General features: G+C 55.8%; 5 protein-coding genes and 1 long non-coding RNA gene across 9 annotated transcripts; 4 read left to right on the forward strand and 2 right to left on the reverse strand.

Annotated features, from left to right (window-relative positions):
* Positions 1-5,372: 5,372 nt before the first annotated feature.
* Positions 5,373-145,603, forward strand: SCUBE1 (signal peptide, CUB domain and EGF like domain containing 1). 4 transcript variants are annotated; one of them, XM_038550290.1, is made up of 23 exons: positions 5,373-5,470; positions 9,198-9,329; positions 27,088-27,216; positions 55,416-55,550; positions 81,611-81,736; positions 85,881-85,997; positions 88,498-88,587; positions 104,839-104,955; positions 111,110-111,232; positions 113,583-113,699; positions 115,254-115,376; positions 124,027-124,146; positions 124,461-124,565; positions 125,461-125,574; positions 126,389-126,526; positions 127,762-127,965; positions 131,149-131,310; positions 132,640-132,807; positions 134,291-134,452; positions 136,039-136,236; positions 137,259-137,411; positions 137,770-137,849; positions 139,934-145,603. In XM_038550290.1, exons 1-23 carry the CDS (start codon positions 5,383-5,385, stop codon positions 140,084-140,086), a joined length of 3,054 nt encoding a protein of 1,017 aa, XP_038406218.1. In that variant the 5' UTR covers positions 5,373-5,382; the 3' UTR covers positions 140,087-145,603. The 4 variants fall into 4 exon arrangements, with proteins under 4 accessions (XP_038406218.1, XP_038406219.1, XP_038406220.1 ...); XM_038550291.1 differs by lacking the exon at positions 88,498-88,587; XM_038550292.1 differs by lacking the exons at positions 5,373-5,470; positions 9,198-9,329 and adding an exon at positions 25,793-25,909.
* An 8,628-nt stretch (positions 145,604-154,231) lies between these two features.
* TTLL12 (tubulin tyrosine ligase like 12) lies at positions 154,232-171,794 on the forward strand. Its single transcript, XM_038550294.1, has 14 exons — positions 154,232-154,402; positions 157,614-157,798; positions 159,521-159,719; positions 160,511-160,670; positions 160,757-160,890; positions 163,405-163,481; positions 164,763-164,879; positions 164,957-165,151; positions 165,475-165,586; positions 167,334-167,485; positions 167,879-167,960; positions 169,675-169,743; positions 170,195-170,333; positions 170,782-171,794. The coding sequence occupies exons 1-14, from the start codon at positions 154,247-154,249 to the stop codon at positions 170,931-170,933; spliced, it is 1,929 nt and encodes a 642-aa protein (XP_038406222.1). The 5' UTR covers positions 154,232-154,246; the 3' UTR covers positions 170,934-171,794.
* Positions 171,795-175,110: 3,316 nt separating this feature from the next.
* On the reverse strand, positions 175,111-185,939 carry TSPO (translocator protein). Its single transcript, XM_038550296.1, has 4 exons — positions 185,865-185,939; positions 177,838-178,048; positions 176,053-176,191; positions 175,111-175,551 (listed from the first exon to the last, which is right to left on the reverse strand). The coding sequence occupies exons 2-4, from the start codon at positions 178,017-178,019 to the stop codon at positions 175,363-175,365; spliced, it is 510 nt and encodes a 169-aa protein (XP_038406224.1). The 5' UTR covers positions 178,020-178,048; positions 185,865-185,939; the 3' UTR covers positions 175,111-175,362.
* A 5,640-nt stretch (positions 185,940-191,579) lies between these two features.
* Positions 191,580-201,027, forward strand: MCAT (malonyl-CoA-acyl carrier protein transacylase). The gene is made up of 4 exons (XM_038551564.1): positions 191,580-192,008; positions 192,895-192,982; positions 196,325-196,542; positions 199,714-201,027. The coding sequence occupies exons 1-4, from the start codon at positions 191,580-191,582 to the stop codon at positions 200,131-200,133; spliced, it is 1,155 nt and encodes a 384-aa protein (XP_038407492.1). The 3' UTR covers positions 200,134-201,027.
* Positions 201,028-204,182: 3,155 nt separating this feature from the next.
* Positions 204,183-219,643, reverse strand: BIK (BCL2 interacting killer). The gene is made up of 5 exons (XM_038550297.1): positions 219,564-219,643; positions 207,804-207,944; positions 206,394-206,501; positions 205,622-205,739; positions 204,183-204,739 (listed from the first exon to the last, which is right to left on the reverse strand). The coding sequence occupies exons 2-5, from the start codon at positions 207,935-207,937 to the stop codon at positions 204,650-204,652; spliced, it is 450 nt and encodes a 149-aa protein (XP_038406225.1). The 5' UTR covers positions 207,938-207,944; positions 219,564-219,643; the 3' UTR covers positions 204,183-204,649.
* A 681-nt stretch (positions 219,644-220,324) lies between these two features.
* On the forward strand, positions 220,325-224,023 carry LOC111097632. Its single transcript, XR_005365528.1, has 3 exons — positions 220,325-220,719; positions 222,630-222,770; positions 223,298-224,023. It is a non-coding gene; the product is annotated as an uncharacterized LOC111097632 (long non-coding RNA).
* The last annotated feature ends 15,151 nt before the right edge of the window (positions 224,024-239,174 follow it).

Below are 239,174 nucleotides of genomic sequence, written 5' to 3' on the forward strand. Positions count from 1 at the left end.
GAGAGCTGGTGTTGTCTCCACAAAGCCAGTGGCTGAAGGGATGGTGAGGAGAGATCACGAATACAGAGCTGACAGGACTTGATGTGGGCAGTGAGGAGAGAAGACAGGTGCCACTCCAGGGGCAGGGAGTCCTGATGGGACATGACCTGGCCAGGGGGATTAGAGGGGCCTGAGGGAGGCAGCAGGTCTGTGAGGCTGGGCCTCAGTTTCTCTACCTGTAAAATGAGGAGTGTGGGCTGGGCTACCTCTGGGATTCATTTGCATGGGGTGTGTAGTGTGCAAGTGAGTCATACAACCCCTCGCTTTCCACTTCTACACAACCCCCTCCCAAAAGTGAGACACCAGGGCACCTGGGGGGCTCAGAGGTTGAGCATCTGCCTTCGACTCAGGTCATGAACCCAGGGTCCTGGAATCAAGTCCCACATTGAGATCCCTGCAGGGAGCCTGCTTCTCCCTCTCCCTGTGTCTCTGCCTCTCTCTGTGTGTCTCTCATGAATAAATAAAATCTTAATTTAAAAAAAGTGAGGTACTGCCATCCTACATGGGGATAAAATTTTTTTGCACCTGTTAGAAAGATGAGAGAACATAAAATTGGTTGGTACCTAAAATCAGTCCCACAAATTATAAACTGTTACAGTCTGGCCACTAAGCAAAATCCAGTTTTCTCAATATCAAAACTAAAAAAGTAAAACTTTGTGCCTTACAGAGAGGGGCACCCTAATGCCCTTCGAGCCTTTGAGAGGGTTTTACTAGCAGGTAATGGTTAAGAGCATGTCTTCGGGAGTCATGCAGACCTCAGTTCAGATCCTACCTCTGCCGTTTGCTAGCTCTGTGGTCTCAGACAAGTGGTCTGAGTCTCTGTTTTCTTAGGTGTAGGAGTGGGGGCGATGGCAGTGTTGGCCTCTCGGATGAAATGACACAAAGCACAGGACGTCTGAGCACAGTGCCAGGTACTCAGGGACTCTATATACATGGTAGCTATAGTAACATGTAAGAGAGGAGGCAGCAGGGAGGTCAGGATACGTACGCTGTGTGCCCAAGTTCAGATGGGTCATTTCAGAGGAGTCTCTGGACCTGGAACTGAGATGCCCAAGGTCCTGGGGGCTGAGACCCTCATTTAATAGCTGGGGGCTCGAACCAAAAAACCCAACTGTGGGGCCCAGGGTCATGGAGGGATTGCAAGAGAGATTCTCCTTGAAGGTCTAAAGAAGGGTGCAACACAAGGGCGCCTTAGTCAGAGTCAGACTCTTGATTCCAGCTCAGGTCATGATCTCAGGGTCGTGAGATTGAGCCCTGTATTGGGCTTTACTTTGGGCATGGAGCCTGCTTAAGAGTCTTTCTCTTCCTCTCCCTCTGCTCCTCCCTCTCTCTCTATTAAAAAAAAGTGTGCAACACGAACGGGGATTTTTATGAAACCCCATTTTTTAATAAGAAGGAAAACAAAGCCTCTAAAAGTTGTGGAATGACATTTTATGCTTGTAGAGGACTTTATTTTCTCAAACAGCTTTCACAACTGTGATTCATCGAGAGACTTCTTCTCGAGGAAATTTTCTTTTTAAAGGAAGGTATTCTTGGGGAGCCTGGGTGGCTCAGTCAGTGAAGTGTCTGCCTTCAGCTCACGTCATGATCCCGGGGTCCGGGGAGGGAGGCTCGCATCTGGCTCCTCCTGCACCAGCTTCTCCCTCTCCTTCAGGCCCTCTCCCCCTGCCGCCTCTCCCTTACTTGTGTTCTCACTTGCTCGGCTCTCTGTCAAATAAATAAATAAATAATCTTAAAAAATAATAATAAAGTAAGGTATTCTTTTGCTGAGGACTGGGGTCAGTAGGAACACCCAGGGCGTAGAGGCTGTGTGTGCTGAAAGGAAGGCTCCTCAGCCTCCTCTCTTCCTGGGACTTCTATGAGGCGTCACCAGGGGGAGCCAAAGGGCCCCAGAGGACGGCGGTCCTGCCAGCCTGCCCAGTGACCCCATAGGGCAGAGAGGATGGGGCCAGGAGGGTGTGGGCAGCTGGATTCACTCCCCGAAACCCCACCAGATAGCCAACGAATCTTGACCCACTCCCTGAAGTGGTGTGAATTCTTGGTTAAGTGATGTCTGTCTTCTTTCTATGTTTGTTCATTCAACAATCATTTTTTAGGCCCCAGCTGGGAGCTGTGGCCGTGGATGCAGATGGGGGGTGAGCCCCACCTTCAGGAACCCCCAGTTTGGGAAGAGGCAGACGGGAAGCCCAAGGTGAGCCAGACTCTGCTGGGGCAGCCCCCAGGTGTGGGGGCGCCCAGAGGAGGCCCTACGCCCGGCTACAGGACAGGAGTTGAGGGTGTAGGCAGAGGAGAAGGGGGGAGCTTTGTGAAGAAGGACATGAAGGGTGCTCCCGGCAAAGGGAGGCCAAGGGGTGTGGGAACAGGATGTCTCTGGGGCCCTGCTCCCCCGTGGTGACATGAGGCTGGCACTGCCGTGGGTGCCTTGTTAGCTACACAAAGTATTCCGGGCTTGCTTGGAAGGTGATGGGGAACCATGAAGTGTTCCATCCCAAAGTGACAGTGGGAGTCATCCCTGAGCCTCCAGTCTCCTGACTCAGTTTCCAGAAGTTCTGAGGTACCCCTTGCTGGAGTCCAGGCATACATGTTCTCACCCCACCAGGCAGGCCCACCTCACAGATGCCACCATCTCTGTGGGCAGTTTTCCACCATGTCACCATCCCACATGCCCAGTGCTTTACAGTTTTTAAGGTACTTCGAGAACACTGACCCCTTGATCCTCACCTTCTTCAGTGGACCTCAGCACATTCTCTTGAGCATCAGGAAAATCTCCTTCTTATACTTTGTGCCCAACTCTGGCATCTAGGATGCTTCCCTGACCACCCCAGGAGCAGAAGTAACCACCTGTTTCTCTGCCACCATCTTTCGTGCATTTGTGGGAACTTACAAGTGTGTCCTTTCTCCATCCATCCCCATCCCACCCTGTCTCCTGTTTCCTGGCTCCTCTGCACAGACCACGATGTCTTCCTGAAAGGAACAATGTTTTGTCCATCTGCACACCTTCCTGGGGGCAGGCTGGGGACAAGAACTTAGTATGAGTGAGAGCGGCCCCTGGATTGTGGGAACCACAGTCTGAGAAAAGCTATCACCCTGTGCCCATTCTCCCCTTGATCAAGAGGCACAGAGCCTGCTGCTATCAAGCTTGGGAGGCACCTGGCCAGGTGTGAGGTGCCCCCGATGCACAGGCACTTAAAAAAACATTGTTTCTAGTCAGGTGGAGCCCTCCAAAAGGATCTCACCCTCAAACTCACATTGCTTGCCCTTGCTACTGATGGGCAGGATAATGTGTGTTTCTAAATGAGATTTCTCCCCCCGAAACCCAAAACCACACAATTGGGAGGAGGACAAAATAAAGCCTTTAAGATAAGGGGGAGGGTGTCCCAAATTAAGCTACCAGCTAGAAGGAAATGTCTGGAGTGATGAGGCTAAGGCTTAGAGGAATCCGAGAGTAGTACCTCCTTTGCCTCTTCTACCTGGACAGCCATAGCTGGTACCCCACGTTGGGGACCCTCTGCCTCAGCCACCAGGCCAGTGCCACGAGTTACTTGTGATATGAAGTCAGATTGGGAGTATGGGTGGCTGGACACAGATTTAACTTTCCAGAACTGCAGTGATTATCTACAGAAGGCCATGTGAGTGTGTGTGCAGGAATGTGCATCTGTGAGGATGTGTATGACTGTGTGTGTGTATGTGTGAGCATGTGTCTGTATGCCTGAGGGTGTGTGTTGGGGGTGTGTGTGTGAGAGCATGTGTCTGTATGCCTGAGGGTGTGTTGGGGGGGGGTGAGAGCATGTGTCTGTGCCTGACGGGGTGTGTTGGGAGGGGAGTGTGTGTGTGTGTGTGTGTGTGTGTGTGTGTGTGTGTTGGGGGCAGGGAAGGGAGCTGGGGTGGAAAGGAAAGCTAGGCGCAGACCCAGGCGGGCAGAAGGGACAAAAAGAGGAAAGTCTTGTCTTTGAGTCGGGCCTGGAGAGCAGAAGAAAAAAGGAGCTCTTATTGGTGGTTGTCAAGGAGATGGGCCTTGGGGTTTGCTGAACTTTCTTCCCTTAAAGCGTCCTGCCTGGGGCTGAGAGGGGCCATTTATTTCCAGCTGTGCCTCCCGGGCAGGGGTCTGGGTCCAGGCCCAAAGGCCCACTGGTGTCAGGTGTAGATCCCAGGCCAGGCCAGAGCAGCGCTGGGGTGGAAGGACTGTGATGCTCCTCCAGCCCCCAGCCCATCACCTGCCTACCCGGCGCTGTCCTGCGGAGCCCCCGGCCCTGAATACTCAGGGCATCGAACTTGGCTGGCTAAGAGGTCAGCCGGCAGATGGGCTGCCCTGGCCAGGACTGACTGCGAAGTGGCATCGTCCCTCAGGGAGCTTTCCAGATAGATGCCGATCCTGGGGCTGTCCTCTGACATGCACACCATTGTCTTTTGGGGAGTGGTAAAAAAAAGTTCATTTGTTTTGAATTTCTGTTTTTTTTTAATTAAAGATTTTATTTATTTATTAATGAGAGACATACAGAGAGAGGCAGAGACATGGGCAGAGGGAGAAGCAGGCTCCATGCCGGGAGCCCGATGCGGGTCTCAATCCCGGGGGGTCTCAATCCCGGGACTCAGGGGTCACACCCTAAGCCAAAGGCAGGCGCTAAACCACTGAGCCACCCAGGGATCCCCTGAACTTCTGTTTTTAATCCATCCTCATGATCTCTTCTTTTCTGGTCCATCCACCGCTGCATCGCCCCGCTGGGCACACAGTAGGGCCTCAACAGGCATTTACCGGCTGCATGAGGGCACACTTCTGCTTTGAGCAGTTCCATTTCTTTGGCTCCAAGTGGATGTCTCCGGGCCTGTCTCGACCTCCGAGGGCGGGCGGGCGGGCAGGCCCCCTCCTCTCCCCGGAGCGTGCGAGCCGGGGCGGGGGCGGTGGGAGCGCTGCCCCCCCAGGGGCGGTCGCCCTCGACGACGGGGGCACAGGGGTGGGCGCGGGGGTCGAGGGAGGGAGCAGCCTCGGAGCGAGCCCCAGCCGAGCGGAGACCGTGCACCCCGCGGCCGCAGCAGGCGCCCCGGCCCCCACCCCGCAACCTGCCGCCCGCCCCGAGGGGAGGGGGCGCCCCCGACGCCCGCCCCGCCCCCCGCGGGGGGGGCCGGCGCCCATTGGCCGGCGGCGCGCGGAGCCCCGCCCCCGGCAGGCGCGGGCCAATGAGAGCGCGGCTGTCAGCTCGTCAGCCGCGCCGGCTCGGAGGCTGGGAGCCCGAGCGGTGGCCGAGGAGCCAGCAGCCAGGAGCGCTCGGCGAGCGGCGGGTCGGAGGGGTCCCCGCGCCCCGCACGCCCGCACGCCCGGCCGGCCCGGCGAGGCTCGCAGCGAGCATGGGCGCGGCGGCCGTGCGCTGGCACTTGTGCGTGCTGCTCGCCCTGGGCGCGCGCGGGCGGCTGGCGGGGGGCAGCGGGCTCCCAGGTAAGCCCGGGGGCGGCGGGCGGCGGGCGGCGGGCTCCGGGGTGGGGGGGCCCGGGGTGGGGGGGCCCGGCCCGCGCCGTCGAGGGGGCTGCAGCCCGCGCAGCCCCGCGCCCGCCCCGCCTCTTTGCAAAGTAACTTCTGCGGCCGCCGCCGGGCGCCCCCTCCCCGAAGCCTGGCGGCCGGGGGCTCCGGGCTCCCCGCGGGGCCGCCGCGGGGGCGGGACGGGCTGGGGCCCCGGGGGAGGGAGGGCGAGGCGGGAGGAGGAAAGAGAGCGCGACGGCCGGCGGAGGGGAGCCCCGGCGCTCGGACCGCGGGCGGGCGGGAGTGGGGACCCCGGAGCCCGACGGGCGCTCCCCCAGGCGAGAGGGGCGCGCGGGCCGAAGGAGGCCCGGAGGGGAGACGGGGGGGGGGGGGAGCGGGGGAGGGGGCGAAGGCCTGACCTAGAGGGAAAGGGGATGAAGGGGATGGTGGATGGAGGGACGGACGGACAGAAGGAGCACGGAGGGAACACACAAAAGGACACAGAAAGAATCCCAGAGAAAGACAGACGCGAGAGTAGGGAGGAGACCAGGAGACCGGAGGGAAGGAGGAACCCCAAGGGACAGAAGGAGGCAAATGGGCCGCTGGGAGGAAAAGAAGATAAAGGGAGATGTGACGGACGTGCTAAGGGATGGGAAGGAAGAGAGAGGAGAGATGGAGGCGAGGGACAGCAGAGAAAGAGACCAGAGGACTGGCGGGGGGGGGGGGGGGGGGGGAGGAAGCAAGACAGACAGAGGGGAAAGACAGAAGGGGGCATGGCTGGCAAGCGAAGAGCAGACACCAGACGCGTCAGACAGGAATTGAGGAAGGGGGACAGAAAGACTTGACACAGAGGGAAGGAGATGGTTGGGAACCAGAGTGAGGGGAGACCAGACTTGGGACACAGGGCGGGAGGCCCAGGAGAGGGGGGGCAGAAGGCACTGAAGGAGGATCAGGGATTTGGGATCCAGAGCATTCAGCCATGGGTTGGGGCAGGCAGCAGAGGCTAGCAGAGCAGCCAGGGGCCCCAGGATTTCACAGGGAGCTCCCCAGCACCTACTCCTTCCCCTCCCACTCTCTGGCTGTCTGAAAGGGGTGCTCTCACAAGGCTGAAAGCACAGTCCCACAGCTTTGAGGAGTTTCCTCCCTCTCTCCCCTAAGAGGGTATGTGTGTGTGTGGGGGGGTGACCTGCCTGCTTCTGCTCTGCTCTCCTTGGCTTTCTCTGGACACCCCCCCACCCCGCCCGCCCCAGCTTCCATGCTGGGCTCCCTGAAGTCTGTGTTTGGTGGCACAGGAATCTATTCCTGGGAGTCACACCCTGAATGAGAATGCCAGGCCATTTAAACTGTTCTTCGGCAGTTGGAGGCCGAGGAAGCTGGGTCCTGTAGCCCACAGCCCCCACCGCATCTGTAGGTGTTTCTCTTCGACCTTAGGATCCCTCACCCGTTTGGCTGTTTCTGTATGTGCCTCTCTCCACTTCTCTATCCCTCCTCTGTGTCGGTCTCTGTGTCCCACTCCCTGAAAGCCTTGTGCTGTGAAACAAACCAAAGTCAAAGCAAGCCCCAGGGACATGACTGGAGAGGGCTGGGCTGCCCTCTGTAGGGGGTCCCCAGCCCTGGGCAGAGAGCAAGGCCAGCCATGGGCACAAATGGCCTGTGGCTCCCCTCCCTCTCCCTAGCCCTCAAGTAAAGATGTAAAGACATGTTTAGAAGATGTGCTGGGAGGTGTCCCACACCCCCTCACACACCAGCCCCTTGGCTAACATTCATCCCTTTCCCTCCCCACGAGGATACCTGCCTAGGTCAGAGATTAGGGATATGGTGCAAAAGGGGCTCCAGGACCCCAGGCAGTATCCCTCCCCTCATTTCTGTGCACTGACCCTTGGGATATGCGTCCGTAGTGCATTCCCCCTGCTGGTCCTATCTCAGAAGTGGCCCCCGGGCCTCCCCACTGGAAGGATGCAGATTGGCCCTCCCTGGCCTCTAGCTTCCTGCCCTCAAGGCTTTGCTACCCCTGCGGGGGGGGGGGGGGGGAGATTCCAGTTGTTGTCAAGTCCGCAGAAGGGGATGTTCTGCTGGCCTGAGGTTCCTGCTGACCCCGGGCCATTTGAGGGCTGGCTCTGGCCCCCTTGCTCCTATTCCTTTGGGCAGCTGTAGAGGATGGGCTGCTGACCTGAGCAGATACAACCACCCTGAAGAGTGACACCACCTGCTGTGTGTGCATGTGTGTGCATGCGTGCATGTGTGGGGACGTGTTGCTGTTGTGCTTCCTGTTGATACCTCTCTTCCTTTGAGGGGCTGGAGTCTTAGGGACTTAGAGGGGAGCCTTGTTCCCTTAAAGAGGCCCTCACAGATTTAGAACCCCGGTGCCAGCCAGAGGAGTAATTCAGAACAGACAGTCTGGAGAACCAGATAGTCTAGCGTAAGGCTGGAGTCATGAAGAGAGAAGGTCACTCCTGGACTTCCCCAGGCCTGCCCCTGGGTTATTGCCCTTGGGGTGGCTGCTGAGGGTTCCTGGTGTGTGCTCGCTCCGGCAGCACATATACTTAAAAAAAAAAAAAAAATGGGTTCCTGGTGCTGCCTTGCTGGGTCCTTCTATCTGTCTGTCATCCATCTGGATCTTATTCATGGCCAACTGGAAGTAACATGGCACATAGAAAGCTCTGGATCTGAGCTCCAGTCTCTGCCCCTAATGAACTACTACTGATCTACAACAGACCTCTCTGGGCCTCAATTTTCTCATCTGTAACCCATATTATAACTAAGGTTCTGGCTGTGCTATCCTGTGTCCTGAGGGTCCTTTTTCCTGTTTGAGCTCTGTGCTATGTATGAGAGAAAGAGAGAGAGAGAGAATGAGATGGGTGTAGAGCCAGATACACAGAACCTATTGTGCATTACTTTGGCCAACAGCTATTCCAGCCCAAAGGTGTATATGTGTATGTTGGGGTGGGAGGTGGGGAGTGCCAGGAGCCTTCAAAACATAGACTGAACTTGAATTTGGAAGTTGGGATCTCAGAACCAGGTCCCAGTTTTCCGAGGTGGAGAGGAGAGAAGATGGGGAGGTCAGAACCATGGGTGAGCCAGGTCTGCCCCACTGAGGGTGTGGTTCCCCTGTTGGCCGATGCACTCTAGGGTGTGGAAGCTAGGTGAAGAATCCTCTATTTCCACAGCCTTGGGGCTGAGTGGGGTCAGATCACCCCTCCTCCCTGGGCCTCCTGGCTTGGCCTCTACTCACCGCTCCATTCTAGGCTTGGTTCCCTCCTCCCCCCACCCCAGCCCCATAACCTGAAGGGGATAGCTTTAAATTCCTCCAAAGCTCTTCTGGCTCTGAATTCTAGAATAAGGAGAGTGGAGGAAGGATGGAGTGGTGCTTGTGAGGAGAGCAAAACATACAGAGAGGCTTTCCTGGCAGTGCTCCTAAGCCTTGGTTTTGTCATCTTTCCAGCAGGAGTAATAGATTGACTTAATGGGACTGTCATGAAAATAAATGGGAGCCAGCATTTAGGTAGCATTGCATCTGGCACAGAGTAGCTGCCCCCCAAATGCTGCCAGTCACCACTCGTCATGCCAGATTGTTGTATGCTGGCTATTACTATTGATTACCCCAGCAATCAATGGAAGGTGGGGGGGCAGAAGGAACTCCCTGTACCCAGCCATCACTACCTGCCACCCAGGCCACACCTCACCAGTTGTTTCCCCCACTCCCCAGGGCCAGTCGACGTGGATGAGTGCTCGGAGGGCACAGATGACTGCCACATTGATGCCATCTGCCAGAACACACCCAAGTCCTACAAATGCCTCTGCAAGCCGGGCTATAAAGGGGAAGGCAGGCAGTGTGAAGGTAAGCCCAGCCCAACCCTCCTGGCCAGACCCTGTGGCTGCCACCGCCACCATGTGTGGCTGGTACCCGCCTGGTGGTGTGCCAGCAGGGGCTGAGTCTCCAGCACCCCCACCCCCCGGGTGCCAGCAGCACAGGCCTCACTTGGCCTTGGGAGGGAGGCCATAGGCTTCTTGGGAACTTGAGCTGCTTCCCTGGAGGGAGGAGTTTGGAGTCCTGGGGTACTTAACTCACTCTGGACTTGAAACTTCTGCTTTAAATAAGATGAGGTACTGAATGATATGTTCGTCCTTCTGTCCCTGACTGAGTATGTGTGGGGTAAAGGCCTGGGATAACCCCCCACCAGGTTCCTAACTTCATAACCAGCAAAACCACCCCATGTGGCCTGTAGCTTCCCCAAGGGACCTGCTTAGTAGCCAGCCATAGCATTTGTGGGCTGGCTCAGGTATGAGAGCTCGGGCAAAGACATAGATCTGTGCTGTGTCCATCTATCTGTCCAGCCTTTCTTTCCTGCACCTGGGGTATCAGTTTGATTGCCTGGCACTGGAAACTGCCTCCCGTGCATGCTGAATGTCAGAGACAGACAAGCAGCCTTGGCTGACTTTGGAGCCAGGACTCTCCAAACCGGTTGGATCTCATGGGAGCATCTGTCAGGGAGGGTCTGTGTAGCCATTCTGTGTGGTTCTGGGGAAGCCCATCGTTAGGGAACTGGGAACAGCTCTCTCCATGACCCACATGTACACCCAGATGAGAATCCTTGATCCAAATCTTCCCTGTCTGTCCCCACTTTACAGATGAGGAAAGCTGTGGCCCAGAGAGAAACAAGCCCCCAGGTCCCACAGAGCATGGCGAGTACTAAACCCCAGGTCTCTGGATTCCCACTCCATGGCTCCCTAGCATCTCATTTTCTTTTCCCCAAGCCCTGCCAGCTTATTTCTGCAAAGCATGACATTCGTAGTAGGAAAGTGACCCACGGGGCGCCTAGGTGGCTCAGTCTTTTGAGTGTCTGCCTTTGGCTCAGGTCAGGATCCCAGAGTCCTGTGATGGAGCCTCACACTGGGCTCCCTGCTCAGCGGGGAGTCTTCTACTTCTTCTCCCTATACCCCCACTCTTCTTGTGTTTTCTCTCTCTCTCTCAAATAAATAAATAAAATCTTAAAAAAAAAAAAAAGGCAACCCATGTGAGTAAGATGGGTGCCCGTCCCTTCTGTATAAGGCTTTGCAGGAGCTGGAGCTTTGTGGGAGATGCAGCCTTGCCTCCTTGGAATGCTGACATTATTCATCCGTCTCACTTGTTGGGTGTCTACTTAAGGCTGAGTGCCGGGCAAATGGCAATATTCCAGATCATGCCTGGTTTGGCCACATCTCTGGCCTTGCTTAGGGCCCCGAAGCCTGAGTGGGGAGCTGGTGCCTACCCACAGACCTCTGGAAGGAGGCCAGGCTGGAGACAGGCAGAGCAGGTCATGAGCAAGAAGCCTGGTGGCCCCGGGCTGGCTCCCCTGCTTGCAGGGCCTGGAGGTTCCAAGTGGCACATGTGAGGCTCTACGTGACCACTTTCTGACCCTCTGCTCCTGCTCCAGGCCCAGTGCTCAGGCAAGGGAGGGCCTAGGGCAACCCTTTTTCTCTGCTTGTTTAAACCACTGACCCAATCTGCTCCTCCTCTAGCCCAGCTCCTTAGCTTCCCCTCCTGCTGTCCCCAGACCTGGGGACTTTGTCTCCTGCCAGTTTCCCTGAAATCCTTCAGAGTTCAGCTTTAGCTCCCCACTCTGTTTGAGCCCAGTTGGGAGTCAGACTCACTGGCTCAGTTAAGGATGACAGAAGAGGAGGCTTGTAAATGTGCCTCTGGAACTGCCAGGGCCCTCCCTGTCTCTCTAGCCTGGCTCTTGCCTCTGTCTCTCACCTCCTAAAACCCTGGATCATGCTTGTGTCCCGGCCACACATCCACACACCAGGCTGTTCCATGTTTCTGAGCCCCAGCTCAGGTCTTCCGCTTACCAGGAGCTGCTTTTCCACCCTTTGTGTCCTGGCTAATTCCTAATAAGGCTTTAGATTTGCCTCCTCTGGGAAGCCTTCCTTGATACCTCCACTTCTACACAATTACACACACACACATATACACACATAGCCACATTAAGTATCTACTCTGATCTCAGAAGCTTCTGGATTTTTCTCCATCACAGGGCTTCTATTTTTTTAAAAGATTTATTTATTTATTGGGTGCGGCGGGAGCAGAGAGAGAGAGAATTTCAGGCAGACTATGCTGAGTGCAGAGCTCAATGGGGACCCTTAGAGATCAAGATCTGAGCTGAAACCAAGAGTCAGACACTTTTTTTTTTAAGATTTTACTTATCTACCTATGAGAGACACAGAGAGAGGGGCACAGACACAGGCAGAGGGAGAAGCAGGCTCCACGCAGGGAGCCCGATGTGGGACTCGATCCTATGTACCCAGGATCACACCCTGGGCCCATGACAGCACTAAACCACTGAGCCACCTGGGCTGCCCAAAAGTCAGACACTTAACCGACTGAGCCACCAAAGTGCCTGGGCACTTTTTTTTTTTTTTTTAAAGATTTATTTATTTATTTTAGAGGGAGAGCATAAGCGGGAGGGGCAGAGAGAGAAAAAGAATCTCAAGCAGACTTGTTGCTGAGCAGAGCCCAACGTGGGGCTTGATCTCATGACACCGAGATCACAACCTTAGCAGAAACCAGGAGTGAGACGTCTAACCAACCGTGCCCCCCAGGCGCCCTCTTCATAGCACTTCTGACTTTGGATGATAATTATGCATCTTGTTCTCCCGCTGACCCATGAGCTCATTTATTGAGAGTTGGCCATGGACTCAGCATGGGGGTCCACCACACTGAAACTATCAAACTCGAGGCCACTGGGAGCCCCTAGATTGCCTTTCAGGCTTGTCCCCATACGCCCGACTCCTGGGGCAGAGCCCAGCGTGAGTGTGGGTGTGCAGAAAATGTTTAGTCTGAATTGGCTCTCATTTGCCCAGACTGGAGTTCCCACGAGATGAGGAGCCCCAGAGATTGAAGCTACCCACAGGGGGGCTGCGCAAGCGGCAGGGAAGCATGGAGTGCTGGGTCCGGGTGAGGACTCGGTTCTTGTCGTGGCATCATTGCCACCCTGTCTCATGAGAGAGGAAAGCAAGAACGGACCTAGCCGCCACATGGGAGTCTGGGTTGCAGCCCACCTCTGATGTGAAAGTCTAGGTGCTCATTTGCCCCCCTGAGTCTCAGTTTCCCCTTTAGTTATATGGGCTGAAAATACCCGCCATCAGAAGCCATCCTGAAGACTGAAAGAAATGCAGTGTGGCGAGCCGCAGGCCTGCCAGTCACAGTGCCTGGCTCGCGATGGGCACCCAGTGTATAGGATGCGCTTAGGACACAGACGACAGTGCCATTACTGTCACTGTCACCATCTCCGTCATCTGGTCTCACCTCCTCTCACAGTGGCTGCAGATGGTGAGAGGCAGTGTGAACAGACTCACTTAATGACATCTTGAACCATGGTGAAGACCTTTGAAAATGGTTCAGTGCCGCCTGCCTCGGAGGTGATAAAGATGGTGCAACCTTGCCCTTCCCCTCATGGGTCTTTGGATCAGGGTTGGCCTGCATGAGCTGAAATGATATATCAGTAGAAATTTTTAATGAACAGGGTCCTATGGGTGGTAAGTCGGTCCCTATGGACTTGTCCTAGTAACAGTATGGAGACAAGTGGTCAAGAACTGAGACCATTTGGCCACTCACTCCCTAAACCCTTTGTGAGTGCCAGCAGGTTTTCTGGGGACCTGAGTGGACACTGTCCCACTTACCCTGAGGTTTTCTTACCCCTGAGAATAGTCATCAGTCAGAATTGGTGGAGCCAGCTGGAGTGTTCCCCATGAGCCATCAGACCCTCCACCAGCTTCCCCAGGAGGACCATGCAGAAATTTCTGGAGGCTTTGAAACCTGGAGGGGCTGGCAGGTCACATGCAGTGGTGGCCTGAGGGAGCTTGGAGATCATCCAGATGTTCATTCTCTTCCTTGGTTTTACAGATGGGAAAATGGAGGCCTGAGGAGGTGAGGGTCTTGCCTGAGTTGGGACCAGAGTCCAGGTTTGGTGGGCCTTGCTTCTCACACTGCATTCTGCAAGTGGCTATTGCTACCTGTGGTTCTCTGCTCTGAGAAGACGGATAGACAGTCAATATGCAGTTGTGCGCAGTGGTTAAAGCATGGACTTTGGAGTCAGGTGTCTTGGGTTTGAATCCTGCCTGTGTAGCCTGGCCAAGTGACTCGACTCCGTTTGTTTGTTTATATAGTAGAGGTAACAATAATGTCTACTTCACAGAGATGGTATGAGCACCAAATGAGGTAATGCGCATAAAGCATTTGAACGTAGCCCGGTATGTAGGACACACTGTGTGAGCTTTACCTGCTGTTCTTGTGATGATGGTGATGGTGGTGATATTGAGGATGAGGACAAGGATGTTGCTGTTGATGATGGTGATGTTGAGGATGAGGATGAGGATGCTAATGACCATATTGGTGATGACGATGGTAATAATGATGATGGTGGTGATGATTAATCATCATCATCATGGTGATGGTTTTGATGCTCATGATAATGTTAATGTTGATGATCATAATGCCGTTCAGTATATGAAAAAGGGTGAACCTTTGTCTTTTTCCAACAGTTGCCAGGATCTTAAGTGGCTGGGAAATGGGCTATTCTGGCTCACAGACTATTTAGATGAGCCATATGCATATGTCCATATCCCCATAGAGATGTACGGACATGTGTGCCATTCACAAATGACCATTTACCAAGATTGCGCAATAAAAATTACAAGTGACAGAAGGCTCTCCTTTGTTCCACTGAACCTACTGAAGGGCTGGCAAAGAGGCTGCCACATTTTGCCAGAGCAGACACCAGTAATTGATCACAGCCCCCTCCAGACAGCAAGCTCCACTTTAGATGAAACCTGTCTCCCTCCCTGGGGCCTTTCTTCACAGGTGCTGAGCTGGTATGGGGCTGTGCAAGGGCTGGGGTGGGAGTCTTGGGGAAATGAGCACCCTATCCTACAGACCTGATAGACTTGCTGTTTACTGTGATAAGCACAGAGGATGGATTCTCAGCAACACGTGCTCAGAGAACGTGGCTTCCACAATCTCACTAGTTCTTCACGGCCAATGGACCCAGGTTATGGGAAGCCCTGTGTAGGGCCGACTGAGGCTCTTAGACCCTTCACTGCTTCACCCTGAGGCTGCTGTTGGTCATGAAAACCCTTTAGCAAACCCAGCATCTTAGGCAGCCTGTCCCCCTCCCCTATTACAAGGACAGTTTCTTGCCAGCCTTCAGGGCCATCTTGCCATGTGGCCAGTGCATGTGTGACGATGACCAGGCTTCCACATGCTCAGCCACGTTGCAGCCATGTGGAGAGCAGCCCTGGAGCCCTGGCTGGTCTGCTGAACGCTGGCAGGGGGCTTGCTATAGCCAGGCTGAGGTGCCTCAGATGGTTCAGAAAGGCCCTGGGCAAGGCTGAGGATAAATCCGTGTTTTCTTGATGATTTGCATCTTGACAGAATCTGAAGAAACTCTAGGCACACTCCTGATGTGCACAGTTGGAAGGGACTTGAGGGGGCCTCCAGGGTAGCCTCCATGTTTTACAGATGACCAGTTCTCTCTGTTGCCCGCCCCCCCAGACCCATACACACCTCCCCTTTGGTCCATGTTACCCTGCATTGATGTTTCCCTGTGTCTCCTCCTGGAATGTGGGCCCTGCAAGGACAGCGTCTGTGACCTGTTCCGCTCTATTCCCTGGAAGCCAGTGCCAGGCTTGGCATGGAACTTGGAAGGCATCTGTTGAGTGAGAGGGTAGATGGATGAGTTCCAGCAGTCACCTCCTCCAGGAAGACTTCCCTGCTGCCCATGTCACCTGTGAGCATCCCTCCTTCAGAGCACCTATGACACTTGGTTGCAATGACCCATGTGACTTCATTTAGGGCTGGCTCCAGAGCTAGTGTTGGTGGACAGTGAGTGACCATTATAAATCCCAGGGATAGCAGGAAAGGCCTCCCAGAGCTTCTGAATTCTGGAGGTTTCACAGGTGAGGAAGCTGAGGCCTGACAAGGGAAGAGGCTAACCTGAGGACATCTGTTGTGGACCAGTGGCAGGATAAGGTTGGGGCAACTGGACCCAGGGAGGTCAGGCTAAGCCAGGTCACCCAGCTGAGAAGCAGCAGGGCCTGGATCCAACCTCAGGCAGCCATGGGGTCCCAACCATGGGCCAGACCCCCAGCAGCCTGTCTGAACAAAGTGAGAAGAGCTCCTTAGCTAGGAGTCATAGAGAAGGTTGCGGAGACCCTTCCCTTTATTCACATCCCCCCGTTGTCGCCACAAGCTCATCTGAGCCAGGCCCTGTGAATGTGAGGATCAAAGCACACCACCCACCTGTATAGCTGAGAAAGGACATCCCTTGGGCTGAGCCCAAGGCACTCAGCTAATCATATTGAACTGCTCATTCTCACTCAACCCTTCCCTCCCTGACCACACCATAGCATCACTCATTTTTGGGTTCCTCAAACTTGCCAGCTCTCTCCTACCCCAGGACCTTTGCGCATTCTGTTGCCCCTGCCTCTTTTCATTAGGCTAAGCCTATGCATCCCCCAGCTCACCAGACCCCTGTGCTGGCCTCCTGGTCTGAATTAGTTGGGCCTGTTTATGCTCCTTCTGCTAAGGGGGCAGGTCAAGGGCAAGGAGGGGGCATTTCATCCCTTTTAAATGCTTCAACTCATTTAACCTTAATTGCTTTGTTTTCATAGACATTTACTAAGGAAAAGGACCAAATTATAGCTTGAATTGGGTCTTACTAATCTTAATTAAAAGCTCTCGTTTATAATCAGGACCAGGCCCCAAACGAGGAGCAAACCGCCCTCAAATGGCTTGTTTAAATAACTAAGACCCTCTTGATAATCACTGTTTAGTCTGAACCAGCAGTGCACATCACCCCTTCTATGTGTACTTAATTTTTTAGACTATTTATTCAAGTCGTTTATTCCACTTGCAAGTTCCAACTCGGGCCTTTTCCAGAATGCTATAATTAAAACTCTTGGGGGAAATAACTTTTTTGTTTTGGCCACAGAATATCAAATACATTATTATTTTCCCCTTTTTTGTGTGAGAAGAGGAAAAAATGACAACCTATGGGCATCAGAGATCACAAAATTAGCATGTATGTGATGAATGTAAATAGCCACTTCCTGAATTTTATATCCCCAGCGTCTACTTGTCAGTCACTGAAGTCAGGTAGATTACAGGGCATGCGATTAGGCATTTTAACAAAACTCCTAATAACACACCCCGCAATCTGTTTAGTTTAACGTCAGAAGAAAAAATCTTAAAACCAATAGGCCTTCTTAGAGAATACTATCTATGACCTTATTAAATCATTTTCCTCATCATTATTGCACGGCTTATTGAAACTCCAGATAAAATTCTGCTTTTTGGGAGGCCAGGAAAGGCAGTAGGAGGTGGGCTGGGGGGGGGGACGGTGGAGGGAAATTCTTCTTCAAGTCTTAAAACGTGCAATTATGCATGCTAACGTGTGCCCCACTGAAGATGAAAGCGCTCTAGTCCAGCAGACCAGCAGGCAGGAAGAAGTCAGATGTGACTTAAAATTCCAAGTTGCTGTCAGCTAGCAATTAGATGGCATTGCTTGCAACTAGTCCCCGCTCTGCTGCAGAGTTTGGGCCTCTGCAGAGCCCATGTCCGTTTTTAGAAAGAAAAATGGAAATGTCATAATGCTGGCGTTTAAGCATTGGAGGCAAGGCCGCCTCCCTGAGCCTTAGTTTACCCATCTGTAAAATGCATCCGCTAGGCTAGATTCAGTTTGGTATTGAGAATGTTTGCTGAGCACCTACTCTGTGCCAGGCTTGGAGCTGAGGCAGAGACATGTTTTCCCAACCTCACTGGTCAGTGGGAGAGTCGGACCGAGAGAGATGTGAACATAACACAAGTGGGAAGGGCAATGATGGAAACCCAGAACCAGACTGAGGGTAAAGAAGAAAGAGTACGGCTCTCTGCCTTGGGAGGGAAGAAACCAGAGAGGCTCCCCAGAGAGGCGTTTTCCAGGCTAGGTTAGGGAGGCAGACCTTCCTTCCAGCTCTGATGGCCCATGAAGGCATCTGTAGTGTGAATGCTGAGGTCTTCTGGGGCCTCAGTTGACTCAGTGAGCCCAGTAAGTGACCTAACCTTCCAGAGGCCTGGTTCCTTATCCAGGCAGTCAGAGCAATGGCACCTGCTTGCCAACCACCAAGGAGGAAAGTGCGCTGAAGGTATTCCAGAGCCTGCATGTCATACTTTCTGTTTCCTCTAAACCCCATTTCTGGGATGCCTGGGTGGTTCAGTGGTTGAGCATCTGCTTTTGGTTCAGGGCATGATCCCAGGGTCCTGGGATCGAGTCCTGCATTGGGCTCCCCACAGGGAGCCTGCTTCTCCCTCTGCCTGTTTCTGTGTGTGTGTCTCATGAATAAATAAATAAAATCTTTAAATCCTCATTTCTCCTAGGGTTAGAGGGTCTCTCCCCTGCCCCCACTGCCCTCAGCCCCCTACCCCCTCCCCTGGGGCACAGGCCCCTCTCTGCCCCTTCCTCTGGGCTCTCTCTCCTCCTCTTGGCCGCTTCTTATTACAGTGGCTGTATTTGTTTTTCCATCTAAGGAATGCTAACCAGAAAAAACCATTATTTCTAAGAAAATAAACTGCGGGCCTGTTGGCCTTTGGATGCTACTGAAAGGGATGGCGGCCTTCCCCCAAGGCCTTGAGACAAAGAGGGCCAGAGGGCTTGTGTGTGCGGGCAAGGTCACGGGGCCTCGGCTCTAAGGAGGTCCTCCAGATGGGCCAGGGCTGCAGTCCTGGGAGGAGAGAGTTTTAAGACCCCAGGCGGCCAGCTTGGACTCTGGCCTGGTTAATAACAGCTCTGGGACTGATCACTCCCTCCTCCCTCTCAGAGCTCCAGGATGTACTCCTTGCTCTGGGAGCCACCTTCCTCCTGTCTGGGCCTCCTGCCCCTTGTGCCAGGGAGAGTAGAGCTAGGCATGGGTCCGAGGAGAACTAGGTGCCAGCCCCACGTGACCTGGAGCAGGTCCGAGAACCCATTGGGCCCTAGTGGATGATTGCAAAGTTGACGCCTAGAGCTAGGAGATCCCAGATCCCTTTGGCCCCTCGTGGTGGACAGCTTTTTTCATCATGCTCCTTGCCATGGTGGCGCCTAATGCTGGATTAGTCTCTGGGGGGTGGCAGATGGGTTCAGGTTGGACTGTTGGTCACCTGTCTCTTCCCACTGGCAGCTCCGTAGATGGGCCTGGGCCTGGCTGGTGTGTTGGCAGGGGAGGTGCTCCTATATGAGCTGAGTCGATCTGTGTCTGGGTCCTTGTTGTCCATCGGGCTGGTACTCCTTGTGGCTGGGGTCTGGGCTGAGGGTGAGGAGCCAGCCTGGGGAAAGCGTTGGTCTAGGAGCAAAGAGGGCAGGGGGGCAGCTTGATGCTCAGCATGGACTGTGGGCCTTGACTTCTTGGGTCACTGAGACTGGGAAATTCTCCAGAGGACTGTGTCAAGGTTGGGACTGTGTCAAGCTTAGGAGGGCAGAGCCTGGAACGAGCCTGCCTGCATTCCAATATTGGCTTTGCCACCTACTAGCTGTGGGAGCTCTGAGCTCTCTGAGCATTGGTTTCTTTTTCTGTGACAGGGGAAGTTGTTAAGCCTTCCTGCTTGGGCTTTGGTTAGGAGTAAGCCACTTGCAACTGAGATGGTGTCTGGGGGGAGTTGCCACGGCCGTTGCTGTTTATGTTGGACAGAAACTGCGCTGGGGGTTTGGGGAGAAAGAAGGAAGCTGACTGCATCCGGCCCGCTCAGGCCTGCCCACTGCCTGAGCCCACGGGGCCTCCCTGAGGTCTTGGGTTCAAGCTACTGTCAGCTCGAGACTTGCTGATAAGATTAGCACCTCAGTTCCCCTGTCTGGGCTTGGTTACCCCTTATAAAACCCAGTGGGAGCTTCAGAGGAGCTCTCGGGGTGCCAGCTTACCCATTCTGTGGGGCAGCTCAGGCTCTCTGGCAGCTGCATGCCTCTGATTGCCCTCCTGTTGAGTTCAGAGGTGGTTGGGCCTGGGCAGCAGCCCCCCAGAGCTTGCAGTTTGGTGGTTTGGGGGCTTCTCCGCTGCCTTTTGCTAAGAGGATAGAAGAATGAATGTGCCTGTAATTAATTGGCAGTGTGTGTGGGGGGGTGTCTCAACTCTGAGCTGGCAGCCTGGGGCACCTCCTCCCTTCCATCTAGAACATTCTCACAGATCAGCTTTCCCTTGACAAGGTTGCTTTGATGTCGTCAGGCTTGATGTCAGAGCTTGGGAAACAGCCTCCAGCAAAAAGGTTCCAGGTGTTTTTGAGGGAGAAAGGGAATAATCAACTGGTCTTTGTCCTTTGGTTTGGTAGGAAAGTTCCACCTGGATCTTGTGAGCCACACGCTCACTGTGAGCACACACTGGGCAGGTGGCATTTGAGGTCAATTCAGAATGAGCATCCTTGTGGTTTCCCTGTGTCCAGGCAGAGTCACAGTGACCCAGCCAGGGCAACAGATGAGAGCGGTGACAGCATTAACTTTTTAAAGATTGTAAACAACTAGGGCTCCTGGGTGGCTCAGTCGGCTAAGCATCCGACTCTTGGTTTCAGTTCAGGTCATGATCTCAGGATCGTGGGATCGAGCCCTGTGTTGGGCTCCGTGCTGAGCATGGACCCTGCTTAATATTCCCTCCCTCTCTCTCTCCCTCTTCCATGTCCTGCTTGCACATGCTCCCTCTCTCTCTCCCTAAAAAAGAGAAAAATATTGTACAACTTTATTGAGACACAATTCACATACCATGCAATTCATTCATCCAAAGTACCTTTCAGTGATTTTTAGTATATTTACAGAACTGAGTGCTCATCACCATAGTCAATTTTAGAACTTTTTTATTACCTCCCAAAAGAAATCTATACCCCTTAGCCGTCACTGCCCAGGCCTCTAGCCCCAGAAAGCCACTAATCTCTTTTTGTCTCAATAGATTTGGCTTTTCTAGAGACTTCGTACAAATGGAATCTTACAATATGTGGTCCTTTGTGACAAAGACAGCATTAACTTTGAAGCCAGGTGACCTGGCTCCCTTTCTGGTTCCACTTGTATTAGCTGTGTGATCTCGGGCAGGGGAGATAACTTCTCTGAGTCTTAGCTCCCCTGCCACAAAATAAAGATGTTGGTACGTACTTCACATATGTGAGGGGCCTGCATACCACCTACACGTTGTCGGGGGTCAGTCGATGGAGGCTGTGCCTATGATGATTATGCATCTGTTTGCTGTTTGTCACCGAGCTTTTGCGGAGCACAACTCTGCCACTTCCGAAGCTTACACTGAACAGAATGTAGCCCTTGTCCCATGGGACGCACAGCTCCAAAGGACAGACACATAGCAAACATGAGTGATGGTTGCTGTCCATTCCTGGGGCTCTGGGGTCCGCTGGAGGAGGAGGAGTCATGTCTGCCAGGGGATCAGCAGAGGTTTCAGGTGGGAGATGATGCTGGGGCTCAGCCTGCAGACATAGATAGGTGTCTGTAAAGATGAAGGAGCCCCAGGCTAGGGAACAGCATGAGCGAAAGTGTGGTGTCCTGACCCTGCGGCAGCTGCTGGGGGAGGTCAGCAAGCAGCTCGAACCCCATGGTCACTTTGGATCACGAGCTGGGCAGTGGGGAGGGCCTTCCCACCCTCTGGCTGAGCCACGGTCATTGTGTGCAGTTAGGAATGAAAAAGTATATAGATTTGTGTTGGTTTTGTGTGACCTTTGACCTTTCCCATAATTAACTGCTGGGCCTACTTCTAGCATTGTCTCCTCAGAAGGGAAACCTGATCAATGGATGCCAGGGGTCCACAGAGAGCCGGGTCTCATTACTCAATCATTACAAACCCGGAGCTTAACCCTGTGCCACCGGAGACAGGAGGCTTAATCCTTCCTGCTAGGCGGCCCTGCAAAACTACCTTCCCTCGAGCGTAATTAGCCAAGAAACCGGATTAAGATTTATTCACCAATAAGGACCCAACTTCCTAAGCCATACATCTCTCCCAGAATGGTTGCCTGATCTGAGGAGTGCACAGTTTTTCCTAAAGCCCCCAGACAAAGGAAAAGACGTGCTAGTGCCCAGCCAGGGGAGGGGTCTTTGTTAGAGCGTTTGGTCTCCACGGTCTGCAAGGAATGTCAAGAAAAATGCCAATTTCAAGGGGAAACAAGAAGGCGTTTTTCAGTAATGATCTCTGAAAGCGGAGCGGGGTGGGGGGGGGGACTTTAAAAACCCTCATTTTGAGAACCTTTCCAGTCCATTGTGATTTTCAGGAAAATGCCCTGAAAAAACATGAAAATAAAATGAGAAGGAGCCCCAACACATTGCAATGCAATCTTTTAGAACCTAAGCATTGCAGAATAAATATATATTTTATGGTGCAACGAGAATCAATTTTGAATTAATTGAAAAAAATAAAATAAAACTAAACTCATCCCATTCGAGTTCCAAACCACTCCTGTTGGCACAGAACCATAGCTGTGGGATCGCGTGTGCATGGCTGCCTTTAATATAGGAAAAATGAAACAGTGTGTGCTTTTTAAAATCCCATAATAAGCAGCTCCTGTGCTGCTTTGCTCTGTTCTGTGAGATGTTGGAAACTGTTTTCTGTTGAGAACTGAGTTTTCATAACCAAAAACTAAAAAAAAAAAAAAAAAATCCTAGCTGTAGAAGGAGCAGGAAGGACTAGGGTGAGCTATCGGACTTATCCCCAGCACTCCGATCAGGTCTTTTGTTCTCCCCATGGTTTCCCCTCCTACAAACCTTCCCTGTAACCATCCCTCAGCCTCTGGGGTAGGTATACACCTTAGAAATAAAAATGAGGCACGTGACATCTCCTTCCCACACTTCTCCTTAATAACTTTTTGGAACGTGAAGCATTTGTAACAAGTTGTTCATCTCATGCACCCAAAGGATATGGCTCCAACAAGATATGGAATCTGCCTTGGAACACAGGCACAGGCTAGGGGCTGGGAAACTGGGTGCTCAGCCACACTGTGCCTCAGTCTCCACATCAGTAAAATGGGGGTAGCACTACCCCCTGGCTCTTATGCAGCTCCCTTCCTCCAATCTTTGCATTGGTCATCACATGGCCATCTTCCTTCTGTGTCTCTGTGTGTTTCTCCACGGTGTTCTCCTCTCTGTCCTAATATCCTCTTTGTGTGTATCCAAATTTCCCTCTTCTTATATGGACACCAGCCGTTAGATTATGGCCCATCCTAATCCAGGATGACCTCATCTTAATTTGCTTACATCTGCAAAGATCCTATTTCCAAATCAGGTCACATTCACAGATACTGGGGGTCAGGGCACCAATACATCTTTGGGAATGACACAGTTCAACCCACAATAGTCCTTTAAGAATAAACATCCAGAGAGCTTGGCTCTGTCCCCCTCCATTCCATCACCACCCTCTCCCTACCCCATTCGCCTGCTCCTCATTCTCTCTCTAGCCTTAACAGTCCTTAAAAAGTGGCCCGAGCCTGCCAGACGTCTTGATGGCCTGTGGGGACTCCTCCAGGAGTGGCGGTTCATGGATTTTTTTTTTTTTCCAGAAACAAATCCACTTGCTTTGGCTGACATTTTTTTTTTAGTTGATTTGTTTGTGCATTTATTTCTCTTGTTATTAAAGCAGGAAGCTCACATGATTAAAAAACAACAACAAAAACTCAACACACACACAGAAATCAGGGGAGGGGGCTTAGCTGTGAACAGATGCTGCAGGCTGGCCTCAGGGAAGCATGTGATAGCACTTTGGGCCTGGGGATTGGAGGGGAAACTGATGGTTCTAAGAGATGCTTCGATTTGGGGGAATCCCTTGGAGATAAGTAAGGGAAGAGGTAGGAACAGTGAACATTCCTGCACGCTTCTGCCTTCTGGCATCTACTGTAGCCAACACTATAGGGTATCATGGGAAGGAAAAGGCTAGAGTTATTTTATTGGTTATTCAGCAATCTCTTTATAATGCCCTATGGGTATGGTGACCAAGTAGTTTATTATTTTGAGAGTGAAAAGTGTGTTGTCAATAATTACACCCAGACAACAGCATAAACTGGAACTATGTCAAGCAAATCGGGGCATGTGATTATCCTAACCAGGGAAGAGACATTTTTATTAGACCTTACCACCATTGAAAGAGCTGGTTTAATTGCATTTTATGGATGTGGTGACTCTGTGTTTCCTTCTTTGCTTTGGTTTCTGGAAATCTAGGAGCCATATTTGTGGCTGGCTTTTTTGAAATCGTACTGGAATTACCAAATTTATTTGTATACTTTCACCAGCTTTCTCTTATCCTTCAACCCTCATTTCTTTTTCTTCTTCCTAACATCTTTTTAAAAATCTTATTGTATGTATTTTATAAGCTGTTTAGAGGGATAATATTTGAAGAAGTTGATGGGTGGATGAATATATATATAAATGGATGGATGAGTGAATGGCTGGATAGATGGATGAGTGGGTACAGGTGTGTGGAGTGTGTGTGTGTATAGATGAGTGAGTGTATCAGTAGTGGGTAGACATGTGGATGGTGGATGAGTGAATGGATATAGGATGGATGGATGGATGTTTCAATGTTTAAATGAATAAAAGGACGGGGGCCTAGCTGAATATTTAGATGGATATATGCATATTTGGATACATGGGTAGATATTTGGCTGGATAAATGAAAGGGTGAATAATAGGTGATTGGATGACGAGAAGGATGATTAGCTGACTGGATATTTAGATGAATAGATTTTAGCATGAACAGACAAATGGAAGGATGAATGGATAAATGAGTGTTTGGATGATTAGATAATACTTTCTCAGCCACAGTGTAGACGTGCCAAGGGTGTAATAATGTGTATGGAGTAATTTGCCAATGCCTGGCATGTCATGGGCATTCTAACTTATTAGAAAGGACACAGGTTTTTCAGACTAAAAAACCTCTGTTCTGATCCTTGCCCTGCCGTTTACTATGTGACATTGAGCAATTACCTCTCCTCTCTGCACTTTAGTTTGCTCAACCATAAAATGAAGTTAAAATGCCCACTCCAGAGGGTTGCTGTGAAAATTAAATGAGCTGGTGTTCCTGTATTTGCATAATTCCTTCTAAGATACAAGTTGAGAGAGAGAGATAGAGAGAGAGAGAGAGAATTCTTTTACCCAAGCATGGAGTAAAAGTATGTCCCCTCAATCTCACTGATCCAGCCTAAGTTATATGCCGGCCCCAGAAACAAGAGCTGCTGCTACATATGCTGTTTGGGTTAGACTGACCAGGCTCCACCCCCAGTACTGGGGTCCAGGCCATCTTCTCCTGATCCACCTGTTCATACGAAGGAACGAAGGAATGGAGGAAGGGAACGGTCTGGGGGCTGCTGACTCAGATCAGATGAGAGATTAGGCCCACGCTGAGTAGCTGGTGGAACGGGGGACCAATGGGCAGGCTGTCACCGTGTTAAGCGCGTAGAAAAAACCATGCTTTGGTAGCGGATTCAATGTCTTTCGGGAGGGATCAGGATAACAATATTCACAGGGGCGAGGAACCCTAGGGAAGGGCAGGCTAACGGATGAAAGTAGGGCCATGTTGCCTCTGGAGTGTCTGGGAGATTCCGGGAGAAAGGTGGTCAGATTGAGTTCCCTGGGGCTTCCGCAAAAAGGTCAGGGCTGCAGAGAATGAGAAGTAATCAATATCCCAGTCTTTAGAAACCGCTGTGCCCCTCCAAACGTAAAATCGTATATCCTCCTTCAACGTCTAAGTGTATGAAGTATCATGATTAAAGACAATTGAAGTGACTCGGCGGGACCGAGCCGGCGTCCCGACTGAGGCTGGTGGCCACGGCAGGCAGGTTAGGTGGAAGCTTCTGTGTCTCGCACCTTTGGCGATTCGGGCCTCGGCTGGATGGGTGGGCACACGCAGTGGACGGCGCCGCCCGGGCTCTGTTTTCCGGCATCTCCGTGCTGCTATTTCCACCGCAGTTATCCCCTCTGCTGCTGCAAGTGTCCCTGGCGGGCAGATGTCCAGGCAGCGCTTGGTCACCTCCGGAGTTAGGGAGCTCACTACCTCCCGAGCGAGCGAGTCTTCCGATGGGCATGCCCACCTGCGAACTCTAACTGGCCCCGTGGCCTTCGTCCCCTGCGCACCAGCATGGAGAGTGCGCGGAGCTGGGTGTCGCTCTGTGGGCCAGCCCCTCGCGCCTGTCGGGGAGTCGCCAGGCTGGCCCTCAGTCCCCTCGCCTCGCCCGGCCCAGCCTTCTACACGCGGGAAGGGAGGGAGCCATTCATCCTGCGAGGCACTTCCGGTTGTGCTTAGCGCAGACACTTCCTGTTCCCCCTGAGTAGAGTACTTCCGGTTCCGCTGTGGAGCACTTCCGGTTGCTGCCCCTTCCCGCGTCCCTGGGTTGTCCGTGGAGGTTGGAGCCGGTGCGGATGGAGGGAGCAAGTGCGAGGAGGAGGTTACCGAACCCTCCAGGCGATGCTGGTGGGTCCCGCCGGGCCCTGGCGCCTGCTGCTCGCTGCTCCCGGACATGGCGGCGGCCCTGGAGCCCCCGGAGCCCCCAAGGCGGGCCGGCTGGTTCGAAGCCCGCTCGCTCCACGTCCGCCGTCCGCCGGTGCGGGACCGTGGGCTGGGGCCTGGCGCGCCCCCGGTTCCCCGCTTCCTTCGGCAGAAGGATGACGGTGCGCAGCTCCCGGAGTTCCCGTGGGGCGTGAAGAGGGAATGACGGACGGCGCGGCCCGTGGGACCTGCGTGGACAAGCTGCTCGCTGGGTGTTAACTAGGCGCCTTCCGGGGACGCTCCGAGGGCTCTCAAATCTCTCGGGCACTCCAGAACCCATAGCCCTCCGACCCCCGATGGGGAATGTTGGAAAAAAAAAAAAACTTAGAACAGCAGAAAGGGTGACCTTTACAAAGGCTGTTGGTCATTGTTTATGAGACAGAGGCCTTTGTTATAACGAGGAATCTGAAGCAGTAGAAATTCAGGCTTTGGGCGCTGCTGTGGAAGGAAACTGCGTGGAGTTTATGGACTTGGCACTCATTGCAGAGGTTACTTTTTTTTTTTGGGGTGGTGTGCAGAATTCACTTTATTATTTTTTTTAAGATTTAATTTATTTAATCATGAAAGACACAGAGAGAGAGATACAGGCAGAGGGAGAAGCAGGCTCCCTGCAGGGGGCCGGACGTGGGACTCCATCCCGGGTCTCCAGGATCAGGCCCTGGGCCAAAGGCAGCACTAAACCACTGAGCCACCGGGGCTGCCCCACAATTCATGTTATTCAGTACTCCCCACTTCACAAGCAATGAGCTCTCCATCTCTGGGAGGCTGAAGAGAGCCAGTGCAGGGCCGGGGGGGGGGGGGGGGGTCCCCGCGTGCTGCTATTGTCGAGAGGCTCTTGAAGGAGGGAGAGCTGGGTGTGAATTTTGCCTGCTTCACCGTGGGAATGCACCCTGCACTGCCCTGTAAGGAAGCGGCCGGTCTTTATTGCAGGGCCAGGATCTTCATCTCTGTGGTCTTTGGGTCCCCAGCCCCCAGCGAGGACTTTCGAGAATACCTATTGAGTCATCCCAGAACCAGTCATGCCCTGGTGGCTTCAGTGGGGTGGGGGTGGGGGGGACTCCGAGGCCCTTCCTCTGACCCCTCTCCTGGCCCTTGTTTTGCAGACATCGACGAATGTGAGAACGACTACTACAACGGGGGCTGTGTGCATGAGTGCATCAACATCCCAGGGAACTACCGGTGTACCTGTTTTGACGGCTTCATGTTGGCCCACGATGGACACAACTGCCTGGGTGAGTGACACGGCGGCGCCACACCCTGCCCACTAAGGCATGCCCTGCCTGTTCCTCAGCCCCAGCCTACAGTGCTGGGGGCTGGGGGCTGGGGGGAGGCTCGCCCTCCTCTGGTTCCTTGTATTCCTTTCCTGGGGCCGCCAGAACAAAATAGCACGGGTCTGGTCGGCTTAAACAACAGGAACTTCTTTTCTTCTGGTTCTGGGGGTTCTGGGGTCTAGAAGTAGAGGTCAGGATGTTGATAAATTTGTTTTTTTTTTGAGGCCTCTCTCCTTGGCTTGCAGATGGCCACCTTCTTGCTGTGTGTTCACGTGGTCCTCTCTCTCTGCGTACATGCAACTGGTTTCTTGCTCTTTCTCTCTGCCTCTGTATGCATCCTAATCTCTTCTTATAAGGACACCAGTCTTACTAGAGTGGGGCCCATCCTGACAACCTATTTGTAACCCAGTCACCACTTTAAAGACCCTATCCTGTCTCCAGATAATCACGTTCTGAGGTCCTAGGGGTTAGGGCTTCAACATACGGATCTGGGGAACACAGTGCAGCCCATCACAGGGATCCCTGCCCCCACCGTACCTCCAGATTCTCATGGTGCAAATACGTAGATTTAAGCCAGTTGGATGAAATTTAGAAGAGTAATGCAAGCTTGCTGGGTCAAATTGGGAAAATGCAGGAGAAGAGGGAGAGAAATTGGAAGGCAGCATTGTCATGCTGGTGTGTCTCCTCGAGGCAGCCCTCCCTGCAGCCCAGTGTCATTCCCTGTAATGGCAATCAGTGGTCCCTTTCCCATCACATGACCTCCAGTGACACCCCCCCATCCCCTGTTATCACCATTTTGCCAGCTGTCTCATAATGTGATAAGTAACTAATGAGCTGGAGCTGCTATAAAGATGTGACAAACTGAGTGGCCTAAACAACAGAAATTTGTTCTCTCACAGGCTGGAGGCCAGATGTCTGAAGTCAGGCTGTCAGCAGAGTTGGTTCCTTCGGAGGGCTTCCAGGGAGAATCTGCGCCAGGCCTCTTGCCTGGCTTCTGGTAGCTTCAGGCAGTCTATGCTTGTAGATCATGCTCTCCTTATGCTTTTGCATTGCCTTTGCTCTGTGCACATCTATCCCTATGTCCAAATCTCCCCCTTCTCTAAGGACATGGTCAGATTTTATCTGACCTCCTCTGCAAAGACCCCATCCCCAACAGAGGCTATTAAGTTCAGAGAGACTGATCTTTAGGACTTCAGCATCTTTGGAGGGTCATAATTCATAACAGAGCTGGTTTGCAGTCTGCAGCAGGAGGTCCGTCTCATGGCACAGAGCACAGAGTCTCAAAGCAGATGTGCCTGTCCCCTAGGCCCTCTGCGGCTGGCTGCTGAGTGACACAGGGCACAACAGCTAGAGCCAAGGAGATAAGACCACATACTCAACAGGAATGTGGCTGTGGATATGTTATTAATGTATCTGGGTCTCAGTCTCCCATTGGTAAAGGGGGGTTATGACGAGCAGCTTGGTCATGGCCTCTTGTGAGCAGTACTGAGTCAGTGTCCTGCTGCTGAGAGGGGTGCCTGGCACAGAGCTCCCCCTACTAGTGGCTGTCACTACTGTCAGCACCTCTGAGCCTGCTTCCTCACAGGGATAATTGTGCTGCCTACTTCCCCAGGTTGTGTGCGAGGACAAAATGACAGGGTGGAGCGAAGTGACTGGCATTTAGCAGGTGCAAATAATCAACAAACAAGCATTACTGTTACTCTGGGTCACTCAGCCTCCCTTTTGTGGCTGGTCATTTAGATTGTTTGCTTATTCTGTTTCTACTGTCAGAACCCAGAAGTGATTCTGGGCATAAGTGTATTTTTTCTTATTTTCCTAATTGTTTCCTGTAACAATTCTTCCCAGAAGTGGACCTACTGGGTCAGAGGGTCATCGGGTTGTTTGTATGGCTTTTGGTGCAGTACATCTACGAAAGAGCTTGGCAGACCTTCCCTTGTGCCAGCTGGCCTGTGGGTGCATGGCACGGGAAGTGCAGCGTCCCAGGCACCCTGGAACTTTTCCTCCCAGTGGCATATTAGCTTTAGGTTTCCCTGCCTGTTTTTGTTTAGTGCATGTTGGATCTCAGACAGGCTTGTTATGGGAAACAGACCTGTGAACATATAATTACACCCAAAATAAGTGCTGAAATGGAAGTCTGGGCAGCCGGCTGTGGGAGCCCCGAGGGGCCTGTGAAGAGCCACCCCTGCACCGGGTGAGGGCGGGGCTGAAAGTGGGGTGGCTCTTTGAGGGGCTTCAGAGAGGAGGTAGCACTGAGCAGGTTCTGCAGAGGTTGCAGAACCCCTGGCCGGGACAAGAGCACAGCCTGTGCACAGAGCTGCGGGGGGCTCCCAGGGCCTGGGCTCAGGACGGGTGGCAGGAGTAGCAGGAGGCTGCAGAGGTGGCCAGGGCATTTGATTAGGCTGTGCTGTAGGACAGTTATTGTGCCAGACACCAAGTGAAGTATCGTCCAAGCGTTATCTCCTTTAATCCCCCAGGGCATAAGCCTGGAGTTTTACCAGTTGTCACTTTTTCAGAAGACAGCAAGAGTTCACTTCAGTAACTGATTAGTTTGTGAAGGCAGAGCTGATATCCATCCCCATGAGACAACAGGCAGTAGTACCCAGGATCCCAGATGACAGGCCTCAGGAACTGCCAGTTCTGGGCTTAGGTCCTGGCCCTGCCAGTACCAGCTGTGTGCCCTTTGGTCAGTCACTTCACCTCTATGCCTGTTTTCTCACCTGTAAAATGGAATTCATAGTCCCTGTTTGTGAGGATTGAATGAGATCATGGCTGTTGAGCATCCAGCAGAGTACCTAGCACCGAGCACCCAAAATGTCATGAACATCCAATCCTGCTCACCAACTTTCAGAAAGAAATGCATTGGGGTGGGCCAGTGGAGGCCAGAGCCAGCCATCTTCACTCCCTGGATTGTGTCTGAGCTCCCCTTCTGGTCATAGCACTCTTACCTATGCAGAACTACCTGTTCATAATTACCCTTGTTCTAGACAATGGCAGGTACACCCAATGTCTCCCGACAAATGGCAGAGTCTGGGTGGGTTTATTGTTATTTTTACAACAGATTCTTTTGGCGCTGATTGATATAAAGAACTGGGTAGGACTATCCCCACCCCCACCTCCAAGCACAGATTGCAATTTCATACGGCTCTAACTCACACATATGGCAACCGAGAAAAGGCTTTCTCTGTTGCTCCTCTGCTTTTAGCTAAGGGCAGAACCTTCTCGACAGACTTGTTTTTGTTTGGGCTTTTTCCTTCTCAAGACAAAACTCTAGCTCTAAAGAAGTCAGACCTTGGTTCCAACCAGCTCTGTCCCACACTGACCACGTGACCTCCCAGAGCCTCACATCCTTCCTCCATAGCGTGCAGTGAGAGTTAAAGCGCCTGGTACAGCGTTGGGATAAATGTTGGCAAAAACACGGAAAACCAGAAGAGGAAGCTGGGCTTGGAGGTTGAAGATTTAGGCTCTAGTTCTGGCACCACCACTCATGAGTTGATGGTTTGGGACCAGTTCCTCAAACCCTCCAAGCCTCATTCCCCTAACTACAACATGGGTCAGTAATTCCTATCTTGAAGGGTCACTATGATGATTAAGTAACAAAGCAAGTACAGAAAGCTGCACGTCCAGATGTCACATTTTGTGCAGGTTCCAGATGGATACTGTCACCCTGTTGCGGAGATTTCAGGGAGGCAGCCTGCAGTCCTTATTCAGCCTGCAAACACGTTTGGTTTATCCTCCCAGTGTTTTTGTAATCATCACTATTATCCTCCTCCTCATGGATTGATTTATCAACATTTAAAAATCAAGGAGTAGCGCACCTGGATGGCTCAGTGATTGAACATCCACCTTTTTTTTTTTTTTTAAGATTTATCTATTTATTCATGAGAGAGAGAGGCAGAGACATAGGCAGAGGGAGAAGCAGGCTCCTTGCAGGGAGCCCGATGCGAGACTCCATCCCAGATCCTGGGATCACAACCTGAGCCGAAGGCAGGCGCCCAACTGCTGAGCCACTCAGGCGTCCTGAGCATCTACCTTTGGCTCAGGTTGTGATTCTGGGGTCCTGGGATCAAGTCCAACTTTGGGCTACCTGCAGGGAGCCTGCTTCTCTCTCTGCCTGTGTCTCTGCCTCACTCTCTCTCCCTGTCTCTCTCTTTGTGTTTCTCATGAATAAATAAATAAAATCTTCTTTAAAAATTCAAGAGATGTCACAGAATAGATCATATACTGGCTCACAGAACAAGCCTCAACAAATTCTTTTTTTTTTAATTTTTATTTATTTATGATAGTCACAGAGAGAGAGAGAGAGAGGCAGAGACATAGGCAGAGGGAGAAGCAGGCTCCATGCACCAGGAGCCCGACGTGGGATTCGATCCCGGGTCTCCAGGATTGCGCCGTGGGCCAAAGGCAGGTGCCAAACCACTGCGCCACCCAGGGATCCCAAGCCTCAACAAATTCTAAAAGATCAAAGTCATACCACGCACCTTTTCTGACCACAATACTATGAAACTAGAAATCAACCACAAGAAAAATATCTGAGGGGCAGCCCAGGTTGCTCAGTGGTCTAGCACCGCCTTCAGCCCAGGGCGTGATCCTGGAGACCTGGGATCGAGTCCCACATCGGGCTCCCTGTGTGGAGCCTGCTTCTCCCTCCGCCTGTGTCTCTGCCTCTTTCTCTGTGTGTGTGTGTGTTTCTCATGAATAAATAAATAAATGCCACTACACAATGAATGGGTCAACCAGAAAATAAAAGAAAAAATTAAAAAGTACCTGGAAACAAAATGAAAACACAATGGTTCAAAAACTCTGAGATACAGCCAAAGCAGTTCTAAGAGGGAGGTTTATAGCACTACACGCCTCCCTCAAGCAAGAAAAATCTCATATAAACAACCTAACTTTACATCTAAAGGAGCTAGAATAAGGACAACATACAAAACCCAAACCAGCAAAAGAAAGGGAATAATAAAGATTGGAGCAGAAATAAATGAAATAGAAACTAAAAAAACACAATAGAATAAGTCATTGAAGCCAGAAGCTGGTTCTTTGAAAAGATAATAAAATTGATAAACCTTTAGCCGGACTTACCAAGAAAAAAAGAGAAAGGATCCAAGTAATTGGAATCACAAATGAGAGAGGAGAAATAATAACACATGCCACAGAATACAAACAGTTATAAGAATATTATGAAAACTTATATGCGAACAAATTGGATAACTTGGAAGAAATGGATAAATTCCCAGAAACCTATAAATTACCAAAACTGAAGCAGGAAGAAATAGAAAATGTGAACAGACAGAAATAGAAAATGTGCCATTACCGGCAATGAAACTGAATCAGTAATCAAAAAACTGCCAACAAACAAAAGTCCAGAACCAGAGGGCTTCTCAGGCAAATTCTACCACACTTTTAAAGAACTGATGCCTGTTCTTCTCAAACTATTTCAAAAAAAAAAATAGAAGAGGAATAAAAACTTTAAAATTCATTCTATGAGACCAGTATTACACTAATACCAAAACCAGATTCAGACGCTACCAAAAAAGAGAACTACAGGCCAATATCTCTGATGAACGAAGATGCAAAAATCCTCATCAAAATACTAGCAAACCAAATCCAACAATACATTTTTAAAGATCATTCACCATGATCAAGTGGGATTTATTCCCAGGATACCAGAGTGATTCACTATTCACAAATCAATCAACATGATACATCAATAAGAGAGTATGAACCATATTCACTTCAGTAGACACAGAAAAAGCATTTGTTGAAGGACAACATCCATTCATGATAAAATCCCTCAACAAGGATTTAGAGGGGACATATTTCAACATAATAAAGGCCGTACATGAAAAACCCACAGCTAACATCATCCTCAGTGGGGAAACAGGAGAGAATATCCAATGGGTAAAAGACTGTGTCTTCCACAGATGGTGCTTGGAAAATTGGACAGCAGTGTGCAAAAAAAAAAAAAATGGAACTGGACCACTTTCTTACATTGTAGACAAAAGATAAATTCAAAGTGGTTTAAAGACCTAAATGTGAGACCTGAAATCATAAAAATTCTAGAAAAGAGGACAAGCAGTAGTGTCTCTGACATCAACCTTAGCAACTTTTTCTAGATAGGTCCCTGCAGGCAAGGAAACAAAAGCAAAAATAAACTGTTGGGACTACATCAAAATAAAAAGCTTCTGCACAATGAAGGAAACAAAACTAAAAGGCATCCTATGGAATGAGAGAAGATATTTGCAAATAACAGGTCTGATAAAGGGTTAGTATCCAAAATATATAAAGAACTGATATGGGACACCTGGGTGGCTCAGTGGTTAAGCATCTGCCTCCAGCTCAGGGCGTGGTCTTGGCATCCCGGGATTGAGTCCCACAATGGGCTCCCCTTGAGGAGGCTCCTTCTCCCTCTGCCTATGTCTCTGCCTCTCTCTCTGTCTCTCATGAATAAATAAAATCTTTAAAAAAACAACTGATACAACTCAACACCCAAACAACAAATAATCCAGTTTAAAAATGGGCAGAAGGCATGAATAGACATTTTTTCCAAAGAAGACATCCAGATGGCCAACAGACACATGAAGAGATGCTCAACATTACTCATCATCAGGAAAATGCAAATCAAAATCACAGTGAGATATCACCTCACACCTCTCAGAATAGCCAAAACCAGCAACACCAAGAAACAACAGGTATTGGCGAGGATTGGACAAAGAGGAACCTTCTTGCACTATCGGGAATGCAAACTGGTATAGCCACTCTGGAAAACAGTATGGAGGTTCCTCAAAACGTTAAAAATAGAACTACCCTACCATCCAACAATCATACTACTGGGTATTTACCCAAAGAATATGAAAACACTAATGTTTATGGTACCTCCATGTTTCTAGAAGCATTGTTTACAACAGCCAAGAGATGGAAGCAACCCAAGTGGCTATCAATTGATGAATGGATAAAGAAGATGTGGTATATCTATGCAACGGAATATTACTCTGTCATTAATAAGAATGGAGTCTTGCCATTTGCATGAATCAGATGGAGCTAGAGAGTATGATGCTACGTGAAATAAGCCAGTCAGAGAAAGACAAATGCCATATGATTTCACTCATACGTGAAGCTTAAGAAACAAAACAAACAAGCAAGGAAAAAAGAGACACAAATCAAGCAACAGACTTTTTAAAAAATATTTTATTTATTTATTCATTCATGAGAGACACACAGACAGAGGCAGAGACATAGGCAGAGGGAGAAGAAGGCTCCATGCAGGGAGCCCGACCTGGGACTCGATCCGAGGTCTCCAGGATTACACCCCGGGCCGAAGGTGGTGGTAAACTGCTGAGCCACCCGGGCTGCCCCAGACTCTTTTAACTATAGAAAACACACTGATGGTTACCAGAGGGCAGGTGGGTGGGGTGGTGGGAGAAGTAGATGACAGGGAATAAGGAGTACATTTGTTGTGATGAGTACCAGGTGATTAAAATAAAACCTAATAAATAAATACATAATTGATTGATTAATTGATTAAAAAATCAAGGGATGGCACATAAAAATCAGTATTTGCAGCATTGTTCTACCTGGTCCCTGATGTTGTGGGGCTTGGGCAGGAGTGCAGATGGAGGCCTGGATGCCACATGGCTAAATAGGTATAAAGCTTCAAAGCTAGAACATATTCAGTCCCTCCTGCCTCATCAAATACTCCTTCCTAATGACCTGGAAGGCGAGACTGGAATTTAGGATCTAGGATTCCTTGGAGTTTTGTGTCAGAAAGCACTAGTGTAGGCAGTGCCTGCTTCCACCCCTTCTCCTCATGGTTGACTTCAGCCTACACCAAAGGGAACCTGAAGACAGCCTAACTTGAATGTCCAGGCTCTGGCCATTTGCTCCCAAGCCACCTTTCCTTTCTCCACTGCTTGATTCTAAGTGTCCTCTGTCCCTCTGGGAACAGACTTGGGGCCATTTGGACAGGGAGTTTTAAGGGTCTTAAATGTCCAGCATGTGGTTTAGAAGGGCAGGTATGTGATCCACTATGGACTCCTTACTCCATGGGGAAGGCTACAGCCCCAGGGGTGGAGCAGGGACCCCCACACACACCCAACAAAGCATGTGGCCCCAGGGCAGGGGCATCTCTTGCCCACGTCTCAGTGTGGTACTAGGGCAACTGACAGGAGCTGTGCTGCAGCTGGCCTCTTCGGGATGTACTTCCTGTTTGCTGCAATCCTCACCACGCCCTATTGCTCACAATCAGCAACTTTGGGTATTTAATTACCTGCTTGATCTCAGTGGGAATTGTGTTCGTGCTTCCCAGTGAAGCTTCCAGCACAGAGCCTGCCCCCGGTGAGTGCTCAATGGCCATGGAGACTGACAGAGTTGTTGGAAGGTTCTCTGTTCTTGGCTGCTTTGCACAGTCTTGACCATTTCTGGTCTGTTATTGGGAGCCCCACTCACAGCCCATCACCCATCAGGGACAGTGAAGCCCATTTCCATCCCCTGTTTTTTGGTCTCCAGGAGTACCAGGTCAGGAGTACGGGTCAGGAGTCTTGTCTGGCTGTAACATTCCTCTCTCAGCCACTACTGAATTTGTCTGGGATGATGGCTGGCCTAAACCCTGATCAACAGAGTACAAAAAGCATTCTGAGTTAATTAGCAGAAATGAGGCTGACGGCTTCAGGGTTACTTTCTTGCCTGAGTTTTCACAGTTGAACCTTTTCTTTTGAGCAAACGTTATTTTCTTGTGGAGATGGCTTGCCTGGGAGGGTGGCCAAATCTGGCCTCTGGGGAGCAAAACCCTCTCTCTATTTGACATCTTTATTGAGGAATTTCTCAAATATAACAGAAAATGACACCAGAGGGAATTGAAACCATGATGCGATCCTTGCTCAACCCCAAATGACTGCTTTTAGCATTGTAATTACTTGAAATAGCAGTAGTTCTGTTTGAAAAATATTATTCCAAACTCCATGCAATTGGACATAAGAGCAATATTTAAGCTAATAGAATAAGATTTTTTTCATCTTAAATTAAAACCAGCAGTGGATAATTTTTTCCCGTCTCCACAAAGCAAGGGTCCTTTTCGCTAAAGCCATTAGTTCACTTAGCCAGATGTTTTCTTCGACCCCAATCTTTACCTTGACTTACTGCAAAATATGTTTCTCAAGTTGCTCACAGTTTGAATTTTGAACTAGCTTCTCAGCACTTTTCTTCCCTGATGAAGAGAAGTCGTCTGTAGCCAGGTCCCGCAAAAAAGTTATTTTATTAATCAGAGTACTTCCTTCCTGGCAGTGCTCATTGAGCACCTACTATGTGTGCCTGGCCTTGTGCTAGGCAGGCAGTTGTACTTGGGCAAGACCAGGGAACTGTGCTGGAGGCTCTGCCCCATGCCAGGAGTTGTCTAAGATGCTATGTTCACGTTCTCTTGGTCCTTGCAGCATCCAGCGGCAGAAGCCATTGGTGGCACCTTTTTATGAATGAGGAAACCAAGGCTCAGAGCACACCAGCAAGGCCACCCAGTAAGTGGCAGAGCTGGGACCATTTGCGAGCTCAAGCCTGTAAATCACTGATCCTCCCCTGCCACACGGTGCCTGGAATATCACCAGCTCCAGGAGGCTGGCCAGGTTCAGGGACGGGCTGGCTTCCTTCCCTGGGGTCTTAGGGATGCACCCCTGGTGAGTTGGGGGAGTCATGGAGGACATCCAGAAATCCTAGCATCTGCCAAGCCAGGCAGGTGGGTGACACGCCAGGGGGCAGGAGGGAGCCCCCGGCTCCAGAGAGTTCACCCCAAGGGCACCTCCACCCCAAAGCCTGTACTGCCTCCCCTTGCCAAGGCAGGAGCCTGCTGCCTGTGGATGAGCTTTGTGTCACCCTTGAATTTCTCTCTCAGAACATGGTCTTACTCCTGTTCTTTCAGAACTTTCTCTCGTGGCTCCCAGTGTGTCTGCTCACTGGCTCATGAGGCATCTCCGCAGGGCTCCGTCAGCCTTTCCCCCCTCGCCTCTCACCTGTGTCAACTCCTACCTTCTGGTCCAGCCTTCCTTAAACTCATGGAATCCTTCTGCACAACCTTGCTGTTCCCAGCTGTGCCCTTGTGACCCCTCCCCCAGTGAGGACCCAGTAGGGTCCTTCCTGTCACTCACCTGCCTTTGCCCTGAAGTCATCTGTGAGCAGGTCGTATGCACCACTCCTGTAGCTTTCTTCTTCCCCTGAAAGCAGAAGTTGTTTTCTTTATCCCGTCGTCTTCCTCCTCGGAGCCTGGTGCGATGTCTAGCATATCATAGGCATACGATACATTTTTGCAAAATGAAAAAATAAGCAAATCTGTAAAAGTGCCTCATCACCTGGGCCTTCGAACTGCCGTGTGGGCCTCCTGGCAAAGATCGAGGGGCATCTCTGCTAGGACTCCTAGGAACATAAGAAAGGCAGAAATATTCACCGCTATAAGGATAGGTCGAAGGCTGTGATAGCAGCAACACCAAAGCCTTCTGCCTTGTGGTTACCCATTTGTTTATTCCAAAAAATTGTGCAGAGCACCAGCCGTGTGCCAGATGTGGTTTCAAGTGCTGAAGAAACCCGGGAGTGGTGAGCAAAAGCCACAATGCACGCACACATGTGAACTTACGCAGACTGTAAACATGCCAACATGTAACTCAGGAAGGTAAGTTCAGCCAGGGCATCTCCAGTGAAAAAGAATATAACAACGTGATGGAAAATGATCATCCACCAGAAGGTTGGTGCACTGGATGGGATAGTGGTCTAGTTACTAGTGCTGCACAAATAACCATCCTGCACTCAGTGCACAAATGACTATTTTAGTCTGCTTTTGGCTTCTATGGGTCAGGAGTTCAGATGGGGCATGGCAGGGACGGCTCATCTCCACCTGCTCCATCATGTGGGGGGGCCTCAGTGGGAAGACGCAAAGGCTGTGGTGACTTGATGGCCAGGCTGGAATCACCTAGAGGCTTCTTTGCTGATGTCTGGTGGTTGATGTTGGCTGTTGGCCAGGACACTTGGGGTGGCCTCCACAAGTGGTCTTTCCGCACGGGTGGGTATGGGCTTCCTTGCGGCATGGTGGCTACATCCATGGAAGTTTTACTGTCTAACATCAAAATGGTTACAAAGGTTCACCCACATTCGAGCAGAGGGGGACACGGGGGCCAGGAAGCCGCCATTAGAAAATAATAGGAAGAATCTTCCCTCCAGGCAGAAGGGAGAGGACCAGCCAGGTGGGGACATGGTAGGTGAGTTTGGGAGCAGGTCAGTGTGCCTGAAGGCCCGGGTGTGAGGGAGGAGGACTGGAGATGAGGTCAGGAGGTACACAGGGCCTTACAGGTTCTACAAGGGACTTGGAAATGTATCTAAATTAGCTAGAGCCATGGGAAATTTTGAGTAGGAATTGATGTAATCTGATTGACATTTTAACTTAAAAGGATTTGCTTTCTGTCTGCTAAGTAGAGAATGTGGTAGAAAGAGGCAGAGACCACTGTGGTGGTCTGGGTCAGAGATGATGGTGGCTCTCAGTCCAGGGTGCCAGTGGCGGAGATGATGAGAAGTGGTTGAATTCAGAATATATTTTGAAAGCATAGTCCACCCAAATTGCTGATGGGTTCAATGAAAGAAGAGTTGTCAGGTCTGGGGGGTGAGGGGAGCATGAGAGTCTGGAACTTCTAGATGGCAATGAAGCTGGAGCTCTCGACATTCATTCATTTCATAAAGTTTTCACGAGCACCTGCCCTGAGCTCACAATTAGGACACAGTCCCAGCCCTGAAGGACAGGGAATCAGCCTGCCTAGCTGTGAATCCTGGGTCTGTCGCTTACTTACTTGTGTGTGACCTTGAGCAAGTACCTTCACTTCTCTGGGCCTCTGCATCCTCATCTGTAACATAGGGCTAATCACAGTGCTTATCTGACAGGGGCGTTGCAGACACGGAATGAGACGAGCTTTGTAAAGCACATACCAAGGGCTCAACAGATGTGACTTACCTAATTTTCACTCATTCCTAGTATGGAAAGTCAAAGTACATTGTAAAGACAATAGATGTACTTTCTGAGCTGGCAAAGATGCAGGAGTTGGGCCTGGGGCCTGGGCTGTGCGTGAATCCCCTTGGGGATGCCCCTCACATTCCACATGGTGCTCCTGCCAAATGAGCCACCACTTACCGCCCTCTTGGGGTCAGAAAGCTCTCCCCTTCTTGCACAGATTGTGGCGCTGGTGACACGGGGTCATGTGGCATGAGGGTTTCTAAGCCCAGCTCTGCCCCATGATCATTTTGTGACCTTGGATACATGTCGCCTCTTTTCCCTATCCATTGGGGTCAGATGAGTACATGGATGCACAGATGACACTGCAGGCTGCCAAGCAGAGGCTCAAGAGGAGAAGGAGAGGAGCTCAGGGGATTCTGAGGGGGCCGAGGGACCTAGCTGCACACATAGGGGAAGTCACCGCGGGTGCCAGTGGCTCGGGACAGTGGGCTGGGCTGTCCCTGGTAGGATGAAAGGGTCACACTGCCTGGGCCCTTTTGAAGGCACCCCCTCTCATCCTGGAAGACAGCTGGAGACAATGTGTTGCTCCCTCAAACCCCTAATGAAGGCTCTAGCTGCCTCTGTTTATTTGTCTTTATACTTCCAACAGCTCAGATGCGTTTCTTGCTGGGAAAAAAATGCCAACCATTTCACTGTAAGACTAAACCGCTTCGGACAGTCGTATACTCACTCCATAAACACAAGTGTTTTCTAAGGTAAACTCCAGAGGTTTTTTTCCTGCTCTCTTTACCTGAGCCCCGCCCCCCCCTCCCACCTCCAGGCATTGTGCACACAGCTGGGTGGAGGGATTGGCCCGCTTCTCCGTCCCATTATGCTTCTTACAACTGTGCATCTGGTTGGCCTGAGAAAAAGAAAATCACTAGATGCTTGTGCGTCTTTATGGGGGCTTCCTGCTTTCCCCAGATCACTGAGGGACCAGGGAGATCCTGGGGTGGGCGGTGGGAAGGGAGATTGATTGGGACCCAGTGGAGTTTTCAGGGTGGCCTCCCACAGGCAGCCAGCACAGGATAGGGACAGGGAGGGGTGTGGGACTGCAAAAGGTACCGGTGGTGCTGGGGTAGAGGAGCAGTGCACCAGGTCCTGCCCTTTGGACCATGCGCTTGTCTGGGGACCTTAGAAAACTCTCTGCCTCTCTGTGCCTCAGTTTCCTCATCATATGTGAGATGGGGGGATGGGATGCAACTATGGTTTTCAGATTACTAACAGCAGAACACTTAACTTCAAGCAGAACCCTGCAGTGGTTGTGCTGCTGTGGCTGAAATGGGAGGCAGGGCTGGCAGGAAATGAGAGTTTCTTCGGAGGAGCACCCTCCGCCCGCTGCTCCTGCCCACCGCATCCCTGCAGGGCCCTTGGGGTACAAGAGAGCTGTTGGGAACCCCAAGCCTGGTGGTTGTGCTGTCAGAGCCCTTCTTCCCTGAGTGTCTTGTGATTTGATGAGTCAGTGGCATGACGCAGGGCCGAGCCCTTTGCCGGGTCCTTGGAGTCTCTGCCAGACACAGAGAGCTAGATCTCCAGCAGGCCAAACAGCTTTCACTCGCCTAAACGTACCACCCTGTCCCACTCAGCAGCATCCTTACACCTGCTGTTCCTTCTGCCCAAACCACCCCTCCCCGTGCTCGTCACTGATGTGTGTTCAGCTGACTCCTCAGTGACCCTTGGGACTCGGCTCAGGCATCAGTCCCTTCAGAAGGCCTTCCTAGAGTTGCACACTCTTCCCCTGGGAGCCCGTAGCCCCCAGGCTTGTCACTAGACATCTGGGGTCTCCCTTATTGCCTCAGGAGCTCCTGGAGGGCCAGGGTCCAGCCTGACTTTGCTCTTTCCACAGGCCCAGCACAGGCTCGTCTGTGTGATGGAGGGATGGCAGGTGGCTGGAGGATGGGGCAGAGTGTTTGATTCTGACCATCCGGAGAAGCATGGTTTGGCAGTGGTAGGTGTGCAAGCCTGCCACGGGGGCCGAGCATCAGTCCTCAGAGATCTCCTGCGGAGGTGTCCTAAGCCTATGTGACTGCAGCGCCCCATGTCCCCAGCCCCCTGCTCGGCTCCCACTAGTCTCTCTTCCAGACCAGGGGAGATGGGGACTTGGAAATCAACACATGGAGCCTTGGCTCCTGCCTCCCTTCTTAGCATTTTGGGGCCAGCTGTCTGCTCTCACTCTAGGGAGAGGGCTACAGAAATACTGTGAGGTGGCCTTTGTGAGAGCACCGGGTGCCCGGTCGGCATCAGGAGCAGTGCAGCCTTCTACTTTCCTGAATTCCCTCTGGTTGGATGTTCAGGGCAGGGTCTGCATCACCGACAAGGCTGCCCTTCCCGTTGGTAGGGCTGGGCTGCATTTTCGCTCCCCCTGTGCCAGCCCCACTGTTGATTGTCTTGATTTGGTGGCTTGAAGAAGTCTTGCCCTGTCCCAGGGCAAAGCATGCCAAGTCCATAAACAGCAAAGAAAAACACCCTGCTGCAGAGGATGGGACAGGCAAGCAGACACTTCCCTTCATCTTATTTGCAGTCTCTGTGCCAGGAGCTCGGTCAGAACTCTGAGAAATAAATAAAAAGTAAGTGTCCTGTGAAGACTTTAAAAATACCCTACCACCAAAATATATATCCCAAACCAGAGATGAGCCATGTGCCTAAAAGGGGGCATTAATTAACAAATACGAGGGTCCCAGAATCTCTAGTCTCTAGTTCAGTGCTTCCTCTGCCAACTAGCTTACTTATTTTGGAGCAGCCCAGGCCATTGATGGTGTTCAGGGTCACCCCGGATGTTTGTTGGGCCTGGCTGCATCTGGACAGATGTTGCAGTGACCCAACTCCCCTAGCACCAACAGGCCTGGCCCTGGCTGTTTATAGTGGCCATCAGCCAGCCCCATGTAGCACCCGCTCCGCCACCCCTCCCTGTCACCCATCTCACCCCAACCGCATGCAGCTGGAAATAGACTGGCTGGCAGAGACGCCTTGTGCCCAGCTGGAACGCCTGTCTGTGGGAAGAGGGTAGCCTTGGCAGCCACCCAGCTGCTTGGTCTGGGGGCTTTAGTAACCTCACAGGCTGCCTTAAGGGGGGGGGGATGATCCCACAAGCTGACTTGCCCTCCCCCAGCTCACCCACTGGCCACCAAGGGGTCAGAAACCAGTGCAGTCATTTGGGACAAACTCTCATGGAGGTCCCCCTGAGTGGGATTTCCTGGGGCCTCTATTGCCATTGGCAAGTCGCCTTCTCAGCCTGGCAGCCAGCCCCTCACGATCTGGGCTCTCCCTGTCATGCCAGCCTGGCCTTTGCTCCACATGTATATTAAGCCTCTCTTGGGGCACCTCACGCCCCTGCTTTCCTCAGCTTGGAGGGCTGGCTATCTCTCTTGCCTGCCCTAAGCACCCCAGTTCGTCCTGCACATCTTCCCGGGCCCTTCCAGGGGACTTGGCTCCCACCCTGCATTTGGACCAACCAGAGTCCCAGTGCTCACTACGCAGAGTTAAAAGTCCTATTTCCATATCCAGCACAGCATGGGGGACGGGGGGCAGCTCATCCTGCCGGGGGTGGTGGCGTGGTCACCAGGTCGGGGTGGCAGTGGGGCGAGGGAAGGAGGGAGCAGCATGTGCAAAGCCTAAAGGTGGGAGAGTCTTGGCCAGGTAGCAGAGAAGCCGGGAACGTATAAACAGGTGGTGTCTGCTCAGTGCCCTTGAGGCCTGAGACTTGGAGCTTCATCGCTACAGAGGCAAGTGTGCAGGGTCACCGTTAGCTGCATGTTGGGCCAGCCTGGACTCCAGCCTGGCCCCCAGCCCCCCTTCCACAGCCACTGGGCACCCCCCAGCTGCTCCAGCCTCACTGCATGCATGCACACGTGCACACACACCTTTATCCCGCTACCAGACATGCCTTTCCCTGCATTGTCCTCACACGGCTGAGGGAGAGGCCTCTCGAGCCTTCTCACCCCTCACACTCTCTTCGTCCTACAGCCTTCCGACCCCAGTCAGTGGTCAGTCTGCAGAGATGTCTCCTCTCCTGTCCCCTGCTGGCCAGGCAGGTCCCTGAGGGCAACCTTGACCTCATGTCCGCTGTCCTGTGTGAGTGAGTAGACGGATGCATGTGGCTGAGCGCAGGCTCTGCTCTGGGGGAAGGCGTGGGCCAGAGGAAGGAGGCTTCAGGAGAGGCAGCAGCTGGTGCAGCCCCACTCCAGGCTGGCAGAACCAGCAGAGAGAGGGGATCTAGCAGGGGGAGTGGTGAGAGTGAAAAGCTGGGTCGTCCTTCCCGGAACCTACCTGAAGACCATAATCCCTACTGTGGGAAGGGCCTTGGTGCCCCATGTCCCTCAGGGGGACGTTTATTAGTGGGCAGAAGAGAGATGAGTGTGCCGAGGGTTGGGATGGGGGTACCCTGTCATCTGGACCAGAAGCAGGTGAGAAGCGCACCAGCACTGAGTCCTGGAAAACCCCTAACTCAGCTTTTGGCAAAGGGTGCAAAGGTCACCTGTGGAGTGACCCGTTTACACCAGGAGAAAATTGGCACGTGAAAAAAGAAAATAGATGCCTGTGATAGGTTCTTGAGGGGAGAGATCCCATAGAAAGGCAATGGCCATGAGTGGTGTGGAAAGCGTGGGGTTGGCCACAGGAAAGCTTCATGGCCTTCCCAGTACTTCAGCCACCCCCCGTGCCCTCTTTTCCTCAGAGCTCCCTGGTACCCACACTCACCCCTCCACGTCTGCCCTCTTACAGCCCCTCTGCCGCTTTCTGAAGTGCATCAACTCTGTTGGCACAAAACCACTTCTCATCCTATTGTGGTGCATGGCCCACCCAGGGGCCAGCTCTCATCAAACCCGGTTAAGGAGCCGGGGGAGGAGGCCAGGGGGCCTGGGCCCTGCTGGGGGCCCCACATGCACAGAGAACTCGGAGTGACGTTGACACACGTGGGGGCCACTGATGGCAAGGAGGAAGAGGCCTCGCTTTTATACTCAACAGTTTTGGAAGGTGGAAGAAAGTATAGAGTTTAATTGGGAAGAATCAGTCCAGAATTCCAGGCAGTGCTGAGACCGGGAAACGTATGCTGGGAGCCCATATGCTGGGAGTAAGCCATGTGACCTGGCCAGAGTCCAACAGGAAGGGCTGCATTGGCCAGGTGGCGTGTGGGGCTCCTAGGCCATGCTCGGTTTGGTGGCATGTCTCCCCTCTCATTCCACCCGCCCCACGCACAGACCCACGGAGGCAGCCACGTCCAGCGGGGCCTGTTTTATTTCTGAGGATGTTCATGAAGAATCCTGTCAGAGCATTCCTCCCTTTCTTTTCTCAGAGCTTCTCACTTTGGTTCCATGATTTGTTTGTTTGGTTTTCCTCCCCTTCCCTCTTCCCAGTCCTCTCTTCTTATCCCCAGCAAAAGAAATTTTTAAAAATTCCGGTGCCTCCCACAGATGTCCAACCAGGATCATGTTCCCAGCTGTGCTGTCAGAGGCCCGAGGGTGGAAGGATGAAATTTCCCAGTTCCCACCCTGGCTGTGTCACCAGTGTGTTGTGACATGGGCAGGCCGCTCACCCCTCAGAGCTCCACTTTGTAGCACCACTGCCTCGGGCTGCGGCTCAGTGAGATACTGGAATGAGCGTGCCTGGCACAGAGCAGGAGCCCGAGGAACGTGGCTCCTATTCATCTCCCTCAGCCTCTTCTCCTGACCATGCTTGAGATTAAAGGAAAAGCTGGTCTTGCCAGAAGTGACCTAGATGGAGGTCAATGAAGTATCACTCAGGGGGGCATCCCACTGCCTCCAAACCCCTCACTCCTACTGTCTCCACCCATTTCCTAAAGCACTGCTCACTCAGAGCAGCTTTTCTTTAGCTGAAGATGTTTGTCCTCATACCAGTGACAGCCTGACAAAGCAGGAGGACACTTCGGGCTGGGCTGACTTGCCAAGAGTCCTGCGTGGCTTCACACATTCATTGAGCACCAAAGCTCACAGGCTGCCAGTATTTGAGGAACATCCACTCCTCCTCCACGTTGATCTCACCCCTACGCTGGGGCTCACTCCCAGGCAGGGCTGAAGCAGGCGAATGAATGAACACAGCTCTTCTCTGACCAACCCTCATTCGCCCTCCTGACGGGCCCATGGCCTCTGCCCTCCCGGGCCCACAAGCCAGCACTCACTTTCCTCACTCACCCAGAGCTGCCTTCCTTGACTGGACCCTGGTGCTGGGCCTCACTGGCAGCCCCTTCAGGGCTACACAGGACATCTCTTGTGGGACAGGCCTAGAGCCAAGGCCTCCAGGCCAGAGCTGCCATCCCCAACCACATTTTGTAGTTGTCTATCAGTTACTCAGCCCACAAACATGGATTATGTGCCTCATGCACTATTTCAAACACTAAGATACACAGCAGCATTCAAGACAGCCGTGGTCCTCCTTCTCAAGGACTTTGGATTCTCTGGAGAGACAGAGAAACAAGCGGAGAAAACAGCAGGGAGATGGGGATGGAAGTGCTGGGTATGTGGCAGGGCAATGATAGAGCAACCTTGCTACTTCAGGTCACTGCTCAGGGAGGTGACATGAGCACTGAGATCTGAGTAAGGGAGGAACCAGCCAGGCCAAGATCAAGGAAGAACATTCTGGGCAGAGGAGCAGCAAGTGCAAAGGCCTCCCAACAGGAACAGGACAGCTGGGGTTAAGGGGCAGCAGGGACGCTGTACACTGCAGTTGGCTGAGCAGGGAGGAGGCTGGTGGGAGGTGTGGACAGAGCAGTTCCCTTGGGCCTCGTTGGCCAAGGAAGGCAGTTTGCGTTTTATCTGAAGCCAATGAGGAATCCTTTGGAGCCTTTTGGGCAGGGGAACAGCGCAGCTGGCTGTCTCAGAGGTGGTTGTGGGGGTGGCGGGAGCAGGGTGGAAGGAGGGAGGCCCATGGGGATGCCACCACAGCAATCCAGGCCAGGGAGGAGAGGAGTTGGACCCAGCCCCTGAGGGGTGGGGGCAAGGAGATGCATTTGCAGGCAGGGCTGACGGCGCTGCACCTGCTAAGGGATTCAATCTGGGGAGTGGGGAAGACAGGAACCCCAGCTGATACCAGCTATCACTGCTAAAGCTGCTGTGAACTGTGCTGCCACTGACCAAGAGAAGGCTGAGGGCGGGGCCAGGCTTTGCTTGGTTCTGTTCTCTTCTCAAGGGTGATTAGAATTAGGAGTTCAGCAAGGGCTGTGTTAGCTTTGTCATGCCTTTGGACATCTAAGTATAGGCTTGCGGTCAGCCACTGATGTCTGAGCCTGAGGGTGGTGGAGCAGGCAGGCCTACAAGTTTTGGCAGCGTTGGCAGGTGGGTGGCAGGTAAAGCCATGGGACATGGTGCCATCTCCCAGGAATAGAACCCGCAGGTACACAGCTATCAGGGCACAGTGCTTCCCGAGGCTGCTTTAAAGGAGGTAGGCTGCACAGAATACAAAAGTCTTTGCCAACCATGTATCTGGTGAAGGTCTTATATCTGGATGCATGAAGGACTCTCAGAACTCAACAGCAGAGAGACAGGTGGCCCAGTGTAAAAGGGGGCAAAGGATCTGAATAGACACTGCTCCAAAAAGGACGTACAATGGACAAAAAGCACATGGAAAGATGCTCAATGCCATTAGTCAGGGGAATGCGAACCAAAACCATCATGCAGTACCACCTCACACCCACAGGATGGCTATAATTTAAAAACTGGGAAACAGGGGATCCCTGGGTGGCGCAGCGGTTTGGCGCCTGCCTTTGGCCCAGGGCGCGATCCTGGAGACCCGGGATCGAATCCCACGTCGGGCTCCCGGTGCATGGAGCCTGCTTCTCCCTCTGCCTGTGTCTCTGCCTCTCTCTCTCTCTCTCTGTGACTGTCATAAATAAATAAAAATTGAAAAATAAATAAAAAAAATAAAAAATAAAAAAAATAAAAACTGGGAAACAAGAAGTGTTGGCAAGGGTGTGGAGACTCTGGAGCCCTCGTGTTTGTTCCCTGATGGGAACAGGAAATGATGCAGCCACTGTGGAAAACAGTTTGACAGCCCCTCCAAAAGTTAAACATGGAACTATCATGTGACCCAATGATGGTGCTCCTGGGTATGTGCCCAAGAGGATTTAAACCTGAACATGACATTCACAGCAGCATTTATCTCAGCAGCTAAAGAGTGGAAACCAGCCTCGTGCATGGGTAAACAAAATGCGGTCTCTCTATACAGGAGGATATTATTCAGGCATAAACATGGATGATAGGTGCTCCACCATGGATGAACCTTGAGGATGTCGTGGTATGTGAGAGAAACCAGATGCAGAGGACACATGCTGTATGGCTCCACTGATAGGAAATGTCCAGAACAGGCCCATCCATAGACACAGAAAGTAGATCAGTAGTTGCCAGAAGCGGGCAGAGGGGAGAATTAGGATTGACAGTTTATAGGCATGGGGTTTCTTTCTGGGGTGATGGAAATGTTCTGGAATTAGATCATGGTGATGTTCGTACCACTTTGTGAACATACTAGAAACCACACATGTACCCTGTAAGATGGTGAATTTTATGGGCTATGAGTCGTATCTCAGTAAGAATAAGTGGAGAGGCGCCTGGGTGGCTCAGCCGGTTACGCATCCGACTCTTGGTTTTGACTCGGGTCATGATCTCAGGGTCATGAGATTGAACCCCACATCGGGCTCCACACTCAACAAGGAGTCTGCTTGAGATTCTTTCTTTCCCTCCGCTCTTCTCTGTAAAATAAATAAAGAAATCTTTTTTAAAAAATCCTTTAAACCTAAGTGTAGAATAAAAGAGGTAGCATGTGCAGGGAGTGGGGCTGTCCCACACCCCCAGGAGGCCACACACACGGCTCTGTGTCCAGTTCTGGGCCCTCATGAAGTGCCCGATGGGCTGGGGTCCTCCAGAGAAGAGTCATAGGGTGGTGAGCTAGCCAGAACCTATGTCAGGAGCGAGCAGTTCCAGAAGCTGAAGCTGCTCTGCTTGGAGACTGGAAGGCTGAGGCCAAGCTGAGGGCTCCGTTAGGATGCAGCTTGTTGTCTCTTTTCCAATTTGGAAGAGACTTTACCATCCCTGGGGCAAGTTCACACCTGTGATTCTCTGAAACTCTTGGAGTGGCTTTGCTCAACGGTTGGTGACCTCTGTTGGTGGTCTGTGTGTGCCAGGCACTGTGCTGAGGGCTTTACTGCGTTATTTAATTCCCAAAACAACTTAAGGTACTTGTTATCCCTATTTTGTAAAGAAGGAGGCCAAGATCCAAAATGGTTAAGTGACCTGCCCAAGGTCACACAGCAAGTCATGCACGAATCTTGTACCCCAGCTGGTGTGACTTGGCAGGGCAAGGCCTGGAGGGGTAGCTGTCACCGGGAGACCTCATGGAAACTGTCGTCAGCAGGAGTGGCCAGCAGCAAGAGCCAAGCAGCAGTATCTCCAGGTCCTTAGACACGGTCGGTGCTGCTCCCCCAGCCGTGGAGGACCACGAGGCAGCAGCTGGGATTGAAGGTGGGGCCCAGGTGAGGGATGAGTTGAGCAGACCTTCAAGGCCAGCAGCGTCGGTGGAGCTGTCGTGGGCTGGCTCCTCCGGTCTGGGTGTGAGCAGTGGGCTTGAAGGTCTGGAAAGCCGAGCCCCCCACTCACATGCCTGATTTCCCAGTCCTAAGCTTGGACGCAGGCCCAGCCTGAGGGGCTCGGTGTCAGAGCAGGGCTGCATACAGCTGACCAGCTGGAGAGTCAGGCGCCCCAGAGAAGGCCCCAGCTGATGCCCAGACCAGGAAGCAGACAGGTCCCAGGAGACGTCCCCCAGCCTATGCCAGCACCTCTGATGGCTCAGGGAGTGTCCTGGGTCTGGAGGAACCCAGGCCCCAAAGCTCTAAGACCCATGTGTATTTTACCCGAAATCTAATCCATCTGGTTCTCATTTATTTACACTTAACTCATCAAATGCAATTTTGCAAGAGCCGCTCGATAGCCAAGAGGCTTTTCTGCCTAAGCCTCCCTTCTGAAAGGGGCCAGGGGAGGGCTGGGGCCTCAGCCCTCAGGGACCAGCAGGGAGCTGTCAGGGTCGGAGGTCAAGTTTGGTTTCTGAGATGGGCGGGGCCTCTGCCTCTGTTGTCGGGCCCTTAGCATGATCTGCGATGCCGATGCCAGGGTGGGCACAGGGTCTGACACATAGTAGGCTCTTGGCAGCCAGGAAAACCTGGGTGGGGCCCACAGGCAGAACACAGAGTCTCTGTTTCAAATCGTGAAATGTCCGTGGGAAACAAAGCAAGCAAAGCTGGATCCAGAAGTAATTTTTAGTTATTATAAATAACTGCAAACCTGGATTCTTGGTCCAAAGCAGGATAAACAGCCAGCTATTAATAAAAATAAACACTAGCACCTTGGGCCAAAAAGCAAACCCTGTGGGCAAACCACAGGCCTGCCTGCAGCAGCCTTCCGGGACCAAATCGACCTATGGCCCGTCGGTGTCAGCTCTGGAAACCTTGCTGGAAAACAACTGTGTCCATCACAGTGCATGGGCCCATCCCAGACAACGGTCTGGAGGGCTGGCAGGGAGGGTGGGGGTAGCCTGTGCCCGTGAGCGGTGGGCACGCTGAGCGGAGATGGGCGGGGGTCCCGGCGGATGGCCGTCCCCACCCCTCCAACCCCAGCATCCAGACCTCCTGTCAGGTGCTATAGTGTAAGGTGGGGGCACCTGACGCCAGAGATCCTGTTTAGAGCTGGTCTTTGGTGCCAGGGTGCCATTCCTCTTTCCACTGGAGTGGTCACCACGGCCGCTGGGATTGGGAGGGGTGGCTGGGGGCCCGGAGGTCAGGGAGGAGCATGTAGACTGTGCCTTCGGGCGGGAATTGAGACCAGGCCAAGGCTGTGCTGTGGTGGCGGAGGCAAACAAATGGGCAAGGTGGTAAGGAAGTCGAGAGCCTTGGTGACTGCGTGGGTGTGGGAGACAGGAGGGAGCTTCTCAGGCAGAGTGGCTGGCAGGTGGAGGAAGGGCAGGGCTGGAGTGAGGCCCCTCTGGCACCTTAGTCTCCCTCCAACCTTGTCCTCCCTGAGCTGTTGGCCTCAGGCTGGGGAGCAGCCTGTGCAGAGCAGGGGGCCACGTGGGTTTTATCCCCGACTGCACTCGGATGATTTGTTCCTGAGGGTGTCCCACAGCCCCACCAGCCAGCGGCCCCCTGAGGCCATGACCAGCTGCCATTCAGCCTCTGCTGCCCTCCCCACACCCTTGCCTGCTGCCCCCACTCCAGCCTAAAAGAGTTAGGGGCTCTCCTAGTCCTCATAGCACAAAGATGTGTTTGTGTGTTAAAGAGGGGAGCACCTTCTCTGGTGGGGGGGCGCCGCTGCAGGCTGGGGCCTTCCAGAGAATGACCTGGCTGAACCAGGGTGCCTTGATAGAGGGCCACACAGCTCCCTCACAGAGCTGGGACTGGGGGGCTGGCTGCCACGATACATGCATCAGTTCTTCTTTTGCCAGTTAAGAGGGTTTCCCACCTGAGCCTAGAGCCTGCCCTCACACCCACAGAAACTCCTGTCTGCTCTGTAGCTACGTTCCTGTGCCCAGGAGCTTCCGTGTCTTCTGGGAACTTTCAGCTATGACCAGAAAAGAAGATGAAGGACCATGAGCTGCCAGCAGGATTCAGAGACCCCCGTATCCTACCTCGAGCCCACTGAGGGATCATGAAGCACAATTGGAAACAGGCTTGCTCAGGGTCCTCCCTGCACATGGGCTCAGCCTTTGCCAGAGGCCGTGGTGGTTGATGATGCTGTGGCTTCTTCCCCAAGGACTGTCCCTTCTGCCTGCAGTGCTGATGGGAACGGGAGCCAAGGGGACCCAGACAGAGCCAGGGTTTGTGAGAGCCCTTGGGGTCTCCTCAGCAGGGCATGTGAAGGCCGCCAAGCTTCTGGAACTCCTCTTCCACCCAGGGGGTCACAGGCTATCCCTCATCTGTGCCCTGCCATGCCCCTTCCCCAAGACTTTGTCTCTACAACACCTCTTCCTCTTCCGCCTCACGTCACAAATCCCTCTGCCTTCCTCGGCCCAGCTCTCCAGTGTTCTCTGCACTCAGAGCAGGTACAGCAGTGGCTTAGTGAACAGGGACTTACCCAGAGGTGTTCACTTTGGTGCCCTCTGCAGCTCCTGGGAGGTGTGGCACATAGTAGGTGCTCAGTGCCTTTAGAGGGAATGAATGAACAAAAACATTTTGGGTGAATTTCAAAGGCAAGGACTTCTGTCTGGAGGGAGGGGGAGGTGCACGTGTGCATATGAAGGCAAGTGTGGATAAGAGGGTGTGTTCAGAGGACAGCAGAGGTAAATGCAGCTACTGGAGAGGTGGCAGGCTGTGGACTTGAATGTGCCCCTTCTGTGTGCCTGGAAGGAACCAGGACAGCTCTCTGCTCCAAGGGACTGGCATTGTAGGTAGTAAGCACCCCATCCCTAGCAGTTACAAGCACATATGTGCCATTCAGCTTATCCTGCCAACACTTGAGCACCTACCCAGTCTGCCCATCAGCTAGGTGCAGGCATATAAAGGATACTCTGCTCTCGCCTCAGCCCAGAGCAGACAGGATGATCAAGCCTGAGGTCCAGGGCAGAGCAAGCCTGGGCATAGAGGGTGAGCAAATTCCTCTGGGACCAGGAAGACTTCAGAGAGGGGGTGTTTTGGAGACACGAGCATGTAAGGTCAGGGGTGGTTTGTTAAGCAGAAATAGCCAGGGAACCTACTCTCATCACCATGACTGGGCTTGAAGCGTCTTTGTTGAGAGAAGCCAGATCACAGAAGAGCAGGAAAAAGCCTTTGGATCCAGACTCATCAGGCTTTGAATCACTCTTTTCCTGTTTTAAAGCATTAGGCATATCTCTTCCCCTCTCTGGGCCTCCGTTCTCTCATCTGAGAACCATGCCCTCAGTGTGGAGCTCTCGTGCAGATCTGTGAAGACAGACGCTGAGCACCTTGGCTGGCAGTGAGTAGTACTGTCATTTCTGTACAGGCTGCCACTTACGGAAGGCTGCTGGCCCTGCCTAGCCGACCCTGATGCCAATCTCTGGTGGGGGCGTGGGGAGACAGGACTCCCACACAGGGGCCTGTCAGTGTACAGAAGAGAAGGAAGAGGGCCGCGTGTGCCTCCAGCGCTCCAGGAGGGTTCCTGGAGGGCACAGTCTGCGGTTCCTCCTGCAGACACTGCCTGAGCGCCTGCCACAGGCCACAGGCCACAGCAGAGCCAGAAGTCAGGTTGCCTGACTCCCAGGTGTAGGCCCCCTCCTTGCCATGTGCTACCTCTCATAGCAGAGTCTTCTAAGTCCTGCGGGGGCCGAGGACCAATGTGTGCTGGGCTGCCCCCCTCAGGAGGGCTAGGGTGCTAAGTATTTCCCATAGTGCTGTGTCCAGGTGAACCCAGTCTGCCCTAGGCCAGTGGGTGGCCATCTCATGGACACAGCTCCTCCAGTGGGTCACTCTCCAGACTTCACCATGAGTGTCATTTGGAGGGCTGAGCCACAGGGTGGGGTGGGTACGAAGTGGGCCTCAGGCCCTTGATCTAGCCCCTAGAGAAGTTGCTAATGGCCACATGCTACCCAAAGAGCTTCTGAGACTGTGGTTTCCTGCCCAGCTTGAGGGAAGCCTGTGTTTGGACCGCAGTGGGAAAAGGGTGCAGAAGGGGCGGCCTCCTCTTCCCTCCTGCTTAATCTTGAGGCTTTGTCATTTGGGAGTGGGGAAAAGAAATGTTTACACGGCCTTGCATTTGTTTCAAATTATTCATCAGTGTTTGAGAGTCATTGTTCCCTGCTAGTGTAAACAGCGCTGTCCCAAGGCCCAGCCACTCTGCCAGCGCATTGAAGTTCTGTCGACGTGCAGCGTCAATGGCCCTCTGGTTCCTGGCTCTCAGTGGAGGGAGGAGATGGGCCAGGCCAGACGGGTGGCACCAGGGAGCTCATTCACGGTGGGGTGGAAGCAGAGTTTTCACCATGAATTCAGCATTCAAGGACCTCTATCTGCTTTGTTTTACCAACTGAACCTTTACTAGAGCTGGGGGGAAGCTGGGTCCAGAGCAAAGAATCTGAGAGCCATGGCAAGAACAGCAAAGACTGTGATTTGAGGGGGCCTGAACTGAGTCCCAGGAGGGGATCTCACTGTTACATGTGTGCCAGCACAAGTGCTTCTATGGGGTGTTACTGGGATAGAGATGGGACTGACCTCAGGTGTTCTGGGACATTCCCTGTGTTACCCATGGCAGCTTTTCTCTGACCTTGTGTTTGTTACATCTGGGGTTCACAGACACATTCCAGGTGACACCCAGCTCAAGCTCATGTTAAGAGGAGCTGGTTCTTCCTAGCATTAGTCTGAATGTGCTGGCTGGCTTGGCCAGCTTAGTGCTGGTGCAAAGGCATGTGCTCAGGAGGTGGACAGTAGGTTTAAGTCCTGCCTTTGCTCTGAGCAGCTATGTGACTCTGCTCAAGTTACTTTGGTTGTCTGTGTCTTGGTACCCTTGGTAAAATGAAGGCGTAACACAACCTGTCACTCAGGGTTGCTACAAGGATGGAGTGAGTTGGTATTTGTGCGCCCCATGCCTGACACATAATGAACACTCGAGGAATGTCAGCTTTGCGTTGTAATTGGTAGGGTGAGCAGGACTTGGTGCCTGGCTTAGAGCTGCTCATGGTCTAGTGCAGGCAGGGGACAGACCCCCAGATACCTACACTGCTGGGGTGGAGTGAAGGTGCCCCTGGCAAGGGTGACACTAGCACTGAGCCTTTAGGGAGCCATCACTAAGTAAGACTTTGTTGAGTGGAGAAAGGTTTTCGGAATAATCCCTCGCTGGCCTTCCCAGCTCCCCTGGGACCCCACTCTGTCTCTTCTCAGCAAGAGCCACCTTCCCCATTTTAGCTCTAACGGTTGGTGGCTATTAGAGTTCAGAGCTCTGCCTCCCTCCTGGCTGCCACACAGCTGACATTTGAGCTTGCTGGAGAATAATGGCCTGCCTCAGCATTGGCCTCAGAGGCAGTATGTGGTCTCTTGGGTGGTGAAGTGGCCTGTTGGCCCTAAGCCTCAGTGGGACCCGGGTGACACAGTTCCAGAGATGAGTCCTCTCCTGGTTCAGTGCAGGTCAGTCTGCCTGCTTCTTTACATTTTCACATCCTTTTGACTCTAGTAACTAAAAGATGGCTGTGTTGAAAAGAATGATATAAAAAGCTTATTGTCAAAGTGTGTGTATGTGTCTGTGTGTGTGTGTCTCTGTGTGTGTTGGAGGTCAGGGGATTGGCTGGAAGCAGCCAGTAGCTCACCTTGCCTTTGTGGTTTCATGTATTTGCCTATTAAAATGACAATACCGACAGGGCACATTAAGGTTTAAGAAGCCCTTCTTTAATTAAACAAACTGACAGCGTAGGGGGTTATGACTTTGGTAATTGAAACATGCTGTTCTGTTGAAGACCAGAACTCCATAAAGACTCTTTTCAACCCATAGCACCCTTTGTGCCAGCAGCCTCTGGTCAAAAATGAGTGTTGGCCCTGAGGTTGGTCTCTCCTAGAGAGTGGGAAAGACCACTTGGCGACTTTCTGCAGCTGTCTTGGCAGCCAGAGGTTAGGGCCTTTTAAAAACTTCCCCATTCTCTAGACTTTTGAAATCAATTTGCGAGGCAGAAGGCAGGCTGCCTTGTCCTCTAGCCTCTCCCTAGCCGCCAGGTCTTGTGTGACTGGTTATAAATCTGAGGTGTGATTGAAGAAAGAGAGGACATTAGAGTTTGGTTGGCGAGGTTCTGTGTGTTGGGGTTAGACAGTGCAGGTTGCACAATCTTCCTAGAGGGGAAGAGTCAAGCAGTAACAGTGAGATCACAGTTTAGGAGTCAGACCACCAGGTGGAACCTCAGACAGGTGACTTCACCCTTCTGGACCTCAGTTTCCTCATCTACAAAATGGGATAATGCCTGGATCTGATTCATAGGGTTCCTGTGAGGATTAAAGGAGTTAATACAGGTCAGGTACTTAGAGTAATGCGGGTCACACAGGGTATTAAGGGTCAGCTAACATTACACCCATCATAACTATCTACATGGAGTACTCCTGTAGTATGGCTCCATGCAGTGCCTTCTGTGCAGCCTGGGGAAGTTGAGCACATCCATGCCCTACCAGCTGATTGCACCCCACTTCTGGCACCAGGTGTGATTTCTCTCGTCCCCTTCTCTCCCCTTGCAGATGTGGACGAGTGTCAGGATAACAATGGTGGCTGCCAGCAGATCTGCGTCAATGCCATGGGCAGCTACGAGTGTCAGTGCCACAGTGGCTTTTTCCTCAGCGACAACCAGCATACCTGCATCCACCGCTCCAATGGTGAGTACTGCCTGCACTGATCGGGCACGCCCCACCCCAGAGACAGGCGGCCCCTGGAAACACCCTTCTCCACATCTGATTCCGGGGGCCTCGGGGTCCAGGCAGGGAATTTGGGTGGTGGCCTGAATGGTTGGTTTGTGCTCCTGGTGTTGGTTCTGCGTGGAATTCCTCACAGCTCCCGCCCACCACCCACTACACCGGGCCTGTCAGTGTTCCTGCTGTTTTTATGTGGGGGCAAGGTGGGGCCACAGATGGGTAGATGTGACCAGAGAAGCTGTTTTCCTTTCTGGGCTGAGGGCCGGCTGTGGCCAGGAAGAGTGGGGCCCCATCCTTCACAGGCCCATTCCCGAGGTGGACTGGAGGTCTGACCGGGCTGAGTGCCAAATTCTCAGTCTCTGCCTCTGCCCGGGGTATTCACTGGGTCACCGGATCACAGCCAGCAGAGGACCCTCGTGGTCAGGAGGCTGCTGGCCCTCTGGACGCTGGGTGGGACCACGGGCCAGCCTGGGGCGGCACAGAGGGAGGACTCCAGCCAGCTGGAGTGCTGGAGTAGCCTGGCGATAGCCCAGCAGGTGAAGGTCCCTGGCTTCAGAGGAGGGGTGGTCAGAGTTTGGGCCTAGGGCAGCAGGTCCCACATGCCAAGGAGAGAGGGGCTTCCAGGTAGAGGGAATGGCATTTGCAAAGACTTAAGAGGTATATCTTGCTTAAGATAATACAAGATCTGGAACCCCGAGGCAGGCTGTGTGCTACAGCAGAGTGAGCTAAAAGTGGAGAGTGGCGGTTTTAAGTTATTAGTTTTTTAAATCAATACTGTTTAATGGAAGCAACTCGGCCAGAAATCTGTCACAGTATTTTGAGACCTATTTAAGCGAAAGTTGAATGAGAAAAAGAGTAGATGGAGAAGGAGGCCAGGATAGCCACGTGGCCCCAGTCTGAGTGCCGCCCCATCCAGACCGCCCCCCACAAGGAGGAGGTGCAGAAGGGACCTAGAGGGGCCCCTGGAAGGGCCTGGCCTGTGGTCTGTGGCACCAGCAGGAGACCAGGGAGTGGCTCACACTGAAAGGTGGAGACAAACCCCTGGGCTCCAGGGCAGCCTGACGGGTGGGACTCCAGCTGTGATGCTCCCTGTGGGGAAGCCCTACTACTCTGAACCTCTCGAGGTGGAGATGGGGTGCTGACCCGGCAGGGTCTTTGGAGGATGGGACAAGACCCTGGTTTGAAGTGTCCTGTATGCATTGGAGCTACAGAGGCTGCGAGGCGAGGCTTGAGGGCACTGGGTATGCTTTTTATTGGAAAGCAATCCCTGAGAAAGAAAAGAGGAGAACATGTAAAAGTACCAAGGCCAAGGTAGAGGAGCAGAACTGCTTTATTGGACGCCTTTCAGTGCTTGGTGCTGGTGTAGGCAGTTTCCTCAGAGACAAGACAGGCCTGGTAGTCCCCACACTACTGTGTCCCCAGAAGGACGTGAAGGCCAAGCTCTGTGCTGCCTGGGCATCACCGCAGCTGCATTGTGCAGACCTCCCCAGCAGCCCGGGCCCATGAGGTCTTCCGGCTGTGCAGCCATGGGGCCGTGGGGTCAGGCTGCCCAAGTTGAGGACCCGGCGCCCAAGTCAAGTTTTATAAGAAGCAGATTTATGGGGAAGTGAGTGAGTGGTGGTGGTAAGACGGTAAGACGGGGGTCCTGCTTTCATCAAGGAGGGGGTTTTACAGGGTGACTGCTCTGAGCAAGCTATAAAGTTCCCAAGGCCAGGGTGGCCTAAGCCTCTTTTCCAGCCAGGTTGTACGTCCTCTGTTCCTTTGAAGAATAGCTTTCCCACAAGCAGGGCTCCAGGGAAAGTCGTGAGGCCCCTGGTTGATTCAGAAAGCAGAATCAGCATGATATAAGATGCAAGACCACAGCTGTGTCCTGTTTGTAACCGGGGCCTGGTTTGGCATGGAGGCATTCATTAGGCGAAGGATGTCATAGAACGAACCTCAGCACCAGCCAGAAGAGTAGGGTCGAGGGGACCTGGTAATGTGGGGGGCAGCACTGGCCGTGGTGGGGTCATGTGCTTACGCTGAGTCAGACCCTCGCAGCGACCTGGGGAGGCGGGGATATTATGACCCCATGACAGGTGAGAAAGCCAAAGCAGTCAAGTTAGGAGCCTTACCTGACATCACACCATGGGGAAGTGGCAGCGTCAGGACTCCAGCCCAGGTCTTCAGCTGTGATGTGATGAGGCAGGTAAGGAAAGAAGTGGAGGAATAGAAATAGGCACAAGCCACACGTGAGCTGAAACCAGATGGCCCACAAGACCAGCCATGGGAACAGGTGGGGGAGCATGCCAGGCAGTACGTGTGCAAAGGCCCTGAGGTAGGGGTGGACCAGGCTCTGGTGGAAAGCCGAATGAAGGGTGGGGCAGTGGAGCACTGTGAGCCAGGGGGAGAGGAGCTCAGATGCAGGGAATCTGGCAGGGCCCAGGGCCAGGAGGCTGGTAGAGCGTAGGCAGGAGTTTGGATTTCATGCGCAGCCCTGGGAAGTGTGCTGGAGGGGAGAGTGAAGGACTTTGGGGCATCTCAGATACTTCAGAGGCTGGACGTCAAATTTATTGTGTGGTGGAGCCCTAAGCCCACATGCCTCACCCTCCCAAAGGCCCTGGATAGCCAGATCCTGCAGCCAGGAATTGAGGTTTAGCTGGAACACAGACCGGGGTCTCAACCCCAGTCCTTGCTAGCCAGCACCAACCTGCACAGAGGTTAACAAAGTCCCTTCTCTTACTAGGATTTTGTGTGAATCTCCCAATTTTTAAATCTGGACAATGAGTCAGTCTAAAAAAGCAGCAGACAGCTCTTAGCTCTTCTCCTCAGGGACAAGTGGTACACTTCCAGGGTTCCCAAAGGCTGTGTGGAAGGTCTGAAGAGGTCAGGCCAAGTGCACAGTCCATCTGCTGACTGTTAACGCCCTTGGGTGGACGCAAGTTGCTTCCCTCCTGAGCCTCGATCAGTCGTGACAATTGTCCACCACAATTTTGTGTCAACTATCATAATGAACATTAGAGCTAAAAATCAGAGGGTGTCTGGGGTGCAGAGACCTGGCTTGTTTTGCACCTACATGTCCTCTGGTCCCTGTTGCTCCTGGGACCACCCATGAGTCCAGAGACATTTGGCATATGAGACTCCTTGTGTCACCCGACTCTTCCTAATACCTATTAGCTTCTCGGAGCCTCCCCTAAGCAGAGAGAAACGCATGAGGGCTGGTTCTTATTAGAGGGGCCTGGATGCAGGAGCAAGGTCAGCCAGGGTCAGCCTAGGCTCCTGGCCGAGAAGCCAGGCCATGGGACTCAGCCTGTCGGAGTGGCCCCCCTTCCCAGGGGCCAGTGCAAACCCTGGCCCAAGGCATGTGGATCTGGCCAGGCTGGGGTTGGGAGTCCATCTCCATCTCCACTGGCCACGTGGCCTCTGTGCAGCCACTCCTGCCTCTCTGAGACTCCTCTGTAAATTGGGAGCAGTGATCCCTCCCGTGCCAGTAAGGGATCCATTAGGGAAATGCTCTGAAGCAGTCAAGTGCAATGCCTGCCCTAGGGGTGGCCACTCACAGGCAGCTTCTTCGGTCTTTAGAACTCAGGCTTGGGATCCCTGGGTGGTGCAGCAGTTTAGCGCCTGCCTTTGGCCCAGGGCGCAATCCTGGAGACCTGGGATCGAATCCCACATCGGGCTCCCTGAATGGAGCCTGCTTCTCCCTCTGCCTATGTCTCTGCCTCTCTCTCTCTCTCTCTCTGTGTGACAATCATGAATAAATAAATAAAATCTTTAAAAAAATAAAAAATAATTTTAAAAAAGAACTCAGGCCTGATTTGGGGGATAGCAGTTCCTCTGTGCCAGCACTGGGCAGGAGGGGACACAGAGCTTTCGGAACCTGGGGCCCATCTCCTTCTCCTCGGCACTTCCAGGGGCTGGTTCTGGCACCATCACAGCTCACATTTGGGCCCCCTCAACCTCTGGCCCAGCAAGCGATAAAGGCCTGGGGACAACCAGCCAATCCAGGTGCCATGCCTGGGACCAACCAGACACCTGGCATGTGAACAAACGTGCCAGGTGTCCCCCTGGTCCCTAGAATCCCAGCGTAAGCAAAAGCAGGCATGATCCTCCATGAAGCTTTCACTCTAGAAAAAGGACTAAATGCTAGGTAAGGGCAGCCTGGATGGCTCAGTGGTTTAGCGCTGCCTTCGATCCCACCCTGGACTCATGGGATCGAGTCCCAAGTCAGGCTCCCTGCAGGGAGCCTGCTTCTCCCTCTGCCTGTGTCTCTGCCTCTCTCTCTGTCTCTCATGAATAAAAAAATTTTAAAAATCTTTTTAAAAAATGCTAGGCAAGGGTTGGAGTAGCTGTATAATAATGAGCTGAGAAAAAACACTCTGAACAGAAGGATCTGGAGTTCCAGGGGTCTAATGTTCTTGTCTGAACAGGGGAGGTGGTAATGAGAGTGGTTTTTCCATCAGCCTGGTGAAGGGTTGCCACCTTTGCCGGTGCCTGTCCTGTGCTGCCACAGTTGCTGATGGTGGTGGGTTCAAGATGTCTGTGCCCTTCTAAGCAGGATGCCGTCCTGCATGGCCGCACTCTGAAGCCTCACCAGACCTTCATGGTCTGACCCCTGGCAGTGGTGGTAGGCACCAAAGTGAAAAGAAATGTCACGTTATCCCCACAGTTGAAAGCAGCCACAGGCTTATGAAGGGACCTGAGGGGCCGCACATGTCAAGCCCACCCCAGAGGGCCCTTTGGCACCAAGGAGACATGTCATCTTAAGAGCACAGGTTCTGGGGCCCAGCTGCTTAGGCCAGAACCCCAGCTCCAACACTCATTATCCATGTGACCTTGAGCAAGTCACTTAATTCCTCTGGGCCTGCAGGGTCTATAAAATGGGGATAGTCAAGAGTACCTGCTCCCTAGAGTTGAAGAGATCTTGTAAAAATGATTCAGTACCCATGGGTTCTTATTATTTATGACAGATGAGGAAATAGGCCCAGAGAGGACAGGACCTTGCCCAGGGCCCCACAGTAAGCCAAAAGCAGACTCAGAACTGGGCAAGGCTCTGCTGGCATGTGCTGGGTACTGGCCGAGCTTCAGCTGAGGTGGGGGGGTGGGGAGACTGGGAGTCAATCCTCATCTTCAAGAAACTCCCCTCCCAGGGCTGAACAGCTGCACTTGGATTTATCCACGCTCAGCGTAGCACCTGTCAGTGCCTGGGGCCCATCAGGTTGACAGGCTTCACTTGTTCACCTAGCACCAGCTCACCAGCACCCACCACTTGGCCCACCAAGGGCCACAGGGATCAGACAAGCCCCCTGTCCTGCTGTAGAGCTTTGACAGTGTGCCACCCCCCTGCTGGGCCCAGGCAGTCGGGAACCAAGGCATGAAGAAAACCAGATGTCTGTCACTCACGGTGCTTCCCAGGCCTGGGGTGCCCCAACCCACTGTCAACTGACTGTCCTCAGCAGGAGCACCCATCTAACTGCACAGCCTGGCCTCGCTGACTGCAGGGAGAGCTGTCAGGCCCTGCCTCCTCTGTGCTCCGGTCACTGCCCATCTCCCACCCCGTCTTGCGGCTGGCTGCAGAAAGCAGTTTTCTCCCTGGTGCCTGTGTCCCTGTAGCTCAGGAGCTCCATGTGGGCGGGGACCATGTTCTCTCCATCCCTGGGTCCGGTGCCAACGTTGGGCCCTTAGGACAGGACAAGGGGAGAAAGGGGAAGGATGCTCAGCTCCCCGTGCTCCCTGGGCCCAGGCCCTCTTCATCCTCGGGCCAGTGAATGGTGTGGTCTGGGCAGGTAGCAGGTGACAGAAACCCAGCAGTAGGGACCCAGTGGCTCTGGAGGCCGCCTGCGAGAGACCGGGCTGCTGCAGGGCTGAGCACACCCCGAAGCCCTGCTGTGCTGCCCCCTTTCCTGTGCTTGATGCACTGCAGCAGGCCACAGGGCAGCTGAGCATCTGTGTCCCCGGGGGGCCAGGCCCATGCAGAGCAAACGCCAGGCTGGCACGCTCCCAGCAGGACTCCCAGGTTTACCCGAGTGTGCTTAGCATTCCAGTTAATGCCCTTCTGAGCCTGTTCCAGTGCCCCGCTGGGAAACCTCAGTGCCCTCCCACCCACCATTCCCTGTGGCACTTTCTCACAAAGCTCCAGACTTGGCATCAAGGGTAAACACTGGCTCCAGCACAAATCAGAGGTGGGACCCGGAACAGGAAAGCTTGGCTTCCTTTACATTAAAAATGACGATGATAGTGGGAGCTGCCTTTACTGTGTGCCTACTGCGTCCCAGACGTTGATACCGAGCATAAGCACATAGTGTCCCCATTTTCCAGATTAAGAAACTGAGGCACGGTGAGGTCAGGGAACTTGGCCAAGGTCGCCCAGCCATCACTCTGACGGTCTGGCCCCAAAGCCCAGGCAGACTACATGGAGGGTTCTGACAAGGCTTGGAGCCCTTAGCTGGCCCGGGTAGGGGGAGACCCAGGGGAGGCCCTGAGGGATGGCAGAGACACCTCCGCAAATGGTGCCACCTGCAGGTTCCCCAAACGTGAGCATGCCCTATGCCACGTGTGCCCTCATCGAGCGCCCAGAGCTTCCAAAACATTTTGTGGTGGAAATTTCCTGAAACGGCTCACCCACATCCGTCTTCTCTCCAGGGGAACAGCCTGAGTGGGCCTGGCCTCTCTTCTCTGCAGTTCCTGAGACCTTCATGAACCTGAGTTGCCAACACAGCTACTCCCCTCGGGCCCAGGGAGGATGCTTGTTAGCGCCTGTTAGTTACTCAGTGTCCCCAGACACCAGTCGCCTGGGCTGAAAATAGCTCTTCTCTCTTGTCCTGGCGGCTGCCAGCCATTCTGTATGTGGCCTCACGGCAGGCCTCACTGGGAGGACCGCAGCGGGGGTTCTACGCACACACACAGGCAGGAGACTTGGGGCTATGCTCCAGCTGTTTGCCTTAGGAGAACCTTCTCACTCATTTCAGAGTTTGCAGCGCTGCCCTGGATGATCGCGTTATGCAGAGACGGCCTCTATTAAGTTTAATTATTTTTGTTAGAATGCAACATGAAATACTATTAGAATCTCATTTTATCTGTGAATTTGTGAGGGTAAATACCTGAGTGTAACTGGAGGCAAAACAATAGGATTTGTTTTAGCTTTTTATTTTGAAATAATCATGGATTCAGACGAAAATGCAAAAATAGTAGAGAGGGGCCCCATAAACACTTCACCCAGTCTCCCTTCAACACCGTCTTACGTCACTAAAGAACAGTATCAACCCCGGGAAGTGGACACCCATACCGTGCATGCAAGTGCTTCTGTGCCTTTCTAGATGGGGGTCCATGTAACCGCCTCAGCAATCAGGAACTTGCGTTGTAGGGGTGCCTGCTGGCTCAGTCACATGTGAAGCATGTGCCTCTTGATTTCAGGGTCATGAGTTCGTGCCCCACACTGGGTATAGAGATTCGTTAAATAAACACATTAATCTTAAAAAAGAAAGAGAGAGAGAGAGAGAAAGAAAAGAAGGAAAGGAAAGGAAAAAGGGAAGGCAAGGGAAGGGAAAAGGGAGGGGAAGGGAAGGGAAGGTAAGAAGAATTCACATTGCCATAATAATCGGATAGCTGGGACAGCCCCAGTGGCTTAGCAGTTTAGCGCCGCCTTTGGCTCAGGGCATGATCCTGGAGATCCAGGATCAAGTCCCACGTCGGGCTTTTACTCCCTGCGTAGAGCCTGCTTCTCCCTCTGACTGCGTCTCTGCCTCTCTCTGTGTCTGTCATAAATTTAAAATTTTTTAAATAAAAAAAAAAAATTTTAAATAATCAGATAGCTGAACCCTCTGCCAGGCACATGGCAGGCACTCTGCCTCTTTGCTGAGGGGCTCTATGAGTCCACGTCTAACCCACGTACTTCGAGGGTGGAAGGAGGCACAGTTAATGGTGACAGGGCAGCAGGTATAAACTGGGGATGTCCTGGGCAAACCAAAGCATAAGATCGCCCTAGTATTAACCTCATTTAACCCCTCGAGCCTTTCAAGGAAGGTACCAGATGTACCCAGAGTCATGTGGCTCGGTGGTGAGCTGGCACCCAGGCTATGTGGCTTCAGATCCTGACCACCTCCTGTGGCTGCCTCCGGCTGTTTAAAGGAACCCCAATGATCACATGGTTCACCTCTTCTTTGGTTAAGCATGAAATTGGGATTCTAAAGAGAGGGATGTCCCTGCCTGCGGTGCTCACCAGCCGAAACTAGGGTTGTGATCCAGGCCTGCACCCTGGGTGCAGCACGGCATGCATGGTGGCCAGCGTAGGCCCTGAGCGGCAGCGCTCGGCCTGTGGCCTGTTCGGCTCCCGAGGGAACTTCGTTCTGGCTGGGGGCTGGGAGCCTGGGGGGTGGGGCGGGGGAGGAAGCCCCTGAGAGCAGGTGGCCCCTGACCAGCCACCAGTGGAGAGTGAGTGGGTAGGCAGCAGGCACAGGGGCTCGAGGGGGCGGCAGTGGGGGTCACGGAGGGAGGGAAGGGATGAGAGGCCGCTGGGACCGTCCAGGTCCAGGCCGGGGTTGAAAGTAATGGATCAGAAGCAGCCAACCTTGAAAAAACTCGAGGTGGGCCGTGGAGCCGGGCGGAAACCCGAGAGAGGTGCAGGACAGGAACGAGGGCCCGCCTTCCTGGGCCTGAGTTCTGGAATAGTCCGGAGGGGATAGGGCCCTCAAACACCACTGGCGCCATCCGACTGAGCCTGCAAGGGTGGGCTCCAGTGTCTGTGCTGGTGCCAGGTCATGTTTGTGCCATGCAGGGAAAGGGGCACCACCTGGGCCCCTCCCCATACCTGATGCGTCTCCTACGTGGTTGTCTTTTATTTTGTTTCCCACCTCGCCCAGACCCTGGGTCTCCAGCTGTGCCCCCCCATCCCTCTTCTCTCCCCCACGCGTCATCCAGCTGCCCTTGGCCACTGGCCCTCACGCAGGCTGGCCTGGCCTCCCCTCTGGCCAGGCGTCCTCTGATGTCGAAGATTTCAGCTCTGTCTGGGTGGTCAGGAGAGTCAGCCCCCAGCAGCCATTGTCGCCTGCTGGGGAGACTACATCCCGGACCCGGAAACCAGACCCGAAGTGGGCACAGGTGAGAGGGTCAAGACCCAGGGCACCCTATCAGTCCTGGGGGTCGGGGATGTCACTGAGTACCTAGGGGTGGACATGGAGAGAAAGCAATATTCTGGCAAGTGGCCCGGGCAGCCATCAGGATCTGGTACTTACACGAGGGCAGTGGGGTGGAGGAGGGTGGCTGAGGGGAAGGAGACAGAAGGGTAGCCCAGAGGAAGGAGACAGAGGGTGGCTGAGGGAAAGGTGACAGGAGGGTGGATGAGGGGAAGGTGACAGGAGGATGAGGGGAAGGGGCAGGAGGGTGGCTGAGGGGAAGGTGACAGGAGGATGAGGGGAAGGGGCAGGAGGGTGGCTGAGGGGAAGGTGACAGGAGGATGAGGGGAAGGGGCAGGAGGGTGGCTGAGGGGAAGGTGACAGGAGGATGAGGGGAAGGGGCAGGAGGGTGGCTGAGGGGAAGGTGACAGGAGAATGAAGGGAAGGGAAGGGCAGGAGGTTGAGGGGAAGGGGCAGAAGGATGAGGGGAGGATGACAGGAGGATGAGGGGAAGGGGCAGGAGGATGAGGGGAAGGGGCAGGAGGGTGGCCAAGGGAAGGTGAGAGGCAGGGCAGGCAGGACTTTGTGCAGAGCCCGCCTGCCCCCAGTTTGCCCTGCGGAGAGGCCTGTCGCCGCACCACTGGCTCCGGCAAGGTGGGGCCTCGTACTTCCTAACCTAAGGGGCCCTGGAGTGGAGCCTGGAGGCTGCAAGTGCAGGTCATGCTCAGCACTGTCACTCGGGCGCTGTTTCACAGGTGTGCAGGAAAGGCTTGTGCGAAGCGCAGGTGCTCCCCACCCAGCTCCCCATCACCTGGTCAACTGACGCAGGCCTGTCCATCCCTACCCCCGGGCAGGGGGACCTGAGTAAATCGCTGAGAGTTGACCCGGCGTGAGGAAAGCTCAGAAGTCTGGGGCTCTGTCAGGGTTTAGGGGCTTGGGATAGTTGGCTGGAGTGTGTGCTCCGTGGGCCATGCTCAGAAGCCCCACGTTTGAGCCAGGGGGCACGGACGTGAAGGCACACCCTGTGGGCAGGGGTGGCAGCGTGTGCAGGGCTGTGGCAGGGGCCCTGGGGCTGGAGACCGCACTCTGGGTCAGCAGAGAAGACTGCCTGCTTGCGGAGTGCTGCGCCTCAGCCCGGTCCCTCCAGCCAGCACGCAGACTCCTGGGAGGGCGGCGTGGTGCCCCGCAGGACCCACCTGTCCAGTCGCCACAGCAAGAAGCCTCCAAGGGGGCCAGGCACGCCTTGTGTCAGGCCCTGAGCCCACTGCTCAAGCCCGCACCACCTAGCAACTGACCGCGGAGCCCCTGGGAGGGCCGCCGGGCAATCTCGGGTTGGGCCAGAGCAGAGGGCCACCGGGACCCGGAGCAGCCTCCGAGGGCACCACCCTCTGGCTGTTCCAGTGCCCTTCGTTCTGGACCCTCCTTCAGTGCTCCTCAGGGCTGGTCCTTGACCCTCCTCTGGACCCCGTCTTCCACCCTGCCCCCCATCTCTCTTGCCTTGACCTTGGCCTTGGCCGGTGGGCAGATTACTCTCCACCCCGCTCCCAGCCAGCAGGTGCCCTTCCTTGCTGGGCTCATCCCCGGCCAGTGCTGCCCAGCTCACCCTCCCCGGCACTCTGATGCTGGCGACCACCCTGGGAGGTACTCTGCATGAGCACCGTCATCCCCACTGCTGGGGGAATACTGGGCCGCCCTGTAGGACAGGACTCAGGACAGGCGGGCCTAGGGGAGAGTTTCTAACGCTCCATTTCTCTTCTCCTGCTCCATCCGCCTCCGGATCCCAGTAAAGGAGCCTATGAACAGATGGAGGGTCCCTCACAAACGACCCCAGCTCAGCATCCTCTGAGCTCACTCCCAAGGTGTGATTCCCGCATCCGGGCATCCGGGCCAGGCCTTGACCCGAGGCTCCCACAGGGCTTTCCGACATCGGCTCTGGGGGCTGGGCCCTGTGTGTTGGGGGGGGCGGGGTTTGGGGGGCTGGGAACTTTTCCGTTTTAAAGGAGGGGAAATGGCATGGCCGCCCTGGAGACTCCCACCCCGGCCTCAGGGATACCCCTTTGGCTGTTCCTGGGGTGGACCTGCCAGGCTAGAGGCAGGGCGGGACAGGGCAGGGGGCTGGGGTGGTGCACAGGTTCTCCTCGGTCCCCGCCTGCTGCGGACCAGGTGGGCAGGAGAATAAACAGCTCTCGCATTTAGGGGGAAGATTTATGGCGCTGCTGGGGAAGGCCTGTCCCGGCCCCGTGCAGTCCGGAACGGCCCTTGAGGCGGGGACAATAAATCCAGCCCATTATTTTTTATGAGCCTCCCACCCCATAAACAACTCCTTTGGCTGGTGAGCCCAGCTTCACGCCCTCTCCTGGCCTGGCCTCCAGCCAGCCCCGGCCAGGCACCAGCACCCCAGCACTGACTGTGCAGCGGCAGGCTGCAGTCCCTGTTGGGCCGCGCGGAGGGGACAGTGCAGGGCACGCAGGGGACACCAGGCCGAGAGGTAGCTTGCCCTGACCCTGGCTCCCTTCTCAGCCAAAAATCCCGCAGCCTCAGTTTCTTGTCTGTAAAGTGGGGCAAACATGAGTATTCATAAAAGGATCGTTAATGAGGACTGCTGCAGACACCTAGTGTCCCCTGATGGAGTGTGCCGACCTGGGATCGGTAGCACCGTCAGCAGTCACCGGGCACTGTGCCCGTGCTCTGACAGGGGCAGTCAGACCCTGAGAACAACCTTGTGCTGTGCAGCTCTTACTGCCCTCACTTTGCAGTGAGAAAATGGGCACTGAGCAGCAAAGATTATTTGTCCATAGTAAGGGGCATAGTCAGGATTTGAACCCAAGTCTGACCGACTCCTAAGAGCAAAGATACTGCAAGAACAAGCAGGTGGAGGGTGGCACTGGGGGTTGCCCACAGCCCACAGCCCCTGATGGCACAGGTTCCCACCTCCCCAGTCTCCAGCCGGGGCCAGGCTTCACCCTGGTGCTGCGTCAGTGGAGCCGCTGACCCCCGAGTCTCCCTGCCCACTTGGCCTTCTGACAGCGGCTGGGGCCACGGTTCCATCTGATCCCCCAGCAGTGTCGTTCCCCACTCAGGACCTGCCCAAGGCTCCTCTGCTCACTGAATGCACCAGAACCTCTCCCCGCACTGCCTTCCAAACCCTCCACACCCTCCCCAGTACCACCCGGGAACTGGAACCAGGGAGTCCTGTTACGTGTGCCCTTTACCCATTACAGGGCTCAGACTGTGCTGTTTCTTCTGCCTCCAGTGCTACTCCCCAGCCCTGCACTTCCTCAAGAACTCATCATCCTTCAAAACCCAGCCCGCTTTCACCTCCTCCACGAGGCCATCTCTGACTCTTGGCAGCCTGTTGGTGTGTGCCACAAGGTTCCGAGCGGCTCAGCCCTCTCTCTCGGGCCACCAGTGTGCGGGCTCCTCAAAAGGACGCAAACGCATTTCTTACACGTAATACATGGCAGGAAGCAGAGGAGACATGGCCGAGGGGCAGTGAAACGGGATGGGAGTCATCTCATGGGGGAGACAGATGTCTGAATCGTGTGTGACGTCAGTGTCACAGAGCCCTTCTGGGTCCCTCCTGTGAGCAGCACCCACAGCACCCCGTGAGGACTTGCCCCAGGCGTGGGCCTCGGATGTGGTTTGGTGGACTCCTGGCCACGTTCAACTTGTAGTCCGCGGGGGCCTCTCAAGCAGGATAGGCCAAGTTTGCCCAAAGTTCAGAGACTCCCCTGTGCAGCCACTGCCCCCCTGCCTCTGCCTGAGCTGATTGCTCTTCAGGGCACCTCTCCTCCCTGCCGCCCCAACGCTGTCCTCCTGTTCCCAGGGCCCCATCACAGTGGCGGAGCCCGCGTGCACCCATGCGTTTGTTTACCCGGTGAAGCCACAGCTTGGCCGGCTGCTCCAGTTGGAATAAATAGTGAGAATGTACAGAAGTTCCCACAGGTTGTAGCTGCCCTTGCTACGAGCTCACGGGAAGGGGAGAAGTACTCAACATTTATTGAGTTCCTTCTACAGAGGAAGCCAAGCCCTTTATGCCCTTTGCTTTTCAGAGGACACTTGGCAGTAATAGCTGTCCCTGCGGGGCACAAAGGAGGGGACAGAGGTGCAGGGAGGGGCAGCAGCGCCCCTGGTTTGGGGTGGGAGTCAGACAGAGCCCCAGTGTCTACGGCTCTTGAGCCCCTGCTCTTCTCCACTGCACTGTGGTGGGCAATGGAGGGGAGGCACCAGCAGTGGTGCTAGGGAGCTGCGGTGTCCTTAGAGGATCTCCTGCTAGCTATCCCCGAGTTCTTCCTGGCTCCTCCTCCCAGGTGCTCGAGGGCTGCTATGGGAACACTCCTGCACCTATGTTCCCTCTAGTCACCTCTCAGGAGAGGGAAGTGATTGGTTCCCTGGCCACGGTCAGGCCATGGTCTAGGGCCTGCATGAGCGGACTGCTGCCCATGGCTTCCTTTAGGATCCCCGTGGAGGGAGGGTTGTGGATGCTGGATAGAGAACACCGTTTATATTTGGATTTCAGATAAACATGAATGCTTTTTTAGTGTAAGTATGCCCTATGCAATATTTGGGACTACTTACACTCGGAAGTATTTGTTACTTATCTAAAATCCAGATTTAACCAGGCATCTGATGTGTTTGTGGGGTACATGTGTAAACCTGGCAGCCCTGGGAGGGGAAGCAGCCTCCAGCCTCCCCAGCCTGAAAGGTCTGCAGGTCCCAGAGCGCTGGACCTCAGCGGGGCTTGGATGTGGTCATGGCGACGCCTAGTGGCCCACAGGGGAACTTCAGGGGGTTGAAAGGGGAGGGAGGGGTACCTGGGAGGTGACCCAGGGGCCAGGGTCAAGAGGGGATGGGAGCTGCCAAGTCAGCCTGTGAGCAGGGGAGGCCGGTAGCCTTCACTGAGCCCCTGAGTCCTGAGCACTTCACAGAGCAGGAAGCCAAGCAGGCTCCAGGGCCACACACCTGAGAATGGGCCAGAATGGGGAGGCATGAGGCAGAGCTGGGGATCTAGGCCCACCCCACCTTGGTGATGCCACCTTCCCGTGGTGCTCTGCAGCTCTGCACACGTTTGCCCACGCAGGTCTGCACAGACTGCCACGTGGTCCTCACAGCTGTTAGGCTGCCTCCCATTTCACAGATGCAGCTTTCCAGGTGGGGGTGAGGGGGAAGAAAAGCTGGTGTCATCTGGGATGCCAGGAGCCAGCCAGGGTCTCTAAAGGCAATTCTGCTATCTGTCCACATGTCCATGTACACAGTGCCTGCCACCCAGTGAGCAGCTGTGGCAGTGGACTTGGTGTCACCCTCACACAGGTGGCACTATGCAAAGGCTTACAGAATGTGTGAGTGCCTTAGAGGCTGGTTGATAGCCCCAAGCCTCGTGAGCAGCCTCCTGGTGTGGCAGGAAGAACGCTGCACTTGAGAGCTGGGGCGTCAGGAGCCTCAGGGGACTGAGAGTTGAAAGGTTCTGTGTGGATACCGCTGACTGCATGAGCCAGGGCTGGTCACCGTCCCATAGGCTTCAGCCTTCTCAACAGAAAAGGAGAGCCTTCGTCTAGATGGTCTCCAAGGTCTCTTCCAGTTCTAGCTTTCCAGGAACCCAGTGCATTCTGGCTGTTTGCTTGCATGTAATTCAAAGCAGGACAGCTTCATTTCATCACCGTGCCCCTTGTCTGTGAGCAACGTGCTTGGAACCCACCCCCCTGCAGGTGCAAGTTGGACACCTAGCAGGGACTGCATTGTGGTTGGCCCCTGGGAGCACAGAGGTGGTGCAAGGCTCAGACAAGAAGCAGACTGGTCCTGTAGGAAGGCCTGGTAGAAAGAAGACCCTACCTGAATATTTGTTATAGAGACAGCAAGAGGACAAGGACAAAATGAACGTGGACAGTGTTAGGAGTCAAATCACAGGAGGGTAGGACTTTCGAGGCTGGACCAGTTGGGTGGCAAGCACCAGAAGGGCCACTGGGCTTGAAGCAGGGTGGTGGTAGGAGGGCAGAAGGGTCGGGCCTGGGATGATGGGGGCAGGGGAGCAGTGGAGGAGGATCAAGCTGACAAGGGCAGTGAGACATGGGTAAGGAAGAAGAAGGGAGCAGAGTCCCCTGAGGGCCCCCAAGACAGCACAGGGAACCCCAGGGGCAGTCGGTAGACTGTGAGGTGAGCATTTGATCAAGGAGCTAGGACCCCTTCAGCCTGCTGGTGAGTTGCCAAAGGGAATCGGTCCCTGCTCCACCACGGGTTGGGAGATCTGTCTGTGAGCCTCAGCATCATCACCTGTCAGGTGGGCTCTTGGACTGTGGAAGATAGGCAGTTAGGGACATTTCCAAGGAGCCTGGCATAGGGCCCGGCCCCGAGGAGCTCTGTTAAACGGAAGCCCACAGTCTTTATTACTCCCACTCCCCTGGTGGGGCTGGCCCTAGGGATGCAGCCTGCAGAGGGCTGGATTCATGGTCTGCCAGGGATCTAGTCTGGGGCAGCCAGCTACTGGCGCCTCGGCCAGGCCTGGCATTGCCCAGGAGGATGTAATTTTGGGGTCAGAAGGTGGGAGGGAGAGCCCTGTGTCCTTGCTCAAGCCCGGACCTTGTAATGAGAGGCTCCTGGAGCACCATCCAGGCGCAGATATTGTTGGAGTGTAATTAGGGGATCAAGGCAGATCCAGGCAGGTGGGTTGTGCAGGATCAGAGCTGGCAGTGCAATTGCAGGCCACAGCCAGGTCTGGGCCTGCAGACAGATGCACTCTGTTGCCTGAGTGTTGGCCCCTGTTCCAGTACAGAATCAAAAGCCCAGAGTGGCCAAGCCCAGGCCCCTCACCAGCACAGAACATTTCTCAGGCCTTCACTCCAGGGTAGGCCCTGTACAGAGCACCAGGGTAAAGAGGTGACTTAGGCTCAGGCCCTGCCTCCTCAAAGAGCCCCTGGTCTGGTGGGGGAAGCCTAGCAGACCCAGCAGTTACAGTCAGTGTGGTGGGTGTTCTGAGAGAGGGTAGTGCAAGGGCTTTGGAGGCCCAGGCCTATCCCCTAATGCAACCTAGGGCCTGGGGAGGAGGATGGAAATAAGGAAGGCTTCCCAGAAGAGGTGGCACCCAAACACAGTCTTAAGTAACTAGTTGGAGGTGCCATTTAAAGGAAGAGGGAGTGTGTCCCAGGCAGAGGGAACCAAGGTGAAAAGGGAGGGCAGGATATGCAGGCTGACAGAGTGTCCCTGTGACCTCAGGCAGTGGCAGGCCATGCGAGGTCGGGAGGACTGTAAGCGCCATACTGAACTTTCAGCCTAATCCTTTGAACACTGGGTTTGGGGAAGGGGGGAGTCATTGATGAGTTTTTCAGCAGTGGGAAGATGCAATCAGATTTATGCTCTAGAAAGTTTCCTCTGCAGCTGACAAAGGGCAGGTCTAGAGTCAGATGGAACAGGTTCAAGGTTGGCCTCTCACATCTTACTGAAGTGACCGTGGGCAAATTGCTTATGCTCTCTGAACTTTAAATGAGGATAAAGCTACGTGCCTTGCCGACTGACATTATAAAGACCTGGAGTCTTGTCTCTGTCTCTGTGCCAGGCCTAGGGCCGGGCCCTGGGGAGTCGGGAATGAACAGGCTGTGCTCTGGCCCCCAGCGAGCTCAGGCAGGGGGTCTGAGGGGCACGGAGATTGGAGGGAGGGTCGGGGCGGGAAACAGCTTCCTGGAGCAGCTGGCATTCGAGATGACTTGGAGAGACAGGTCGTGGACATGTGGACGTAGGTAGGGGGACAGGAGCTGGGTCATTCCGGTGCCCCAGATCACCATGGGGGAAAGTTGAGGAACAGAAGGGGATGAGCCTGGGCTTCCCTGCCCTAGACACGGCTCTCCGTCGTCGCCTCCTGGAAGTCCCCTGGGAGCACAGGTTCACGGAACCCCAGGATTGCCCGTCCCGTCCCACATCCCTTGGGCAAGTCACCAAACCTTTTTCTTCACCCTGTGTTCTCCTCACTTGCAAAGTGCGGCTCACAGTGTCTGCTCTGCTTAGTGCCCGCGAGGCTTACAGGAGACTGTTCGCGTGAAGTGCGAAGGGACAGTAGCTGCGATTGACATGGGCCCGCAGCAAGTTTCTGCTGGGGGTGGGGGGGCCTAGATCCGGCCCTTCACCTGAGCTCACCTGAGCTGCAAGCTCTCGGTGTCTCTAGGAGTGGCAAGAACACCTCCGGGCATGAGACAGCTCAGCCCCTGGGCCTTGGCTGTCCTCGTAATCCCGCCGAGTGGGCCTGTCCCTGCCACTGCTCCCCGCCCCCCCGCCCGCAGGACCTTTCACCGTCCCCTCCATCCCCCCACGAAGCATGTGGGGGCCCGTGTTTGGTTTTGCCTGCCTCGCTTGGATGGCTTGCCAAGTCTGGGCTGAGGAAGGCAGCAGCCTCTTCCTGCCGCCCCTGAGGCTCCAGCCTCTTTCTGGGCTCCGTAATTTTCTATTGATGAGGTTGGGGGGGGGGGGATCCTTCCTGCTGAGGTGGGGGGAAGGGCGGAGCAGAGTAAGTGTTCTTTTCTCCCTGCTCTGTCAGTTCCCAGCTTGCCTTCCTTTCCCGTGTGTTTAAGAGACACGGATGCGGAAAATGATGTTATTGATGAAGTCGCCATAGCAACGACCCTTGGGAGGCACACATTCCAGCTTTGTTATCCTGGGCCGGGCTGAGGAGAAAGGGCCAGCTCCTAAGTACAAACAGATTGGGCCCACCTCCCCCTACCCTGCTTTAGATGCATCCGTGAACTTTGCTTTGCCAAAGATGCAAGGTGCACACTGCTTGGGGGCAGGCGCTCTCTCTCACGGAGTCTCCAGAAATGATAAAAAGCCTTTGGGAAAAGTAAGCCCTGCTGGGGCAGGGCTGCGGGGACCTGTGCGGGTGCCCAGAGTAGGCAAGAATCGAGGGAGGGACCCATCGCCAGGAAGCACTGGGCGTTCGAGAGCAGAAGGCAGGCGGGGACCCTAGCCCTGTTTCCCAGGTGTGGTGTGGCCCTGGCACATCTTTCCCCACCCGGGTCCAGCCTCCACTTGCTTGCCTGTTGAAATGGATACCCACTTTGCAGGCTTGTGATGAGGGTTAAGTTAGATGAAAGGGTTGTCAGAGCCCAAGTTCCTACACCACATGTTCTGGAAAACTCAGAAAGGGGCTCCTGATTGTGTCCCAAACCCAGCCCTCCTTCCTCGCAGCCTCTGCCCTCCTCCAGGCTCCTTTGTCCCTTTCAGGGTGACGGCAGCAGCCTCCCACGTGCTTCTGGCCTATAGCCTTGCTGCTGCAGCTTGCCTTGAGGGCAGCATCCAGAGATCTTTCTGTCACATAAGCGCACGGCCGCCCTATTTACAACCTTTCTGTGGCTGCCCTGGCCCGGGATGTAATCCCTTGAGCTCTTACCCGTACCCTTAGGCTCACTGGCCCAGAGAAGGGGAGGGCACACTGAGTGAGCCCCTGAGAGGCAGGACCCGTGACTCGCCACCTTAACACGGGTGGAGACTAAGGCTCAGAGGGAAGTGATGGCCCAAAGTCACATGGCAAGTGGCAGAGTCTGAAACTGGACCCAGTGACACGGCAGTGGAGCATCTGTCTCCTCATCGCTCCCTGCCCCATCCCGGGCACAAGGAGACACTCGGTCCGAGTTTGCAGAACATAATTGGATTTGGATGGGTTAGATCAAATTAGATTCGACCTGGCGAGCAGCCTGGCCTGATGCACCAGGCCTCTGAAGACCAGGATTTCTGGAAATGACTCTGAAATTCGATCCTATTTCCCTTCTAGGCAAGGAGGTACACAGGGCTGTCTATTGAACTTGGCGCTGCATGGTTAGTTACTCCCCGTATCAGGCTGGGAGCTCGGCCTTCTAGGGTGGAGCCCAGGGGCATTCCCCTGGAGCAGAAGTGCTTGGTACCCAGCACCTCACATGCCTCGGAGTTCACCTGTTCAAATTCACACACCCTCGGCAGTAGCTGTGCTGGTAACACTACCTGTTAGCTCAGGACGGCCCCCCCTGGGAGAGGACAGAGGAAGTGCCCTCCCCTCGGTCCCTGGGGCTGAGGCAGAGGAAGCCACACCTGACTCCAGCTAGTGGAGCTAGTTTCCTGCCCCTGCCCAGGCCCACACCGCCTCAGTCCCTGAGCTGCCACAGCAGCTGAGGTGAGGAGCTGATGTAGGTCATCCTCGGGTAGGGCTGTGTTAAGGCAGAGGAAGGAGGCTGTCTCACGAGTGACTGCAGGACTTCTCAGAGCCTTTAATGTGTGCTGTGGAGTTCCTGAGGGGCTGGTTCATAGAACACACCACTGCACGTGCCACACAGTGCTCTCCGGATCCTCTGTGAGGTGCTCTGAAATCCGACAGCCTTCGTCTCTCTCCTCTTCCTCCCTCTTTCTCTCCCTCTTTTGCTCTCCCTGTATTTCTTTCAGCCCCTGTGCTGGGCACTGAGGACACAAACAAGGATAAAGAAGTCCCTTTAAGGTCCCCACAGGGGCAGGAGAGGGTGACTTAGCAACGATGTACATGTAGCACAGGCAGAAGGAGGCAAGAACTCGGCCTGTGCCACACACATCACTTAATTCTCACATTTGAATTTCACGGCCACCCTTGAAGGTAAAGGTTATGACAACCCATTTCCCAGCTAAGAAAACAGAGACCTGGAGAAGAAGGTGTCCAACCAGAGGCCCAGGTACAATATATGTGGGTTCCAACCACAGCCCCTCTTGGGAGTGGCACACTCTTCCTTGGGGTGCCTTGATGGTGGTGAGCACTGGGGCAGGCCACCCTGTAGGCCTGGGAGCTAGCCTTCCCCTCTGGAGGCTCTGCATTCATGGCCCTGGTAAGATTGGCTGAGCGTCTGCTGTGTGCAGCCAGGGCCCTAGGCACCAGGGCATAGCAGCGAGTGAGACACCTTCCCTGCCTGTGAGAGCCCTGGCTAGTGGGAGAGGTACCCACAGTAGGCGTGTACAGGGGAACTACGGAGTGGCCCCTGCCTCCCACCCCACCTGCATTTTGCCAATGGAAGGAAGAGACAGAGAGCCAGGAGACCTGGTCTGCGGGGTCAGACCTGGAGCTGCCCTGGAAGAATAAAGGCATTAGGCAGCTGGCAAGGGCAGCCCAGAGGAAGCGTGTTGGTGGAGGAGGCTCTGCTCAGTACCGCCTGGGGAGGTTGGTCTCAGGCTGGCCCCTTGCTCAGCTGAGAGCCTGCGACCTTTCTGAGTTGTCGTGGTGGGTGTGAGCCAGGCCTCCAGAGGCCGCAGTGGTGCCTCCAGCCGGTGGGAAGGCCGGCAAGGCTGCTGGGGGGGGGACAGGATGCAGAGGACAAGCAGGTGCAGGGTGGGAGGGCCAGGCTGCTCGGGGGATCCTCGCACTGTTCCCAAAGGCTAAAGGGGTGACACAGGCAGAGTGGAGGCTTCGTGCGAGCCTGATGGCTCTGTAGGTGAGCTGAGGCTCCACCCGCGTGCTCAGTGGCAGCTGGTGCAGGGTCAGAGAAGCCAGGGGTTATGTGCTTTGTTCAGGGGCTGCCCACACAGCTTCGTGGGGGAGGAAGCATCTGAAGTGGCCTCGAATTTTAATAGGTTCTTAATTCTGAAGGTAATTACTAGTAACAGGTACCACTTAACTACCCTAACTCTGGGCCAGATTCCTAGTTCTCTTCACTCCAGGAGGTGCTTGCTGCCAGTCAGCCTTCGGGGCCCTGCAAATGTAGCACAGTGACCCCAAGGTGAGAGAGAGAGGCTGGGAGCCCAGCAGCCTGCGCTGTAGTCCTGCCATGTGATCTGAGATAGACACATCCCATCTTGGGGCCTCATTTTCCCCATCTGCAAGATAGATGGAAAGATGGACTGCAGGGACCGGTCCAGCCCTGACGATCTGTGGCTCTGCCAGCCAGAACACACATCTTCTCGTGGCCTGCAGCAGCCAGTGTGCCCTGGAGCGAAGGGGTAGGGAATGCAGCTACTGTCTCTGTAGCCGGTGAGGAGCTGAATTACAGGTGCAGAGCAAACTATGACTCTGCCCCCCACCCCCCCAGCTGGGTTAGATGGATTAGAACCATCTTCAGGATGGTTGCTAACATGATGGTGACGCCCTGATGGCCACCATCTCAGTGAGGAGGTGCCTCCAGAAGCCCTCAGGCTGAGAGAATTCCAGTCTCACATGCAGCTGGCTCTTGGTGGCTGCCCTCAGCTGCTTGCTCCATATCAGCCTGTTTCCCAGCGTGGTGGCTCCTTGGGTATCCCAGACCCTCACGGAGGAGGGCAAATTATTCTACTTCCCCTCCCTTCACTATGGGGACATGGAGGATCCCTTCCCAGGTGGAACCCATCTGGACAGGGAGATGACTGAGAGGCTCAGAGCTCAGTCTGCCCTCAGGGGCTGGGCAGAGAGTCATACAAAGACCAGAGAGGAGAAATGTGGCCACAGTATCAGTGCTGCGAGTGAGGGGAGCACAGGCATCCAGAAGGCCGTTGACTGGCCTAGGGGCCAAGGAAGGCTTCCTGGAGGAAGGACACAGGGGCATTCGGCCTTACAGAGCCAGTACCTTCTGGAGCACTGCTTTGGGCTGACTGCTTCCTGTAGCATCTAGTCTACAGCAGGCGCAGCCAACAGAGACATCCTCTTAACCCAGTAGAGACAAGTGACAACTGTCTGGAGAACAGGGAGGGCAGGAGAGGGGAACACGGGGCTTCAGGCCCAGCTACACCCCCCGAATTCAAACAGCAGGGTCAGCAATTAGCACCCACCCCCACTCCATTCTCCTCTGCAAGGACTCTTCTCAGCCGACTTTCCCCTTGTTTTGGAAAACATCGTTTTTTTGTTTGTTTGTTTTTAAATATTTTATTTATTCATGAGAGATACAGAGAGAGAAGCAAAGACATAGTCAGGGGAAGAAGCAGGGTCCCTGTGGGGAGCCTGATGCTGGACTCGATCCTAAGACCCTGGGATTACACCCTGAGCCAAAGGCAGACACTCAACCACTGAGCCATCCAGGCGTCCCAGAAAAATATAGTTTCTAACTTAAAAAATATTAATGTTAAGATGTAATACATTTTTAACTTCTATTGTTACAAATTATTAAATATAAACTTCCCCATTTAATTTCTAGTAAACGCTAATAGCTATAACATGTCAACACACATGCTATACTCTTCAGGCTCCTCTGTAATTGTCAGAAATGTAAGAAGGTCCCAAAACCCTCTTGCTGACAACCCTGCGCTGGCCGTGCCCTCGGCTGGAGAAAGAGGGCCCTGTGCTGGGGGGCGGGGGGGGGCTCAGTGAGTCATGTGACCTCGCTCAGGTCTTTAGGTGGAAGATGGGGAGCCTCTCCTGCCTCTCCCACAATTGTTGAGACCACTTCAGTAGACACACTGAGGCCAGCCCAGCACAGGTGGGGCCCAGGGCCCACACTCCCAGCTCCAAGTCTCCATCGCTTGCTTCCACATTGACTTGGACTGAACACTGGCTTATCCCCCTCCCCCAAATTATCCTTTGCCAGCAAAACAACATCATCTTGGCTCATTATTAAAGTCTAGGTTCTCAGAAAGATAGATTGCCTGATGGCAAGTCCATCGTGTGGGAGAAAGCTGAGTGACTTCTAAAGCCTTACACTCTGTTTAGCATCCAAAGTTCAGGGCCACATTGGCTCCCCAGTGACAAATTTATGGTTAGTGATGATTAGCAGGGCTTCTCGTAAGTTGTGTTTCCTTGGCTGGGAATGGAAATTCAATCTCCCTTTCTTCATCACATATCAGCCTGAGCTTAAACAGGGGCCCTTGGGTTCTTCCCAGCTTAGGAAGAAAGCACAGATCTGTTTGAGTGGCATCGATTGCTGGTGCCAGCCACAGGACCGCCCTGAGAGATTAACGTGGGGTGGTGACTTGGGGTAACATGGGCAGTAGTCAGGAAGCCCTGTGGAACCGGTAGAATTTGAGACAGGTCTAGGATTTTGTTTGTGGAAGACAGAAGAGGCAAGGGCGTGGGTGGGGCACTCCCAGAGGCTGGTCAGTAGGGATTGTAGGCCCATGGGATACGAGTAGTCAAGTCATGGCAGGAGACAACGCTGGGAAGAGGCTGGGAGGGCAACTCCTTGTATGTCTGTGGGCACCAGGGAGCCAGAAAAAACACACAAGGAGTGAAGGACGATGCTGGACTCAGCCTACCATTAACATAGCCCCTGATGATGGTCAGGAAGGCCGTTTGGTGGCCCCTACCCACTGGCCAACCCCTCTGGGCAGCGAGGCTCTCAGAAGACCTGATGAGAGGCTGCATATGTCTCAGTGGTCCAGGAGATCTTCTCAACCAACAGCCTCCTCTGAGGAGGGGCTGCCTAGCCTACCCCAGGTCCCCCCGAGGAGCTACACTTTCTCTAGATCTGCAGAAGGCACCGGGCTTCAGAACTCAGTGGCCCCCATAGAAAGATCTAGTGTGACAGCACCTACCCTGTCTTGTCTGTGAGGCAGAGCTTATCGCTCCCACTTCACAGAAGTGGTTTTCTCTGAGACACACAACTAGTGAGAAGCCAGACTCATACCCACAGCTGCCTGACTTTACAGTGATCTAAGAATAGCCATAGGTTCGCAAGGGCCAGTGCTAGTGCTGCACCTCTTCCCCACTGCCCCTTCAGGGACCTCTCCTGGTAGCTTGGGCATTCACACCGCAGAAATGGGCAGGTGAGGTGAATCAGCCCCCACCCCACCAGCTGTCCACACCTCCCTCCAACGCCGCTCTGCAAGGTGTGCGCATGTGCTGCCGTGGGATTCAGGGAGAGTGGGGCGTCCCTCCATATGCCCTGGAAGCTTCCTGTGAGGAGCCCTGGCACTGAAGTGCATCGTTTGGTCAGCTTTTGGGTAGTGGGTCAACCCGCATCAGTCTGGCAGCGTGGTCTGAGTGAGAAAATCCAGGAGAGGCCAGAGGTCAGCATGCTGAGCACAGCACAGGCTTCACTCGGTGCCATCTCACCATTTCATTGAAGTTTAGACTTTTTAAAAATCTTCGTCGTAGCTGCCGGGGTGTGTTTTGGGTATGTTAGATCTCAGTTGCCCCAGGCCCGTGCTTACAGCGGGCAGGGTCAAGCCTGAGCTGGTCCTGGCCCACCTGGGGAAGGGAGGCCGCCAGCGTGCCCCCGCTGCGGTTTCCTCCCCTCTCTCCAGGGCTGACTCCTCTTGTGTCGGACATGGAAGTAAGGTCTCAGGGCGCCGTGTGGGCGGACAACAGCCCTTCCTTTCATCTGCCTTTAGCTTCTTGATGGACTTGTGACCTACAACCTCTCACTTGACCCCTGATGACCTCATAAATTCTGGAAACTCCTCACAAATCACCATGAAGATAAACATTAACTGGGGTCATCTGAAGGGGGTCCAAGCCACTCCAAGCAGGCAGGGAGGGAAGATCAAGTCTCCCGAGGCTGGGGAGAAGGGGGGCGTCCCAGGAACCATGGGTGACTGAGGGAGAGGCAAATGGCCCACCCAGGGGACCCTCATTGTCCCTGTCATGCCAGAGCCCTCAGAGCACATTTCGGTGTAGTTCTCAGCATGCACGGACTGGAGGCCAGGCCCCTGGAGGCTTGAAGTGAATGGTCCACGGTCCCTGTCCTGGAGAGCCAGGGCAGCCCAGCTCTGCACTCCCACTCTCTTGGGGGCAGGAGTGGGACAGAGGTTTGCAGTCTGAGGCACTGGTCCCAGTCTTTGTGGTGCCTCTCAGTGCCCCGAGGGCTTTGGGGCAGGTGTCTTAACCCTGGTTTCCCCACCTCTGAAGGGGGCGCTTGCCCATATAGGGGCAAGGGGCCCCAGAATGCACCCAGAACATTGCTGCTGCCTAGGGGCTAGTGCTAGAGTAGAGTCTTAAAGCCTGGGAGAAGAGGAGCGGGGACCCCAGCCGGCCCGGAGGACAAGCAGGAAGGGCAGGATGGGCAGGGCTCCAGATAAAACAGCCCCCTGCAGCTAGAGGGTGGGCACACTAGCAGGGGGCGGCCCAGCCCTGGCACTCTGGGGCAGTCACCTCGTTCTGAGGAGGGCTGCTGCTGGCTGCCCTTGTAGGTGAGGCTTCCCAGAACAAGGTACCCCAGGTTTGCACACACTTTAAGAGGAAACCTGCCAAGCAGCGGGAATGTTGGGCAAAGATCTCGGAAATGGTGACACGTGTGTTCCTGGACTTGAAACATGCTCTGTGGGGTACAGGGGTGTGCAGGCCGAGCTGGAAGCCAACACCAGATCATGCAGGGCTCCACACTTGAGAGTGAGGGTTCCAGGTTCCCAGGAGCACTGCCATGACCAGGCATGGAAAGAGACCCCCTCTGGCAGCTGGTGGGGGGTGGTATGTAGTTCAGGGCACAGCTGTGGGGCTGCTGAGGACAAGCCTCTGCTGCCCTGAGGTCCAGCAGACCAGCGCGGCAGTCTCTGGCTAGTGCAGGCACGCGGTGAGGGGTGGCTGTGTGGGACAGTGCCCCCCCCGGGGGGGGCACAACTTGCAGGCCCGCCAGGGCACATCTACCTAGGGCCGCTGCCCGCCCACCCAGTCCCCTGACCCAGCAGCACTCCTCTCTGGGGCCAACCCACAACCAAATCTCCCACTGTCTCACAGGGGACACGCACCACCTCATGCAGACTGGACACTGCCACATGCCACCCCCACCTGCCTTAGGAAACTGTCCGAAGCCCTGCTTGTATGTGGTTCTGTGATCTGACCTAGGGCAGGGGCGCTGCTTCCATGGGTCCTCTGGAGTCATTCACAGTGCTGCTCTCAGAGGGAGGCCTAGGACCACTGTGACCTGGACACAGTGTCCTTGGTTCCTCCCCGAGTGTGCTCCACGAGGGTGGCTAGGTGTACACCCCTGCGTGTGTGGATGGTGTGCATGCTAACAGCAGCCCAATGGCACTGCATTTGACGGTGACATCATATGGGCCACCTCTCTTCAGCCTGAAATTTCTCTCTTCCCTCCCCCCGGTCTCCTATCCCTCTCGTCTGTCTCTTCCCAGAGGGTATGAACTGCATGAACAAAGACCACGGCTGTGCCCACATCTGCCGGGAGACGCCCAAAGGTGGGGTGGCCTGTGACTGCAGGCCCGGCTTTGACCTTGCCCAAAACCAGAAGGACTGCACACGTAGGTAGATGGAGGCAAATGGGTCAGACATCCCCACGCGTCTCCTGCCATTGCTTCATGGGGGGCGGGGTGGGTGTCTGTCTGTCCAGTCTACTGGACGTTGCCCAGGGAGGGCACTCAGCCCCTTGGGGTGGAGAGGACAAGGTCCTTGAAGCTGGGGAGGCATGAGGGACGGGGGTTGTGAACTCTGGACACAGCGTTTTCCCCACCTGGAGTAACACCACCGACAGCCCCAGAGTGGGACCCTGCTCAGTAGCCCTGCGGTGCCCACTGTAACCCCGACCCCAGAGACCCACAGGTCCCTGAGCCTGAGCTCTCGGGTGGGGATGGAAGGCCATGCTACAGAGGTCTCTGGCTTCTAGGTGGAGCAGGGCAGCCCTTGGTGAAACTGGGTGGTAGGAAGAGGGAAAGGAGCTGGGCGGGGATGGGCCGGGGGTGGGGGGGTTGGTGGTAGAGTCCAGCCCAGCCTGTGCTGACCTTATTTCCAGGATCACAGAGCAGAGCTTTGCCATCTGCCCATGCAGGGCCCACTGTAAATTGTGATGCCCTGTGAGATCTGCGGTGAATGAGGCCTCTGGCCCAAGGTGCCTCACCCTGGAGGGCAGCCGGCATGGGCTCTGACGTTATGCAGCCTCTCAATGTGGTCACCCTGCTCCGCAGGAGTGGGAGCCAGCAAACCAAGTAGGACCAGGGCTGAGCACACAAGTCCTCAAGAGCTTCTGACCCTGCTGCCAGCAGCTGCGGAGCAGGTGGGGGGGCCTCTGCTCACTGGGCATCTGCCATACCTGTACTGGTGCCAGGTTTGCTCTATGGGTACAGAGAGCTGAGGGAGACTGGTGTGAGCACTGCTCACATCTGGCCAGAGACAAATACTTCATTCCGGGCCCGCTTTCTGATGCAGAGAAATAGAGTGGAGGAGTCCGAATCCCACTCCCAGTAGGGAAAGCAGCCCCTACCTTGCCACCGGAATGGGAGCCTGAACTGACCAGCTCTCACCAAGAGAATGGCCTTCCTTTCCATCCTTTATTCTGTGGAGAAGAAACAGCTGGCCCTGGCTGGCTCACCAGCCCCAGTCTTTGTCCCAGTTGTCATCAGCTGCCTCTGGGTGCCTGCCACACCTGTCCTAACCCATGCTCTCCCCAGTCACCAGGATCTAGGGGACCCACATGCACTAGACACAGTGCCTGTCTCCACAGAGCTCATGCTCCAGCCCCCCCTTAGGATTTGTCCACTCCCCAAAGTGAAGATGCTTCCTTCTGGCCAGGTACATGCTGAGATGTGGCTAGCCTTCCTCTTTGTTCCTGGGCTTTCCTGAATGTGGTCACCGTGGGCAGGTGCCTGGCTCCAGCCCCAGGACTCCAGCCAGGCCTTCCTGTCTTCTACACAAGACAATTCCTTTAGCTACAGAGAAACTGCTGCCACCTGGCACCCTTCTAACAGAAAGTGAGGAACTCCAGCTCTCCCGGTCCTCCAGACGACGGCCAAGGACAAGCATGTGTGGAGTGGGCAGGCCTGTTGACAGGCTCAGCTGGAAGTAAAGAGTGTGCCTTTACTCAGCAAGACTGGCCAAGCCCTGAGCTGGGTGCTGGGGAAAGAGCCACCGGCCACAGGCAGTGGCTGGGACTGACTGACCCATCTGGGATGAGCACTGCAAGGGGACAGTTTGCTCAGAGGCCATCTCCTGAAGGGCCAGCCTGACGCGAGAAGTCAGGGACAAGTCAGGGCTCTCTGAGTAGCAAAGCTATCCCCACGCCCACCCCTACCCGAGAGGAGAAGAACTAAGCCCTTGCCCCCCAGTGTTTGCTGGTGGAAGAAGCAGCAGCCCCACCCCTCTACTCAGTGGCTAGGTATCTCCAAGCTGTATGGAGAATCTGATAGCAATCCTGGGGCCAAGGAGCACGTGAACACACTGCAGCCCTCCCATGAAGGGTCCGCGCAGACGGCCGTCACTCCAGTCAGCTTTGGTTCCTGCTGCCAGGTCAACATGCAGAGTTCATGCGACATTAGCACTGAGGCTCTCCCTCTAGCCCTCGAGGCCAGGTGAAATCTAGGAAATTCTAGATCTGGATTTGGGTTGAGGGCTGAGGCCTAGCCTAGCCAGCCTCTGCGGGCCAGCAGGACCACAAGGCCTCTGCACCAAACTCTCATCTCTCCAGAGTACAGGACCCACCCAGGACGAGAGGTTTTCTCCAACCCTTCTTGGTCGTCCCAGAGCTCAGGGCGCCAGTAGTACCTCCCAGTACAAGCTCCACGTAGGCTCTATAGGTACTCATGAGTTTGGCCCTTGAGGTCCATGAGATGCACAAACCCCTGTGTGAGAGGTGTGGGACCCTAAGCATGGTCCTCCCTCAAGTTGCCTGCATCCTCCTCAGAGTCACTTGTAGGGCACGGCCCATTTCTGGGAGCCCAGAGCTTGGAAAGAACCATCTACAGCATTCTCGCGGCCTCAACACCACTCCACCCTAGAAAGGCACGTGATGTTCAGGCCAAGGCAGGGCTGTGCCTGAGGCTCTGCCTTCACCTGAGATCTATACTACTCCATACTCTTGGCTTCCCTGGGGCTCTTCCTAGGCAGAGAGACGAGCTGTTTCAGAGATGAGAGAGTGTGGCGGCAGGCCACCGGGCTCCCCAGGAAAACCAAGGCAAGAGATGCTCCTCTGGAGAAAGGGCCAGAAGGCTTTGTGCTCCACGCCCCAGCTGTGCTTCCTGAAGCAGTTCGGCAGGGCCTTGAAAGGTCCCAGAAGTTGGGCCTGTTCTGAGAATGAGACATTAGCTCTCTGTGGATGAGGCAGCCCCAAGAGCCCCTCTCTGGTTGTGAGGACAGCGTCGGTTCACATCCTTCTCAGCTGCCAAGGAGAGGCATGTGCTGCAAGGGTCACCGCCATCCCTGGGGCAGATGCCCTGGGGGCCGTGTGCTGTGCCCCTGGTGAGCACGCTACCTGGGAGAGGCAGCTGCGGGACTCCGCTCTGGAATGCTTGGGCTCCATCTCCAGAAGCTGCCACCCCAGGGCTTCCCTCTGGCACCAGCCCTGCTCATGAGCCCACCTACCAGAACAGCATTAATCCCAGTTGCTGGTTCACAATTTTCAGCTTGATTGGTCTGAGATTAATTTTTGCATATTTGATCTTTAGGGTTTTGCCAAATAAATTAAGAGTGTAGGTGGAACTGTAGACAAGGTATTGGGGAAGACACCCTGTCCTTGAGGTCCTGGCATGCCATTTGCATACAGGTGATAGGCACCCTGTTGTCTTTCTAGCTGAGTAAAGCAGGGGCTGCAAGAGCCTCTCCCATTGAGATCTAGGATCTCCTCTCACCCTAAAATGTGGTAACAAGCGGTTTTCTTTTTAAATAAACTTGAATTTATCATTTTTCCTACTTCAGACTGGCTCCTTTTTGTTCAGCCCCTTTCAACCGACCCAGGTTGCTAATGCTGTGAAACAGTTTAGGATTCTGGGCTGAAGGCCGCCAGCTCCTCTAGGCCACGGACACTGCAAACTATGGAACATGTTAAATAAAAGGTCATTTTTTCCAAAGTGCACGAGAGGACATTAATTTGCCTATGTCCCGGCTGTCTGGAAATTGCCTTGGGAGGATCCGGGCTCTGAGGGGACAGAGGTTGAGACGGCTGCTGGGACTAGGACAGACTAGACTTCTGCAGGGACACCCCTCCACATGCCCAAGACCCAAGCAGAGAACAAGCTGTGCAAGAACTGAATGTCTCCATCAACACAGGCCCGCTGCTACCTTCTCCCACCTTGCAGAGGATTCCTGCCATTAACAGACATTTGTCCCATCAGGACAGGCAGTTTCTAAGTGTCTGTGGGACCTAGGATGTATAAAATTATCTATCCCATTCCTCTCTTCACCTGACACCCCGAGTCTGTCAGCTGGTGCCAGCTCTGTTTGAAGCCCACACGACCCAAGTCCATTCCCGACTCACCCCAGTTCACGTCTAGGGAACAAGCAGTTCCACCTGAGACCCTGGAGGGGCTGAGGTCCTGGGAAACGTGTGCCTGTTCACTAATTATCTTATACCATCACTTTGCTCCCCATCCCTTAAGAGAAACCACCAACACCAGTAAACTAATCGTCTTTGTTGTCATTCCTTTTATACACACGTATGTACACTTTGGGCCTAACTAGTAACCTGTAACTATGGAAACGGAGGCTGCCAGCACAGCTGTGAGGACACGGACACGGGCCCCATGTGTGGCTGCCACCAGAAGTATGCCCTCCACTCAGACGGTCGGACGTGCATCGGTAAGTACGCACCTTTGCCAGGTGCTGGCACCCTTGTGCCACCCTGTCCCCCCCCCATAGGGTGCGCTGTGTGGCCCTGAGGCTGGCCAGCACCCCACTGTGTCCCGGTTTCCAAGAAGGAAGCTTAAGGGAACAAGAAAAGGAGCACCCCCACGGTACTGATGGGCTGGGAAATGTCCCCAAGGGAAGCCTCCTGCAGAGACTTCTCCAGGGCCATCCAGCCACCCAGGACCAAGCACCTCTGCTTCGTGTCACTGTGGGTTTTCTGCGGGTCCTCTTCCTCAACATGGGGATGGTCTGTAGGGAGGAGGGTCGGGTGTGTGTGCCTGAGGAGGGCAGCTTGTTTTTAAAGCACAGGGGTTTCTTCCCCTGATGGGAGGACACACAGCATATCCATTTAACCTGCACATCGGGCAACATGAGCTGCCCGGCAGTCTGGAAAACCAAGAGGTTTTCTCAGAAAGCGGCTTTAAGTCTTCATTGCCTAGACCAGGGGAGACGGATGGGAGAATCCCGGGGGGCTCTGGGTGTTAACTGCTTTCCACTCCTGAGCTAACGGGGTTCTCGCCGGACTTCTTCTCCCAGCTGGATCCCTTCTTCTCAGCGATGCCCCTTCTGTCACCTTACCTGTCCCATGGAGTCTCAATTTGAGTTTTGGTCACCTCCTTCCTCCTGTTCCTTTATTTGCAAGAGGAAGGTAGAGTATTTGTGGTTACCTCATGCCATAATCAGTAGTAACTTCTCTCCCCACTCAAAAATAACAGCAAATCTCTCAACTGAGAAAAAGAAGAATTTCAAAGTTGGTACCCACCCAACTTTGTTCATCCTCTGCTTTCTTTCTCTTCGTTGTTGGCCAACTTCAGAAGCCCAGTCAGTTACCACATTCTTTTTTAACGGGGGGCCCCCATCTCTTATTACCAACTCTGAAGCTATTTCTGGAGGGACTTTCAAGTAACAAAACTGGGGTGGCAAGCAAGCTAAGCTGTGAAGCCAGAGTCCGCTGTCGCATCCTGTCCCTGTGACTGCTCCCCCGTACTCCGGGGAGCCCGGCGGTGGGGAAGGGGGTGCCAGGGCCGGGGCGGGCCACCAGCGTCTCACCCCAGTCCCGGCTGTCATCCTGGGAGCTGCTGCCCGCGTGGTTCTCCCCTTCCTCTGTGTGGTCTCCTCTCAGACGGCCGTTTTGGTTTCATTTTATCTCATTCCTCCCGCTTTTCTGGTGATGGTCCCTGATTGCCTGTCTTGTCTGATAACTGACGTTCATTAATTATTTTCAGAGCCAAAAGCCAAACCAAACCAAACAACAAAAAAAAAAAACAAAAAAAAAAAAACTTTTTTTTTTTTTTTCTCAAAGCAAAACCTGGTCTTAGACCAGTGTCTCTATTGCAGCCTGATCCCATCTAGAACCTCCTCTCCCGCCTCTCTCCCTGTCTCCACTGTCCTGCTGGGGAGCCTCCCGGCCCACCGGCCCCTTCTGTCTCGTCCGCTGGGTCTCCCCACTGTTTGTGTCTGCGGTGCAGCCGCCTCTGCTGGCCACAGGACCAGTGCACACAGCTGCCGGCCAGACACGCCCAGCCTCGTCTAACACATCTTGTCTTTGTCCACCTGACTCATCCTTTCTCATTTTTTTATCTTTTAGCGTCTGCTGCATGTGAAGGTCCCTGCTTGGATCTACTTTCTAACGTAACCTCCCTGAGCCCCTGCCCCCTTGCCTCCCCTTAGAGGCCGTCTGGACCCAGCTCCTGGGCCAGTGCTCCCTGCTGCCTCAGCTCACTGCCGCTCGGGTTCTCCCTCTCGGGAGCCAACGTGTCCACATGTCCCACTGAGCAGAGGACGGCCAAACAGCTAGCCTCACGCGCTCCTCCACGGGCAGCATCCTGGCGAAGCGCCTCGCCCAGCGGCCAGAATGCTCCCGGGCCACCGCCCGGCCCTCCGCACGCTCCTAAAACGACTGACCCACCTGTGCGGCCCCTCCTCAAGCCCTGAATGTCTCGCTCTAGTCCTCTATAGACAAGCAGGCAACCAGCGCTGCCCAAATCGAGCCCCCGTTTTTTTTCTGTCTGTTCGGTTGGATCCATTGTTGTGTGTGGTGTTTGTTCCTCTGTGCGTTTTGTTCTTAACTCTGCATGAGTGTCTGACACGCTTTTCCTGCCCTTGAGACGGGGCGCCTGCTGTGTAGGCACCGCCATCACCGGACCTCGCGGCCCTGTCCCTTTGTCCTGCGCCTCGTCCTGCCTGCCCGCCCTGCCTGCGCGCCCAGGCGCTGTGTCCGCTTCTGCGCCGCCCGCGCCGCGCCGGGCCTGTCCGCTGGGACCCTGGCCGCGTCCCTGTGTGGTCGTCCCCCGCTCTGCCCCCGCCCCGCTGCCCCCGCCCCCGCCCCCGAACCCGCCAGCTCCGAGGCTCCCGGGATTCGCGCCCCGCCGAGAGGCTGACTGTCGTGGGCCGCGGGAAGTGGGCTGGCATTAACCACCGGCTCCGTGTTTGTCCCTTACTTGTGTTTTAGAGAAGGATGAGGCTGCAATTGAGCGCTCTCAGTTCAATGCCACGTCAGTAGCTGATGTGGACAAGCGGGTGAAACGGCGGCTCCTCATGGGTAACACTTTTCTTCCACTTCCTTTGTTGTGCTCGCGCCTTTGTCCGCGTGTGTGCGCGTGCGCGTGCTGCTGTGTCGGTCTGTGCGTGCGTGCCGGCGCGGGGTGTGCGTGCGTGCGTGCGTGCGTGCGTGCGTGCGTGCCGGCGCGTGGGGTGTGCGTGCGTGCGTGCGTGCCGGCGCGCGGGGTGTGCGTGCGTGCGTGCGTGCGTGCGTGTCGGCGCGCGGGTGTGCGTGGGGAGCGGCTGCGTGTGCCGAGTGCCCAGGTGCGTGCGGTGGCGCGTGCCGCGTGAGTGGGGGCTGCTGCCCGTGACGCGTGTGCTCGTGTGTGTTTGTAGCGAAGGACCCAGAGCCAGTGTCTCGCGGCCTCCGCGGGGACGCGGGTGCTCCGAGCCCCTGTCCTGGCGGGTCGCCCCAGGTCACGCAGGCAGCGTCCGCCAGGCGGCCCCGAGGCTCAGAAGGAAGGGGGCTGAGCGCAGGGCCCTCCCGGTCCGAGGCTGGCTCTGGGGTTGGGAGACCTGCCACCCGGAGAGGGCGGGACGGCCAGGGCCCCGGGGGGAAAGCGGGGCTCCCGGGGCTCCCGCCTCCGTGACCGGCCCGGCCAGAGGCGGGCGGCAGTGGGCAGCCCTGGCCCACCTGTCCCTGGCCCCGCTCCCGGCACCTGCGTGCGTGGGACGGGGAGTCGGGGCGGGTGTGATGTGGGCTGGATCCAGATGCTGGGAGCTCGCCCAGAGCCCGCTGGTGCTGCTCGGGGTGGCTTGGGAGGCCTGCCAGCGGGGGGGGGGCGGGGGGGGGCGGGGGGAGGAGGCGGACGCGGCTGCTCTTCCGAGGAGCTCGGTCCGGAGAGCCGCAGAGCCAGTCTGCCCCTCGGTTCTGCGGTTCTGCGGCTCTGCGCTCGCCGGCCGGCCCCCGGGGTGACAGCTCCCCGGGCCTCTGAGCCCAGGAACCCTGGCGCTCCAGGGTGGCTTGGGATGGTCACAGGTGTCTGCGGGTTCTCTGATGGGTCAGGCCGTCCTTGGAGGCTATGGGGCCAGCTGGTGTATTTCCCACGTCCTGCAGGAGGAAGCAGGCTCATCGGGTGCCCTGGCTTGCCCAAAGCACGTCCCTGTACAGCTGCAGCTAGCCGGGAGCCCGTGCCTGTGTGGGCTGTCCCAAGGGGCAGCGTCCCAGGACTGTACAAGTTAGGGCCGCAGGCCCCTGGGGAGGTCCCCTACGTGCATGGTCCTCACATGGACCTCAGAAGAATCCAGGCACCTATGGAGAAGTGAGAGCCCTACATGGGGCCACGGGAGGGATGTGGCCTTCCATGTGGGGAGTCACCTTAAAGCACGTCCTCCCCAGTGAGGCAGTGAGAGCAAAGGTGACCTGGGCTGGCTGATGACGGTGCTCTGGGCAGCCCGAGGTCCTTGCTGGGCAGGACAGGCACAGCCCTGTTTGTCGAGTGAGACACTAAGGTCCAGAGAGTCTGGAAGATTCACCTCTGGTCACACAGGCAGAAGGGACAAGGTTTGTCTGGAAGCCCCTCTCCACAAGTTCTCTGGACAGGGCTGTTGTGTTGACTTGGGGCGTCTGGGTCGGCCTGGAAAGGGCTGGGAATGGCCGAGGGGTGGCCGTGGAGGCCCCAGCAAGCAGGTGTGCCCACTACCATCCAGGAGGGTGTGGCTGGAGGTGGGTGGTGGAAATCTAAGACTTGCTGGTGCTCTGAGGCCACACGGAGACCCCTCAGCCTCACTTACTGGGAGAGGTGGGCACGGCTGCCCAGGACCAGAGCTCCAGAGCAAGAGCAAGAACTGGGGCCCCAGATGCCCTGTACCCCTCCCCGAAGGAGGCTGATGGCAGAAGAGGGCTGAGCTGAACTGGCATCACGCAGGCAGGTGGCGAGACAGAGACAAGAGCCGTGGACTTGCTTTTTCTAATTAGAGTCCGTGGGGAAGAGCCTGGAGCAGAATCAGGGGAGGTGAAAAGGGACGAACTGAGAATACTAGTGCCCTCAGCCCGGGTCTGGGAGGCAGAGTTGGGGGAGCAGATTGGGGGCCTCCACACCAGGCGTTGGAAGGGACCAAGGAAAAGGATGATGGTTGCCCTGCCCTTAATTCCCATCTCTCTGACCATAGAAAGCCCCTCACACATCACTTTAGAGCTCATCCTGCCCCACAGGCAGAAAAGGCCTGTCTCTCCACAACACTTACAGCACAGGACGAGCCCCACACCCGAGCTAAGCAACCATCCTCAGAGGCTTCCATGAAAGACGCCATCCAGAGCACTGGTGAGCGTGAGCCCCTCCCGCAAGGGCTCATAACTCTTAGCACCTGTCTCCTCTGAGAGCAGCTGTGTGGCACAGACTTGGGATCCTTTCGGACTTCAGGCTGTAACTAGGAGCCCTCGGTGAGGATGGCTGCTCCCAAACTGTATTAGTAGAGGCAAGGTGTAAAGAGTAAGGGAGGTGACCATCCCTGTCGTGCCCTGTGCTGGTCAGAGCACACCTGGGGCATCGTGTTCGGGACCCAGCCTTGCACGGAGAGAGTAGCCTAGATGGTGAGGGGAACCAGAGTTGGGTCAGCATCGTTGGCCTGTGGGACAGGGCACAGGCAGTTTATCCCAGTGGATCCTGAGGCTGATGGGGGTAGGACCTCGTTCTGTGGCCCAGGAGCAGAGGAGGAAGGCAAGACCCTGAGGAAGGAGTTTGACGGCAAGGTCAGACCCAGGACTGCTCAGCATCTGTGCCCCCTGGATGGCTGCACTGGCCAGCTCTTCCTCAAAGAGCAGAGAAGTGACTAGCAAGGGAGGGTGGCGCTCGAATGCCCTGGAACGGTCTGCTATGAGCAGGGCCCATTGTAGTCCTGGTGCAGGGTTCCTCCAGAGCAGGGTATGTGTGCTGCAGCCATCTGGTGGCTGAGATCCACCCTGGCACCCCTGAGATGCCAGTTATCTCTTGTGCCAACAAGGCTCGTTTTCAGGGTGGATAGGATAAGACCGAGTCAGCGCGGGGTGGTGTTTGCCGGCTCCACAAGGCCCCGTGAGCACATGCCATCCTCACCACTCTCCATAGTGACCACATCCTGCAGGCCCAGGGTGACACCCCCTATTCCATGTCACAGAGAGGGTGGTGGTCTGTAGCAGAGCAGCTAAGTGACCCACCCTTGGGGTCTCAGCTGCACCCAGCAATTGCCATTTATAATTACCCCCAGTCTCAGCCCAGGCTAAGAAAAGGGGCAGTGATGTTTTCTTTCAAAAGGCTCAAAATATGTAACATTTTCGATTTACATCCAAAGCAGTTAAAATATTTGGACTTCAGGGTTGGCATGATGAATTTCAAATATCTGGCCGACTGCCTTGTGCAAAACACCTGAGTACCCAGCTAAGTTTACCACAGTCCCCCGGGACACTGGTCACAGCAAGACTGATGAGACATTGCAGGTTGTTCTTGTCAGCCCCAGTCCTCAGTCAGACCCTTTCCCACGGTGCGCGTGGAACGGATGCTGTGTTAGCTTCCTGTCGCTGCTGACGAGGTACTGCAATCTTAGTGCCTAGTAGCGCACAAGTGTGCTATCTTCCATAGGTCGGAAGTTGGACTTGGGACTCCCAGGGCTAGAATCAAGGTGTCAACAAGGGCTGCATTTTTTTCTGGAAGCTTCTAGAACCACCTGCATTCCTTGGTCTGGGGCCTCTTCCTCTGTCTTCAAAGCCGGCAGCAAGGCATCTCTCAACCCTGCTTCCATCAGGCTCTGTTTCTCTGACCTCCCTCCTCCACTTTTAAGGAACCTTGTGATGACATCAGGCCCACTCAGATGATCCAGGACAAGCCTCCATCTCAAGGGTCTCAATTTAATTACATCTCCAGAGTCCTTTTTGCCACGTAGGGTCATGGGGGACTGAGACAAGGACATTTTCAGGGGCTGTTACTCTCCTGACCACAGATGGTCCAGACTTGGTCTGGGAGGAACCCCCCAGGCTGGCTGCTTGTGCGCTCCAGAGGCAGAGCCCCCGTCCGCCCTCTGTACTGCCTTGTCCCGGGTCCACCAATCTGCAGCCACAGGCTGGGGGCTGGCAGCGTGGGATGTGCTGGTCCGAGCTGGGCGGCCTCTGCAGGGGGCCAGTGTGGGCGCCCACCGCTTCCTGGGGCAACCTCCGTGCACATCAGCCCGCTCGCTCTGGAGGCCTCTTCCTCCTCACAATGTAGTTACGCCGCTTGACGGTCCGAAGGGGCCTTCCAGTCAGCCCTCTCCTGTGAGCCTTTGGCAGCCCTGCAAGGCAGCTGTCCCCACTTTACAGAGGAGAGTGAGGCCCTGAGATGGGGACAGACACAGGTCAGTGAGCACTGGTCTGGGGCCTGAGATCTGTGGACTCCCACGCCCAGGGCCCTAAGTCAGGAGTCAAGCAGCCTGAAGCGCGGCGGCCCTCCCGAGTGGAATCTGCCCTCACAGTCTGCCCACTTGGGTCCCCCTGAGCCCAGGACAGCAAGGGGCTCCAGGTCCGGTGAGCACAGCAATAGTTAGCCCAGAATGCCACTTCTCTGGGCCGTGCTCTGTCCCAGCGTCCACTCCCCTCCCAGCCACCCTGAGGGTTGGTGCTAAAGCAATTCCCATTTTACAGATGAGGACACAGAGGCCCACAAAGGTACTAGGAGTCTCCCCCTCCTGCACTCCCACAGCCGGCACCTGCCCATCACGCTCCACCTCTCTGCCTGTGAGCCAGGGTCCCCTTCCCGAGTAGGCATGGTACCAGAACACTTTCACCTCACTGGGCTCCCGGGGCTGTGGAAGTGTGGAAGGGCCGTCACGCACATGCCTGGGGCCTGGTGCACGGGGGAGCCGCTGGGAGAGCTCCAGGAAGGGCCAAGGGGCTGGAGACCTGGAAGGCCGGGCAGGACCAGGGAAAGCGGGACTGACACTTAGGGAGTACAGGCTGAGCCCCGTGCTTTCTCCAGCCTCATTTAATCATACAACCACCCTGAGATGTCCGGCTGATGTCACTTTTCTCGATACGCAGTCCTCCCCCGCTCTCCACTCCTCTGCCCCCCTTGGGGGCTGCCCACGTGCCTCTTTTCTACACCCACCATCTCCAGGGTCCATGGGCCACTCTGATTTCCCCAGTCTCCCAGGCCACCGCTCCCTACTCCAGTTCCAGACCCACACGTCAGTCACCTTCTAGAAGCCACACACATGCAGCTTCCTGCCTTGGTGGGCCATGCCACCACCACCCTTTACCCAGGTGCCATCTTCCACAGTTCTACCTGGAAAAGGTTCATCCAGACCTAACTGGACTTTCCTTGCCATCCCTACCCTCACTTCTTGCCCCTCCTCCACCAGCACCTTATTTAGTCATGAGCCTGGGACTCCCCTACTTGGGGCCAAGGCCAAGTCTGTGCCAGCTCTGATGGCCTTGCCCAGAGCAGGGGCGCAGGAAGGGCTGGCTGGCTCAGAGCATGAGCAGAAGCTTCCTGGGGGATATGCCCCAGGTTGAGGGGGCCCTCGCTGCTGCTCGCTGTTCACACAGGCTGGCATCCAGCTGGGAGAGAAAGGGCAGACCCGGATCCTGAACCCCAGGCAAGCCTGGCAGTGGGAAGGGGCTCAGACAGACCTGAGGCAAGGGAGGTGATGACACAGGGTGGTTTCCCAGGCCAGGTACTCGGCAGGGAGAGGCTGGTCAGGCCTTGGGCCAAGCTCCAGGCACTGTGCTCTCACCCTGTCCGTGAACTGGTGCCAAGGGCAGCTGGTCTCTAGTCAGCTGGGGACCCCAGCTGTGGTCCTGAGCGCCTGGCCTCAGTTTAGCCACACGCATACATGCCCTAAGTGCTGGTGGAAGGAGGTGGGTCATGGTGACCTGGATGAGTAGTCAAGGGGGAGAGTGTAGGGTGGAGGCAGGGTGCTGGGCAGGGCACTGGCTGGCCCAGATGGGAGCTGTGGCTTAGAGGGGCATGACTCACCCCCAGCCTCCCAGTGAGTCTGAACAGATCCAGGGTTCCTGCTGCCTGGGCCCTGGCACTTTCAAGAACCAAGGCTGGCTGGATGGAGCAGCCCTACCTCTGCCCCTGCCCCAGAGAGTCCCGGAGGACTCACCCATAAGTCCTTTGGCTTCCTCTGGAGCCTGAGGCCTTACAGCCTTCCCTTCTCTCTGGGCCGTAGATGAAATTTGAGCCTGGTTCTAGCCAGTCTGTATGTCCATCTCATAAAGTATAAAAACCATGAGAGATGCTCCCTGCATGGACACAGCTAACACAAGGACCCCTGAATGTCACTTTCTAGCCCCCCAGAATGAGGGCAGGGGTGAGAGCAGGGTCCTGGAAGCTGGGGACATGCTCCCTCCCGACAACAGGTCCAGGTCATGTGTCCCCTGCCCCGCAGCAGGCAGGCAGGCTCTGGGGGCAGCTTCTGTGAGGGAAGACTGCAGGATGGGGGGGGGGGGGTCCCTGCCGCTGTTGAGTGGTGGGGTCGGGAAGAACCAGGCAGAAGCGTGGGCTAAGGCCCCACTGGGTTTCAGAACTTGCAGCAGGCAGGGGTTTTGGAGGCACAGCACCTGGTAGAGAATCCTCAGGCGTGAAGCCGGTGTGGATGTGGCGTGGGCTGGGGGTGCTCGTGCAGCTGGAGGTCAGAGGGCAGGGAGTGCAGAATGGCTTTAGAGGGAGACTGATGTGGTCAGACCGGCAGGTGAGGTGACCCCCTGAGGACTGAGGGAGGTAACGCCGTCCTCATCTGGCAGAGGTGACCCAGCCCAGGGAGGTGAGGGCTTAGCCGGTGTCCCATGGCTCTTCAGAGGCTGGTGTTTGTGGCTTCCCCGGGGGAATCCATGCTTGGACCAGTGAATTGGGCACTGGGGCACCTGGCCTGCCCCACTGCTCCCCTGGGTCGCCTTGGCCAGTCCCTTCCCCTGTCAAAACTTAAAGAAAAGCAGTGTTTGGATCTCTAGCCTCTGGGGCTGTGTTGAGGATCACCTGGGACAGTGGCACCTGGGCCAGTGCTTGCTCAATCACAGTGGAGGCATCAAGGGTGAGTCTCAGTCACTTACCAGCTCCCAGGCTTTGTGCAGAGTGCCTCCTGGTTGGTGGCAGGGCCCACAAGCCTCCCTGTGATCACATCCTGGAGCCTGCCCTCCCACACAGCCAGCCCCTGCCCTGCACCGCCACAGAAGGATCCCACCTACGTAGCTCCCCCACTCTGGGAGCTGCAGGTGGAGAGGAGCCCCCCCAAGTGGGGGTGGCTTGCCCCCACTGCTCCTCACACCACCCCTGGCAGCTGGGCACACTTGGCCCCCACATGCTCCTCCTGGGCCTCAACAACCCCTGTCCCGGCCCCTCCCTGTCCTGCCTTAACCCTGGCCTAGGTTTTTTGGCCCCGCGGGATTTGCTCCGGGTGGGTCCCAAAGCCCTTCATGATGTGACCCCAATGCCCCCTAAGGGCCCGCTTCCTGCTGTTTTTACTGGTTGACATGACTCCTTGGCCTGCCACATTCAGGAGGGCCCTGGAGCTTAAACTCCGCAGCACAGATGGAAGGCACCCCAAAGAGTCCAGGGCATCATCCTCTTACCAGTACAATCTTTTGTAGATCTGCCCTCTTTGGAGAAGCCCGGGTCCCCCACCCACTGCTGCCCCCGCCCCAGCCACCTGGGAAGGGATGGCCCACCCTATCTTGCTGCTTGCTCTGCAGGCCCTCCCTTGCCTCCCTCAGGGCTCCTCTGGCTGGCTCCAGCCAAGGGCAGGCCCAAGGTGGCTGCAGACCTGGTGCCCGCAGCTGCCTCTTGACCAAGAAGTAGCCAGAGCTCCGGTCTTCCCACAGAGAGATTTCCAGGTGTGTCCCAGGGAAGTTGCCAGGGTTTCAGGTTGCTCAGCCAGGCTGTACCTTTAAGAACTACTCATTGTCCTTAGAGGCCCCGGAGTGGAGTTTTGCTAACAGTGAGCCTTTCTGGTTTGTTGTGGTGGCTCAGGCTCTAGAGCAAGACCTGAGCTCTGCCCTCACTTCCCCAGGGACTAGCATCGTCTCCAGGGGCTGAGGTCTCCTCGTGTCTCTGAGCTGTGGTTTTCTCTTTTGCAAAAAATGAGTTGTTGTCTCCGAGGCAGCTTGGATGAGATGCTTGGTGTGGGGCACCTGGCCTGCCCACTCACCTCCATTCTTTCCTCCACCTTCTCTTGCCCAGGCCATTGGTGCTTTACTAGGGCCCTGGGAATACCAGGCCCAGGCCATGAGGAGAGAAGCCTGGGGCCTGCCTGACCTTCGTCAGGTCAGAGGTGGTGGTGCCATAAGAAAAGGGCCCTACAGAACCAGCAAGGGGAACAGGTGCCTTTCAGAGGCCAGCCAGGCACCTGCATTCTGGACCCTTCTGTGAGGTCTGCCCAGCTCACAGGCTGGAGCTCTGGGACGGAGGGTGGGCAGGCTCCACGTGCCAGCCTCACTGGCCCCAGGAAGTCACAGGGTAGGAGGGAGGCTAGGGGTGCACTTGTGCTAAAGGCCCCTCCGGGAAACACAGACATTGGTGTACGGGTGCTGGGCATCACGTCCCTTGGCCCTGGGCTGTGCTCTGACCTGTCTCACTGAATCCCCGCAGGTGTCAGGAATCTAAAATAAGGCTTCCCTCTGTTGAGCAGCCTCTGGGCTAAGTCTTTGAGTACCTAGACATGGAAACGTTCCCAGCAACTTGCAAGGGCGCCCTTCGTGTTACAGATGAGACTGAGGCTCAGGGAGGAGCAGCTGACTCAGTGTTACACAGGCCTGCTCTTCCCACGACACCACCCCACACTCCCTCCAGGGCAAGGTAGGCCAGTGACCCACAGCACCTGGCCCTCAAGGGCTCAGGAAGTGGTAGCTGCTGGTGGTGGGTGTTCTGGGAAGAAGGGCCCGACCCCCAAACCTCCACGATCCCATGTGGTGGGAAGGACAGTACAGGGCTGAGGAAGGGTCACCAACTGGGCCCTCATGAGCCCTCCGTAGAATGGGCGTAATGATCCCACCTGAGGATCGCCTCCAACAAGAAAATACGTGTGAGCCCCCCTTTGTCTGCTCTCAACACCCCCTCCCCTTAGTAGCCAGAGCAAAGGCAGGAGCCAGAGGCCAGGAAAAGGCTCGCTGCCATGGCTCTGCTCCTGCCACCTGCATTAGTATAAAACCTCTGTTGAAGAATCTTCCCCAAGGTCTGCTCATCTCGCTCCTGGTTGACCTCTTCTCTACCCTCGGCCCCCACCCCTGTTGCTACAGACTGCCAGGCACTGACCCTTGGGTCCCTTGGGTCCTGCTCTCTGACCACCAGTGTGGAAGTCCCACCCACCAGGCAGGCCCATGAGAGGGGACTGCCCCTGAAATCCTGAGGCTGCCCAGTGCGTCCAGAAGACAGCTCCACTGATACAGCAGACTGCCCTGAGCAGGACCAGGTCCTGGGTAGATGGAGCTCGCGAGGTGATGTGGGCCTGATGGCCCATTCCTTCCCCACAGCTGGGCCAGAGTCCGCACAGGGCCCTGCGAGTCGCATGGTCGCCCACCTGTGTGCTACCAGGACAGAGTCCAGAACCCACCAAGGCTGCCCCAGGGCCAGGCCAGCTCTGAGAACCATGAGCCAGGGGCCTGCTGGATTCAGATGTGGCAGAGGGCAGTGCTGGGGACCAAGCGAGGCTTCTGAGGCTTCCTTTCCCACTGTCCCTCAGACCCCGACGTGGTACCCCTTCCCCATTGGGGCTGCAGCCCTGGCCCCTGCCACTACCCTGCCTCTGCCTCCATGCACCCCTTCCCCCACATCACATCAGACACCAGTGTGTCCCCCAGGACCCAACTGTACTCAGAGTCCCAGGTGTTCCCGGGGCGAGGTCACCAGCACCCAGCTGTCGGTGCATCTCCCCACACGGGGAAGAGCCGCTGTCTGCAGACGACTCTCAGGAGGCAGCGTGGAGGTTCCAGGCAGAGCTGGAGGGGCAGTGTGGTTAGGAGCCAGGGTGGCAGGTGGCAGATGGGTGGGCCCTGCTCACCACTCCCTGTCGAGTGTCTGGGGATGTGGCTTCTACTGTCAGCCTGAGGCCTCGCTCTTCTCACTCACCCGAGGGACTTCGTGAGGGAGACCAGCCTCACTGTGCCAGCATAGTAAGGGACATCAGCCTGCTGACCATGCCCTTGACGGGCCACAGGGCCACCCAGAGGTCAGTGGGGTCGGCGCGGAGAGACAGGCAGTGAAGGAGAGCCCAGCCAGTGTGCGGAGCTCTGCCAAGGAACATGACTTTTACCCCAAAGTGATAGCCATGGAAGGCTCAGGAATCAGCTGAGGGAGGAGAGATCAAAGGTCAGAGGGCCCATGGCTGCGCTGGGAGGGCCTGTGGATGACCCCTCTCCCTCACTCGCTTCAGTTGGTCTTAGTAGCAGAAGGGCAGGAAGACCAGCCCTGAGTGAGGTCTCAACAGGCTGCAGCAAGAGCTTAGCCCTAGGCTTTAGGGCTAGGGCAGCTGTGTGGGCTGACAGGTCTCTGTGGGTCACGGGGCTCACACCTCAGCTACCAGGTCGGAGCCTCCGGGGCGGAGCCTGACACCTGTACTGCAGACAAGCCTGGGATTCCCCGGATGGCACAGGGAGACAACCACAGCCCAGAGATGGGAGGATCCTCGGCCTAAAGTCCCACAGCGCATCGGGAACTAAGTGTGGCATTCGGGCCTCTGGCCCCACGTCCAGTTCTGGTCCAGGCGCTCTCGGCCAGGTGAAGTCACTCGCCTGCAGTCAGCCCATGTGAGCTTCCACCTCGCCCAGTGCCCATCACTCTGGTGCTGGTGGACTCCCAGGTCTTCTGTGCTATCAGTTCATCTCAGGCACCCTCTCCTGCCAGGCTCAGCTTGGGGCAGGGGCTTGGTCACCTCGCTCCACCTCGTTCCTCCAGAGGCTTGTTTTTTCATCTCGGCATTCAGCAGTAATCGGTCCTGTGCTGGGCATGGGGTCACCCTGACACAGCTCTTCCTGGGGATGGAGTGGTCTCTGGGGAGGACCACCACCAGAACAGGAGCCTGGGGCCTAGGGGAGCCAACAGGGCTCAGGAGAACTTAGAGTGGTCTCCTGAGTCGTGAGGGGTGCACAAGCCTGGCCCAGGGGAGCCATCTGTGGACCTTGGATGTGATGGGGTGAGCCCAGGGGAGGTGGGCCCAGACTCCCGTGAGAGGGTCAGGGTCCAGGTCCTATTCTGTCTCCCCTGGTGAACCATTGACCCCTGAGGCCTGGGGCAGCGTCCGGCTCAGCTCCAGCTCTTCCCTCTCAGCCAGCCAGCACTAAGGAGTCGTTCCCAAAGTGGTGGTTAGAGCAGTGACCTAGAGCATCTGCTGCCCTGCTAGACTCAGGTGTCCAAAAAGCCAGGGACTCTGCGGCACATCTGCCCACACAGAGCAGCAGCCCAGATGAATCAACAACTCACTGGGTGCTAAGACTTCATGCAGAGGTTTGAGGGTGAGCATGTGGTCACTGTTGTGACCATTCACAAAGCACCGTGACGTCCACATTTGTGTGGACCTTGTACAAACTCCATGGTAAATGCCATCACCTCCCATATCACATGTTGGGAAGCTCAGACTCCAGGAGCAAAGGGGCTTGCCTGAGGTCACAGGGCCAGGTATGCAACCCAATTTTCTGACCCCACTGCTCATGGTTTAGCCACCACACTGTAACAGAGACTGTCCTCCTCAGGCCTTGCCGGACTTTGCCCCAGACCTAGGGCAGAGCAAGCAGGCAGTGCCAACCCAGGCAGGGGCCCACTGTCCAAGCCCAGGGCTGGCCTCCCCTGCCCGCATCTGCTGTGTCTCTGCCCAGTGCCTCTGGCAGGGCCTGGCCCACAGCGGCAATGCCCCAGGGAAAAGACCGAAGACCAGCCTGGTGACGCATCCAGGGTTTTCCCACCTGGTTTACTCCCAGGCCCCTTCCCACTTTAAGCCCCACCCCAGGGCAGCCTCCAGCCCAGCCCTGTGGGGTAAGGCTTCTCCCCTCTTGCTGGACGAGGAGGCCAGGCACCATCTCTGCGGCCCCACCACCGCAGGCTGCTGGGACGGCCCGCATCAGAGGCCCGGCTCGGGCCTGGGCTGGCTCACTCATCAGTCTGGAGTCCCACAGCCTTGGGTTCACATACTGTCTCCTCCAAATAACTGAGTGGCCTGAGACACAGGGCTGGGTTCACAGGTGTGTGACCCGGTACGTACCCTTGCCCCAGGCCCTGCCCTCAGAAAGGCCCCCCACTGGTTGAGTGCTCTGTTGCCTCTGTCTTGAAATTTTTTTATTTTTGAGCAAGAGCCCTCATTTCTATTTTGCACGGGGCCTCGCAATATGCAGCTGATCCTGCCTGGACAAGGTATTTAACTTCCTGAGCCTCAGTTTCTCTGTCTGAAGAAGAAGCCAGCTTCTGGGGTTGCTGTGAGGCCAGTGGATATTAGTGGATGAGAAGATCCCCTTTGTCGGCAGTAGAGGGCTGTGCCCTAGGAGGTTTTGTTCCCCTTGTTGCTCCAGGGGGAGAGGAGAGGCTTTAGAAAGACCCAGTAGCTCTCATGGGGAGGCAGGTTCCGGGAGAGACTAGAGGGTTCACAGGGTCCCAAAGGAAAGTCTTCAGATCCCTGGAACAGCACTCTGGGGTTTGGCTTTGCCCTCTTCCCCTTCACAACCCTGATGGTCTGGCACCTGGACTCCAGCCTCCCTTGGCAGTGTGTGCTTCTGGATGGGGTGCTGCCTCACAGGGCAGGATCACATTTACACCACTGCAGCCCCCAGCTCATGTTTGCCATTTGCATTCAGGGTGATCCTGCAGTCAAGGGGGAGGACAGGCTATCTGGTTTCTGCATCTGAGACAGTGGTGGCCTAATACCAGGCCTGGGTGGCCTCTAGTCTTGGGAAACAGAGGCGAGGCTGCTTTTTTGAGATAGCGGTCCAGGGGGAGTGACCCAAGCTGATCACCACCCAAGGCGAGGAGCTCCCTCAGCAGCTCCCAGTAGACTCTGCTTGGAAACTCGCAGGGACGAAGCTCTCAGCCCCACCCAGGCTGGCCTGTCCTAACTGTAGACTTCAGTCCCCGACCCCTACTCTAGCCCAGAGGACTGGGTACTCTCTGTCGTCTTCCTTTCTGTGTGTATCGCATTGTGCTGTGTACATCTGCTAACCTCAGAATGATAACAGCCACCAACCCTGTGCTGTTGAGGGGACCCTGAGGGCTGGCACCTGGGCAGGTGCAGAGGCCAGGGCAGCATAGAGGACAGGCTGGTTGCTGGCTGGTCACTCCACTGCCCCCTCCCCTGCCCAGCACAGGGCCCGGCCTTTGTGAGTATTGGCTCTTAGCATTACTGCAGGAGCGTAGAGGCTTTGGCTACCCAGAATGAGGCAGTGGTCTGGAAGACAGGGACAGGTGGCAAGGCTGTGAATGTCACAGAGGAGGACCCTGGTGGTAGCCTGATGCAGAACAGCAGTAAGGGCAGGGGCTGGAATCAGATGTTAAAGAAGCAGCAGGCGCAGGCCTGGGGGCCCCAGGCAAGGGGATAGCTAGGGACAGCATGCTCAGAGACAGGGAGCACTGAATAGGAGCGGTCAGGGAGGAGTATGGAGAATGTAGTGCCTGCTTGGTACTGTGGGGTCCCGGTCCTGGGGCTGTCGGGTGGGTTGGAGTCAGACCCACCGGGTCCCACCAGTTCTGCCACCTACAAGCTGCACAGCCCTGGGCAGATTCCTTGCCAGGGAGGTGGAAGGGGCAGGAGCCTAGGGGAGGTGAGGCTTGGAAGGCTGAGCAGGGACTGGAGCAGGTGACCTGCCATAACCAAGTGCCATGGGAGGAAGTGGTCAGCTCCCAGAACACCCCACAGGGCCTTCCCTGGGGGCCCAGAGCCCCTCGCCCAGAACCTAAAGTTTAGGCACCAAACATCATCTAGGGCAACACAGGAGGTTAAGTGTGCACAGTGCAGGGCAGAGGCTGTAGAGTGGGCGATTCTCCACGCTGGCTCCAAGCCCCTCCTGGCCTCCGCCTGCCCCGTGGGTGCCAAGGCCCCTCACTCTGGAAGGCCACGATTCCAAGTCCCATCGGGGCCTCCAGATGCAAGGGGCTGACAGGAGCCCATTTGGCCAGGTTCATTTCTTGGGGACACAGTTCCCCGCTGCCCACACTGCACCTGCCTCCACTACCACGGAGAGGCCTGGTCACCATCCCTGTCCCTGAGGAAGGTCCCGCTGTGCCCCAGGCCCCGATGTTAATTACCTGCACCTGGAGAGCAAGCAGGTCCTTGGGCCGCTCTCCAGAGAGGGGCTCTCCCACATGAAAGACTGAAAAGGCACCTGGGGGCTCGTTGGCCCTTTGATTTGGGGCGGAGAGGCGGAATTTCCTCTCTGGTTAGAACCCCAGGAGGGCAAACTAACATTTGTGAAGCAACTACTACATGCCAGGACCCAGACCAAGGGCTGTTAAGCGGGGAGTTTGTTTGATCCTCACCTGCCAGGTGTCCAGCCCGAGGGGTAGCCTACCGGGGTCACTCAGTGGTTGACAGAGCCAGAGCTCACACCCTGGCCTGCCCACCTCCACTGCCCCAGTGAACAGTCGGGCGAAGAGACAAGAGGACCTGAGCAGGCCATATGCCAGCCAGAGCATGGCTCCTGCCAACAAAGGCCAACCTGGTACAGGGAAGGGCCGCGGCCTTCTTTCTGTGCCTGGGACTTGGGAGGCTCCTCGTGGACATGGTCTTTGAGCTGGGCCTTGGGACTGGAGCAGGCAGGAGGCCTCCAAGCCACTGGGCCAGCATACACAGAGGCAGGAAGGCTCTCAGAACTGCCCACACCCGGCTGGAAAGCTAAAATTCACGGAGACACAGGGAAAGATGGGCAGGAAGAGTCAGGGTCAAGGTCACTGGCCCTCCAGTAGAAGTTTGGTTTTCTTTTTAATTTTATTTTATTTAAGATTTTATTTATTCATGAGAGACACAGAGAGAGAGAGGCAGAGACACAAGCAGAGGGAGAAGCAGGTTCCTTGCAGGGAGCCCAATGCGGGACGCGATCCTGCCACTCCAGGATCATGCCCTGGGCTGAAGGCAGATGCTCAACCGCTGAGCCACCCAGGCATCCCCCTCCAGTAGGAGTTACCGCTCTTTGTATCATGGTGAAGGCATTAGCCTCCAGAAGGGCCCCAGTGCTTCAGGACGACACTGCAGAATCACGGAGAGGCACACTCACACACAGAGGGGAAAGCCAGATGTCCTCCTCTCCCAGCCCTGCCCCCCCCCCCCATACAAGTTGAAGTTCAAAGGAAAGGCATCATGAATTTGGTATAATTAGCAGCAGGGACTCCTGGCTACCGGGATATGTATTCAGTGATCATTCCTGCAGGACTGCAGACACCACAGGACAGATAGAATAAACCAGGTAGGGGGAGTCTCAGGGACCCAGAGAAAGCCAAGGTGGGCAGGCCAAGGGTTTTGGGTTGTAAAAGATACGGGCCTTGGCTCTTCAGTTCCAACACTGGAGAGAGGGGGGAAGCCCACTCAGGCACAGTTCCCACAAGATCAAAGCACACAGATGCTCAGAAAGAAAGACTGGTTGAAAGGCTCAGAGGCCCAGGACTGGGCTCCTCTGTGTGCGGGCCACCTGCGCCCTGGTGACCTGGCCCTGCCAGCCCCTTCTCCAGTCCTGGGGAGGATCATTCTCACCACGCGACGGGTTCAGTGACCTAGGCTCTGCCCCAGCTGCTCCAGGCCCTTTGAATTTGCAAAGGGGAAAAAAGCACTAGACAAGCTTCAAGTGGACGAAAACCAGACGCCTTTGGCTTATGGCTCAGTGAGAACAGATGTTGAGCTGAGTGCCTCATCAAGGTGATGGATGGTGTGTGGGCTCAGGGAACCAGCCCTGGAAGCTCCACGGCCAGGGCCGCAGGCCAGTCCAATACTGAGACCAGTTTGGGAGCCCCAGGGACTGTGAGTCTGGGTTTGGAGTCCCAAGTCCGGGCAGGACAAGGGGTTAGGAATCTGGCCCTGGGCAGTTAAATGCCAGCCAGGCTAATCTCCGTGGCGGCTGCACACAGCAGCGTTGACCCTGTCCGCGGTGACCTTTACACAAGCACAGCCCCCTGTAGGGTACAGACATTTACCCACCGTTTACAGTGGGTCCTCACTGGCAACCCCAGGAATGGTGTCATTTTCCCATTTAATAGGCTCAGGGAGGCCCACAGCTAGAGGGTATTAGGCAGGACTCAAATTCAGACCTCCTGTCTCAGGAGGTTCCCCCCGCCCCCCGTGGATGGAGAAAGGCAGTGGCTTCCGGCTGAGGAGACTGAGCATCTCTGTCTCTTCCCCCCAGAGACATGTGCGGTAAACAACGGAGGCTGTGACCGGACCTGCAGGGACACGGCCACTGGCGTGCGATGTAGCTGCCCGGTGGGATTCACGCTGCAGCCCGATGGGAAGACGTGCAAAGGTCAGCGTGGAGCCACTCAGGCAGGGGCGGGGGCTGCACGCTCGCACTGGGTGTGTGGCCATGGCTGCCTGGGAGGGCGGGGGTCAACAGTCGCCGGCACTTCGCTGGAGAGGCCATGAAGAGGGAGGGTCAGTGCTCCCCAGCAGGGTTCAAGGGAACGCTTCGCTGATAGGGTCCTGAGCCAAACAGCAGGTACTGATGTCCAAGGAAGGGGCTGTGCACTGGGCCAGGCAAACAGTGTCTTCACTGCAGGACCCCCTGGGCCCACAGGGACTCATCGTGGTCCCAGGGGGGGTGGGGGAACAGAGGGGGATATGGCCATCTCTTCACCCTCACCTGCCTTCGTGGTAGTAGCTGGCAGAGCTGGGGCAACAGCATGGCCCTGGGAGGTCTGCTGGTACCAGGATGGGATTGTCTTCTTGTCACCGTTAGCAAAATGAGGATGCTGTGTGTCCTTGTCTCCGGAGGAGCGAAATTATGGGAGCTCCCAACTGGGGACCAGGGATGCAGAAGGACCTCCACCTGTAATTAGAAATGAGGCTCTGGAAGGATGGGCAGATGGGAAGATCTCGCAGGAATGGGCCAGTCTCCCAGCCTCTGGAAGTGACTGCTTGCTCTGCTCTTCCCACCTATTCCCTGACTCACCCCACAGAGTTCCTGAGGGCCTCCGGGGGTGCTTGGTGGTGTTAGGGGTCCCTCAGGAAACAAGGAATGAGGGGAGCAGGGAAGTGAGAGCTGGCAGGGTTCTGGAGACTGAAGGGGTCGCCCTGCAAGGGAGGGACGTGCAGCCCCACTGGGCTCCAGGCTGGCCCTTCAAATCCCCACAGCCATGGGCCACCAGCCTCCCACTTGTCAGGGAGCAGGGCAGGCCGGAAGGCAGCGAGCAGAAGGGCAGAGGAGAGGGCGAAGACTTGGACAGCAGAGGCTTCTGGTGATCTTAAATAGTCCGAGGTGGGCTTTTTTTAAGCCTGTAAAAAATAGCTTGTGACTCATCCTTCCTAGCTGTTTTGCTGGGAAGAAAGTAGGGATTATTGACAGGAATAACAGTCCTTCCACCTGTTTATTTGAAAAGAAAGCCCTTCTGTAGCCACTGCTCAGCTCACTCGGAATCAAGTTTCAGCTCCTGGACTCGATGCCGGGGGACCAGCCAGGGCTCCCCACAGTCCCAGTCGTCCTCACAGCCAGCGGTGACACAGCAGGCCTGGCCCGGTGCCCTCGGCACTGGGGCAGGAGAGGGTAAAGTCAGGCTACTCTGCATCCCCCTTGGGCATGGGACCACAGGGACAGGCAGGGCTCAGGGAGCTGGTGCCAGGAGCCAACTGTCTGCATCGGCAGCCAAGCCCAAGTAGAACACTTTGGGGGGCTTTGCTGCCCCCACCCAGCCTTCGGTGGCCTGAGGGGCATCTGACCCACCCACCTCCACCCAGTGTCTAGAGGAGAGGAGCCCCCCCCCACAGCCGGAGGCCCACCAATCCAAGCCCCCCATGCTGTTTCCCATGGCTCTTCCAGAACCACTCCAGCCCTTTAACCAGGGCTCCCCTGCTCTGCCCTTTGCCCTTGCCAGACCTCCTCATGCCTGCTGCCCTGCAGTCAAGAGGTCCTTTCATTTCCCCCATACCAGATGGGGTTTCTGGGCTCCTTCTCTGTGCAGGGGCCGGGGAGACAGGTGAATGAAGCAGACCTTCCCTGGGGATCTTCTATTGAACACAGAAGACAGTTCTTCACTTTTTAAAATCACTGAGATAAACGTGTATTACTGACTGCTAGGTGCTGGATGGAGATGTACACCCAGCTGAAGAGCGAGAGCCAGGGCAGGGAGGGCACAGGGAGAGGCATTTATCAGGGCAACATTTCCAGCGGCACCATAGCCGCTGTGCAGAGGCTGGGGCGCAGGGACCCAAAGGCATCCAGCATGCCCAGGTCTGTGAGACATGCAGGAGGCCAGGTCAGACAGTACAGGGCCTGTGTGCTGGGGAGGGCTTGGCCCTTCATCCTTCCAAGCTTTGGTGAGTCCCCAGACACCACCAGGCAGGGAAAGCTCAGACTCAGGTCTTCATCTTGAGCAGGGCCCTGACCACAGCTTGGATGGGGTTCTCTGGGCAGGGTCTAGAAGAGCAGTGAGGCTGCTGCTGTCATCACCTGGGCTGGAGATCATCTGGCCTGAACCAAGCGTTGGCAGTGGTGGTCGAGAACTGTCCAGATATTGTCTTGGAAGTCAGAATTTAAGGATCGTGGGACTAGTCTAAAACTGCTTCACGTAAATGTCGTAACGTCCTCAAATCAGAGGACACCGGACAATGACGGCTGACCTCCAGACCCCAGGTTTGGCATCTTAGAGCCTTGTGCTCACAGCCCAAGTTCACGGGTCAGATGAGAGGTGCAGGTCAGGGTGCAGGCACCTGGCAGGGCGAGCCCCACTGGGAATCCCCAGCCCCAAGGCCTCGGCTCCCCAGTGGGTGTGTGCACCCTGGTCCTGGCAAGGGCCCAGAAGAAGATATCAAAGGAGTAATTCAAAGGTGTTCTGGAAGCCAAAAGTCATTGTGAAGCCAGACCTATGGCTGGAGGGGAAAGGTAACAGAGGTCCTGGAAAATCCAGAGTTGAAATCCCTGAGCACACAGGGGTCACACAGACAGGTGGAGACAGGCACAGGAAGGTGGGGGTGTTCTATCTGGAACATGGGGGCTGTGGGGTTGTCTGGATGACTTGTCCCAAGCTGCTTTTCAAGAGTGTAGACAGTGCAGGGGTCCAGCTTCAAGGGCCCCTGTTCAGTGCTGTACCCGCTTGATACTGGGAAGGGGGCACCTTGCTAATTGGCTGCTCTGAGAGGAGGGAGGTCTGGGGCCTCGACTCTCTGAGCTGGAGCCTGGGTTTCCTCAGAGATACCAGCCCCTTCACCTTCTAGAACAGTCCGGGAGAACTCCCACCCACCACCTGTTTCCTCTGCTCCCTCACCTGCCCTCTGCCCAGCAGGCCAAGCCCAGCAGTGTGCCCTCCCCACGAGGCTGCTCTAGGGCAACGGCTGCCCACTCCCACCCGGAAGCCCTCCACATGGCCCTGGGTTACCAGGCTGTGCCCCTCCGTGGGATGGGCAGAGGGGAACCGGATCAGTAGCTCACAGCTACCTCTCCCCCAATGCTTGATCGCGGCAATGCCTCTGAGGTTCTCCTGGGTAGCCCAGGACCCCAGCCTTCTCTCAGCTGCTCCAGCTAATGCATTCTTCATCCACTCAGTGAACACCTGCTGGGCAGTCTCTCTGCTGTGCAGGCCACGTGCTGGGCCCAGGGGCTCCAGACAGGAGCCAGCTCCCCTCTCTGTGTCTTCATCCTCCTGAGGGCAGGCCCCGTGACAAGGGGACAGCCAACTCTGGAGGGAATGTCAGGGAAACCTTCCCACGGAGGCAGCTGTTTCCAGGGGCAGGCTGTGTGGGGGCCTGGGCTGCCGAGGCAGAGGCCAAGCACGCAGAAAGAGGAAGGCAGAGCATCCAGGCCCGGGATGCCCAGGGAAGGGCTGGCCCTTTATCCTGGGATGACCGGGGGCCCTGGAAATTTGTAAACAGGTAGGGGGCCTGCTGGCTGCCTGGTGGGGTGGAGGGCAGCATGAGCACAGTGAGGAAAGAGAGGAGTCTTAGAAGGGCAGAAAGGAGAGAGCAGGGCAGAGGCTGCACCCCGGGGCTCGTCAGAACGAAGGTCCAGGGGCTGCGTGACTGTACCGTGGCTAGAGCTGGGGGTGCTTTCCTGACTCTGATCCCCAGGCAACTGCCACACCAGCCTGGCCTCAAGCAAACATGCCTCCCATGGCCTGTCTGGTTGCCATGACAGCCCCTGCCATTGACAGGCCGGATGGGAATAGGGATGGGGGTGGGATTAGGGGTTCCAGAAGGCCTGAGGCATTCCTGGGTGAGCAGCCCGCCTCGGCACATGTAGTCTGGGAGAGGCACCTGTTGCCAGCCCAGTTCACAGATGGGGAACCTGAGGCTTGGAGAGGTACCTTTCCTGCCCGGGATCACACAGCTGGCTGGGACAGAGCTGAGACAGGTCTCCATTCTCCTGCCAGAGGCTTTTAGCTAGAAATTTCCCTGTCTTCCTATAATCCCCAGGGGGAGAAGAATACGGCGATGCCCAAGCCTCTGCCTGGGACGGGCCCTCAACTAAACCTAATGTTGCTTTCTCTGGAGGCTGTGGGGTCAGCTTGGTGCTCTGGAGAGGGCCTGTCTTTGTAGACAGCTGTGGGGGACTGGGCTCCAATCGCTCCTGCGTGTAGCTGTGATTCCCTCTGTAAAATGGAGGATCTGGTCCCCCAGTTGTTTTGAAGATCACGTAAGACGTTGCCAGAAAGTGCCTGGCCTGGCCCCCAGGATGAGGTGGTGCCCAGTAGGTGCAGTGACCACCGGAGGGTCTGACTACCTGCCATGGGGTGTGGGTTCACCCTTAGGCATTTCTGTTCCTGGAACATGGGCCGTGTGCAGAGTTCCCGGACCTAAGAAGGCATTGTTCTTAGTGATCATCTCGGTGCACACACATAGAGTGCCTGCTGTATTCAGAGGGGTGAAGTCACCCAGGCAGTGGCACAGCCAGGATTCCGGGCCAGGTCTGGTGATCTGCAGGCCTCACTTACTGGGGACCACCCCAGGTTCCCCTCCTTGGCCACCTTCCTGGTGCCAAAGTCATCAGAATATGCAAACAGAATGGGTCTTTGGGGTGGAGCTGCCTGGGGTGGTGGTGGGGCAGCCAAGGGTGAGGAGATGCAGGGGCATGCCCACTGGGTGCTCTGCACTGCTCAGAGGCTGGTCCCTCAGGGGCTTCCCAGGAAAGCAGCTCTGGAGTCCGCCCCTGCCAGGCTTGCTGTGGCCTCCTCTCCCAGAGGCTCTGAGAACTGCCCACGGGGACATCCCAGCCTTGCTCTCTTTGAAGGCTTCCTTCTAGTGTACTGGACCACACACCTGGATTTTGTTTTGTTGTTGAGGAATATCCTGTGGGAACATTGCTTTAGGACTTTTCTGCAGGTGTCAGATCTAGCTTGTTTGGTTTGAGAAAAAAAAAAAGTGAGGCCAGGATTTGGAGTCACTGATGGGAAAGAGTCTTTTCCGTGGGGCTCAGCACAAAAGGGGGTAGGTGGACCTTGCTCATAGGGCAGTGCCAGTTACACAGGACAGGGGCACCCGGGCCTTCACGCTCAGGACAGGCTCAGCTAGGGCCAGAGTTGGAGTCAGCAGCTCTGCCGTTGGCCAACTCGGAGCTGGTTTCCTTCACTTCCTTTCACCCCCTCCAAATCAGAGAACACCATTCTGAAAGTCAGCTCTGCTACTACTTGCTGCGTCGTGTCAGCATGGGGAGCCTTGGGGTCGGGGCCCCAGAGGAACTTTGGAGTAAGAAGAGACACCTTAGATCAGGGTCTCTGACATCACAGTCTGTCAGGCTGGCCTGGAGCCCAGAAAGCAAAGGCCAGATAAGCAGGGCAAGGGGGCACAGGAGGGAAGTCATAGGAGTCGGGGAAGCATGTGATGCATCAGCCAACAGGCCATGCTGCGAGGCAGAAAGCCCCCATCGCTAGAGATATGCAAGCAGAGGCCAACTGGCAGGGATGCTTGCAAGGGGTCAGTTACTGCATGGAGTTGGGCCGTGTGACCTTGAGGGTCCCGCCACAAGCCCTTAAAATCCTGAGGGAAGAAACTGCTCAAACCAGTAGGCAGAATTGGAGGGGGAAGCCGGCCAGCCCAGGAGCACCTGTTACCTTTCTAAGCCTCCTTCTCCCATCAGTAAAACTGGGACATTAAAGCTACTGATTGTTGGCTGAGCACTCACTAAGCACCAGCACCGCAGGACCATCATTTCATCTAATCCTCACGGTGCTCGGTGCTTGTCCAAGATGTGCTTCTGACGGTGGTTGTCTTAGAGCCGGGTAGGCAAGGCTCCAGGGGCGCAGGAGCTTCCCCAAGGCCCCCCCACAGGGTGCCCACCCTCTTGTCCTGCACAGCAGCCATCGCTTCCCCTCCTTTCCATCCCATGAATGCCTGCTGGGCTCCCCAAGTCTCCATACCCCGAGGCTGGGCGCCAGGCCCCAGAGGCCCGCCTTGGGCAGGGGGCGCAGGGGGTCGTGGGGGCGGGGCAGCCTCCCACCCGGCGGCCCAGCCCACTGGCCCCCTGCCCCCCGCAGACATCAACGAGTGCCTGACCAACAACGGGGGCTGCGACCACTTCTGCCGCAACACGGTGGGCAGCTTCGAGTGCGGCTGCCGGAAGGGCTACAAGCTGCTGACCGACGAGCGCACGTGCCAAGGTGAGCCCCGCGCGCCCCCGTGCCCCCCCCCACCCCGCCCTCCCGGGCCTGCGCGGGCTCCTGCGGGGAGGTTAGGGCCCCGTGCGTCGGCCCCGCTGACCATTCCGAGTGCGCACCTGCCCTCCCCGCCGTCTCTAGGATTCATGACTCTACGGGCCCTCAGAACCCACCCAGGTGGGAAACTGAGGCCGGGAGGCGCATCGGCGCGTGTCAGGGTGCGGGGCGGCACAGCAGAGCCCTTCAGCGCCCGGGCAGCCCCGGGCCTCCTTCAGAGGCTTCGAGGTGGGCTGGCGCCACCTGGTGGAAGGCTTGACGCATTGCAGGCGCTCTCCTGCAGTCCTTAGGGTTCCGGGGCACCTGCCAGGAGGCCCCCCACTCCCGGTAATGTGAGGTCTGGGCAGAAGCCAGGAGTCACAGCCCAGAACGAGTCCAGGAGACATCCGGTGTGCAGTGAGAGCCCAGAGATGGGCAGCGGAAAGAGTGGTCAGGGAAGGCTTCCTGGGGGAGGGGACACCGGTGAATAGGCATTTTCCCAGGGGAGCCAGGGAGATAAACCCACCCAAGGGGAGTTTGGGAGACCACAAGGCGCCCTGTGGGACTGGATGAAGCCACTGAGAAGAAGGCAGGGGTGTCCTGGGGACCCGCTTTGGGAGAAAGTACAGAGAGAGGAGCCAGGGTATCCTGTGTGGCAGGAACATAGCTCAATTTCATCCTCGATGACTCCATTCCAGACTAGTCCTCTCATTTGCGTGGCGTTGCATAATGGCACACTGCACAACCTGAATGGCTGAGTGGGGCTGTGGGCCTGCATCCCCCCCATCAGTGCAGCTCAGGGCTGGCCCCCAGGGCAGCAGGAGGCCCTGAGCAGCCAGAGATGTGCCCTCCCAAGGGCACCAGGCGAGGAAGGCAGGAGCAGGAGGCTGGTAAGGGAGGGTCCAGAGCCTAGACATCTCCCCTCCCCAGCTCGGCCTCTTCCTCCCTTGATGGGTATCCCGGCTCTGTCTTCCTCTCAGGACATGAGGCCCGTTGGGAGCATGTCACCTGTCCAGACTCCTGCACTTTGACTTAGTGGCTCCATCTGCCTTCCCAAATTCTGTGGAGGGCTAAGAAAGGGCCCTTGACTTTGCACCCCCAGCTGCCCCTGAGAGAGGTGGGCTGCCACTGAGGAGGAGGCCATGATGTGTGTCTGTCTGGGCTCCAGCGAGTCTTCTCCACCCTCTGCTGGCTCCTCTCTCTGAGGCCCTGGGGCTCTGGCCATGTCCCAGCCTCGCTCCAGCCCCACCCTGGGCTCTAATTTCCTTTGCCTGGCACTCAGGCCCTTGGGACGGAGACCTCAGACACCTCCCAACCCCAGAGTGCTCTGGGCTGCCACCTCCCAGCCTTTGCTCAGAGACCCCTTCCCCCGCTTTCATTCCTTCCCTCCAAGCTCATCCCAGCCCTCAAGGTACCAGAGGTACCAGGGGATCCTCCAGATTCCTCTCCTGGGAGGGATCACATCCTCCTTTGAGCACCCAGTGTGATTCTTTCCTTGCACTAGAATTATTACAGATACACACGTATCATCAACGCGTGTGGTTGCAAGAGCTAATAAATTCAAGGGACGACCTCCAACTATGGTGCCTATGGAGAGGTGGGTCAGTGGCTGTTTTGCCCTCAGGAGCCCCCATCAGTTGTCCCATGAGAAACATTTTCCCCAAAATGTGTAGCCAGGACACACTTGTCTTATATGAGCATGTGATTCATTTCCTCTTTTTTGGTAACAAGCATGACCCTTTTTCCTTTTTCACCCCAGCCACCAGGAATCTCAGAACAGATTTCACACACTGTCGAGGCTATCTTGTTATTCCTTATGGATAGCATGTTTTCCCCGTAACTCCTTCTCTTTGGGCTGTTTTCTCAAGAGACATCTTGGAATGATAGGAAAACACACTTTGGTCAAGCATTCAAGAGGCCTAGTTAAATGTCCCAGTTCATTTGTTGCCTCAGGCAAGCCCCTAGCAATTTCCTGCAGAGGTGGATTAAATATTTACCCTAATCACAATTGAATGATATTAAAATGGCAGTGATTCATAATAATACCTTATATTCAAGGTACTTTTACCCTGCCCCCTCCAGAAGAGATGGGAAATAGCTTGTAACCCAGAAATATAAGGTTAACGGACACAAACTGCCAAGTCAGGCGGTTACAAGAGGACCAACAGGTACTGTGGATCGGCTGTGCCCTAAGCCTCAGGGCCCAGGGACTGTCTGTGCCCAGATGTTCGTTGAGTGACTGAGCGAGTGGCAGGCTATGCCCATCCACTGCACCCTGAAATTCCTCCCTGAACTTTCTCTCCCTGTGGCCACACAGACATCGACGAGTGCTCCTTCGAGCGGACCTGCGACCACATCTGCATCAACTCCCCAGGCAGCTTCCAGTGCTTGTGTCACCGTGGCTACACACTCTATGGGACAACCCACTGCGGAGGTCTGCAGCCCGCCCACCAGGGCCACCTCCCCCCTGAGGCACGCGCCTGGCCACACGGCCACCTATGCTGCACCCCACACCCTGACCCCGACCTTGACCCTGGAGGGCCTGGAAGGGACCTAAGCAATGCTGGGTTCTGGTGGGCAGAGGGGCTCAGCCAAGAGCAAGGGGGGCAGGGAGATAAGGGCAGGGAGTGGCAAGTACCCCCTAGGTGGCAGGCCTCACTCCAGGTAGTGGGCATAGGCCCCAAAATGGCAACTACAAGGGATCCTCGGTCCAGAACAGGGGATGGCCACTGCACAGACTCCCATAGATGATTCATCCCAGTGGGAGAGGGTGACAACAGACGAGGACAGCATATGGAGATGGGGCCAGGGGGATCCTACAGGAGGAAAGTGGGCCAAGCCAAGGGGTAGCATGCCAGGAGGGTCAGCAAGTGCAAAGGCATTGAGGTAGCATAGAGGGACCTCGAAGCAGCTGGTGGAGCCCCATAAGGGAATGAGAACATGGTGGGCAATGCAGACAGGGAGGAAGCAGGGCTTTGTAAGGCCTGCAGATGACATGGGTTTTCTTCCCAGCACAATGAGAGACTGTTGAAGGGTTTAAGTAGGGGTGTGACGTGGGCGTGCTCAGGTAACAAGAGCACTCTGGGTGCCACGTGTTTAGGAGAATGGAACTCGAGGCACCAGGAGGGAGATAGCTCTAGGCATGGAAGCCAGAGCTACTGACCTTGGACAGGATGGGGGTGTGTGCAGAGAAGGAGAAGGTTCTAGAAGTATTTAGCTACAGACGATGGGACTTGGAGATGTGCAGGCATGGCAGATGAAGGTGGGGGAGCCGAGAATGGCCCCGAGGCTCTGGGATTTCCTCATTTCCTGTGACCACACTCCCTCTGCTGGGGGGCTCTGCAGGTCAGGTGGGGTCAGGCGTGAAGCGATCAAGCCGGTACTGGGGGAGGGTGCTCCTAGGCTGGGCTACAGATTCTTCTGGAGGGACCCCCAAAAACCCGGGCACCAGGTCCTCTGGGCCTGCCACTCTGTAAGTTCCGCGGCCCAGATGTTCAGAGCCGGGCACCCCAGCATGAGTATGGCCCAGGCCCTCTCCCCATCTCCAGCGGGTGCTTTGGTTCCTCCATGACCAGAGAAGGAAGAGCCTTGGAGGCAGCTTCTTACCCTGGGGCCCATCGCACAGAAGGAAACAGCCTGGGAAAGCTTTGTGCAACCCAGTGAGAGACACCTCACGACCCCTGCCCACGAGACCTGCTCAGCACTTTAACTTTGTGCCACCTTCTGCCCTCCCCCCAGCCCGGGCGCAGCCACTCGAGTTCAGCAAACCGCTGGGGTTCCTGGGGGAGGGAGACGGCTTGGTGTCCGTGTCCATCAGCCTTGCATGTGTGCACTCCTGTGTGTGGTGTGTGTGGCCACATGTCTGCGTCCGATGACAGTGTCAGGCTGCCGGCAGGGTCAGGGGATTCTCGGCCCCCTCGTCCTGGGTGACCCTGCCCCACCAGCCAGCCTCCTGCCCTGACACCCTTCTTCCCACCTGTGCTTTCAGATGTGGACGAGTGCAGCATGAACAATGGGAGCTGTGACCAGGGCTGCATCAACACCAGGGGCAGCTATGAATGTGTCTGCCCCCCAGGGAGGAGGCTCCACTGGAACCAGAAGGACTGTGTGGGTGAGTGTCCCGGGACAGGCCATCGCTGCCCTCACAACCCCTGAAGAAGGGCCTGGGCACTGGCTTCCCCCTTTGCACCTGATGCCAGATGCAAAGGGCAGTGACCTCTCAGGGCGGGGTGACCGTGGGGTGAGCAACACGGGGCCTGCCTCACCTGGGAGGGTGGTTCTTGGAAGGGATCTCTGCTACAGGGATACAGCTAAGGCAAAGGATGGCCTGCAGAAGAAGAGGGGACATGGGTGGGAGAGCACGGTGGGTGTCCACCACAGGCACTGAACCGGACCTGCAGGGGGAAGGGGACACAGAAGTGAAGATCTGGGGGTCAGGGTCAGGCCCATGCAGCCAGAGCTGTGGCCCCAGGAAGCCAGGGGAGCAGAGGGGCCAGTTACTCAGGCTTTGGCAGCATCTGGGTCTGGAGGGAGCATCTGGGTCTGAGGAGACCCACCACCTCCCCAGCCCACCAGCCCCACAATGTCCAGGCTGGAGGGAGCATCTGGGTCTGAGCAGACCCACCACCTCCCCAGCCCACCAGCCCCACAATGTCCAGCCCAGGAAGCGGATGTGGGCTCCTGGAGAGCTCGGGGTTCCTGCGTCCCCTGCTGGTGTGCTCTGGAAGCTCTAGGCTACATTCCAGACAATCCCCCACATTCATTGGTTCTACAAACACATGATTTCCACCCTGCATAAGGCCCTTACGGGATGCTGGGGCCGCGGCCCTGAAATGGCTCTTAGATCCTGCCCTGCCATTCTCTAACATCCCCAGGGCAGCAGGAGCTAGCCTTTTATTGTTATTTTTTTTTTAAGTTTATTTTTTCTTCATGCCCAGCATGGAGCCCAACATAAGGCTTAAACTCACAGCCCTGAGATCAAGACCTGAGCTGAGATCAAGAGTCAGATGCTTAACTCAGGCGCCCCCAGAGCCGGCCTTTTGAATCTGACTCAGACTGTGTCCCTCTCTCCTCAGAGCTCTCCATGGCTCCTCTTCACGTGGAAGCAAAGCCAGAGCTCTTAGAATGGCCCAAAGGCTACCAGACCCTGGCCTGATGGCCCTCTGCCCTCACCCTCATCCACCCCCTGCAGCCTCAGTGACCTCAAGGGTACTGCCCACGACCAACCGACATGGCTGTTCCGGTGCTCCCCTCCTGGCCTGGAGGGCTCCTCGCCCCTGTAGCTGTGTGCTCTGGGAGGCCTTCCCTGACCACCTCCTACCCCCACCCCCCGCCTCCTCACTGTCTTTCCTTCCATTGTACTTCCCGCCGCTAGACATGGCATATATATGCTCCACATAGCTGAGCACGTGCTTCTGCCGTCTCGTTCACTGCTGTATCCCCGGCATCTACAACAGAGCCTGGCAATTGTGGCACTCAGTAAATGTTTGTGGAATGAATGAGTGAAAGTGTTGAAGAATGGACACCGTAGTCACTTAGCATCTGAGATCAAAAAGCTCGATGTATCGATTACTTCAATAAGGATTGTAGTGATGTTCAGGCGATCCTGTTGAGCAAAGCAAACCGCTGGTCTCGACCGGGTTGCAGGGAGGAGCCTGTGTGGGGCAGCATGGATCAAGTGGTGTGTGTCCCAGGAGCATGGCTTGTGCTGGGTACGAAGGAAGAATGGTTGACTCCAGCCTTAAAAGCCTCATCACTGGGTGAATCTGCCACCCGTGGGCTCACTTTCCAAGCCTGGGAAGTCACGGATGGATTGGCTTTCAGAGGCTGGTCTGCTGATTGATCAGGTCGTGCCAGGTCTGGTACTGCCTTGTTACCAAAGCTGCTGGGCCAGCAGGCTTTCTCTAGGGACACGGGGAAGGGGTGCTTTTATCCTCGGCACCCTGTTGGTGGTCCATCCCTCAGTCAGAGCTGCAGGAGAGGCCACCGGCGCTTGTCTGGGTCTCCACGCTGCCACCGACCCTGTGCAGAGTCATCAGCGGAGGTCTGATTATCTGGTCACTGTCCGTCAGCGTGATTTTATCCCATTTCTCTTAAGTCATCTGCTAGGTTCGTGGTGATTTACACAGAAGCAGTTAGCATTCTGGACATGAGATGTGGGAAGACTGAGATGATGAAGCATAACAAAGTGTTATTAGAAGGCACTCGAAGGCCCTCTAGACCCATGACCCAAGAGTTCCCAGGGCTGACCAAGAAAAGTGGTTCCACCAACTCCCTGAGTCCACCATCAGCGTTCAGGGGGCTTTCCCTTATAACCTCAGCGTGGTTTGTCCCACCTCACCCCTGCTGTGCATCCAGGTCCAAAGTGAAGTGCTGGCAGTGACGATCTCCCCAGTTGGTCAAGAGAAAATCTGAACTCTTACTGTTACCATGAGTGCTCACACTAGGAAGTCAGCCCGATTTGTCATGCCTCCTGTGCCACACCATAGGCTGTCTTATTTACCCTATCACCCAAAGCAAGGGGCACATTCTTGATGACTGCTTGGAGCTGCATATCCAATTCCTATGGATAGGACCAGTAGCCTTCACGGGCTGCTTCGCCAGGTATCATTTGTGTCCCTCAGAAGGGAATTCTGTCCTCAGATGGTTTGCAAGATGACATTATTGAATTATTCACTGAGGCGTTGGGGGAGCCATGCCCTTGGACCAGTCTAATAGCCCCCAGAACCATCAGCTGTGGTCTTGGGTGGCATTGATGAGCCAGATCCCACATAAGAGAAATGGGATCCACTTTGGTGAAGCTGTAGGGATGTGTCATGGGTGGTGTTGTGATAAGCAGTCAGATACGTCACAAGATAGCTGAATTCGCCTCTCCCAGCTCAAGAGCATTCTCCTTCTCTTCTACGTATTGTCTACAGAGCATGTCATAATTCGTAAGGTTTGTGTGATATACTTTATACTGGCTTTCAATATCGATTTCCCTAGCAATAGCTTGGGAAGATTTATTTCAAGAATTAGGATGGTGGCTATCACTAGCAAGGCCTAGATCCAGGCCAGTTATTATTGGTGAAGGAAGCATAATAGAGCACATCAGCGATGTATAACCTTAAATGCATAAGGTAGGAGAGCATGACCCAAAGAACCAAGAATAAAGGTGTGTAAAGGAGTATATGGAAGTCAGTGGTTGCAAACATTAAGGAGAATTTAATCCAGTGCTCTTAGGTGAGAGCGGTCCCTGTGTATCATCTTATACCTATCCTGAGAATCTTGGGAAGTAGTTGGCTTGAGCGTGCTGTCCGCCTCTGGGGGTTCTTTCGAGAAACCCAGTTCAAAATCTGTAAGTCGTGACTTCATAGTGAGTTCTAAAAAATCCACTTCTGTGTTCCCAAAAGATATGGGATAAAAAGACAGTGAAACTTCTGAGTGATCTGTAAATAACCCTCCCAGTAGAAGGTGTCTGCCTATTACTAAATAAATGAGTTAGATGGGAAGCCCAGGTGGCTCAGTGGTTTAGTGCAGCCTTCAGCCCAGGGTGTGATCCTGGAGTCTCGGGATCGAGTCCCACATCAGGCTCTCTGCATGGAGTCTGCTTCTCCCTCTGCCTCTCTCTCTCTTTCTCTCTCTCTCTCTCTCTCTCTCTCATAAATAAATAAAATCTTTTAAAAAAATAAATAAGTAAATGAGTTAGAATATCCCTAATAAGGAACACAGGACCTAGTAGTAATATTTTAGCTCCTATGACTGCTGGGTTTTTCCCCCCAACAAGCGACTGCTTTGATTCATCCAGAAAGCAAATATGCTATTACAAGTGTACATTTATAACCCATAGAATCCATTTGGGGATGCCCAGGGGGTCCCTTAGGGTTTGTTCCAATCTTTATACTTTACCCAGGATTTTGGTCATCTCCTCTGCTATCCTGGGAGAGTTTCTCACCACGTTGTCCAATACCACAGCCAGTTTGTCCCTACCAGGATGAGCTGTCTTGAAGAAAAGGTCAGCACACGGCCACGTGAAGGGGTCTGGTTCCAGGTGGCCATTCTGGCTTCACTGGATACCATCCTCAGGGGGCTTGGAGCATGATTGTTCCCCTTGGCTCCTTCTCAGAGCAGGAGGGCAAACATAGTGTGTCTGTGATAGAATCCCCGTGCCTCTCCACAGATCCGTCTCTCTGTGCTCCCTTTCCGAAGTCCTTGCCCAGGGACCATGGTCCAACGGCCCATTTAATGTGATGATCCAGGAGACATTTTGTCTGTCGTCCGTCCCTCATACTGTGGGTCCCATGTCTCTGTTATGGTCAGTAAACCTCTCTGTTTCCAGAGCATTGCTGTTGAATGCTCGGCATACGGAGCTACCCTTTATCGTTGTCAATTGAATGTGCCCTGGAGAGGGCCACAGGTTCGGCCACTATCCACTGATTCCAGCCTGGAAAGTTCTTGTATATCCAGCCTAGTATTGTCTCTCCTCCTTTTGTTGTTTGTTTTTATTAACAGCTTTGTTGAGATATAAGTCACATGCCGTACAAGTCCCCCATTCAATGTACAGTTCAGTGGTGTTCAGTATAATCACAGAATTGTGCAACCACAGTGAATTTTAGAGCATTTTCATTACCCCAGAAAGAAACCCTAGGCCCGTAGCAGTCTCTCCTCATTTGCCCTCAACTTCTCAGCCCTAGGCAACTATCATCTCCTTTTGTCTCAATGGATTCACCATTTCTGGACACATGGCGGAAGTGGAGTCATAGACACAGGGCCTTATTATTCCATTTAGCGTAATGTTTTCAAGGTTCACCCATGTCATAGCGCGTGTCACGACTTCATTCCTTCTGACTGCTAAATTCTATCCCACTATCTGCTTAGACCACTTTGTTTATCCACTCATTGGTTGATGGACATGTGGGTTCTTTCCAGTTGGGGGCCGTTATGAAGAGCACTGCTGTGAGCAAGTCGTGTACAGGTTTCTGTGTCAACATATGTTTTCAGTTTCCTCTGGTATAGGCCCTGGGGTAGAACTGATGGGTCATGCAGTAACGCTGGGCTTAACTTTTGAGGAACTGCCATCCTGTTTTCCAGAGAGACCGTGTCATTTGACATCCCACCAGCAGTGTGTGAGGTTCCAATTCCTTCACGTCCTCGTCCACTCTTGTCTTCTGACTTTGTGAGGATAGCCATCCTGGGGGGGGTAAAATGGTTTCTCATTGTGGTTTTGATGAGTATTTCCGTGACGGCCAGTGGTGTTGAGTACCTTTCCATGTGCTTATCAAATATCTGTAGATGTTCTTTCAAGACATATCTATTCGGATCCTTTGCCCATTTTTAAATTGTGTTAACTGTATTATTCAGTTGTAAGAGTTCTTCATATAATCTAGATATAAGTTTCTTACTAAATATATGATCTGCAAGGTATTTCCCCTGTCTGTGAGCTGTCTTTTCATTTTCTTGATGGTACCTTTTGAAACATAAAGGTTTTTCAGCCTCATAAAGTCCAATTTATCTATTTTTTCCCTTTGGCTGCTTGTGGTTTGGGTGTCACTTTTAAGAAACCCTGCCTAGGGATCCCTGGGTGGCACAGCGGTTTGGCGCCTGCCTCTGGCCCAGGGCGCGATCCTGGAGACCCGGGATCGAATCCCACGTCGGGCTCCCGGTGCATGGAGCCTGCTTCTCCCTCTGCCTGTGTCTCTGCCTCTCTCTCTCTCTCTGTGACTATCATGAATAAATAAATAAAATCTTAAAAAAAAAAAAAAAAGAAACCCTGCCTAATCCAAGGTCCCAAAGATTTACCCCTGTTTTCTTCTAAGAGCTTTATGGTTTTAGCTCTTATACTTAGGTTTTTGATCCATTGTGAATTAATGTGTATATGGTGTGAGCCAGGGGTCCAACTTTGTTCTTTTGCATGTGGATATCCACCTGTCACAGTGCAATGTGTTGAAAAGACTATTATTTTTCACCATTGAATTGTCTTCCCATCCTCTTGAAATCAGTTGGCCATTGATTTGGCTATTCTCGAACTTACCTTGAGTTTCCATATGAATTTTTAAACTTCTCCATTTTTAAGATAAGTGCCATCAACAAACAATACTGAGTCAGGATTTGGTGCAGAATATCCAAAAGATCTGTTTTGGATATGAACTCTTCTGGAGTACAGACACAGAAAGATGAATTTCTTCCTCAGGAACGGGTAGGAGTTGCTCAGTGATAACACAAGAAGGATAAAGGAACCAGATACCACAATTGGTTCAGTGACAAGCAGAAAAGATACTGGGTGTTTTCAGCTCCCAGTGAGGAGCACACTGCATGTGGTACCTTCAGATTAAAGGTGATTCTAGGACAAGATCTGAAGACGCTCCAACTACTTTAGCCAAGGCATTGCCCTGAGGCAGAAAGGGCAAGCCTTGGTCATGGATGTTTGCCATGCTGTTGAGCTTATATCCTGAGGGTATGGCCTAAATTTTGCATGTTTAAACAAACAAAAATATATATATAACAGTCTGGGAACACTCAGCTTGGACTCTTCCTGGGCTCTGTTCCATTTATTCTGCTGATGCTATGGAAGCTTTGCCCCCAGGGATCCTCTTTTTGAATCATATATAATACGTATATTAAGGCTCCTATCAGCCATAATTTGAAGCATGTATAGGAGAATTTTCTGGGACTTCTAAAAATAACTTCACAGGTATATTTTAGGTGTATTTATTTATTTATTTTTTAAAATATATTTTATTCATTTATTCATGAGAGACACAGAGAGAGAGAGGCAGAGACACAGGCAGAGGGAGAAGCAGGCTCCATGCAGGGAGCCCGACATTGGACTCGATCCCGAGTCTCCAGGGTCACAGCCTGGGCCGAAGGGAGGCACTAAACCACTCGGCCACCCAGGCGTCCCTAGGTGTATTTATTTTTTAGGCATATTTTAGCTGTCAAGTTCCAGTTGTAGAGTGGATCCTGCCCCACTACTAGGGGCTTTGACCTGGGAGGGAGGGTTGTCTTCTGATAACAGCTCCCAAGGAGCAGTTACAGGTTGGACATGGGAAAGAACCAAGGCTTGTCAGAGTGTCCCGCTGCTTGAGTGATTTTAGTAAACCAGAGCAAATCAAGGTCATGGCCCCCAAGCCTTCTGCAACTTCCTGTCTGCTTTCAGAGCTACCTCCAACCATCTTGGTTCATATTTTCCCCCAACCAGACGTTCCTTACTTTAAGGCAAACAAATTGTTTTGTTTTGTTTTTACTTACAGTTTGCCTTCCCTCTTGCTTGTTAGGTGACTTTAAACTTTTCTCTGGGCTTTGGTGTTCTGCAGTGGTGGAATCAATGGGTGTATATGGTAGAGTCAGAGATTTTGCCTACATGCAGCCCGTCAGCTAGCCAGCTGCTGTTTCACGGCTGCCACAGAAGCCCAGGAACCGCTGAGCCAGAGACGAAGGACATAGCACTCAGCACAACAACCAGCATGAATTGCACATTTGTGTGGCTTCCCCTAGCCCACCTCCAAGTCCCAAATGTACTCTTGGTGGCATGCAGCTAGAGAATTGACATCACTGCCCAGGAATACCCAGCCTAGGAAACTCACCACTTTGATAGTGAACAGAGCCAGCCTGCCCCTGACCCAGGGGGAGGTGTTCCCTCTTCCTTCAAAGCAACTCCAGGCAAACACAACCCTGAGAAATGGTCTGAGGAAGGAGCTGTTAGTGCTTCATGTCCTCAGTATCGCTGTGAGAGCACCCAGGATGCTCAGGACTGGGATGGTTTGCCTCTCCCAAGAAGCAGCCCCTACTGGTACAAGAAAGCAGTACTGTTGCCCGCCAGCAATCCCTGACAATTCCCCCTAGGAATTTGAAGTCCAGGGAAGTGTTGGGGGCTCAGCTATCCCTTGGGAGTTTGTAGATGACTGTCCTTCTGCTCACCTGGCATAAACATTGGTTCTTCCAGGGGCCCCTTGTGCTTGCATTATCTGCAGGTGGTTTTAAACTTGATTCTTGATTCTTTGGGAACAGAGGACTTTCGGTCTTATAGTTATTTGGGGGCCAGCTATTTTATCTGGAAGGCCGTGAGTTTGTTTTTGTTTCTAGGTTATTTACTTTCTAAGACTCCTTGAAAATGTCCAGCCACATGTTGAAGATCACCCACACTGGCAATTTCCCACTTCAGTTTCTTTTTCCGACTAAGTCCCCTACTTCAGCCTACTTTCTGGAGGGACCCAGTCATTGATGACACCCTCTGAGTGGTGCTTCCAGAGGCGTGCCCATTTCAGCCTGTTGTCACTGACCAGCTAGACGTGTATAAAAGCAGTTCTGGGTTTACTGTGGCTATGGAACTGTCAGTCCTCAAAAGATTAGAAAATACCTAAGAAACTTGGTTTGAGACCTCTCCAGACACCTAGTGGATGTGTCCAGCGGCTGCCCCAGAGAGGGACTCCCAGTGACCCTCGCATGCTTAGGAGTCTGTCACTGCCAAGAAGCCATGTCATTTCCACCTGTTCCCTTACCCAGAGGGGTGTGGACACTTGCTCTGGAGAATCCAACCCCGCCATCCAGTCTGGGCCTGCACTAACTGGTCAGAGTGGGGAGGGAGCAAGCCAGCTCTGTGGGCCCAGCATCCCCACACGTCCAAGTGCATGTGGACCATGCCAGCTCCTAACCCCTTCCCACCATGGTCTGGCCACAGGACAAGAGTATGGCAGGGGTCCCCAGTGGTCCATGCCCAGGAACAGGGCCTTCAGAAGCCTCCACCCTGGCCCCTCTAGCCCTCTCTTATGTCTTCCCCTCCTCAGAGATGGGCAAGTGCCTTTCTCGGGCCAAAGCTTCACCCTGGGCCCAGCTGTCCTGCAGCAAGGTGGGAGGTGTGGAGAGCTGCTCCCTTTCCTGCCCAGCCCACTCACTCTTCGTGCCAGGTAACCTGAGGCCATCCTCAGGAAGGGATTTCGGGGTGGGGGTGGGGGAGGGGGCTTCCTTCCCCGGGGTCCTGCCCCTGTTCCCTGCCATTCTCCAGGAAAGAGCCCAACCTAGGAGGCTCCCTGGCCCTGATCACCAAGTGATCCTGACCCACTGTCTGGCTCCCTATGGGCCGCAGCATTCCTCTCAAATGCAGTGGGCTTGTTCCTGCCCAGCTGCTTACCCACAGCAACCCCTCTGAGGCCTCCCCTGATCCAGGGGGTGCTGGAAGGGAAGGGCACCTGAGTCCACCTCACCCCTGGCCTCTCTGCAGACTCAGAAAACAGCTACAGCCTGAGCTGCGGCGTCCCGGGTCTCCAGGGCAAGATGCTACAGAAGCGCAACAGCACCAGCTCCAGCACTGGCCCCAGCTGCTCAGGTAGCCCCCTCCCCGGCCCAGCCCTGCTGCACAAACCTGGTGACCACTGGACTTGGCATCCAGCACCACACTGGGACAACAGGGAGGGGCACCGCCTAGGGAAGAGCTTCCTGGCCTGGCGCCGGCCCAGCGTGACCCAGGAGCTAGCGAGCTAAGAGCAGTACTGGGACCTCCAGGCCACACTCCGTGCTCCAGTGTCTCTGAGGTGCAAGGACTCCACGAGCTTCCTCAGAGGGAGCTCGGTTTCAGTGAAGCGAGTTGCATCTGCTGTGACCACAAGGTCCCAGAAGTCCCGATGGCAGAGCACGCTCCCATGGCCTTTGGTGCCCTCCACCTCCATCAGTGGTCAGCGCAGCACAGCCAACTCCCCTGCCAGCAGGAGCCGGAGGGGGTGTCTTCAGCAGCTTTTCCTATTCCAGAAGTTGAATTCAATGACATGGGGGCATCCGTGTACACCTAACGCATACCGGATGTGATTCTGAGTATCTGCAATTGTCGGGTTCTTCCTCCACGCAGCTGTGATTTGTTCTTGGAAGGAATCAGTAGTTCAGGGCATCTGTCTTATTTCGAGACTCTCGCTTCCCTCTCTGTTCTGCCCCCTTTCCTAACAGCGTGACCCATATGAGCTGGCCTTGGTCACGGGGGAGGAGATGAGAGGCCTTCCTTTCCTCCTCCATGGTAGACCGCTGGCTGCATGGCCGCTCCATGCTCCCACCTCTATCAGGCCATGCAGGAGAGGAATGAGGGAGCAGGGTTCCCCCAGCCCCCGCGCCCCACAGGTGTGTCCCACTGGCAGCCCCCTCACACTCAGGCACTCCCTCCGTGGCCCCCAAGCCCCACCAACCCCCTGCCCCCAGGAGAGGCCTCCACCTGGGGGTATTTGGCCTTTCCCCAGGTGTACCCGCCCCCATCAGGCAGAAGGCCCGCTTCAAGATCCGAGACGCCAAGTGCCACCTCCGGCCCCACAGCCGGGAGCCAGCGAAGGAGGCCCTGAGGCAGCTGCTGCTGGGTGAGTGGGCTGCCATGGTGCCAACCCACACAAGGGGCGGTGGGTCCCTGTGCCTGAGAGCTGGGACCCCGGGGCCCAGCGGGACCTGGTTTCCAAGGACGGGGGCCTCTCTTCATCCTCACCATCATGGTCCCTGAGCCGCAGAAGCCAGGCCTGGAGCACAGCAGACAGTGGGGGTGTGCCTCAGGAAGAAGCCCAGCATTGGAGTGGAAGATCTGGGGCCCTCAGCATCCCGGGGCCCATTGTCCCTGCCCCACCCAGAGTTAGATGAGCTCCCCCAGAGCATAGGCTGTGTGTGCAGCCTGTGTCCATAAGGCCTCCCAGGACTCCTCGTTCTTGAACAAGGGAGGCTAGGAAGGGCGTTCAGGCTGGAGGGTAGCACAGGGAAAGCTCGATGAGAGGGGAAAGCTCTCCTGGAGACACCCAGGAGAAGAGTGTCCCAGCTCTGATTCCACAAAGATCCCTGAACACCTTAGGATTCCTCCCCCAAAGCTAACAGCGTGGCCCTCAAGCCGACCTCACCTGGGCCGAGCCCACTGAGCTGAGCTGCACAGCACCACTAAGAAAGTACATGCAAGCGCCTCTGTGTGCAGTGGTTCGGTGCACTCAGAGGACTGGTGCAGGACCCAGCTCATCCACTGACCCCTCATGAGGCCTTGAGCCAGCCTGGCCTCCAGCCTCAGTTTCCCTGTCTGCACCACAGACTCTTAGGCAAAGCAGGAGCCCTGCTGATGGTAATCTGTGTGCAGGGATCAGTAGGACCCTGCTTCCTGCCCCATGCCACCTTTGCCAGAGTGGTCCCTTCTTTGTCCAGAAAACTGCCATCTGACCTTTGTGACCCTCAAATGCGACTCCTCCAAGAAGAGGCGCCGTGGCCGAAAGTCCCCATCCAAGGAGGTGACCCACATCACAGCGGAGTTCGAAGTGGAGATAAAGATGGAAGAGGCGTCAGGTGCGTGAGGCTGCGGACGGCCTCAGGGAGGCAGGGATCCGGGAGGGCTGGCAGGGTTCTGCGGGCATGAAGCTGGGCGACCACCTGAGCCGTGGCTACCAGAGGTGGAGGCCAGCCAGGCAGTGGGGGAGCTAGGGGGGTCGGTGCCGGGTCCTTAAAATAGCTGCCTATAACCCAGGATGGAGAGGAGGCCCAGGGCAATGAGAAGAAGGGCTCAGGGACCCACAGTGACAGCCCCACAGCCCCTCTTTGCCCCTCCTCACCCCTCCAGGCCCTCGCTGGGGCCTGGAGGGGCTAATGCCTATAGAGTTTCCAGAACAATCCAGCCAAGGGCCTATCTTTCCCAGGTTCCAGAAGGCAGCCTATAATGCTGGCTTATGTTTCATATGAATGCTTTCCTCTTGGCTACAAATGTTGAGTTGTGACAGAGGAGTTGAGATCCGTCAACAGATGTGTGCTGTGGGTGCCCAGCCCTGGGCACTGTGGAAAGAGGGGACCAGACCAAGGTCCTCGTGCTGGCTGCACTCCCAGCCAAGGGGAGGCAGACACACATACAAACTACCCAGTGCTGAGGGAGACACCAAGAGGAGTGGGGAGGATGAGAGGAAACAGGGCACCGAGCTGAGATGTCTCCCTAAGAGCGGGGCCCAGGAAGTCTTCCCAGAAGAGGCACCATTTGAATCAGGACTTAAAATCAAAGTTCACCAAGTGGGAGAGGTGGTGGGAATGGCAGGGGAATGGAATAGGCAAAGGCACGGAGGTCAGGTAGAATGAGATGTGCTCGGGAGGCAGTGAGCAGGACGGGGTGGCTAGAATGCGGAGTTCACAGTGGGTGTCAGAGGACTGGGGGTGAGGGGTGGCGAGGCTGGCAGGGGCCTTCCCATGAGAGGCCTCAGATTCAAGGCCAGAGAGCTGGGCATTATGCTGGGAGCAGCAGCAGCCTCGAGGATGTTGAGTGGCAGGGAGGACCACCCGTCCGTGAGCTGTGCCCTGGGAGGTGATGCATTGCGGCGGTGGAGGCCTGGTTCCTCCTCCAATCCGCAGTGTGGCCTTGAGCAGATCTTACCTCTCAGGCCCTCAGTCTCCTTGTCTGTCAGATGGACGCCACAATGGTGCCTCGGCCCGCGGCTGCCGCAAGAAGGTGCCCTGGGCAGACGGCCGCCTGGCAGAGGGGAAGCTCGGGGAAGAGGCAGCTCCGAGGGGGTTGCGAGTCACCGTCCCTCCCGCCCCTGCAGACACCTGTGAGGCGGACTGCATGCGGAAGCGCGCCGAGCAGAGCTTGCAGGCTGCCATCAAGACTCTGCGGAAGTCCATCGGCCGGCAGCACTTCTCCATCCAGGTCGCAGGCACAGAGTACGCGATGGCCCAGTGGCCGGCCAAGGCCCTGGAGGGCCAGGGGGCGTGCGGCACAGGCCAGGTGTTACAGGACGGGAAATGCGGTGCGTCCCTGCCCATGGCCACTAGGATGCCCACTCGGCAAAGCTTCTCCGCCCTTCCTTCCACGGGTGGCCTGGCTAAGCAGACACATTGGGAGGGGACAGTGAGACACGGAAGAAGCAGCACAACTGTGCTCCTCACAATGGCTGTCATTTGAAGAGCACTCCCCTGATGCCAGACCCTGGGCAGGGCTCTTGATGACAAACATTTGCACATGTGACCCTCCCCACAATCCTGAGGATTGATGGGACAGGAGGAGCACAGGCCAGCACGGCCAGAGTGGAGGGGCAGGAGGGGCACGGGGACTGGTCTGTGTGACTAGAGAAGGCTTCCCAGCAGAGGCAGCATGGGAGCCAAGGGCAGAGGAGATGCAGAGCAAAGAGGCACGTGAGGCCGGGAGCCAGCTGGGGTCCAGGCCAAGGAAGCAGGTGACTTGACCAGAGAGCCCCAGGAGCTGGCCTGTCAAGAGCAGATAGCTCTAGAGACAGCCCAGGTGGCTGCCTGCAGAACAGACAGAGCCCGTGCTCTGATGGGGTTTACATTTACTGGGGAAAGAAGACAGCCAGTGAGCAAGCAAGCACACCCACAGGCCCATAAGGCACTGCATCAGGGCCGTGCAGACCACGGTGCTACTCTGGGCCGGTGGAAGCCACAGGAAGGTCCCAAGCAGAGGAGCAACCTTCTCGCTGTCTCATCAGGGGAGGGCTTCCGCCAGTGAGGACCCAGGAGAGGAGGCCAAGCGGGAGATGGGGGAGCCTTGAACAGGGTATGGGGGTCTGGGTGCAGGACAAGAAGGACTGAGACACATTGAGAGCACTTTGGAAGGGTGACGAGGAGGACAGAGGCTTCGAGGGCAGCTCCAAGGGCCACTGGGCAGAGGAGGCATCATTTTCTGACCTGGGGAACTTGGGGAAGACAGAGTGCTCCGTTTGTGCTCGTTAGCACAGACACGTGTGAGTCATTCCAGGTGAAGATGTTGAATGGGTGGTTGGAGCCACCAATCCGGAGCACAAAGCATAGGCTGGGCCAGAGAGACAAATTGGGGAGCCAGTGAAGAGGAGGTGTGGGGGATGGAAGGACTCTGGCTCAAGCCGTGGAGTGGGCATCGCAGGAGGCCGAGGGCCTTTGTGGTGTCATTCTTTTATTTTTGTCTTTTTAAGATTTTATGTATTTGAGAGAGAGTGCATGCACACAGATGGGGGGCAAGGGGGAGAAGAAGACTCCCCGCTGAGCAGGGGGCCCGACATGGGGCTCGATCCCAAGGTCCTGGGATCATGACCTGAGCCCAAGGCAGATGCTTCACTGACCAAGCCACCCAGGCATCCCTTTCTTTTATTTTTAATAGCTTATTTTGTTTTGTTTTGTTTTGTTTTGTTTTATGATAGTCACAGAGAGAGAGAGAGAGAGAGAGAGAGAGGCAGAGACATAGGCAGAGGGAGAAGCAGGCTCCATGCACCGGGAGCCTGATGTGGGATTCGATCCCGGGTCTCCAGGATCACGCCCTGGGCCAAAGGCAGGCGCCAAACCTCTGCGCCACCCAGGGATCCCCAATAGCTTATTTTGAAATCATTTCAAACATTCAGAACTAGCACGAGGCAGGACAAGGAACTTCTGTGGTTTCTTCACCCAGATTCCCTCGGGTACTGCCTCCGGCACCGGAGGTTCATCCCACCCACACACCCCATTCTGGCTCCCCCACTCCTTCCACAGCATCCATGTCCTGTCTCTCCAGATTCCTTCAGTGTGGACCCGTCCCTCGTTCCCTCCCCTCCTCCCCTGTCCTCCGCTGACCCTCACTGCTGTGGGATGACCCTCAATAGGGCTGTGTACCACATATCTGTGACCTGCGGAATGGGTGGGAAACCCACATTCTCTACCTTCCTTTTCCTTCTGTGACTGAGGAGGATTTGCTGGGGATATATTCTGAGTTTATACCAACATCCTGCTCCTCGCCAGACACCCACCCCCCACCCCCAACAATCAGTGACAACTCCCACCAAAGCACCCACCTCTGCGGCAGTTCCTGGACCGTATTCTGTTCCTGCCAGCCCTTGTCCCTGTGTATTAGTTAGCATTCTGGAAGAATGAGCTTCTCCCTCCCCCATCATCTCTGAATGTACCTGCACATCGCGTGTTTGTGTCAGTGTGGACTCAGAGATTCCTCTTCAATTCCCTGGGTTTAATCAGTTTGTAGCATTATTTATTTCATGCTCAGATCCTCCCCATTTTAGCAAGTCCTCCCCCATCAGGCCAGTCCCACATCCTTTGGACAAGCCCCATCCCCCATCACTCACTGAGGCGTCTCTGGCACCAAGTGGTACTCTCCCTGCCCCAGCCTTTGCCATCAGTCAGGGGCCCCTGGAGCCCCAGAGGAGGAAGATGAGTAGAAGCCAAAGTGGGGTACTCACTGCCACAGGAGTGTCATTGCTTCCAGTCTCTGTCATTGGACAGGACTAGAAGGTCCAGGTGTATAGTATACACGGGGGTATTTATGTATATTTGCAGAGCTACAGGTGGTGCCTAGGGGTGTGTGTGTGTGTGTGTGTGTGTGTGTGTGTGTGTGTGTGTGTGATAAAACCATGCATTCACACCAATGCCTTCCGTTCAATGCCTCAGGGTCCTTTCTAACCTCTCCTCTATCCATGGTTCTAAATTTCTTCTCCAGAGAAACATTTGACTCCCTTCCTCCTCCTTTCCTACTCATCAGTTGGCTCATTCGCTCAGTGCTGCTGCCCACACTGGCTGTCAGGCCTTCCTGCCACCGGTTCTGTTGCTCCCCCACGCCCCTGTCACTCCCCCATGCCCTCTGCACCGCCCCATGTCCTCAGATGGCAACTCCAGCACAGGAGGAAGGAAAGAAGAGGGCAGGAGAGCTGGGTTTGGACAAAATGCCTGTGGATATCCAGGAAGCCATTGGTACCCAGGCAGAGGGGTCAGGGCCAGAGGGCAGGATGTCGAGCAGCTGCAGCCAGGATGGGTTGAGAGACACCAGGGTCAGGCCTCCAGGCTCTTTACAGATGGCTGCTGCCTTGCTCCTACCCCCAGCACTTCTGAGATGGCTCCAGGGACGAGGGACGTGCTCTCTCCGGTAGGACAGAGCCTGGGTTTGAGGAACCAGGGGGCAGACCACCCGGCCACCACTCCCCACCTCTGCCACCAGCAATCTCTCCACTTTGCCTCTGCAGTGGCCTGCGGGCCTGGCACCCACTTCAGCGGAGAGCCTGGCCAGTGTGTGCCATGTGTGCCGGGGACCTACCAGGACAGGGACGGCCAACTCAGCTGCACGCCGTGCCCCAGCAGCGATGGGCTCGGCCTCACCGGTGCCCGCAATGTATCCGAATGTGGAGGCGAGTACTGGTCCCCCCCGGAGGGAGGGGCTGTAGTAGGGGGTGGGGGGCCCAGGGGCACCTCCTGTCTCTACTGAGGTGCCCAGCACCTCGGCGTATTCTGTGAAGCTCACTGCCATTTGCAGAGCCTGCTAGACGTCCAGGCTGCTCCACTCCCAGAGGGCACTGCCGCCCCACCGCCTCTGTGCCAGCAAACACGGGGCTGTGGTTAGTGCTTCTGAAAATTGCAGCAAACAGTTTGGAAGGGACTTTACAGTTTACAAGCACTTGGTCATTTACTGGTCAACTACTCCCTATAATGGAGGCCCGCGGTGCTTTATGGTTCACCAAACACGTTACATTGCATGGAGCACCATGGTGTCAAAAGGCTTTTCAGACTGTCCCATATAGTTGGCAGGAACTGTACCCTACGACAAGAACTTTACAGTGTGCCCTATGATGGTTTGGAAAGCCCTTTTTCAGTTTTACCAAGCACAACTTGGTTTGCAAAGACCTTTTCCATTTACTACCTCACTTAACCACATCAGTGAAACGGGCTCATGGGCCCACCCGTGGCCTCCCTTCCCAGGCCATCGTGGGGACCACCCGAGAATGGGTGGGGAAAGGTGTGCCTGTGAGGATGGGTGGGTGGGATCCTGAGGACAGTGGAGACCACCAGCCAGCCTCCTCTGGGATACAGAAGAGCTCAGAGCCCCGCCCTGAGTCTGCAGGCTAGCTGGCCGTGCCCGCCAACGGTGTGGTCTCTGCCCTTCGTGGGCACGGTGACGGTCTGAGAACAGAGAGTAACCACTGATAGGAACAGAGAATCTGGGGCCTGGGCTGAGAGGGCACTCAGCCCACCCCTCACTCCCTGCCAGAGCACCCAATGCACCTTGACTTTCAGCCTCCCTTCGTCCCGGCCAGGCCCTCAGGGATGTCACAGACCCCCCTCCCTCTGCTCTGTCCCAGCCCTGCAGATAGGGCAGGTCAGCCTGGAGCTTGCCAGGCCCAATTCCTCGCAGAAGGCACGGTGTGACCTGCCCCCGGGAAGGAGCCCCTCTGAAGTAAATGACCCCTCCAACCTCTCCCCTCCACATGTAGAGTCCACACCTCTAGCTCGGCAGCAAGGCCACTTGCTCTTCAGCCCGTAGCCCTTTCTGCTAGTGGGAGAGGCGACGCCAGGCTTTGTGCAGCCCAGGCTTCTTCCCACAAGTCCTCACACCTGCCCCCACCATCGCCCCCAGCCTCAGGGCCCTTGGTGCCCTTCCCCCAGGGCCGTGAGGGTTGAGAGCAGGGTCTGGATGGAGGCGCCCCCTCCTGCCAGCCTGAGCCATGATCTCTGACTTCCAGGCCAGTGCTCCCCAGGCTTCTTCTCCCAGGATGGCTTCAGGCCCTGCCAGGCCTGCCCGGTGGGCACGTACCAGCCTGAGCCCGGGCGCACAGGCTGCTTCTCCTGCGGAGGGGGGCTGCTCACCAAGCATGAGGGCACAGTCTCCTTCCAAGACTGCGAGACAAAAGGTGAGTGGGCTGGGCTATGCAGGCACGTTTTCCCTCAACTCCTCTCCTTTCCCGAGTGGTGAACCTCCGAGGGCAGAGGAGCAGCCTGGAGCCACCAGACAGTGGGCACTGGTGACCAGCACTGTGTCACACACTAGGACAGGACAACAGGGTTCCACACAAACCTAGGGTCTCAGGAGAGCGAGGCGGGCACCGTGGTTACAGACAGGAGCCGTGAACCTGGCTAGCAGGAAATTTGTTTAGGGGGTGAGGGGGAGAAATTCAGGGGCTTGGGGTGAGGTCAGACGTCTCTCCTCACCCGGAGACCCCCCATCGGGACTGTGGGGGTCCAGCCGTCCAGCCGCACCTTCCCTGCCACGGCCACCAAATCCCCGTGGTGAGCCTGCCTTCCCTGCCACATGCTCCTGCCCTGCCAAGGGCCTTTGAGACAACTCTTCCCACCTCCTGACCCTGATGATTCTTGGGAACAGACTACTCTGAAATCTCCCTTCTAGAAGAGAGAATTCCACCTACCCTCTCCAGTTCCTGCCAGGATTTCTCCTCCTTACTGTGAACCTTGTAGAAAGAGTGTCTGGACTCCACTTCCTCTCCCCTCGCCTTCTCACGAGCCCCACTAGTCAGACTGTCACCCCCCTGCCCCCCCATCATTGCTCCCATCAAGGCTGGAGCCAGGTTGGTTCCCAGCCTGTGTCTCGGGCAGCCCCGTGGCCCCAGGCCTCACTCAGCCTCAGTGAGTGGTAGTTGGGGTCCCCGGCCTGGGTACTCTAGAGGCTGAATAGAAAGAGCATCCAGTGACCCCAGTTTCTTCCCCAGTGCATCCTCTGTCCTGAACTTGATGCTACACCCTCCTGCCAGGGAACAGCCTGTGTCTCGGGCAGCCCCATGGCCCCAGGCCCCACTCAGTCTCAGTTACCCTCCCCTCACCTGGTAGTTGGGTTCCCCGGCCTGGGTACTCTGGTGTCTTAATAGAAAGAGCATCCAGTGACCCCAGTTTCTTTCCCAGTGCATCCTCTGTCCTGAACTTGATCCTCTGAAACTCAGAGCAAAGCCTAGCATGGCCTCTGGGCCCAGGAGCTCATCCCCATGGCCTGCGACCTCCCCTCTGGCCACACCTGGCACCCACACAGCCCACTTTGGGCCTACCCTTGCCCTCCCTTCCCCCGGATAGCCTCCCAGCCAGCTCCAGGCTGCTCAAGCCTCCCCCGAAAAGTCCCTGCACCTTTTGAGCAGCCCATACCTGGCCTTACAGCATTCCATGCCCCATTAATGCCCTCGAACACATGCACCCACGCTACATCAAGCAGCATTACCTCAGGAGTGGGCCTTGGTCTGCTGAGCTCATGGCCCAGCTGGGTGGGGTGATGAGAAGTTGCTGAGCGGTAGAGAAAGGCCTTGAACTCGGCACTGAGACAGACCTAACAGGCAAGGGGAGCCCTGGGGAGAATGTCCCCTGCCCTTTCCCACCTGCACCCCCGCCCCACAGTGCACTGCTCCCCGGGCCACCACTACAACACCACCACCCACCGGTGCATCCGCTGCCCCATTGGCACCTACCAGCCCGAGTTTGGCCAGAACCACTGCATCACCTGCCCGGGCAACACCAGCACAGACTTCGACGGTTCCACCAACGTCACACACTGCAAAAGTAGGTGCAGCTTCCCCCACAACCAGGGAGCTGGGAACGGGGCTGGGGAGGGGGTGGTTGTTGGGGGTGGGATGAGCCCTCACCCCACACAGTGTCCCTAGGACCCCGGGGACTCGGCTCTGCTCTAGCACATCTGCACACCTCCTCAGGGTGACAGCCACTCATCAGAGCAGTCTGTGCCTCTGTGCCCGGTGGGCCCTGCTCCAGGCTCTGGGCCTGTGGAGGGGAGAGCCAGGCCCCGTGCTAAGGGCCTGCCAGGCAGCTCCTGAGGGCCAGGCCCCACCGCTCTGAAAGCACGCGTGGCCGTGCCCCCGAGTGGAATCAGACCAGACAGCCTAGGGGACAGGAGGCCGACGCAGTGTGGACGGGCGTGGAGGCACCAGAGGAAGACCAGATGGCCTCCTCTTGTCTGTGAAGAGCTCAGCTGTAGCCAAAAAAAAAATGCGGGCAGCGTAAGACGATTTGGGAAATAGAGACCCCAGGCCTTCATTTAGCAAGTCATCTGTGCATAACAGGATGCTGTTTACTTTAGATATTTTTTTAAAGGTTTTATTTATTTACTTATGAGAGACACAGAGAGAGGCAGAAACACAGGCAGAGGGAAAAGTAGGCTCCATGCAGGGAGCCTGACATGGGACCCGATCCCGGGACCCCAGGATCACACCCTGGGCTGAAGTCGGCGCTAAACCACTGAGCCACCCGGGCTGCCCTTTAAATATTTTTAATTCATTTTTCGGAGTCCTTTGGGACAGATTTTCTGGTATTGTACCCTTCCTGTATTCAATTTCCAGCCAGTTATCCCTTCCCTGGGCTGCTGGTCACATTTGGAACAGCCCAAAGGCCCAGGAAGGGGACCTAATCCTAGAGGTAGAAGCCGCCCCTCTTCCCCCAGGGTGTCCCCTGGGGCTCGTGGCCTGTGGGGACAGAAGGGCAGGCACAGTGGCAGAGCTCCATAGAGACAGGTTTTAAATGTCCTCATGAGTTAAGAGTGGAATGAAACCAAATAGGATGGAAACTTCTGGAAGATAAGGTAAAAATGAAATGTTTCCCAGAAATTCTGATGTGAGGAGTTTTGGAAATGAAAACATATAAAAGTCTATATATTTAATATTTCCGTTCAATTCTCTTGGCAGAACTAAGGTGACTTCCTTTGTAAGGTTGAGGCTAGGAACCATTTAGCTCACAAAGATGTCCCATTTGGCCTCTTCGGGGTTACGCAGCTTAGCTAAAAACGAGAAGAAAGGGAAGCAGGTCTCTTTCCTCACTGTGCTGCTGGCCTCTCCCTGAGCCTCCCTGCTCAGCGGGGAGGGCAACCACACTTGGCGCCTGGCAGGAGCTCGGGGAGCCGGAGTACATGGAGGGAAAGAGCAAGTAGGGGTCACTAGGCTTTCCCACTGGCCATGTGCAGGAACAGGGTAGGCAAGGGAGCTGACACGGGCCGGGGGGATGGCCTGTCACAGGGCACCCTGTGGGAACACGACCCCGTGAACAGAGTGGCCCAGGGCCAGGCTGGCTGGTGGGGAGACAGGCCGAGGCGCCCCCCAACACAGCGGCCTGAGCAGGCCCACGGGCCCCCGTGCCCACAGACCAGCACTGTGGCGGCGAGCTTGGTGACTACACAGGCTACATTGAGTCCCCCAACTACCCTGGCGACTACCCGGCCAACGCCGAGTGCGTGTGGCACATCTCACCGCCCCCCAAGCGCAGGATCCTCATCGTGGTCCCCGAGATCTTCCTGCCCGTTGAGGATGAGTGTGGCGATGTCCTGGTCATGAGGAAGAGCGGTACGTGCAAATGGAGGTGGGGGGGCTGCCCAGGGGCCCCTGTGGGGCCCTCTGACCTGGAGGGCTCTGTGCCAAGGGGCAGCAAACGGGCACACCCTGAGCATGGGAGCCAGGGCCAAATTGGGTCCAGCATTGGTGCTGACCACAAGCTAGTCTCATCCCAGGTGTCCAGCCTGTCCTGCCCCGCCACCCAGGGTGAGGCCCGAGGAGCAACCCCTGCTCCGTCTGCCTCATGCTCCCTCTGAGGCTCAGGGGCCAGGGGCCCACCTGTGCACACACACAAGGTCCCCAGGGTCAGACAGCCCCGTCCCTTCCCCTCCGTGAGTTCCAGGCTCCTGACTTGTCACCCCCGTCAGGGTGTTGTGGTGGGACTACAGGCTGTGAGCTACGGGCTGGGCCTCTCAGCTGTGGGCGGGGACAGGTGTGTGCCCAGATGGCCACAGCAGCAAGAAAGGGGGGAAGGCCAAGTCCCTCCGGGAACCAGGTTAAGTTCCTTATAGCATGTGCCAAGGCCGGGGGACCCCACTGCTGGTGCAGGGCCGCGGTGCCCCGGGGAGCCCACTCCAAGCCAGAGCATTTACAAGGAGGCGGACAAAGGCACACCTGCCCACTTGGGTCTAGAATGTCTCTGAGGCAGAGACTAAGCAGAGGAGAGAGACACTGAGGAGGTTCTGTCCACTGTGTTCCCCGTATTCTTTGTTCCTATGTGCGAGCATCACCCACTCACTGTGGCTGATAAGCCCGAAAGCCTGAGGCCAGAAAGGGCAGGGCGCCAGCCAGGATCCCACAGCCAGTAGAGTCCAGCCCCGGCCCATCTTCCCCACTGGCTCTGCTGCCAGCCTCCCTGGTCCCCAGTGTCCCCTCCACCATCTGCCCACAGGGTTGAGCTCTAGGGGGACTGGGCATGGGAGCCGGGCAGCTGACCCGGTGGAGAAGCATGCAGCCTGAGGGGGAAGGACAGGGCCAGCTGCAGCTGGCTGCAAAGATCAGCCAGCTGCTCAGCCCCTCTGCTCTGCCCCCAGCATCCCCTGCGTCTATCACCACCTATGAGACCTGCCAGACGTACGAGAGGCCCATTGCCTTCACCTCCCGCTCCCGGAAGCTCTGGATCCAGTTCAAATCCAATGAAGGCAACAGTGGCAAAGGATTCCAAGTGCCCTATGTCACCTATGACGGTCAGTGTGGCAGCTCTGTGTGCCCGGCCCAGGCTGGCCCTGAGGACACAGAGGGGACAGACGCAGATGGGGTGGGGGTAGGGGGCACAGATGAGGGAGCCATGAGTGGTGTCCGTGGCCTTCAGCATGACGTACTGCCCGAGCAGGGTTCTGAGGGTTGAATAGGAGTTTCTAGCTAGCCAAACCTCGAGGGAAACAGTTTGGGTGGAGGATACAGAGATTCAGAGGCAGAAGTGCCTCTGGCCAAGGTCCGAAGCCTGAAAGTGGAGCAGGGGAAGGCAGAGGCTGAAGGTGAGGGGGAAGCAGGCAGGGTCTGGAGCCTTCACCTTCCTTCCTTCCCCGCCGGTGGGTTTCGCAGAGGACTACCAGCAGTTGATAGAAGATATTGTTCGTGATGGACGGCTCTACGCCTCGGAGAATCACCAGGAAATTTTAAAAGTGAGTGATCTGCTCTATGGAAAAGGGTCCCGTGTGATCCCAGGATGGTGGCCTGTGGTGGTCAGGGCCATCCCTGTGCCCACCCCCACCCCAAGCCCCCAGAGAAGGGAGAGGAGGAGGGGGGCAGGGCCTGGATCCAGGGCATCTGTCCTTGCAGACCAGGAGGGCTGAGACCAGCTCCCTGGCGGGGTCGCGCTCAGGACCTGGCACCTTGTCTTTAGGCAGGTTCTTCACCAGCGGCCAGCCTCGCTCCCTTCATCTGTGAAAGGCGGTGGTATCTTAAAGTCAGTAGAATCCGCCCTCACCTCTGGGACTGCCTGCCTCCTCGTCTTGCTCATGGCCTTGAGAAGCAGAGCCGCCTTGTCACCAAGGGGGCCCATGGCCGTGACACAGTAGGCACTGGCCCAGACCCAGGGATCGGCTTGGGTCCTGGGGAGACAGCACCCCCAGCCTGGCAGCTGCCGTGGACAGGGCCAGAGCAGGGCTGTCACGTACCAGCTGGGTGGCCCTGGGCAAGCCTTCTGAGAAACAGGGGTGGCTTGCAGGGTTTGTGTCTTTCGGCCCCGGGGTTGGCACATGCCTGCACATAGTAGGAGGTTTGTAAGCAGAGAAGTTTGCCCCGATCCTGCTGCACCCAGGAGGAGATCTGGAGGTTTCGGAGCCCATCTGGGTCATGGGAACCGGAGGGTGGTGCTGGCCTCTCCCCCAGTCAGTCCTGCAGACAAGACCGACTCTCCTCCTCGCCACTCCCCTGCTGCCCTGGCCCTCTGCCCGCAGCTCCACCCTGCAGCCAAGAGCATCTGTGCAGCACTGGAAGTGTTTCCGTCACTTAGGACAAAACTGGGCCAGCGAGGCCTGGATGGGTGTGGCCACCTCCTGCCTCTGAAGTCATTCTCAGGCTTCTGTGCTCCCTCTGCTCCCTCGCCAAGACCTCTCCCCAGTGAAGGTCCACCTGTCCTGCTCTCAGTGTCAGCATCCCTCCTCTGGGCAGGTCACAGATGCTTAGAGTCCCACATGGCCCTCCTCCTTGGCACCTGCCAGCACTGCGGTTAGCTGTGGTCTGGGGTTATTTGGTCACCGGTCTCCCTCCTCTACCCCAGGTAGAGGAACTTCAAGGGTTCCTGCTGGACAATCTGTCCCGGCACGTGGAAGGAGCTCTGTGAGTGTTTCTCAAGGGCAAGGGAGAGAGTGTGCCTCCGAGTCAGAGCATGAGTGTGCACCAGGACGGAGAAGACCCTGGACAGCAGATGTGGCCAGAGTCTCTGTGTGACACTGAGGCATGGTGCAAACAGCCTGTGGCCTGCGCTCACTGCTTAGACCCTGCCCTGGGCCCCACTGTGGGCTGTGCTCTCTGCGCTCATGACTGCAGCTCATCCTCCTGTGGAGAAGGGGCCTATATGTGCAGCTGAGATAAAATATTATTAGAACGCCAAGAGTTAAGACCAATAAACTATTAAAAATCAAAAAATGGGGCTCCTGGGAGGCTCCATCAGTTAAGGGTCCAATTCTTGGTTTCAGCTCAGGTCATGATCTCAGGGTTGTTAGATCGAGCCCCGCATCGGGCTCCCTGCTCAGGGCAGAGTCTGCTTCTCTCCCTCTCCCTCTCTCTCAGTCTCTCTCTTCCTCTATCTTCCTGTCTCTTCCTCTTCCTCTGCTCCTTCCCCCAAATCATACGTGTTCTCTAAAATAAATAAAAATCTTCTTAAAAAAAAATAAAAAACAGCGGCACCTGGGTAGCTCAGTGGTTGAGCATCTGCCTTTGGCTCAGGTCGTGATCCTGGAGACCCAGAATCAAGTCCCACGTCAGGCTCCCTGCATGGAGCCTGCTTCTCCCTCTGCCTGTGTCTCTGCCTCTCTCTCTCTCTCTCTCTCTCTCTCTCTCTGTCTCTCATGAATAAATAAATAAAATCTTTTAAAATTTTTTCAAAAAACAGTTCATGGTGACGAGAGTCTGTGGAGTCCTGAGACCCACCAGACAGCAGTCTCTTCCTCCTCCCCCGTCCTTGCAGACACCCCTTAGGCCTGGCCCCACCCGCACCCCCAGCCCCCCTTGGCCTCACTGTGCGCCTCACCATGTCTTCCAGGACAAGAAGCTCATCAAGGCCCTGTTCGACGTGCTAGCGCATCCCCAGAACTACTTCAAGTACACAGCCCAAGAGTCCAAGGAGATGTTCCCACGGTCCTTCATCAAACTGCTGCGTTCCAAAGTGTCCCGATTCCTGAGGCCCTACAAATAACGTGCTAGAGCTGCCCTTCTCGGGGAAGGCGGGTATCCCGACGGGGAGGGGAGAGGCCTTCCCTCCACAGGAGAGGCTGGGAGCCGGCTCCGCAGGCCTCCACGCCACCCTGGGAAGTCACCCTGGCGTCCGCCCTAAGGAAACACTGACCAACCAGCCCCTGGGGCTGAGCCGGCGGCCAGGCGGATCCCCCCTGGGAAAACACTGTTCCAGGCGGCTTTCCTTCCTTCCTCCCTCACTCCCTCCCTCCGCCTGTTCGATTCCTGGATGGCGCCCTCTCCAGAGCTGCACGGGCGGACCCGCCTGGGCCAGGACACTCTGTGCCGCAGCGCAGCCAGGCCCCGGGCAGAGGGCACCTGTGGGAGTAACTCGCGGCCTCGCCTGGCGCCTCGGGAGAGGGGAGCGAGGCTGCCTCTGCCTCCAGGCAGGCTCTGGGAGGCATCATCTGAGACAGGAAGTGGGGCTGTGGAAGGAGGGGTGCAGGAGGGTCTGGGGAGCTGCGATAAGCCAGTGTCTGCACCTGCAGGCCTTCGGCGCCCCTCACTCCTCCGGCCACGGGCCCGGGTCACAGGCGCCGTGTGGTGGGGCTCTAAGGATTCTGCGGTGGGGCAGGAAAGAGCTGCTAGCGGAGGAAACTGTAGATTTGTGCTTTCCCTTGATAGAGCATCTAATTAAGTACTATATATATATATATAAATATAAATATAAATATAATATACTTCTATTGTGGGTACTTTAGGAAAATCCTCTGTAGTAACTGTAAATATGAATTGCAAGCCCACCTCTTCCCTCACGAGCTGTTCCCAGCACCCCCGTGTGATTAACCCCCGCCCAGGTGCTTGCCACCTGCTTCCGGGGGGCCGGGAGCCCGCTGGATGGGGAGCGGACAGCTGGTTCTGGCTGGACACGCTCTGGAGTGCAAGTTCTTTGAGAACTGGCTCCCGTGCTTTGCTGGAGTGTCGTGTGGTGGAAGGCAGTTTTCCCGTGGACTCTTCCCCTGCTGACCCTGGGGCCGAGACCTCAGAGTCCGTGCTGTGGCCTCTGCCACAGGGAAGCAGGCCCTTTCCCACGGGAGCCCAGGCTGTGGCACCACAAGAGCCCTCAGAGGGCAGCAGCCCACCCCTTACCTGAGCAGAGAGGAATCCGGGCAGGGAGGGCAGGTGGCCAGTGTCAGGAGGCCTGGCCCCAGAGCAGCCTTCTGCTACTGCGCCACGCTGCGTTCCTCTTACCATCTGTCTTTAAAGAAGAAAAGTCCAAAGTCTGACCTAGTTGCATGGTGTCCCCCTCAGCCAGGAAGCCAGCGCCCGAATACAGCCACAAAAGCCCCCAAAGCGCGGAGTCCTTGCCTGCTGGCCGCTGCTGGCCACCGGCTGTGGGACGTGCATAGGAAGTGGTCTGTATCTTTGCCGTTAACAGATGTTCCAATTTCCAAGAAACATGGGAGATTCTTAAAATGAACCCCAGGTGCCTCTAGGCTGTCTCCATCCCCTGCCCCCACACCCGGGCTGAGCCACGGGCACGGGCACGTTGGAGTTTGAGAACTGTCCTAGCACATTGCAGATGGTGACGCCTGAGGACAGGGAGTGGGGCCTGGAGGTCGATGGCCAGGCGGGCCGGGACGATTTCACAATCCAAAACAGGGCTGGGAGCTCAGAAGTCATTCACGGCCCCTGCCCACATCAGCAATGGCCAGTCCCCAGTTTGACCAATGCCGCCACCAATGCCCGCTGACGTGGGGAAGGGGCTGCCCCTGGTGGCCAGGTCAGTGTGAGCCATGAGCCCTGTCTGGTCTGGTCACAGGCCTTCAGGGCCAGCCGGGCCTACAGAAAGATGCCTGTCTTCCCTCCCGAGCTCGTCCCCAGTAATTAGACGAGTGTCCTCTCAAGTGGGCCTCCAGCCTCCAGCAACACCATGGGGGCGGGGAACAGAGAGGGAAGCATTCTAACCCTTCTCGGACACTTACTGCTGCCCCTCTGGGTGGTTTCTGGCAGTTGCCACCCACAAACCCCACTAACCCACCGGCCCTTCCAGTGGGAGCCCACCCACGTCCCGTGGCTCTCCACACTGCTGTGGCCATACCTGCCCGGTGTTCCCCCAACAGAGCAGGACAGACGTGGGGCCCCTCGCTCTTCACAAGTACAACCCCAGTTTGTCAGCTGCCAACACCATCACCATTCAGCCCTCCTCCCCCCACCCTGTTAAACCACCTCCCACACCATGAGGGGTGCTCCAAGTTCGGGAATGGGGTCTGTCCCTAATTTCTAGGTCATCCCTGAGCCCCACACTGGGAAATTTAAGAGTCCCATGTGTTAAAGCCACAGCTGCCCCCAGTCATGGGAGCCCAGTGGCCTTGGGAGAGCTCCCTGGACAACCAAGTACGTTTGTCCCTGTTTCCATGTCGCGGAATCTGGTGGCAGATGGGTGCCCGTGGAGCCGATGGAAGTAGAAAGGACTGGGCCCAGACAGGGCAGGTCCCCAGAAGGAGTCCTGAAGAACAGAAGCCCAGGACAAGGATGTGGATGTCCCATGCTCCCCAAGAGAGGCTCGAGATGCAGAGGGGCCAAGCCAGAGGGGCCCACCCCACTCGTGGATGGGGTATTGGCCTTGAGCAGCCACAGCCACAGCCCCATACCAGCCACTGCCACACTCGCCTGGCATGGACCCTCAGCAGCTGGCCGGTCAATGAACTCCAAGGAAAGAGCGAAGGAACAAGCTTCTGGACACAAAGCCTTGCCCAGTTGGCCAGGACTGAAAGGTGCCAAGGCTCAGAAGTCCTGAGGAGCTTGGCTGTGCTCCCAGTGAGGCATGGATGGCACTGGGGCGACGGGGGAGGCCTCCGAGGATGGCGGTGGAAGACCGAGGTGCCCCGCGCCCCTGGCAGCTGCTGGCTCTCTGCTTCCGTGCACCAAAGAAAAGAAGAGAATCTGGCTGCAAGGTCCAGAGGCCAAGCTGGGCCCTCAGGGAGTGAGCGCTGGGGTCAGCTTACCTGCCGCCCCGAATCAGGCTTATTTTTCCCTGGCGACACTCTTGCCTGAGCCGGAGCCTAGCAGCTGTGCAGTTGTGCTCTCTCTCACTCCCTGGGCTCTCCAGAGTCTCAGACTCTGCCTCTGCCGCTCACCCCAACAGGTGGCCTTGCCAGTGGTGGTGACCGCGCTCTGCCCAGCTCTGGCTCCCCAGGGACGGCGTGTGCCGGCCCTTCCTCACCTCCGTGGAGACAGAACCGAGGAGGCCGTGGGACCAAGGTGGCGGCCTCAGACAGCCTTCCCTCCTGCCGTGCGTTGGTTTGGGACACGTAGATGACGCAGAACCGTAACCCAGGCCAAAAAGTCACCAGAGAGCAGTGGCCCCAAGAGCCCGATTCTGAGAGCCCTAAGAGAACTTCTTTCCTTCAACCTCTTCAGCCCCATGTTTCCTGCCTGCGCCCTCGTTTCCCCAGGGACACGGCCAACATCATCCAGTTTCCAGGACAAGAGGCCCCAGTGTGCGCTGGAGCGAGAGCGAGCGCCTAAGTGACATTTGGGGGGTTGAGTCATCATTCAAACACCTCCACCCACCCACCGCTCTCAGCAGGAAAATAAGATCCTGAACTAAGTTGGGTCCCCACCAAACTCCCTGTGTGCCAGGCTCCTGGACGGGAGGAGAGACCACGCGGCCTTGGGGCTGACGGAGTCCCCGGGAAAGCCCCCTTGGTCACAGGGATGAAGGTGATGGAGGCTGGCCCGGGGGACAGAGCCCGGTGCTCCTCAGAAGGCAGCCCTGCCCTCCAGCGCCCGCCAGCAGCCCGGGTGGGGACAGAGAGAGCAGGGGTCACCGAAGGGGTCCCAAAGCCCGTGTCCTGCAGGAGAAGCTGCCACCAGCCCAGGCCCAGGACGTGACCACCTCCCTCCACCAGCAGAGAAAGAAAGAGACACAGAGAAGGGCTCAGCCGCCCTGCCCGGGACCCAGCACCAGGACACAGCGCCAGGACCCGCCCAGAACACTCCGTGCTCCAGAGGGGGGGCCTTTCTTGTGCCCCAGAGACCCCGGCTGAGCCTATGTCCTCTACTGGACGCCTGGAAATGTAGTCACCCTGGTCAACTGCATCCCCATGGAGGGAGGCACCTTCTTCACCAAAGATACATGTGGTGGCGGCTCAGCCCCTCTGACCAGGGTGACAGCACCAAGCCAGCATCATTCAGGCCAAAGGACCAACATTTGCGAGCCCCCCGGCGTCCGCGCAGAGGCCGAGCAGACAGCTCCCGGCCTCCCGCAGCTGCCTCTGGAGGCGCTAGTGCTGAGCGCCTGCTGTATGCCAGACACGGGGGTGGCTGGAGCCGGAGGCTGCCTTGCTTTTTGGAGATGGTGTTGGGAGGGGGCAGGTGACCCCAGGCCCAGGCGCCTCAGGCATGGCCCCAGGTTCCCTCCCAGCACCCCACTCAGGAGGCCCCAGGGAGCAGGAGCCTCCGCAGCCCCTGGACGTGGTAGGCCTCGAGCCTGAGGCCCCCAGGCTCTGGGGGACCCCGGTGCCAGCCCTCAAGCATCTGAACAAGCCATTCTCACGGCCCCGCGAGGTGAGTGGAGCCTGATGCCTCTCGAGTGTGGAGGGTGAGACTCCAGGGCCCAGGGACGTGCCCAGGGCCAGTTGCTGGCGGTGCTGGGAAGAAAACCCGAGGTAGGACATTATGTAGGACACATCAGGATTGGGAAATGCAGCTCCCGGCCCATGGAGCTCGGGGCAGGCAGGCTGGTGCCCTGGGGAGGAGGGAGGAGGGAGGAGGGAGGAGGGAGGAGCAGCACGTGTGGGCTCCTGCCCACCCCTCCCTCGGGAACCAGTGCTAAAGACCCAGAGGAGGCCTGGCCTCTGCCCTCTGCCCTGCGTGGACAGGTCACGTCCATTCAAACTCGGGCCTGCGGGGCAAGCTGCAGCCTGGAGTGCGGTGGGGGGTGGGGTGTGCGTGGGGAGTGGCCCCCCAAGCCTGCAGCAGGGTGGACGCGTGCACCCCCAGCTGGCTCCTCTCACAGTCTCCAGCGCACAGACACTAGACAATTCCAGGGTGGGGGGGCTCAGCAGACAGTGTGGTGAGCAGTAGGTGAAACGAAAGCTCACAGGTGCCCAGGACGTTGCCAGTTCAGGGGCCACGCGGATCCCCAGGAAATGCCTGATTTCGCTGAGATGGGAGCCTTGAACAGCCTGAGCAGAAATGGGATATCTGAACACCACTTGCAGGGGCGGGGGGGGGGGGGAGGCCCAGAGAAGGAGGAGGGGAGCAGAGAGTTGGGCCCTTGCCATCCCACCCCCTGACCCTCCAACCCCCCCACCACTGGTCTCTGCTCTGGGTTCTCTGAAGGCGGCGCTGTACTCTCTGGGCACCTTGGCAACCACTCTGTCTACAAGAGCGACAAATACCAACACAATCCTGTTTTCCTTTTAGTTGCCTCGAATATTCAAGGTTTGTCCTCTCCATCATGTTCATACATATGCATGTAATTAAACATTTGTGGAAATCACTTTAATAATAAACAGGAAATGAACCTAAATACTGCTCCTTTCTCTCATTCATCAGGGGTTACGGGAAGGGGAAGAAAGGTACCTAGAGTCAGAAAAAAAAATTTTTTTTTCAGACCTTCCTTGGCTATTAGTTGAGTAAAGGAGCTACAATAAAGTTTCTGGAAGGCAAAGCAGTGGGTTTGAGATCCGCATGTGAGGAGCACCCAAAGTTGGGACAGGAAGGAGGTAGGTCATCTCAGGCTCCAATTCCACTGCTCCTCACGACTAGATGCTCCTCTACACTATGGCTTTCATCTCGGAGTCTCGAGCACCGTAGGCCTCAGGACCTGGGATCCCTGGAAACTGAATGCCCAGTAGAATGCCCCAGTAGTGTGCGCGCACCCGTGGTTGTGTTTCTCTGGGACCGTGACCCATGCCTTTCATGAGATTCCAAGAAATCCAGAACACCAAAAAGGCTACGCTTCTCGAAAATGTGGGGGACCCTCTGGCATCATGCACTCAACAGGAGAAAAAACAACTGTATAAATGATATTTATATTCCAAATAAGGGACAGTAAACAGCAGAGTTGTTTTGCTTGTTTGTTTTTCAGGTTAACACAATGATTTGAAAGTCTAAGGAGGGCAGCCGAGGTGGCTCAGGGGTTTAGCGCCGCCTTCAGCCCAGGGCATGATCCTGGAGTCCCAGGATCAAGTCCCACATCAGGCTCCCTGCATGGAGCCTGCTTCTCCCTCTGCCTGTGTCTCTGCCTCTCTCTCTCTAATAATAAATAAAATCTTTGAAAAAAAACAAACAAAAAAAATAAAAGTCTAAGGAAATCCCTGGAATATGCCCAAAAGAATTGACAGCAGGGTGTCGAGGCCATGTTTCTACACCCATGTTCCTAGCAGCATTACCCACAATAGTCAAAAGATAGAAGCAGCGCAGGTGTCGGTCAGTGGATGAGTGGATAAACACCACGTGGTCTGTCCACACCGTGGAGCAGGATTCAGCCTCAGAAAGGAAAGATGCTCTGACACCAGCTACAACGTGGATGAACCTGGAGGACATGGTGCTGAGCACAAAAAGCCAGTTAAGACAGAGCGAATACTGATTCCACTTACACAAGGTCCCTCTGATACAGTTTTTGAATGTAGGTTTGGTAGGGTCTGGAGCCGATCGCCAAGATTTTTTTTTTCCTTAAGATTTTATTTATTTGAGAGAATGAACATGAGAGAGAGAGACGGAGCAGGGGGAGGGGCAGAGGGAGAGGGAGAAGCAGACTCCCCATTGAGCAGGGAGCCCAACGTGGGACTCGAACCCAGGACCCCAGGATCACGACCTGAGCCCAAGGCAGACGCTTCACCAACTGAGCCACTCAGGTGCCCCAAGAAAGAATTCTTGAGACATCCTTGGTGCAGAATGGTGCTTTTAGGAAAGCATGTGGGCAAAAAGAGAAGCTGCAGCCCCAGGATTGTGAGGAGCAACTGATTATATACTTTGGGGTGTGTATGGGGGGGGGGTAGTAAAGACACAGGAAGTTTTAAAAGGATTTTCATATGCTAAAGAAGACCCACAGGATACCCAAGGCCTTGCTATTGTGAAACTAAGCTTGTTTTTCCCTCTAGCAAGACATTAACATTAAGATAGTTGGGAGTTTCCCTGCAGGAAGGTTCTACTCTGCTCCTCCAGTATTTGTCAGTGGGCTGCAGATTACTAAAGACATTTAGTTTTATCTACGTTCCTTCTGCCATCGTCAGGGGCCAGGGGAGGGGAAGTTGTGCGGGGAGATGGAGCTTCAATGGAGGGAGATGAAAAAGTTCTGGGGATGGGTGGATGGTGGTGACGGTTGTAAACAATGTGAATGTATTTAATGCCACTTAAGTGCATTTTCTTTAATGATTAAAATAGCAAATGTTGTATTATGTGTATTTTACCACAATGTTTGAAAAGTCTAAGAAGCAAACAATGACACCAACGCAATGGACACCAACATAATGGACATTTCTACCACATTTCCCCCAAAGCTCCCGTAAAAACAGGCCCCAGGAGCACCTGGGTGGCCCAGTGAGTGAAGCATCTGCCTTTGGCTCAGGTCATGATCCCAGGCTCAGGTCATGATCCCAGGATTCCCGGACTAAGGCCTACATTGGGCTCCCTGCTCAGTGGGGAGTCTGCTTCTCCCTCCGCCCCTCACCCCACTCATGCTCTATCACTTTCTCTCACAAATAAATGAATAAAATCTTTGGGGGGAAGGGCAGCCCCGGTGGCTCAACGGTTTAGTGCCACCTTCAGCCCAGAGCCTGATCCTGGAGACCTGAGATCAAGTCCCACATCAGGCTCCCTGCATGGAGCCTGCTTCTCCCTCTGCCTGTGTCTCTTGGTGTCTCTCATGAATAAATAAAATCTTTTTTAAAAAAATCAATTACATTTCTATATGATGTAGGAATCAAAGGCAGAAGGAACGTAAATAAAACTAAATGTCCTTAATAATCTGTAGCCCACTGACAAATACTGGAGGAGCAGAGTAGAACCTTCCTGCAGGGAAACTCCCAACTATCTTAATGTCTTGCTAGAGGGGAAAACAGCTTAGTTTGACGAAAGCAAGGCCTTGGGTATCCTGTGGGTCTGCTTTAGCATATGAAAATCCTTTTAAAACTTCCTTTAGGGTAACCCGGGTGCCCCAGCAGTTTAGCACCGCCTTCAACCCAGGGCGTGATCCCCGCAAGGAGCCTGCTTCTCCCTCTGCCTGTGTCTCTGCCTCTCTCTCTCTCTCTCTCTGTGTATTCTCATGAATAAATAAAATCTTAAAAAAAAAACCTCCCTTTATCTTCACTTCCCCCCCATACACACACCCCAAAGTATATAATCAGTTGCTCCTCACAATCCTGAGGCTGCAGCTTCTCTTTCTGCCCACGTGCTTTGCTAAAACCACCATTCTGCACCAAGGACGTCTCAAGAATTCTTTCTTGGCTATTGGCTGCGGACCCCACCAACACACCAACACCAACATTTTATTTTTTTAAGATTTTATTTATTTATTCACGAGAGACACACAGAGAGAGGCAGAGACACAGGCAGAAGGAGAAGCAGGCTCCACACAGGGGGCCCGACTCGGGACTCGATCCCAGGGCCTTCAGGATCATGCCCTGGGCTGAAGGCAGCGCTAAACCACTGAGCCACCTGGGCTGCCCCACACCAACATTTAAAACACTACACCATATACAATGAATAACCTGAAAATGAACTTAAGGGAAAAAATACACTTAGGGCGCCTGGTGGCTCAGTTAAGTGACTGACTCTTGATCTCAGCTCAGGTCTTGATCTCCGGGTTGGGAGTGCAAGCTCCACATTGGACCTAGTTGTGAAAGAAAAAATCCATTTACAATAGCATTAAAAAGGATAAAGTATTTAGGAATACATTTAACGAATGAAGTGCAAAAACAGTTTGGCAGGTCCTCAAATAGTAAACTTAGGAAATGAGGCAGCAATTCCCTAGGTGGACGTTCAAGAGAACTGAAATACACTGACACAAAAACATGTACATGACTGTTCACAGCCACGTTACTCAGTCAAAAAGTAGAAACAGCCCAAATGTCCATCAGCTTATCTACAGACAAACAAAATGTGGGAAGCCCACACAAGGGAATAGCGTTCTGCTGTGTAGACGAATGACATACCAATCCGTGCTAAATTATGAATGCACTTTGCAAACACCATGCTCGGTGAAAGAAGCCAGTCACAAAAGCCAAACTCTACGTGGTTCCATTTTTATGAGCATCCCAAATTGGCAAACCCATAGAGACAGAAAGTAGATTGGTGGCTGCCAAGAGCCAGAGGGGGTGGAGATCTTCCTTTTAATGTGATGGAGGTGTTCTGAAGTTAGACCACGGTGATGTTTGCACACCGCGCAACCTTGTGAATTAATATACTAAAACCCACTGATTTGCATACTTTCAAGGGGCAAAGGTCATGGAATGTGAATTTGTTCTTTGATACAATAAGCAATAGATATTCGGTCTTTGTCCCAGTTCCTGGCACACAGCTCCTAAAACCAGTGGAAGTCTCCAGAATGATGTCTTTTGTATGCTAATGAAGAGCTGGGGACTGGGCCCATCACCAGAAAGATTAAGGCATTGGATCCCCAGGTGGCTCCGTGGTTTGGTGCCAGCCTTCCGCCCAGGGTGTGATCCTGCACTTTTCTGAGTGCTGTGAGCCATTCTAGTAAATCCTTAAGCCCAAAATGGAGGTCATGGGCACCTCCTGAATTTATAGCAGGTTGATCAGAAGCACAGCTGACAACCTGGGCATGTCTGGTGTCTCAAGGGGGTGCAGTCCTGGGGACTGAGCCCTTAACCTGTGGGGTCTGTGCTGACTCCAGGTAGACAGTATCAGAATCAAATTGAATCACAGAGAGGTGGAGAATGGGTTGGTGTCAAAGACGTGAGCAAAAACTTGAGACCTAAACCAAAGCAAAACACCACAAGGTGGAGTGAAATAAAAGCTTTATACCTTTAATCTCAAAAAACAAGCAAAACTAAATAATCTGGGACACCTGGGTGGCTCAGCGGTTGAGTGTCTGCCTTAGGCTCAGGTCCTGATCCTGGGGTCCTGGGATGGAGTCCCACATGGGGCTCCCTTCAAGGAGCCTGCTTCTCCCTCTGCTGGTGTCTCTGTCTCTCTCTGTGTTTCTCATGAATAAATAAATAAAATCTTAAAAAACAAAAAAAGAAATTTATTTTCTGAAGGCTGGGAAGTCCAAGATCAAGGGACCAGCCCATTTGGTTCTTAGAGTTTTCTTCCTGGCTTCGACGTCCTCTCTTGGCAGACACAGTACTCTGATATCTATTCCTTTTCTTGTAAGGGCATCAGCCCTATCGGATTAGGACCTAGGGCTTATGACTTCATTTAACTGTTATCACCTCCTCACAGGCTCTTTCTCCAAATAAGGTCACACTGAGGGTTAGGACTTCAATATATGAATTTGGTGAGACACATGCAAACCATAACATTGTGTGAGCCCATAAATACCCTTTATCCTTAAGCAAGTTCAGGTTGGATTTACTGTCCTTTGGATAGATTACAGGCCCATACAGAGGGGACGAAGATGGAGGTGTCAAACAGGACAAAGAGGTTTTCAGCTAGTGCAACATACGGTTGCTCATAATAAAATAAGTATTATAAGTATGTCACGCGCTCCCTATGTAGGCATAAGACTGTAACGCATGGTCAATATAACATAGTTGTTATTAGTGATGATCAGGTCAGTGAAGTAGATAATTCTGAACATTCACAGCACATTCTGCTGCTCCTGCCTACCTACCGCCAGATTTGTGCACTATTCTACAGCCTGCAAGGTGCATGAGGCCTCAGGAAAGTTACAGGGTGGGCATGCACGGGATGTGAGTGGGAAACAGCCGGAGTGGTCCTGCTCTGGACTGTGCAGAGAAGTCTGAACACTTGTGCTGCAGCACATTTTCCTTTGTACCGCAGAAGTTTGTTATTTGTATTTTGTTTAGTAGTATCTCTCCTAATTTTTTTCTTTCTTAAGATTTTATTGGGGGATCCCTGGGTGGCTCAGCGGTTTGGTGCCTGCCTTCCGCCCAGGGCATGATCCTGGGGACCCGGGATCAAGTCCCATGTCGGGCTCCCTGCATGGAGCCTGCTTCTCCCTCTGCCTGTGTCTCTGCCTCTCTCTCTGTGTGTCTCTCATGAATAAATAAATAAAATCTTTAAAAAAAAAAAAAAAGATTTTATTTATTGGGCAGCCCCAGTGGCCTAGCAGTTTAGTGCTGCCTTCAGCCCGGGGTATGATCCTGGAGACCTGGGATCGAGTCCCACGTTGGGCTTCCTTCATGGGGCCTGCTTCTCCCTCTGCCTGTGTCTCTGCCTCTCTCTCTCTGCCTCTCATGAATAAATAAAATCTTAGCGGTTTGGCGCCTGCCTTTGGCTCAGGGCGCGATCCTGGAGACCCGGGATCGAATCCCACGTCGGGCTCCCGGTGCATGGAGCCTGCTTCTCTCTCTGCCTGTGTCTCTGCCTCTCTCTCTGTGTGTGTGACTATCGTAAATAAATAAATTTAAAAAAAGTCTAAAAAAAAAAGAAGTTATTAAAATAAAATAAAATAAAATAAAATCTTAAAAAAAAAAGATTTTATTTATTTATTCATGAGAGACACAGAGAAAGAGGCAGAGAGACAGAGGGGGAAGCAGGCTCCCTGCGGGGAAAATAATTAGTAACTTTTGAAATAGGTGTGATGCTTCAGAGTCAGAATTGTGTCAATTGGTGTGGCTTGTGATTAGTAACATCTCTTGGGCCATCATGGTAGAAGCTAGAAGTCAACAAATATTTTGTGTAAGTTTCAATTTCATAATCAGCTTTGAGAAATGGAGATTCACAACTCCAATTTATTTATTTATTTTTTAAAGATTTTATTTATTTATTCATGATAGTCACAGAGAGAGAGAGAGAGAGAGGCAGAGACACAGGCAGAGGGAGAAGCAGGCCCCATGCAGGGAGCCCGACGTGGGATTCGATCCCGGGTCTCCAGGATCGCGCCCTGGGCCAAAGGCAGGCACTAAGCCGGTATGCCACCCAGGGATCCCCAGAACTCCAATTTAAATAAAATTTGGACTCCATTTTTGTGTCTTGCTCCTGAAAAGATTTACTGTACAGTAAGAAGAAATACTACCAGGATGCCTGAGTGGCTCAGTGGTTGAGCATCTGGCTTTGGCTCAGGACCTGATCCTGCAGTCCCGGGATCAAGTTCCAGGTCGGGCTCCCTGCATGGAGCCTGCTTTTCCCTCTGCCTGTGCCTCTCTCTCTCTCTCTCTCTCTCTCCCTCTCTGTGTCATGAATAAATAAATAAAATCTTCAAAAAAAAAAAATAAACACCTTTTTGCACTGAAAACATCTCAAGAATTCTTTCTCCACCATTTGCTCCTGGCCCACATCATAACACAGTTAAAAAACCAACCTTATTGCATATGCTACTCAGCTAATTCACTTAAATGCCTTCAGTTAACACCAAAGGCATTGTTTTGCAATAATACTCATATAAAGTTCAACGGGCACAGCAAAAAAGGACCAAACTTCTTACTAAATTAAGAATCCTACAGAGCAGAAATGTACTTGGAATTGGAAGTGGTTAATTTTACCCACAATGTGTCAGTGGCTCAGTCGGTTGGGAGTCGGCCTTGGGCTCAGGTCATGACCCCAGCGTCCTGGGATCCAGCCCCACAGTACCTCCCTCCTTTTTTTTTTTCCCCCCCGGAGCTCCCTCCTTAGCAGGAGCCTGCTTCTCCCTCTTCTTCTGCCCCTGTCTGTGCTCTTTCTCCCTCTCTCAAACAAATAAAATCTTTAAATAATAATAACACTAACAACAACAACAATTTCATCCAAACAAGCTGTAAATGGTATCAACTGAATTGGAAATCCTAGTTGTCAAAATTCATTATTATTATTATTTTTCCTGTAACAAAGCTGATGGCAGATACAAAGTACTAGAGCACGGCAGGAACGTTTTTCCTGTGCCCCTCACCAACTGCACTTTGGAAGTGTGAGCCTTTGCACACCAACATTGGGTCCCTGTGGCATTGAACAAATCCTCCGAACTGGTGCATTTTATCCAAACTCAGCTGAAAAATTTGGGATCCCCGGGTGGCTCGGCGGTTTAGCGCCGCCTTTGGCCCAGGGCGTGACCCCGGGGTCCTAGGATCGAATCCCGCGTCGGGCTCCCTGCGTGGAGCCTGCTTCTGTGTCTCTGCCTCGGTCTCTATCTCTCATGAATAAGTAAATAAGATATTTTTTAAAAAGTTTTAATGTAGGTATTCAGCAATGGAAGCACAAAAATAAATAGATAAAATAAAAAATCAGCCTTTGTGCTTCTTAGCAAGTCACAATTGCAAAACCGCAAACACAACAGTGAACCGCATCCCTACGAAAGCAACGTTAGAGCTCAAAAAAAAAAAAAAAATAGACCGTTCAAAGCCTGGTTTTGAGATTCTGCTACTTGCACTTAGAAACCTCTGCAGTGCTTCCACTTGCGAGAAAAACCACCGGGTTTGACCGAATAAATTTACATCTTTAATCCAAACGCACAGAGACTGAGAAGGGCCGCAGCTCGGCAGCGTCTAAATCTGGTGAATGGCTCAGGAGGATCGGGCGCAGCCCTCGCACCGCGGGGCCGCCCGGCGTCAGAGCGGAGTCCGGGCCTCGAACCGCCCGCTCTCCGAGCCTCGGCTTCCTTTTCCGGGCGGCGCGCGAGGAGCGGCTTCCGCTTCCGACCTGGCGCACGCGGCCCAGCCTCACTCCCGGCATCCCCCGGGGCAGCCGCGGGCGAGCCCGGAAGCACCGCCCCCAGCCGGCGCGCGTGCGCACACGCCAGCAGCGCCGAGCCCCGCCCGCGCCCCCGCCCGCGCCCGCGCCCGCGCCCCCGCCCCCGCCCCCGCCCCCGCCCCCGCGCAGGACCGCGCGTTCACGCACTCGCGCACGCGCCGCTTGGCCGCCCGCGCTCGGGGCTCGGGGGTTGGGCTCCCGGAGCTCGGCCTCCCGCCGCCCCGCGCGTGCCGACGCCGGGCGGTGGGCGGGCGGTGGGCGGCGGCCGCGGGGAGCGCGGCGGGAGGGCGGGGCGGCGCGGCGCGGCGCGGCGGGCGGCGGCGGAGCGGGACTCGGCGCTGGCGCTCGTGCGGGCGCCATGGACGCCGACGCGGAGCCCGGCGCCCCGGGCCTGACTGCGGAGGACGGCGCGCGGGCCCCGGCCGAGTTCGCGGCGCTGCACGGCCCGGCGCTGCGCGCGTCCGGGGTCCCCGAGCGCTACTGGGGCCGCCTCCTGCACAAGCTGGAGCACGAGGTGCGGGCGGGGCGGGGCGGGGGCGGGGGCGACGCCCGAGGTTGGGAGCGGGTCTGGGGGTCACGGCGGGCTCCGGGGCGCGGGAAGCCCCTGCCGGGGCGTGTCGGTGTCGGGCGCGGCGGAGAAACGGAGGGGACTGCCCTCCGGTGCACAGGGAGCGCGAGGGCGGGGATGACCCGCCTCGGATGCTCCCCCCCGGCGGTGTAGACACCTAAGCGTGCCGCCGCGTCCCGGGCCCTCTGCTGACTCCCCCACACCTCTGAGCCCCGCAGATCCACCGTCCCCATTATGCAGTTGGAAAGACGGAGTCACAGGAAGAGGAAGCGAGTCTCCCAAAGTCTGTGGGACTCGGGGAACCTGACCCTCCTCGGGGGGCGGTACATGCCCTATGCATCTGTGTGGCTTTCACAGTTGGGGTCACAGGATTCTTTCGTGTCTCATCCTTTGATGCGGGCCCTGGTCACCCTCATTTTGCAGATGAAAGAAAAGAGAGGTTGTGGGAGATGAAATCTAAGGAAAAGGGCTCCCGTGCTTCCAGATTCTCTGCCCCGTCGTGGGGACAGCTCCCTTCTGCTCACCAGCCTTCTGCGGCCTGGGCCTCCGGCGGGGCTCCCCGCGGCTGCTGCAGAAGCCAGAGCTGTTCAGGGCTGGAGGTGGCGGGTGGGGTGGGCTGCTTCGCTGGAACGAGGCTCTCTTGGGGGAGGGGGCTGCCCAGGAGCCACGGCGACAGGACAGGTGATGGATGAAGTGCAGCCCCGGAGCCAGGAAGAGGTGGTGGCCCGGCTTGGCCGCTCCACAGACCCCATCCTCTCGGCCAGGTTTTCTGTGTTAAATCTGGGTTCACCAGGTACCCGCCTGCTTGAAACACGCAGTAGCTTTTAAAATTCACACGAGGTCAGGGCCCCTCCATCTGTCCCTACCTCTTGTGAATTTCCTCCCCCTGCATGACTTGGCTTCCTTTCCACCAGTGTTTCCCGAGCACTTGGCTCTGGTCCCAAGCATGTGCTGGGGACCCCACCAGTCTGTTAGGTGAAGAAGGTCCTCATTCTGGGTAAAAGGCACACGATGTGGGAACCCCCTGACCCCAGCCCAGCCAGCCCCCGGTGGGCAGTAAACCCTCGTTTAGGCAACACTTGTCCTACTGAGCTGCAGTCTGTATCTGGAAGCCTGACAGTGGGACGAGGCCTCAGTTCCCACAGCCTCGGTGGGGATTGGGTGAGGGGAGGCTTGAGGTGAGCTTCAGCCAGAGTCAGCCCATGTGGGGAGTCACCAGACCGTGGAGTGCCCCCTGCCCTGGCTGCTGTGGCTCTACCAGGGGGCAGCCAGTATTTTTCCATGACCCTCCCTTGCCGTTAGGGGTTCTGGGCAGAGCTGTGAGTCATCACTTTGCTAGACCCAAACTTGCATCTATTGTTCTCAGTGAAACCTGCCCTGGCTGCTATGGGCCAGGTGTGGGGGAGGGCACCTGCCAACTGCAGTCAGATGCCTTCAGCTCCCCACAAGGCCAGTGACCCCGGTGCCTTGCCTCAAATCAAGATGGAGAGTTTTAAAATAACCCCAACTCTTCTTGCCGGCAGGAACTTCCCAGGTGCGACACCACTCCCCTTCGTTACCTCCTTAGGGGCTTCTCTAGTCCCTCTGGGAAGGGATTGTGGTCACCCCCATTTCACAGCTGGGAGGAGGGCAGGCCCTCTATCCCCAAGCCTTAACGCTGCCCCACTGTGCCCCCTCCCTCCCATATGATTTGGGGCTAAGAGCTGGGGACTTGGGGTTCTAAGTTGAAATCCAGGATGTGAATTTCAGTCCTCTAAGCAGCTCTGCGCTGGAGGGGAGATAGTATCACCCCCTCACCCCCCTACCCCTGGCTCTGACTGCTTAGGGAGCCAGCTTGAGGCAGCTCCCCTTGCCTCCCAAGGAACGGGGCTTGTTCCACCTGTGCTCAGCCTTCCCCACCCCCAGCTGTGTGTTCCTGCCTGGGGTCCTTAAGCCACCAGCCCTGGCCACATGTCTCGGTCTTTCCTGCCAAAAACACGTCCGATCAGGCCCCAGCACCATTTACCTGGGCCTCACATGGCCCACCTTTGCCCACTGTGCTGTCTGCTCCCTAGCCAAGATCATGGCCAAGATCGTGAGTGGTTCGCCCTCACACCCCAGAGAGCCCACCTGCCCAGCACGAAAGCTGCTTGTGCCTGGACGGGGAGCCGGTTTCCATCGGTTGGGATGAAGTTTTCTTCTGTTAGGGTCGTGAGAAGTGGGTTTTAGGGGAGAACTGGCTTGGTCCCTGCTGCATGCCGGGGACTTTCTGTGCACGGTTTTATTGCTTGAACAGTGAGCTCTCCTAGAAAGTGGAGGATGCCTTCCCCGGGGAGAGACAGTCCCAGAAGCGTGATGGTGGTGGCAGGTGCTCACACAGCATTTGCAAGTTAGGCTCTTCTAAGCTTTTGGCATTTGTTAGTCATTTAATCCTTCCAACAACCCCCCGAGGTTGGTTCTGATGTTCCCACTGTATGAAAAGGGAAACAGGCGCACAGCCCAGCTCCTGTGCCCACCCCAAGGGTCCCTTACTGACTTGTGGCAGACTCATAGTGCCCAAGTGGCTGAAGGGGGCAGCCTGGCTCCAGAGCACACGGAGAAGGCGGGCCTGGCTGCATGTGGTTGGCTCTGGCCTCTGCAAGGAAACGTAAGGACCCAGGCCCTTATCTTTCCGAGCCAGCACCTCAGGAGACACCACGGGCCACAAGTTGGGCGGACCCAAACTGCTTCTTGGCCATGGTGGCTGTGGGAGGCTCTTGGCCACCTGCTTTCCTTCTGGGTCGCCTCAGCTGGCCTGGTGCAGGATTGGTTATTCTGGTGAAATTGGCTTTTACATTCACTTCTGACGACCAGGGCTACCCACCGCCTTCTGAGACGCATTTCCCCACACAGCAGGGGCCAGGCTAGGTCTGATTCCACCCCAAACCTGCAGCCCCAGTTCTAAGCACAGGTCCCCTGAGCTGAGGGACTTGGGACAGCAGCTGGTGACAGTGGTTAGGCTGCAGTTCTGACCCATCTCTAGGCGCCTCAGTTTTCCTACCTGTAAGATGGGTAGTTGGGTAATAAATAGGTCCTGCTTCTCCCCAGGGGGTTACTTGGTCCTTGAGGCCAAGCTGTGATGCTCCCTGGGCAGCGGTCAGGGCTGGGGAGCCTGCCAACACCCCTGCTCTGGCCCTAGGTTTTCGATGCTGGGGAGATGTTCGGGATAATGCAAGTGGAGGAAGTGGAGGAGGAGAGTGAGGGTGAGGAGGCCCGGGAGGTGCGGAAGAAGAAGCCCAACCCCGGCGGTGGTGGTGGCGGCGAACTCTGCTACAAGGTCATTGTGACCAGCGAGAACGGGCTACAGGCGGCTGACCCCAACAGGTAGGAGCTGAGGGCCACCTGCCGTCCCTGCTGTGGCCCTCAGGGCGGGCTCCCTTTTAGACATCCCGGGGACTGGCACCTTTGGGAAGAAGCAGCAATTGCAGGCACTCGTGTTGCCTGTGGCTCCCGAGTCTCCAGCTGGGCCTCACAGTAGCGTCGCCCCTGACACCGATGATAGCCCCGTGCGAATCACATTTCCTAGGGACCTGAGAGCAGCCTCCCCACATCTGACGGCCATCCCTAGGGCCCCACAGCTGAGGCTGATGCGTTCCGATTTTGCCAGTGAGACAGGAAGGATTTGCCTGGAGTCACAGCTGGTTAAGAGTGTGGGAGCGGAGTGCAAGGCAGCCTTGCTCATGAGCCCGGCTTTTCTGAGCACCTACCCCTGGTCCTGCTGGCTCGGAGTCTCTGGGTGGAGCCCAGGAAACTTGAACAGGTTCTCCCAAAGCTTTAGGCCTGGGCTGTGAGCATTGTGGTCTGGTTGATTCCTCAGCTGAGGACACCGCAGCCCAGGGTAGACAGGGCGAGTGAAGCCCGGACCCTGGGATTCCTGTCTCCTAGGGGCCAAGAGGTGCTGCCTTCAGCCACGGCAGCCCTGCAGGCCCGTCTATGAAACTTTGTTGGAACCTGGCCGGCCTCCTCTTCTGCAGGGCCTCCCTGGCCTCCCTGGCCAGCCTGTGAGGGGGCGGGAGTGGCCGCACAGGTAATGACAGCAGCCAGGTACCTCCACCCACGTGCTCTCTGACTCAGAAACTTCCAGGGTCACTTTCCCATTAACGCGGCCCCTCTGTTCAGTGCACCTGCTTTGTTCCCACCTGTGCTGCTCTGGGGCTCGGGAGCTCACTGCCCGCGGCACCCTTCAGCACACGCACACCTCCACCAGGCAGGTGCAGGAGGGATGCGGGTGGAGTCCTGGGTTTGGAGCCCCAGGCATTGGAGCCCCAGGCATTGGTTCTCAGCTCCACAGCCCTCCCTGCTCCCAAGCCTTCCTCCCTTTAGAGCTTTGTGAGTCTCCCCTGATCCCCAGACCCCAACTTCATCCTCTCTCCACACCTGCTGTGTATAGCACCCCTCATGAACATTGGCCCAGGGTCACTCCCAGGTGTCCTGCCTTGAAGCTTGGTTGTGTGTGTTGCATCCCGTGGTCATAGCCTCTAAGCACAGGGCAGGAATAAATCCACATTTGTTCTGTGTATGCAAACATCCAGTACTCAAAGCACAATGGAATAAATACTGCTGATTTTGCCGCCCAGCCAAAGAACTGGAGCGTTTGCTGTTCCCTTCATCTCAGGGGAACGGAGGTGAGGGCCACTTTGCCTGGCAGGGCTCTGGGTGGTGGTCTCTGGCCTGCCCTAGGGGGTGGGAGGGCAGGTGTGGCCTCAGGCCTGCAGTGGAAATGCCTGCCTGGTCACCTCAAGTGGCCTTAACCTCTTTGTGCCCCCGCCCCCCCACTTCCCGCAAGAACACAGTACTTGGCATACAGTCAGCATTCCCGTATGTTTTGTCTCCTCTGATTCTTGCACCAGCCCCCTGATAGGAGGTAGGGACCCCATTGGTTTTTGCAGAAACTGGAGAAGGGAGAGGAAGCTTCCCAGGCCATAGCAGTGGGCCTCTCCCTCCTCATCCTCTCCTGGGCCAGAGCCCCCTGCTGGCCCCCTCGACCCTCCCTCCCTGCCATACCTGTGGGGCGGCCTCACACCCGCTTTCGGCCTGTGCCTGCAGCATCTTCCTCATCGACCACGCCTGGACGTGCCGCGTGGAGCATGCCCGCCAGCAGCTACACCAGGTGCCCGGGCTGCTGCACCGCATGGCCAACCTGATGGGCGTAGAATTCCACGGCGAGCTGCCCAGCGCTGAGGCTGTGGACCTGGTCCTGGAGGAGATGTGGCGGTTTAACCAGACCTACCAGCTGGCCCACGGGGTGAGTGGGCCTGGGGGAGGCGGAAGACAGGGATGCGGGCCTTTGCTGCTCTGGGCCATCGGGGCTGGCAGGGTCCACCCGGGAGAGCCGGGACCCGGCCCCTGGGGCCCCCCCATCCCCTGTGGCCTCATTATGGGCCTGTTCCCCTCCCTCAGGCCGCCCAGTGCTGGGGACCCAGGTGTCTGGGGCCCTTTGAGCTCACAGGACACAACCTTGCCTCAGACCCTGGACTTGAGCCCCACGACTTGGCTGCCTATTTCCTGGTGCCTTCAGTTTCTGTCATCCCCCAAGAGCCCTCAGTGGTTCTTCAGTGGCCTCCGAAGAGTTGTGGCCCTTTAGCACGAGTCCTCATGCTCATCACCACCCCTCCCACCAACCTCCCCTGATCCACCCTCATGCCCTAGGCCTTTGCCACTTTGAGAAGACAAAAGTGGTTTCTCTTGGTCTCTGCTTAAATGTTACCTTCTCCAGGGACACACCCCCCCCACACACACACACTACACAGACAAAGCCGGACACATCCATGGAGCTGCTAAACTAAGCGCCTTAGTCCCTGCGCCTGTACCACCCAGGCAGCCACACTGTGGTCTCCTGGTATGTGTCCTAGTCGGCCCAGGATGGTCCCTGGGGCCCCCAGTTAAGGGGACTGGGGTGCATGTGGTAGACGCTCCAGGAGCTGGGTGTAGACGGGTTGTCATCTGGGTGCAGTAGGTTGTGGGAAGGTGCACACAGAAGGGGCAGGAGGCTGGACGGACCGGTGGACACGGTTGCCGTGTGTGCTCTGCCCACAGACGGCCGAGGAGAAGGTGCCAGTGTGGTACATCATGGACGAGTTCGGCTCGCGCATCCAGCACTCAGACACGCCCAGCTTTGCCACGGCGCCCTTCTTCTACATGCCCCAGCAAGTGGCCTACACGCTGCTGTGGCCGCTGCGGGACCTGGACACGGGCGGTAAGTCTGACACCCACCCACCCCGAAGGACACGCCCAGGCCCTGGTTTCCTGCTGCCCCCTCATGGGCCACGTGTCTTGATGCAGAGGAGGTGACCCGGGACTTTGCCTACGGAGAGGCAGACCCTCTGATCCGGAAGTGCATGCTGCTGCCCTGGGTCCCTGCCGACATGCTGGACTTCAGCTCCTCCACGCCCGAGCCACCCGATGAGCACTACCAGGTGTGACCATCCGCCTCCGACCTCGGGCCTTTTGGCCTGGTGGCTTCTGGAACGTTCTTCGGTCACCCAATATTATTGAACGCCACCTGGCTACTGTGGGAGGTAGCGAAGAGTTTGGGAGCATCTGAGAGACGGGGCTCAGAGCTCAGGCAGTGAGCCTCAGGGAGGTGCTTGTGGCCACCCGGCTCGGGTGCCAGCCCTGAGCCCAGACCCCAGGGGCCTGAGGCTAGGAACCGTGCCATCAGGGTTGGAGCTGGGGGGCACAGTGTAGCCTATGAGGCTTGGTTATGAATCCTGACTCAGCACTGTTTCCCCCTCTCCTGCCACGTCCCTCACCAGGGATGTGGAGACACCATTCAAGCCGTGTATGGTGCGTTCCTGGGCACACAGTGGGCCCTCAGCAGGTCATCGTTAGTGTTGCTGTTATAGGCCACAAGGGTGCTTTCATCTGGGGCAGCCTCCTCTCGGGCAAATTCGGGAGCCAGGGTTCAGGAGGCCCAGGACAGGGAAGGAGGTGGAGCCCCTGGGAACGGAGCCACTGGCAGACCAGGCTGGACAGGGGCAGGTCTGGACAGGGTGCCTTCCTCCTCCCTCCCCACCCTCGGATCTCCTGCCACTACTTCCCGTTGGCAGGTCCCAGTTTGGAAGCAGGCCGCAAGTGAGCCTGTGGTTAGTACCTCTGGCCATGCTTGACTCTGATCCTTACAACATAAGCACTTAAGGTCCTATCTTTGTCTTTATTTTACTGAGGATGAGGAAACAGGCCTAGAGGCATTAAGTAACTTGCAAAAGTCAGGCAGCTGGCGGGACAGCCGGGGTCCAATACCGGGTGGCTGACAGCTGGTGGGCGGAGGCTGCAGGCTTTGTCCCCTTGTGTTGAAATTCCCGTGCCCCCCCCCCCCCCCCCAGCACATCAGACACTGGCTGAGTGTCTCGGGGTTGTAGGAAGGAGTTAGCTCCAGGGAGAATGGAAGCGCCGTGGGTGTTGGCCGTCCTGTGAGTGCTGTGGTTTGGGAGAGGCTGGGCGGCGGCAGTAGTGATGATGGACCCCCTGGCACCCTTCCTGTGAATTCCATCTCTGCCAGCAGTGATTGAACTATCTGTGCAGGAAACCATGTGGTCACTCAACGTGTTTCAGAGCCTCATAGAGCACTGGCACCTAGTAGGTGCATATTAAATAGAGTGTGACTGCAGAATGGCTTAGGGACAGGGGCTGATCTTGGGGTGCTTCTAGCTGGCAAGCAGACAGGCTGGGCCAACCCTGGCCCTCTGACCTCAGGACCGCGGAGCTGGATTTACACTCTTGAATTCAAGTTAGTTGTGTGTGTTTTTCCTCTTGGGATGTTCTCTGCTGTCCAGAAGGAGGATCTGAGGCCAAACTTGGGGTGTCCCTGGTTGCTTTTCCTCATGTGACCCATCTAGGCCGGATGTGCTCGGGCCCCTGGGGCCACCAGTGTGAGTTAGCTATTACTGGATAAGAAATTACTCCAAAACAGAGCAGCCTCATACAGCAAACGTTTATCATCTTTTCCACTTTCTGTGGAACAGGAGATGGGGGTGCTTTTGACTCCAAGTCCCTCTCAAAGTGTCACCAGGCTGTCAGCTGGACCGCATCTCTGAGGCCTGATGGGACTGAGGTTCTGCTTCTGTGTGGTGCTCACACACCTGGCAAGGTGGCAGTGGCTGTGTTGGCAGGAGGCCTCAGTTCTGGCCCACCTGGGCCTTTGCGAGGGGCTGCTGGGCATCACCATGAGTGCTAGCTACCTTCCCTTAGAGCCCATGATCTGAGAGAAAGCAGGAGAAAGCCAGAGGGCCTCTTCTGAAGCAGCACACCCATCCACACTCTCCTGTGCTTCGGGAGCAGCTCATTCACTCCAGCCCACACCCAAGGGGAGATGAGTTAACTCTGCCTTTCGAAGGGAGGGGCACAGAATTCTTGGGTGTGTTTTAAACCAGCACACGCGGGATCCCTAGGTGGTGCAGCGGTTTGGCGCCTGCCTTCGGCCTAGGGCGCGATCCTGGAGACCCAGGATCGAATCCCACATCAGGCTCCCAGTGCATGGAGCCTGCTTCTCCCTCTGCCTGTGTCTCTGCCTCTCTCTCTCTCTCTGTGTGACTATCATAAATAAATAAAAATTTTAAAAAAATAAAAAATAAATAAAAAATAAACCAGCACACGGCTTACGCTCGGCACAGCACTTAAGGGCTCCACTGGAACCAAGCAGCGCCCTCCCAGGACAGGCTTGCCACCTTCTTGGCTGCCTGGTATTGAGGTTTAGAACAATGTTTATATTTTCCTTTTGACACAGATGGGGTTGCTCAGCACCTGAGGAGGCTTGAGCCCCAGAATTCCAGGGGCGGGGTGGGGGGGTACCCAGAGGGCTCTGGCCATCACTGCACCTGTCGAAAGGCTGTGCCTGGGGTCTGGGTATGCCCCATGACGTGCCAGGACGAAAGAGGCGTGTGTTCCCCGTCTTGAACGTCTGTTTCTACCCTCAGTGCTTTTCCTTCTAGGCCATTTTGGAGGAAAACAAGGAGAAGCTACCACTTGCCATCAGTCCAGTGGCGTATCCCCGTGACCACGTCTTCAAGTGCGTATACCCCTTCTCAGCCCTTGAGGTGCCTCCTCGCTCCCCCAGGTTCCCTCGGCTCCTAGAACAGTGCCTGGCCCAGGGAGGGGTGCTCGGGGAGCCTGCTGGCTGCTATGGCCCGGCAGTGACGAAAGTGCCAGTCTTAGGATCATAGAGGGAGTGCTGTGAAAGTGGGATGGGCCGGGGCTCATCTGGTCCTGGGGTGAAAACGTAGCCAGGCCTGTGGGCAGGGAGTGGCTCCTCCTAAGATAGGGGCCTGGGCTGACAGTTAATGCACTGGGCGGCCAGGCTGCCAGGAAAGGCCATTCCCAGGTGTCTGCAAGTATGGACTGGCAGGTTATGTAAGGCCGGGCAGGTGAGCGCAGGCTGGACGCCAGGTGGAAGCAGACGCTCCATGATACAGGTGAGGGAGTGGGCGTGCAGTGCTGTGCCCCCTGGATGGAGAGCAGGCCCAGAGGCGGGCCCCCCTCTCCCAGGGCAGACTGGTGTCTGCCCCCATGAAAGTCCCTCCCCCTGGCCACCCAGACCCGGTTCAGCCCAGGGGCCCTTCCCGGTGCCCATGCCCACCGCCCAGGGTCCCTCCTCAGGATCAGGGGCCCACTGGGTCTGGCCCTCCTGCTCATAGTCCTGCCCTGTGCTCCGGCCACGGACTGAAGGCTTCATGCAGGCCTCGTCCTGGGAGGTCCCCTTCATCTCCTCCCCTGGACCGCTGTCCCACGCTGGGCCACCCTCCTAACTTCTGTCTCTGCCGCCCCCAGCAGATGTGCTTCCAGGCTCTGTCCTCCCCTCTGTCCAGGGCCAGCGAGGGCCGGGCAAGCAGCAGTGAGCACTGGTGTGAAACGAGGCCACATCTAGACCACTTGTCTTGGCCACACTCCCTCCCCTGCAGGCACCTGGGCACCAGCTGCCTTCTCTGAGGCCCGGGTTCTGTATCTCTGGGGGGGTGGTTGTGTCGGTCCTTCCTGTTCCCACGTAGGAGGCAGGCCTGTGTTTGTTAAACACTCAGGGTACCCCATTTCACCCCAATGACAAGTGTGTGTTGGGCTGTGACCCCATCTTACAGGTGGGGACCCTGGGGTTAGAAGAAGCCCGGTTGCCCCCCGCCCGGCATGCAGACAGAGGGCTGGGGTCCGCAGAGCTAGGACTGCAGAGTGGAACTTCTACTGGCTTCATCCCCCTTAATTAACATCTGCCGGGGTGGGGAGCATCTGAGGCCCGGGGCCATGGCGGGCCTTGGCGAGCGCAGGTGGGGCCCCAGCTCAGCCCCAGCTCTCCCTGCAGGGTCTACACAGACATCCAGCAGGTGCTCAGCCACCTCAGCCACCCACGCTTCACCTTCACCCAGAGTGAGGCCGACGCCGACATTCTCTACAACTTCTCCCACTTCAAGGATTACAGGTGAGCATCGCCTGTTGCCCTCCCTAGAGGCTGCAGGACGCCCCCCTCTGCTGCTTATACCTGCCTCGGCCCTGCAGGAGGCTCAGCCAGGAGAGGCCCAACGTGCTGCTGAACCAGTTCCCCTGCGAGAACCTGCTGACGGTGAAGGACTGCCTGGCCTCCATCGCGCGCCGGGCAGGGGGCCCCGAGGGCCCGGCCTGGCTGCCCCGCACCTTCAACCTACGCACCGAGTTACCCCAGTTTGTTAGCTACTTCCAACAGCGGGAGAGGCGGTAAGGGCTCCCCTGGGCCCCCCTCACCACGGAGCCCTGCATGGGGGGACTCCTATAACTGTCACACTCCCCCTGCCCCCCCACACCACTCAGCCGGCTCCCCAGCTTCATACCATCTATGTGCCAGCCTTGGTGCTAGGAGCCACAGAGTTCTCCGTGCCTTCGCTCAGGCTTTTCCTGGCTCCCCGGGGCCCAGCCCAACATCCCCTCTGCCACACCTCCCACTACTCCCTTGGAGAGTTTGGGTGCCCCTCTTCTAAGGCTGCCATGGTCCCAAGAAGGTGGGAGCAGGGCATAGCCTAGCCAACCCCATGTGCTCTCAGGGGCCAGGATAACCACTGGATCTGCAAGCCCTGGAACCTGGCCCGCAGCCTGGACACCCACATCACCAGGAGCCTCCACAGCATCATCCGGCACCGCGAAAGCACCCCCAAGGTGGGCCTTGCAGCTCTGGGTGCGAGGGAGTGAGGGAGGTCGGGACCTGTGGGGGGGGGGTCACTCAGCTCACAGGTGTCTCTGAAGCCCCCACCCTACTACTTCTGGTGTCCTGGCCTGCAGAGGAAGGCTGTGTGGCTGTCCAGGCAAGTGGGGAGCTGTTCTCGGTATGTCTGACCTGAGTCCCCACTTGTTGCACCATGCATGACCACCCAGCAGGTGGGAGGTGGCCGGGCCAGGGAGCCCCTAGACATGGGTGCTGTAGTGATCCAGGACACGTCAGAGGTGGAGAGGGGGTACTGCAAGACACAGGGCACCTGGGCAGAGGTCAAGGAGAATGTACCCGTGGGATGATTGCAGAGGCAAGGCAGCAGGCGAGTCACTGGGATTATGGCTAAGAATTTGGGTTTTTGGTTTTTTTTTTTTTTTTTTTTTTTTAATTTTTATTTATTTATGATAGTCACAGAGAGAGAGAGGCAGAGACTCAGGCAGAGGGAGAAGCAGGCTCCATGCACCGGGAGCCCGATGTGGGATTCGATCCCGGGTCTCCAGGATCGCGCCCTGGGCCAAAGGCAGGCGCCAAACCGCTGCGCCACCCAGGGATCCCAGAATTTGGGTTTTTGTTTTGTTTTTTTAAGACTTTTTTTTTTATTTATTTGAGAGAGAGAAAGCATGAGTGAGGAGAGAAGGAGCAACATACTCCCCACTGAGCTGGCGGCCTGATGTGGGCCTCAATCCCAGGATCCTGAGATCATGACCTGAGCTAAAGGCAAACACTTAACTAACCAAGCCACCCAGGCGCCCTTATGGCTGAAAATTTGTATGCATTTTTTTTTCTTTTTTTTCTTTCTTTCTTTCTTTTTTTTTTTTTTTTTTAAGATTTTATATATTCATGAGAGACACAGAAAGAGAGGCAGAGACACAGGCAGAGGGAGAAGCAGGCTCCATGCAGGAGCCCAATGCCTGACTCGATCCCGGGACTCCAGGATCACACCGTGAGCCAAAGGCAGATGCTCAGCCACTGAGCCACACAGGTGTCCCTGTATATAGTTTTCAAAAACCTAAAATCTGGTGGGACCTTTTCATTTTTTTTTAAGATTTATTTATTTATTCATGATAGACATAGAGAGAGAGAGGCAGAGACACAGGAGGAGGGAGAAGCAGGCTCCATGCCGGGAGCCCGATGCGGGACTCGATCCCAGGACTCCAGGATCGCGCCCTGGGCCAAAGGCAGGCGCTAAACCGCTGAGCCACCCAGGGATCCCCTCATTTTTTTTTTTAAGATTTTATTTATTCATGAGAGACATAGAGGGGGAAAAACAGAGACAGAGGCAGAGGGAGAAGCAGGCTCCATGCAGGGAGCCTGATATGGGACTCGATCCTGGGTTGCCAGGATCCCACCCTGGGCTGAAGGCAGCGCCAAACCACTGAGCCACCTGGGCTGCCCTGCTGGGACCTTTTCAAAGTGAAGGTTGCAGAACTTGCCGCAGCCTAGACAGGGTTTGAAAAGACAGAGGAAGGAGCAGGTGCGGGCGCAGGTATCTCTGAAATGGGCAGGTGTCCCTGGGACTGGGCAGGAGTGTGCCTCTTTCTCCAGGATGCAGTGACAGTGTCTGGATGTCCCACAACATGAGCCCGTAGCCAGTAAAGATGGATCAGATGGGGCGAGGTTGGGGTGCCTCCGGGCGCTATGTCCTGGCCCAGGTGAGGGGAGAGCTGCCTGCAGCCCTGCGTCTGTATCTTCCAGGTCGTGTCCAAATACATTGAAAGTCCCGTCTTGTTCCTTCGAGAAGACGTGGGGCCGGTCAAGTTCGATGTCCGCTATGTCGTGCTTCTGCGGTCGGTGAAGCCCCTGACTCTGTTCGTGTATGACGTGTTCTGGCTGCGGTTCTCCAACCGGTAACCAGGGGACCGGCTGGGGGGCAGGCAACAGGGCCCCCCTTTATCTCGGGATCAGAGAGCCTTGCCCTGGAGCTCCTTCTCCAGCACGCACCCAGCAGGCGGCCCCACTGACTTGGGATCTGTGACCTGGTGGCAATTCTGGCCCTGCTGGCGTCCACCATGAGTGGGGACGTGAACAATGCTCATCACTGTCAAACGAGCATTAGCACCTGCGGACCTTGGTGACGTTGATCCTCCGTCAGGTGTCTTTTCAGTTAGCCAGTCGCTCACTCCAACCCAAGCTCTCTGGGGCCTCCCCTCACACCAATGTGGGGAGTGACGCCCGATGGGGTCCCTGTGGGGACACGGCCGTGCTCAGGACCCTCCCATGTCTGTGCGCTTCTCCTGTAGGCCCTTCGCACTTGATGACCTGGACGACTATGAGAAACATTTCACTGTCATGAACTATGACCCAGAAGTGGTGCTGAAGCAGGTAAGGACCAGGCAGGGCCCGGGGAGCAGGTTCGTTTGGAGGCAGGTGCAGACCTGGTCCTCACACCTATCGGCTTGTCTCCTGGGCAGGCAGTGTAGACCATCAGGAGCTGCCATCTGGTACCTGTGCTAGTCTCAGAACAGCAGCCCCGCAGCTCTGAGAGGCACACGCTCTGTGTGCCTGCGGCCTCCCCAGGTCCTAGGACAAGTCAGAGCCGGGTAGGGGGCAGGCCTCAGCTAGAGGCACGGAGCTTTCCGTTCAGTGCCCACCGGAGCACAAGGACAGATGGGGGTGGAGGCATACGGTGCATGTCCTGGCCCCCCCGTGACAGGCTGCCGCTGCTGGCCCATGACCCTGCCTGGATCCCGGGCACCTTGGGCAGAGGGCATCAGACCCCTGCTGGCCAGCAGTGCACGTGGACCAGTAGGCTTAGCCTGGGCCGAGGCCGAGGCCGAGGCCGCCTCTGGGTGGAGGAGGGAGGAAGGAGAAATAGGCTCCCTCACGCCTCCTCCCTAAAGTCCTCCCTGGCCTGTTGGCTGTTTCAGGCCAACGGGAAGTCAGGCACACACACCCATCCCCTCACCCTCCCTGCTCACCCCAAGGCCTGCAGGTGGCCTCTCCCCAGCCTCCCCCACGGCGGCCACTCTGCCTCTCCAGGCGTGTTCTGATTCTATTCAGTATGAGGACATCCCAAAACTCTGCAGATGATGGTGTTGCATGTATATATATGTTTTTGTGTAAATGCTCTCATATGGAGCAGATCCCTCTATGGCTTTTTTTGCTGAGCCTCATGTATGTAGATTCGTCATTATTGCTAACTGTGGCTGGAGGCGTCCCTGCCCTGGGATATTCTTGTCATTCACCTGGTAATAGGCACACAGGTCATTTTTGGTTTTCACCATTAATAGATGTGCTTCATTGAACCCTCGCTGTGCCCGTCCTCAGGCGGGGAGGGGTGGGGGGCTGTGCCCACACGCAGCTGTTGCTTCTTGTCCTGGGCTGTGTTGGAGGCCAGTCCCGAGGACCCAGCGGGGCCCGGGATGTGGTTGGAAGATGTCTCTGAGAGAACTGAGTGCTTTCCCTCTGTACTCTGAGTGCAGCACCCCAAGGGTCGCGTTTCCCCTGAAGCTCCTGTGTGTGGGGACGCCTGTCCCACAGCATGTGAACATTGGGCTTCCTAGGGAGCCCATGCTGGCTCGGCCTTTCAGGAAGAAACCCGAGCTTGCTGCCAGCTGGCACAGGTGTGTTTGGATGAAGTCTTGGCCCGAGGAGACCTTGCCATCCTCAGGCACTTTGCGCTGGTGCTGAGCGGTGAGCTCAGGCCCAGGCCCTGCAGTTACGGTCCAGGCTCTGCCTCCAGCACGCTGTTCTGAGACCAGCGTGGTGCTGTGTCCGCCGGGCCTTGCAGCCTGCTGACCCCTCAGCATTAAGTACTCGAGCCACAGTAGCCCTGCACAGAAGCGCTGGGCAGGGAGCGTCGTCCCAGTTCAAGGATGATGACACTGAGGCTCTGACAAGTAAATCCACCTGTCCTGAGTCACATAGTAAGATCCAGAGCTCAGACTCCGTCTCTCGTCTCCCATTTGTGCCCGTGATGGGGGTGCTGGATAGGCCATGGGCACCCTGAGGCTCCACATTAAGGCCAGGCTGGCTTTCCTGCTCCCTGGCCAGATGAGGCCTGGGCAGAGTTTGACAGGCCGTGTGTCTGTCCTAGGTACACTATGATGAGTTCATCCCTGAGTTTGAGAAGCAGTACCCAGAATTCCCCTGGAAGAGCGTCCAGGTGAGTGCTGAGCCAACTGCGGAGCTGGGGCTTCCCTCCTGGGCTGGCACTGGGCGGGTGGGGGTCTTGGCTGCCTCAGGATGATTCTGCTCGTCCCCCTGAGGCTGGCTGCAGTCCTCCCACGCTGGGCCTTGGGAGGTGTTGTGGAGGGGACTCGGAGCACTGTTAGAACAGCCAGGTGGCAATAGGCCCCACCTGTCCCAGAAGTTGCAAACCTGAGGGGACAGCAGGGCCACAGCTGGAAACCCAGGCTGGCCTCCGCGTCCTGGAGTGAGTGCCTCAGGTGCTGCTCTGGACCCCTTCATGCAGGGGGAGCTGGGGGCCCCCGAGGCAGGACCCAGGCAGCTCAGCAGTAGTCTGACGCCAGGAGGGAGAGGCAGGTGTCAGACGCTCTGGGGGCTGGTCCCAGCCTCAGCCGTGCGACCCCTGACCCTGCCTACTCCATCCCCAGGGTGAGATCTTCCAGGCCTTCACGGAGCTGTTCCAAGTGGCCTGTGCCAAGCCACCTCCCCTGGGCCTCTGCGACTATCCCTCATCCCGCGCTGTGTACGCTGTCGACCTCATGCTCAAGTGGGACAACCGGCCAGATGGTGAGGGGGCTCCCCCGCCCTGTAATCCAATCCACGCCCCCCTCCACCTGCCCAAAGCCGATCATCCAGCCCTGGCAGTGCCAGCCCCGCCCCCAGGGGACAGAGAGGCTTCTCCACTTCCTTCCCCTGGTCAGGGCTGCATAGATTATCCTTTGAGCAAATTCACCAGGGGATCTGGTCTGGGACGCACACCGTTAGGGGCAGCGACCTCCAGGGAAGGGCAGCAGCTGCGGCCGTGTCAAGACAGAGCTCAGGAGGGAAAGGACCGGCCCCATGCCCTGGCCAGGCGCCCGGGGCCCAGCCCACCCCTACGGCCTGCTTCCTGTCCACCCGACTTAGCACCCGGGACGGGGGTGGGGGTGGGGGTGACTCCCGGGCCCTGAGCTCAGCCCCTCCACCCCCTGGGCCCCTCCCGGGAGTAAGATGCCCTGTGCTCTTGTGCCATCAGGGAAGCGAGTGATGCAGCCCCAGATCCTGGAAGTAAACTTCAACCCGGACTGTGAACGGGCCTGCAGGTACCACCCAAGCTTCTTCAATGACGTCTTCAGCACCCTGTACCTGGATGAGCCCGGCCCCTGCCACGTCACCCGCCTAGTCTAGGTGCTTGTGGCTCTGCTGGGGCCGCCCGGCCGTTCCAGCCTCAGCTCCCGGAGCTGCTTCTGCAGAGCCCCCTCCTCTCCTCCCTCAGGCGCAGCCTCACCCCGGAGCTGTCATCCCGGCTCCACCTCTGGGAGCTCAGGGTCCTCAGGGTCCTCCCCTCCCAAGGTCAGCAGCAGGGCCAGTCACCGTGTCCCCGGGGCTGAGCGCCAGGCCCTGCCCCTCACCATCTTCTGTGCTCAGTGAAGGGCTTTTCCAGAGAGTCTGATTCCTAGGCTGCTGCACGTTCTGGGGTGTTGGTGGGAGATGGGCTCTGGGGAGCACAACAAGTTTCCCCAGCAACACCCCATACATGAACAGGGACCAGACAGGCTGCTTCTCCAGAGTGCTGCTCGTGACTCCCATGGGGCAGGGGGTTGGGGTCCCACCCTGCACCCCCAGAACATCTGGGAGCCCCCTCTCCCAGACCCAGCCACCTTGTTCCCAATCTCGACCAAAACCTTTACCAGCAAGCTTCCCGTGGAGTTTCCAGGTCAGGAAGCCTGTGGCCTTTGGCTGCTGTCGCCTTAGCATTCGGCAAAGCAGGCCACCCTCCTGCCTCGGTGGCCCCAGCAGCCCCGGCCACTCACCGGGCACGGAAGTATCCCCACACACACCTGATGTCCCCTGGGGCCTTGGTGATGCGTGTGGGGGGCCAAGCGCCAGGCAGCGCACAGCTGAGGAAGAGACGATTCCAGGGAAAACTTGACGTTACAGGCAGAGGCCACCTTCCACGAGAGTCTAGAGTCAAATGTTGGGTTCTTGTTAATTTTTCATTTATGGAAGGAAAATATAAAAATTATTTCTGTAACTTTGTTTCTGAAATGTGGAGTCAGATGCCAGTGCGTTTTGTGTAGCCACAGGGTACCTGAGCCCAGGTAACAGGCCAGGTTGCCTCCCGTGGGGGGAGCTGCCTGCAGACGGAAGGCCCTTCCTCCGTCCTGGAGCAGGGGCAGCAGGTGTGTCTGTCGGGGCCCTCTCCCTGGTTCACAGGTGGCCGTCCTCGTGTGGGAAGGGGCCCGGGAGCTTTGTGGGGTGTCCTGTAAGGGCACTGACCCCCTCGAGAGGGCTCCAGCCTTGTGACCTGAGCCTCCCGAAGGCCCAGCGGGGCCTGTGACCATCACATTGCGGGTAGGATTCAAGCTAGGGATTTGGGGAAACACTCTGGCCACAGCAGGTTCCTAACCCAAAGCTGGAGTCCCCGGCACTGGTTCCATTCCAGAGCAGAAGGCAGCGGCACAGATGTGCGTGAGCGAGGCCCGCTCAGCATCGCGAGCAATGCCCAGGAGCCTTGGCCTCAGGAAGCCCTGACTGGCCCAGCACGCACTGCACTTCGGGGGCCTCAGGGAATGCGATTCTGGTTTGCTCACCCTGAGGATGGGGGTGATGAGGCGCGCCCCCTGGTGGTGACGGAGCTGAGAAACGGGCTGAAGCCCCACAACCTGCGGACGGGGCTTCCCCTGCAAGGCACGTCCTGTGCCCCTGGACGGTGCCCACTCCAGCGTATTCATCTGGAGCTGATGGTCCTGCTCATCCCCAGTTCAAACCCAATTAGTCAGGATTCTCGGAGCAGGAATGGCTGGAATCAGAAGACCACATGATCCCGGCTTTCCTTATTTATAAACATCCTTTTCCCCAATTCTAGATGTCCTTGGACCTCTGCGAGTGGACATCAGATGCCCTCCAAGAAGGGCATCAAGCAGGGCCCCCACCATCTCTGAAGACCAGGCCACTTGCAGTGGTGATGGTTCTTATCTGAGAGCACAGGAGCAGGGGGAGGAAGGGCATAGGGAGAGGAAAAGGCAGGTTCCTGCTGAGTGGAGAGCCTGCTTGGGACTTGATCCCAGGACTCCAGGATCATGACCTGAGCCAAAGGCAGACGCCCAACAGCGAACCACCCTGGCCCCCCTGTGTTGAGAATTCATCAAAACACAGAATTTGTAAGAGTCGGACATCTGGAGTCGGCCAGGGAGTCACAGCCACAGTATTAATTGTACCAAAGTTCTCCAGAAACAAACAAACCCAAAAGGTAAAGCTTGAGCTGCAGATGGTGAAGTTTATTAAGATGCTCTGTGATGGGGATCCCTGGGTGGTGCAGTGGTTTGGCGCCTGACTTTGGCCCAGGGCGCGATCCTGGAGACCCGGGATTGAATCCCACGTCGGGCTCCCAGTGCATGGAGCCTGCTTCTCCTTCTGCCTGTGTCTCTGCCTCTCTCTCTCTCTCTCTCTGACTATCATAAATAAATAAATAAATAAATAAATAAATAAATAAATAAATAAATAAATAAATAAAAAGATGCTCTGTGATGATCCCCTGGGCATGGTGGCTCCTTCCTGGAGGCACCAATGTAGTAGAACCTCTTAGTTCCGGAGTCCACAGTGGCTGATGACCATGTTATGGAGAATCGGCACGCTGGTGAGTCACGCTGCCACCCTGCTGTGACCTCGTCTTATTTACCTTATGGCCAATCAGCTACAGAGGGAGGCAAATGCCCAGAGTTAAGAAGATTCCAGGCAGCCTGGGTGGCTCAGCGGTTTAGCGTCGCCTTCAGCCCAGGGCGTGATCCTGGAGACCCGGGATCGAGTCCCACGTCGGGCTCCCTGCATGGAGCCTGCTTCTCCCTCTGCCTGTGTCTCTGCCTCTCTCTCTCTCTCTCTGTCTCTCATGAATAAATAAATTTAAAAAAAAAAAAAAAAGAAAGAAAGATTCCAATGGCACAAAGTAGCTCCAGGAAAGAGCAAAGACCAGAAACACGGGACATCCGCGAGATATGTCCAAATCCGCGAGATTTTCCTATTAAACCAACATGGACATTGTCAGGAGCCTCACGTTCCTAGTGGATGACAAAGCTCAGAAAAGGAGAGAACGCCGTCTACTTATGAAGAACGGGAGAGTAACAAGGAGGCCGGCAAACAACGGCAAAGTACACCTGCCACTCCATCTTTCCAGCCATTCCTGTGGCCAGGAGGAAGTATGTGGGATGTTGCTAGAGATGAACAAATCCACAAGCAAATGGAACAGACAGAAGCAGCCAGCCCACCTGAGCATCATGGAAAAGATTCCAGAAGTCTCAGCAGGCGCACTTAAGTGCCAAGGACGCCAAGTGCTAAGGACACAAAGTACTGAGTGTAGCACGTTGGGCGGGCACACAGGGACCTGTGATGACACTTCAAGGGCCCCCTACCATCTTAGAGAACCTCAGAAATGATTAAAAATAAAAAAAGATGTCAGAGTCCCCCTCGGATGCCTCTGCTCTGATGAGCATGAGGAACGGCACGAGGAGCCGGCTGAGGCGGTGAAGCTGCCGGGTTCCCGCGGAGCGTGGCCTGCCGGAGGGGAGAGGGCAGGCAGCCAGGGGACAGCCCCTGGGACAGAGTCGGCTGTCCCTCCCCGAGCTTTCCCAGCATCGTACCGTGGGTCCCGTCTGGATGCGAGGACGAGCAGGGGGGGACACGGGCAGCAAAACATCAGACCTGCTGAAACAAGTGAGCGAAACACAAAAGTTTTGCCAACGTGAGTGATCAGTGACCAAAAACCAAACAAGCGACAAAAGGTGCAGCAGGTCCCAGCGCCCCGGTGCTGAGCACACAGTACGGGGGAGCTCGGGGCTGCGGCTGAGGTGTCGCCCCAGGGGGAGCCTGCCCAGCGGCTGCCTGCAGAAGACCCGGAGAGCCCACCCCAAAGCCGGGGGACATCTCCAAACCTGGGCCAGTGAGGGGCTGTGGTGGCCAGGGCTGGGACACCCACCTTCTGGCCTCTGACCTGCCCATCTGGTATCCCTGGTGGAGTGAGGCTGGCACGCGGGGGGCAGGTCGGTGGGGAGCCCAGCTCTGGGCCAGCGCCATCCCAGCCGGGGCAGCTGAGGGCCTGGAGGCGCTCCCCACCGCTTCCTGGGGGCCCAGAGGGGGAACGGGACCCAGGCCTGGGCCTGCTGCGCGCCAGTCCGGCAGCAGCACAGTCACAGGCTCGGGCCGGGCGGTGGCCTCACCTCCTGGGGTCTTGGGAGGGACCCGTACTGTGGGGAGCGCTGACCTGGTCCAGCCTCCTCTGCACGATGTGGCCCAGACAGACCCAGCAGTAGGATGAGCCCCCCCCCCCGCCGGCCCCCCAGCCAGGGACCCACCCAAGTAAAAAGGCCACTGCCAGGAGGTTAGAAACTTTATTTGCTGCTAACATTCCGTGTTCCGAGAGTGAGAGCGAGCTTGGAGCGGGGCAGAAGGCGCAGGACGCTGTTCCCGGGTCGGGGCTCGGCCTGGGGGCACTTCTGAAGCTGCGGTGACCCCGGGCTGAGACCCCACAGACCTGCAGGCCTCGCGGCCACGGGAGCACAAGGGTCACCACCACGGACAGCACCTGCCGGGCAGCAGCTGTGGTCCTCAGAGGGCCGGGCTCTCAGTCTGTGAGCCGACGGCCACCACGCCAGCCCTGGTTGTCCCGCCAGACACAGTAGTTGAGTGCGGCCGCGAAGGCCAGCCAGGCCAGGTACGGGTACAGCAGGCGGGCGGCCGGAGGGCTCACCCTGTGCCAGGCCACGGCCGTGGCTCCTGCCAGCCCACCCGTCAGCAGGAGGTCCACCAGGGCCTGCGGGGACACAGGGGCGGGGAGGACGGGGAGGCCTGAGGCTCGCTGTACTCACCGGACGTGTGTCCCAGCTGGCCAGTCACGGGATCACTCATGGGAACGCTCCTTTCCACCCCCAGGTGACCCAGCCAAACCCCTCCCCCGTCTGCTGCCTCAGTTTCCCATCTGTAAAATGGGAACAATCACCCCTGCCTGATCCACGCAGTGTGAGGGATGCACAGCACCAGGCATGTTTTCCTATACGATGGCCCCTCAGCCAAGCCAGCAAGTCCCTCTGCTGCCATCAGAACCCTGCAATGCTTCCTTCCCCGGAGGAGAAGCAGCTGGGAGATCCCCAGGAGGCCGCTGGTCCCCTAAAAGCTTCTGAGAGATGACCATGAGCCATGTGCCCTCCCCGCCCCCATCTTTAGACCCTCATCCCATCTGGGATGTGATGCCCTAGGTCCCCAAAGAAAGGCCACTCCTCCAGGGACCAAGAAGACCAGCCAAGGCCACACTTACCCAACCCATTTGTCGGGTGCCAAAGAAGAGGGGAGGCCAAGCCCAGTTCAAGGCCAGCTGCCCAGCATAGAGTCCCAGGGGAACCACGGCCTCCTCCGAGAAGCCCCCCAGCTCTTTCCAGACCATGTAGGAGCCATACCTGAAACAGAGGCCACCGGTCAGGACAGCAGCAGGGAAGGGACCAAAAGCCTCTCTGCAGGGCAGGGACGACACAGTGGTGGCTCGGGCACGCTCTGCCACTGACTGTTGCCTGACCTCAGGGAAGTTGCCTGACTTCTCTGGGCCTTCGTTTCTCACAGGATGGCTGTAGGGATTTAACACACTGGCCGTGCCTAGGTCAGTGCCTGGCACATGAGACACTTAACGAGTATCTGCCATCATCCTCATGAGGGTCTGAAGAAAGAAGCCCATGTGTGTGGCCACATCACCCTGAACGTGACCGATCTCGCCAGAAGAGGAAAGCACATGCGCCTTGTGGGTGGGAAAGAGGCCCCTAACCTAGCCAGAGGCGCTGCACAGAGCACAGGACCTTAGTGGGCGAGTAGGAGTTTTCTAGGAGAAGAAAACAAGCATATGCAAACGCTTACCCACGCGCTCCGGCTCTTTCCTAGTGCTAACTCATCTCATCCTGATGGTAATTCGCGGAGGTGGGCAGTATTATCACCCCCATTTTACAGGTGGGGAGGCCGAGGCCCAGAGAGGCCAAGTGACTAAGATCTCTTGGCAGGCAACCAGTAGGTAAAGGCAGGATTTGAACCCAGGTGGCCGGGGCCAGGGCCCGAGCTCTTTACTCCATGAGAAATTTGACCTTCTCGGGGTCACAGGGCGTGTGCTTTGTCAGGATCTCACGGGTGGAGGAAGGGAGTGGGGAGGCCTGGAGGCTGAAGCAAGGGGAGGCCAGGATGGGGAGGAGAAGGCAAGAGAAGCGCCGGAGCCTGACAGGGCAGGGCCGGGACTGGCTGGGGGTGGTGCCCACGCGACACCCAGGTTGCAGGGACTTATTCCCCTCAGAACCCGGGGGGCAGGGATCCCTGGGTGGCGCAGCGGTTTGGCGCCTGCCTTTGGCCCAGGGCGCGATCCTGGAGACCCGGGATCGAATCCCACGTCGGGCTCCCGGTGCATGGAGCCTGCTTCTCCCTCTGCCTGTGTCTCTGTCTCTCTCTGTGTGTGACTATCATAAATAAAAAATAAAAATAAAAATAAAAGAACCCGGGGGGCATCCAGCCTGGCTTCTGCTACCTGCACCCTGGGCACCTGGCATCTGCAGCCCCGCCCTGCACTGGGCTGGTATAGACTCAAGATGCAGGGAACATTCCAGAAGGCGGGCAGGGAGCCGGCCTCCTCCGCGGGATGCAGTTCCCACTGGAGGCACCAGGGGGTGCCCTCCCCCGGCTGGCGCTTCCCTTCCTCTGGGGCAATTCAGGGGTGTGTGTCCTCACCGGTTTCCTGCAGGAAGCCCCGTGCCCGGCCCGTGGTTTTGAAAATTAACCCCGTCGCGGCCAGCGAGGAGCAGTGCTCGACCAGTGGCAGCTGCGAGACTTGTTACTGTTGCTGCCACTCGGCCTTGGAAGGGGCCCAGGCCTGGACCTGGCGCACGGAGCCAGCCTCCCCCTGGGGTTGCGAAAACAGCCAGGGTGCCAGCTTGAGACCGTGCCACTGGCCCGCCCCTCCCAGGAGGCCTTGGGGGGAAAGTTCGGGCAAGGAAACAGAGCCTGCTCCCCGCGGAGAGCACGCGGGGGAGCCCTGCCCCTGGGCCTCCGGGGGAGGATGGCCCGGCCCACCTACCCCATGGCCGAGTACAGGGTGCCCCAGATGGGGCCCAGCGTCCAGCGCGGCGGGTGCCACGAGGGCTTCTGCAGGCTGGCATACCAGCGGAGGCCCTCCCCGCGGACATAGTACGAGCCCAGGAAGCCCCCCAGGCTGGGCACCAGGGTGAAGCCCACGGCGGGCACCCAAGGCGGGGCCATTGCTGCTGTGGCGGCTGTTCTGGAAGGTTCTGAAAGAGAAGACAGGGATGGGGTGAGGGGGGTACTGCAGAACCGGGGCGAGGCTTCCCCAAGCACGGGGCAGGGAGGGGGGGCTGGGGTGACCCAGGCACAGCCCCCGCCAGCCTGGGCAATGGCTCCAGGGAACACATTTCCACCCAAACTCCTGTCCCACGCAGGGGGCCTGCCTGACTGGGAGGAGCCCCCGGGCCCCCCCCACGGCTGGTCCTGCCCCAGCTCCCGTCCCAGCCGCCAGCACCCTCACCCTTGACCTCGGGTCTCCTGTCAAGTGACCCCTCGTCACATTCCAGGCCGGTTCGTGTCCCCTCCACCCAGGCTTCCCGGCCCCTCCTCCCCAGGCCAACTGACAGCCCAGCGCTCTGAGCGCCTGTTGATCAGTCCATCCCCCAAGCCGAAAAGACTCGAATCGAAAGATTCGAATCGAATCGAATCGAATAGAAACGAATCGAAACTATCGAATCAAAACGAAAAAAATCGAATCGAATCGAAAAAATTGAATCGAATCGAAAAGGATCGAATCGAATCGAATGAGCCGTACGTTCTAGTACTTCTCATTCACTCATTCATTCATTCATTCATTCACCCATTCAATAACTAGTATCACACAGAGCTCGGCTAAAATCCTGGCTCCCCACTAACTCACTGTGACCTCAGGCAAATCGCTTCAATTCTCTGGGTGGGCCTCAGTTTCCCCTCTGTAGAATCGGATGGCAACACTGTGCCCAGCCCAGCAGGGGAGCACACAGGTATTTTACCAGCACCCTGCAGGCCCAGCCTAAAATCACCCTCCCTTCCTCGTGTGTCAGAGAGGGAAAGCAGCCGGCCTGGAGTCGCACAGCATTCTGGGGCCAGGCTTTGCCCAGCCAAAAAGCTGTTCCCAGCCTGACTCGCAGGCTCACTGAGGCAGTGGGTGGGAAGAACAGGAGTGAGCAAGAGCTCACGGCTAGCAAGGCCCCTCGGCCACCCTGAGAGGCTGGCAGGACTCCGGGCAAGGAAGGTCCCCGTATCAGGCCTGGATGCCGCCAGCCCGAGCGCTGGGGACCCAGTCATCAGGCCTGGCCCTCGTGCTCATCAGCTGTGTCCCCTTCCCCAGCAGCCCCAATGCCTGTCCTGAGCACCTACTAGGTGCCCAGCAGCATGTGAGGCTCCCAGCAGGTGGAATTGCTCACTGGGGCTGAGAGTCCAGCAAGGAGGGGCGGCGGTGGTGAGGCCTGGCTGGCATCTTGGACCAGCTCTGACTGCCCCTGCTCTGGGACCCAGGACTGTGAGCACCTCAACTGGACCTCAGTTTCCCCACATTAAATGAGGGGGCTGGGCTCCCACGGACACACTCTGATCCTAACTGAAGAATCTGGAGTGCAGGTGTTTGTTTGCAGGAAATAAGAAGCCACACAACCAGACTGAGCTCAGCAAACCTGCAGCACGACCTACTAGCGTGGGGGCTGGGGACCCAGGGTAGATGGGACAGGAGCGTCCCTGAGGGGGCACAGGCCTCAGAAAGGGTGCCCCGACCCACGATCAAGGAAAAGATGGTCCTGGCAGGACAGGGAGCACTTCCTGAACAGAGAGGGACACAGGGAGGGAGAGAATGACAGGCAAGTGTGGGCGGAGCGTGTCACCTGCCTGTCAGGGAGCAAGTGCAGAAAAAGGCTGTGCTCGCTCTGGGCGGTGGGGAGCCATCAGGCCTTCAGAGCAAAGGGTCAAGGGTGCCCTGGGGAGAGGGGACAGCTGCCGGCCTGGGGCTCCATGAAGCCCCATGAAATGCAGACGCAACTTTCCCAACAACCAGGGACCATTAAGTCCTTGTCAACTTCCAGCTTTTGAGGACTCTAATAATGTGAAAATTGTTCTCAGCACATTTAGTGAAAAAAGAGAGAACGAAAGTGCAGGGGTGGGGAGGGGTGGTGGAGGGGCAGAGGGGGAGAGGGAGAGAATCTCAAGCCGACTCTCCACTGAGCGCAGAGCTGACTCTCACAACCCTGAAATCATGACCTGAGTGGAAATCAAGAGTTGGACACTTAACTGACTAAGCCACCTGGGCGCCTCAGAATGATAAAAAAAAAACAGATGAATGACATAGGTCGGCATTTTAAAACTGTAAACAGATTCACGAAGGTGTCATAATCCCACAGCTAACACCGCTGGGGAACGGCTGTCCGCCCACCGCCCTCATCCTCGCCCTGCGGGGAACGACCCCATCTCATCCATCTGCCGGTGAAGACCCGAGGCACGGAGCCGGAAGGCGTCGGCCCAGGGCCCCTCTGCGAGTGGGCAGCCGGGGATCCTAAGGGCTGCCCTCGGCAGTGGGGTTATGACGCTATGTTCGTTCCATCTTTATCGTTTTCCAAAATGTCTATAATAACCATCATTTTTAAAAAGATTTTATTTACTCATCTGAGAGAGAGAGGCAGAGACACAGGCAGAGGGAGAAGCAGGCTCCATGCCGTGAGCCCGACGTGGGACTCGATCCCGCTCAGCAATTGAGCATCTGGCTTTGACTCAGGGCCTGATCCTAGAGTCCCGGACCCACTCCTCCCTCCTTGGGCCTCGGGTTTTCTCACGGGTGGAACTGGGATGGTCCCTCCATCCCCCTAGGTCAAGGCACAGGTGTGCCGCGAGGATGCCCGTCGATGAGCCCTGGGCATGCGATGCGGGGCCTGGCAGTAGGCGGTCCTGCGCGTCTCCTTCCCCTGCCCTCCTGCCCTGCCCTCTGGCTTCCAGGGTGCACACAAGTGTTCCCGGGTGAGCAGGACGGTCTGTCTCACCGCCGTCGGGAGGATGCTGGCCCTGTGCTCCTGCCACCTGGGTGTGGACACAGAGCCCTGGGACCTGGCCACTCAGCTGGGCTCACCAGCGCATCACCCAGCAGGGCTCAGGCCTCCTCAGCTGCTTTCTCATCTGTGGCCCGGGGACACAACCCTGCCCAGTCCGCCTAATAAGTATGTTGGATACGCAGCAAAGTGACAGTGTTTGGGCAGCCACAGGAGCTGTGGTGAGGACACCAGGCCTCCCCTGGAACATGACATGGCTGGGCAGGTGAGAGGCCTTCACACCATACTGACCCTCACATGCAGATAGGGAAACTGAGGCCCAAAAGTTGAGGGGAGGGGCTGGGGGGTCAGGCACTGAACTGGGCCTGACCTGGAGTCTCCTCAGTGTGACCCTTCGTGCCTTTTCTCACGGCACGGGATAGTCCCAGCTTACACCCACTTTGTTTCAAGCCGATGGCCGCCCCCTCCCATAAGTATCTCTCCTACGGGTGCTCAAGGTTAACGCCACCAGTACCAGACACACGGGCATCATGAACCCCTGCTATGATTCGCAGAGGCGGACACACCTGCTGTAGTGTTCTTGCCCCAAACACAAAACCCCAGCCTAACCGTGAGAAAACCCCAGAGAACCACAAGTGGAAGAGCATTCTACAAAACAACGGACTGGTACTCCTCGAAGGTGCCAAGGTCACAGGAGACAAGCAAAGACTGAGGGAAATGTCGCTGAGTGCAGGAGGCTCCAGAAGGAGTAACAACTAAACACAATGTGAGATCCGCATGGGGTCCTGGGGCCAACGTGACAGTTTGCGGGACAGGGCTGCGGTTGCGAGCACCACACCACAGTGACTTCCCAGCTGGGGGGACGCTGTCTGGGGACTTTCTGTACTACTTTTGTACCTTTTCTGTAAGTCTAAAATTAGTTCAAAATAGAATATTAAAAAATAAGTATCTTGGTTCAGATAACAGTTTGCACTGTCCCTCACTTCTGCTCAGTATCTGTCACTGTATCAGACCCTGACCCCAGCCCCGGCCCGGGCCCCCGCTCTGTCTCACCAAGGCCCTCCAAGCCTCCATTCCCACCACATCACTCCTGCTCTGAGACTGTCACTGCATCCTATCCTGGTTTGTTTGTTTTTTCCTACTTTTTTTTTTAAATCGAGGTAAAATTTACATAACATAAAATTAACCATTTAAAGTGCACAATTCAGTGACATTTAGTACACTTCCAATGTCTCGCCATCACCATCCATATCAAGCTCCAAAACATTTTCATCACCCCAGATGAACCCCACTACCCACTGCAGTCGTGGCTTGTTCCTCCCTCCCCCAGTCCCCGGTAACCAGTAATCTGCCCTCTATCTCTGTGGATCTATCTTTTCTGCACATTTCATGTAAATGGAATCATACAATACGTGGCCTCTGGAGTGTGGCTTCTGTCACCAAGCATGTTTCTGAGATTTACTCACATTGCACCATATGCCCATGCAGCTAGGTTCTGTGGGCAGGGGCACTCACGTCACCCTCCCACAGCACCCAGCCCATGCCCAGGAAATTCCGCACAGGACTTGCCCACGGTGCCAGCTGAGTGGGTCCTAGAGCCCATCAACCAAGCCCCCTGCTGTACAGAACAAACCACAGCCCAGAAGAGGGTGGTGGCTTCCCTCAGCCCTCAGTGGCAGAGTAGGGTCTGAGCCCAGTGTTCCTGCCCCCACTCCTGGCTGCCCCTTCCAGAGCCTAGGGGATCAGAGAGTCTGCCCAGCTCCAAGGTCAGACACAGAAAGGGCAGATGCCTGACACAGAGAGAGCCCAGACAGGTTGCTTCCTGTGGCCTCTGGGGGACTGCCCAGCTCCTGAATCACCCAAACTAGGGGACCCACCAGGATGAGTCACATTCGGCTGGGCTGGGCTGGGCTGGGCTAGCCAAGGCAGGCCTGAGAGGGATCTGCTCTGGGATGGGGTCCCAGGGAGGGCTGAGGAAAGTCAGGGAACACCCAAGGCTGGGAAAGGACTTGGGATGGAGGTAGAAGGGCAAAGCCACCTACATACCTTTTATTTCCACCAATGTCAGACAGTGACTAAGAACCCAAACACGTTGGTTTGCCTCCAATTTGCTTTGTAATCCTGGGCCAAAGTGCCTCTCTGGGCCTCAGTTTCCCTTACACCGGGCAGGTATAACCTGTCCTGCCTGCTTCATGGGGTCATGGGGAGGCTCAAGTGAGGACCAGACAAGTGAGGGGCTGTGGCTGTCAATGTTGAGGCCGCTCACCCCCTCTCCTCCCGGGATGGGGGGAGGGGGGCGGAAAAGTGGCCCCGGGGCATAGACCCAAGTCTGAGAAGACATTGCCAGTCAGACACTGGATGCTAAGTGGGGCAAAAGGCTAAACAGAACGCTCCACCCACAGGCCTGGGGCCACTCACAGAGGAGCACTTCCAAAACCACCGAGAAGGGTCAAAGCAGAGGGCTCAGGACCTGGGGTCAGGAGAAGGTTCTAGATCTCTGGGGAACAAGTGATGGACGTGGTGCTTGGTGGCTCATCCTGATGCTCATTACTTCACTTACTCTTCACAGCAGCTACGGGTGGGGGGGCAACCAGCTGCCTCTCTCCTGGGGGCCCTGAGCCACACCCTCCTGGCCTCCATAGTGGACATTACTATTCCCACCATCCAGATAAGGAAACTGAGGCACAGGGAGTCCCAGAATTTTCTAGGTCTGTGTGACTCTGAGGCCCAGAGCACCCCCTCCCCTGAGCTGGGAGTCTGCTGGCCTCAGCCTTGGGCCACATGGTCACTTACCTTGTGTCACCTCCTTCTCATCCCAACATGGCAGGTAAGGCCTGCGCAAGGCCTGGGGGGCCGCAGGGGGCTCCCATCCTACCTCAGGGGTCCCACTCTCTGCCCAGTGTAGAAGACTATCTCGGAGCCAACAGGCTCACTCCCTCCAGCCCCAGCGCTAGTGTTGCAGCCCCCCCAGAGCATGAGACCCCCTCCCAGGCAGGAGCAGCAGTTACAGGATGTGAATCCTCCCTGTCGCCCCAAGAGTGGGACTCAGGGAACTCTTGTCCTTAAGATGCTTCGCTCCTGCTCCCCATTTCTGGCCCTGAGATCTCACCTCCCAGGCCTCTCTGTCCCCATCTGTGAAGTGGGGGCTGAGCTAGAGAGTCTCTGGGGCGTCCTCTTGTTCCCCGAGGCCTTCCTACAGAAGGTGGCAGGAACTGCTCCCCAGAAACAGAATAGTGTTGCTTTTGAGAGCCCTCCTCCTCCTCCCGGTGGCGCCCCGCCCTCCTCCACCTTGTCGCTCACGCGCCACCGCTGTCCTGGGACTTGTTTTAAGGTTCCTTCCTTTTCTAACGTGACTTACAGCTAATCTTCCGCATTACAACCTTCGTGAATCTTTTTCATTATGAAAGCACAACAGACAAGTTGGGGAGGATCCACATCCAGCTGGTGACCAGGAGGGCTGGGAGTGACAGGGGAAATGTGCTCCATGGAGAATGACTACTTTTGTAAACACAAAGGGCATATTCAGGCGTGGCTTGTACAATCAGAAGAAAGTACAAATCAAAGGAACACAGATTCCAAAATAAACTAATGAAAATGGCGAAAGTGTAGTTAGGAAAAAGGAGGCTCCCTCCCTCCAAGCACCAACCCCCCCAGCAACCCGCTGCCATCAGTGGTTTCCGGCAGATCCAGCTACGATTCGGTCACTGCCAGGCACAAATGTGGGCCCCAAATGCACGCACGTGTGCACACACACGCACAGAAGGACACAGTGTACAAAGCAAGGCCTTGAACGGTACTGGTTTGAACCCCAGCTCCAGCGCTGCCACGATGTGCCTGCCCAGGGGCTCCTGGGTGAGCCTCAGTTTCCTTTAGTTCAAAGGACTCCCTCTGCGCCTCCTTTTGGGTCCGCTGAGCAGCCGGAGCCGGGGACCCCCGCGGGAGGCGCTATCCCCCGCCCCGAGCTCCTTCGTGCCTTTCAAGGCAGCGGGCAAACCTCGGGCTCCACGAAGCAGACGTGTCCCCTGCCGTGTCCCCCGCCGCACAGGGCTCCCCACCCACCTCCCCTGCGGGGCGCCGCAGCTCCAGGCCCAATCTGCCAGCTGAGGCTTTGGGTCAACGGCCCGCGGGAGGCCGGCACCCTGGCGCCCTTCCGGACGCAGCCCCTCTGCCATCCTCCCCAGGCCCCGTGACCCTTTGGGAACCGCCTCGGTCAACTGTCCTGTCCCTAGGGGAGGCCCCAGCCCGGCGCCCCTGCCCTCCGCTGCAGAGCGCGGGCCGGGACCGGGACCGGGACCGGGACCGGAGGGGGCGCTGCGCCGGGCAGGCCAGCCGCCGGGTGGACCCCAAACCCGCGGCGCGCTCACCCCTGCCGACGGCTCCGAGCTCCCCTGCAGGGGGCACTGCGGACAGGCGGGTCCCTGGGGCCCTTCTGCCCACCCCAGGCCCCTGTCCGGGCACCGACCGGGAATCTTGGGGCCCGGCTCTCAGGCCCGCTGGGGCCCGACGTGGCTGCGTGCAAACACCCCCAGGGGCCCGGGTTTCCGCGTCTAGGATGGAGCGTTTCAAGTGGACCGCCAGGCGCTTCGATCCCCGCGGCACCCCGCCCGGCCACTCCCGCCCCGGCTGGCCCCTCTGCGGAACCGGACCGCGCCGGGAGCCTGTCGGGGCCCTCCCGGGGGCTCCGCTTCCCGCCAGACCCGAGCCGGGGGCGGGGCGCGGGGGCGGGGCGCGGAGGGCGGGGCGGGGCGGGGCCGGGCTGCCCAAGTGCCCCCAACCCCCCGCTCCCCTCGATCCCCGCTAGCCGGGCGGAATCCCGCCGCGCAGGAGCCCCGACTGCGGAGGTCACAACCCCGGCCGCCCGCCGTCCCGGCGGCTGAGCCCCTAGTGCCGCCCCGCAGTCGCGCCCTGGGGCCCGGCCTATCCCCTCCTGCCTCAGTTTACCCTCCGGCGGCGCGGCGGCGGGCGGGCGCTGTCGGGGATCGGCCCTGCGCGGGGCCGCCCGCCCGCTGCCCCTCGGCGCCCGGGCCCCACTCACCAGCGACCAGGACGCGCTCCGGGAAGGCACTGCGCGGCGCGGGGTGGTGGCCCAGGTCCCTGCCCCGCCCGCCCCGCCCCGCCCCGCCCCGCCCCTGCCGCGAGGCCCCGCCCCGGCCCCGCCCGCCCCGCCCCGGCCGCGTCCCCGCTGTGTCGCTGGCAGGTCGCTTCTCTTCTTGAGCCTCACCTTTCCCGTCGGAAAATTGGGGCAGCGGGAACCGACCTCAGAGAGGGGAATTACGTCGCCTGACAGCAAAGCCCCGAAAGGCCTCGCACCCAGTAGCTGTGGCCCCCCCATCGCCGGAGGAGCCCCCCCGCCGCGCCCCCCGCCCTCCCGCCCCCCCCCCCTTTACCTGGCGCCCTGGGGCACAAGGCCGGCTGGACTCGTAGTCCTGGCTCAGCCACTTTGTGACTGGTTCTGCCTCCATCTCCTCATCTGTAAAATGGGCACAAGATCGTGGGCCGGGTGAGGACGCCGCAGGGCAATGCAGGCAGGGCGCCGTGCAGACGCTGGGCTCTCACTGAGCCGGGACTGCAGCCAGCACAGCCCGGAGGTGACCTCCAGTCCCAGACGCACCCTGATGGGCACAGCACGTCCAGCCCCGGGCCTTGGATCCCTCACCTCCTCTGAGTCTGCGGGTGCCGCCTTCTAACTGCCGCCCAGGGTCTGTCCTGGCCACCTCGGGCTGACTGGGCCAGGCAGGGCCCCTCAGCCTACAGGAGTCCAAGTTGCCAAACTTGGTACTTGGAGGACAACGGTGACCTACAGCTTCTTCTGCCCAACGATCGAAGCTTGGAGCCTCCCATCCGAGCTACCCTCCTGCCAGGTGGGCTTTTGTGAGCCCCTCCCTCCTTCCACTGCTTCGATATAAAAACAAATATAATCTGGGCTGGATTGCTTCTTTTTCTTCTAATTTTAAAAGAAATTAAGACGTGTTCCTGGGTCCCTCAAGTATTGTGGCCCCAGGCACTGTGACTGCCCTTCAGGAAGAAAGGGGCCACACCTCCCAGGGAGCTGCCAGCCCTCGCCCTCTTCCTGCAACGAAGTACCTGTGGCTTGGCCAAGTGACACATTCACCTCCCCCGGAAGAGCCAGCCCTGGAGGAGACTATGCAGCTTCCCTCCCTCTAGCCTCACCCCTACTACACATGGAGCTCAAGGCTCAAGAGATTTCTGCCCCCAAATATCTGCAGCAGGCCAGGGCCAAAGGGTCAGGCTGAGAACAGTCACACACACACACACACACACACACACACACACACACTCCTGAAGCTCACAAGCTTTTCACAGATGCGACCTACAGTTCCCAGGGGCCAGTTGCTGCCCGAGGGATTCACCCTGCAGTCTGCATGCGGGTGCTGCACCTGCTGCCCCTGGAAGCCTCCCATTACTTCTGCCACCCTCCTGTCCAATCCCACGGCTGCCTTCTGAGCCTGAGCAACAGTCACATCCCTCCTCTGACAGCAGCCGCAGCCCCTAGCTGGCCCCCAGCTTCCTTCTCGGGCCTTCCACTCCTCCCCTCTGCTGAGGATCCTCCCGCTGCTTAGGATCCAGTCCAAACCCTTTACCTGGCACCGGAGGCCCTGCCAAATTGGGGTTAAGCTGACTACCCCACCCTTTCTCACCCCTGTGTCCCCGCCTAGGGCACTCCCCAGCCTCCCACCCTGGGCATCTCCATGTGTCCGAGTCTGACTGCTCTCCAGTGTCATGCCAGCAAGCTCTTCTAGAGCTCCAACTCTCTGCCACCCCCCTTCTAAGTGGGCTGTGACTTCTTAGCTTCACGGCACCGAGCTCAGAGCTTCTCTTGCGCATCTGGCATGTATATGGAACACTTCAAGGTACCCAGCTCTGGGCCGAACCCTAGAGGATTCAACACAAGCAAAACCTACCTCTGGGCTCAGTTGATCCAGGAAAGAGGACTAGAGACATCCCCCCAAGCCCCAGAGGATTAACCCCACCTCACAGGCTCAGAGCTGTGAGGGAATATCTCAAGGTCACACAGCTGGACAGCGGTGGAGTCAGGATTCCCACCCAGAGGCTCTGAGGATTTGCACCCTTAACCCGTGTGTCATTCAGCTTCCCAATTCCAAGTGTGACTCAACCCAGTATATCCTTGTATTTTATTTATGTGTTTCCTTTATTACATGAGTAATCCACTTTTATTGCAAAGGAACTGGAAAACACGAAGGAAAAAAATAAAACCACCTACTTTCCCATCGCCTAGAGCAAAGCACTGTCAACACTTCAGTGTTTCCATGACTTTTTTTCAAAGCGTATCATACCTTCCTTTTACAAGAATGCCTTCATGCTACCAGTGGTTTTATAATTTTTCTTCCTCTTACAATAAATCAGACACCTCTTTCTACATTAATAAACATTTGTCTACATTGTTTTTTTAAAGGTTTTTTTAAAGATTTATTTATTTATGATAGACACACAGAGAGAGAGAGAGAGAGGCAGAGACACAGGAGGAGGGAGAAGCAGCTCCATGCCGGGAGCCTGACGTGGGACTTGATCCCGGGACTCCAGGATCGCACCCTGGGCCAAAGGCAGGCGCCAAACCGCTGAGCCACCCACCCCCCTACACTGGTTTTCTTAATTGTGAAATGTTGCATACAGAGATGTACTTAAAACCGGTGTACACTTTAAAATAATAATAAAAAGAAACTTCAGCCCCAAACAGTCAGAAGCTTGGGCTTTTCTGCCTCCTTGCTTCTTCTTCCTTTTTTTTTTTTTTTTAGACTTTATTTATTTTTTTTTTTTTTTTTTTTTTTTTTTTTAATTTTATTTATTTATGATAGTCACATAGAGAGAGAGAGAGAGGCAGAGACATAGGCAGAGGGAGAAGCAGGCTCCATGCACCGGGAGCCTGACGTGGGATTCGATCCCGGGTCTCCAGGATCGCGCCCTGGGCCAAAGGCAGGCGCCAAACCGCTGCGCCACCCAGGGATCCCTAGACTTTATTTATTTATTCATGAGAGACATAGGCAGAGGGAGAAGCAGGCTCCATGCAGGACTTGATCCCAGGACCCCAGGATCACGCCCTGAGCCAAAGGCAGACACTCAACCACTGAGCCACCCAGGCGTCCCTCTGCCTCCTTGCTTCTGAGCTGACTGCACCTGTATTCAGATTTCCAGAGTAGGGGTGCAGGGGTGCACACTTCTGTGAGCTGGAACAGGTACCCTCAGCTGAGCCAGGCAGCAGGGCATGGACAGGGTCTCATCAGGCCGTGATCAAGACTAGTCAAGTGGCTGACAGGAATCTGGGCCTGGCTCACTGGGGATTCTGTTCCTAAAATAAGCAGTAGAGAAACCGGTAGGATCTTGGGGATGACAGCCCCGGTAGGGAAGTGCACACACCATTCCGGGGTCTCTTCTCACCACCACCCCGGGGATGCCGTTGCCCCTCTGCTGGCTGGCTGGCTCCTCACTTCCTGGACTGTCCACCCCATGTTTGTGATGAGCCCATCCTCCAGGAGTTCTTGAGAATGACCCCAAGGAGGTAACATTCTGAAATCTTGCATTCTATCTCATGGTTGACTGATGCTTGGCTGAGTAAGAATTCAAAGTTGGAGACTCTTGTCCTCATGCATCATGAAGCCACATTGTGAAGCCTGGCTGCTACAGTGCTCACAGGCAGGCTGAAGCCATTCAGAGTCTTGAGCCCTATTTTGTCACTAGAGTTCCGGAATGTCACCCTGGTAGTCCTCTTTGTGGGTCTAATTTCATCCACCGTGCCAGTACGCAGGGGGCCCTTTCCATGTGGGGAAACTCATATCCTTTATTTTTCAGAAATTGGATTTTTTTTGGGGTCATTTCCTTCCTTCTGTTTTCTCACTTCTCATTCTGAAACCCCTTTTACTCATCATCCTGGACCTTCTAGGCTGGTCTTCTAACTTCCTTTTCTCTCCTATTTGTCATGGGATTTTGTTTTGGTTTAGTTTTTAGTTTTGCGGAGGGATTTCTTTGTTTTGGTTTGGTTGGGTTGTTTTTGTTTTTGCTTTACCCTCAACTTTTCCTTCCTGGCCTTCTGTTGAGGTTTACAATTCTGCTATCCTATTTTTAAAATTGTATTTATTTACTTATTTATTTGAGAGAGAAAGAGAGCACGAACAGAAGAAAAGGGCAGAGGGAGAGGGAGAAGCAGGCTCCTCACTGACTGGGGAGCCCGATGCAGGGTTCAATCCCAAGACCCTGGGGTGATGCCCTAAGCTGAAGGCAGACAGTTAACATACTGAGCCACTGAGGCACCCCACTGCTATCCTATTTTTAATTTCCAAGGTGTTCTTATTTGTTTTCTAAATGTCCTTTTTTAGGGGCACCTGGGTGGCTCAGTCGGTTAAACATCTGCCTTCAGGTCAGGTCATGATCCCTGGGTCATGGGGCTGAACCCCGAGTCCAGCTCCCTAATCATCAGGGAGTCTGCTTCTCCCTCTCTCTCTCTGCATCTCCCCCTGCATGTGCTCTCTCTCTCTCAAATAAATAAAATCTTTTTAAAAATAGATACCTTCAAATAGTCCTCTTTATTTTAAATTTCTTTCACCCTCAAATCTACAAGCAGTTGATGCTGCCCAGTCCTAAGCTTTGGAGGAGGCTTTTGTATAAATGAGGCTTGGTCAGCTTTCCCCACTGTCGGGAGGGATCTGGCTGTCTGCAGTCGGGCAGGTCAGGTAATACTGGTCTTCCTGCTTTTCGGCTTCCAGGGGTTCTTTCCTTTCGTGTTCTCCTTGTCCTTGTGGATTTATGGGCTTCTGGAGGCAATGTGTGCTCTATGCATGTCTTAACCTGAAAATCTCCTCCGTATCTTTGATGACCACAGAGTTGTGCAGATTTGCCATATAACCCATTTAAAGAGTCTCCTCTAGTTAACTATATGGCTTCTTTTCCTTTCTTTTTTCTTTTCTTTTCCTTTCTTTTCTGTCTGTCTGTCTGTCACAAGCAAGGCTGCCTTAGATGCTGAGTTTGGGCTTTGCTCATTCGATTCTCAGGACAAACTCACTGAACTAGACTTGCTGATGTAATTCCACCTAGATCTTTCTCATGGGGCGGGGGTGGGGGGGAGGTCTGTGTGTCTGTCTCCTGGGCGCCTGGCAGGACACGAGACAGGAGCAGAGGGCAAGTGCGGGTGAAGTCAGGCCCTGGCCCGGCCTCACCCCAGCGCTCAGAGGCATCCCACTCCCCTTCTGTCTCGGACCACCTGTCACTCCAGCCTTGGAGCCTTCCACGGAGGGTGGAGGGTAGCAGCCCCTGGCCGTGACAGCGCGGTCGTGAGGAATCCAACAAGCCAAGGTCTGAAACGCATCCAAGGCTCTGATCCCGTCAAGGGAGCTGATAGCGATCGGACGCTTCTGCGCGCCTGCCTGTCTGGTTTGGAGGCACGACTGTTGCTCCCTGCACCGCGCCTGGGCTGAGAAATCAAACAGAAACCACGTGGGGGCGTCCCAAGCCCCCGCACCCGCGAGGCACAGCGACGTCTACACTGCGTCGCCGCTGGGTCACCAAGGTCGCGGGCTAGCGGCCGCGGGGCTCCGCAGGCGCCCGGGTCACTCCCGGCCCCGCCGCGCAGGCGCGCGAGCTCCCGGAGCCCGGGCGGAACCCGTCCCCGCGGAACCTTTCTCCCCGCGCCCGGGGGCGGCCCGCCCGGCGGGAAATGCGTGAGGGGCCGCGCCCTGCGCCTCGGTCGCCCGGGTAACGCGCGGCCGGCGGCGGCCTCACCATGAGCCTGCGGGGCGCGCGGGCCGCGCGGGCCGCGTGGGCTCGGGGCTGGGGCGCGGGCTGCCGCCGCGGCGCCTCGGACCTCCCGCGGCCCCCGCCGCGCGCCGTGGACGTGGCGGAGCTGCTGCGAGACGCCACGGTCGCGGAGGAAAGGCCGCGGGCGGCGGAGGCGCGGCGGCCGCCGGGCCAGTGCTCGGTGCTGCTCTTCCCGGGCCAGGGCAGCCAGCTGGTGGGCATGGGCCGGGGGCTGCTCCGCTTCCCGCGCGCCCGCGAGCTCTACGCCGCCGCCCGCAGCGTGCTGGGCTACGACCTGCTGGAGCTGAGCCTGCACGGGCCGCAGGAGGCCCTGGACCGCACCGCGCACTGCCAGCCCGCCGTCTTCGTGGCCTCGCTGGCCGCCGTGGAGAAGCTGCAGCACCTGCAGCCCGCGGTGAGGCCCGACGGCCCGCGGCCCGCGGGCGGGATGGGCGGGGCCGGGGGCTCCAGGTGCATCGCCTCGGGGAGGCCTCGCGGTTCGCACTGTGCGGGGGTGGCGGGGCGGTGGGGATGCGGCGCTATGAAGCCTGCGTGTCGGGGGAGGGGCTTGGCAGCCCAGGGCTGGGCTCAGCTTTGATTTATATTATTTTTAGAGATTTCATTCATTCATGAGAGAGGGAGAAGCAGGCACCCCGCGGAGAGCCCCTGCAGGACTCGATCCCAAGACCCCGGGATCACGCCCTGAGCCAAAGGCAGACGCTCCACAACTGAGCCACGCGGGTGCCCTGATTTGGTTTATTTTTTAAAGGTCATTCATTTTTATTTAATTCTTTTAAAGATTTTATTTATTTATTCATGACAGACACACAGAGAGAGACAGAGGCAGGGACACAGGCAGAGGGAGAAGCAGGCTCCCTGCAGGGAGCCCGATGCGGGACTCGATCCCGGGTCCCCAGGATCATGCCCTGGGCCAAAGCAGCGCTAAACCGCTGAGCCACCCGGACTGCCCCAAAATTTTATATATATTTATTTGAGAGACACAGAGCAGGAGTGGCAGGGGGAGGAGGAGAGGAAGAAGCAGATGCCCTGCTGAGCAGGGACCCTGTCACCGGGCTCCATCTCAGGACCCCGAGATCATGACCTGAGCCAAAGGCACACCCAACCGACTGAGCCTCCCAGGCCCTGCTGTGTGTCCTCTTCTAGCCAGAGCTCCAGGCCAGTGGCTCCTGGTTCCTTGAGCCTCTGAACACCCTGTCAGCTCTCACGTGCAGAACCTGGGACCGAACACCCCACCCATCCCCTAAAGAACTTGGTCTCATGTCCCACATCTGTCACCACAGGTTATTGAGAACTGTGTTGCTGCTGCCGGATTCAGTGTGGGAGAATTTGCAGCCCTAGTGTTTGCTGGAGCCATGGAATTTACTGAAGGTACACAGGAAGGGGTTTGGTTTTGTGCCAGGGTGTTCTCTTGCTGGGCTCACTGGGGACCAAGGACACTCAAAAATAATTCTTGGAGCCACTTGGGTGATAGAGAAGGGAGCACATGGATGAGAATGACATTGGAACCTGAAGACCAGACTTCACCTTGATTCCCTTTTTTGTTGTTGTTGTTCTTTTTTGTTTGTTTGTTTGGCTTTGGTTTTTTTTTTTGTTTGTTTGTTTTTATTCCCTTTAAAGCCTGATGGGTTCATTGGAGATTTTCTTTCTTTTTGTAATCTCCTGAACTCTGCTTGCCTGTCTCCCACACTGTCCTGGGTGCCTCAGTCCACTCCCACATCACCAGTGCCTGTGACCCTATCAAAGGCCTGCAGATGGTCACGGAATGAAAAAGTAAATGAATGTTTGATCTTGAGCATATCAGTTTCGCTCAAGATGTTTGCTCCTTAGTGAAACCAGTTAAACTGTTTTGCTTATAGTTAAATATGGGCAAAGGATGTGAACAGACCTTTCTCTAAAGAAGATGTACAGATGGGGATCCCTGGGTGGCGCAGCGGTTTGGCACCTGCCTTTGGCCCAGGGCGCGATCCTGGAGACCCGGGATCGTATCCCACATCAGGCTCCCGGTGCATGGAGCCTGCTTCTCCCTCTGCCTGTGTCTCTACCTCTCTCTCTCTCTCTCTCTGTGTGACTATCATGAATAAATAAATTTTAAAAAAATTTAAAAAAAACAAAGAAGAAGATGTACAGATGGCCAACAGGCATGTGAAAAGATGTTCAATATCACTAATCCTTAGGGATGTGCAAATCAAAACCACACTGTGTGGCAGCCCCGGTGGCGCAGCGGTTTAGTGCTGCCTGCAGCCCGGGGTGTGATCCTGGAGACGGGGATCGAGTCCCACGTCAGGCTCCCTGCATGGAGCCTGCTTCTCTCTCTGCCTCTCTCTCTCTCTGAATAAATAAATTAAAAATCTTAAAAAACAAAACAAAACAAAACCACACTGAGGTACCACTTGATTCCCAATAGGATGGCTTCAGCTAAATATATAATGGGGCACCTGAGTGGCTCTGTCAGTTAAGCATCTGCCTTCGGCTTAGGTCATGGTCCCAGGGTCTTGGGATCAAGTCCTGCATCACAGGGCTCCCTGCTCAGTGGGAGTCTCTCCTCCCTCTGCCATTCCCCCTGTTCAGGCTCTCTCTCTCTCTCTCTCTCAAATATTTTTAAAAATATATAATAATAATAAAAAATTTTAAATTAGTAAGTGTTGGCAAGAATGTGAAAAAATAGGACCCTCAGACACGGCTGGCGAGAATGTAAAATGGTGCAGCCACTGTGGAAACCAGTTTAATGGTTCCACAAGAAGTTACACATAGAATTACCATATGGCCCAGTGGTTCTGTCTGCAGGTATATACCTAAAAAATGAAAACATATGTTGATACAAAAAAAACCTGCACACAAAAGTTCATAACAACATTATTCAAAATAGCCCAAAGATGGAAACAATCCAAATGTCCCTCATCAGATGAGTTGGTAAGCAAATTGCACTCTGTCCATGCAATGGAATATTCTTCAGCCATAATAAGGAATAAAGTGCTGATACATGCTACAACATGGATGAGCCTCAAAAGCATGCTCAGTGAAAGAAGCAATCCCTTTTATATGAAATGTCCAGAATATGCAAATCCACAGAGACAACAGATTAGAGATTATGGGGGCAGAGGAAAGGAGAAATGGGGAGTGGTTCCTTCATGGATATGGGGTATTTTATGGAGGGATGGAAAGTTTTGAAACTAGAATGAGCTGGAGGATGCATATTATAAATACAACAAGTACCACTGAGCCATAGACTTAAAACTCATTCTATTTTTTTTTAATTTATTTTATGATAGTCACAGAGAGAGAAAGAGAGAGGCAGAGACATAGGCAGAGGGAGAAGCAGGCTCCATGCCCCAGGAGCCTGATGTGGGATTCGATCCCGGGTCTCCAGGATCGCACCCTGGGCCAAAGGCAGGCGCCAAACCACTGCGCCACCCAGGGATCCCCAAAACTCATTCTATTTTATGACTTTTACTTCAGGGTTTTGGAAAACAGTATTATAGCACTGGTAAGGAAACAACTAAAAAATGCTGCATATTCACACCTCCTAGTAAAACTTTTATATACATAGAGTTTTCTGTGCACATAATTTGCAGTTATAGCAGATGTATATCCTGTGTTTTTTCACTTGACATTTTGCATAGTTAACGCCTGCACGGGAAGACTTCACGTGCCCTCTCCACTTTTCCCCTGTGTTCTTTGCTACTTCCTACCTCAGGCTCTCAGTGGATTTGCTCCAAAGTTTGCTCCCTACCTGGGTGAGGGCCCCACAGTCCAGTACAACTGTATGGACATGCAGAGTGAAGGAAGATGTATTAGGAAGGGTGCAGGGTGTGCTCCTCAGACCTTCCCTGTGGTCCCAGGAAACCCTGGACGGCCCCTTAACTTGTCCTCAGTCCACTCATCCCCTCCCCCAGGGAGAGGACCCAGGACCAGGATGACAGATGTCCAGTCATTACAGGCCATTCTTATGTCACGGTCACTGGAGCCACCTTCCCCGGGCACAGCCCAGGCTTTTCACCTAACACTTGAGCTGCACTGAGCCAGGAGCTCTGCATTTCCGTTCATCTGCCTTGGCAGTGTCAGCTTCTACAGCTCCAAGTAGGGGCAGTAAAACTTGATTTATGAGAATCCTATGTTACTGAAACTGATTCCCAGTTTTTACAACAATCTAGGTAGATTAGATATTATCCTCATTTTATTAACTGAAAATTTGACCCGAAAGGTCATGACTTGCCCAAAACAGTATGGCTCAAGGTCTGCTCCTTGGCACCCTGCTCCCTGCCTCAGGGTTTCTCAACTGCAGCACTGTTGACATTTTGGACCAGGTAGTAACTTGTTTTGGGTGGAGCTGTGCATTGTGGGATGTGGAGCAGCATCCCTGACCTCTACCACCAGATGTCAGTAGCGAGCACCCCTCCCCACACGTGCACAGGCTTCGCGATTGCGACAGAACCACCAGCCTCTATCAAGCCGGCTTTAAAGCTGGGAGCTCCACGGTTTCGTGTGTAGAGCGCCAAGGACAGCGCCCCCTTTCTCAGGATGGTGGCGCCATCCCCATGTGCTAGATGGAGATGCGAAGAACGGAAGAACCGTGGCCTTGTGGACTGGTGACAAACACCAGTGTCCGCGTCTCCAGCGTGCAGCGCAGAGCTTGTGCTTTGTCTTTCAGCTCCAGGCTTCCCTCCTTTGTTCCGTGCCCTGATTTTTCCAAATGCGCTTCTCTCTGGATAGGTCTGTATGCGGTGAAAATCCGAGCGGAGGCCATGCAGGCAGCCTCGGAAGCTGTCCCCAGCGGGATGCTGTCTGTCCTCGGCAAGCCCCAGTCCAAGTTCAGCTTCGCCTGTTTGGAAGCCCAGGAGCACTGCAAGACTTTGGGCATAGCGGACCCCGTGTGTGAGGTGGCCAACTACCTCTTTCCTGATTGCAGGGTGATCTCAGGACACCTGGAGGTTGGTGCCAATGGGAACAGCCTTCCGAGACAACCAGGGCGTAGGGAGGGTTGAATTGTCCCACCCACACTCGGGGGAGGGGAGGGGGTGATGGGTGCTCTGCCAAGCCGTGATCTTTGGGAGGAAGTATTTGAGCAGGGGTGGGAGGGGTGGGGTGGCAGGAGGCCAGGATCCGGTCTCACTCCACGTTGCATAGACAAGGACCCTGGGCAAATCCCCTTGCCCTCTTGAAGGTAAAGGTGTTGGGCCAGATGATCCCCAGGGCCTTCCTGTAGTAAATTCTGGGGTTCTCACAACCTCTGATCTGGTCGCCTCTTTAGCAAGAGGAGAAGCCATTCCTGCTAGGTTTTCCCACCCCACTGTGCCTTTTCTTAGGTGTCTGTTTTTACCCCTTTTCTTCTGTCCTTCCTTCCATTCACTGCTTCCCTAGATGTTTCTAAAGCAGCTCCTCTGTAACCAGCACTGAGGGCACATGGTCTGATAAGCTGGGAACAGGGACCATGGGTTTGGGGGCACAGTAAGGGTTGGGCTGGCTGCCAGAAGGCCTGAGGACGCAGCACCAAGAGTGGTGCTTGGAAGTAAGTCCGCCAGGAAGAGGACATCCCCAGCAGAGAGGCAGTGAGCGGCCAATGGAAGAGGGCAGGTCTGTACCGAGGCCGCGGCCCCGGAGTGCCAAGCGGGTCCACGCAGGGTCTCGCCTGAGGGGCTGCTGGTGCAGGGCCAGCGTCTGCACAGCTCATGTCACCTAGGCCTTGCAGCCAGCCTGTGCTCCCCAGAAAGGAGTCCCGTTTTACACACAAGGAAGCTGAGGAAGAGTGAGAGGCCAGTGCTTAGAGATGTGGAGGTGGCCTGGAGGCCTGGCCTGTCTCATTCTAGAACCTTCTGTCTCCACTCAGCTGCTCTCAGTCTATCATCCCCTGTGAGGCCTTGACAGTATGCCAAGGGTCTGTGTGAATCTCCCTTGAACCAGTGAGTCTCTCCTGTGACAGTTCTGAGAAGATAGGAAGATCAGTGACAGTGGCCCTGTGTTGATCGTATTGCTGGTTGCTCGTTCCCATTAACAGCCTTGGAACAGCCCAGAAGTGAGTGGGGAGGGGCCCCAAACCAGGGCAGGCATCTCCCCACACAGCTCCCAGACAGGTATGCAGGATGACAACTGCTGGGATTCCCAGGGGGGTTAGCCTTCTGGTGCAGTTGGAAGTGCCAAGGCAAAGAGCTCAGGTGAGGGCACGGCCTTCCCGGAGCAGGACAGTCCCTTTGCAACAGCTGATGTGACATAAACCCCTTGGCCTCTGCTAAACCAGAGCCTGGGCTGAGGGCCAGCCTCCCACACCCTGAAGCTGTTGGCTGGGCTCCTGTGGCCCCAGCCTGGGACGAAAACTGACTCTGAGATGCTGAAATGATGCTGCAAGTGCCACCGAGTAGCCACCCATGCAGGTGCCGCTGACCAGACAGTCCAGTCATGGTGGGGAGGGTCTGAAAGGCCTGTGATCAGAGGGGCTCCTGGGTGCCCCTCAGTGAGATGGGGATGGAGGGAGGTGGTAGGGTAGTGACGTGAAGCGTCAGGACAGGCTGGACTCTGCTGCAGTGACAGGCGGCCCAGACCCCTCTGTGCTTCCCACAGGAGTGGGTCACACTGCCGTCACACTTTGCTTCCCTATGCTGAGCTCTGCTCCACTTCGCTTTCACCAGCGCTCGGGCCACTGCAGCAGCCTGTGTGGGACGCCGACAGACTCGGCTCAGGATGGTAAGACGTGGTGAGCCACGGGCTGCGTTGGTGATGCCCAGGTGGATCTGTCCACCTGCAGGGACGGGCCACAGAGATGGGCGACAGGTGCCATCTGACCAAAAGTAGGAATCCTTCCTACCCTTTGGGGACACAAATAGCTAACCTATTACAGACTTTTTATTTTAACACTTTTTAAAGATTTTATTTATTCATGAGAGACACAGAGAGAGAGAGATAGATGCAGAGACACATGCAGAGAGAGGAGCAGGCTCCCTGCGGGGACCCTGATGCAGGACTTGATCCTAGAACCCCAGGGTCAGACCCTGAGCCAAAGGCAGACGCTCACCCACTGGTCCACCCAGGCGTCCCAGGTTACAGGTCTTTTAGTGTACGTGGCTGGGCTCGGCATATGAGGTCATTGCTGACCCTCATGTAGTGCCTGTGCGCCAGGCGGAGTTCTCCTCCATAGCCTGAGTTAACTGTTGTCCGCCTTTTATAGATGAGGGAACCGAGGCCCAGAGGTGAGACAGAGGGAGACAGGCTCGTCCAAGGTCATGCAATTGCTGGGACCTAAACTCACCCTCCATCTTCCAGGGAACAGCAGGCTCAGCCTCTGCGTGGCTGTAGATGGTGGCGGACCAGAGACGGGGCCAGAGACAGGCAGACAGACCATGTAGTGCAGGAGAAGCCCTCGGGCAGAGCTGGTGGAGGGCTGGCAGGGGGGCAGGCCTGGCTGTGTCCTGAGGCCATCTGGTCTCTGAAAATGTCTACTATTTTTAAAATATTTGCAAATTATGTTATTTGCAAACAGCTCTGAGGTGGAGCCTGTTAGCTGGGAGGCCCTTTCTAGGCTGAGACGCCCTTCAGGGGAAGGGTTTTGGCTTCAGGGACAGAGCTCTTGACTTCTCGAGAAGTCAAGACGAGGGGGTTCTGATAGAAATGACGCCTGGAGTCTCTTGAGTTCTTATCTTGAGGGTTATGGAGCAGTAAGAAAACGGGCCTATAATTGAAGACTAGGTAGCATGTTCTCCTTTATCCGACCCTTACACCTCCTGCCTGACCGCGTCCCAGCAACCTCGTGAAGCAGCTGAAGTTGTGCCCACTTTGTGGATGACAAGAGTTCAGAGGTTGAGTGGTTTGCCCCAGGCGCCCGGGCCACTGCATGAGGCGCTGGGGTGGACCAGGCTTCCCGGCCTCCATCTCTCTCTAGCCACCTGCCCAGCTGGGGGTAGGAATGGTCATAGCCCCAGGGGAGGACTTCGGGGCCGCTGAGTACACAACTGATGTGTTCTGGAACAAAGAGGTGAAGTGAGCCAGTCCTCGCGGCTGTTTGCAGGATGAAACAGGCAGATGGGTCAGAGCTGGTGCCAGTGGTGGCCGCCTCGCCGTGTGGTGCCTCCCCTAAGATGTCCTTGGCTTAAACGTCTTTCTTCTTCTCCCAGGCGCTGCAGTTCCTCCAGAAGAATTCCTCTAAGTATCACTTCAGGCGCACCAAGATGCTGCCCGTCAGCGGTGGGTTCCATACGCGCCTCATGGAGCCAGCCTTGGAGCCCCTGACCCAAGTCCTAAAGTCGGTTGGTGTCAAGAAGCCTCTGGTTTCCGTCCACTCAAACGTCGATGGGAAGAGATACATGCATCCAAAACACATCCAGAAGTTGCTGGTGCAGCAGGTGGTCTCCCCGGTGAAGTGGGAGCAGACGATGCATGCCATATACGAGAGGAAGAAGGGCGTCGAGTTCCCCAAGACTTTTGAAGTCGGACCTGGGAAGCAGCTGGGAGCCATCCTGAAGAGCTGCAACCTGCAGGCCTGGAAGTCCTACCAGAACGTGGAAGTGCTGGCGGACGACGATGGCGGGGCCTAGAGCAGGCCCCAGAGCAGGCCGAAGGAGTCTGCGGTGCCGGGGGAGGGGCGGGGGGCCCAGGGGGTGCTGCTCTGGGCCTGGGCCGCTTTCTCCGAGGTGATTGGGAGGCTCTGTGTGCAAAGTGCTTTGACGGCCACTTGAAAGGCACTGAGAGGATTTCTTTTTTTTTTTTTTTTTTTGAGAGGATTTCTTTTACTGGAACAGGTCCGGCTCTCCCACTCGCCCCCGCCTCCTCCAGGCATGTTCCGAGGCTCGGGCAGCAGCCCTGCTGCCAGAAGTCTTGGTGAGGACCTGCTCCGCCTCCCCCAGCTCTGGTCTCAGGTGGCTGCTCTGTAAGGGGCTGAAGGCACCTGGCGGGCGGGCATGTTCCAGGGCCTGGGAAGGCTCAGCCCAACGCCTATCACGCCCTGGTGTGGCCATGAGGCAGGCCAGAGCCAGAGCAGCTCCTCCACTGCCCCGCTGGCCTGTGCACACCCACGGCCAGAATCTTAGCCCCATGGTCACTGAACGCAAGGGGCTTTAAGACACAATTGGCCTTGGCGGCCGTTCTGTCCACCCCAACACTCAACAGGTGGGAGACCCGGTCCCACATTTGTTTATTTCCCAACAGTGTTGAGTGTGCCTGCTGTATGCCTGTGAGTGGCCTCTACCCTCTGCTGGGGAAGAGGGTCCCGAGCAAGGCGGGAAGGGTTTGGGGAGGCTGGGCGCTCGGTCTCCCCACGCCCCTGGCATCCCCTCAGACGGTGATCACGGACTGTCTCCCGTGTGCCCGGGACCTGCTGTGGCACAGGCTGCCCTCAGAGCTTCTCAGCCAGCTCCACACTGGGAGCAAAGCGCAGGTTCTCTGTGGATGCCGCTCCTGCCCTGATACTAAAAACGAGTAATTCTAAGCTTCTCGGGGTTTTGTCATTAATCCGCAATCGTGGGAAAACCTCACAGTACAGAATCTCTGCATCTGTCCGTAAATGTGGCTGTTGTGTAGACTCCTGTCAAATCCTGGGGAGCTTCCTCATTTTTAATTCCACGGTGTCTCTCAACAGGGGCCCCGTTGGCCTCTGGGCAGACCTGTTACACACACGGTGCGGGCAGCCGCCCTGGCTCCTGGCCACTCCGTGCAGGTAGCTCTTCAGGCGTTGTGACCCCCGGACAGGCCCCCGTGTGTCCGCCGCCCCGGCCGAGCCCCTGCACATAGGGCCATGGAACCCGATCTTCACCACGGCCTGACATGGAGGGTTCTTTGGAGTTCAGTGACGAAATAAGGATCTCTTCAAAATCTCTTGTAGAAGTTCTCAAACATTCACAAAGAACCTTGCTAGTATCTTTAGAGTGTGGATCCTGTCTGAACCCCCTTCTCCGAGCGCTGTAGTAGCAGGAAGCTCTGAGAGGAGACTGGCCGGGCTCCCCAGTCTGGGCTTCCGTTCTCGCCGTGCTGCAGGCTGGATGGTATCACGGGGCCACCCTCAGCTCGAAGGAGCATGGTCCACGGTCCCACGTAAGGGAGCTGCAGAGGCAGTGGAGGGGGAGTTCCCACGTGGCAGGCCTTGCTGCTTCTATGGGCACAGCCCTTTACCTCAGGGCCCAGGATGGCGCTCTCAGGCCCATCCCTACTCGAAGGCACAGCAATTGAGGGACATAGGGTGCTGTCCTAAGGAAGGTTCCAGAAAGCTGGCCACGTCTCTGCCTGCACTGCAGGGGCTTCCTAGTTTGGGGAACCCAGGGGTGCAGGAGCCCTGGGAGCCCGGGCCAAGGTGGATGGGGCCTCCTCCTGCCCCTGCAGACTGAGTTGGGATGAGTGACAGAGGCATAGGGTGCTGAGGGGAGTTATGGGGAGCCCAGGGTCTGGGGTGTGGGCCTTAAGGGTGGTGGTGGATCCTACATCCTGCTCCTTGGCAGGTCTGGGCTAGTTCCTGCCCCCTGAGGAAAGTAGCCCACGCCATTGCTCCCACGGTGCTGGAGGCAGGAGTCCCACCTTCCACCACATTTGGGTCCCGTGCCAGTGGAGGCCCTGGGCCTGTTTCTCTCCAGCAGCTCGCCTCCCTCAGTCCGCCTGGAATGGGGTGCTGCTTCCCTGCCTGGCAGAAACGGATCTCCCTGGGCACCTTCTTCCTAAGAGAACAGATCTTGCCTCTTCATTCCTAAAAATCTTGACTGGCCCAAGGGCCTTGATCAAAAGCCTCTGAAACCGCAAAGGCGATAGGGCCCCTTGTGCCCTGGCAGCCTTGTTGCCTCCTCTGGGAAGGCGCTTCGCTGTTTCCAGCAGCCTCCACCCCAGGGGATAGGGGCTGTGTCCAGGCACTGCCCCTGGGACCTGCTGCAGAGGAGCCGCAGGAGATGGGGGCCTCATGTGGAGGTGACCGCGTCACCCCTGCCCCCTTCCTGGGAGGGATGGGCCTCTAGTCTTTCCTTTCTGGGGTTGGACAGTCAAGATTTCTGGTATCGCTGTTGCTTAAGCATCTGTCCGCAACTTGTGCAAGTTGCCACGTGGACCAGCCAGACTGGGTTTGACTGTGACCCCTCCCCGTGGGCCTCAGCATCTTACTGCCCCATGCGGCTGGACTGGCCAACGGTGACGGTCAGAGGATCCCACTGCCCCTCTGGTCAAGCCCCTTACTTCTCTGCTTTGAGCAGATGAGTGAAGTGGCTGCAGCTGGCACCTCCTGTGGGGGCGCAGCAGCAGTGGGCAGCTCCTCACAACCCCAGGGTTGGCATGAACCGGCAAGACAGGGAGTCACACCTCCATCAAGCTCAGCCAGGGCTCCCACCCCAGGGCCTTTGTATGTGCCACTCCCCCTAGCTAGGTGACCCCTTCCCTCGTCTCCTCCACAGCAGCTCCTCCAGCCAGCCTGGTCTGTGTCCCATCCACCCCAGCCCGTTTCTGTCCTGTTGCCTCCAGAACACAGCCCACAGCTCTTCTGTGCTTTTTTCCCTCCCCCAAAAACAACGATTAGAGGGGCCAGGTCTTCACATCCCCGGAACTTGTGCCCAAGCCTAGCACAGTAGGGGCTCCCCTGACATCCATGGGTGGGGAGAATGCTGCAAACCCTAGAACACCTGGGGAGGGAGGTCCCCAAATTCTGCAAGGAGAAGCCTCTGCATCAGCTGCACCAGGGGGCTCCATAAACAGCATTCCCCTTCCCTCTTCTCACTGAAGCCCAAGCTCCTTGAGAAGCTGCAGGCACCCCCGGCCACATCTAACACCTACATGGTCAGGTGGGCAGTTCTATCCCGAGAGCTTAGGAGCAAGCTGGGGCTAGATGGTTAGGGAGGACTTCCTGGAAGAGGTGCCTCTGGATCTGGCCTTGCCGCTCCCCGGCTTGCCCTGGGTGGTTTTGGGATGGCCTGACCTTGCCCCAAGGGCCGGGTAGTCAGGCCCCAAGCCGTGAGGGGCGGGACCTGGAGAGCTGTGGCACAGGAGCCTGGTGGTGGCCGGGAGTACGCGGGACCTGGCCAGCCTGGCCGGAGGGAGGCATGTAGCTGCACATGCCAGATGGGCTTTCATGGGCTCTGGGGCTAGCGGAGGGCAGGCCCCGAAGAGGCAGCTGCAGAGGACGTGGGCACGGGGCTGGAGCAAGGGGGGGCCCAGCCCAGGGCTGGCATCTGAGACGGGAACTGTGGTGGGGCAGGGGGACAGTCAGAGCCCAAGTTCCAGAAAGAGGACCTGACTGGGTCTAGAAACAGCACTGGGCCCAGGTCTGGGGCAGGCTGGACCCTCACGGGGGTGCCCCTCATCTAGCCCCTTCTCCCTGCAGGCCGCACTGTCCAGCGGGGAGTGCTGGATGAGCAAACCTGGGGAGGGCAGGCAGCCCAGCTGTAAGACTGAAGGCCCAAAGGAAATAATCCCTAATGGTAGATTCAGGCACCAGGCACGACGAGAGAAGGCATAAACCTGATTGTGTTGGGCCAAACTTCACGACAGCAGGTGCAGGAAAGAGCCTGCAGGTGTGTGATCACGTACAGGTGCTTGCACACGCCCGCCCTCTCTCCCCCTCCCCCTTGAGTCTCCAGCAAGGGGCCAGAGCCGGGCGGCAAACCCCAGAGAGGACCAGAGACCAGCTGGAAACAACATTTTATTGAGCTCTCCTCAGCCATCAAATCTATTCCAGCAGATTTTCTCTTCGCCCAGGGGCCTTCCCGACATGGGGGTGTGGCCAGCACTCCCCCCCCAACCCCCGCCGCCAGAGGAAGGCTCCAGGCTCCTTCCCTGCCGGGTGGTGGTGGCAGTGACAGCACCCAGGCCACCTCAGGGGCTGAGGCCAGGAGAGCGGCCCAGCCAGGCCTTGGCGCGGGCAGTTAACCAGTAACGACCCCCGAGGTATAATGAATTCATTTCTCTTACAAAAAAGAAAGAAAAAACTAGTATGAAACCTCAGTAGTGTCCCAGCACTCGGAGTTTAAATATAAAAAAAGGGATCAGCAGAAAACAGTTAAAAAAGACAACAAAACCAGCAAGGCCACCTCCAGGGTGGCGGTCGGGCGGGGGCGAGGCCAGCCCCGTCCCCAGCGGCTCCAGCTGGTATCACTGGAGGAGGCGGAGGCCCCAGCCTAGTAGCAGCACCAGCAGCAGCAGCAGCGACAGCACCAGCCCGCGCCCCGGGTTGGGGGACACCTGTGGGATGAAGGGCGGGAGAGGTGAGACCTCCAGCCGGGGCCGGGGGTGCTCAGGTGCCCCCCACGTGTGCTCAGGGGCACGGGGTGAACCAGGGTGGCTGAGAGGGTGCTGGAGAGTGGGTCAGGGAGGCGGGGACACAGGAGCGTCTCCGGACAGCACAGCTCACAGGTGGGGACAGCACCCAGAAGCCAGAGCACAGGTGGGCCGGGGAGACGGCCCGGGAGGCGGCAGAGGAGAAGCCTACCCAGGCCGCCGTGGGCACCAGTGGGGGCTGAGCTAGGGTAAGGGACGGTCCCCGGTGCTGCTGGGACAGACAAGGAGGGTCGGGAAAGAGGCTCAGGAGAGGCACCTGCCGGGCAGAGGAGCGAGGATGGTTAGGGAGGCTCACGCGGGGCTGGTGAAGGTGCTCCCGGGGGGTGGGTGGGGAGCCGGAGCATGGGTGTGGGAGCAAACACGCCTGAGAACTGGAGCATAGGGTGGGGGGCAGCCCAGGAGGCTCAGCGGTTTAGCGCCGCCTTCAGCCCAGGGCATGATCCTGCAGGCCCGGGATCGAGTCCCGCATCGGGCTCCCACACGCACGGAGCCTGCTTCTCCCTCTGCCTGTGTGTCTGCCTCTGTGTGTGTGTGTCTCTCATTAATAAGTAAATAAAATCTTAAAAAAAGAAAAAAAGAACCGGAGCATGGAGCTGATAAACCAGGGGTCTCCAAGCTGAAAACCGGGAGAAACGAGGGCAAGCAGGCACCACAAGACAACGGGGGGCGGGGAGGAGCAGTCTGTGGCACCCGAGGACATGCTCTGCGGGGCAGCAGCTCCGTGGCTGCAGGTGTCACCGCAGGCAGGCGGGTAAGTCAAGGTCACAGAGTTCACGGTTCATTTACCCTGTTCCGGAAGGTCAGGAAGCTCCAGATGCGGATGTTCTCCCTGAGGTTAGCAAGACCATCCAGGAAACTTCTAAGAACACCTCTCAGGCCTGTCTGGTTGTAGGTAAAAGCCAAGCTGTAAGACAAATGGGCAGGGAAGCAGGGCCATTACTGCAGGGAACAGGGGCGGAGATGGCCTTTATTTCAGGGGACCCCCGCGGGGAGAGGAGGGCGGCGTCCCCTCCCCCCCACACCACTCTACCCCCTTCCCCGGGTGGATCCACCAGAGGTTCTCTCTCCACGGGCCATTTCTGGTCCTAATGCATCTGATTTCCTGTTTCCTTCCCCTACCCACCGGCCTACCGGGGGTTTTGGTCTTGGGTTCTGGAAAATGCTCCACTGCTCACCGGCCCAAGGACCTGCCGGTCCTCCCTCCGGAGGATCTTTGCTGTGATGGAGGCCCAGGCACCCCAACAGAAGGCTGCCTCCCTGGGGACCAGGAGACCACAGTCGCTCTGGCTTAGGGGGAGGGTTTCCACATCCCCACCTTGAGAACCCAGAGATGCTGGCAAATGGTGGAAGTACACAGTGTGCTCAGGACAGATGCCTCCCGGCAGGACACACGGCTTCGCCAAGCTCACCACTTCCTACCAGCACTTTAAGTCAAGACCCTTTCGGAAAAGCACAGTCTTGGCTTGATGAAGAGGCAGAGGAAGGCACTGGGTTGTGCTTAGTCTGTGGCCCAGGGGCAGGGGCGGGGCAGGAGGTGGAGGGCTGGGGGGGGCACCACCTGTACATGGCCATCCCGGGCAGCTCGCCAACGCGGGGAAGCATCCATCTCACTTCCATCTCGTCCCCGATGAAGGCCAGCCGCATGGCCACATCGTCGGGGTTGTTGCTGTGGGGAGGGCACAGGGAATTAGGGGTGTGGCCGTGTGGTGACCCCCATACACAGGCCCACCTGGCCCACCGGGCCCCGGATTTGTGGGAGGCAAGGGGCGGCACAGAGCAAGGTGGGGGGCAGGGAACCTTCACATGCCCCTCCCCTGGCCCCCACTTTGCTCCAGAAAAAGCCAGCGAGGGCCCATCCCCAGGTGGGTTCCGTGTAGCGCAGGCCCCGCTTGTGGGAGGGCAGAGACACAGTTAGCGCCGCCGCTCCTCCAAGGAAAACCCAAAGCTGGAGAATCCTGGGAGAGGACATCCACCGGGAGGCTTGCCAGGAAAGATGACGAAGGTGGGCAGCGGGGCTGGGGCTCTGAGCCCCCACCGGGTCACTAGGACTGGCTTTCCCCGGGGCTCCACCTGCCAACCTGCCCTCCTCCTCGTGGGGAGGGATTCCAGGACCTGTTCCCTGCTCCCCCATCCTGAAACCACCTGTCACCCCCTCCAGTTCCCTCCTCTCACTGACCGGAATCCTGGATGGAAAGGAGGTACATGCCATCACACCTGATCTCCAAATCCAGCATCCTCCCCTCCCCTGCCCTCCCCTCTGGCCGGCTTCAGCCCTGCTCTCAGGGGTTTGCCCACACATTGCATCTGGGAATTTCCAGGCTCCCAGCTCAGCCCCAGCCACCTGCCCAGTCTCCCCGGGGTCCCTGCTCTCCATCCCAGGGATGATGGAAGGTCGGGTGGGAGGCTGAGAAGGCCTGGCTGGCAATCAAGGTCGGGGGGTGGGGGGGTTGAGGTCTCACCTCTGTCCCAGGCAGCCCCAACCCCCAGGTTGGGGACCTAATGACTAAGAGAATCCTGAGGCCTAAAGCAGAAGGGAAGCACCTGGGCCCGGTCCTGGGAAGATCCCCTCTCCGCCACCCCGACAGCCGGGCCAGGCACTGTGTGCCGAGTGGCTTCCTCAGGCTACTTCTGATTTTCTAAAATTAGAACCATCTCATCAAGAGGCCTTGATGAGCTGATCACGGTCACCGAGGGGCAGGAGTCAGCCCGTCCTAAAGCCACGAGTTTGAGTCATTTTGGTGGCAGCGCCAAGGCCCATCCCGGGAATATGCTGGACGCCGAGGGCCTCTGTGGGCTGCTCCCCGAGGGGCCGCCCCGCCCGGGCACAGGCCTCCTGGACCACGCCTGGGAATTTCCACCCTAGAGCCCTGCCCGGACAGCCCCGAAGGCTGCTCCCCTAAGTATACCCCCGAGCTCACTCACCAGAGATGGGGGTGGGTGGGGCCCACAGAGTGTTACTGGGACCTACCTGTTAGGGGAGGGCCCAGGGTCATAATACTCCACGAGATCTGTCATGCCCGGAACCTCCAGAACTTCTGGGCCATGCTCCTGCAGGAAGGTGCTCAGAAAGAGGTTCCTGGAGAGGGGTCCTGAGTGAGACATTTCTTCTCTGGGGGAGAAAGACACAGACTGAACCCTTGTTCATTGAAGCTGGGACTCTCCTGCTCACTCTCCCACATGCCTTGCAGCCGGTGGTGGGCGTGCGACCCCCAGTTCTGAGCCATGAGGTCTCAGAGCTCTGACGCGGGAGGAGGAAAGGGAGCAGCCTCGCCCGGGCAGCTCTTCTCCCTCCTTGCTGCCTTCAACACAGGAGAGGGCTGGAGCGGCAGCAGCCACTTTATGACACCATGTTGGTGCTCAACATAAGGATAACCAACATGCTGGGTGCCTGGGTGGCTCAGGGGGTGAGGCCGGGGGTCCCAGGATCAAGTCCCACACTGGGCTCCCCACAAGGAGCCTGCTTCTCCCTCTGCCTGTGTCTCTGCCTCTCTCTCTCTGTGTCTCTCATGAAAAAATAAATTTTTCTCTTAAAAAAAAATAAAATAAAATAAAAGAGGGCCAGCCTGGGTCTCTTTAAAAAAAAAAAAATTTATTTATGAGAGAGAGGCAGAGACACACGCAGAGGGAGAAGCAGACTCCATGCAGAGAGCCCTATGTGGGACTCAATCCCAGGTTTCCAGGATCACGCCCTGGGCCGAAGGCGGATGCTCAACCGCTAAACCACCCAGGTGTCCCCCACTGAGCCACCCAGGTGTCCCTCTGCCTGTATCTCTACCTCTCTGTCTCTCTGTTTCTCATAAATAAATAAAATCTTTAAAAAAATTAAGCAACATGCCAAGGACAGAGGAGAGAGGGACAGAGCCTGCCTCTCTGATGGCATTCTTAAACACTTGCAAAAATACATGCCACAGCCAGCCTAATTGTGCAGGAAAAATAAAACCCAATTCATTCAAATCACCCTTCATTGAGTTTCCAGTTCCTTGTAGCCAGAGGCCCTCCCATTACGACCATGGATTCCCACATCTTAAAGTGTCTACGTCCCCCCTTGGGATAGCCAGTGGGATCCCATGACCTCATTCACCACAATTCACCCCACATCGTAGGTCCGGAATATAATGGTGAAGAATGTGGAACTCAAGGACCCGAGTTCAAATCCCAGCTCCGTCACTTCGTATCTGTGTGATGCTGAGGGATGGGACACCAACCCTTAGGGTTTTTGCACCTCAACTCCCCGTCTTACAATAATGTCCTGGGTTTTAAGAAATTTTCTAAGTCTTCACATTAGCCTGCTGGTTGCGGAGAGAACCCTCTTGCTAGCTTGTTGGGTCCCTAACCTTCCAGGTAGGTATTTAATTAAGACGACACTGGGGGCTTGGAGAAGCTCATGATTAAGCCAAGAAGGGACAGAGCCACGTGTCCCCGGTCCCCAGCCCAGCGTGGACGGTGTTCAGCCCTGAAGCGGATCAACTGTCGGCAGGACGTACACGGGCAGCCTCCAGGGGACCCCGAGTTTGGCAAGAGCACACACAACTTGCTTTCAGCATCAGGAGTGGGGACGGGAGGCCCAGGGCGGGGCGCAGGGTGGGCTCGTGGGCGCGCATCCCCCAGGTGTCTCGGGGCGAGTCTAGACAGGTTACTCTCAACACGCGGTCAGAGATGGACACGCTGTGATGTCCTGCGGGGCGCGGACAGGTATTTGAGGGTCTGGGCTCTCTGGCCTTGGGGAAAGGAAACCACAGAAGAACAGCGTTGTTCTAGAGATTGAGTGCCCAGAATGTGTGTCAAGGGGGCTGTTCCGGTTTCCTAAGGGAAAGCCAGGAGAGCCTCTGGTCTGTTCCAGGTGAGAGCCCAGCTTGAAAGGCAGCTCCAGCGGGAGCGAAGCCTGGAGAAATCAGACGTGTAAACACAGGCACGACCGCCACAAAGGGCCCGTGGCCTGACATATGCCACCTGCACCTGCCAGGGCAGCACCTTCCCCTGCGGGCTGACAGGAGCGGTCGGGTCCTGGGTGGGGGCTGGGGGGCGGGTGCTGCCACCTGCTGACGGCACCTGCAGGCAAGGTGTGAGGGCACACAGGCCTGGGACCCAGTGTCCCCCCACCCCCTCCCCCCGCCGCCATCAGGCCAGCAGGCGCCCAATGGGGAGGACCAGGTGCTATTTCTAAGAACCCGAAAATGCTGCTAGCAGCTCAACAGCAGCTCAGGGACTGCTGAGTGCCCACTCCTGGTACACCTGTTCCAGGGAACACCAGGCAGCAGGCACAAGCTATGAGGTGTGGGGACCCCTGGCTGGCTCGGTTGGTGGAACACGAGACTCAATCTCGGGGTCGTGAGTTCAAGCCCTGCGGTGGGCATTGTGCTTCATTTAAAAAAAAAAAAAAAAAAGCAAAAAAAAAGCTATGAGGTGACTCTAGTTCCCTCTACAATGTAAAGCTCTTCAACCAGACTTTTTAAAAAAACTAGATCACAAAACTAGTCCGGTTGGAAGGCGCTCTGAGCCAGAGACAGCGAGGCTTGCTGGAAGTGGTGGACCCAGTCCCAGGGAGCCTCCTCCAGCCACACCCTGGCGCCGACCCCGGATTCAGCCAGCAGCCGGACTCCAGCGCTGCGTGCTTAAAAAACCAGAGAAACAGGGCGCCTGGGTGGCTCCGTCGGTTAAACATCTGCCTTCAGTTCAGGGTCCTGGGATCAAGTCCCACATCGGGCTCCCTGCTCAGTGGATAGTCTGCTTCTCCCTCTGTCTGCTGCTCCCCCTGCTTGTGCACTTTCTCTGTGTCAAATAAATAAAATTAAATTAAATTTAAAAAAGAGAGAAAGGAGAACATTGGGGGGTGGCGGACAGCAGCACAAAAGGCAACTGACTCGTTAGATGGAGTCTCAACAACGTAGAGGAAACATTTCAGAATAAAAGATGGGGAGCATTGGGATACCTGGGGGGCTCAGCGGCTGAGCGTCTGCCTTCGGCCCAGGGCGTAATCCGAGGATCTAAGATCGAGTCCTGCATTGGGCTCCTGCATGAACCTGCTTCTCCCTCTGCCTGTGTCTCTGCACTCCCCACCCCCTTGTCTCTCATGAATAAATAAAATCTTAAAAAAAAAAAAAAAAAAGATGGGGAACATTGAGGCCGCCGAAGAAAACGTGATCATTCCAGTGACACAGGAGACGGAAGATTTCTAGCAAACATGAAATGAACCTCTATGCAGAACCACCTCTTGGAACCACCAAGAGGTTCAAGGTTGCTGGACACCAGATCAACATATGAAAATCAATACCCACAAGGCAACCAGAAAATACAGCAGCAGATAGATACCTATTTACAGACACATAAGGCTTTTAGGAAGGAAACGTGATTTAAAAAAAAAAAAAAAAAGAGGGATCCCTGGGTGGCGCAGCGGTTTGGCGCTTGCCTTTGGCTCAGGGCGCGATCCTGGAGACCCGGGATCGAATCCCACGTCGGGCTCCCGGTGCATGGAGCCTGCTTCTCCCTCTGCCTGTGTCTCTGCCTCTCTCTCTCTCTCTGTGTGACTATCATAAATAAATAAAAATGTTATAAAAAAAAAAAAAAAAAGAAAAGAAAAAAAGAGTCGGGGGGGGCAGAGCTTAAAACTTTCATGGAGAGGGAGAAGGACGCCTGGGTGGCTCAGTGGTTGAGCATCTGCCTTCGGCCCAGGGCGTGATCTTGGAGACCCGGGATCGAGTCCCACAACGGGCTCCCTGCAAGGAGCCTGCTTCTCCCTCTGCCTGTCTCTGCCTTTCTCTCTGTCTCTCATGAATAAATAAAATCTAAAAAAACAAAAAAAAAAAAAAAAAAAAACTTTCACGGAGAAAAACTAAGAACTCCACTGAAGGGCATAAAGAACCCAGATACCTGGAACCAGCTTTCACAGACGAGATATTTTAACGCTGCAAGGTTGTGAGCACTCTGCCTGTGTAAGGATTGTGACCCAAGGAGCCTCTAGCCGCTGCCAGGCCCCAGGGAGCTTGGTGTCCATGCAAATGACAATTTCCCAGGAAAAGCAGTCCCAGCCCTCATTTGCATGGGCCCCCAGCCCCCCTTCCCCTCCTCACCACGCCCCAGCAAGGGGCTGCTCTCTTCCCAGAGGCTCCTGTGCACTCCCACGGAAACCCCTGCCTCACCGCAGCCAAGGGGCCACAGTGGGACTTCGGTGGGCATGTGGCCTCTGAGCCTCACTTTGACCCACTGTCCCCACATCCCTCAGCCTCCAGCAGACACTCCCAGAATCCCTGGGCACCAAGTGGGAATGCGGCCCATGAGCCCTACAGGGGCATGCGCCTGACCAGGGACAGTGACCACTGGGCAGCCTGGCCAGGGGGAGGTTGAGGCCTGTGTCTGATTAGCTCCGGGGTTGGGTGAGAGCTGGGGTGGTGCCTCCCCTGCAGACAGGTGGCAGAGTCTTGGGTCACCTAACTCAACCACTCACTGCAGTACAGTGTGATCTTAGGCAAGGGCTTCAGTTTCCTTATCTGTTAAATGGGGGATAATGATCCCACACTAACAGGGTTCCTTTTCCAGGCAAGAACCGGCACAAACTGCCGGTTAGAACCCCAGCTGATGTGTGAGCACCGACCTGTCACGGCCCGACTCCAGCCCTGTGTAAGGATTCTCATTAAATGCTCACCAACCAGGCCTAGGGGCTCTAGATCTGAGCAGCAGGAATCAAGAGTGTGGCCAGGGACCTGGGCGCAAGTTCCCCACAGCAGTCCCCCAACGCTTGGGGACTCCAGCGCTGGTCACTTCCTGTCCACTCTGCTGTCTAGCTGCCCGGCTGCCCTCCAGTCTCTACTGGGCCCTCTCCTAGCTGATCTGCCCCCAGCAGCCTCAGATCCCACCCAGCCACTGCTCCACTCAGCTCCCCCGGCCCGTCGGGGGTTGTGCACACTGCTATCAGGGCCCTCTTCTGCCCCTGGCCACCTCACCAGCCCCAACCCTGCCAATCCAATCTCAGGCCCTGCTCCCGCCCCACTAAAGACCACGCGCTTCTGTGAACGGTGCGCTGACACATCAGGCCTCCCCCAGTGTTTGCAGGAGCAGGGCCCGCGGGCTGGCAATCCTGACTCCTTTGACCGCTCATTCCTACTGGTCCCCAAAGAACTCAGCCCTGGCATCGCCTTCCTAGATGCTCCAAGGAGGCTGGGGGGCTTGGGGAGCCCACGCAGCCCCTGCCTCTGCTCCCTTCTATCTCTAACCACCCACAATGGGGGCTGCTGATTCTTCATCTGTGGTGTGGACCCCGCGCCCCGTTCCTTCCCTCCTAAATGAAGATACTAGTAATGTGTGTCTCCCAGGGCTGCTGTGAGGACAAAAGGATGGAATCTGTGTTAATGCCCCAACACAACACCACAAACCAGGAGCTGCCATTGTTCTTAATCTTTGGTTCCCAGCCGTGGCTCAGAGCACGTGGTTTGTCAAACAACCAATCACAGCCCAGTACTGAGGAAGCTGCAGGCCCAGGAGCCTGGACTGGTTTTTTTAAGAATCTATTTAAAAAAAAAAAAAAAGAATCTATTTTTTTTCCAGCAGATTTGCAAACAAGTAGTTTCAAACCGTTCCTGGGTGAAAAGAAGGCATACCTAGACACCCAGCCCCAACCCAGGCTGCAGCCCACACGCTCACCCTCCTACACACTCCCCAGAAAAAGCCACTAGGAACCCTCTTTTGCTCGCAGAGCTTGGATGCCAATGTCACCTGTGGGCAGAAGATGCCGCCCTCACGGCCACAGAGACACCTGTGGGGCCCAGGAGATGGAGAGAGGGCAGTCTCCCCACCGCCCAGGTGTGGTTTCACAGGGCTGGACAAATGCTTCCATCTGCATAGATCATCTGCAGAAGAGGCAAGGAGATTAATAAAAACAGGTAGGGGTCTCTCTAGGACAGACGTGGGAAGGGGGCTGAATTTCTTGTGTTCTACTACAGTGCATGTGCTGGGATGGCTAGTTCAAAAAATAAAGCAAAAATCACTGTTTTGAGGCAATAGCTTGAATTTTCCTTTAGTGGAAAGGTTTGTCTTAAAGGTCTATTTCAGAATGGAGCCTCCACCCCAGCCTCCCCACCTGGCGGGGAAGCCCCGCCCCCAGCTCCCCTCCACTCACGGCCCCCTCCTGCCTCCACCCTTAGGAACCTGCAGATGCCCCAAACCCAGCTCCTTTGCAGTGGGCAAGACTCGCTTCCCCAGTTATGGAAAAGTGATTGGGGAAAAGACAGGGCGTGAGAAACGGGAGGGAGAGAGAAGAAGAAAAAAAAGTGTTTCAGGTAAAAAGAAAGTTGGAAATAGCCATCCATGGGGAGGCGTGGGCTTGGCCTCTGCAGCCTCGGTCTCCTTTGTCCCCTCTGTCGCTGACCACGTCCTTATTTGCATCTACTGAGTCCAGCCTCCTCCAGAAGGAAGGGGTGTCTGCCCCACTTCACAGGCGGGGACCCAGGAAGCTTGAGGATGGAAATTCAGAGCTCCTTGGCCATGCAATCACACCCCACCTCCCACCCCCACCCTGGGGCTCCAAAAATACAGCGACCTAGCAGTGCAGGCTGCCCGGAGAATCAAAAGGAAGGCCACCTTGACAATCACACACTAAAGTCTTGCTCTGAGGCCTGAAATCCCAAATAGTTTCCATTGAATTCGATGGTGATGGAACGAACAAGGCGGGGGCCCTGTATGTAGGGCTCGGCCAGCGCCGATGATGTCAGCAGCGTGACTCAATGATGCCTTCTGAGCCTCCACCACAGAGGCCCATTCAGGTCAAAGTTTGGCGGGAGTTGCTGAGGCTTGATTCAGCGGCAGGTCCCCCAGGGAGGCCCCCCTCTGGGCCTGGCTCGGGTCGCTCAGGTAGGTTAGTGGAAATGATGCAAAACCAGCGTCCCCTCCACTGCCCCCCCCCAGAATCCACATTAGGACAGACAGGTCACCGCAAAAACGGAAAGAGGTGGGTCTGTAACAACGGGGAAAGAAGTCACGGTGAGGTGAGCTGCTGCAAGGCCCGCAGTGATGCGACGTATGCAAATGTCCAGGTCTCACCGCCTCTGTTCACTACCTGCCTGTGGAGGTGGAAGCTGTGCCAGGGGGTACTCAGCCACTGGGACACCCGGGTCCTGGTCCAGCCTGGCCGTTTGGCCCTGGACAGGTTCCTTAGCCCCTCTGGACCCCTAGTTCCATGTCTGCAAAACTACCACTGGGGAGACTTTATTTCTGTCCTTTCCTGCCCAAGTATCTATAAAGATCCTCCAAACTGGAGAAAGCAGAACAGATTAATAATTTTCTGGATGGGGGCGCCTGGGTGGCTCAGTCGGATAAGCATCTGCCTTAAGCAGATCAGGTCATGATCCTGGGGTCCTGGGATCAAGCCCCACATCGGAGACCTGGGCTCCCTGTTCAGTGGGGAGCCTGCTTCTCCCTCTCCCTCTTCCCGACTTGTGCTCTCTCCCTTGTTCTATCTGAAATAAATCAATACATTAAAAAATTCTCTGGATGACTGATTTTGAAATTGGCTTCACACCAGTTTGCTGTGGCCTGAATGTCTGTATCACTCCCAAAATCGTAATGCCCAGGGTGATGGTATCAGGAGGTGGGGCCTGAAAGAGGCAATGAGATGCTGTCGGCTCCACTAATAGGCTTAGTGCTCTTCTAAGAGACACCCAGGAGGGCTCCCATCCCGTCCCCGGTCCCCCACTCAAGGATACAGGAGGTCAGTGGCACCCTGACCTTGGATTTCCAGCATCCAGAACAGTGAGAAATACATTTGTACTTTATAAGCCCCCCAGTCTGTGGGGTTTTGTTATCACACACAGTTCGACGGCGGAGTGAACGGAACCCACGTTGGGGGAGGAGGAGCAAGGAAAACCCAGGGGGATCCCAAAGTCCTTGTTGACACCGAAAAGGGGATCCAAGGGGACCCCTATGCTCTTCTATCCCCATCAGGAAGGACAGGGTGCCAAGATACTATGTAGGCCTGCAGTTTTTAAGTTTAAAAAGCATGAATATCAAAAGAAGTTTTTGGGGCACCAGGCTGGCTCCATCGGCACAGCGTATGACTCTCAATCCCAGGGTTGTGAGTTCAACCCCCACGTTGGGCATAGAGATTACTTAAAAAAAATATTTAAAGAAAAAAAATCCATAAATGAATAAATAAAAATATGTTATTGAGAAGTATTTAAAATAAGTAAAAGATTGTGCCCCTTCCTCGCTGGGACAAAGTCCTCAGCCCCCCACCAGACTCGCCCTGTCCCTCCCGAGCTCTCAAGCCTGACACTCTGGCCCTCGTCTCCTTCTCCCAGGCTGGTACAGGGGGCCTGCTTCTTCCTTCAGGCCTGGCTCAGACCCCACCTCCTCCCCGCCTTCCCCAAGACAGAATTAATTGTTCCTCCTCCATGTTGTCCCAGCACCTTTGGTAAACAGACCTGGATTGGGCACTTGGCCCATCTGACTCTCATGAAATGTTTACCTGTCTGTCTGCCCCGCTCAGAACAGGGGCCTAGCGATCGGGAACAGTGAGGGGGCAGGAGGGGCAGGTGATATACTGCGAAACAGAATAAGGGAGCTGGGCTCACAGGGACAGGAGACCCCGGACTCGACACACCCTCGCCCTTCAAGAGCCCAGCAGGAAGTGCTGCTGTGAGGAGGAGGCCGCAGAGGCTGCGCGTATGGTACGCAGTAGTGCCCACTAATGGCAAACTATTACGAGTCTGGAGCTCAGAAGAGGCGCATACCATGCTGACCACCTCACAGAGCAGGGATCTTCCTGATGTGTCATCGTCCATACACGGGCAACTCTGCAGATCTGTGCTCACCTTGATCTGGCTTCTCCTGAGCTCCAAGCCACAGACACACAAATGCTAACTTCTTAGGGGCAGGGGGAGGGGCAAAAACTCTCAATTCTCCCTCTCCATATCCCAGTGATGCTCCCCAAGGAGCCAGGGGGGCTGCTCTGGGCTCTAGAGCCCGTGCTTCCTCTCAGTCTGGGTGACAGGCCATCTTCGCCCACCTCCAGAAAAACAGGTTTACCCATGCAGTGCCCGGCAAGGCCCAGCGGGTGTTTTGTATTGTCACATCCTAATATTGACACTAGGAAAATCAGCTGTCCTCTCCAAGCCCGCCTCAGGGCGCTGACCACCAGCCCTGGCCTCTCTGCTGCCAGCCTCAATGCCAACGAGGAACTGGGGGCCGTGGCCTCATTTGCTTACATTCTGTATTTCTCCCAGGGCCTGGCCCCGGCCAACCAGCAGCAGGACAAAGAGACCAGGGAGCGGCTCCACATGTCCACTCTGGACCCACTGCAGGCTTCCTGGTGGCTGCCAACAACAAAACCCGAGCGTGCCGGCAACTTCCTTGAAACCTCTTGGAATTGTTCTGAGCCGAGAGAAAAAAACAGCCGGACTCTCGTGGGATCCACTATGTTCGAGGCAGGGGAAGCAAGAAACCATTAATTGTCTACAAACTTAATAGGTCCACTACAAACAGGATGCTTTCCAGGGAGAGGGGAAAATACCTCCGAGGTCAGCGTGGAGACCCAACCAGCGGATGGAGCCATCCTCCGAGCACCCCCTTCCACAACCTAGCCCAGCAGGAGAGGAAAAGAACGGGCTAATGCTGCTCTCTTGGTTTCTCTGCAGCTCAGCAAATCCAGCTTTTATACCTGCCAACCGCCTTGTGAAACTTGGGGTATGTAACAGGCATGCAACCCTCCGTCCAGCCTCTTCCCAGTGGGCCCTGGCTGTGCCACCTGCTGGGGATACTCCGCTGAGTGTGACATAGGTCCTATGGTCCTCATGGAGCTGCAGGCGAGCGTCATGCTAAGTGAGCACAAATGGGTAATTTCAATCTGTCTCCAGTGTCCTGAAACAGTACAATGAGTTCCTTGCACAGAGGATGGGCTGCACCTTTATAGAGGAGGTAGTCAGGGAAGACTTCTCAGAGGAGGCAAGCAAGCCAACGGAGCCAGGGAAGGATGACACCCGCAGGGACGGTGCTAAGTGCATCACTCCATTTGTTTTAGGCCTCACGGGATCCCTGGGGCTTGGAGAAACACCCTTGCTGACACAGTTCCCACCCTACCACCACCACCACCCCAAATCGCCTGGCAACCATCTTAGAAGGTTGATTAAATAGGATTCCCCTGTGGTGGGGGGGGGCACATTCTGAGGCACTGACTGAACAGCCACATCCTGGAAGCCAGTCTCCCCAGGTGCTTTAGACACTTCAAACCAAAAACAAGCATAAAGAAATTTGTAGAGCATTGACGCTGGTAAGAGCCCTACCCCACAGCTAAAGCCGGCAGTGACAGCCCTGTGACCTTGAGGTTCAAATGGTGGGAAATCCCCAAATCCTGGAGCGGGAAGGGAAGGGTGGAGGAGAGGCCAAGCTGTGGGCAAGGGCAGCACCAACAACCAGCGCTGAGGCTGGAGTCCCCGCCCAGCCATCGCCTGAGACAGACCACTTAGGGAACTAGTGCAAAAACCACACCAATCAACTCCTGAAAGGTGCCACTGCCAAGACGTTACCCCAAAAACATGCCCAAGAGAAGCAGACACAAGGTTAAAGCATTTGCGCTGAGGGAAGCCACTGAAGAGCCACCAACACCAAGTGGGTGTTCACAGCTGGTGGGGACCTCATGGACCCATTCTAAGGAATGAGCAAACTGAGGCCCAGAGGCGGGAGCAGCCCCTGTAGGACAACACAGCTGGACAGTGGCTGGGTGGAGAGCTTTGGCCGCGCTCCCAGAAAACAGCTCCGGGCTCTTGGTTTGCCGGCGTCTAGGCGGCCTCCTCCTGGAAGCGAGTCTCACTTTGACCACCTGTGAAACGAAGCCTCCAGTCTCCGGAGAGGGCCAGGATGCGGCTCACAACCCTCCCTTCCTGGGGAGCGGGCGAAGCCTCGGGGAGCAGGCCCGATCGGGGCCGGGCCACAGTGGGTGCGGGGCGGGGTGATGTGCAGCGGCGCCCCCCGGGGCGGCTCATTCCAGCCAAAACTACACTGACGACCAACGACCCACGGCAACACGGCGGTTTGGCGCCCAGGCGGCCGGCGGGTTCGGCGGCGCGGGGCTCGGCGGCGGGAGCCCTCGGGGTCGCGGGAGGGACGCGCCCGCGGCCGCTGCGGCGGGTTTGCAGGGCGAGGCGGGGCGCACCTGCGCGGGGCTGGAGCCGGGGCCGGGGCCGGGGCAGGGGCAGGTGCGGGCGGCGGCCGCGCCCCGCTCGCCGCGCAGTTCCTGTTCCGGGCGCCCCCGCCGCCCGCGCCGGAGCCTCTCCCGGCCCTTCGCAGGTGCGCGGCCACTCGGGGCGCCCCGGGGCCATCTTCCCGGTTTCGGCGGGGGGACCCCCTCCCCCGCGGGGGCGGGAGCCGGAGCCGGAGCCGATGGCGGCGCGGGGGGGGGCGCCCCATTACGCGGATGCGGGGACGGAGGGCCCGGGGGCGCCGCGGCCGGGACCCTCGCAGGCGGGGACCTGGACGCCCCGCCGGACAGGGGGCGTCTCGGAGCCGGGGGTCCCGGGAGTGACACACCCAACAGCGGCCCGGGACGGAACCACCTGGGCACAGGTCCCTAAGCAGCCCCCGCTCGGCACCCTGGGCGCCCATCTACCGGGCTGGGCGCGGGGGCGCGGGGTGCAGGGGCGCGGGGCAGCGGGGCAGCGGGGCCGCAGGGCAGCGGGTGAGGGGCGCGGGGCGCAGGGCGCGGGGCGCAGGGCGCGGGGTGCAGGGCGGCGGCGGGACCTGGACTCACCGCGGGTCCGGGGCGCTGGAGCCGGGACGCGACTGTGTGCGGCCGCCGCGGGCGCGCGAGCTTATAAACCGCCGGTCGCGCTCGGGCCCGCCCCCGGCCGCCTCCCCGCCCCCAGCCCGATCCCCGACCCGGGCTCGCCGCCGCCGCCGCCGCCGCCGTGCGCTCCGTGGCCAGGGTCTCCAGGCGGGTGGTCCCATTCGCCGTCCGAGCGGGTCCCGACCGCCCGGGGCTTTGGTCCAGGCCATTTCACCAATGTGGAAACTGGGCGTCGGAGAGGACCCAGCGACAGCGGGGACCCCCCCCCCCCCGTCATGCTCTCGGTGCTAGCAGCTTCGGGAGTTAGGTTTTGTTTTGTTTTTCTCAATTTTCTTTATTGTGGTGAAATACACACGACACGATTTACCGTATCAACCAGTTTTAAGTGTGCCGCTCAGTGGTGTTCAGCGCCTGCATAATGTGCAACGGTCGCCACCTCCCATCTCTGTGATTCCATCTTGTGAAAACAAACTATAAAAACTCCCCATTCCTGGGGCGACCGGCTGGCTTAGTGGGTGGAGCCTACGACTCGCGACTCTCGCTGTTCTGGTCATGGTTTCGAACCCTACTTTGGATGTAGAAATGACTTAAAATAGATATATGTATATATACATATATATATATACATATTTTTTATATATTTTAAATACTTTATTTACTTATTCATGAGAGACACAGAGAGAGGCAGAGACACAGGCAGAGGGAGAAGCAGGCTCCATGCCGGGAGCCCGATGTGGGACTCGACCCTGGGTCTCCAGGATCACGCCTGGGCCAAAGGCGGTGCTGAACCGCTGAGCCACCCAGGGATCCCCTATATACATATATTTTTAAACCTCCCCATTCCCTCCTTCACCCCTCGGCCTTGGCACCCACCTGGAATTAGGTATATTTCCGCCTATTTCACAATCGTGAAAACCAAGAGTGAAGCTTTGGCAGAAACAGCGTCAGCAGCATCCCCCTCCTCCAACGCCCCATCCTTCCACCTGTACCACCCACTGCACCCCCATCCCAGCCTTCCTCGTGGGAGCAGCCTGTAAGGGAGGAGCCCTTCCGTTCCTGCGCCTAGGGAGAAACGGGGGTGCAAAGCCCCTAGGGAGGAGGAGAATCACAAAGGTTCTAGGTAGGGTGGGCCCCAGCCCTGGGGCTGGTTAGGGAGGGGGTAGGGGCAATCCCTGAGGTGGAGCAGGGGAGTGTGGTGGAGGCTGAGGCAGGCAGAAGCCTGGCTGGGATTACAAAGTAACCACTGTCCCAAGAACACAACAACAAGACTTGTTTACCTTAGTCCAGCTCCACAGTGTCTGAGGGCAGAGGAACAGCAGATCCAGGGGAGCTCCCCTCCCCCTAATTGTGCCACTTGCTACCTGGTGGGGCCCCTGGCCCCTTCTTCCCATTTCTGGAGTGACTGGCAGTGATGCCCTCTTTTCCTTCCGTGTTATCTCTGAAACGGCTGACCCCACCCTACACCTGCAGGGCTATAGGGTGGATCAGAGGAGAGATCAGGATCTGTGACCACCAACAGATAATCCTTGGTAAACACCAACAGAGTTTAAACTTCAGGGCCCCCTGGTCCCTCGTCCCTCGGGCCTCCATCTGGCCTCTTGCAATTTTGTAATCCTTGGAGGACCCCCACATCACACCACCTCTAAGCCCCACAAAGGCTGGATCATCCTGACCTCCTCTGAAAGCCACAGGTTGCCTCACCGGCAGGAGTGAGGAGCCCCTCTCCAAATCTTTGAGTCTCGCAGAAGGGAAACAATGACACCGGGTCTCACCAGCCAGAAAAGCCCGACATGCGGGAGAATGCCTCCAGAGGGGTCTCGAGGCTGAAGGCACAGTGCCCGGCACATAGTAGGCATTCAACAAACACTAGTGGAACAGATGAAGAGGGACCTTTGGGTACAGATAAGGGATAGAAGTCCTCAAGGGAGGGGTGGGTGAAAATATTTGTTTTGGAAGGTCCTAAGATAATATGCTGATCCAATAGTTGAAAAGGAGGCAAAACCTTTTGAATAAGAATGGGACCTGTTGGAGGCCTTGGCTTCCTATTAGTCCAAGAAAAAGCCCTGGGCTAGACTTGGAAGCATAACAACACCAAGGAGAATGTTGACAGGCACTGGTCCCCCAGTCCCAGGGCTGACTACCCTGTAATTCCCACGACTGCCTCTGGCACCAGGAGTGGCCATCCTGGTGTCACAGACACCAGAGCACCCACCGAAGGTCCCAGGACAGGCCAGAGAAAACTTATGGTCCCATTTTACAGATCCCAAAACGGAGGTTCTAAAAAAGGAGAGGGACTGACTCAGTCAGAGGAGCATGTGATCACGATCTCCAGGTCCTCGGTTGAGAACCTTATGGGGTGTAGAGATCACTTAAATGAATAAACTTAAAAAAAATAGGGGTGCCGGGGTGGCTCAGTCAATCAGGCGTCTGACTTTGGCTTAGGTTGTGATCTTGGGGTCTTGAGACGGAGCCCCATGTTGGGCTTCCCACTCAGCAGGGTGTCGCTTTTCTCCCTTTCTCTCTGCTCCTCCCCCCATCCTCTCTCTCTCTTCTCTCTCTCTCTCTCTCTCTCAAATGAATAAATGAAATCTTAAAAAAAAAAAAAGCCAATTGCTAGAGATCACCTAGCCAGCCCTTAAGCAACAGAGTGTTTGAAGCCCAGGTGCTGCAGTGACCTATTTCCCCTCCACAGCTGGGTTCAAACCTCCTGGGCCTCAGTTTCCCCTTCTTCATAGGGATTTGCTGGCCTGTCCCAGGGCTATCAGGCTGTGGATCCTGCTCTCTAAGAGAACCCCATGACCTAGTGGGCAGCCCCTTCATTCCCGGGGCCTCCATCCCAAGGAGCTGCCTCCAGGGGCCTGGGGATCCTCCGAACCCCTCCTGCTGAGGCTATGACCCCCTTCTCTCAGTGATTCAGGGATCTGCTGTCCAGTAGAGCCTCTGGCACCAGCTTAGGGTTGAATTCTGTCCTCGGTATGACTTTTCTTTGGATCATTCATTTAACAAATATTCATTGACACCCTATTCCAGCAGGGCGATAGCTGACGGGGATCTAGAGATGACACGTCTAGCAGGGAGCCCCCCATCCAAATCGGGGAGCCAGTGGAGCAGAAAGCAGCCACCGGGAAGGTAAAGCGGCGGGCAGCTCGGCACACACAGCTGCTCACGGAGGTGAAGCCAGGGACTGTGCGGGGGAGTGGGGAGGACGGCCACAGCTAGGTGAGAGCATTCCCAGCCCCAGGAGGGAGAGGGGAGGAGGGGGAGAGGGGAGCCCCGGGAGGGCCCGCCAAGTGTGCCTGCCAAGCTCCAGCCTCAGCGGCCGGGGCCCACCAGGGGGAACCAGGCGCCAGTGAGGTTTTCAATGGTCCTGTCTTTCCACTTGCCATCCCAGACTTTTGTCCTAGCCTTAGGACACCTTATCTGGGAAATCCTCCAGCTTTGAGAGGCTTTGTAATATCGGGAAGGACCCTTCAAAGGGCTTTGCTGTTCTCTCCAGAGCTGTCTGTGCCTGAGCTCCTTGTGTGGAGCTCCCGCAGCCTGGTGGGCCAGCTCCTCCGCACCACAGCGTGTCACCTGTGCCAGCCCAGGGGACGTTTTGCGGGGGAACCTTCTCGGGGCGGGAGGCTGTTGAGAGCTCTGTGGTCAGGGCGTGTGGCCTGGGTGATTTCATATAAGCCTCCTGCACCCCTGCGGGGCAGGTGTCTGCATTGCACAGGTAAAGAAGCTGAGCCACAGAGAAGGGTCCTGACAGGTCCAAGGCCACAGAGCCAAGAGATTGGAAGGCTGGGGGTTGAGCCCAGGGCCCTCTATTCCGCCTGACTTGGGGTTTGTAGCTACGCTTCAGGAAGTCTATGAACCCCTTCACATGGAGAATTTCACTTGGGGTATAAGCCTTTTCTGGAGAGGGAGTCTGCAGCCTGGTGAGTGAGAACCAGGACTCTGGAGTCACCCAGCACTGAGCTTGGATCCTGACTTTATAACTCGCATGGTCACAGGCAATTGCCTCTATGAAGTTTTCAGCCTCCCAAGGCTGCTGAGAGAGTAAAAGCATCAGAAGCCCTTCGTGTGGTGCCTGGCACACAGCAGGTGGCCAGTAAACCCAGAGGCTGTTATTGAAGGAGTCAACATGACCGTGCTGGCAAAAGAAACTGTATCTTGGAGGTGCATCTTCTGTAAAATGAAACAACACATGTTTACAAATCCTTACGGCCGGTACACTCCCACATTTTGAAAAAAATCCATATAGAAAAGACTGGAAAGAAATATAGGATTGCAAAATGGAAATAGCGGTCATCTCTGAGCATAAGGATAAGTAGTATAATTTTCTGCCTTGTGCTTTTCTGTACTTTTCTGTATTTTCTAGATTTTCTCTACAAATGTGTATTAACTTGGTAATGATATGAATAAACTTTTTTTTTTTTATGGCAAGAATGAAAACTGTGTTTAGTCTTGTCTCAGGCTAGAGGAGAGCCAGAGACAATGGCAGATTCCCTAGCTCCAGGGATGCCTGGGTGGCTCAGCAGTTGAGTGTCTGCCTTAGTCTCAGGTCGTGATCTTGGGGTCCTGGGATCAAGTCCTGCATCGGGCTGCTCCCTGCATGGGGCCTGCTTCTGCCTCTGCCTCTGTCTCTGCCTCTCTCTCTCTGTGACTCTCATGAATAAATAAATAAAATCTTAAAAAAAAAAAAGAAAAAAGATCCCTAGCTTAGCTCCAAGTGAGACAATACTGGGACGAAGTACATAATGGGTTTCAGGCAGAAAGTGCCAGGCCTCAGGAGAGAGAAAATTGAACCAGCTCCTTCTAAGGAGACTCAAATGTATCAGGAAAGGCTTCCAGGAGGAGGAGGCCTTTGAAGGGCTGAATTTGAGGGCTAGGAGAAGGGGCTGGATTTTGACCAAAAGGGAAAGATGGGTTTGGTCCTCTTGTCCTGTGGGTACTGCGGAGCCATAGAAGGTCTTTGAGCAGGAGAGGGACTAGATCTTCAGGAATTGGACCTGGCAGCCACGTGAACTGGATTGGAGGGGAAATGAAGCCCGGAGTCTGTGAGAGGGCCTAGCCTCCATCCAAGTAGTAGGAAGGCCCAGGCTGCCCTCTCTCCCTGCAGCATCTCCTCCACTTTGTTCGGCACATCTGGCCTGTACTGTACTCTCTCGTTAGTGAGGCAGTGAGGCCCTCTCTGGATGGAGCTGTTGGGGAGCCTCTGGGAACCTCATTATGTTCCCATTTTGCAGGCCAGGAGACTGAGGCTCAGAGAGACCAGCTGAGCTGTGGCATAGAGGGGCGTGGATGTACTGGGATGGGCGGGGGGTGGTGGTGGTGGCTTCCCTTCCCAGCTATGTGAGCAGGAACACAGTCTAGGGAAGGCCTGGAAACCTCAGTTTCTCTCACTTTCCAGGAAATGGGGACAGCGACACCTAGCTCATCCCTAGTTGCTGTGAGGAAGGCAGTGGTGCCTGAAGCAGTGTTCATTACTATCCGAGGTGACTCAGTGGGGCTGCTTGGGCCCCTGGTTACCTGGTCTGCTTTACCTTCTCCCACAGCACTGGCTGCTGGGTCGCATATTTATTTGCAAATATATTTTTGTCTATTGTCTGACTCCCCGCTCCCCGCGGAGACTAAGCCAGGCTCAGTCAGTACTTGCTGAGCAAACAGGTGCAGGAGGATGTGCACCTTCAGGCTTCTCTCTTTTAGGTCTATTTCCTCCCTCTGTCCTTACATCATTTCTCCCCCTCGAGCCACATTTTTATTTTTATTTTTTTTCGAACCACATTTTAAAATAGTTTCTATGGCAGCTCACAGCTTCCTTTTCTTCCTTACATGAGGGCAGGGGGAGATCCTGCTGCTTTACAGCCTGGGGTGGGGGAGGTATGTGTGCATATTCACACTGTTGTATGTGAGCTGGGGGTGCGGTAGGGGCATTCCCAAGAAACCTATGGGGGGCCTGGTCTCCCTGGAAGTCCAGTGACCCTGGGTGAGGGAGTCCAACCTCTCTGCACTGAGGAATTTCCCCTGGGCATTGGGTCAAGAGACCCCCCGCTCCCTTCGCAACACACATCAATCAGGCCAGGCCTGCCTGAGTTGCTGCTGGGCAGGTGTAGGCAGAGTCTAAGCAAGTCAGGGTAGGGCCTTGTAACAATGAGGCCAGGGGAACCAGGGTGCGGGAATTTGGGGTCCAGGATGTGTGACAGCGGATGACACTTGGCTTCTCTGGGATTTCCAGGAAGCTTTAGGAATGACTGGGATTGTGGTCAATGGCCAGAGCCCAGCATCCATGGATCCTCAGCTGGGGAGCTGCTGGAGATTGAGGGGAAGTTAGAGGTGGGGGAGGGTCTTGGGTGCTTGGAGCTGGAACCAGGTACTTCTCCAGGCCGCGGGGAGGCCTGTAGGGGCAAGAGTCAATGGTGGTAAGATTATTTTTGAAAGTTAAGGCTGGTTCTTTTTTTTTTTTTTTTTTTTAAGATTTTATTCATTTATTCATGAGAGGCACACAGAGAGGCAGAGACATAGACAGAGGGAGAAGCAGGGAGCCCGATGCGGGGCTCAATCCCAGGACCCCGGGATCACGACCTGAGCCGAAGGCAGATGCTCAACCACTGAGCCACCCGGGGCTCCAGTCAGGGCTGGTCCTTACCTGCTTGGGTTACATCCTGGATACCTGGAGAGCTTACTTACCCCAGCTGCCCCCTCCCTCCCAGCTCTCCCAAGGCTGGGGCAAGAGCCTCCTCTGAATACACAGAAGGATATCTGCCCTTCAGCCTCCCGGGGGCCTCTATTTATTGCAAACCTCTATTTATTGGAATGGGCAGAGCCCCAAGACCTGCTCCACTGCCCTAACTCTCCTGGCAGCAGATCTCCTGAGCCTCTGCCAGCCTCATGCCCGCTCAGCTCAACCAGGACCCCCAAGGGTGAGGAGCTGGCGTGGGCATCCAGTGCCAGCCCCGGAGCCTCAAGGCCTGGGAGGGAGGCCACCACGCTAGGCAGGACCATAGTGCCACCAAGAGCTGGGACAAAGGTGGCGATGGAGGGCCGAGGCCCCAAGGAACTCGAATGAAGAACAGAAGTGGACAAGCCATGGACTTCAAGGAGGCTGCTCCGTACCTCACCCAGGAGGTGAGAGACACCACAGGCCAATGCAGCCAAACTAGCTTATCCCATCCCACACTTGCATCTGTCACAGTCTTGGCTGATGACAACCCTGTCCTTCTAGATGCTCAGGCCAAAGACCTCAGAGTTGTCCTCGACTGTTCTTTCTCTCACTCCTCCCTCCCTGGACGTGGGCCAGGTTCAGGGACTCCTTCCTTTCTACCTTTCTTTACCTGCAACATGGGGCTCGAACTCTCAACCCCAAGATCAAGAGTCATTTACTCTACTGACTGAGCCAACCAGGTGTCCCTCTTTGGGGACTCATTTCTAACGAATATAATGTGGTAGAAGTGATGCTGTGGGATTTCCAAGGCCAGATGCTAGCAGGATAGCTCTCCCCTGGCGCTTGCTCCGTGGGTCACTCACTCTGGGGGAAGCCAGCGGCCAACAGCTGGCACCTCTGAGTGCCCCTGCCCTCCAGGAAGTGAATCCTCAGACTGCCTTCCTCCACTGCTCACATTTTCCTTTTTTTCTTTTTAAGATTTTTTATTCATGAGAGGCACACACAGAGAGAGACAGAGACACAGGGAAGAGGGAGAAGCAGGCTCCATGCAGAGAGCCCGATTCGGGACTCCATCCCAGGACCCCGGGATTACACCCTGGGCTGAAGGCAGACGCTTAACCACTGAGCCCCCGGGTGTCTCATTTTCAACGACTCACCTCATTGCTCATTCCATTCTGGCCACACTGGTTCCTTGCTATTCCTCAAACCCGGGTTCACGGCTGCCTCAGTGATTTCAGACCTGCTGTCTCCTCTGCCTGGATCCCTCTCCCATTAGAAATCTGCAAGTTTGTCCTTAAGTCTCAGCTCAAATGTCACCTTCGTCAGGGAGGCATTCCCTGACCCTCCCACCTGACACCTCATCCTTGACTCCCTGGAGATCTTTACAGCTCTGTCTTGCAGTTATTGCCCCTTATACGTGACTACAGTTCTTTTTTTTTTTTTTTAATATTTATTTATTTATTTATTCATGAGAGAGAGAGAGAGAGAGGCAGAGACACAGGCAGAGGGAGAAGCAGGCTCCATGCAGGGAGCCTGACGCAGGACTCGATCCCGGGACTCCAGGATCAGGCCCTGGGCCAAAGGCAAGCGCCAAACCGCCGAGCCACCCAGGGATCCCCTGTGACTACAGTTCTTAATTTTGTTTATTGTAGGTCTCCCCCAACTGGCATACAAGCTCCACAAGATCAGGGATCTTCGTCTATCCTTTTTCCTTTCTTCACTATGCATCCTCAGAGCCTAAGAACAAGGCTTATCATACAGGAGCCATTAAAAAAATATGTGTTGGGACGCATGTGGTGGCTCAGCAGTGGGGGGGTTCTGCCTTCGGCTCAGGACGTGATCCTGGGGTCCTGGGATCAAGTCCCGCATGGGGCTCCCCACAAGGAACCTGCATCTTCCTCTGCATCTCTCTGTCTTTCATGAATAAATAAATAAAATCTTTTTAAAAAGTGTTAAAGACAGTAATAAAATACAAATAGCTGGAAAATGAATGAAATGATCTCCACCTTTAAGGGTAATCACAGAAATGTAATTTAAAACATGGGATCCCTGGGTGGCGCAGCGGTTTGGCGCCTGCCTTTGGCCTAGGGCGCGATCCTGGAGACGCAGGATCGAATCCCACGTCGCGCTCCCGGTGCATGGAGCCTGCTTCTCCCTCTGCCTGTGTCTCTGCCTTTCTCTCTCTCTCTCTGTGTGACTATCATACATAAATGAAAATTAAAAAAAATAAAAATAAAAATAAAAATAAATAAAAAAAAATAAAACTTGATGGCAGGGGGCATCTGGGTGAGTCAGTCAGCTGAGCATCTGCCTTTGGCTCAGGTCATGGTCCTGGGGTCCTGGGATCAAGCCCCATGTTGGGCTCCCTGCTCAGTGGGGAGTCTGCTTCTCCTCTTCCTCTGCTCCTCCCCCTGCTCGTGCTCATGCTCTCTGTGTGTCTCTGTCTCAAATAAATAAAATCTTAAAAAAAAAAAAAAAAAAAACTTGATGGGGGGTGGCTCAGTCAGTTAATCATCCGACTCTTGATTTTGGCTCAGGTCATGATCTCAGGGTCATGAGATCGAGCCCTGCGTCAGGCTCTGCCCTGGGCATGGAGCCTGCTTGAGATATTCAGTCTCTTCCCCTCTCCCTCGGCCCCTTCTCTCCCCTCTTGCATGCATACTCTCTCTCTCAAACAAAATGGGGATCCCTGGGTGGCTCAGCGGTTGGGCACCTGCCTTCAGCCCAGGATGTGATCCTGGAGTCCCAGGATCCAGTCCCACATCCGGCTCCCTGCATGGAGCCTGCTTCTCCCCCTGCCTGTGTCTCTGCCTCTCTTTCTGTGTGTCTCTCATGAATTAATAAATAAATTATTTTTTAAACTGTTTTTTTTGTTGTTGTTGTTATTTTTTTCAAACAAAACACCGCTAATGAGATGTCCCTTCTCACCCAACGGGGAATGTTTCAAAAGCACGTGGTAACTGCGTGAGGTGGGCAGGACGAAAGTGGCCACGGGCCTTCCCAATACGTGGGGGTGTACATGGACTCCATTTACACACAGACTGCTCACCGCTGTACCTCTAGCACGTGGGACAGTGTCTGGCACAGAGTAGGTGTTCATTAAAAATTAGTAGAGTGAACACAGGATTAGACAGATCTTTCTGGAAGGTAATTTGGCTATTTTTTATTTAAAAAGATTTTATTTGGGATCCCTGGGTGGTGCAGCGGTTTGGCGCCTGCCTTTGGCCCAGGGCGTGATCCTGGAGACCCGGGATCGAATCCCACGTCGGGCTCCCGGTGCATGGAGCCTGCTTCTCCCTCTGCCTATGTCTCTGCCTCTCTCTCTCTCTCTGTGTGACTATCATAAATAAAAAAAAAAAGATTTTATTTATTCATGAGGGACCCAGAGAAAGAGGTAGAGGCATAGGCAGAGGGAGAAGCACTTTCCCTGCTTTGGCAACTTAGAACAACAACAACAAAACCCCCTAAGAACATGTATTCTTTGTGGGCCAACAATCCCAATTTTAGAAATTTTCTTGCAAACATAATCAAACTAGTTTTCAGAGATACGTGTACAAGCGGGTTCACTGCAACTTGGCCGTTTGCTCACTCAGTGCTGGGGAGACAGCCCACGCGGACGGGTAAATTTTCTGTTCTTACGAAGCATATTGTCCAGGGAGCGAGAGAGATGGATAAACAAGAGAAAATCAAGTGTGGGAGCCAACCTGAGTCTGCATCAGCAGGGGATGAACAATGTGGCACCACGCAGCCACGGAGAGTTTGAAGTAGGTCTACATGTGCTAACACAGAAAGACGTTGTACCTCTGCTGTGCTGAATGAGAAAAAAATGTTATAGTAAGTATCATATGGGTTGATTTAACTTGAAAAATATTTTTCATTTGCCTCGAAAGGCCTATAAGGAACATTCTAGAAGGTCAGGAGTGGTTAATGGGTGTGGATATCATCAAGCATTTTTTTCTTCCTTTTGTGCATTATTTGCAGGTTTTCCAATGAACATGTATTATGGGGCAGCCCTGGTGGCTCAGTGGTTTAGTGCCACCTTCATCCTGGGGTGTGATCCTGGAGACCCGGGATCGAGTCCTACATTGGGCTCCCTGCATGGAGCCTGCTTCTCCCTCTGCCTTTGTCTCTGCCTCTCTCTCTCTGTGTGTGTCTCTCATGAATAAATAAAATAAAATCTTTTTTTTAAAAAAAGCTTACTTAAAAAAACAAACATGTATTACGTTTCTGACCATAAAACAATAACTTTTTTTTTTAAACAATGACTTTTTAATAGTCATCCTGATGAGTGAAAGGAGCCAGGCATAAGAGAGAACATAGTGTACAATTCCATTTACATGAAGTCAAGAACAGGCAAAACTAATCTATGGTGATAGAGGTGAGAGGAGCAGCTAAGTCTGGAGGTGGGGGCGGGTATTGTCTGGGAAGGGGCACAAGGGAACATTCTGGGGTGGTACAGATGGTGGTCGCCAGGTACATAGGTATGTAAACAGACACCCAGCTGAATGCTTAAGATCTGTGCACTTTCTGGTACATAAATTAGAACTCGATCCTACAAGATAAAATTAAACGAAACAAAGCATCATTGCATCAGACTCAAAACAGCCAAGAGCGAGGATCCTAATTAAGACCCAGATTTAGGGCTGCCAGGAGTCCTTGGTTGGCCGAGCCCACGGTGGAACTGGAGGGGCCAGTTTGCTAGGGACAGGGATAGTATCACAATTGAAAACAGGACCGGTGCATTTCAGAGCAGATTATGGAGGCTTAACCAGCCAGGCCCCTCAACTCAGTGCCACAACAATTTAATAGACACGTGTTCGGGCCAAAATACCATACGGCCCGGGTGACCAAAATAACCTAATCTCATGCAACCTGTCAGAGGGATGGAGAACAGGCCTCCACTCCATCAGACAATTCCAGGAATCCGGGGTCAGGGAGGAGGTGATATCTGCTCCTGAAGCATTGTGGGGGCCTTAGGCAGCAGGCCGTGGACATCCTGCAGGGCTGGCCACGGCTGTTCCCTGCCAGGAGCAGGTTCAAGGCCCCGGGTTATCACTTGAGTCAGGTCTGGCGGGAGGGACCAGGCCCACGTGGCTGTGGGCAGGAAGGAGCCCTGGTCCTGCAGAATCTCCTTTCACCCAGAAATAACATCCCTCCTGACAGCTGAGTTTATCAGTGTGATAGCAGATTTTTTCAAAACAATAACAGCAGGTTCTAGCAGCTTGCACACCCGCACTCCACAAGGATGGGCTGGCCCCGGTGTCAGGGCGGCTGCTGTCCACACCTCTGCTCTGGGGGATGGGGCACCCCAAGAAGGACCTCTCCCAGTCTGGCTCCCTGTGGTCTCTACGCTCCGAGGGCGAAGGAGGGCCCAGGTACATGTTCACTCCCTTGCACCCTGCACAGCAGGCGCTCAATAGATACCTGGTTCACGGACAATGAATGTCCCCTTCCCTAACCCTTCCCATCTTCACAACAACCCTTGGACAAGTACTGCTGTTCCCATTTTCCAGAGGAGGAAAATGAGGTCAGGCAGGTGATGGGGGGCCCCCCAGAGGGACCTCATGTCTCCTTCCAGGCCCGCGGTTGCCCTGTCTCAGGATGGCTAATCACAGATGTCTCAAACACCCCCCGCTGCAGCCTCGAAAAATGAGGAGGACCCTAGGGGACCACAGCATTTTGGGAATTTAAAGAAAAATAATTTCTTTTTCCTTAGAGTTCTGTCGTCTTATCCTCCCTCCTGAGGAAGTGCATGTGTTACTATTTCCCCACTAATAATGAAAGAAATGCAAAGTAAAGGGGCGGGGAGCCCGATGTGGGACTCGATCCCAGATCCCTGGATCATGCCCTGAGCCAAAGGCAGACACTCAACCTCTGAGCCACCCAGGTGTCCCCCCTCTCTGGTCTCCTTAACAACACCCCCTTCCCGTCCCTGCCTGCCCCCCGCAGACACTCCCTTGTCTGGTACAACGGCCTCTGGTACAGTTGTGGGGAGCGAGGGGTAAAGTCCAGCGGGGCTGGAGGGAGGAATGAGGGCTCATCACATTAGGGCCCATTCGCTCTCGCAGTTTTGTTAAATTCCATCTTGAAAAGCGCTGCAAGGCGAGGCGAGGCGGGCAGACCCTTTGCGATGGAGAAACCAAGGCCCAGGAGCCCCGAGGGCTGAGCCCAGGTCCCGAAGAGATGATCAAGTACCCAGACCTCTTGTTGGGAGAGAGCAGAGTGCAGGGCTGGGAGCCCTCCGGGTGTTTGCGCTGCGCACTCCTACGGGGAGCTGTTCTTTTCTCCTTGGCCTGGTGGTGAGGGGCCCAGACGTGGGTGCTCACGGGCAGTGGGAGAGGCACCCAGGTGACTGGCCAGCCCCTCCCACGGGCTCCCTGAGCTCCCTGAGCTGCACCCGCGCCTCTCAGCCTCCCCCACCCCCAGCACCCCCCAGGGCCCTCTGCCTTCCCCCTCTGCTTGTGCACAGCCTGCCCACCTCCAGCTGCTACAAAAGAAAGAGCAGCAAACCCCGAGTCCCCCAGACCTGGGCTCAAATCCCCTCTGGCATCTGGCATTCCCTCCCTCCATCCCGCAGGGCCCCCAGCACAGGCAGTATGGGGGACTTTGGATGCGAGTGTTGGCACAAGGGCTCCATTTCTGGGCCTCGTTGGCACTGGGGTGGGGCGGGACCCCTGCTCTTGGGAGATCAACCCCCCATCTCTCTCTCTGGCTTTGTGTCTGTGCTCGGGCGCCCTTCACACAGGGCGGTGGGCTGGGGAGGGCGATTTCCCATGAATCTCAGATGTGTCTGGAGAGAAGGTTTGGACTCTACTGGACTCTAGACTCTTCCCTCCAACCCTTCAACCCCCATCCCAACCCATCACCCATCAAACCTCGGTCCTGCCATGGAGTGAACACACACACACACACACACACACACACACACACACACACACAGCGTGTGCTCGTCATCTGAGTGCTTCTCTTTCATTAATAATGAATAATAACAATAACATGAATGCTGCTGGAAACCACCCCCTGTGCCTGGCCCCTTGCTGGACTGTTCCACGGGGCCCGCAAGCCCCCAGCTGGTTCTATTTTAAAGAGGAACTGAGCAGAGAGGCTAAGTATTCAAAACCACAGCTTGTGGGCGGCTTTCAGGGACAGAAATTTGTTTTTCCCCCACCACTGACTAAACACCTACTCAGCTTTACCTGGTGGAGGGTCTGAACACCTGGGACCCCCCAGGGCCAGGGGACAGTCAGGGAGCCCAGCAGGAGGGTAAAGGGCTGGGGTCCCTGCAGGCACAGGAATGGGAGAGAAGGCAGGTGGGTATGGGGGCCCAGATTGGAAGCACAGAAAGGGCTCACCCAGCTGGCTGTTCTTGAGGAGCAGCAGGTGAGGAGCAGACCATTGCCTCCCACCAGCTCCAGGCACCCAGGAATCTCTCCAGAGGGTCACACAGCCCTGGGCAGGGACTGTTTGCATCTCTGAAAGGCCCTCTCAGGCCCACAATTCCAGAGAATTGTCTCCACCCTCTGCTGTGTCCCTAAGCCCCCCCCCCCATCACCTAGCCAGATGAGGCTGAAGGGGCAATGTGACCCAGGTATCCCCAACCCCCAGCTCGGGTGTCCACCCTGACCTGGGGATGGCAGGAGGCTGGGCCCAGCTCCCAACAGCTCAGACTCCTGGACAGCACCGCGTGGCATTCTAGGCCTTTCTTACTACCCCTGGGCCAGGTCCCCTGCTGTGTGCCAGACCTGGGACAAGGTCCTGAGATAGGAAATGGAGGTGCTTGGGGGTTATGTTTTCTGCCCAGTGTTGCACAGCCAGAGGGCTGGCAGGAGGGAGATTTGAGGGCAGGCCCGTGGGACTCCTAATCCAGTGCTCTCAAGCCTGCTCAACCATGTGGAAGGTGAGGGGGCCTGGGTGTGTGGGAAAGGAGGTAGAGAGGCTCATGGTGGAGGATGGCAGGAAAGGACAGGTGTACAAAGGGCCTGGCCCAGAGAAGACACACCATTGGTTTTGAAGAAAAGAGGATGTAACAGAAGAAACTTGTAGACAAAAAGGTGGAATGAAGGCCCTGGTGGCAGGCGTGGGGAGGTCAGAAGTCACTGGCCCCGCGGAGCCTGTGTGTATTTTCTTAAAATATTTTATTTATTTGTTTGTTTGTTAGAGACACACAGAGAGAGGCAGAGACACAGGCAGAGGGAGAAGCACGTCCCATGCAGGGAGCCGGACGTGGGACTCCATCCCAGGTCTCCAGGATCATGCTCTGGGCTGAAGGCAGGGCTAAACCACTGAGCCACCTGGCTGCCCAGGTTCTCACCATTTCTGAGCCCCCAGGGACTCCACTCCTTTGGCCCCAGGCCAGGCAGCCTGCCCTCTGGACTTCAACCTTATCCCCCACCCCCACCCGCCACCAGAAATGGGCATAACAAAGCCAGAGCTGGGCCCCAGCGTGCAGCCCCTCCCATCCTGGTAGGTGTTCAGTCTGGATCCTGGTTCTCTCATCCCCAAGCCCTGCCTCTGGCCTCGGTGCTGCAGGGTGCTGAGGTGGGGATGCTAGAAATGGCGGGGGGGTAGTTGCTAGAGGCTCTGAAGGTGGGGCAGCCCGCCTGGGTGAACATAGGTCTGTGCCTGCTGCAGGGCAGGACCTGCTGGGCTCTCGGAGCCTGGGCCTGGGATGCATGGGGGTCTGGGTTCCACAGTAGCCTGTGAAGCCACTGGGGATTCACCAAAGGCCTCAGGGAGCAGGGGGCTGGGGGGGCTCCATTAAAGTTCTTGATGGTCCTTTTTTTATTTTTTTATCATATCTATTAGGATGGCTGTTGTTTAAAACAAAAACAAAAACCCAGAAAATATATATTGGCAAGGATGTAGAAAAAATTGAAATCCTTGTGCCCTGCTGGTAAGCATATAAAATGGTGTAGCCACCATGGAAAACAGTATGGCAGTTCCTCAAAGAATTTAAATTAACTTATCATGTGATCCAGCAAATTTACTTCTATATATCCAAAAGGACTGGAAGCAAGATTTCTTTTTTTTTTTTTAAAGATTTTATTTATTTATTCATGAGAGACACAGAAGGAGAGAAAGGCAGAAACACAGGCAGAGGGAGAAGCAGGCTCCATGCAGGGAGCCTGATGTGGGACTTGATCCTGGGTCTCCAGGATCACACCCCGGGCTGAAGGTGGCGCTAAAACCGCTGAGCCACCACGGCTCCCCAAGATTTCTTTTTCTTATTATTTATTTATTCATGAGAACCACATAGAGAGAGGCAGAGATTCAGGCAGAGGGAGAAGCAGGCTCCATACAGGGAGCCCAATGCAGGACTCTATCCCAGGACCCCTGGCATCACGACCTGAGCAGAAGGCAGATGCTCAACCATGAGCCACCCAGGTGCTCCCAGTAAATAAATCTTAAAAAAAAAAAAAAACAAAAAAAAAAACGTTAAAACCACCACTCACCGGGCAGGATTCTTATGAGGGTTCAGTGAGAGGAGTTCTGGCCCACATCTTGCACGCAGGAGGTTGGGCTTTGTGGGGCTGTTGCCTGGGCAATCATAGAGGGCCCTGAGGTTCAGACCAGCCCCACAACTGGCTTAATGCTGCTGTAGCTACCTTAACATTCTCTGTACTTTTTGAACAAGAGTATCTGCATTTTCGGGACACCTGGGTGGCTCAGCAGTTGAGCGTCTGCTTTGGCTCAGGGCGTGATCCTGGAGTCTTGGGATCGAATCCCACATGGGGCCTCCTGCATAGAGCTTGCTTCTCCCTCTGCCAGTGTCTCTCTGTGTCTTTCATGAATGAATAAATAACATCTTTAAAAAAAAAAAAAAAGGAGTATCTGCATTTTCATTGCACTGGGCCCCTCCGATTGCGTAGTTGGTTCTGGCCCTCGGCCAATGTGAACCTGCTGGTATTTAGGAAAAAGGACCCCAACTTTGTGCAGGAAGAGCTCAGAGCAGGGAGGTGTACAGCGGGGGCAGGGAAGGACATGGGGGCCTGACGGGGATGGAGGAGCAGCTGGGTCACCTGCGGAGAGGGGAGAGGGCCACACCGCAGAGGTGGAGGAGGGGCCCTGTCCACGCCCAAGTCAGTATTTCAAGTGTCCCCTGGCGGAACCTACCCCAAGGAAAGGAAACCTGCAGTTGCTGATAACGTCTCATCCAGGGATGATGTTTCTTTTTTTTTTACTATATGTGCTGCCGAAGCGAGCACCAGGGGATGATGTATCTTGAGCACCTAGGAGCCCGCGGGGCGAGGCCCGATGCGCATCACCGGCGTGGCCTTCCTTCCCGGTCTCATTCCCCTCGGTGGTTTAGGGTGAGAACACAGAGAGCGGGGCGGGGCGGGGCCAGGAGGGGCGGGGCGGGGCCGTAGCGGGCCAGGCTCCCCTTACTGCTGGGTCCACTAGATGGCGCTAAATGGAAGCGATGAAGAAGAACCGCTCGCAGGGAGATTTCGGGAAGCCTCCAAAGCAAAGCTCAGAGCTTCGCCTAGAAGATGCACCTGTCTCTCCAGGAGGCGACCCTTTATCTTCCAGGGAGGCAGGAGTGTGAATGGTCAGGTTCTTGGGGTTCAGATCCAGACTCTGCCACTTGCAAATCATACAAATTTTCACTTTAAAAAATATTTTATTTATTTATGAGTCACAGAGAGAGAGGCGGAGACACAGGGAGAGGGAGAAACAGGCTCCCCGAGGGGAGCCTGATGCAGGACTCCATCCCAGGACCCCGGGATCACGACCTGAGCCGAAGGCAGACGCTCAACCACTGAGCCACCCATGTGTCCCAAATTTTTACCACTTTTTAATTGAAGATAAAAAGATAACTAAGTATCATTTTGTTGTTGTTGTTGTTGTTGTAATATAGGTCTACTCATGAGAAGGATGGGATTCTTTTTTGGGAGGAGGTGAGGGGATAGATTTCACTTAATTGGGGTTCAAGTTAGTGCGTTCTTCTCTGTTGTCCAGTCAATTGCAAATGATCAGAGGTATAAACCATTCTCAGTTTTCTTAAGTTGTAAAAAACGTGGCAGGCTGGATTGGCCCAGTGGTTTGCTGTCTCCTGACCTATAGTCAATAGCGTACTGACTGGCAGAGGGCTGGCAGAGGGAGAAACAGGTTCCCAACCAAGCAGGGAGCCTGACGCAAGGCCCAATCCTGGGACTCCAGGATCACGCCGAGCCGAAGGCAGAGGCTCAACCACTGAGCCACCCAGGTGCCCCCAGGAAGTGGATTCTCAGCACACACCAAACCTGCTGGTACCCTGACTCCCCAGCCTGCAGAACTTTGAGAAATAAATCCGTAGTGTGGATGGCAACCAGTCTCTTGTTATGGTGACTTGTTATGGTGGCCTGGGCAGGCTAAGACCCATGGGTTCAGCCAAAATGTGAGACCCCTCCCTAGGGAGACAGACTACTCATTAATTCCATTAGTTAACTTTCTGGCCAACCATCTACACGTGTATTTTCCTACACTCCCTTTTGCTTCTTATCTCAGGGGCATTCCAGGGTTTTGTTTAGAAAATGCACCTTTTTTGGAGCTTCTCTCTTTTGCTTGGTGGGGAGTATTTGTCCTCATTTTACTGGGGATGGCCCCATTCATCTATTCTTACCTTGTAAGAATTCCTCACTGTTTTTGTCTGTTGGGAGTGTCTCTTCTAGTTTTCCAACTATGTCACAGATTTGTAGCAGATGGTCATTTATGCAGAAACCAAGTCTGGAAACTGATCCATTCTGGGTAAAGACTACTTCTGTAATTTAAATATCTCAGCACATAGAGTAATGTCCTTGAAAAGAACTTACACCACTGTATTTCATTTGCACCATTTTTTAAAAATTTTTATTTACTTATGATAGTCACACAGAGAGAGAGGCAGAGACACAGGCAGAGGGAGAAGCAGGCTCCATGCACCGGGAGCCCAACGTGGGACTCGATCCTGGGTCTCCAGGATCGAGCCCTGGGCCAGAGGCAGGTGCTAAACCGCTGCGCCACCCAGGGATCCCTCATTTGTGCCATTTCAACTTAGTCCTTTATACAATTATTATTATTCAAAACATACAAACTGGGATTTGCCATAACCTGTGCTGTGACATCACTAGGTAATTTCTCCTTTGTCACTCTACCCACGGGCACTACCTGATGTGGGCAATGCATCTTGCCCTGTTTGCAGGATCTTCCAGCACCAGTGATGATGTGATATAGTGAATTGATCCTCAGCACTTACAGAGGCATGAGTTGGAGACAGATTATTTTTTAAAAATGTATTTTCTTTATTTGAGAGAGAGGGGGGAGGGAGAGAGAGAGAGAGAGAGAGAGAGAGAGAGAGAGAGAGAGAGAATGAGCAGGGAGGAGCAGACTCCCCGCCAAGCAGCAAGCCTGACACAGAGCTTCATCCCAGATCCCTGAGATCATGACCTGAGCCAAAGGTAGACACTTAACCAACTGAGCCACCCAGGCGCCCTGAGACAGATGTTCTTCAGATGTTCTTTTTTTTTTTTTAAAGGTTCCATTTATCTATTCATGAGAGACAGAGAGAGAGAGAGAGAGAGAGAGAGAGAGGAGAGAGAGAGAAAGGCAGACACAGGCAGAGGGAGAAGCAGGCTCCATGCAGGGAGCTCCACGTGGGACTAAATCCCGGGACTCCAGATCAGGCCCTGGGCTGAAGGTGGCGCTAAACTGCTGAGCCACCAGGGCTGCCCACAGATGTTCTTAAGGCAAATAGTTTCAGAGCAATTCTTCTATTTAGATGCTTCTGGTATTTAGACTCCCGAATGATTAGTCTTCTACTGTATTTTTCTATTTCTTTTGTCTTTTCAGTGAGATTTTGGGTTATGAAGAGAAATACATATGTTGGGTAGCTCTGGTGGCTCAGCAGTTTAGTGCCTGCCTTCGGCCCAGGGCATGATCCTGAAGACCCAGGATCGAGTCCCACGTCGGGC

The sequence above is a fragment of the Canis lupus genome, chromosome 10, assembly GCF_011100685.1.
Source record: "Canis lupus familiaris isolate Mischka breed German Shepherd chromosome 10, alternate assembly UU_Cfam_GSD_1.0, whole genome shotgun sequence".
Lineage (NCBI taxonomy): Eukaryota > Metazoa > Chordata > Mammalia > Carnivora > Canidae > Canis > Canis lupus.

Coding starts and splice junctions, on each gene's coding strand:
- BIK (XM_038550297.1), bottom strand. CDS start 207,937: ATGTCTCACTCAGGACCCCTCTCCAGGAACCTCTTTCTGAGCACCTTC. Junction 206,502..207,803: donor CCTGGGCCCTCCCCTAACAG/GTAGGTCCCAGT, acceptor CCCTCCCCACAG/CAACAACCCCGACGATGTGG. Junction 204,740..205,621: donor TCCTGACCTTCCGGAACAGG/GTAAATGAACCG, acceptor TTCATCCCACAG/GTGTCCCCCAACCCGGGGCG.
- MCAT (XM_038551564.1), top strand. CDS start 191,580: ATGAGCCTGCGGGGCGCGCGGGCCGCGCGGGCCGCGTGGGCTCGGGGC. Junction 192,009..192,894: donor TGCAGCACCTGCAGCCCGCG/GTGAGGCCCGAC, acceptor CTGTCACCACAG/GTTATTGAGAACTGTGTTGC. Junction 192,983..196,324: donor AGCCATGGAATTTACTGAAG/GTACACAGGAAG, acceptor CTCTCTGGATAG/GTCTGTATGCGGTGAAAATC.
- TTLL12 (XM_038550294.1), top strand. CDS start 154,247: ATGGACGCCGACGCGGAGCCCGGCGCCCCGGGCCTGACTGCGGAGGAC. Junction 159,720..160,510: donor CCTACCAGCTGGCCCACGGG/GTGAGTGGGCCT, acceptor CTCTGCCCACAG/ACGGCCGAGGAGAAGGTGCC. Junction 167,486..167,878: donor TGGCTGCGGTTCTCCAACCG/GTAACCAGGGGA, acceptor CTTCTCCTGTAG/GCCCTTCGCACTTGATGACC.
- SCUBE1 (XM_038550290.1), top strand. CDS start 5,383: ATGGGCGCGGCGGCCGTGCGCTGGCACTTGTGCGTGCTGCTCGCCCTG. Junction 124,147..124,460: donor CCACTCACTCTTCGTGCCAG/GTAACCTGAGGC, acceptor GCCTCTCTGCAG/ACTCAGAAAACAGCTACAGC. Junction 126,527..127,761: donor AAAGATGGAAGAGGCGTCAG/GTGCGTGAGGCT, acceptor CCGCCCCTGCAG/ACACCTGTGAGGCGGACTGC.
- TSPO (XM_038550296.1), bottom strand. CDS start 178,019: ATGGCCCCGCCTTGGGTGCCCGCCGTGGGCTTCACCCTGGTGCCCAGC. Junction 176,192..177,837: donor ACCCTGTACTCGGCCATGGG/GTAGGTGGGCCG, acceptor CCTCTGTTTCAG/GTATGGCTCCTACATGGTCT. Junction 175,552..176,052: donor GCACCCGACAAATGGGTTGG/GTAAGTGTGGCC, acceptor GTGTCCCCGCAG/GCCCTGGTGGACCTCCTGCT.